At 41.4% G+C, this 265,652-nt stretch overlaps 3 protein-coding genes, 1 long non-coding RNA gene and 1 pseudogene across 6 annotated transcripts; 3 read left to right on the top strand and 2 right to left on the bottom strand.

Moving 5' to 3' along the window:
- Nucleotides 1-26,600: 26,600 nt before the first annotated feature.
- Nucleotides 26,601-30,444, top strand: PET117 (PET117 cytochrome c oxidase chaperone). Its single transcript, XM_087960993.1, has 2 exons — nucleotides 26,601-26,776; nucleotides 30,301-30,444. Exons 1-2 carry the CDS (start codon nucleotides 26,681-26,683, stop codon nucleotides 30,442-30,444), a joined length of 240 nt encoding a protein of 79 aa, XP_087817119.1. The 5' UTR covers nucleotides 26,601-26,680.
- Nucleotides 26,601-166,388, top strand: KAT14 (lysine acetyltransferase 14). Of its 3 annotated transcripts, XM_026683182.2 has the most exons (11): nucleotides 26,601-26,776; nucleotides 30,576-30,836; nucleotides 54,407-54,525; nucleotides 76,796-76,917; nucleotides 79,098-79,279; nucleotides 117,062-117,478; nucleotides 120,399-120,940; nucleotides 133,019-133,152; nucleotides 149,311-149,486; nucleotides 152,158-152,348; nucleotides 166,003-166,388. In XM_026683182.2, exons 2-11 carry the CDS (start codon nucleotides 30,581-30,583, stop codon nucleotides 166,174-166,176), a joined length of 2,313 nt encoding a protein of 770 aa, XP_026538967.2. In that variant the 5' UTR covers nucleotides 26,601-26,776; nucleotides 30,576-30,580; the 3' UTR covers nucleotides 166,177-166,388. The 3 variants fall into 3 exon arrangements, with proteins under 3 accessions (XP_026538967.2, XP_087817107.1, XP_087817106.1); XM_087960981.1 differs by lacking the exons at nucleotides 26,601-26,776; nucleotides 117,062-117,478 and having other exon boundaries at nucleotides 30,581-30,836; XM_087960980.1 differs by lacking the exons at nucleotides 26,601-26,776; nucleotides 152,158-152,348 and having other exon boundaries at nucleotides 30,581-30,836.
- Nucleotides 63,198-64,018, bottom strand: LOC148131359 (uncharacterized; annotated as a pseudogene).
- Nucleotides 166,389-167,543: 1,155 nt separating the features above from the next.
- On the bottom strand, nucleotides 167,544-188,611 carry LOC148131358 (uncharacterized). The gene is made up of 2 exons (XR_015748744.1): nucleotides 188,484-188,611; nucleotides 167,544-167,754 (listed from the first exon to the last, which is right to left on the bottom strand). It is a non-coding gene; the product is annotated as an uncharacterized LOC148131358 (long non-coding RNA).
- Nucleotides 188,612-191,620: 3,009 nt separating this feature from the next.
- Nucleotides 191,621-262,392, top strand: POLR3F (RNA polymerase III subunit F). The gene is made up of 9 exons (XM_026683189.2): nucleotides 191,621-191,804; nucleotides 192,339-192,456; nucleotides 193,257-193,324; nucleotides 196,768-196,835; nucleotides 237,132-237,244; nucleotides 250,195-250,338; nucleotides 251,674-251,781; nucleotides 252,844-253,035; nucleotides 262,052-262,392. Exons 1-9 carry the CDS (start codon nucleotides 191,731-191,733, stop codon nucleotides 262,127-262,129), a joined length of 963 nt encoding a protein of 320 aa, XP_026538974.1. The 5' UTR covers nucleotides 191,621-191,730; the 3' UTR covers nucleotides 262,130-262,392.
- Nucleotides 262,393-265,652: the final 3,260 nt, after the last annotated feature.

The following is a 265,652-nucleotide window of genomic DNA, read 5'->3' as shown; positions in this document are numbered from 1 at the left end:
AACGAAAGACATTTTCAGTTTAATATTTTAAAACATACTTACTCTGAAGTATCTCCAACTTGATGCATTCCCATGTTTTGGCTGTCCTCGCTGGGAATACCAGGAGTGGCAATTCCAACACAAATGGAGAATGCCCGGTTGGAAAAGGCTACTCTGCAGTATCCATGTGTATTATACTTTCCAGCTACGTGTCATTTTCTCATTACTAATCAACTCTGACTATTTCTCATTTTCTCATATTTTCAGCAGTTTTTCACTGCTAGTCAGCACCAATTTTAAGATCCTTTCCAAGTAGTCTTAATAAATTTTATGAATCAAGTATATAAACCAATATAAAGTCAATTCTGTGTCAGAGTCCAAGTAATATGCCCATAGCAAGCAGAACTCCGAGGCAAGCAAGTTTCTCAATGAACAGGTTTATTGGACATAGCATATTGGCACAGACTGGTGAAAACTGACTCTAAAGATACCCATGGTTTTCATCTAATTAAAAGTAAAAGTTATTCCCCCTTTCTCAAACAATCAGACACTCAAGGTACTGTCTGCTTGCTTGGAAACTTCAGTCCTCCTCTTTCAGCCCCTGTGGGAATGTCCTGGGTTATCAGGGGAAACTGTTTTGGCTACAAAAGCCCAGCTATCCCTATTCTCCCTCCCTATCCCTCAGCATCATTGTGGCAACACTGAAGCCTCAAAGATTGCCTCAGTCAGGTCAGCTTCAGAGTTGACAGGTGCCCCCCCTTAAGGGAAGAGGACTTCTTGCAAGAAACAAAAATCACGAAGAGGTTACTTCGGTCCCAATTTAACTGACCCACCCTGCACACACCCCGGAGGTCCCTTAGGCTTCTAGGGGTACTTATCATGAAATTGCTTAACCATCCTATCTGCCTCCGCATCCCAGCTCTTGACACAGGTGGCTTCTGATAGTGGGTGCCCCTTCCATTGCACTAAATACTGCAAACTCCCAGTGTACAGTCTTGAATCTAAAATTTGTTTTACCTCAATGTGTGTCTCCCTGTCTCCCTGTAGATGTGTTTTATAGAAAACTTGGCCAGCTTATTTGCAGACAGGAGACCCGGGCAAGCTATGAAATTGGCTTGTTTTGTGAACATACCTATTATGGTCCAAATGACCGTATTTCCACTACTATGTGGAAGTTCTACAATGAAATCCATGGCAATCTCCTCCCAGGGCCAGGATGGAACTGCCACTTATTGGAGCAGTCCTGGGGGTTTTCCTGGCCTTCCCCCCGCCCCCCCCCCCCCGGCTGCACAGGTGGCGCAGCTCTTGACATAGTACTCCATGTCCTTCTTCATTTTTGTCCACCAAAACTGCCTCCTGGACAGGTGTACGGTTTTTTAAATATCCAAAGTGCCCTGCTTGCTTGGAGTCGTGACTTTTCTGGAGCATTTAGAGCCACAGGCTACTGGGCACATACAGTTTAATTAATTGAGTCTTTTCACACTAGTCCATCCTTGAGGGCCAGCATCCCTTTATTGTCCTTGTATGAGGGTCAGCTGGCAGTTCATCTTTTAGCTTTTGGGTCATTCCCCCCATTTACGTTTCCCTGCCGCTTCACCTGTCACCTGTTGTGGCTTGCGCTTCCAGTTGGGAGGAAGGAAGCATAGCATGGACCACCTCATCCCATCTGCGGTCATATTGTGGTTTATGCAACAATGCATCAGCCAGAGGTTTTCCCCCCAGGTATGTATTTTAGCTCAAAGTTGAACCGTTTAAAGTACTGTACCCACCAGACTTGCTTCAGGGAGAGTTTTTGAGGAGTTTTGAGTGCTTCCAGGTTCTTGTAATCTGTCCATACTTTCGAAAGGCACATGGCTGCCCTCTAGAAAGTGTCACCATGTGAATGAAGATAATATTGAACTAAGAGAGGAGCATAGAAGAATATTAAATAAAGAGATAATAGCTATAGAATTGGGTAAAGTTGTGCAAAAACAGAAAAACCACAAAACTCCGGGGCCTGATGGACTCCCTGCAGAAATACATAAATATTTATATGAATGTTTTGAACCAGTGATGTTGGAACTGTATAATGATGTATTGGAACATGCTACATTACCTGAATCATGGACTGAAGCATATATTTCGTTAATCCCAAAAGAAGATACAGATCACAAACAAATTAAAAATTACAGGCCAATCTCACTATTAAATGCAGATTATAAAATCTTTACTACAATAATGGCTGAAAGGTTGAAAATAATATTGAATGAAATAATACATCCAGATCAGAATGTTTTCTACCTTCCAGACAGATAAAAAATAATACAAGAATGGTGTTAAATGTCCTAGATTCCTAGAATATTATGAAGCTCATCCAGAAAAGCAGGCAGCACTGATTTTCTTGGATATTCAAAAAGCATTTGACAATTTTAATTGGCAGTTTTTGATCCAACAGGTGAAAGATATGGGATTTGGAATGAAATTTTGAAAAATGATAGGTAGATATATATTCCAATCAAAAAGATAGGGTGATTATAAATGGAGATAGTACAGAGAGATTCGGAATAATGAAAGGAGCGAGGCAGGGATGTCCAATGTCATCTCTACTTTTTATTTTAATGCTGGAAGTGCTTCTAGGACAAACTATGGAAATAAGAGGATTGAGGATTTAAAAAGAGGAATATAAGGTACAGGCATTTGCAGACAATTTGGTGTTTTTTTATTTAGGAACCAATAGAGACAGGGAATAATTTGATACAAGAGATAGATATGGGATGGTTCCAGACTTAAAAATTAATAAAAGACAAAAATATTAGCCAAAAAATTGACAGAAACAAAAAAAAATGAGTTAGAAAGAGAGATGGGATTGCAAATTGAAAAAAGGATCAAATATTTGGGAATTTGGCTAACTGGGAGATGTTCCTTTATAAAAGAAGACAATTATAAGAAGTTAATACAACAGATAAAGATCTAACAAATTGGGGAAAACTACAATTATCTTTATTAGGAAGGATAGCCACGATAAAAATGAATGTCTTATCAAAATTATTGTATTGTTTTTAGACAAGAAATTCTTTGAGGAATTGAACAGAATAGTTACGAATTTTATATGGCTGGGTAAGAAAGCACAAATAAGCTTAAAGATGCTACAAGATAGTAGAAGTAGAAGTGGCCTTAGACTCTCAAAATGGGAATTGTCCTATCAGGCAGCAGTTCTAACATGGATAAAGGAATGAATAAATTTTAAAAATAAAATAATTCTAACAATCGAAGGTCATGACCTACAAGCAGGGTGACATGGCTTTCTTTGAGACAAAAGAAATAAGACACATTCATATTTCTACAGACACCAGATAAGGGAATCACTAATATAAACATGGGGAAAAAGAAAAAGAAAACATTACATGAAATTACCAGGCTGGCTCTCACAGATAGAAGCAACAATATATCCAAATACAATGGATACAAAGAAAATGATTAGATACAAAGAATTATTATATAATCAGGGGAATCTCAAAACAACCAAACAATTAAAAGAACAGGGTATAAGGTAGATTTCTGTCCATATTTACAGATTCAGACAAGATTTAAAAAGGATTTAGAGAAACATGGAATAGAAAAAGATTTACAACAATTGGACCAAATTTTGACAGGCAGGGAAGAAAAATTGATGAGATTGTACAGTTATTTACTGTATTAGAAGTAGAATTAGAAGAAGAAATAATCAAGGGACCAATGACAGCCTGGGCAAGGAACATAGGTCATAATATAAAATTAGAGGATTGGGAAAGAACATGGACCAAAAACTGCAAATTAACAGCATACAAAGAAAGTCAGTATAAAATGTTCTATAAATGGCATTTAGCACCAGCAAGATTGGCCAAAATATATGCAAATACCAAACCAAAATGTTGGAAATATAAACAAAAAGATAGAACATTTGTTCACATGTAGTGGCAATGCCCAAAAGCTAAAAAATATTGGATGAGGAAACAAAGATGGCTACAAGAAATTGTGGAACACCAAATAGAATTTAAACCTGAAATATTTTTATTAGAAACAATTAAAGGGAAATTTAGCAAACAAATCCAATACAACATTTTATACATAATAATGGAGGCGAGCATAGTGTTTGCACATGGCTGGAAAACAGAAAAGATTCCATCCGAAGAGAACTTGATCGGGGTGGGGTTCAAATTTCTTAACAACCGGTTCTGTGGGCATGGCCTAATTTGTGGGCCTAGGTGGCAATGTGACTGACAAAGCAAATATAAGTGGTCCTCACTTAATGGCCAGTTGCTTAGCAAGTGTTCTAATTTACGACTGACCTCCCCAGAGCTACTTGACATGTTTTTGGAGTTTTGACAGCTATGCACACACACACACACACACACACACACACACACTTTCATGACCAGTTACAACATCCCACACAGTCATGTCACTGAGGTTTTCTATGTTTTTTGCCAGTTTCCCACAATTCCTTCTGGTTTCTGATTTAAAATGCCCATTGGGGAAAAGGGACTTGTTTAACAACCAGTGTTCGCTTAATGACAACAAGGTTCATTTAACACACAGAGCATGCACACATGACATTGGAGGGACTCGCCCATGCGCTGACTCCTTGCAGAAGATCCTTTGCATGTGCATGGTGCTGGAGGCACTCACCCATGCACAGTAGGTCCCAGCCTCACGTGTCCATACTCTGTGGGAATGCCCGAAAAAGAGAAGACTTGCCAAATTTTTCTTCCTCCCTCTCTTCTGACACACACTGGCCAGGCAGGTGAGCAGTGTCACATGAGGTAAGTGTCCTCCCAGCCAGCACAGCCATGGGGCTCCAACCTCATACAAATGCAATTTTGCAGATACCCCAGGATTCCTGGCTTTGGCTGCAAGAACTGCAAATAGCCTTCCCCACCACACATATCCTCCTCCCCATGCAAGGCAGGAGGCCCAACAGAAAGCGCCTGGTCCAAAGACACAGCCCTCCACAACAGAGCCCTTCCCGGGGAACAAAACAAGAATTTACTGATCCATCCCGAAGGGGAGCTTCAGAGTAGTGGTCCAGGAGGACATGCCAAAAGAACTAGACACAATTGTCAACACAATTGTCAAAGTTGACACAGTGTCAACTCGTAAAGCATTTCTGGCTTGCTCTCGAGTTGCATAAGAAGGAGGTGGGGAGATCTGATGGAGCAGTTTGGTTGCTATGATCAGAAGCACATTCCACGCATACCTTTCTTCAGATTGTGTCTCAAGTTACCAGAGCCAGCCAGAGAGGCATGCTTTTCTACAGCCCACTAAAGTGCTTCATTGGAGAATGTGATTTATGACACATCCTGGGAGGAGGTGGGAAACAGGGCCATAGGTGGGCAATAAATTACATTGGGCAGAGCCAACTGCACTTGGGGAAAGTGCCAACATGGTGCTCCTAATAAATAATTGGATTTCTTTTGAAACTTGGCTCAATGCTCATGAATTAATTAGAGCATCCATTGGAACCCTGACACCCAGTCAGCTCTCCTTTTTAAACTAATCAAAATTACCAAGATTCCTGGGTCCCAGCCTCTCAAATCACCCCCAAAATCTGGGGTACTTGGAGAGAAACTCAGGCAACCATCGCAGAGGGCAGATTATCCGAAGAAAGCCTGCTCCAAGTGACCCAAAAGGAGGCAGAGCTTGCTCCCAACCAGGAAAATCGGACTGCTCCCCTCCCTGGACATCAAAGGTGAGATGTCTGCCCTAGCGACCAAAGCAAGAAGGGATGAGTATTGGTGGAAAAGAATCCCTAAAGCAGCTGAGGTTGAATTCCCCCACCCTAATACCCAGCCGAAGGTGGGGGGAAGGGCTCTGAGCGAGCTGGGAAGAGTGGATTGGATGTGGGACTGGGCACAGGTCAGGTTCCCAAAGCCCCAGATGTAGACCATGGGGAGTTCCATAGAGCAGCTGAGGGAGGAATTTGACTGGGCATGGTGCAGCTGATCCTTTTGAAGTGAGGAGATGCAGATGGGAATCCAGCCCCTCTTCCTCACCCATCAGAAGGAGAATGAGCCCAAGACTGCAACCAGTGCCTTTCCCATGCAGCAGGGAGGCCGCCCAAGGCAGACAACCCCCTCCCACTCTCTGAACTAGGGCCGAGGAAAGTGGCCAGCCACATCAAGCACAGGTTTACAGGGGCCAACAGGAAGAGGGAGGAGCAGTGCTGAACAAACCACCCTGTTTTAGGGGAAATTTTGATGGGGACTCCGACCAGCTAGCTCTATTCCTTGATTTGTCTGAGAGCCACCTAGAATGCTATGGATACCTCTACCCATCCCCCAGAGCCATGGTGAATACCACTGCCCAGGGCTAGAGGTAGAGACAAGAGAATGGCTTGCAGCCCTCCACAAGAGGAGAGCCCCCAACTGCAGGACATAGATGACTTCCTATGAATGCTAGAGGCCAGATTTGAGGAGGCGGAGGATGATCCATATGCAGAAGATAAACTCAGAAACCTAAGGCAGAGGGGCCAACCCATCAAGGAAAACATCTGTGAATTCAGAAGAGTCATTGGGAAGCTCCTTTACCAGAGCAGCTGTTAGTATATTTTTTTCAGAACAAGCCTGGACAAGCAAATTGCCCAGGTCACCACCTACCAGGACATCCCGAACTGACTCTCTGAGTGGTTCTGAGTAGCCATAAAAGTTTATGGTGGATTGCGTGCCAATGACATGAGAAAGCAACCAGACACAAAAGAGAGAGGTCAACCAAACCAGAGGCCACCCAGCCGATGGGGAAGCACAGCACCACAACCTGCCCCAAAACCAGCTCTTCCATGAAGTCCACTGAAATGCTACAGATACAGGGGAATAGGCAACATGGCATCAGCATGTGCAACCCCAGCTCCAAAACCAAGGCCAGAGCCACCACAACTGGAACGAGTCCCCAGGCATGCCAACAATACATCTTGGAAATCCCTCCAGGCTGCAGAGGTCCCTCCCCACCCAGCCAAAGGTGGGGGGAACCAAAGGCAATTACGACCAGTCACCGGAATCCTACAACAGTGAGGACTGGTGAGTAAACCAGTTCACCCTTTCGTTTTCCTAATACATCTAACAGCCCCAAAAACAGGAACCCAGGGGACTTTTCAAGCCCTAATAGACTCAGGCTGCACTAGATGCTTGATCAACCTAGCCATGGTCCTGAAACTGGGGATCAGAGCAAAAAGACTGGCCCACCTGATCTGGTTCGAACAGGTCGACAGGTCCCTATTGGGGGGAGCCTGTGCCACCTAGCTGACCAAAATGACATACACAGTCATACTGGGACTCTCCTAGCTAGACAAGTGGATATCGACCATTTGGTGGCAAGGGGGTAGTCACAGACTGAGGATAGCAAGGGGACCCCAACCCCCTACACACCAGGAGATAGAAGCACCACCCATGCAGGGAACCCTCACAAAGGGCCCATCAGAACTACTGGCAGCCACCTCGCTTCCTGAGTTCCGGTTTGCAGCGCTTCGGCGACAGGCAGGAATCTGTGATCGTGCGCGGTTTCTGCCTGGGCTCGCCGCTGGAGCGTCCCGAGCCAGTCTGGCTTCGGGGCTAAGCCACCCCGTAGAGGTGGCAAAGAGGGGGGAGATCCCAGCAGGGTCGAGGGAAGCCGCATCTTTCCTCCCCAACTGGCTAAACTCCCTTTCCCGAAGGCGAACAAGCGGCAGTCAGAAATGGCTGCCTCAAAGAAGCACTCATCCGGAAAAGAAAGTGCAGGAGGAAGTTAAGAAGTGAAAGTTTTGGCTGACCGGGATAAGAAGCAACAATCAAGGTATCCTGGAATTTAAATTTTTAAAAAGATACATCGTTCCCAAAGAAGATTTGGAAGCAGCGAATGAAAGTCAAAAGGGAAAGTTTTTTTTTTCACTCTCCTTCCTTATGTTGACAGTGAACAGAGATGAATGAGAAATCAGAAAAAACCCGCTTTGGCATCAAGAGGTAATTAAACTGGATAATTAAATGTCAAGGGGATAATAAGGATTTCTGAACATTAAAAAAAAAAATTTTTTTTCTTGCTGTAAGTGGGAAGGGAGAGGAAAAGAATAAGAATAAGATTTGGAAGGAGGAGACTGCCTGGAATTTAAAAGAATCTGATTAAACTCTAACAAGACTTCTAAAAGATACATCTTAACTGGAACTTTGTAACTAAATAGCAACCCCAAGAAGAGAAAGTGAAAAAAGAAGTAAGTGTTGAAAGAAACAGCTTGTGTGTATTTGGATTGCTTGGTGACGTTGGGACTTCTGGAAATTATATTTGAATGACTAAAAACAATTGGGTGGTTGTTTGAAAAAAAAATCTACAATGGCATTGCTTGTGGATAAACTGAAAATGGAATTTAAAAAATACGAAGAAGAGGAACAAGAAGGGAAGGGCTCTCTTGGCTCTGTTTTTCAATTCTTAGAAATGGCGATTTGTACCTATGAGAAACTGACTGTGCAACAAGAAGATTGGGACAAAGAAGAAGCCATCTTTGATGAACAAGTGACTTTTCTTAGAGAAGAAGGGGGAAAGGGGGGAAAGAGAATGGAGACTTTAAGACCCCCAAAAACAACCAAAAAAGGGAAAAATAAGGTGAAAAGTGGATATAATGTTAGAAAGCAACAGAAAAAGAGAACACGGAAGAGGGAAATGGAGGTGGAGAGACGAGGGGGTAAAAAGGACAGAGAGAAGAAGCAAGGGAGGAAGGAAGGGAAGAGAAGCTACAAAGGTGTGGAGCAAGATGTAAAGAAACAGGACTTATTTAGAGATAATGGGTAAAAATTTAACTGAAAAAGTGATTCTGCAAAGGTACATAAGATTGTATTGTTATATTTGTATTAGAAATTATGTTAGAAAATTGGAAATAACATATGATTAAAAAGTGGGATAAAATACTCAGTATAACTCAGTGAAACTTTTGTCAACAAAATAAATGAAATGAAATAAATGAGAGAATTGAACTAGGAAGAAATGGGAACATTTTAATGATATAATGTTTTAAAATATGAGTGAAGTGGGGGGAAGCAACTATGGAAAGTTTATAAGTGTTCCCATAGAAGTATGATACTTATTTGAAATGTAACGTGTAAAATGTTTAAGATTTAAATGAATATTAATATTAACGATAGATTTGAATTGGTATGGATTGTTGTTTTAATTATATTATATATTTATATTTTTTTCTCTTTTTAAAATATAGTGTGTAACTCTAGAATGTACTAAGCAGAATCCGAATGGAAGCTATACTAAGTGTTATAAATTTAGGGGAAAGAGATAAAGGCGTCATACTCCAATCAGTGATTACAGGAGAAATTTTGTTTAATGAGAAAAGATAATAGACAGCTGGAAACAGGACAGACAAAGAATATAAGTATAATGATCTGAACTGAGATGAAATAAATAAAATAAAATTAAGAAAGTTAAAAGAGGGGAGAAGCTATATAGAAATTGTAGAATGGTAATAAGATATGGAATGGTATATAAAATGAACATGAATTTGAATTTGTGTCTGTATGAAGAGATGTAACCCGGGATCAAGCTGTTTTCAAAAATGATGTTTTATGTTTTTATGTTTTATGCTTTGTTTGTTTATGTTTGTTTTTAAAAATCAATAAAAAAAAATTCAAAAAAAAAAAAAAAGAACTACTGGCAGCCACCTCCGACAAAACCCCAGAGGCCAAACAGATCTTGAGGGAATATCAGGATCTCATGGCAGTATTCAGCAAGGCTGAATGCAACATCCTGCCTCCCCACCATGAGACAGATTGTGCCATTGAAATCATCCCTGGGGCAAAATTACCCAGGCTCAAATTATATGACATGATGCCCCGGGAAATGCTAGAAATGCACAAATACATAGACAAAAACCTAGCAAGGGGGTTCATCAAACCAGCCAAGCCACAGGTCATAGCCCCAATCCTGTTCAAAGAAAAAAAAGATGGAACTATGAGATTATGTGTGGATTTTAGAGGCATACACTGTGTGTGTGTATACACAATCTATACCCCCTCACTCTCATGAAGGACATGCTATCTCACCTGGCCAAGGGAAAAGTCTTTATCAAATTAGACTTCAGAGAAGCATACTACCAAGCAGTGGTGGTATTCAGCCAGTTCGCACAGGATCAGGCGAACCGGTAGCAAGAATTTGGCGTGGGTCACTGAACTGGCAGTAACTTCTGGCTGGCCATGCTCCTGACCCAGTCACCTGGTCTCCGCTTGCTCCCTTGCCCCACCCACCTGATGCTCACTCACCCCGCCCACCTGACGCTCGCCCCGCCTAGTCACTCCTCTCCTATGCAGTACACTGGATCCTCGTGGCTTATTTTTAACCTGTTTTCCCACATGGTGCCTGTGCCCCAAGTGAGGAGCCCTGATCTGACCGCGACCTTGCCTGGCCTCCCTCGCCCTTGCCTTGCCTCACCTCCCTTGCCCTTGCCTCGCCTCGCCTCCCTCGCTATTCCCAGGACCTTACAGGGCCTCCCTCACCCTTGCCTAGCCTCCCTCACCCTTGCCAGGACCTTGATGGGCCTCCCTCAACTTGCTGGGACCTTGCCTGGCCTCTCTCTTTGTCGTCTCGCCTCCCTCACTGTTCCTGGGACCTTGCTGGGCCACCCTCACCCTTGCCTGGTTTCCCTTGCCCTTGCCTCACCTCCCTTGCCATTCCTGGGACCATACTGGACCTCCCTCACCATTCCTGGGACCTTGCCTGGCCTTCTTCACCCTTTCCAGGCTTCCCTCAACGTTCTCTGACATTGCCAGGCCTCCCTCCCCCTTGCCAGGCCTCTCTCCCCTTGCCAGGACCTTGCCTGGCCTCCCTTGCCATTCCTGGGACCATACCGGACCTCCCTTGCCATTCCTGGTACCTTGCCAGGCCTTCTTCACCCTTGCCAGGCCTCCCTCCCCCTTGCTAGGCCTCTCTCGCCCTTGCCAGGACCTTGCCTGGCCTCCCTCGCCATTCATGGGAACCTGCCGGGCCTCCTCACCCTTGCCTCACCCGCTCGCCATTCCTGGGACCTTGCCTGGCCTCCCTCACCCTTGCCTCGCCTCCCTCACTTTTCTCGGGACCTTCCCGGGCCTCCCTCATCCTTGCCAATCCTCCTTCACTCTTGCTGGGACCTTGCCTGGCCTCCCTCACCCTTGCCTGGTCACCTCACCATTCCCTCCCTGGGACCTTGCCAGGCCTCCCTCACCCTCCGCCAGGCCTCCCTGCACCCTCCTCACCTTGCCAGGCCTCCTCGCCCTTACCTCGCCTCCCTCGCCATTCCTGGGACCTTGTCTCACCTCTCTTGCTGTTCCCGGGACCTTGCCAGGCCTGCCCCAACATTCCCGGGCTCAGCTGGCTTACTAAGCTGCCACGTGGTGCTCTCCCAGGTCTCCCTTACCATGTGGCGGCCGTAGTGCAATGAGCAGTGGCAGAGGTGCAAGAAACCTGCTTGCCCGGGCCGTCCTGGGCTTTCCTTCCTCCCCGCCTGGGCAAGCAGGCTTCTTGCACCTCTGCCGGCGCTCATTGCATCGTGACCATCACATGGTAAGGAAACCTGGGAGAGCTGGCAGGACCGGTCAGTCAGGCGAGGCCATTCAGACGATCCCCCAAGGCCCGGAGGCTACGAGGGTCCAGATGGAGAGGAAGGCACTCCCCATCACTTGGAAGGCCAGGAACAGGACAGGGCGAGGAGACTTGTGGGATCCCACCCCCCTCTGCCATCCCTGAAAGAGGCTCCTCTGAGGGATTCAGCAGCCCCCCCACCTCCCCCCAGGATTTGGAGACTGGGCTATGGTGGGGGGCTTTGCGGCTGGATGGCATTATGAAAAGAACATGGATTTTTTTGCACATTAATTGTGGGGAATTGAGAAATTCAGGGGGGAGGCAGTTGATTGGCAGCAAAGCATGAGGTCAAAGGGGCTATGAGGGCGAAGGCTTTGCCCATGTTTTTTTTCACATCTACTTTTTAAAAACTCGTATATTCTCAGCAGCCAGCCAGCAAGCTGCCAGGCTCTGGACAAAATGCAGATTATTTTGTTGTTTAAACAGTTTGTGCTCTGGTTCCTCCCCAATGAGCAGTGAAGGTGTGAGGCAGCACAGGGCAAGGACTTCAAGGGAGGCAGAGGTGGCAGCGGTCTGTTGCTGGTCGTGGCTGGTGCGGCTGCCCCGTTGGGGCAAGGCAAGGGGCGAGCACGGAGGCGCAGCTGCAGGACAAGAGTTGAGGGGATGGGGAGCTGCAAGGGGTGCATGGGGGGGTGCAGTGTTTGTTGCTAAGGGCAGAGTGTTTTGGGTGTGAGTGTGGGTGGCAGAGCGAGTGGCAGTGGTGCCCCGAAAGGGAGGGGGAAACTTCCAGGACTGCATCCCGTAGTCCTGCTGTCCGCCGCCACCGCCTGCCAGAGCACCTTCACGAGCTTTTTGGCCACCATTTTGGTGGCCATCTCTCAAAAAGGACATTGAAAACTATGTTGCAAGCTGCCCCCCACCTATGCTGCTGCGAAGAGAAGACAAGGAAAATCTCCCAGACTTTTACAGACAGTAGCAGACCGTTCTGCACCCTGGAAAGAGATCTCTATGGACTTTATAGTGGAGCTCCCTGAAAGTGCATGAAATACTGTGATTTGGGTTGTAACTGATCTTTTTTCAAAACAGGTTCACTTTGTTCCATGCCAAAAGATCCCAACTGCCAAGGCCTTGGCAAAGATGTTTCTAATACACATTTATCGCCTTCATGAAGCTTCCCAATGGATTAACTCAGATAGGGGTGTTCAATTCACATCCACATTTTGGTGGACATTTTTAAACCTATTAGGCTCCACCAGGAGTTGTCATCATCCAATCACCCGAAAACTAATGGCTCAACAGAGAGGGCTAACAGCGTATTAGAACAATATTTAAGATGCTTTATTAATTACCAACAGGACAATTGGACTGACCTTCTTCCTTTGCAGAGGTAGCATACAATAACTCGGTCCACAGCAGCACGGGTTTCACCCCATTCCAGGTAGCCACAGGCCAAGAATTCAACCCCATGCCGGAACTACCCACCAAGGAACCTGAAATCCCCTCCCTTAAGGAGTGGATTAATAATTTGCAAGCCACGTGGCCAGTGGTAAGACTAGCTTTACAGGAAGCTAGAGCCACTTTTTAAGTTCAAGCGGACAAAAAACGCTGCTATCCTAAAACTTTCAAAGTTGGGGATCATGTATATTTGTCCACAAAATTCTTGAAATCATTACAACCGTCTAAGAAACTGGGACCAAAATTCATTGGGCCATTCCCCATCTCCAGAATCATTAACCCCGTTACAGTAGAGTATCTACTTCCTAAAACACTTAGGCAGATTCATCTAGTATTTCACTGTAGCCTGCTCAAACTTCAAACCTCAGACCCCCCTCCCCACACCTCCAACTCCCATAATGGTACATGGGGAACAACATTTTGAAATTAAAGATATCCTTGACTTGTGCACTCACTGTGGATCCACACAATATAGTAGCTTGGAAACACCTTCCTTCCTCAGAAAATGAGTGGGTAGCCAAATGACATGTAAAAGCACCCACATTACTATGAAATTTCCACCTGAAATACCCTCATAAACCACCCTAAATTGTAAATGTAACACATGTTTTTTTGTTTTCCAGGTAGATCTATCTGCTTTTTAAAGAGGGCAGGATGTCAGATCCATGTATCTGCCATTCTTCATGGAAGAAGAAGGGGGGAGGGAAGTTGGTATATGAAATCATTTTGATATAACCTGAATATATTAAATCTTATATTAAATTTGTATAACCTACACATGGATAAAACGGAGGGACAGAAACCAGATGGCCCAGAAACCTGTCACCTCTGAAAGAGATAGCCAGGGGATGAAGAGACCATAAAAATTCCAGCAGGGAGATGTGTCCTGGGAAACTCTAAAAAATATTGTTCTCAAAAGAGGGGAGGGGGAATTAACATGTTGGCTCTTTGTTTTACAAAATACACATCAAGATAAGGGGAGGGGTTTTAAACTCCCTTATCTATCACTGCATGTTTGAGAGATGTTAGACGCTGCTTTTAATCCCTATGTGAATTGCCTCATCTCAATAAAGGATTCCTTTTGATACATCTAGTTTCAGAAGTTCATTCTTGTCAATTGAATGGGAAAAGTTCCGTAGCCTGACACCAGTCTTGCAGTCACTCTGGTACCCCTCGGATCCCACAGGCTTTTCTGACTTCTTGATCAATGGCTTCTTTAAAACAGCGAGAAGTATCCTGTCAGGCCAATGCATGAGATTTCCTGCAACCCATCTAAAGTCCCACACAAAGTCTTTTGTGAGTTGATTACCTTGCTTCATCACTTTTATTTTGTCTTCATTTTCACCTACTCTGTCAGGGTCTTCCAATCTAACATGGAGCAGCTCAACAAATGCATCTGCATCATTTAGCTCTGCAGCTCCCTCATTGTGTAGCTGAGCTATTTAGGTGGAAGTATCTCCTTCATTCATTCCATCTGTAATCACGGAAACTAAATTGCGATCTGTTTCATATTGGCCTCCATATTGATCTATATGTGTCCAGATTCAGCTGAGGAAATAAGCAAGTTTTTCAGGCTTCCCATCAAATGTCGCTCTAAACCTTGGTGGCACTGGCCTCGCTGGTGGAATCGCCTGGCGACCGGCAGTAGGGCAGAGACCTGCTGGGGCACTGCTGTGAGTGGCAGGAGGGGGGCCTGTAAGGGCACTGCAATAAGTGGCGGGGCGGCAGGGGGTGGCTGAGCTGGAATCTGCTGTGCTGGCTGCTGGATACGGGCAGGCTGCTGAGCTGGCTGTTGAGTTGGAAAAGGAGGGGTGGCTGCAGCCTGCTGCTGGATCTGACTCCATTGCTGTGCTGGGAGAGTTGTAGCAAATTGGCCCCATGGTGGTTTTCTGACCCAAACCCTTTTCCAATAAAACAAACATGAACCAAAGGGAACAGAAACATTTCAATTATTCTTACGAATCCCCGGTTAAAAGGCTGCTGGAAACTAATTAACTTTGACAAGCACAAGCCTCGCCAAAACTGTGCGAGGCTGCCGAGAATAACAGATAAGGTTAACCTAGAGATATTTTACAACACAAAAGTCTTCAAATACCAACTTAAGATACTGCAATGTCCATGAGGCTTGAGTTTCAAAATGTCTTTGCTTCCTACAAAGAACGTCTGATTCACAGCTGACTTTTATCTTCTTGAAGGTGGGGCCATTACCTTGCAGCCTTACTCCCAAGTTGCCCATTCTGCTGCAGCTGTTCTTTCCTGCAAGCAGCCCTGTGCACACACGCATTTGGCACAGGCTCCTTGGGAACCTCCTCATCACTGCTGCCAGCCCCCACAATCTCTGAAAGCATCAATCCACTCCCTAATGGTTCTGGCCCCTCATCTGAGTCCTCGCTGTCCTCAGCTGTCCGCACCTGCTGCCAGCTAACCACAACAGGTGGTCCCGAAGAAGGTGGTGCAACTGGTGCTGGCATCCACTGGCATTGGACCCATCCATGTCCAGGATAGAATCCCCAGCCTGGGGGAATACATTCCACAGGGAGTAGCATAAGGGTTGGCTGAGAGGGGGCAATTTGATGTTTCAGCATCCCAAATGCTGGCTGCATCTGCTATCTCTCCCCTGCTACTTGCCTCTGCTGTGCTGAGCTGATTCTCCAGTCATCTCTCACTGAGTGGAATGAAGCCGATGCCATGCTGGTTCCACTGCCAGGTCCCAGATCAGGAAAAGTGAACATGGGTTGTGCTAAGTTCCATCTCGGTTGGGGTGATTGGGACTGTGGGACATAACTTCCCACTTCAAGTCACTCAAACCTCTCCAGGACTCCTGCCAACAATTGGCTTTGAGACAGAAGCAGCAGGTTCCAGTCTCAAGAGTTGTCAGACTCCAAAAGCCCCACATCTGTCCATTCTGATTCATGGGCTAACTTCGCTGGGCTGCAGTAGGAATGATGTTCCGGTGGCCTTTCTTCCATTCCCATTTCTGGAGCTGGATCAGCCTGGCAACTTTTCCAGGAATCCATTTCCTTGGGTTGAGTGCCTAGCCTTTGTCTCTCCTCTGCAGCTTCAATGGCTTGCACAAATTCTTTAGAAAAAGGATATTGGGTCTCGAACAGTCCTCTGGTATCCGTTCCCACCACTCCTTCTGTGATCTCTTCCTTCTCCTCCATCTTTGCTGAGCCTTTGCATTGCCCGAACTTTAAGTCAGTACTAGGGCTAAGCACCCCAGATAGCCCCCTTTCAGGGTGCTGTAACTATTTAGAGATTCGGGATGTCAGCATTCCAGAAAAACTCGATTCCAACAATAACTCCAAACCAGACACATTCTCAAAGTTCCCTTTTATTAGAGTAGTAAACTGGCACCTCTGGGAAATCCCAAATCTGAAAGTTCCGGGTTTCCCTCCAATAAGTAAAATATTACAAATCCACCCTTGCCCCCTCATTCCATCACATGCCCCAATCATCATCTGTCCCAACTTGAGACATCCCCTCTACTACTCCTCAGCCAGGTGCAGGAACAAGATGACCTTGACTCTGAAGAAGAATGCTATTATGTCTACCACATATGTTCCATGCAATTTCCTGTCCCATCTTCCCAGGTTCCAGAATGTGGCAGCATGACAGTTTCTGGTGCTAATATGACTTCCAAAGCTGACAGGGTTACCCCTTATTGGAGGCATTTTGGGTAAAGAGTAGGAACACCCAGGCTGATTGCCTTATAGCAAAATTCAATGCAGAAAATCCAAACAAGCCTGGGGGGGAGTCATACCCCTAAATTCTATACCTGTAGTCAAATTGCTTTTGTTTTGCACAGGTTGGAGAGAGTGGGGGAGGGAGGGGCGAGGGAGGGAGAGAGATCCATTTCCCACAGAAAACACCAGGAGCAACAAAACCTGGGTAGGTGTGGCTGGAAGGGTCATGTGACTAGGTGGGAGTGGTGTTGAGTTGGCCACATCCAGTCACATGCCGACCTAGCCATGCCCACCTGATCACATGACTACCCAATCACATGATACCCAATCACATGAGCCACATGCCCACCCAAGGTTTCGCGAAACCCAGCCAATACCTGCTTGCCAGGAGACCCTATGGGGCCAAAGCCACCTTAGAGGGGTGGTGAAGAAAGGAGGATGCTTTATAGATCACAAGGAAACAGCAATTTCCTCGTTTGATGCAAAGAAAACCCTCCTGATTGGCAGCAGAGATGACAACCATTTTTTGCAAGACTGAAGCTGTGACAACTGGGATAAGAAGAATATGTGCTGAAGCGAGTTGTGGACAATGGACTGAAACTGGGTGAGATAACTTTCAACTTCTATAACAGGGTCTTAAATCCAAATAAAAGCAGTCTCAAAAACAGATTCTGCAAAATATAAAGAAAGTGGTGATCTATTACATGGAGAAAGATCTCAGACCTAAAAGTGAAACAAACTATTAAGGAAAGATTGTTAAGCCGTAAAATAAAATAAAGAAACTCTGGACTGGGACTGTTAGCAGTGTGAAAAGAAATTTAATTTGTGGATAATATTGTTTGATTATTGGAAGAAGTCATTTAAAGAAAGAGGAGTTTCGCTTTTCATTTTTCCTACTTTCCCTCCAGGTTTCATGGTGTTTTACAGTGTTTAAAGCTGGATTTTAGAGTGGGGGCCGCCATCTACTGGTCAAAGAAGATATGATATTAGTGCTTTATGGCAGGGGTCCTCAACCACCGGGCCGCGGACCGGTACCGGTCCGTGGAGCACTCTGTACCGGGCCGCAAATAAAAAAAAATTAAAAAATGGCGGCTTTCTTCGCCTTCGGTGAATGCTGCTGGGATCAGGGATCAAGGACACAAATGAAAGAAGGGGGAGGAAGCAACCGAAGCCTGTCCTGCTCTCTGGCTCAGCAGCTTCGGTTTCCTCCGCCTTGTTCCTCTCTCAGTCGCTCTCTCGCTGCTCCACCAGCCCAGGAAGAAACTGCTTCAAAGAAGCCGGGGGTGGGGTGGCTTTTCCTGTCACCGCAGCGCCTCCGAAGCGCCCGTTCACCCCCACCCCGCCCGCCCACGTGCGGTTCAATTCACTGCCCCGTTCTGCCTGCCTGCCTGTTTGGTTGTTTGGGAGCAGCTTCGGCTGAGAATAATAACTATTCGCCTCTTTTTATCAGCCGAAGCTGCTCCGAAACGAAGAAGGCAGGCAGGCAGGCAGAACGGAGCACTGTGGATTGAACCGCGCGGCGGGCGGGGTGGGGTGGAGGTAAACGGGCGCTTTGGAGGAGCTGCGGCGACAGGAAAAGCCACCACCCCCCGGCTTCTTTGAAGCAGTTTCTTCCTGGGCTGGTGGAGCAGAGAGAGAGCAACTGAGAGAGGAACGAGGCAGACACCTGAGGGAGGGAGGGAGACACCTGAGGGATGGGGCTGAGGGAGGCAGGGCCGAGGCGCTCCCTGAACTTGGTGGTTTGCTGGCAGATGTTTTATTACCCGACTAGGTAACAACATCAGATGTTACCTAGTCAGGTAATGAAACGTCTGCAAGCAAACCACCAAACTCGGATTCTTCTCCCCCTCCCCTGGTCCCTGAAAAAGTGTTTGTGCTTGAAACTGGTCCCTGGTACAAAAAAGGTTGGGCACCACTGCTTTATGGGAATAACCTTGGATTGTGAATAGCTGGAGATAAGACATGAATAACAAAGGACAACAAATAACAAAGGACATAAGGAAAGACAAATAACACCTGGAAGCATTTTTTACTTTGATTTCACATCAGCTGGAGTTTTGGTTGCCTGATAGTATTAGGGAGCTGTTTGAAGATTTCTAAAGCAAAGTGGATTACAATTAACAAGAAACATTTTTAAAACTGCATATCTGACTTTGTGGATTAAAGATATTTGGGGAAATTTGACCTAACCATACAGCAACGTGCCCGCTCCCGTGTACTCCGCATCGAACTCAAAAACCGTCTAGACAATGGAGAGAAGGACCTGTACATTGACTACCATGCTGACTGTATCAAAAGTAAGCCACGCAACCCAATACTCAGCTTTTACCCTCAACCACAACCCTACCTCAACCCATCCACCATCACCCAAGACTAGGCACGCACGCCCCCCAACTACCTCAATTCCAACTACTGCCGGCCTTAAATGCAAACTACTCAATGCAAGAAGCCTCGTGAATAAAATACCTGAATTTCTCTTCCTCCTAAATATGGCTAACTTCGACATTATATTTGTCTGTGAAACATGGCTCAATGCATCTCTCCCGACTCCATTACCACAGTAAGAGACTATCATGTTTACCGATCAGATCGTGAAAATCGTCGAGGAGGTGGTGTTGCTATATTCTATAAAAATCCTTACATCTAAAAATATCCAAGTTACCCAGGAGCTTGCCCTTCCTGAAACCATCATCTGTGAACTATCCTCAAATATCACAATTCGATTCTTACTATGTTACAGAGCACCTGATTATGACATCGAACATGTAAACAAGCTAAATACATTACTAACATGGGCTGCATCCTGCCCATACCCTTTTATCCTTCTTGGTGATTTCAATCTACCTCATATTGACTGGACCCTAAATGATTGTACAACTGAAATCATACACACAACCTTCTACAATGCTATTACAAATCTGGGACTGGAACAACTAGTAATCAACAACACTAGACTAAACAACTGCCTCGATCTCATCTTCTGCAACAGTTTGAACTTAATTTACGGAATACAAACTAAAGAACCCTTTTCCAGTAGTGACCACAATATGATTGACTTTTGTCTCAACATACGTCCACACAAAAATCACCACAATGATGTAATCCCCTATTGTAACTTCAAAAAGGCAACTATGATCTTATAGACAACGATCTCTCATCCCTTGATTGGCAATCTCTATTCACTGGATGCAATACCGTTGAAGACCATTACAACATATTTTTACTTGAAGTCAAAAGAGTCATCAAACTATATGTTCCAACAACAACTCCCAAAACAAAACAAAAAAGCAGATTACCCATATCAATAAGGAAACTTCAATCCAAAAAGAGATCACTCTGGCGGAAAAACAAATCTGGTCATGTTGCCAATTTCAAAAACCGATACAAAAATTTATGCCACCAGATAAAGACCGAATGCACCAATTATCACATTAAACAAGAGGAAAACCTTCTAAGCACCAATTCCACCCGTGCTTTTTACAATTTTGTAAACAACAAACTAAAAGACTCAAGGTCCATCCCTCCCTTGATAGGACCTGATGGTAAAGACTGCAACGACGACACCATTAAAGCCAACATCTTTAACACATTCTTTGGCTCAGTATTTGTAAACAGCAATGGATCATGCCCAGTATTTCCTAGCCGTACCACAGATAACAACAATGATCTAATACATATCGATTTCACAGAAGACAATGTCGAAAAATCACTACGCAATCTAAAACCATCTCTATCTATTGGACCGGATGGAATATGTGCCTACTTCTTAAGAAAGCTATCCACTGCCATAGCCAAACCTCTAAGCATAATCTTTGAAAAATCTTTCAGGACCAGCTCCTTGCCTAACCTATGGTCACAAGCCACAGTCATCCCCATCTTCAAAAAGGGAGACCCAAGCCTAGTTGAAAATTACAGGCCAATCTCCTTATGCTGCGTCACCTGTAAAGTCATGGAATCAATTATTAACCAATCCATCATCCTCCACTTAGAGACAAACAACCTACTCTCCGATAAACAATTTGGTTTCAGAAAAAAACTATCCTGTAATCTGCAACTCTTACACTGCAAAAACATATGGACGACACAACTCGACCAGGGCAAAGCAATAGACGCAATCTACATAGACTTCTGTAAAGCCTTTGATTCAGTGGTACACGACAAACTACTCCTAAAAATAAAATCCTATGGTATCTCTGGACAACTGAATAACTGGATAGAAGCATTCCTGTCAAAGAGACAACAAATGGTCAAAATCGAGAGCGTCCTATCAAATCCAGTACCTGTCAATAGTGGTGTCCCCCAGGGCAGTGTTCTAGGACCAACTCTCTTCATACTCTACATAAACGACCTCTGTGATCATATTAAGAGCAATTACGTTCTCTTCGCTGATGATGTAAAGCTGTTCAATACCACAGACAATACTGCTACCCTACAAAAAGATCTTGACTATGTATCTGAATGGTCAAACAAATGGCAACTTCAAATCTCAACAAATAAATGCTCTGTCTTACATATTGGCAAAAAAAAATCAGAAAATAAAATACAAGCTGAATAGTCAAGATCTTGTTGATGACCCAAGCTCTGTAAAGGACCTTGGAATACTCACCTCTAATGATCTAAGTGCTAGAGCCCACTGCAACTACATAGCCAAAAAGGCATTAAGAGTTGTTAACCTAATCCTACGTAGTTTTTTCTCTGGTAATATCACACTACTAACCAGAGCATACAAAACATTTGCTAGACCAATACTCGAATACAGTTCATCAGTCTGGAACCCTCATTACGTATCTGATATTAGCACAATTGAGAAAGTCCAGAAATATTTCACAAGAGGAGTTCTCCACTCTTCTACTCGTTGTAGAATACCTTATGCCACCAGACTTGAAATTCTAAAACTAGAAAACCTTGAATTACGCCGTCTTCGGTCTGACTTAAGCATGGTATATAAAATCATACATTGCAATGTCCTACCTGTCAATGAATACTTCAGCTTCAACCATAACAACACAAGAGCACACAATAGATACAAACTCAAAGTAAACCGCACCAAACTTGATTGCAGGAAATACGACTTCAGCAATAGAGTGGTCAATGTCTGGAATACTCTACCCGACTCTGTAGTCTCTTCCCCAAACCCCAAAAACTTTAACCTTAGACTGTCTACTATTGACCTCACCCCTTTCCTAAGAGGTCTGTAGGGGGCGTGCATAAGCGCACCATCGTGCCTACCGTCCCTGTCCTATTGTTTCTCTTATTCTTTTATTTTTCTTATATGTACCCATTTCATGTATTCACAACTATGTATACACTTATACTTATTATCTTGTAAACAATTGGCAAATCAAATAAATAAATAAATAAATAAATTTAGTGGGCCAACTTGGAATACTAAGAAGAAAGAAGAAAAGTTGAATAAGACTTAAAACTCAGAAAAATCAGAGGGTACAAATTGGATAATTTTAAGGATTTAGGGCAGTTTGAGGAACAGTTTCAGGACTGTGTAAATTTTATTAATACGTGGATTTGGTGTTTCTGGAAAATTGGGATATTAACGCTTTGGTTGAATATTGAGCAATGATTAGTGTAGCATTGCAGCACAAAATGTCTCAGTGGGAAAAAGAAGTCTATAAAGAAATGATGTTGATGTGTCAATGCATTAACAAGGAACCATAAGGAGATGATGGATTTGATCCAAGATACGGTGAGATTAGGAAAATCCCAGCAAAGGACAATTTAAAAAATGAACAAAAAATTCATAAAACAGAGGAGAAAACAGAAAGTGTTGAGGAAGAAATAGAAGAGACAATTCCAAAAATGAAGCTAGATAAGAGGATAGGAGAGATAACAATAATTACAAACATGGAACAAATATATTTCAAAAATCCAAAACAGAAAAGAGAATAACAAGAAAGATTCCTTAAAAATGATGGGGGAACTAAGGATGGATACTCTAGAGATCCAACAGCAAGAGACAGATGCTGTAACAGTGGAAATACTTAGTATAAATAAAAATGACAAAAGGAATCACAAGATACCAGAGGAGAAGCAGGACAGAATCACCAAAAAGTTAATAAGAGTTGAAATTTCAAAAAGAGCAAGAGATGATGGATAGGCATAGAATACTTTTTAACATGGTGATTATTCTAATAAGTGTTAGAAAAAAGAAGCAGAAAGTAGAAATTGGGAAAATAATATTCATAATGAAATATAATAGAATATATTATGATTGTTATCTATACACAAATGTTAGAAGTTGAAAAAGTATGACTATGTATATTTAAATGGTAATATCACTATTAGAATTGTATGCAAAATATATTGACCCAGATAATACACTGTCCGCTAAACAGTTATGGATGTTAAAGAAAAAATTATAAATAAAATTATATATACAGGTGAAACTCAAAAAATTAGAATATCGTGCAAAAGTTCATTTATTTCAGTAATGCAACTTAAAAGGTGAACCTAATATATGAGATAGACTCATTACATGCAAAGCAAAATAGTTCAAGTCGTGATGGGTCATAATTGAGATGATTATGGCTTACAGCTCATGAAAACTCCAAATCCACAATCTCAGAAGATTAGAATATTGTGAACAGGTTCAATATTCTAGGCTCAAAGTGTCCCACTCTAATCAGCTAATTCAGCCATAACACCTGCAAAGGGTTCCTGCACCTTTAAATGGTCTCTCAGTCTGGTTCAGTAAGAATCGCAATCATGGGAAAGACTGCTGACCTGACAGTTGTGCAGAAAACCATCATTGACACCCTCCATAAAGAGGGAAAGCCTCAAAAGGTAATTGCAAAAGAAGTTGGATGTTCCCAAAGTGCTGTATCAAAGCACATTAATAGAAAGTTATGTGGAAGGGAAAAGTGTGGAAGAAAAAGGTGCACAAGCAGCAGGGATGACCGTAGCCTAGAGAGGCTTTTCAGGAAAAGGCCATTCAAAAGTGTTGGGGACTTTCACAAGGAGTGGACTAAGGCTGGAGTCAGTGCATCAAGAGCTACCACACACAGACGGATCCTGGACATGGGCTTCAAATGTCGTATTCCTCGTGTCAAGCCGCTCCTGAACAACAAACAACGTCAGAAGCGTCTTACCTGGGCTAAAGAAAAACAGAACTGATCTGCTGCTCAGTGGTCCAAAGTCCTCTTTTCTGATGAGAGTAACTTTTGCATCTAATTTGGAAACCAAGGACCCAGAGTCTGGAGGAAGAAAGGAGAAGCACACACTGCAAGATGCTTGAAGTCCAGTGTGAAGTTTCCACAGTCTGTGTTGATTTGGGGAGCCATGTCATCTGCTGGTGTTGGCCCACTGTGCTTCATTAAGTCCAGGGTCAATGCAGCCGTCTACCAGGAGATTTTGGAGCACTTCATGCTTCCTTCTGCAGACGAGCTTTATGGGGATGCTGACTTCATTTTCTAGCAGAACTTGGCACCTGCCCACACTGCCAAAAGCACCAAAACCTGGTTCAATGACCGTGGGATTACTGTGCTTGATTGGCCAGCAAACTCGCCTGACCTGAACCCCATAGACAATCTATGGAGCATTGCCAAGAGAAGGATGAGAGACATGAGACGGAACAATGCAGAAGAGCTGAAGGCCGCTATTAAAGCATCCTGGTCTTCCATAACACCTCAGCAGTGCCACAGGCTGATAGCTTCCATGCCATGCTGCACTGAGGCAGTAATTGCTGCAAAAGGGGCCCAAACCAAGTACTGAGTACATATGCATGCTTATAATTTTCAGAGGTCCAATATTGTTCTATGTACAATCCTTGTTTTATTGATTGCATATAATATTCTAATTTTCTGAGATTGTGGATTTGGGTTTTCATGAGCTGTAAGACATAATCATCTCAATTATGACAAATCACAGCTTGAACTATCTTGCTTTGCATGTAATGAGTCTATTTCATATATTAGGATCACCACTTAAGTTGCATTACTGAAATAAATGAACTTTTGCACGATATTCTAATTTTTTGAGTTTCACCTGTATATAAAAAAGTTCACCACCATTTCAAACTTTTTAATTGAAAAATTTTTAATAAGTTTTTTTAGCCAAAAATTTTAAAGATTTTTTTTCTTTTTTTTAAAGATGAGATTGGAGAACCATTGTCTATAGGGTTTATATTTGTCTATAGGGATATAGGGTTTCCTGCTTGAACAGGGAGTTGGACTAGAACAGGGGTGTCAAACTCAATTTCATTGACGGCCGGATCAACATTATGGTTGCCCTCAAAGGGCAGTAGCCAGGTCGCTGCGACTAGGTGAGTGTGACTGGTTTGATGCTGGATGGGCGTGGCTGGCTCAGCACTGGGCGTGGCTGACTTGGGATGGCTGGGTTGGGGTGGAAGAAGTTGCAACAGCTAACCTGATGTGGGGACAATTTGGTGGCCCACAAGCTCCTCGCCTCACCAAACTGCTGGCAACCAAGCACACATACGCACACACACACCACATTCCAAGTTTGGGGACTTTTATCCACAGAGGAAGGAGAGGGCCTTCTTCCTGAACCCAGGTATGATTGGTAGCTTATAAGCTCAGATGTGGATAAAAGTCTCCAAGGTTGGAATGTTTTGTGTGTGTGTGTGCGTGTGTGTGCACAGCATGCCAAAGTAGATGTTGTTCTCCCAATCTCAGATATCATTGGCATTTCCCTGTCTGGTACCCCTCCCAGCAAAGCAGGAGACAGAGGATGCTGCTGCTGCATTCCTGTTGATATTTGGAATAAGATTGCATGGTTTTAAATATTTTGATGACACATTTGTCTGAAAAGTATTTTATAGGACATAAATGCATGGAAATGTTTCTAATGAGAAGGATTTCTCTACCCTCCTGTTTGAAAGCATTCACATATCATTTGCATTTGAATTTGCAGGAAAACTTTTCAATAAACGCTTCTTCCAAGTGAGCCTAGTTAACTATTCCTTCCTCCTTCTCCTTCCCATCTCCTTCCTTCCTTCCTTCCTTCCTTCCTTCCTTCCCTCCCTCCCTTCCCTCTGTGCCCAGGAAGGGACAAGGGGAGGCGGAAAGGTGGACAGCATGGCTGGTGGCCATGGTTTTCCCATGCAGGGACAGTCCCAGTGAAAGGGAAGCCTCAAGGGCTACGAGACCAGGCCAGTAAGTGGGCTATGGAGGCACTGGTGCCTGGTGCGGCACTGTTGGCCTACTATGTGCTGCTCTACTATGTGGTGGCCATCTGGGTCAGAACGTGGTCAGCCTTAGTTCTGGCCCATAGGGCCACCCTGGTGACAGCGAGGTGCTGCCCCCTCTGCCTTGGTCTCGCCCTCTGGGCACACGCAGTCTCCTAGCATTCCCAGTGACTATCTTAGTATATTACTATAGGCATCAATTGAAAAAAGCATAGTTAATAAAAAAAAAGTAATGGTATGCTGCCTTTAGCAAAAACTGCCAAGAAATCTTTTTTACTGATGAGCTCTCTGGGGTGAATATATGATTAACTACAGTAATATGTACTGTCCTGATCGTACCAACTGCACTTAGATATAGGAAGCCTGTTTGAGGTATGAAGATCACATCACTGCTCATCTAAATACTAGGTCTTCTATTGGCATGCACAAAGATTTTAATGCAGAATATTTGAAATAATTTTATTTTTCCACCAGATGTATTATTTCTGCTTCTAGATTTCTTAGCAGAAAATTAAAATCAATTAAAAGTATTTTTGCTACAAACTTATTCCTCAATTTTAAAAATGCTAGTTTAACTTGCCAACAAATGTGCTACGTTTTTTTTTCTTATTGGGGGTAAAGACTGAGCCTCCAAACTACTCAAAGAATTAGGGTCAACGTTCCCCCTCTCGAAAGAAAGCATACTTTCAAGAAAGTAACGATCCGAACCACGCGCATCAGTCAAACCTGTTGAGCATGCGTGGAAAAATAGAACACATTGTGACGTCCGCGCAGACGCGCATGCTCTTAAGTACCTTATCTGAAATGGTGTAGTTCGTTTTGATGCTTGCTGTTGTGGTGAGTTGTGGTGCTACGTGGTGTCATGTCGACAACTTCTAAGGCAGCCCTGGGGGTTTCTATCCTGCTCGCGGGCGGAGCCATTATTGGTGTCCACGTCCAACAGAGACATCTCAGAGAGGTAATGTCAAAAATATTTTCATACATTGCAAACTCCTGCTTCCTCGTTGAATTTGGGAGCCATTTTTTTTCTTCTCGGTCAGAGGTAATAGCTATTCCGTAGAAAAGCTATGGAGGAATCTCTGGTTTTATATTGTTGAACAAGGGAACTTGTAAAAAGTTTTTAAAAGCATATGTAATTCCGTTATTCCTCTTTTAAAGACAAACGGCATTAAATGATTTTTCCTTCCAATACCTTCTTCTGTGAAGAAAAGTAATGGAGTTTCTAAACGTACATTCTAAGGCTTATACTGCATTTGGACTGGGACAAACTCCGAGAGACAATATTACTTTTGCTCAACTTGAAGGTTGTGTTTTAAGGTTTTTGTTTTCTTCCTGGAAATCTAAACAAGCCTTTATTATTTTTCTGATTAAGCTACCTTGTAAAAAGCAAGCAATAACTTGTATCTTTATATTATATTTTTTGTTTTTCGATAGGGATATCATTTACAATGGCTTACCCTCAGTTCTATGCAGTGTGAAAGAAAAAAGTAACATTAAAACAGCATTGTTCCCAAACTTAATTCCACTTAAACGTTTTGAGAATTAAACAATGTTAGAGAATGAGAAGTCAAAGATTGCTAAATGAATCTTCATAAAAGTTTATAGGAAATTGAAAAATTCTCTGGAAAGTTGGTATCTTTTCTCAAAAACCTTCAGTTTATTTTTACTTCATCCTTTTTTTGCTAATTTTTTTCTGGTTTCTTGTTAAAGCAATGTACCATATAAAATAGGATTACAATTAGTTTCATTTTCATTTTTAATAGTAATAGTACAAGTTTCATTTTTCTATTAAAAAGTCTTTTAATATTATTTCCCACAAGTGTAGCTGAAGCTTTTATGTTCTACTTTGTGCATATCCCAAGAATTATGGATAATTCTCACTTATTGATGGCAGCTGGGACCAGCAACACCATCTCTACGTTTCATGGTCCTAACTTTCATATGCCAACTTATGACACAGTTTTGCCTGTTAGGCAAATCCCACATGCATCCCACAGTCTACTTGTCATTTTCTCTCAGCCCAAGGAAACACTGCTGAAAAATCTTGCCAAAAAACTGCAGGAACTTATCCAAGCAGGGACTTGTCCAAGCAGTTTCCTTCATGATTCCTCTTAATTGTATCCCTGGGAGATATGGTGGGACTGACAAGAAGTGAAGGGAGGATCAGGGATATTATCCAGAACCAATAGTTGCACCAAATTCTATGGAACAGCTTCCCAACGAGACATCTGATATTTATGACTGATCCTCAAAGTTATAGCCCTTGTGGCGCCCCTGTGGTCATGTGATAAAAATTCAGAACTTTGGTAGCTTGTCTGCATTTATGACCGTCAACTCTCCTCACCCGTCCAATTTTCCCTCCAACTCTGCTGTCCTCCTCTGCTGTATTTTGTCCTTGCTGCCCTGCACCCTACCCACACCTCAGTGGGAGGAAGAAGATGGCAAAGGTAATCTGGGGGCTGTGAGGAGAGCAGGGTGGTGGAGTAGCAGGGGCAGTGGAGTGCAGAATGACCCAAAAGGCAGAGATGAGAGGAAATGGGTTGGGGAAGTTGAAGTGAAGGGGAGCATGCCAGGACAGAATAAATACGAGGTCCTCACCTAATGATAGCATAGTCTTGGGCTAACAAGTGCAATCTGGACTACCAAAACTGCTGTTAGTAAATGGTGTGGTCACATCATGCTACACCAAACAAATAGTCCTCAAATGACAATTGAAATGATGCCTTACAATTCTCCTTCTGTGCTCTTCCCAGTGCGGTCATTAAGTGAACTCTTGGGAGACATAGTGCAGATCCTTCCTCAATCCTCCTAAGGCCTTCCCCACTCCCTGAGGCATTTTGTGCTCTGCTTCCTGCCCTTGGGTCTGTTTCCCACCCATAGACCCACATTCTCCTTACCCACGTCACCCATTGCATACTTACCTTTCAAACATATCTGGAATTTGTGTTAGGGAAACAAGCAAGCCTCATTGGGCAATCCTGGAAGTGGCTGCAATTTTCAGATAAGTTGCCCTGAATAGTGGACACTCTGAAAATGGTGGCTGCTTCTGGAATCATGCCATGCAGCCCAGACACAATGAGGCCTGCTTTGCTTCCCTAACATAAGCTCCAGAAAACTTCAAAAGGTAAGTGAAAAGGGTGTGGGGCCTGGAGGGGTGGGGTGCAGGCTCAAGCTATGCAGTCTGGTGGGGTAGTAGGCAGGGAGGCACTTGAAGGGTCCTTGCACTCAGTCGTAAGGGCAAAGGACTGCAGGGGTGCTGCAGAAGTCATAACTTTGGAACTAAGATATAAGTAGCTTTTAGACGGGTCCACTGTAACTTTGAACAGTCACTAAATTATTGGTCTTAAGTTGACTACTGTAGTTCTTAAGCAACCTTTCAAAGTTACAATGGCACTGAAAAAAAGCAAGTTATGACAAGTCCTTGTATTTACATCTGTTCGGAGCATCCCCATAGTCATGTAATCAAAATTTGAACACTTGGAAACTGGCATCTATTCCAGTGTCTCAGAGTCATGTGATCATCATTTATGACCTTCCCAGTTGCTTCCAACAAAGTCAGTAGAGTAATTCATTTAATGACCATGGGACTCACTTAACTGCAGTGAATCACTTAACAACTGGGGCAAAAAAAGATCATAAAATCAGATGCAAGTCACCTAACAACCACCTTACCTAGCAGTGGAAATTCTGATGCCAATTGTGGTTGTAAGTCGAGGACTATTTATGTATGAGTAGAGGTAGTCCTCAACGTATGACCACTTGTTCAGTGACCATTCAAAGTTATGATGACCCTGAATGGAGAAGTTATAACCTGTGACCTCAATTTTCCTCCCAATGTGACGAGGTGGCTGACACTACTGTATATGAGTCAGCTGATAGCTCTGCCAAGCCTCTGGAAGAAGGCTTGGTGTGGCCAGCAACTGCTTCACATGTAGTAGGGTCAGGCTTAGTGCATCTTAACAGTGAGGAAAATGGCAAAGACCAATTGGTTGTGGCAGAGCGGCTGGGTTGAGATGGCTGAGGTTTCTAGGGATGGCTGCAGCTTTGTGCAGCACTATAACTCAGGCATCTTGCACTGTTCTACATCATAAAGCCCCTGAGCCAAGTATATTTTTCCCTAGCTTATGTGTGCTTGTGGCATATTGCAAGACCCCAGTTTGCACATAACCTGTGTTAGGCCTCCCCCCCCCCCCCGTGCTTTTTACTGAAAGGACCTCTAGAGCTGCATGATATCTTGTTTATGACCATGTTGCTTAGAGATGGAAATTTGGTCTCAATTATGGTAATAAGTCAAGGGCTATTGTATTTTTGCTTATTGTATTTTTTCATAAGGATCTTTAAAGATCTGTAATCTAATTAATGTATTATATTAATTTATGTGCATCTGTTGAAAAGTTATATTGCCGTATATTTAATGTATTCTTAATTTTATAGCAAGTATGATTTTTTTCCAATTTTTAATAATAATGTATCTTTTTTCAGAGGTTACATGAAGGCGTTTACAGAGATCTTGAGAGACAGAAATACAAGGAACATTTTAATCTTTTAGATAAACATACTACTTTGGCCATCCAACTTGAAACAGAGAATAGCAAAATGCTAATGACAAGAAAACCCCAAGCGTGAAAAGAAAGAGTTGTCATAATTTTTTGTTACATAATTTTATTATCGTATTTACCAAATCAATCATTATTCTGATCATGCTTTTTAGATATTAGAAGAAAATTTTTTTATATGGTGAAAATAATTCTCCATAGGCATAATGGATAAAAATGCATACATGAATGACATGATGACTTGTCATGATGATGAAGCTACAAGAACATCTCCTTCAGAAGGGCTGGAAGAGGGGGAAGTTGAAGGAGAAACTCTTCTTATAGTAGAATCTGAAGATCAGGCATCAGTGGATTTGAGCCATGATCAAAGCGGAGACTCTATGAATAGTGATGAAGGAGAAACATCCTGGGCAGAGGAGATAACTTATTACTGTGAAAGATGTCAAAAATGGTTGCCAGCAAGTAAGACTTCTTAATTATTTATATTGTGATTTTGAGTTTCTCAAACTTATAGTTTTTACTCTGTTTACTCTGCACATAAGCACACGTGTCCATGTAGAGTGTCTGAACACAAGTTTTGGTATTCTGTTCTACCCACATGGTGTTGCTTAGAAATGATCAATTAGCTTTGTTTGAACTACAAAAGTTGGAGATATAATACTTCTTGAAGTAAACAACATTGAAATCATTTATGGTTACTTCAAAATAAACGACACAGATCTCAGTCTTAAGACACAAGTACATTGTTGCTTAGCAAATTAATTTTAGAATAGAATATTGTCCAAGTGTGATTGGACACACAAGGAATTTGTCTTGGTGTAAATACTCTCAGTATACATAAAGAAAAGGTACATTCGTTAATCAAGAATCATAACGTACAACACTTAATGATAGTCATAGGGTACAATCAACAATCAAATCATACTAGGAAACAGTCAATATAAATTGTAAGGATACAAGCAACAAAGTTACAGTCCTACAATCACAAGTGGGAGTGGATGGGTGATAAGGAGTGATGAGAAGATTAACAGTAATAGTAGTGTACACTTTGTAAATAGTTGAACAGTATCGAGGGAATTATTTGTTTAGCAGAGTGATGGCTTTCGGGAAAAAACTGTTCTTGTGTCTAGTTGTTCTGGTGTGCAGTGCTCTATAGCGTTGTTTTGAGGGAAGGAGTTGAAACAGTTTATGTCCGGGATGTGAGGGGTCTGTAAATATTTTCACAGCCCTCTTTTTGACTTGTGCAGTATACAGGTCCTCAATTGAAGGCAGGTGGGTAGTAATTGTTTTTTCTGCAGTCCTAATTATCCTCTGAAGTCTGTGTTTGTCCTGTTGGGTTGCAGAACCAAACCAGACAGTTATAGAGGTGCAGATGATAGACTCAATAATTCCTCTGTAGAACTGTATCAGCAGCTCCTTGGGCAGTTTGAGCTTTCTGAGTTGGTGCAGAAAGAACATTCTTTGTTGTGCTTTTTTGATGATGTTTTTGATGTTAGGTGTCCATTTTACGTCATGTGATATAGTAGAACCTAGAAATTTGAAGGTCTTTACTGTTGATACTGTGTTGTCTAGTATTGTAAGAGGTGGTAGTATGGGAGGGTTTCTTCTAAAGTCTACCACCAAGTCTACGGTTTTGAATGTGTTCAGTTCCAGATTGTTCCGGTTACACCATGAGGCAACCTCCTGTCTGTATGCAGATTCATCATTGTCTCGAATGAGACCAATCACTGTTTTAAAAAGCCCTAAACATATACTAGCTATTTGAACTTATTTTAATCAACATTTCTTTGTTGCATAGTAGAGAAAACACCTGCATTTGTTCTTGCTATGAGAAGCTATTGAGAAATTCAAGGACTACACTGTTTAGATGTTCAGAAAGATCCAGAAAGGCAGCAATCACAAACCAGTTCCATTCCTGTATTAAAAATATTCCATGAAGTCAGGGCCTTCAAAAAGAACAGATGCCTTTAATGTTTATTTGTTAATTTTTATGTGTGATTGATGGCAAGCAGGTGTTTTAAGTTGCTTGCATTTTCCTTCATTTATTATTATCAAAATAACCCTATGCCCAAACTTACCCAAGAGGCAAGCAGGTGTTCCTTCAGGTATTTTAAGTTGGCTTGCATTTCCCTTCATTTATTCTTATCACCACAACCTTATGCCCAAAGTTACCCAAATGAATTTCCAAAGCTGAGGAAAACTTGAATCTGGTACAATACCTTAACTAATAATTAGTACTTCTCCAAGCCTCAAGGTAAGTAAACAAAGCTGGAAAACAGACAACTTTTCCCTTTTTCCAATTTAATCATTTTGATATGCATTATCAAGCAAGATCAAACATAATATGCTTTCTATGCAGAAACCCAGTAAAAAGCATGTATACTGTTTTTGCTAGTGTTATTCTTACATCTAAGTGGTGATTATTGACTAGAAAACAGCTTGCTGCTGTTTTAACTGTATAAATAGCATTGACACTAGAGCAAAACAAGGTATGCACAAAATGCATACATCCCATCTAGAAGAAAAAATGGCCCAAACTAACATAAAGCCTTTGTATTTTTAAATGCACCCTGAAACTTAATATTGATAGAATAGAACAACATTTATAGTCCTTTGTTATGGTTCAGGAAAATCATATTTTGTACTAGGTATTTATTACAGCATTTCAATTTCAATCAGAATAGAGTTGGAAGGGGCTTTGGAGGTCTTCTAGTCCAACCCCCTGCTCAAGCAGGAGACTCTATACCCGTGATGGCGAACCTATGGCACGCATGCACAGCCACCTCTCCGGGCATGCCAGCCGTCCATTGTTCTTCTGGGTTCCAGCATGCGCAGCTGGGGTTTGTGCATGCAGAAGTGCAGGAAATCAGAAGGGTTGCTCCCTGGTGTGCATGTGCATGCTGGGAAGCTGAGCTTCCAGTTTCCAGTGCACACATGTGTGCTGGCTGGCCAGCTGGTCTTTGCACATGCTGGAGTGCCAGAAACCGGAAGACCAGGTGGCGCGCCAGAAACTTAGCTTCTTGGCACACACCATGCGTGCCGGGGAACTGCTCTTCTGGTTTCATGGTGCTTCCCTGCGCGCATGTGTTTGTGCTCCCGTTTTGGCACTTGGTGCCGAAAAGTTTCGCCAACACTACCTATACCATTTCAGACAGGTGGCTGCCCAGTCTTTTCTTAAACATGTCCAATGATGAAGCATCTACAACTTCTAAAGGCAAGCTGTTCCACTAGTTAATTGTTCTCACTGTTAGGAAGTTTGTCCTTCATTAGTTTCCATCCATTGTTTCTTGCCTTCTTGCGCTTTGGAAAATGTTGACCCCCTCTTCTTTGTGGCAGCCCCTCAAAATACTGGAATACTACTATCATGTTACCCATAATCTTTCTTTTCTCTAGACTATCCCTATCCAATTCCTGCAACTGTTCTTCATATGTTTTAGTCTCCAGGACTTTAATTGGTCTTCTTTGCACTTTTTCCAACATCTTTTTTGTAACGTGACCAAAATTGGATGTAGCATTTCAGATGTCTTACGAAGGATTTATAAAGTGATACTAATACTCCACGTGATTTTGATTCTATGTCTCTGTTTATACAACCAAGGACTGTATTAGCTTTTTTGGCTGCTGCCTCACATTGCTGGCTCATGTTTAAGTGATTGTCCACTAGGACTCCCAAGATCCCTTCACAGTTACTGTTTCTGAGCCATGTTTCGCCTAATCTATACTTATACCTTTGGTTTTTCCTGTCTAGGTATAAAACTTTCCTTTTCTCCACATTTAATTTCATGTTGTTTGATAGGGTCCATTATTCAAGTCTGTCAAGATCTTTTGGATCCTGAGCTTGTTTTCTGGGATGTCGGGTATTCCTGCCAGCTTAGTATCATTTTCCAAATTTGATGAGTTCCCCTTCTATTCCTTCATCTAAGTCTTTTATAAAGGCACTGAAGAGTACTGGGCCTAATTCTGTGGTGCCTCACTGCTTACTTCCCTCCATGTAGATGTACTACCATTAAGGACAACTCTTTGAGTACAGTTTGTCAGCCAGTTACAGATCCATCTGGTGGTGATGCTGTCTCTACCACATTTTTCTAATTTATCAAGAAGTAGGTTGTGGTCTACTTTGTTGAATGACTTGCTATAACAAGTCAGCTGAAGTATATTATATATATTAGCATGCTAAGTACCATGTTTCTCCAACAATACGCCCCCCCAATAGGAAGACCCAGCATGTATTCTTGGCATAAAATGAAATTAAGCCCCTCCCCCAAATTTAGGCCTATTTTAAAACATGTGAAATGGGGGGAAGGGGGGGGGACTTGCTGGTAGGAGCGGCCCACAGGCAGCCATGCCTCATCACCAGCCTCTCCTAATGGGCAATCATAGTGGAGCTCCGAGACCTCCTTACTCCCGCCAAGCACCTATGCTGCAGACCCGAGACCTTTGGTGCCCGCCACTGCTGCTTCCCCTGCTGCCGTTGCTTCCCCTTCTACCCGTGCCGCCGCCGCTGCTGCTTCTGCGTTTGGAGCACAACCGCCGCATTTGGAGCTGCCGCTTCCACATTTAGAGCTGCTGCCGCATTTGGAACACCGCTGCCATCCCCACTCCAAATGTGCTCCAAATGGCAGCGGTGCTCCAAACACAGCGGCAGCTCCAAACGTGGAAGTGGCAGCTCCAAACGCAGCGGCAGCATGGGTAGAAGGGAAAGCAATGGCAGGAGAGGAAGCAGCAGCAGGTGCCGAAGGTCTCGGGTCTGCAGCAAAGGTGCTTGGCAGGAGTAGGGGGCTCTCCGCGCTCTGCCATGATCGCCAGTTAGGAGCGGCTGGTGGCGAGGCATGGCTGCCCGCGGGGCACTCTATGCGAGGATGCAAGGGGGGAATTAAGTCACCCCTGAAAAGTCGGCCTAGCCATTTTTTTCGGGGCTCAAAAAAAAAAAAAAAAAAAGACCCGGCCTTATTTTATGAGAAACATGGTATATTAGCATTAGGTCTACTAATTTAGTCACTTTGTCAAAGAATAAAATAAGATTGGTTTGGCATGATCTGTTTTTAACAAATGCAATGTCAAGGTTCCAAATAATAGATCCCATTCAATAAGAACTTGAGGCAGGCAAATTCCTCAAATAATATTTTATTGGGACATATCAAATTGGCACAGTCTTGGTGGAAAACTGGCTCTAAGTTCCCGCCTAGTCTAGTACTGCTTTGACTTTTGCCCAGTCCATTTCTACCCCCTTGTTTGACACTCAGCAGTCCAGAGCAGTCTTTTGACAGCCAGTATAGCTTTGCCATGAGCAGTTTTTTTCAGGACTTCGCTCACTAGCTTCACATTTCCTCCATTGTTTCACTGAATATAAGAATGTCGACCAAATAGACAAGGATTCCTTTATATTGGTGATCATTGATTAATTGCATCAAGACAGCAAGGGCCTGGGGCCTCTTGTAACCCAAACGACATTACTTTGAATTGGAAGCTGCCTAGCGGGCAGTTAAAAGCAGTTTTCCATTTGTCTTCTAATTCGTACCTGGTAGTAAGCTTCCCGCAGGTCTAACTTGGTGAACATCTTCCCCTTGGCCAGGTGGGACTGCATGTCCTTTATTAGTGGCAGTGGGTAGGTGTTTTCCACGCATACTGCATTTATTCCTCTAAAATCATACAGAGCATCTTCGACCCATCTTTCTTCTCAAGACAAGGTGGCCACCCTAGATTTTGCTGGTTGTGTGAAACCCCGGGCTAGGTTGGCATCGATATAGTCCCATAGTTCTTTCATCTCCTTAGAGTTATAGAACACATTTTTAGTTTTGGTAGCTTAGCCCCTGACACGAACTCTGTTGCCCAGCTTGTGGGTCAATGGGGGTGGGGTGGGGTGGCAAGAGTATTGCATTCCTTTTTTTCTTTTTTTTGTAAATTTTATTGGTTTTTAAAAACAAACAAACAAACAAAACATCAAAACATCAAACTTTCTTCCATAGGTATACAAGCAGTGTGCCAGTTGGTTTACAAATTTTTTTGTGCATCCATTTCGTAGTCTTCAGTTACAGTTACAGTTACATTGCATAATAGCTCATATTATCAATCAAAAATTGAATACCCTAGTATTATTAATCATTTGACTATAGTTTTATTCATTCATATTTTACGAGATAACCATAATTTACTTAGTTTATTTTGTAACAATTCATATAATCCTCCCAAATCTATCCTAAAAACATTTTGTAGATATAATAAAAAAGAGGTACATCTTTATATATTTATTATTTTCTAAAAATCTACATATTTCATTATTGTATTTTATTATCTAACCATTGATAGAAAAGGTCCCAAATTTTATAAAATTGTGTATCCTCTTGTTCTCTAATTTCAAATGTCAATCTACTCATTTCAGCACATTCCAATATTTTCTTAATGATTTCCTCCTGCGATGGTATTTTCTCATTTTTCCAGTTTTTAGCAAATACAATCATAGCCGCTGTTAATACATTTACAATCAGGTATTTCAAATCTTTGCTATATGTATCAGGTAAAATTCCCAATAAAAATATCTCTGGTTTCAAATCTACATGTTTTTTTGTCATTTTTTTCCAACCACATGTGGATTTTAGTCCAGTATTTTCTAGCATCCGCACAAGTCCACCACATATGGTAATATGAGCCAGGTGTCTGATGACATTTCCAACATTTTTCGGATTTATTCTTGAACATTCTTGCTATTGTTGTCGGGGGAAAATGCCACCTGTAAAACATCTTATACAAATTTTCTTTATAAGCTGTTGACATTGTCATTTTATAATTTTGAGACCACAATTTTTGCCATTTCTCTAAATCAATCCCATATCCAGAGTTCTTCCCTCAAACAATCATAGTTTCTTTAACTTGTTCTTCTTCTAGTTTAGTTTCTAATAAATATCCATACAGTTTTTTAATCACCTTTTCATTAGTACCTGTCAAAATCTTATCTAGATCAGTCCATTTATAATAAAAACCTTCTGTTTTAAAATCTTTATCATACCTTGAATGTATTTGTGCATATGAAAACCAATTCATCTTTATACCTTGTTCCTCTAGTTTTTGCATAGATTTAAGTTCACCCTTTATATTCAATATTTCCCCATATCTGTTTGTTCCTTCTTGTATATTATAGCTTCAATAGTCGATAACCAGACTGGAATTTTCAAATAATATTGTCTTTTAATCTTCTCCCAATTTAACCACAAAGACTCCCGTATATGATGTCTTCTAAAATACCCCTGTATTTTAGTTCCCTTGTACCATAAAAAAGCGTGCCAATCCAACAACAAATCATGTCCTTCTAATGTCAACAATCTAGTATTTCTTAATGTTATCCATTCCTTGACCCACATCAAGTTTGTAGCTTGGTAGTACAACTCCCATGTGGCAAACCAAATCCTCCTCTAATTCTAGCATCTTGCAAAAGTTTTAACTTTATTCTCGCTTTCTTACCTTGCCATATATATTTCAACACAATTTTATTTAAATCTTCAAAATAGTCTTTTGCAAGCCTAATTGGAATTGTTTGGAACAAATATAAAATTCTGGGTAATATATTCATCTTGATTGTTGAGATTCTCCCTATTAGTGACAGTTGTAAATTTCCCCATTTCGTCAAGTCTAGCGCTATCTGTTGCTTAAGTTTAATATAATTATTCTCTTTTAACGTACTACATCTTGCTGTCAGATGTATCCTCAAATACTTGATCTTATTCGTGACTTGAATTTTCAATAGATCTGCCAATTCTTCCTTTTGTCTTGATAACATATTCTTTGTCTTTGTTTATTTTCAAACCAGCCACCTTGCCATATGCCTCTATCTTTTCCAATAATTTTGGTGCTGTTTCTTTTTTTTTTTAAACAAATTTTATTGATTTTCAAAAACAATACACAAACAAACAAAACATAAAACATAAAAACATAAAACATCTTTTCTGAAAGCAGCATGATCCCGGGTTACATCTCTTCGTACAGATACAAATTCAAATTCATGCTCATTTTATATACCATTCCATGTCTTATTGCCATTTTACATTTTTTATATAGCTTCTCCCCTCTTTTAACTTTCTTAATTTTATTTTATTTATCTCATCTCAGTTCAGATCATTATGCTTATTATTCTTTGTCCCTGTTTCCAGCTATCTATTATCTTTTCCCTTTAAACAAAATTTCTCCTGTACACTGATTGGAGTATGACGCCTTTATGTCTTTCCCCTAAATTTATAACACTTAGTATAGTACATAACTTCCATTTGGATTTTGCTTAGTACATTCTAAAGTTACACACTATATTTTTTAAAAAAGAAAATATGTAATATAATTAAAACAAAAATCCATACCAATTCAAATCTATCATTAATATTAATATTCATTTAAATCTTGAACATGTTACACATTACTTTTCAGTTAAATATCATACTTTTATGGGAACACTTATAAACTTTCCATAGTTATTCCGCCCCCCACTTAACTTATATTTTAAAACATTGTGTCATTAAAATGTTCCCATTCCTTCCTAATTCAATTCTCTCATTTATTTCATTGCCTTCCTTTTGTTCACAAAAAATTCACTAAATTACACTGAATATTTTATCCCACTTTTTAATCATATGTTGTTTCCAATTTTCTAACATTATTTCTAATACAAATATAACAATACAATCTTATGTACCTTTGCAGAATCCCTTTTTCAATTAAGTATTTACCCATTATCTCTAAATAAATCCTGTTTCTTTACATCTTGCTCCACACCATTGAAACTTCTCATCCCTTCCTTCCTCCCTTGCTTCTTCTCCCTGCCCTTTTTACCCCCTTGTCTCTCCACCTCCATTTCCCTCTTCTGTATTCCCCCTTTCTGTTGTTTTCTAACATTATATTCACTTTTCACCTTATTTTCCCTTTTTTGGTTGTTTTTTTAGATCTTAAAGTCTCCATTTTCTTTTCCTCCTTTCCCCTTTCTTCCCCAAGTAAAGTTACTTGTTCATCAAAAATGGCTTCTTCTTTGTCCCAATCATCTTGTTGCGCAGTCAGTTTCTCATAGGTACAGATCGCCATTTCTAAGAATTGAAAAAGAGCCAAGAGAGCCCTTCCCTTCTTGTTCCTCTTTATATTTTTTGAATTCAATTTTCAGTTCATCCACAAGTGATGCCATTGTAGAAAAAAAAACTTTTTTCCAAACAACCACCCAAATGTTTTGGCAGAAATCCATTTTGGTCAGAATGAATAAAGTTATTTAAATATTTTTTAAGTCTTTCTGCCAATATTGAAGCAAAAATTTTATAATCTGCATTTAGTAGAGAAATAGGTCTATAGTTCTTAATTTGCAATGGATCAGCCTCCTCTTTTGGAATAAGTGTAATATAGACTTCTGACCATGATTTGGGTATCTTCTTCTTTCACATAACTTCATTCATAACTTCTAGCAATGGAAGGTTCAACGATTCTTGTAATGTTTTATAAAATTCTGCCGGGAGTCAATCTGGGCCTGGTGCCTTTCCATTATTTTGCTTCTTAAGTGCTTCAGTTAACTCCATCATAGTTATATTGCTTTCTAACATTTTTTCAGTCTCTTTAGGTATCTTAGGTAAATTAGCATTCTGTAAATACTGCTTAACTCTTTCCTCATCAATATTCTCTTGCTTATATAATTTCCAATAAAAATCTCGAATGATTTCCTTCTTCTCTTTGCTGCCATGGCAAACTTGGCCTTGTCTATTAACTGCAATATTTTCCTTGATTCTTTCTCTTTTCTCAATTTATATGCTAACCATCTACCTGGTTTGTTTGCATCTTCAAAGTAGTTCTGTTTAGCACCTCTAATTTTCTGTGCTAATTCTTCTTTCTCTATTTGACCCATTCTCCATAGAGCTGCTCGGAGCATCCAGAGTGGGAGGTGCTTCAGACTCCGCTCTCACAGGCTGAGCTTGAATTGAGGAACGCTCCTCCTCCTCCACGTGACTCCTCCGTAGCGTTCCCCAGTTTATGCTCAGCCTTGTGCGAGTCAGGCAGTTTCTGATTAAGCTCCTTGGCCGATTCAGGATCTCTTCTATTCTTACTATAAGGTTTGATTGAATATTTTTTTCTCTAGCCTCTGCGCAATTGGTTTCTTCTCTAGCTTCATGGGAGCGTTTTCCTTGCCCCTCAGGGGGAAAAAGCGGGCAGTTTAGCAGCGCTCTTGCGCTAACCCCCCCATCCTCGATCTCAACCTCCCTGCCGCTTTCCACGCCGCCCTCGTTAGCGGCTTGAATTTATTACGCTCCAAAGCGCCGCTGGTTTTCCGCCCCCACGAACGCCGATCATCTCAGGAAGGGGCGACTTTCTCCTTTGCTGCCCCTCTCCGCATTCTAAGCTTGCCGGAGGAGCTTAATTCCGCTCCTGAGAGGCCCCGACATCTAGCTCAGTAGGCGTCCGCCATTTTGGGCGCCGCCTCGTGGTCGGGCGCCATTTTTGTTTTTTCCATTCTCACTGATTCTGCTGTGAGACACCCTAGCTCACCAAAACAGGCCTTATCAGCCTGTTCAGAGCTTTTTCACTATAATCGGATACCTGTGACTTCTTCTGTTTATATTGTTGGCTATCCCGCAGCTACGCTCAGGGCGAAGTAATAGCAGCACCCCCCACCCCAGTTTTCGCCTGGGAGTACAGCTGCTGGAGGCCTTATCTCCCTTTTTTCCATTGGCCTCAGGCGTTCATTCGGCTAATTGGCTAACTAATCAACCTGTCTTCCATACAATTTTTTGCTAAAATTTAGCAGCCAAGGTTGTTACTCTTATTGGACCAAGATCCAAATTTATTCCGATCAAATTTACATATTTTTATATTAAAAAAATTAAAAAATATTATTAATAATAATATATATTTATATACATATATTTATATCATAGTACATACCAAAATTCCAAAAGGGGGCGCAGACCAGTTGAAAGGACACCCGGCCTTTGTGCAGGTCGAACCCTAGGCGAGCCAACCACCTTTAGTATCCTTGCATACACTCATTACTTCTTAAAATGGCAGATGACAATTCTTCTAAAGGCCCTTCTTTGAAGGCCTAATCTAAATCTCACCATTTGCGCAGACAGGCTAAGGAAACTTCCAAGGCCTCTCAAAGGGACGCCTTAAGGCGCCATAAGGCGTTGGAGAAGGAATTCGACAGGCGATCCAGGGGGTCACGCTCGGTGCCTCCAGCCCTCCCACCCTCCACTCCTACCTCTACTCAACCCCCCCTCCTCCAGATTACTCTTCCCTATCCAGGCACAGCTCACCCCAGGGTCATCAGGCTCCTGGAACAATGACCAGACGGACACCCGAAGCTACATTTACTCCTACGGCCGCTGGTCTGCGCCAAGAGGAACCTGCCATAGTCAAGGTTCCAGAGCAAATGAGGTCATGGATGGAGCTGGCTATCCGCCAGGGGATTGCGGAAGGTCTCCAACAGATGTCCAGACCCGGCTTCTTCCCGATGGCTCCCGAACATGAGTCTCTATATGTCAGATCCCTGCCTAGATCGGATCCTCCCCACGGTCAGGTACCTTCACAGAGGGACAGCCCTCTTCCAGAAAGGGAGCAGGAGGAGGAGGAAGGGGGCCTGGATCAATTCAGGGAGGAGGATGAATTCAAATTGGGGTCGACACATTACATTGAACCTCCATCGGAGACGGAGCCAATGGAGGGGGAGATGTCCGAGGATGAGGGTCTCACCCCCGACCAACCCACCTTTGTGGGCTTGTTCAAGCCACACCTGTATAAATCACTACTCTTTAAGGCCAAAAACATCTCTGGCCTGTACACACAGTTTCCCTCTGCCCCCCCCCCTTCCTCAGCGGAGGGCCCAGAGGATTCCATTTTTAAGCAGCCCGTTGTGGAAGCTGAAGTCATTCTGGCTCCGCCCATTTTTTCCGACCTGGTATCAAAACAGTTGGCTTCCACAGGGGCCCCCCCTGCCCCATCCAGCCAGGATAAGAGGTTTTTCAACCTCGATTCAGACTTCTCTAGTCTACTTAATACCCCCGAGGTTGATGAGCCCATTGTTGGCTTAGCATCCTTCTCCTCCCCTAGTGACCCTCTGGAGGCTCTGAAACCCGAAGACAAGAGGGCTGAACTGGCCTTATGCCGGGCTCACCAATCTGATGCTTGGGCCATTAGATCGGCCACGGCCGCTTCCTTTTTCACCAGGTCTTCGATCCGGTGGCTCCGCCAGCTAAAACAGCATGTCCCCACCTCTAATACAAGGGCGCATCAGGACATCGCTAAGCTTGCGGCCGCGGCAGAATTCTCAGCCGACGCCACCTACCATTCAGTTAAGTTTTCCACTAGAGCTATAACCTCACATGTTACAGCCTGCCGCCTGCTCTGGCTCAAACACTGGCAGGCGGATGTCAAAAACAAAGTCAAATTGGCCACTGCTCCCATCAAGGGAGACAAATTATTTGGCCCAGCTCTGGAACCCCTGCTAGTTGAGAGCCGAAGCAAGAAAAAATTTCCCTCTCTTTTTCGGAGGTCAGAGCCCAGAGTCCCTCAGCCCTTTCGGAGAGGGTCCTTCCGACCCTTCTACCAGTCTCCCTTCCTGCCCAGGTACCCGAGACCCCCCTCCTTTCGGCCATCCCACCCCCAGAATCGAGCCGATTCGGGCGACAGGAACAGAAGGGGTGGCAGCTACAAGAGACCCTTCAGGGGATCAGGCGGGAGACCCTTATGGCGCCCAAGATAGATCCTGTTCCTCCCCCCCATTGGCGGACGTCTCAGACATTTCACCGACCAATGGGATTCCTCTACCTCCGATGCCTGGGTCAGAGACACCATCAGGTTCGGACTCGCCCTTGAATTTCAGTGCGCCCCCTCTGACTTTTTCATGGCATCGCCCCCTTCGAGGGACCCCACCAAACGCAATTTGATGGATTCCGCCATTCAGCTTCTCCTCGACATACAGGCTATCCAACCCGTCCCACCCTCTCAATGAGGGCGGGGGTTTTACTCCCACCTCTTCGTGGTCCCCAAACACTCAGGTGGATGGAGAGCAATCCTAGACCTAAAACGACTTAATCGTTACCTGATCCACCGCAGGTTTAAGATGCACACCTTACAGTCCATTCTCTTGGGTACCAGGCAAGGGGACTGGCTCTCCTCTATAGAACTTTCAGAAGCGTATTTATACATCCCAATCCGGCCCTCCCATTCCAAATTCCTCAGGTTCTGTTACAGTCATCACCACTTCCAATATGTGGCCCTCCCCTTTGGGTTGGCATCGGCCCCTAGAACCTTTACTAAAGTCCTTGTGGCACTAGCGGCTCACCTTAGGAACCTTCCCGTACGTCTCCACTGTTACCTGGATGACATCCTCATCTTGTCCCCCTCCAGACGCAAGCAGAGAGGGACACCAGAGTTACTCTCTCTGTCCTCCAAGACTATGGGTTCCTCATAAACTGGCAAAAGAGCCAACTGTCGCCATCTACCCGAATAACCCACTTGGGGTCCGTAATTGATACGGTTAAAGGAAAGGTCTTTCTTTCCTCGGAAAGACTCCTTAGTATCCAGAAATCTGTCAAACAGATCCGGCGATCAAAAAAGGTAACTCTATTAGATTTGTCTAAGTTATTAGGTAAGATGGTTTCATGCATTTCCATTGTTCCCTGGGCCTGTTTACACACCAGATCCCTACAGTGGTTCCTGCTTCCATTTCAAAGATCCGCCAGAAGCAATTCAAAATCCATGGTCAGGGTACCTCCAAAGGTCCTCACGTCTCTCCTCTGGTGGACCAACCCCGCCATCAACAAAGGTCATTACTTCAAGGAGCCCCAGCGGCTCACCCTCACCACAGACGCCAGCCTATCCGGATGGGGCGCTCACGTCCACTCGCTCACGGCACAGGGCAGATGGTCGGAGACAGAACGGGTATGCAGTATAAACTGGTTGGAACTTCACGCCGTACACCTGGCCCTACGCAGCTTCCTCCCTCAGGTACGCGGACGTCATGTCCTTATTCTCACGGGCAACGTCACAGCCAAGGCTCACGTCAACAGACAGGGGCACACAGTCCATATGGTTGATGAGAGAAGCTGAGCGCCTCTGCCACTGGGCGGAGTCCAATCTCCTCTCCCTCAAAGCAGAGCATATCTCAGGAGTTTCAAACACCCAAGCAGACTGGTTGAGCAGGGCCACGGTGGACCAGTCAGAATGGCGCCTCCACCCGTCTCTGTTCAGGGAGGCGTCCACAATCTTCGGCCAACCGATAGTGGACCTCTTCACATCCCCTCTCAACGCACAACTCCCAAGATTCTTCTTGAGGTACCCCTCCCACGGGGCGGAGAATCACAACGCCCTACGTTGCCCCTGGCCTCCAGGGCTCCTATACGCATTCCTCCCACTAGCTCTAGTTCCCAGAGTCATCCAAAAACTGATCCACGAGAAGGCAGAACTGCTTCTGGTGGCCCCCTACTGGCCCAGGCGCCCATGGTTTGCGGACCTCCGCAACCTATCAGTAGCCCCCCCTGGAAAATCCCCCCGAACAGGATCTCCCTTTCTCAGGGGCCCCTTCTGCATCCGGATCCCCAATGGCTCCAGTTAGCCGTCTGGAGGTTGAGCGGAACCGCCTATGAAACGAGAAGTTCTCTGACCAGGTTATTGACACCATCTTAGCCGCCAGGCGGCCCTCAACTACCCAAATCTACAATGCCACTTGGAATAGTTTCTGCAAGTGGTGTCATAAATCCCAAGTCAACCCACTCTCGCCCTCTATCGCTCGGATTTTGGATTTCCCCCAAGAGGGACTGAAGAAAGGGCTTTCCCCCAACACCTTGAGACGACAGGTCGCAGCCCTCACAACTGTTATCTCTTGCGACAACATTGGTTCCCTTTCCCACCACCCTCGCATTAGGGCATTCCTCAGAGGAGCCACTAATTTGTGCCCTCCGACTGTTCACTGGTACCCTACCTGGGATCTTAATAAGGTCCTTGTGTCACTCACTAAACACCCCTTTGAGCCTCTAAGGGAGTCCACCCTCCAGTTTTTAACATTCAAAGTTGTGTTCCTGGTGGCCATTACATCGACCCGTTGGATCTCGGAAATCGCAGCTTTGTCAGTTAGAAAGGACCTCTGCGTTTTTCACGCTGACCGGGTGGTTCTCCGGCCCGACCCTACCTTCTTGCCCAAGGTCAACTCAGCTTTCCACAGGGCACAGGAACTCATTCTCCCAAATTTTTGCCCCAAACTATCGCGGGATAGGGAAACGCTTTGGTATACCCTGGACGTGAGACGTGCCCTGCGCATCTACATCAAGCACACCCAGCCCTTTAGGAGGTCCGAATCCCTATTTTTTTCCTTCCAGCCCAAGACATTGGGTCACAAAGTATCCCCTTCAACCATCGGCTGCTGGATCAGAGCTACTATCTCTAGACCTTATTTGTCACAGGCTCCGCCAGTACCCAGCGGAATAACAGCACATTCCACCAGAAGTGCGGCTACCTCGGCAGCTTGGGCCACCCAGGCCCCAATCACTGATATTTGCCAGGCTGCCACCTGGGCTTCCCCGTCTCCCTTCATTAGGCATTACAAGATCGACATATTTGCCTCAGCGGAGGCCTCGTTTGGCAGATGAGTCCTACAGCGGGTCCTCAAGGACCCAGAGAGGCTCCCGAACCAAACGGAGTCCCTCCTGTAGGACAGCCAAGCTTTGGTATGTCCCACTCTGGATGCTCTGAGCAGCTCTATGGAGAATGGGCGTTGGTTCTTACCTGACACGCCCCTTCTCGGCGAGCTGCGAGGAGCATCCAGCCCCACCCTAATTTCACCGTCTGGTGGGGAATCTTGTTTCGGCCAATGATCCATTAGTTAGTTAGGATGAGAACACTGCTTTTTCTTCTCGTCCTCGCAAAACTGGGGAACGCTATGGAGGAGTCACGTGGAGGAGGAGGAGCGTTCCTCAATTCAAGCTCAGCCTGTGAGAGCGGAGTCTGAAGCACCTCCCACTCTGGATGCTCCTCGCAGCTCGCCGAGAAGGGGCGTGTCAGGTAAGAACCAACGCCCATTTTGTGTTTAATTATATCCATTTTAGCTTATTGTCCTTTTTCTGTGGCGTTTTCTGTAGCTCTTTTTCAAGTCTTTTATGCTCATCCTCTAGAACCTTAGTGGCTTGCCTTTTCCTAGTATTCCTTTTCCTTGTATAATCTATTATCAAGCCTCTAGCATATGCCTTCATTGTATCCCATACATTCTGAATTGATGTATCTTCTTTTTTATTTTCTCTAAAGAAAAAGGCCAATTCTTTCTCCATCCGCTGTCTTTTTCCTTTAAAATACTATTATTTAACGTCCATCTCGATCTTCTTTTTTGTCCTTTCCATTTAATTGTCATTGGATTGTGGTCTGCCCATGTACTTGTTTCAATATTTATTTCTTGAATATTAGATATTAATTCTGTTGATATCCATATCATATCTATTCTGTACCATGATAAATGTCTATTTGAATAGAAGGTATATTGTTTAGTTTTAGCATTTCTTTCTCTCCATGTATCTTTTAAATTTAATTCATCAACCATTTTAAAAAAGGATGTTGGGAGAGTCTTTCTGTTTTGCTTTGTTGTTGTTGCTGTATAGTCCAACTTATTGTCTACAATTCCATTAAAATCTCCCATCATAACTATATTGGCATAATCCAGTTCAATTATTTTCATATGTAATTTTTTGTAAAATTCTTCTTGTTTGTCATTTGGAGCATAAATTGCAATCAGGAGTGTTTTCATATTTTTGTCCATTATTTCCACCATTAATACTCTTCCATCTTCATCAGTATAGATCAATTTTGCTGGGGTGATCTCTTTAATATATAAAACCACTCCTCTTTTCTTACATTGGGTCAAGGAAGTAAATATTTCCCCTAATTTTGGCTGTACCAACAATTGTTCATATTGTTTTTTAATATGTACTTCTTGTAGACAAATTATATCAAATTTTAATTTCTCTAATTTATGAAAAGTTTTCCTTCTTTTAACGGCTGAATTAAGTCCATTTATATTAATTGTGATCAATTTTTTCTCTTCCATGGTTATATTTTATAGTTGGGTTTAGCAGCTCTCGTAGATCTTGGTTCACGTTGTTCTTTGGTTTCCACCTTTCCACCTACTGCGCCTTCTTCTTTTTCAGTCCCCATTTGGTCCTCTTGGAATTCAATTAGTGAGATCTCTATTTCTGCCTCTTCCTCTTTCCTTCCAAAAAATTCTGTATAAAATAATTCCGCTTTCTCAATTGAGTCAGTTCTATGTCTCTGTTCTTGCCATGTGAACATTAACCCTTCTGGGATCAGCCATCTATAATTCACCTCTTTTTAAAGTAGCATTTTAGTTAGGAATCGATATTCTCTTCTCATCTCTCTCACTCTTCTGGGTATTTGTTTTAAGACCACAATCTCCTTGCCTTTGTATTTCAACATTTTCTCTCTTGCCACTTGCAATATTTGCGTTTTAATTGCTTTCTTTGTAAATCTAATATGAACTTCTCTTGGTAGGCTATTTCTCATGGCATATCTTATAAAAACTCGATATAACTCATCTATTCCATCCATCATCTTCTCTTGAGTTATTTCCAAAGCTTCAGCCAATATTTCTATCATTATCTCAGCTAGATTTTGTCCGTTTTCTTCCTCTATGTTTTGAAATCTAAGATAAAATTCTGATCTGTCCATCTCCCATCTCAGCATACCACTTTTATCTTGTTCAACCACAGTTAATCTGTTATCAATGTCTCCAATCTTCTTGTCTCTTTGTTTATCTTCTTCAATTTTTTGGAATCTCTCATCATACTTCGACATCATTTGTTGAATGTTCTCCACTTTTTCATCAGTTTTCCCTGTTCTTTATTCAGTGTTCTCTGTTCTTTGTTCAATATTCTCTGTTCTTTGTTCGATGTTCTATGTTCTCTATTCTCTTTTCAATAGTCTCTGATCTTGCTTTAATATCTTGGATTCCTTGCATAATCATCTGCAGAGTCACTTTTTCTTGTTCTTTTTCTTGCTTTAACATTGTCTGTATTGAACGTTGTCCTCCAGATGGTGGGGAGGCAGAAGTAGAAGTTGAGGAACCAGGAGCTGTAAATTTCCTACTCATTTGAAACGATTCAAAGTTTTCAGGTTCTTCTAAACCTTAATCCAATTGTGAAGTAGCCAATTATAATCCAAGGTGAAAAATAAAAATGGTAGAGAGAGAAAAGCCCAATAGTAATAAAAAAGGGGGAGACAAAGTTTCTTCAGGTTCTTGTAAACCTTAATCCAATCAGTAGTTAAGTAAAAAAAAAAGACTTAAAAAGAAAACAAAAGAAGGAGAAAAATTCTTCAGGTTCTTCAACACCTTAATCCAATTGAAAAGTCTCAAATAAAAAAAAAGTGCATAAAAATGAACCAAAAAGGTGGGTGAAAAAACAAAAAATGCCAGGAAAAAAAAGGAGAAAAGGCTTTTAAGGCTTTCCCTTTAAAATAAAAAGCAAACGTGAAGACTGGACTTCCAAAAAAAAGGACAAAAACAAACTCCAACCAGGCCAAAAACCCAAGTAGTTATTACAAGAATAAAGATTTTTTTAAAAAAAATACAGTAAAACTGGTAAGGAGGGGTAGCACAGCTTAAAAAAAATAAAAAGGGCATACTGCACTTTGTTTACTTATCCAAGGCTCTTATTATAACTCTCTTCTCCAAAGACTTATCACCTTTTCTTTTCGTGAGCTTCAATACCAGGCTCCAGCTGTTGATAGAAATCCAGAAGAGCACCTGCAATAACACTCTCCCGTGCTCTTCCCTCTATCTTATCACATAGCAATGTCCTTGAAAAGGAGTCTCAGTTCTTTCTTTCTCAGCTTTCTCAGCTTCATCTGATCACAGGAAATAAAGCATTTTCAAGCCTCTAGTTGGCAGTGTTACAAAGTTTCTTTGCTTTCACTTTCCCCCTCCTTTCCCAAGCAAAACATAGTAAAAATTACCGAAAAAAAGGAAAAAAATATTTAAAAAAGGGAAATAACTAAGTAACTAAAAGGAGCCTCAGCCTAAAATATTACAAAATCAAAAAGGAGAAGAAAAGATAGGTATAAATAAGAAAAGAACCAGTCCAGTTAAAATCGCGTATAGAAATCCAGCAATGAGAAAAAAACAAAAAACCTTACTTTGACATTTCCGTTTAAAATCGCCGCTTAATCACTTCTGTCAAAACTTTTACAGATTCTTTCTTTTCCTTCGGGTGTCCTTTCAAGTCTTAGAATAAAAAAGTTCTCACCAAACCGGCACACTTTCTCTTTCTGCTCTCTTCCGTTTCGGAGCTGTCCCAACTTCAGCAGCTTTAATGGCTGCTCCTGGATCTACCAGGGACTTTGCGGTATCCCTGGGATCAACAGGATGCACTCTTCACTTTTGCCATCTCTTCGGGACGGTTTAGATCCGTTTGGACCATCCAGGGGCAAAGATATCGGCTGCGATCTCAGACCTCCGAGATCGCATGCTGTATCGTCGCAACGCCAGCTCCACCCTCCTGCATTTCTCTTTGCTGAACACCTCTGCTAACACCTCTTGGTATCCGTGCAGTCCCTGGGAGTGGCTGTGCCATTATGGCAGCCTTCTCTGTTAGTGTTACTCAGCCACTGGCATACTTCCCTCTCTGTTGAGGTTGTGAGTGGGTCTGGAACCAGCTCCAATTTCAGTTTTTGGTAACCTCCTTTCCAGGTGATTGTTGGGTTCCATTTGTCTAGCCAAGCCAGTTCCAGTATGATGGACTCGGGCATTTTTGGGACCACCTCAAACTGGATTAGCTCCCAGTGGTGCCCCATCTATAGTTTGACAGATTAGGTGACATGCGTAGCTGACCTCCCCCCTATTATTGACCCATCTACCTGCTCAAATTATATAGGGTTTGCTAGGGGTTTCGTCTTTATGCCCAGCTTAGTGACTCTGGAAGGGCTGATGAGGTAGCGGGTGCAGCCCATGTCTATGATGGCTTCTACTTCCCCATGGTCTCCTGTCTCTGGCACCACTATTTTTTACTTAATCGTAAAAGGACGGATGGCTTCACTTACCATCAGGTCGTCCTCACTATCATCACTACTGTCACTGCTCGTCAGTGGTGGGACCTCAGGGGTCGGAGTTTTCTCTTCCCCTTTTTGGGGGAAGAGACATCAACGTCTTGCTGGGTGAATTTCCCCTTTTCCATGGGTTTTTGCTGTAGTCTCTTTGGTTTTACAGAAGAGCTTTGGCCTCTTGCTTGTGGTACACCGGAAGCATTTTATGGGCACCATGGAGGCCCCTCCAAGTGGCTCCTCTGCTGGGCATGGGCTAGTTCGCCATCCCAGTTATCTCTTGTGTTTCCTCTCTGGGGTCTCCTTCTGATGTCGCCATAGTTCTAAGTCCATTGCTACAGCCATCCAGTACTATACCAGCAATGGATGTGATCTGGGACTCCCTGGCAAAGGCAGATTTGTAACAACTTCCCAGCGATTCTTTGGAATTCCTGGATGTATTCTTTGGCTGGGGGACTTTATCTGATTTTCTTGATTTCTCTTTCTGCCTCTTGGCTCTGGGATACGTCCTCAAATCAGCTCCTTAATTCCTGTAGGAAATCATTGACATTTTCTAGCTCAGGAACCCCTTTGTCGTAAACTTGGGTCACCTATGTCAACGCTTCCCCCTCCAGGTTGTCAGTGAGGGTGGAAACAATTTCTTGGTAATCTTGGTAGCTGTCCCCAAAGTGGTCGATGTAAGCCCATGCTTGGTTTAGAAAGAAGGCCAACCTGTCTGGGCTTCCATCGAACCCCACTCGAAAGCGCGGTGGAATTTCTCCTCGAGGCTGCGGTAGTGGTGGTCGTGGCGCAGCCAGTGGCTGTGGCACAACCAGTGAGGCTAGAATCCACTGCACCTGGACCTGGGCCCAGCCTTGTCTGGGCTAGTATGACTAGCCAGGAGGCACTTTCCCAGCTGGTGACAGTTGGTGCTGACTTACTGGGCCGGCCAGTCTCCTGCGCCCAAGTGGACTCTGGTAAGAAGTGGAGCTCGACCAAGCCAATAGCAGCTGCAGGGGGCTGGTAGGTTGGGCCACTGGAAGAGTTGACTGCTCTCGCCTGGGAACACTCGGTTGCATCCCGGGTTGCACTGTATGCAAGGGTTGAGGCCCCACGCCCTGGGTAGATCGGTCCACTTTCGCGGGAAATGTGAAAGTCAGCTGGCCCAGGACAGCTATTATGTAACCGGTATGCTGCTGCTGGCTGACGCTGCTTGAATCTTTCAGGCAGCCCTTCCAGAGCTTGGCTGTGAGCCTGGTACTTTCATTCCCCCAACTCATTTGAATCCAAGAGTCCTGTCAATCTCCACTCCAGGATCGTTGTTCTCACTTCCCTCATGGATGTGATCAGTCTCTTCCACATCTGGCCTTGACTAGTTTGGATTCCAGGTCCTCTGCTTGCTAAAGCTCTTTGGAAACTGGCAGGTGGATCTGCTCCTTTGCCCATGCCCCTAGTTGGCGTTCAACTTCAGCTGCAGCCGCTCGCTAGGGTGTCAAGGGGAATGTCAGGTTCTCCTCAATTCCCCACAGGCTTCTCCGGCACCTCTCACTTCTCCAGTTTCTTCCTCCATCTTCCCTGAGTCTTTTCTGCTGCTCGGGTAGACCGGCAAGCGGCTGGAGCTCAGGACCCCAGATAGCAACTCTGGTTTGGAGCCTTAGAGTTTAGAGAGCCAGTTTAATGTCAAGGTTCCAAGTAATACATCCCATTCAATAAGAACTCCAAGGCAGGCAAATTCTCAAAGAATATTTTATTGAGACATATCAAATTGGCACAGTCTTGGTGGAAAACTGGCTCTAAGTTCCCACTGGTTTTTCACCCAATTAAATGTAAAACTTGTCACTTCCCCCCACAGTCTCCAATCAGCATGTAGTCCAGTTGCTAGGTGACCTCAGTCTCCACCCTTCAAATACCTACAGCAACATCCTTGATTCCCAGAGGAAATAATTTTATTTAGGCTACAACACCCCAGCTATCTTTACACCCCCCTTTCCTGGCCGCTTTGCTCCTGAAGCAGTCAGAAGAGAAACCTACAAGAAAAAAACGGCCACAGTTAGGCCAACTTCAGGGTTGACACCCATTCTAGTTATAACTTTGTTTCTAGATGTTCGCATATCTGTTTTGTGATTATTTTTTCCAGTATCTTCCCAGGTATTTATGTTAGGCCGATTGGTCTATAGTTTACTGGATCTGTTTCCCCCCCCCCCCTTTTTTTTAAAGATGGGACCTACATCATTAATAACATGTGAGCACAAAAAGCCACCACACATGTTTATCTTTAAATTAGTTGCTGGAAATACAAAGTACGGATTGCACACATTCCTCTCACTCATCCATTTTTAATTGCATACACTGGTGTACATTTCTGCATGTATATTATTTTAGAAAATCTATAATTTCACAGAAAGGCTAACTGTCATGTAACTGAGAAACAGTTAAGCACTATTAAGAATTGTCTTTTGTCTAACCACATGTTAACTGTTTCTATCTTCATGCTTCATACCATGATCTCAAAAAGTTGAAATCAGGAACAGCAAGAACGTGATCAATTAATTCTACCTTAAGTTGTCACAAGTTTGAAAACAGTACAAGTTAAGGAATAACAGCTGAGTCACATGCTTGGACACTTGAAATACTTACAGTTTTTTTTCTGAAATGGAAAGAAAGTAGCATTATTCTGATTTTGGTATAGAACTCCCAAACAAAAGTATTTGGTTTTGAACATGTAACATCAAACAACTGTTTTTAGTATGGAATATTTTAATTGAAATGTTTTATATAGCATGTAAATATTACATAGTAGCATGTAGTATATGTTTTCTGTATTAATAAGAAGGTAGCAGATGCCAAGATTTCTGTTTGAGGGCCATTCTATCTCTATTTGTTATGTTTTACGCTCAGATAATTACCATGTTATCGGTATACACGCACTTTTCCCCCTGAAAATAGGGGGCAAATGATGTATGCGTGTTATACGCCGATATAATGTTAAGAAGCCTTCGGTGAATGCTGCTGGGATCGGGGATCAAGGACACAAATGAAAGAAGGGAGGGAGGAAGCAACCGAAGCCTGTCCTTCTCTCTGGGTCAGCTCTCTCAGTCGCTCTCTCGCTCCTCCACCAGCACAGGAAGAAACTGCTTCAAAGAAGCGGGGGCTTTTCCTGTCGCTGAAGCGCCCGTTTCTCCCCACCCCCACCCCGTCCGCCCGCCCGCAGTGCTCCGTTCTGCCTGCCTGCCTGCCTTCATTAATGGTTGAATCGGAACAGCTTCGGCTGAGTAAAAGAGGCGAATAGTTATTATTCTCAGCCAAGCTGCTCCCAAACAACCAGAAACTAAGGCAGGCAGGCAGGCAGGCAGAATGGGACACTGTGGATTGAAGCGCGCGCGCGCGGTGGGAGTGGGGGTGAAATTTCCCTCTTAAAATGAAGATGCGTGTTATACGCCTGTGCGTGTTATACGCCGATAAATACGGTACTTTGTGAGAATCATTTTGGTATAATGGTTAAGATATCAGGCTAGACCCAAGAGACATTGAATGCTAGTCCCATCTTAGGCACAGAGTATATTAAAAAGATTTTTTTCCCCTTCCATTTAATCACGGAGACTATTGGAGTCTGCCTGGATAAATCCCTAGAGTTTCCTTGGCAAGGATTTTCAGGCTTGTCTCCCTCCCAGGGCTAAAATAGAGAACATTACAATTGGAATCAAGTAATATATATGATAAGAGCCAGTCTGAGGTAGTGGTTAAGGCATCAGGTAGAGAGACTATGAATATTCTATTCCTGCCTTCAGCACAATGCCAGCTGAGTGACCTTGAGCTGGTCACTTTCTGTCAAGCCTGCAAACAAGACAACAGCAAACCACTTCTTAAAAACTTTGTCAAGAAAATTGCAGGTTCTTGCCAAGAATCAGACATGATTGAATGGAAGAAAAAATATTTTGTAATATACTTCATAATGATGTGACTTAAATTGTTTTGTGGAGAAAAAAGGACCAATTTTTATTTATTTACAGGTCATACAAAAGAGCACATCACCTATCTTAAAGGTGATAACTTTTTCAAGTTTACTTGCTCTGATTGCTCAGAAGATGGGAAGGAGCAGTTTGAACGGTTGAAGCTAACATGGCAACAGGTAAGTAGCAAGCTAATTAATAAAGTTCAAATAATGTAATGATAAAAATAGTTCAATTTTTTTAATATGTTAACATTAGAAATTTTTTTAAAATTATTTCCTTCAACATCTTTCAGTAAACAATGTTTAAAATATTTCTTTTCATACATACATATATGTATATATGTATATTTAAAGATTATTTGAATGTAAAAGTAAAATCTATATGTAAACGAAGGAGAACAGAAAGAAGTAAATAGTGCAAGAAAAAATAAATAAGGACATAGCCTTTATCGCAACTATAATGAAATTTAATGATTCTTCACCCTCTTTAAGGTTACAGACATTTTTATCTCTTCTATCTTATAATTTTTTTTGAAAAGTTTTATTATTTTTTAGACAAACATACACAAACACAACATAAAAACATCAAGCCACCTTCCATTTACGTACATACAGTGTGTCGATTGCTTTACAAATTGTTTTGTGCATCCACTTCATAGTCATCACTTACAATTACTTGTATATGTTCTCATATTATCTATCAAATATTTCTAAATGCATTAATATTGTTATCAATCATTTGACTATACTATTCATTCATGTTCTGCAAGATAGTCCATATTTAAGTTGATTTATTTTATGACAATTCATATTATCATCCTAAATCTATCCCATAGTTATATTATGATAATACATCTTTATATATTCTTTATATTCTAAAGTTCTACATATTTTATTACCATATTTTATTGTCTAACCATTGATAAAATAAATCCCAAATCTTATAAAATTGTTTATCTTCTTGTTCTCTGATTTCAAATGTCAATCTACTCATTTCAGCACATTCCATTATTTTCTTAATAACTTCTTCCTGAGTTTGTATTTTCTCATTTTTCCAGTTTTTAGCAAATACAATCCTAGCTGCTGTTAATACATTTACAATCAAGTATTTCAATTCCTTACTGTATATTTCAGGTAAAATTTCCAATAAAAATATCTCTGGTTTCAAGTCTATGTATTTTTTTGTCATTTTTTCCAACCATGTGTGGATTTTAGTCCAATATCTTTTAGCATCTGAACACGTCCACCACATATGGTAATATGAGCCAGGTATCTGATGACATTTCCAATATTTTTCATATTTGTTCTTGAACATTCTTGCTATTCTTGTTGGGGGTAGGTGCCACCTGTAAAACATCTTATACAAATTTTCTTTATATGTTGTTGACATTGTCATTTTATAATTTTGAGACCACAATTTTTGCCATTTCTCTAAATCAATCCTATATCCAAAATTTTCCCCCCAAACAATCATTATTTCTTTAACTTGTTACTTCTTCTAGCTTAATTTCTAGTAAATATCCATACAATTTTTTAATCACCTTTTCATCAGTACCTGTCAAAATCTTATCTAAATCAGTCAATTTATCATAAAAACCTTCTGTTTTGGAATCTTTGTCATATCTAGAGCGTATTTGCACATATGAAAACCAATTCATCTTTATACCTTGTTCCTCTAGTTTTTTCATAGATTTAAGTTCACCCTTTTCATTCAATATTTCACCATATCTAACTGTTTGTTCCTTTTTATATGTTATAGGATAAGAAAATGCTTCAATAGTTGATGGCCAGACTGGAATTTTCAAATAACATTGCCTTTTAGTCTTCTCCCAATTTAACCACAAAGCCTCCTGTACATAATGTCTTCTAAAATACCCCTGTGTTTTAGTTCCCTTGTACCATAAGAAGGCATGCCACCCCAACAACAAATCATGTCCTTCTAATGCTAGCAATCTAGTATTTCTTAATGTTATCCATTCCTTAACCCACATCAAATTTGTAGCTTGGTAGTATAACTCCCAATTAGGCAGGCCAAATCTTCCTCTTATTCTAGCTTCTTGCAAGAGTTTTAGTTTTAGTCTCGCTTTCTTTCCTGCCATATATATTTCAACACAATTTTATTTAAATCTTCAAAGTAATTTTTCCCTAGCCTAATTGGAATTGTTTGAAACAGATATAAAATTCTGGGTAATATGTTCATCTTGATTGTTGATATTCTCTCTATTAATGATAATTGTAAGTTTTCCCATTTTGCCAAATCTAGCGCTACCTGTTGCTTAAGTTTAATATAATTATTCTCTTTTAATGTACTACATCTTGCTGTCAAATATATCCCCAAGTACTTGATTTTATTTGTGACCTGAATTTTCAAAACATCCGCCAATTCTTCCTTTTGTCTTAATAACATATTCTTTGTCAGAATCTTTGTTTTATCTTTATTTTCAAACCAGCTACCTTTCCATATACCTCTATCTTTTCTATCAGTTTTAATGCTTTTTCTAATGGATCTTCTAAGATGAAAACCAAATCATCTGCAAATACTTGCACTTTAAATTCTTCCTTTTTAATTTTCATCCCTTTTATATCTTTTTCTTCTCTAATGTTTCTATTTAGCACTTCCAAAGTTAACACAAACAACATAGGTGACAGTGGGCAGCCTTGTCTTGTTCCTTTTCTTATATCAATAGAGTCCCTCAATCATTACCTTTGCTGTTTGTTTATGATATATAGCTTCTATTGCATGAATTTTTTACCAAAGCCCATCTGCTCCAACTGTAATAACATAAATCGCCAATTCACATTGTCAAAGGCCTTCTGTGCATCTAAAAATATCAAAGCCATTTGTTTTTCAGGATGTGCCTCATAATATTCCAATGTGTCCAAAATTATTTTCATATTATCTTTAATTTGTCTCTTTGGCAGAAATCCATTTTGATCAGGGTGAATAAAATTATTTAAATATTTTTTGAGTCTTTCTGCCAATATTGAAGCGAAAATTTTATAGTCTGAGTTTAATAGGGAAATGGGTCTATAGTTTTTGATTTGTTGTGGGTCGGCATCCTCCTTTGGGACAAGTGTAATATAAACTTCTGACCATGATTTGGGTATCCTCTTCTTTGACATAACTTCATTCATAACTTCTATGAATGGGAGATTCAATGATTCTTGTAATGTCTTATAAAATTCCGCTGGAAGTCCATCTGGACCTGGTGCTTTTCCATTATTTTGCTTCTTAAGTGCTTTAGTTAACTCCATCATCGTTATATTACTTTCTAACATTATTTCAGTCTCTTTAGGTATCTGGGGTAAATTAGCATTCTGTAAGCACTGTTTAACTCATCATCAATAGTCTCTTGTTCGTATAATTTCCCATAATAATTTCGTATGATTTTTTTCTTCTCTTTACTTCCATAGCAAGCTTGGCCTTGATCATCTATTAATTGCGATATTTTCCTTGATTCTCTCTCCTTTCTCAATTTATATGCTAACCATCTACCTGGTTTATTTGCATCTTCAAAATAGTTCTGCTTCGCACCTCTGATTTTCTGTGCTAATTCTTCTTTCTTTTTCCATAAATCCCATTTTATGTTTCATTGTATCCATTTTTAATTTAATGTCCTTTTTCTGTGGCAGTTTCTGTAACTCTTTTTCAAGTCTTTTATACTCATCCTCTAGTGTCTTAGAGGCTTGTCTTTTCATAATATTTCTTGTATAGTCTATTATCAAGCCTCTGGCATATGCCTTCATTGTATCCCATACATTCTGCATTGATGTGTCTTCTTTTTTATTTTCTTTGAAAAAAAAAGGCCAGTTCTTTCTCCATTCTCTCATTCTTTTAATATAGTGTTATTTAACGTCCATCTAGATCTTCTTCTTTGTCCTTTCCATTTAATTGTCATTGGATTATGATCTGCCCAAGTACTTGTTTCACTATCAATTTCTTGAAGATTAGTGATCAATTTTGTTGATATCCATATCATATCTATTCTAGACCATGAGGAATGTCTGTTTGAATAAAAGGTATGTTGTTAGGTCTTAAAGTTTCTTTCTCTGCATGCATCTTAGATTTATTTCATCTATCATTTTAAAAAAGGATCTAGGGAGAGTCTTTCTGCTTTGCTTTGTTTTCTGTGTTGTATAGTCCAGTTTATTATCTACTATTCCATTGAAGTCTCCCATCATACAGATATTAACATAGTCCAATTAAATTATTTTCATATGTAATTTTCTATAAAATTCTTCTTGATTTTCATTTGGAGCATCGATTGCTATCAGGAGTGTTTTCATATTATTGTCCATTATTTCCACCATTAAAAGTCTTCCATCATCATCATCCGTATGGATCAATTTCACTGGAATAACATCTTTGATGTATAAAACCACTCCTCTTTTCTTGCATTGTGTCAAAGAAGTAAATATTTTCCCTACCTTGGGCTGTATCAATAGTTGTTCATGCTGCTTTTTAATATGTACTTCTTGTAGGCAGATTATATAAAATTTTAATTTCACTAATTTATGGAAAGTTTTCCTTCTTTTAACAGCTGAATTAAGTCCATTTATATTAATTGTAATCAGTTTTTTCTTTTCCATGATTATACTTTGTAGGTAGGTTTTGCAGCCCTCGTAGATCTTGGTTCACGTTGTTTTCTAACTTCCACCTTTCCGCCTACAGCACCTTCTTTTTCAATCGCTGCTTGGCAGTCCTCTTGGAATTGAAATTGTGACATTTCCTTTTCTGTCTCTTCCTCCTTCTCTCCAAAATATTCTGTATAAAATAATTCTGCCTTCTCAATTGAATCAATTCTATGTCTTTGTTCCTGCCATATAAACATTAAGCCTTCTGGTAACAGCCATCTATAATTCACCTCTTTTTTGAGTAGTATTTTAGTCAGAAATTGAGACTCTCTTCTCTCACTCTTCTAGGTACTTGTTTCAGAACTACAATCTCCTTATCTTTGTATTTCAGTGTTTTCTCTCGCCACCTGTAGTATTTACGTTTTAATAGCTTTCTTTGTAAATCATATGAACTTCTCTTGGCAAGCTATTTCTCATTGCATATCTTGTGAAAACTCAAAAAACCTCATCTATTCCATCCATCATCTTCTCTTTTGTTATTTCCAAAGCTTCGGCCAAAATTTCTATCATGATCTCTGCCAGATTTTGTCCCTTTTCTTCCTTTATGTTTTGGAACCTGAGATAAAATTCTGATCTGTCTATCTCCCATCCGAGCATCCCACACTTACCTTGTTCAACCATGCTTAGTCTGTCATCAATATCTCCAATCTTCTTATCTCTTTGTCATCTTCAATTTTTCAGAATCTCTCATCATACTTCATCATTTGTTGAATGTTCTCCACCTTTTCATCAGTTTTTCCTGTTCTTTGGTCAATGTTCTCTGTTCTCTTTTCAATATTCTCTGTTCTTGTTTGTATGTTTTGAATTCCTTGCATAATCATCTGCAGCGTCACCTTTTCCTATTCTTTTTCTTGTTGTAACATCGTCTGTATTGAGCATTGTCCTCCAGAAGGTGAAGAGGAAGAAGTAGGAATTGAGGAAGCCGCCACTCTTAGTTTCTTACTCATTTCAAACAATTCAAAATCTTCAGGTTCTTCTAGATCTTAATCCACTCGTGTAATGACCAATTGTAATTCCAAGTAAAAATAGTGGAGGAAAAGGGAAAGCAAAATAAAAGTTTCTTCAGGTTCTTGTACACCTTAGTGCAATCAATTGATTAAATAGTGAGAAAAACCCCAAAAAAGAAGAAAAAAACCATAAAAAGAAAAAGGAAAAATTGTCAAGTATTGTGGGTGGCAAAAAAAAAATAAAGTTCTTCAGGTTCTTCAACACCTTAATCCAATTAAAAAGTCTCAGGTATAAAAAAGAGAGAGAAAAAAGAGTCACAGAAAAAACCAATATAAAAAATAAGTAAAAAGATGGGAAGGGTGAGGAAAAAAAGAGAAAAAAAAACTACTCCCTTGAAAAGAAAAAGAAAAATTGATACTAATAATAGTACCAAAAAACAGGTAGATGGAAAAAAAATTTCCTTTAAAATAAAATATAAAAATAAAAAATAGACTCAAAAACAAAAAAGAACAAAAACAAACTCCAGAAGGCCAAAGATCCAGGTGACTATCAAAATTAGTAAGCTAATAAGGGGGGCGGGGTGTTGAAGTAGAGAATAGCCCAATGTAAAAAAGTTAAAAAAAAAAGAACACACTGCACCTATTTAAACATCCAAAGTTTTTGTTAAGTTCCAAACAATTTTATAACTTTCTTCTCTAGAGTCTTATAATCTTCAACACCAGATTCCAGCCACTGATAGAAACCTGGAGGAGCACCTGCAATAATACTCTCCCGTACTCTTCCCTCTATCTAATCAAACAGGCTCAAAGTCCTTGAAAAGAAGCCTCAGTTCTTTCTCAGCTTTGTCTGGTCTTCAATAGTAAAAAAAAGAAAAAGAAAACAACATTTCCAAGCCTCTAGATAGCAGTGTTACAAATTTTCCTCTACTTTCACTTTCCCCCTCCTTTTTCAAACAAAATGTGTTTTAAGTAATAAAAAATTAATTAAAAAGAAAATAAAAACTTAAAAAAGAAAACTAAAAGGGAATCTCTAGCCTAGAATATTATAAAGGCAAAAAATAAAAAATAAGGTAGAAGAAAACCAGTCCAGTTTCAAAGTAAAAAAATCATACATTAAGAGTCCAGCAGTAAAAAAAGAAATACTAATTTTGACTTCCTGTTTAAGATAGCCGCTTAATCACTTCTGTCTTAAATTTTATAAATTCTTACTTTTCCTTAGGGTGTTCTCTCAGATTATGAAATAAAAGAAAAACTCTCACCAAACCGGCACACTTTCTCTTTCCATTCTCTTCCGTTTTGGAGCTATCCCAACTTCAGCTTTAATGGCTGCCTCTTTGCCGCTGGCAAAAGGAGCTTCTCCTGGATCTACCAGGGACTTTGCGATGTCCCTGGGATCGACAGGATGCACTCTTTACATTCACCATCTCTTTGGGGTGGTTTAGGTCCATTTGAACAGTCCAGCAACGGTGGTGATCTCAGATCTTCAAGATCGCACGCCGTACCGTCACGACGCCAGCTCCGCCTTCCCTATCTTATAACTTTTATCCCATATTCCATCTCTTATCTATAAATAAATCCATAAAACTTCCATCTATTCAACCCTAATGTCAGCAGGTCTGTAAAGAGTTGCCTGAGATGTCATATTTTGTTTTAATCTTGATCAAATCAATCAACTTTATATATCTTACTTTCACTTCTAACAGTCTTAATCTTTAATTCACTCAAATATTGTAGGATTCAATTTCTCTTCATTTCCTTTTTGTCCCATCAGATAGAATTTTTCAAGACTTTAACAAGCCTTTTTTGTAAATCCAGTAGGAAAAAAATTATCAAGGTTTGTCTTGGCTTGTCATTTGCTTTTAGTACTTACGCTTATATACCACTTCACAGTGCTTTACAGCCCTCTAAGTGGTTTACAGAGTCAACATATTGCCCCCAACAATCTGGGTCCTCATTTTAGCAACCTCAGAAGGATGGAAGGCTGAGTCAACCTTGAGTTGGTGAGACTCGAACTGCTTTAAAATTTAAATTCTCAACCAATTTCTTTTGTAGATTCAGTGAAACATCCTCTTCTAAACCATTCTCTTAGCCAGTGAGTTGTAAATACCATCTCTGCTAAAATTTGTTTTATATCTGTCATTTTTTCAGTAAAAGTTTTGGGTATAGTCTATCAATAGATGCAAATATCTTTACTGACATATTTGATATTGTGGCTACTATTTTCTATTTTTAATTTTCTTCAGTATTTTCACTGTTAGAATTTTTACTTTACAGGTTAGCAAATCTGTACTTAAAAACTTTAGTCTCTTTGAGTGTCCAATTTTTAAAATGAAATTGCTTATGTTTATTTTGTCTTGTGGAAAGCAAAACAGAATCTGTTTTCCAGAAAAAGCTGTTTATTTTTTATAATTCATTCCAAAAACCTATTGTAAAAGTTTCAATATTCCAATTTTATTTGGACCTTTAATCTGTTTACAATTTTCTAAGATCAAAATTGTATTTAGTATTTTGTTGTTTATTTCAGATTCTTTAAATTCTTAACCTTATGATTAAAGTGTTCTTCACTCAGAATTGAAGGTACTCGAGTGTTTTCAAGCTTGTCAGTCCAATAATCTCCAGTAGTCTACAAGTAATTAATGAGCAATTTCTGAAACTTAGAAAGTAAGGTTTTGTGAACTTAATATTTTTTAGAAGTCTCTGCTGCGATTGTGAGGCTAATCCACAGCCTCCCAGTCCTCAAACCTGCAGCAAATTGCTGTTCTGTGGTGTCCTTGCAAAAAATAACCATCCAGACTAGTGTAATTTTAGGCTTTGATAGCTTAGCTCCTGATTCAGTTTCAATTGCAGTCAGTTGGGTGGTGGTGGTGGGGAGAACATTGCTGTCCTCTTCGCTAAAGACAGCGGCCAGGTCTTTGTATTCTTTGGGCAGCATCTCAGTGGCAGTTGCTGCTATCTCCAGTGGCTTGGGGCCAGTCAGTGGTTGGCAGCTTTCCAGAGGGATTGGCGGCAAGGGGCCAAAGGCTATTCTAATTTTTCTGTAGCCATTTTCCCATTTGAACATTTGGGCCCACCTGTCCAGCCAGGCTAGCCCCAATATCACAGACTCTGTCATTTTTTGGGCTACCATGAATCGTATGTTGGTGTTGCCCCATCTCCATCCTAACAGACTCAGTGACTAGGGTAGCAGGGGTTCCGCCTATCAGTGTCCCATCTACTTGCTCAAAGCAGATTGGCCGGACCAGGGAATTTGTCTTTATTCCTAACTGCTCAACAATGGAGAACCCGATTAGGCACCTGATGCAGCCTGTGTCTATTACTGCTTCTACTTCCCCCTGCACCCCAGTCTCTGGTACTACTAGTCTGACTTAACAGTGAAAGGGCTTCACTCAGCATTGGGTCGTTGTCCCTGCTAGCAGACCTGGAGTGGGCTTCTTTGACTGGAGGCTCCCTGTCTTCCTTTGTGGGAGGGGGAACCTCTATGGCTTGTCGGGAAAATCTGCTCGTGTCTGGTGGCTTCCTTGGGGTTCTCCTTCCTCTGGTTGCTGTGGGAGGTTGAGGTTGAGGGACAGGTGCAGGAGCTAAGCACTTGGACGCTCGGTGCCCTGGTTGGCCTCATCTGTAACATTTAATTGTGCTAGGTTGCTGTGCTGGTGGTGGTTTCACCGGGGCTCACCAACCCAGGGGGCTTCTTGCCTGCTTCTTTTGTGCGGGTTTGTGGTGAGGAGTGATTTCTCAATCTATTGCCATGGCCATAGTGTACCAGTCCTGTAGTTGGCTTGGTACTTCTCAGATGCCATGTGCTTTTCTGATCTCTGGGTCTATGGCCTCCTGGAAATAATGGATAAGAATGGATTCAGGCCAGTGTCTGAGGTTCCCAGCTACCCTTCTGAACTCCCAGACAAACTCCTTAGGGAAGCAATTCCCCTGTTTCATAGTTTTAATCAGGACTTCATTCTCATTCCTGTGGTCTGTATCTTCAAATCTAGCCGGAGCAGCTGGACCAATTCATTGGCATTGTGTAGCTCAGTAGCTCCTTCATCATGTAGTTGGGCTATCCATTCAGCCGCTTTGCCCTCGTTCATCCCGTCACCAATAGCTGAGATCAAGTCATGGTCAGATTGGTACTGGTCCCCATGCTTGTCGATGTATGCCCAAATTTGGTTGAGGAAGTATGCCAACTTCCCTGGGGTTCCATCAAAGATGGCTCTAAATCTTGGTGGTGGTACCACAGCTGGAGGGGATGGCTGCACTGCAGAGGTGCAGCCGGAACAGCTGGTGGTGGGTCAGGGACTGGCTGTTGCACTGGAACTGGCTGTGGAGCCGGAGCTGGCTGCAGGGCTAGAGCTGGTGGTACGGTTGGTGCTGGCATCCACTGGTACTGAACCTAATGCTGGCCAACCCAGCCTATTCCGCCAGCCCAGCCAGGCGGAATACATTCTGCTGGCAGTAGCATTAGAGCCAGTTGGCGAGGGGTGGCTGGCTGGCCATTGCAGACTTCTGAGCCCTGGCTGCAGCTGCTGCCCATTTCTGGCAGGTTGGGCCGGCTGTAAAAGGCATGTTCTTCTGTCATCTCTGGCTGAATAGAAAGATACCATTGGTGCATTATAGCCACTTGCTGACCCTGGGTCCAGGAGGGTGAATGTAGGTTGAGTCAGAATCCACCTCGGCTGACCAACCTGGGCTTGCAGGGCATAGTTGCTCACCTCGAGATGTTCAAACTGTTCCAGGAGACTTGTCAGCTACTGGCTCTGTGAGGGAGGTAACAGGCACCAATCCCGGGAGTTGTTAGTCTCCAAAGGTCTTGGCTCTCTCCACTCAGGACCTTGAGTTTTCTTCATTGGACTGGTCCCTGGTCGGTACTCAGGTGGCCTAATCTCAGTTCCACTCCGGAGTTGGGTCAGCCTGACTGAGCTGCTAGGACTCTGGCTCCTTGGGCTGAGTGCCTTGCTGCCATTTCACTTCGGCAGCTTCAATTGCTCGTGCCATGTCTTCAGAGGGAGAGTAGAGGGTCTTGACGAAAGACTTTGTGTCAGTCCCCACGGCTCCCTCTTCGACTGTCGCGTTCTCCTCCATCTTCCCTAAGTCTTCCCGGCCCCAGTAGGCAGGTCGGCGTTTGGGGCTCAGAATCCCGGACAGCCCCTGGGTTCCAGGGAGCTGGTTGAAGTTTTAGAGATTCGGGTTGACATCAGCATTCCAAGTAACAACCTCCAAAGAATATTATTTTCCAAAAGATCCACTTTGTTAGAGATGTCATATTGGTATATCTGAGGAAAACCTGTCATGCCCCTGGTGGAGACTGACTCTGAGGAAGAGGAGGAACAGTCAACAGGGAGTGGGAGTGTGGCTCCAGAGGTGGTGGAGGAGGCTAGGGAAGGGCAGAGGCTGGCTGAGCAATCAGAGGAGGATCCAGACCCATCCCCTATCCATCCTAGGTCATGTAGGGAGGAGAGGATCAGGGAAAAGCGAGGTCTACTCAGGAGGAGATTACCATGATCTTCCTCGTGGCTTGCAGCTGGGAGCTATGTATATAAGTTTGTAACTGCATAGTCAGAATTGCTGGAGTCAAAGTTTAGTTTTTTCTTTGAAAGAGGTTTATCTTTGCTGGCGTTCTTCCCATGAACTCTCCTCGGTTATCTTCCTGGAATGTATGATTAATTATCTTGGCTTGCTTCGGAACTCTCGTCAATGCGGTTTGTTTTTGGTTTTCTTTTTGCCTCATTATTTAGTTTTGTGACTTTAAACTGTGCCTAATAAAACAGTGAAGTTAAGTTGAAGGCATTATCGGACTTTAATGTATGTTTTGGGTTTGGGGTTATTTTGAGAGACTACGGGTCATCACAAAACCCAAATCTCAGATTTCCAGGTTTTCCTTAGCCCAAAGAGAATCCAAAATCCAACCCCTGCACCCAATAGTTTATCACATGGTCCAATCATTACTTTGTTCCAACTGGAGATAACCCTCAGTCATTCACCTTCAGGTGCAGGGTAACATGACCTGATGATGTGGCTAATCTTCCACCGCTCCTTGAAATCCTCCCTCCCAAATTCCCAAGCACTGAATGTGGCAGCCCAGAAGTCTCAAAGAAAAAATGGCTTCCAAGCTGACAAGTGTTTTTACAAGAAATGTCAATTTTACATTCAATTTGTAAACTATTGGAAAGCCATGGGGATCCTACAACAGTTGTATGTGTGAAAAATGGTCATCACTTTTTTCAGTGCCATTGTAACTTTGAACAGTTACTGAATGAATTATTGTAAGTCAAGGACTACCTGTAGTACCATTCTAGCCCATATTTATCTTCTGCAAATATCACAAGAGATCTTGCCATATGCCTTATTAGGAACAAAATACATTTTAAAGAAGGGTCTAGACCAGGGTGTCCAAACTTTCTGCAAGGAGGGCCAGATTTGGTGCGGTGAAAATGTGTGGGGGCCGGCCATTTAGCCTGACATTCTTTGAACCATTAACATTAAATGCAAATGAAAGCTTATGAAAGATTAAACAAACAACTACGGTATTGTGAAGGGTGATACTGAGATCTCGACTGCATTATATAGGCCAGGTTTGGCTCAAAAACAGTGGTTTTGATGCACAAGATGTCACGCAGGTGAAAGTCACTTAGTCTTGTCCTCACACGGTTCTTGTTAATGTTCATAACCGAGAATGTCTTCTTGCACAAGTATGTCGAACCAAACAAGCTCAGCATTTTCTTAGCAAATGTTCGAAAATCTTGGAACCTGTCTTTATTCAGCTGGCGGTAAAAGTTGACAAGAGGGAGCTGTTGGTGTCGACTGCAACGCTTGGCGTCACACTGCAGCTCAATGAGCTCCAGCTGCAGGTGGTCTGGAGTGTCATCAGGGTCCACAGAGAAAGGAGAGATCATCATTCTGCCTATGATTTCAAAATATAGATGAACATAAAGAAAAGAACCTTCCAAATCTTATGGCAGAGCTGTTAGACAATGCACTACAGAGGAATGTGCAAGAAATGAGCAATGATATAGACGAGGTGTACTGAATTTATACCAACTACGTGCGGAGGCATAAGCTGCTGAGAGAGGTACACGTAAGATTCGCAAGAAAGACCATCAGAGACGAAATCTACGGGAGAACAAGAGAAGAACCATTAATGTATAAAGAAAGAAATTGTGATGCTAAAACAAGTCCCTAGGAGGGTAAGAGAACAAAGACGGAACCACAACTTTTTATCATCGCAGTTAATTAAAAACAAAATAATGTTTAGATGACTTATCCCCGAAGGCATGCTGATCTCCTGGCAGGAGAAGAAAATCTGTACAGATTCACTGGACAAAACACAAGAATTTCTTGAACACTACATGGCACCAGATGAAGAACATGATAGTAGAGAAGAGCAGAAGTCAGGAGGAACTATCAGTGGAAGAAAAAGGATCGGACCAAGAAGTAAGAGAACGACAGGAAATCGAATATCAAGAAATAGAGAGGATAAAGACATGGTCACAAAGAGAGATAAGAACAAGGAGAGGAAAGAGAACTCAGTATAAACAATAACATGCTAGAAGAAGTCACACTTCTATCACTATCATAAATGGACTAAATGCTCCGATAAAAAGAAAACAAGTATTGACTAAGCTCCGGAAACAGAATGCTGATATTACTTGTCTGCAAGAAGTTCACATTGAGAAGAAGTATGGCAACATTTTAGAATCACCTAAATTGGGAAAATTGCACCTTGCATTGGCACAGAAAAAGAAAAGTGGGATAGCGATGTATATAAAGCAATGGTTAAACCTGATTCAAATATTTGCAGATGAGGAAGGAAGAACCCTAATGGTAGAAGTACAAATAAATCAAAAGAAAGTATTGTTAATAGTAATATATGCCCCGAACATTAACCAAAAAGAATACCACAGTAAGTTGCATTGAAAAATAGTAGAATTAAAACAGGAAAATATATGCATTATAGGGGACTTTAATGCAAGCAGTAGATATACGAAAAGATTATACAATGAAGAAAAAAATAGGAAGGAGAGGAAAACACTGCCAAATACATTTCATAAATTGACACAAGAATTAAATCTTAAAGATATGTGGAGAGAACTTAACAAAGACAATATACCTTTTTTTCAAACCCACATAGTTCTTGGTCTAGGACTGACATGGTGTGGCTGGATACAGAAGTAGCAAAAGATCTAGAGAAAATAGAGATACTACCAAACATATGGGCAGACCACAACCCACTGACAGTGAAATGGAAAGGGAGAAGAAAGAGAGGAAGATGGACTTTAAATCAGAAACTCCTTAGGGACAAAAGCTACCTACAAATGTTAGAAAAAGAATTAAAACTATTCTTTAAAGACAATGTAACTGACCAAACAACATTGAAAAATCTATGGGACGAAAACTTCCGGTTTGTCGGCTTCGCAAGCGGCAGGGATTTGCGATCCTGCACGATCCCTGCCGCGCTAGCCGTTTTGGTGCCTCCGATCCATAGATCTGGAGGCTAAGGTTGCTACGAAGAAGCAGCCGAAGATAAGGAGGAGCTGGTGAGGGGTTTGGGGGTGTTGCAGACCCCCTTCCCAGCTGGCAAAACCCCCCTTTCCCAAGACGGTCGAGCGGCGGTCTGTAATGGCCGCCTCAAAGAAGCCGGCAGCTGGGTAAGACTGAGCAGGAGGAAGAGAGGAGAAAGTGGTAAAGAGAAAGTTTTTGTGGCTGACCCAGGACTTTAAGAGGCGTTTAATCCTGAGAACGATGGTTTTTTGAAAAATACTTTGTTTCCAGAGGAGGATCTCAAGCGGCAAAACTGAGTGCTGAAAGGAAAGTTTACTCTCCTTCCTTATGGAATCAACAAATGGCCATTGAGAAACCGGTTGTTGTTTTTTATAAAAGGTAAAGACTTGGCTTCTTGTTATAAGTGGGAAGGAAGAGGACAAAATATATATATTAAGATTTTGTTGGAGGAGATGCCTTGAAGATCTTGAGACCAGAAATTAATTGTAACAAGGTTTTAAAATACAGATTGGAGGTTTTTTCCTTTCCCTTTGATACCTTACCAGGAAGAGAAAGTGAGAAATTTGTGTTTTGTTTGGACTGATTGACTCTCTCTGGAATTTTGGGGAATTGCTCTAACTTTTGAAACACTTTGGATGCTTTAAGAAGAAGAATAAAGAATGGCTTTATCTGCTGATGAACTTAGAGAATATGAAGAAAGAAAGGACGCTGTGAAAAAAGCCTTTCTCTTTCTAGAAATGGTGCTTGTTAATTATCAAACACAACAACAGATGGAAGAAGGAGAAGAAGAAGACACCATCTTCAATGAATTTAAAAATTTAGTTAAGAGAGAAAGGAGAAAGAAAGGAAGGAAAATGAAGGACTTAAGATCTAAAAAAATACTTAAGAAAGGAAAAAATAAGATGCAAAACCAATTCAATGTTAATGTTACTGAGCAAAAGGAGAAGAATACAACAGAGAGGGGAAGCTGGAGGTAAAAAGGTTAGGTGGGATAAGAAAGGGAGGGAAAAGCCACAAAGGTATAAAACAAGATGGGAAAAAAGGAAATTTTTTTAGGGATAAAGGGTAATGTATAATTTCTTTAAAAAAGAAGATTCTGCAAGGTACATAAGATGGTGTGGTAGTGTTTGTATTAGAAATAGAAAATTAGAATGTTATAAGAATTTGAAATGTTTAGTAATGATAGATTTTAAAATTCAATAAAAGATTAAAAGGAATGTTTAAAATATTGAGTTTAATTGAAAAGACTAATTTACTGTTGTTTTGATCTTATTATAAACTCATTACTGTAGCATTTGTTTCTTGAAATAGACAATTGGAAGGCTATAAGATTTAAAATTTAGATTTATTATTTAATTATATTAATTATTGTGGACTTACTATTTTTTTTTCTTTAGAGACTAGTAGGTTGAATGTACTAAGCAGAATCAGATTGGGTATTAGGTGTTATTTTAAATATTAATTTAGGGGGAGGATAGAAAGGCATCATACCTTGATCAGGGATTTCAGGGAAAAAAATTTTTTCTTTACTTGCTGTAGGGAATGAGATAAATGGATAATTTGGAAACAATGGACAAAAAATATAAATATAATGAATTAAATTAAAATGAATTAAATAAAATAGAAATAAGAAGAGTGAAAAGTGGGGAGAAGTTATATGGAAGTTATAGAATGGTAAATAAGATAGGTAATGGCATATAAGATGAGCACGAATTTAATTGAAGTCCATACAAAGAGAGGTAATCTGGGGCCAAACTACTTTCTTAAAAGAAGTTTTATATTTTTGTGTTTTGTGTGTCTATGTTTTCTTTGAGAATTAATAAAACCTCGGAGGAATGTTGGATGAGAATAATGTAACAAGACAGAGAGGAATGAAGATGATGGTTATAAATATAGAAAATTAATAATAATTAATGAAATTGAATAAGAGAAGAGAAATAATGAGAAATTTGTTGAGAGATATCTATATGGTTATATTGAAATGGTGAAAAATAGAATTATGTTGTATAAAATAGTATTTTATCTGACTTGTAAAATTAACAATGGAGAGGTTTGTGTACTTAATGGATAATGATGGTTTGTTTGTCTTTAAAATTAATAAAATTTGTTTCAAAAAAAAAAAAATCTATGGGACACAACCAAAGCATACATTTGAGGTCTAACAATTGCATATGGAGCAAAAAAGAACAAAGAAAAGAAAAAACAACAGATAGAATTAGAAGAGAAACTTGAGGAATTGGAACACAGAATGCAAAAAGAACCACAGAATGAAGAAATTAAAAGAGAGAGAGGTGACCAAACATAAAATAAATTTAACCTTACAAGATGAAATGTCACAAAACCTCAGGATGGTAAAGCAAAATTACTTTGAGTATGCTAATAAACTGGTGAGATGGTTGGATCATAAACTGAAAAAAGACAAGGAGAGAAAAACAATACAAACCCTACAGGATGAAAATGAAATTCCACACCATCGGGCAGAAGAAAAACAATCTATTGCCCAGAAATATTTTGCAGTACTGTAAACTCAGGATGAGATACCAGAAGAGAAGATCAAACAATACTTGAACGAGAAAAAATTACCTACAATCCCAGATCTCACAAAGGAAATGTTAAATGCTGAAATCACAATGACTGAAATGAAAGAGGCAATTAGTAAACAAAAATGTAATAAATCACCGGGACCAGATGGGATCCCTGCAGAATTATATAAGGAAATTCAAACACCATTGGAACAGCTAATGTTGGATCTGTACAATGAAACATTAGAACAAGCAAAACTCCCAAATTCATGGACAGAAGCCTATATTACCCTCATTTTAAAAGATAATACCAATGACAGCAGATACAAAACTACAGACCGATTTCATTTTACTTAATGTGGATTACAAAATATTCGTTACAATAATTGCAGAGAGGGTTAAGAAAATTTTGCATGAATATATCCACCCTGACCAAAATGGATTAGTACCACAGAGACATTTAAGAAATAACACCAGACTGATAATGAATGTATTAGAATATTATGAGGCACACCCAGTTAAGCAATTGGCGTTAATGTTTATGGATGCACAAAAAGCCTGCGATAATTTGAACTGATTTTTTAAATTAATCAATTACATCTAATGAACTTTGGAGAATTTTTTTTAGATATCATCAAATCCATATATACCACCAAACAGCGAAGATAATTTTGAACAGCAAACTAACGGAGAAATTTAATATATCAAAAGGAGTAAGACAGTGGTGCCCGCTATCGCCACTGCTATTTATCATACTATTAACACTACTATTAATCTACTATCGTACTATTAATACAGATTAGAAATGACCAAGAAATAAAAGGTCTGAGAATTAGAACAGAAGAATATAAAACGCAAGTATTTGCCGATGACATGGCATTCATCATAGAAAACCCTCTGGAAACAGGACAGATATTGTTACAGAAAATTGAAGAATTTGGCAGAGTGGCGGGACTAAAAATAAATAAAGAAAAAACAAAGATATTAACAAAGAATATGATGGTGAAACTGAAGGAGGAATTGGAGAAGAAATTGGGGATTCAAACAACAAAAAAATTGAAATATCTTGGGGTGTGGTTGACAGCTAAATGTACATCGATAAAAATAGATAATTATGAGAAATTACTAACACAAATACAAAACGATTTGGAAAATTGGGGGAAACTTCAGATATCATTGATAGGGAGAATTGCTACTATTTAAGATGAATATACTACCTAAGGTGTTATTCCTTTTTCAAACAATTCCACTAAAATTAGGCAAAACCTTCTTTGAAGAATTAAATAAAACAATTAAAAAATTTATTTGGCAAGGGAAAAAGGCCTGGATAAAACTAAAGCTCCTGCAGGATAGTAAAGACAAGGGTGGGTTCGGACTTCCAGATAACTCTATTATCAGGCTGCAATAACAACATGGCTTAAAGATTGGGTAAATCTAAAGAATAAAAGAGTGTTACTATTAGAAGGACACGGCCTGCAGATTAGCTGGCGCACGTTCATGTGGGAAGGGAAAAATAAATCTCATTCGTGCTTTCAAAGACATCAAATTAGAGATACATCACTAGGGGTTTGGGAAAAACTAAAATGAAACCATTATACAAAGATCTAAATCTGGATGTCAACCATGGAAGCTATGGTATACCCAAATGTTTTAGATCTGAATAAGACAGTGAGCTATAAAGAGCTATTAGATGAACAAGGGAAATTAAAATCTAAACAGGAGCTTGTGTCACAAGGAATACAAGTAGATTGGTGGCCATACTTACAGATACAAACTAGATATAAGAAAGACATAAAACAGTATGGGATATATTTCGACTAACAAGAATTGGATAAAATTTTACAGGGGCCAGAGAGAAAAATGATTACCAAATGTACAAGTATTTGTTAAGATATAAATTAGAAGAAGAAACTGTGAAGGAAACAATGATAACCTGGGCCAAAAACTTTGGATATAGTATTAATTTGGAAGATTGGGAAAACCTGTGGAAAATAAATTATAAATTAACTCTATCAGCAACTTATAAGGAGAAGTTATATAAAATGTTTTATTACTGGCACTTACTGCCAGCGAGACTTGCAAAAATGTTTCCCAATAATTCAGCAAGCTATTGGAAATGTGGCTATGAGCAGGGAATCTACTATCATATGTGGTGGACCTGTTCAAAAACAAAAAAAATATTGGTGGAAATTAGAAATTGGCTAGAAGAAGTTACAAAAATTAAAATTGAATGGAAACCAGATATGTTTTTATTAGGAATTTTAAAACAAAGCATTAGTAAAAAAAATATTATATATTATATTCCATATATTAACAGTAGCAAGGCTTTCCTTTGCCCAAAATTGGAAATGCGAAAATACTCCCCCTGACTTCAAGATTATAAAGAAAACTTTGGAATGTGCAGAAATGGACAGGTTGTCAATGGAACTTAAGAACAAAGAGGAGTCAGAGTACTATGAGATCTGGAATTTTTGGTACAGTTGGTTGGAAGGTAGATATGAAAGGAACAAGTCAAATAAAAAGGTATGACGGAAATTAGTAATACATGCAACTATGTAATATATAATTAGATGAAACTTTGCATTATATATTAATGTAATAAGTGTGAATGATTATATAATTTGAGAGATGTCAGATTGAGTGAACACTGTCTTGCTTACGTTGTGATAAGCGGAATGTTTGATTTTACTGTATTTATTATATTTGTATTTGTATAAATTTGTTTAATGAAGTATTTTTATAACAAACAAAAAAAAGAGAAAGGAGAGGAAAAAAGTGTGATCTTTTCAATAGCTGCAAAATCCCGAAAGCACTGTTGAAACTCCTCAGCCAGAGATGAGATGTCTGCTTCATACCTCCTTATTTGTACACTCATATTGTTCTGTGGAAAACTGGTCATTATTTCCTGCAGTGATGGGAAATGTGTGGTATTGGGCTGCATTTGTGACAGGTGCCTTTGGAAAAGTAGCAGCTTTGATATGTGAATACAGTTTGCTTACCACTGCATTTTGCCCCTGAAGGCTTGTGTTCAGCAGAACACAAGCCTTGTTATGTCAACTAAAAATCCAAAATCAGCCAGCCAAACAGGATCAGATATCTCTGGCATTGGTTATCCCTTTTTTGCCAAGAATTGCCCGATTTTCCCCCCTGAGGGAGTAGAAGTGCTGCAGTTTAGACCCCCGGCTGAGCCATCTTACCTCGTTGTGATACACAACATCTCCGTATTCAGCCTGTATTCAACTTTTGAAACTGGCGTGGCACAGGGCTTTGGAGTGAATATAATTAATAGCCTTCATCACTGGTTTCATAACATGATCATATTTCAGATGTTTGGCACAGAGAACTTGTTGATACAGTGGAGTTTTACAGCTTTGCCTCCTTCTTCGCTTCAGGTCATTCATTCTATTCTATCCATACTATTTCTTTCCCTGTTGGAATATTGGGAGTCTGCTTGTTTTGTTTTGTTTTGTTTTGTTTTGTTTGGCACCTCACCAATTCTCCTGGAGTTTTCAAAGATTGTAGTCGGTAATTGTAAGATCACCAATTACTTCAGAATATTTTTATTTTATTATCTGGCAAGAGGAAAAGGAAGGAACGAAGTCAGGAATGTATTTGTGGTGACATCTGGAAAGTCTTCTGAGCTTTTAGAACAGGGATGGGCAAACTTTTTGGCTCAGGGGCCGCATTGACTTTTAAAATTTGACAGACGGGCCGGGTCAGCACAAGATTTTTTGGGAATCGCCCCCCTTCCCCCCTTCTCCTCCCCTCCCCTCGGAGGCTCCCCTCCCCTCGGAGGCCCTCTGAGTCAGGAGTTGCTACCGCCGGCGCGACTCCGCGCGGCTCCAGTCCCGCATTGCCTCGGGAAGGGAAAGGCAAAAAGGAAGAGCCGCGGCGGTGCTTTGCAACGGGAGCAGCGGCACCGGAGGCTCAGGCTCAGCGGCTCCTGGTTTTGCCTTTTCCTTCCCAAGGCAACGCGGGACTGGAGCCGCACGGAGCTGCGCCGGCGGTAGCAACTCCTGACAGCCCCAGCCGGACACCTGAGCGGAGCTCAGGTGAAACTGCCTCTTGCTGCTGCCGGAGCACCGCCGGGTCGCCTCCTCCAAGCAGCCTGCCCGCCCACCGGGCTTCCCCTCTGCCGCGCGGCTCGGGGCCAGGCGCGAGCGCCCACGAGTTAAAAGGAAGCCGAAAGTTGCTGGGAAGTTGCTCGGGTGCTGGGAGCAGGCTTTTAAAGTGCCGCCCGAGCAAAGTTTAAGCAGCCCGCCCACCCGCCGGGCAGAACCCTTCCTGCTCCTCGGCGGGAAGACGCTCCAGCCTGCAAACTTTGTCTTTGCAAAGTTTAAGCCTGGAAGCCCGAAAACAAGCAACTTCCCAGCAACTTTGGCTTCCTTTTAACTCGCGGTCGCTCGTGCCTGGTGGAGGGGAAGCCCGGAGCCTCCTCCAAGCAGTCCGCCCGCCCGCCCGCCGGGCTTCCCCTCCGCCGTGCGGCTTGGGGCCAGGCGCGAGCACCCGCGAGTTAAAGGAAGCCGAAAGTTGCTGGGAAGTTGCTCGGGTGCTGGGAGCAGGCTTTTAAAGTGCCGCCCGAGCAAAGTTTAAGCCTGGAAGCCCGGAAATCCGAGCAACTTCCCAGCAACTTCGGCTTCCTTTTAACTGCGGGCGCTCACGCCTGGCCCCAAGCCGCACGGCGGAAGGAAGCCCGGCGGGCGGGCGGGCAGGCTGCTTGGAGGAGGGCTCCGGGCTTCCCCTCCGCCAGGCATGAGCGCCCGCGAGTTAAAAGGAAGCCGAAAGTTGCTGGGAAGTTGCTCGGGTGCTGGGAGCAGGCTTTTAAAGTGCCACCCGAGCAAAGTTTAAGCAGCCCGCCCCGCCCGCCAGGCAGAACCCTTCCCGCTCCTTGGCGGGAAGACGCTCCAGCCTGCAAACTTTGCCTTTGCAAAGCCCTGGAAAACGGAGCAACTTCCCAGCAACTTTCGGCTTCGTTTTAACTCACGGGCGCTCGCGCCTGGCGGAGGGGAAGCCCGGAGCCTCCTCCAAGCAGCCTGCCTGCCCGCCCGGCGGGCTTCCCTCTGACGCGCGGCTCGGGGCCAGGCGCGAGCGCCCGCGAGTTAAAACGAAGCTGAAAGTTGCTGGGAAGTTGCTCGGGTGCTGGGAGCAGGCTTTTAAAGTGCCGCCTGAGCAGGACCGCCGAGCCGGGAAATGGGGCACCAAGGCAGGGCAAAGCTCCACCAGCAGCGGCCTAGCTTTAGGTGGCTCCAAGCAGCCCGCCCCGCCCGCCGGGTGGAACCCTTCCCGCTCCTCGGCGGGAAGACGTTCCAGCCTGCAAGCTTTGCCTTTGTAAAGTTTAAGCCTGGAAGCCCCGGAAAAAAAAGAGGGATCGGCGGGGACTCACCTTCGGAGAGGTCGCACTCGAAGGTGATTTCGAACTCCCAGCCGAGGCCTTTGCAAATTTCTTTTCTTTCCTACCCCTAGATCGCTCCGCACTGTTTTGCAGCTTTGGGGGCCACGCAGCACAGGGCAATTACGCCACGCCCAGCGATTTTTTTTCAGGGGCGGGCCGGATTGGACAGACCAATGGCAGCGATTTTTTTTCAGGGGTGGGCCGCATTGGACAGACCAACGGGCCGGATGTGGCCCGCGGGCCGTAGTTTGCCCACCCCTGTTTTAGAAGATGCATGTTTGGATTTTCTGTGGCTTTGAGATGTAATTAAATTGGGAAATAGAATATAGAATTGCATCAGTATTTCATCTTTGGGAATTTTTAGTTTTATGACACAAAGTTTAGAAGGTTTAGAAGGTTTTTATACATAAGGACATGAATTGTTTAAGGTGTTAATATTAGCATTTCTGTTTGTAAAATAGGTTGTCATGCTGGCTATGTATAATCTATCTCTAGAAGGAACTGGTCGCCAAGGTTATTTCCGATGGAAAGAAGACATTTGTGCTTTTATTGAAAAACACTGGACTTACCTACTAGGAAACCGGTAATTATTACAAGTATATCGTAATGTATACAGTAGTATTATCCTTTAAGTACTCATGTTAATTTGGAAAATACAGTTTCAGTAATATTATTTTTAATTCCTGATAGAAAGAAAGGCCACAAGCTCCAGAACTTGCAAAGTATATAAAAAAACTTTGTAAAGCATAGTCATAAAGTCATCCTTTTTTTTTTTTACAAAAATGTATCTAATAGTTGAAACATTAACCTAATATGATTCAAGGAATCTAATATACCAGCAATTTTAGTAAAATAAAATGCTCTGTTATTTTCCTTGTTATAAATCGCTTGCTTACAGCTGGCTATACTTTTCAATTATTGTAACTTTCTTAAATATATGGTACATGAAATCTCAGTGTATTGGATCTCAATTCAGTGGACTTAGTCTCTGCAACAGGAAATTGACATAATATATTTATGTAAATTGTCATAGGACTACTCTCCAATTTAATCTGTTAATATTTGACACCTGCATCCCAATTAGTCAGTTAAACTGAATTTATACTGTACTGTATTTTAAAAACCACAAGGCCACATTGCATTATTGAATAAAGTTTTTTAAAGGCAATTTTTGGTTGGAGAATCTGAATCTGGTTGGTGTTCATGTTTCTGCTTATTTAAGATATTAAATGATGAATTTTTATTATTTGAAAAATTATAATACAATTGATCGAAAGTGTGGAATAGCAGTGTGTTGTAAAATATGTTTTGATGTCTAGATATGGCTCAGCAACTAGAAATGTTCCAGAATTCCTTCTAGAGAATTTAATAATTTATAATAATAATTTAGGAGTAGTTGTTAAAATAAAACAAATTACACATGATCGTCACTTAACATCTACCCCTGTTTAGAGATCATTCCAAAGTTATGAAAGCATTGAAAAAGTAACTTTACAACTGGTCCTTGAACTTACAATGGTCACAGTGTTCCATTGTCACATGATTGCCATCTGCACTCTTCTCAGCCAGCTTCCAATTAGCGAAGTCAATGGAGCAGTAAAATTTTATTTCATGTGATGACTTGTTTTTAAAACTGGGTGATTTGCACAACCTGCATAAGTAGGTTTGTGGCAGTGGTGATGGTTCACTTAACAACTGCATTAATGACAGAATTGAATGTTTCAATTGTGGCTGTTGTGAGAACTACCTCTAGATATTCAAAAGGACATAGAATCAGAAATAAAGGAACTGGATATCCATTTTAGCATGTATATATCACATTTTAATATATTTAAAATTAGAGAATTCAGGAAAACATTTTTACTATCTTTTGGATTCTTGTGAGTCCTTTAAAGCAGAAATCAGTGATTTCATCTAATTGACATGTTAAAAATACTATACAACAGAAGTTAACTTCACATGCTAATTTTGATCTTAAGGTACTTATGAACTGGAGGACAACAAGATTAGCTATTACAATTGGTTAATGATTGGAATTTCTGTTGCTAATCACTGCTGTCATAAAGTGTGATCTCACATGACTGCATTGCTTAGTCATGGCAAACCCTGCAGTCCCTATTGCTGTCATTAAGCAGGGAATGTTGACAACTGCTTGCTGGCTGCCAATAAGCAAAATCAGCGGGGGAACTGGCAGGAAGTTACAAGTCCAAGGCAGCCCACAAGCATCTAGTGGATAGGTAAGTGACTACTGAATTGCGATGTATGGCGGGGCCAGGGGTAGCTGCTACCAGGTGAGGATATGCAGGTGGCTGGCACTAGATGGGCACACGTGCTATGGAGTACAAGATCCCTGGGAATGATTCCCTGGGATCTTGTACACACCAGAGCCAAACTCCTCAGGAGAAAGAGCTGCAAGGGTGCAAACAACTCACAAAAGCAACTTGCAAACTTCCTTTCAAGCTTCCACATTGACTGTGTGAGAAGCCAGCAAGGAAGGTTGCAAATAGTTGCCAAGCACCCAAATTGCAATCACATGGCTACAGGGATCCTGGGGCAATTGGAACTTTGAGGACTGGTTGTGAATACCACTTGTTTAGTACCATCATGACTTTGAAAGGTTGTTGAATGAGTGGTCATTAAACAAGAATATTGAATAATGCCTGTAGTTTATAGAGCTTTGCATTATTAAATGTTGGTATAAATGTTAAAGGTGTTATCTAAAAATCATAATGCTAAATTCCTTATTCCCTTCTAATTATTTAGAAAGAAGACATCTACATGGTGGAGCACTGTTGCTGGTTGCCTTTCTGTGGGAAGCCCTCTGTATTTTTGCTCAGGGGCTCAGGAATTTGGAGAACCAGGATGGTGGAAACTTGTTCACAATAGGCCACCTATAATGAAGCCTGAAGGAGAGAAACTTTCTGTGTCTTCCCTTAAAGCAAAAGGTAGGGCTTTATGAACTGCATATAAATCTGCATATTTCAGGATTCAAACTAAACCTAAGTTCATAGGCATTTTGGGGAGTGAAAAGGGAATATATGCAAGCTTTGAAAAAGTAATGGAGAGTTAATTTTATGCATCACGAGATATAAAAATACAGAGTACAGGTAATCCTCAACTTACAGCGGTTCATTTGAATTTATAATGGCACTGAAAAAAAGTGATGTATGACTTTTTCACACTTATGACCATTGCAGCATTCCCATGGTCATGTGATCAAAATTGGCAACATATTTATGGTTGGTTGTAGTGGTTCATATTTATGATGGTTGTAGTGTCCCAGGGTCATGTGACCACCTTTTGTGACTTTATGACAAGCAAAATCAATGAAGAAGCCAGATTCACTTTACAGCTGTGTTACTGACTCAACACTGCAATTATTCATTTAACAACTGAGGCAAAAAAAAATTGTAAAATTGGGCAATTTTACAATTGTCTTGCTTAGCAACAGAAATTTTGAGCTCAATTGTGGTCATAAGTTGAGGACTACCTGTACAGAATAATAGGGTTTGAAGGGACCTTGGAAATCTTCTAGTCTAACCCTCTGCTCAGTCAGGAGACCCTATATCATTCCAATCTCTTGTTGTTTTCCAATCTCTTCTTAAAAATATCCAGTGATAAGCGTATCCACAACTTCTGGAGGTAAGCCATTCCACCAATTAATTGTTCTGACTGACAGGACATTTCTTCTTAATTGTTAATTAATAGTCTGATATCTTTAATAAACTTCCATCTATTACTTTTTGTTCTACACTCAGGTGCTTTGCAGGTCAATCCCCTATTCTCTGTGATAGCCCCTCAAATATTGAAAGACTGCTATTATGTCATCCTAGTTCTTCTTTTTGTTAGACTAGACTAGACATGTCAAATACAAGGTCCGCGGACCAGATCTGGCCTGTGATTGGTTAGATCTGACCAACAGGGCTGCCCTGCAGATGAGGGGCTGATCCATCCCAGAGGCGTGTGCATAGAAGGTGGCGAGCACGTGGGGAAGGGAAGTGCTCAGAATGTGGTCAGTCTGTAGCGCAAGATGGGAATTCTAAGCCTTATGCTCCATCCACCTTCTGTGCGTATGCCCAGGGGGTGGGGCTGAGGCAGCAAGGGCGACCCCTTGCTGTCACCAGGGCTGCCAACAGTTTGGGGAGATGAGGAGCTTGTGGGGCACCGAATTGTCCCCACATCAGGTTAGCCGGTGCGGCTTGTTCCATCCCGACCCAGCCATCCCGAGTAATCTGCGCCCAGTGAGCAGCATCAAGCCGGCTACGCTCACCTAGTCATGGCGACATGGCTATTGTCCTTTGAGGGCAACCACAATGCTGATGCGGTCCTCAATGAAATTGAATTTGACACCCCTAGACTAGACAGATATAGTGCCAGATATAATGCCACCTAAGGTCCTTTGTCGTAGTAAAAGCTATTTTTAAGTTTCCTTATCTGTTCATTCTTACAAGATTCCTGCAAGTGTTCTTCATATATTTTAGTCTCCTGTTGCTACTCACTTTTGTTGCTCATCTTTGCACTTTTTCTAGAGCAAGGATAATTTTTCCAAGGGGCCAAGTGAGATACTGGGATTGTGCAGAAGGCCACCACCCTGCCCCCTGCTGATGCCCTGTCCTCTGCCAACACCCCCCCAGTGCTGAGCTGATACCCCAATGATGACACAGGCCAGACAGGAATCACTGAAGGGTGTAAAATGTTTTTATTATTGTGGTCAAAACTGGATGCATTAGAACATAGAGCTTATGTGCTTGAGCAGGAGACCATTTCAGGCAAGTAGCTGTCTAGTCGCTTCTTAGATTCCAAGTGTATTCCAAGTGTTCAAATGTTGTCAAGATCCTTCTGGACCTTGAGCCTATCTTCTAAAGTGAAGACTATTTCTCCACCTTGTTGTCGTTTGCAAATTTGATGAGTTACCCTTCTGTCCCCTTTATCTAAATCATTTATGGAGATATTGAAGAGTACTGGGCTTAAGACAGAACCTTGTATCCCACTGTGGGGTTAGTCAGCCAGATACTTAAAATATATTTTTCATTCTTAATATCAGTTAGATTTATGCTTGAGACAAAATAGGAGTTGGAGGTGAAGAGTTAGTGCTTATTTGTTTATGCTGCCATTCTGACTTTCTTCATTTCATTTCTTCAGGCTCATCTCACACCCTATTTAGTGATTCCATTCATCACTTTCTTTATATCTTTGCTTTTCTGTCAGAGTTTGCAGCAATCCAACCAGCACACAAGTAAATAATTCAGCAGGATTCATTTATAGAAGAAACTTGTTTATATACAATAATAAAACCTGATGCATGTATACAATACCCATGCAGTTTTTGCAACGTGGTACCCTGTTTCTCCAACAATACGGCCTCCCCCAATAGGAAGTCCCAGCATGTTTTATAGGCATAAAATGAAATTAAGCCCCTCCCCCCAAATTAAGGCCTATATTAAAACATGCGAAATGGGGGGGAATGGTGGGGGGCTTGCCATTAGGAAGTACTTTCGTTGCACACCCAGATATGGTGCTGCCTGCGTTGACCCCGATACGAAGTGCCCCACCGACGCCGAGGTCAACATCCAAGCCGTTGCCACCCGCCCAAAAATGCAAGGGGGGGAATTAAGTCACCCCTGAAAAGACAGCCTAGCCATTTTTTCGGGGCTCAAAAAAAAATAAGACCCGGCGTTATTATATGAAAAACACGGTAGCAAGTACAAGAAGCAGAAGCAATCAGAACCACCAGCACTGAAGCACAGAAACACAGAAGCTATATAAGCGCAGAAGCAATATAATACAGAGGCAATATTGCAAGGACAAAGCAACTCTTATATATAAATCAGTCAAGCCAAGCCATGCCCAGGCTCTGAAATGTTTGGGTCACCAAACAGTCCCCATTGTTACCATGTCTATTCCAATTCATAAACTCTTATACACTGACACTCCTCCCTTCATGACTGGAATAGACATAAAACCGAATTACTTAATATTCTTCCCATGGTGCACTCCACCCAATGGCTTTGTCATTACATCTGCCAAATTGTCCTCTGAAGAACAGTGAAGCAAGCTAATTAATTTACATTTGATGGCTTCTCTGACATTACAATACTTAATATCCACATGCTTGCTTCTATTCTTTACTCTGTCACCTGCTGCCATTTTAATGCAAGCAGCATTATCTTCAAACACTGTTACAGCGTCATTTACCTTTACGTTTAAATACTGTAACAGCTGTACGTACCAAGTTACCTCTGAGCAAAGTTCAGATAGAGCTGTAAATTCTGCCTCCACAGTAGAAATGGTTACAATTGTTTGCTTTCTGGACTTCCAAACTATCAAAGCCCCTCCAAACAATACCACAATCCCAGAATTAGATTTTCTGGTTTTTACATTATTAGCATAATCACTGTCAACATAACATTTCAATTTCAGTTCTTCAGAGGCCTGTATTTGAAGACCCAAGTGCACAGTTCCCTTCAAATACCTGAGAATCCTTTTTATACCCATCCAATGCAATTGCTTTGGTGCAGCAGTAAAGCAACTTAGGATGCTTACTGCACAAGCTATGTCTGGTCTGGACCACTGTGACAGATGTAACAGGCTACCTATTGCTGACTGATATATCTCGATCATAGGCTTCACTTTTGTCCTCACTCGAACTTATGAAAATCTGTACTCATAGATGTTGGAGCAGAATTACAATAATTCATGTTGTATCTCTCCAACAGCTATTCAATTTTCCTTCTTTAACTGAGAACATAACCACCTTTCCAATGGTGGGATTCAATTTTTTTTTACTACAGGTTCTATGGGCGTGGCTTGGTGGGAATGGCTTAGTGGGTGTGGCAGGGGAAGGATACTGCAAAATCCTCATTTCCTCCCCACCCCACTAACCTACTTTCCAGTTCTAATTTCCAGTTCTCCTGTGCAGGGCAATAAAAGAAGACCGAGCCAATCAACTGGGACTCGGGAGGCAGAGAATAGATGGGGGCGGGGCCAGTCAGAGCTGGTATTTGCTGGTTCTCTGAACTATTCAAAATTTCTACTACCGGTTCTCCAGAACTAGTCAGAACCTGCTGAATACCACCTCTGCTCCTTTCTCAGTTTTTTTGTGTCTCCATACCGAGATAATTTTGTATTTCACCCCAATCTTTAATTCAAATTTTTTCTCTAATTGATTAGCAAATTCTTTTTTTTATGACACATCTTTTGCAATAAAACAAAGATCACCCACAAATGCTAACAAATGACAATCCCCACTTTGTAACTTTCCAGTATATATGCAACCATTAGCCTTACAACTGTTGAACCCAGGACCCTTCAATGCTTTAAACAGATATTCCAATTCCTGGCTGACTGCTTGAGCCCATAAATGGCCTTGTTCAATTTATACACAGTGTTAGGCTTTTTACTTTCATATCCTGGTGCTTGAACCATGTAAATTTCTTCCTTTAATTCTTCATTGAGGAATGCTGTGGTTATATCAAAATGCCAAATTTTATGGTCACGTGCCACTGCCAACACTAGTGCCAACCTTATGCTTTCACTCTTCATAGTTGGTGCGACTTTTCATCATAGACTTTTCGTCATCCCAACTTTTCATCATAGTGCATATTTTTCTTTTGTGAAAAACCTTGTGCTATTAATCTTGCTTTATATTGGACCTCATTGGTGGGTAGTACTTTCTTTTTGTATACTCATTTACATCCTACGGCTTTGCAACCCTGTGGCAAAGTCATAGATGTGAACACCCATGGATTTCATTTCTTTCTCCATGGCTTCTTTCCACTTGTTCAATTTTGGGTAATGCCAACAATACTTATAGTTCCTTGGCTCATACCACACATACACCTTTACTTCACTAGCTGAATACCTGTCACATGGAATCCCTTTGTTCCATCACTCTGACCTGTGTGGCATTGACTGCTTCTGTGTTTCAACCATCTCTAGCTTTGTATTTGAGTCATTATCTATTCTTGACTCCTTTTCTTGTTCTTTTTCAACTTCTCCTCCGTGAACGCTGACACCAGTGCTAAGTGAATTACCATCACTAAGTGGGTCAACATCACTAAGTGTCAGTGTTTCAGCAAACCTCCATTCCAACCAATAACTCCGAGACAGACATCTCTCCAAAGTTCTTTTTATTTGGATAGTAAATGGCACATCTGTGGAATCCCGAATCTGAAAGTTCCAGGCTTCCTTGCAATAAGTAAAAACTACAAATGCATCCCCTACACCCATCACCATATCACATGCCCAATCACCATCCGTCCCAAAGTAAGACTTACTTTCACTATGCGCAACACGACCTGACCTTGAATCAGAAAAAGGATTATGTCTGACTAGATATACTCCAATGAATTCTCCCCTCCCACTTGCTCAATTGTGGCAGTGTGGGAGCATCGGATCTCAATATAGCTTCCGAAGCTGACAGGTGGCCCCCCCTTGAAAAAATCATATCCTGAAAAATACAATAAACAAAACACAACCAGGGGTTAATGCAGTGCCCTTAACCTCCTCTTCCCCCCTTCCCCCGGGGGACCCTTTGGCTTGTCAGGGAATTGTTCATGGAATTGTTTAACCAAACTATCTGCATTTATATCCCAACTTTTCATCCAAGTTAGCTTCTGACAAAGGGTAGTCTTTCCATAGCACCAAATATTGCAGTAGTCCTTGGTGTAATATAGAATATAGAGAATATAGAATACTTTATTGGCCATGTGTGATTGGACACACAAGGAATTTGTCTTGGTGTAAATACTCTTAGTATACATAAAAGAAAAGATACATTAGTTAAGAATTAAGAATCATAACATACAACACTTAATGATAGTAATAGGGTACAATCAGCAATCAAATCATACTAGGAAACAGTCAATATAAATCGTAAGGATACAAGCGACAAAGTTATAGTCCTACAATCACAATTGAGGATTTTCTTTATTTCATAATGTGTCTCATCCTGTACAACCAGAGGTTGGGGGGAGCTGCTGGTATTGGCCTTAGATTAGAACCTACAGCAGGCTTCAACAAGCTACTATGGAATACTGAGTGTATTTTCCCCAACAGCCGAGGGAGACTTAATTGGACCATCACTGGATTGATTATCTTAGATATAGATTCCCAATGGATTTCAAAAACTCCCCCAAGAATTTAGGGCCCAACTTTCTACTAGAAAGTTTCAACTTAAGATATTTATTTGACAAAAACACTTTGTCCCCCACTTTAAACGATGGTTGGAGGGATCTGTGTTTGTCTGCTTGTTTTTTATATTCCTCAGCGCTTCAGCTAGAGCTTTTTTAGTATCCTCTCAACTTTCTTTAATGATTCCATCCACTCTGTTAAAGACATGGATATTAGGGGTTCCCTAGGAAGCTCCGGCATAGGGACAAAATCCACGCCGGTGTTGATTTAGAAAGGACTTAAGCCTGTGCTGCTTGTTGTAAGCAACTTCTGCAAATGGTAACAGTTTTGCCCAGTTCTCCTGTTGATAATTTACATAACATCTAATGTATTGTTCCACCATAGCATTCACTCTCTCTGCTGCCCCGTTGCGTGCTGGATGGAATTCTGAGGAAAGCCCTTGGGACGACCCAATGGACTTCAAAAACTCCCTCCAGACTTTGGCAGTAAACTGTACACCTCAATCTGAGATTACTCTATGAGGCACTCCATGGAGCCGATAAATATGCTTCACAAACAGTTTCACCAGTTTCTTAGCCGAAGGTAGTCTGTTACATGCTGTAAAGTGGGCTTGCTTAGAGAATAAGTCAATAACAATCCAAATCACAGTACTTCCTCTGCTCTCCAGTAACTCTATGATAAAGTCCATCACAATTTCTTCCCACAGCTTCATTGGTTCAGCTACTTGTTGAAGGAGGCAGGCCAGGGGTTTTTCCAGTTCTGTGTTTCATAGTGGCATAAATTGAGCAGCTTTTCAGTCTTTGACATCAGTTTTCATTTTTGGCCACCAGAACTGTTTCCTGACTAAATGTAGGGTTTTTAAGAACCCAAAGCGTCCCCCCAATCACGAGTCATGGCTACGTTTCAGTATCATCAGTCTTAGGGTATTGAGTACATAAATCTTTGTTCCTTTCCAAGCCAGTCCTTTGATCATTGTCAAATCAGATTGATGTTCAACAAACCATGGATCAGTTAAAAGTGCTGCTTTCAAATCGGTTGTCAGTTTGTCTTCTAGGAGTCTGGGGCTGTGTTTGGCTTGGCCTCGGGTAGTTACTTAGCCTGCGGGTTGGGTTTCTGATATCATAGTTTGCACTACCTCTTCCCGGTGACTGTCAAATTGGGGTTTTCTCGACAGGGTGTACACCAATGTTTTCCTTTCCTGGGATATATTTCATGTTAAAGTTGAATCTCTTCAAGTATTGAGACAAGCGGACTTGTTTATGAGAGAGCTTCTGAGGTGTCTTTAGAGCCTCGAGTTTCTTATGATCAGTCCACACCTCGAAAGGCTCCTTTGCTCCTTCCAGGAAATGCCTCCGAGATAGTAAAGCCCATCGCACAGAAAATGCCTCTTTTTCCCAAACCGCCCATGTACGCTCTGTGTCTGTCAACTTTTTGGACACATAAGCACAAGGCACCAGCTGGTCTTGAGAGTTCTTCTGGAGAAGAATCGCCACGACAGCCACATCACTGGCATCAGCTTGTACTGTAAAAGGTTTGGTCTGGTCCGGATGCTGGAGGATAAGCTCAGCAGCAAATAGACGTTTTAATGTTCTGAGAGTTCCAAGTAAGGGGTTGACTGAATTTTAGTTTGGTTGGGAAGGCCCAGTTTTCAGTAACTCTGTTAAAGGGAGGACGACCTTGGCAAATGAAGGAATAAATTGTCTAGAAATTTGCAAAACCCAAAAAGCTTTGGAGTTGTTTCCATGTTTTGGGGGATTGCCAGTCTAGCACCGCCTTTACCTTTCCAGGGTCCATCTCAATCCCCTGGTTAGATGCTCGGAAGCCCATGTAGTCCAACAACTCTTTATGGAATTCGCATTTTGACAGCTTTGAATATAACTTGGCGGCTAAAAGTTTTTTCAGTACTTGCCTAACTAATTTGAGATGTTCTTTGATGGTTTCGCTGAATATAAGAATGTCATTCAAATAGACAAGGACTCCTTTGTACAGGGCAGACATGATATTCTTCCGATTAAAATCGGAATTCCGATTTTTTGGGGAATTGCCCCCCCCCTTTCCCCCCCTTCTTCTCCTTCCCCTCCCCTCGGAGGCCCCGAGTCAGGAGTTGCTACCGCCGGCGCGGCTCTGCGTGGCTCCAGTCCCGCGTTTCCTCAGGAAGGGAAAGGCAAAAAGGAAGAGCCGAGGCGGCGCTTTGCAACGGCAGCAGTGGCTCCTGGTTTTGCCTTTCCCTTCCCGAGGCAACGTGGTGTGAGCGGAGGCCGGGCGGGCGGGCGGTGCGAGGGCGGGCGGGCGTTGGGCGGGCGGTGCGGCGGAGGCCGGGTGGCGGCGGCCAGGCGGTGCGAGCGGCGGGCGGGTGGGCGGTGCAAGCGGCGGGCGATGCGAGTGGTGGGCGGGCAGGTGGGCGGTGCGAGCGGCGGGCGGGCAGTGCGAGCGGAGGCCGGGCGGGTGGGCGGTGCGGCGGAGGCCGCTGAGCGGCAGGAAAAGGGAGCTGGGCAGCGATTTCTTGGCGCGCGGTGGGGGGGGGGTCTCTTTTGGCCGGCTCCGATTTTTTTTCAGAGGGCAATATCATGCCTGACAGGTGTGGATGTAACACTTCATTGATGAGTTTCATAAATACTGCAGGGGGGCTAAAGTCTGAAAGGCATGACTCGGAATTGGAAATTACCCAGAGGGCAGGTGAAGGTGGTTTTCCATTCGTCTCCCTCCTTTATGCGAACTTGGTAGTAGGCTTCTCTCAGATCTAGCTTGGTAAAGACCTTTTGATAGGTGATTTAATAATTTCTTCATGAGGAGCACATGTTTTTTATGCATACCATGTTGACGCCCCTAAAATCCACACATAAGTGTAAGCCTCCATCTTTTTTTTCTTTAAACAGTACTGGGGCTTCCAACCTAGATTTGGCAGGTTCAATGAAACCTCTGTCCAAATTGTTTTCGATGTATTTTCTCAACTCAGTCATCTCAGCTGGTGTCATGGAATACATACTTTGTTTTAGCAGTTTTGCCCCAGGTTCTAATTCAGTGGCTCAATGGGGGGGGGGCGGGTAAAATGTTGCATTCCTCTTCACTAAAAACATCAGCCAAGTCCCTGTATTCTTTAGAGACTTGGGGTGCACCTGGAGGAGAGACTGAAATGGTGGCTGCTACTTCTGGTTGTGGATCCCTCTTGGGTGGCAGTGCCTTTGTGGGAGGAAAGGGGGGCAGCGGCCCAACCCCGATTATGATTTTATGGTATCCATCTTCCCACTTGATGGTAGGAGCCCATTTATCAAGCCAAGCAAGTCCCAGTATGATAGATTCTGACATTTTTGGAGCCACTACAAATTGTATAAGTTCACGATGCCTGCCCATCTCTTGTTTGATTAGCTCTGTAATTTGGGTGGCTGGGACTCCTCCAATTAATGTTCCATCTACCTGTTCGAACTTGATTGGGCGTTTTAGGGCTTTAATCTTTATCCCTAATTGTTCAATAATAGGGAACCCAATAAGGCATCTGGAACAACTGGTATCTATTGCTGCTTCTACCTCCCCTGCCTCCCCGTTTCAGGCACCACCAACTTCACTTTAACTGTAAAAGGGGAATGGCTGCACTCACCATGGGGTCCTCTTCTTTGCCTGCCTTTTCAGGAAGGATTTCTTTGGCTGGAAGTTTCTCGCTCTCTTCTGTGGGGAGGGGAACCTCTACAGCATGTCTGGAAAATCGGCTAGTATTTGGAGGCTTTCGTGGAATTCTTCAGCCTCTGGCTGTTGTACTAGGCCTCGGTTGTGGAATAGGTGCAGGCGCCAGACATTCGGCTGCCCTATGACCAGTCTGGCCACATCGATAGCACTTTATAATCCTTATAGGTTGGGTAAGAGCAGCTTCAGCAGGGGGGCTTTCAGAGTGGGTTGATTTCCCTGTCCAGCTTCATGAACATGGAATACCAGTCCTGTAGTCTCTCTCGTATTCCTCTGATGATGCATGCTTTTTTGATTTCCGGATCAATAGTGTTTTTAAAATAGTGCAGAAGTATTCTGTCAGGCCAATTCATGAGGTTGCTTGTGACCCTTCTAAAGTCCCATACAAATTATTTTAAGGGTCGCTTGCCTTGCTTCATTTCCATTATTTTGCCTTCACTCTCCCCTATTCTGTCAAGGTTTTCAAATCTAGCCCTGAGCAGTTCAACAAATGCATTGGCATCTTGTAGTTCAGGGCATCCTCATAGTGTAATTGAGCTACCCAAGCGGAAGTGTCCCCCTCATTCATCCCATCTGTAATTGCGGAAACTAGGTCGTGATCTGTTGCATAGTGGTTTCCAAATTGATCTATATGTGACCAGATCCGGGTAAGAAAGTAAGTTTTCATGCTGTCCGTCAAAAGTTGCTTTGAAAGTTACTGAGTCTGGTTGGCATCGCCATAGCAACCACGGGCTAAGCTGGAATGTATGGGGCCGGCTGCAGGAAGGCCCCCTGCAGGGGTACCCCGAGAGGTGGCTGAGCTGGGATTTGACATGCAGTTAGGGCATGCTGCAGGAAGGGCCCCTTCAAGGTTGCTCCGAGGGGCAGCTGGACTGGAACCTGCTGAATAGAGGGCACCTGCTGAACTTTTCTCATCACTGGGAAAGGGGGGGGGTGACCGAAGCCTGCTGCCTGTGCTGATCCCCTTGCTGAGGAGGGATCGCTGCTGCTCCTTGGGCCCATGGTGCTCTTGAACCAGGTGGTGTAACTGGTGCTGGCATTCACTGGCATTGGACCCACCCCTGACCAGGATAGAATCCACACCCTAGAGGAATACTCTCCAAGGGGGTAACCTCCTTGCTGGCTGTGGAGGGGGAGGAATTGGGGTTTATAACGTAGCCAATGTTGGCTGCATCTGTTGTCCCTCCCTTGCTGCTTGGCCCTGCCATGATGAGCTGATCCTTAGGCCACCTCTGACCGATGCCATGCTGGTTCCACTGTCAAGTCTTAGACTAGGAAAAGTGAACGTAGTCTGAATTAGGACGCAGCTCAGCTGGAGAGGTTGTGGCTGAGAGACATAACTCCCCACATTAAGTTGCTGGAATTGCTCTGGGATCCCTGCCAACGACTGGCTGCGGGATGGAGGCAACAGCTTCCAGTCCTGGGAGTTGTCTAATTCCAAAGCCCCCCTCCCCACTTCTCCACTCTGTCTTGTGGGCCGATGTCAGAGGGCTGGAGTAGGAAAGATTATCAGGCAGCTTCCCCTCCAGTCCCATCTCTGGATTTAGCTCAGTTTGGCAGCTTCTCCATGAATCTAGTTCAGTCAGTTCATTATAAAACCCATGCGTTTTAACATCTTTTTCATATCTAGAATGTATTTGCATATATGAGTACCAATTCATATCAATCCCTTGTTCATTCAATTCTTGCTTTGTTTTGAGTCATTTAACACATCATTATATCTAACAACATGTCCCATTTTAAAAACATTTGGACATATAAACGCCTCCATTATTGATAACCAGACTGGTATTTTCATATATTAACTTTCTCTTCTATGATCGTCTCTTGGTCGTATAGTTTCTCATTATTTGAGGATCCAATTAAGAGCAAGATGCAGGACACTTAAAGAAAATAATTATTATAGATTGAAACAACAGATTAAGACGGACCTGGAAAAATGGAGAAATTTACAACTGGCATTGATAGGGAGAATAGCAATGATTAAAATGAACGTATTACCAAGAGTGTTATACTTACTCCAAAGAATTCCAATAAAGTTGGAAAAAAATACTTTGATGATTTAAATAAGATAATGTTGAAATATATATGGCAAGGGAAGAAAGCAAGGATTAAACTTAAACTGTTACAGGATGCAAGAATGAAAGGAGGATTTGGGCTACCCAATTGGGAATTATATTATCAGGCCGTAGTATTGATGTGGATGAAAGAATGGATTGTATTAAGAAATATAAGGCTTTTAACATTGGAGGGACATAATTTACAATTGGGTTGGCATGCTTTTTTATGGTACAAGAAAAATAAGATACATGGTTTCTTTCAAAGATATTTTGTGAGAGATGCTTTATTGTCAATATGGGAGAAAATAAGGGAACAACATTATATGAAAATACCAGTCTGGTTATCACTTTCTTTGTGATCTGGATATCTAGTCTATCCATCAATTCTTTGTTTTGCTTCTCAGCAAATATTCTTCACTAATATCTTAGTTTTTTTCTTATTTATTTTCAGTCCTGCAACTTCCCCATATTCTTCTATTTTTTCTATCAATTTAGGTCCTGTTTCTAATGATTCTTCTAATATATAATAACATCTTAACATAACATAACATAACATAACATAATGCAATGAGCCTCTGTGGCGCAGTGGTTAGAGTGTAGTGTTGCAAGCTACTTCTGCAGCCAGCTGCCTACAATTTGGCAGTTCAAATCCCAGGTTGACTCAGCCTTCCATCCTTCTGAGGTGGGTAAAATAAGGACCCAGATTGTTGGGGACAACATGCTGACTCTGAAAACTGCTTAGAAAGGGCTTTAAAGCACTATAAAGCAGTATATAAGTTTAAGTGCTATTGCTGTAAACACCAGATCATCTGCAAATGCCTGCAATTTGTGTTTCTCCTTTTTTATCTCCATACCCTTTATTTCCTTATTTCTTCTAATATTTCCAATATTCTTCTAATATTTCTATTTAACACTTCTAAAGTCAATACAAATAACAGTGGTGACGAGGGGCATCCTTGCCTAGTTCCTTTCATAATATTAACATTTCCAGTCATATCGCCATTTATCATCATTTTTGCTGTTTGTTTGTAATATATTGCCTTAATCATTTTGGCAAACCTTTCCCCAAAGCCAATTTCTTCCATTTGTGCCAACATAAATTGCCAATTTACATTATCAAACACTTTCTGTGCATCTAAGAAAACCAACGGCATTTATTTTTCTGGATGTGCTTCATAGTATTGCAGTGTATTCAATATTGTCTTCATGTTGTCTTTTATTTGTCTCTTAGGCAAGAAGCCATTTTGGTCCATGTGTATAAAATGATTTAAATACCTTTTAAATCTTTCTGCCATTATTGAAGCAAATATTTTATAATCCGCATTCAACAAGGATATTGGTCTGTAGTTTTTTTTTAATCTGTTGTAGATCAGAGTTTTCTTTCGGTATAAGAGTACTGTAAACTTCCATCCATGAATTAGGTACTTAGGCTTTTATCAATACATCATTTAATAACTCTAACATTGAATTGCAAAGAGAATCCTGTAATGTTTTATATAATTCTGCTGGCAGCCCATCTTGACCTGGAGCTTTTCCATTATTTTGTCTGTTTAATGCTTCAGTTAGTTCCATCATTGTTATTTTTTCTTCTAACATTAATTTAATTTCTTCCAATATTTTAGGTAGTTCTGCTTCTTTCAAATATTGTTTAACTTTCTCTTCTATGATAGTCTCTTGGTCATATAGTTTCTCAAAATACTTTTTAACTATTTCTTTTTTCCCCCTTCATTTCTATAACAAACAGTCCCATTATCTATTAATTGTATTATCCTTTTCTGTTCTTTTTCTTTTTTCAACTTACATGCTAACCATCTTCCTGGTTTATTTGCATTTTCAAAAAATTTGCTTAGATCTTCTAATTTTTTTGTGCCAGTTCTTCTTTCTCTATTAATTCCAGTTTATGTTTAACTAAGTTCATTTGATTTTTTATATTCTTTTGCTGCGGATATTTTTGTAAGTCTTTTTCTAGCCTCTTGTAGTCCTCTTCTAGTATTTTTTGATCTTGTCTCTTTTTTATTTCTCTTTCTTGTATAAGTTATAGTTAACCCTCTAATATAGGCCTTCATTGTATCCCATACATTTTGTAATGAAATTTCTTTTTTGTTTTTTGTTTAAAGACAAAAGCCCGTTCTTTTTCCATGTCTTTTATAAATTCCCTTTCTTTCAAGATTAGATTATTCAGTGTCCATCATGTCCTTTTCTTTTGTCCCTTCCACATAACCCTTATCGGATTATGATCTGCCCAGTTGTTTGCTTCAATGTTTATTTCTTTGTATTTTTAAAATTAGTTCTGCTGACACCCAAATCATACCAATCCTTGACCATAACAAATGTATATTTGAGTAAAATGTGTATTGTTTGTACATGTATTTGTATTCATTTCTCGCCAAGCATCCCGTATGTCTAGGTCTTCTGCGATTTTGAAGAAGGATCTAAGTAATGTTTCTCTGTTCTTTTTATTTAACTTCTGTGTTTTGTAATCCAATTCTGTATCTACTATGGCATTGAAATCTCTTAAGATACATATATTATCATATTCCAATTCTATTATATTTTTGTAAAGTTTATTATAAAAGTCTTCTTATTTCTCATTTGGAGCATATATTGCTACTAGAAGTATATTTTTGCTATTCTCCATTATCTCCACCATCAACATCCTCCCTTTTTCATCGGTAGCAATTAATTTGGCTTTTATTGTATTTTTAATATATAAAACTACTACTCTTTTGGTTTGGTGTGCCAATGAATTGTATAAATTGCCAATTTTAGGATAGTCCAAAACCTTAATATGTTGTTTTTTTTAATGTGTACTTTTTGTAAACAGATTATATTGCCTTAATTTACTAAAAATCTGTTTCCTTTTAGTAGCCGAATTCAATGCATTTATATTTATTGATACTAACTTCTTTTCCCCCCATACTTTATAAGTAGGATTTATTGCTCTCGTCCTTTGCTCCCTTCTTTTGGTTCTGCTCTTCCTCCTATTGCTCCTTCCTCTCATATTCTCTCTTCTTCCTTTCCTCTAAAATATTCTTCATAGAATTGTTCTGCTTTTTCTATTGAATCCAGTCTATGTCTTTGTTCTTGCCACGTAACCATCAAGCCTTCTGATTTTAGCCACCTATAATTTACTCCTTTCTTAATTAGAATCTTTGTCAAGAATTGATATTCCTTTCTCAAATCTCTCACTCTTCTTGGAATTTGTTTTAACACCATGATTGTTTTCCCTTTGTATTTCAAAGGGTCATCCTTTACTCTCTGCAATGTTTCTGTTTTTATTGCCATCTTGGTAAATCTCACGTGCACTTCTCTAGGTAGCTTATTTCTCATTGCATATCTAGTGTATACTCTGAATATTTCATCAATTCCTTCCATCACTTTTCTTTAGGTATCCCTAAAACTTCTGCTAATATCTCCACCATTATCTCTGCAAGATTTTCTCCTTTTACTTCCTCCACATTCTGTAATCTTAAATAGAAATCTGCATGATCCATTTCCAATGAGATCATTGATTTTCCCTTATCTTCTGCTTGTATCAGCCTGTAATCTATTTCTCCTACTTTTTTCTCTGTTTGGTCTGCTCTTTCTTCATTTTTTTGCATCCTCTCTTAATTTTTAGTCATCATCTGTTGTATGTTCTCCACTTTTTCTTCTACATGCTTCCCTTGTTCTTGAAGTGCTTACATCATCATCTTTCAATCTTGCAGTGAAACTTTTCTTTTTCCTTTTCCTGCTTTTACATAGCCTGTATCGATTGTTGACCCACTGGACTCAAGGAAGATGAAGTAGGAATTGAGGATGCTGTTGTCACTGTCTTCCTCATTTTTAATATTTATATTATAATCCCAAAACAGATTGGATCCCAATTAATCTAGGCCCAGCTTCTTTTCTTCAGGTTCTTCTTTACCTTAATCCAATTTTATAGGGGTAGTAACCTCAGTATTAGGAAAAACAAAAAATAAAATTCCAAGAAGGGAGGAATCAAAAATATAAAAATATAAAAGGGAAATATATAGGAAAAGAAAAAAGAGGAAAAAATAATCCAATAGTAATCCAATAATAATAATCCAATAGTCCAGGATTAAAAGAAGAAATCACAAAAAAGAAAAAACTAAGCAAAAAGCCAGTCAAAAAGAAAAAAAAGAATGTCCCCAAAAGCACACGCTAGAAAGAAAAAATAAAATAACCAGCAGTAACTTATCCACTTTTATATTCTCTTAAATAGAAAAATCCACAAAGCAAATTTGAGCCACCAACTCGTAACAAAACAAAATCTCTTCAAAGAGAAAAAGAAATCTCTTCCACTTTCAGCTGTTTCATGTATATTCCAAAGCTGCACCTGTTCAAAAGTCCAGTGCTTAGCTCCCTATCTTTCTTTCTGAGTCAAAAACAGCCTTTAGCCAAAACAACTTTTTATCTTCTTTTCCTTTCCCATAAGTTTTTATCCTCTTAATTTTCCAAACATTTCTCTTTGACCATCAGGTAGCGCTATTGCTCTGCTTTTTCTTTGCCTCTTCACTATATTATTTCAAGAAATCCCGTTCATAATTTAGAAAAAAAGAAAAAAAATTGACAGGAAAAAAAGGGAGAAAATAAATCCAATGTCCAATTTAGTCTCTGATTTTTAGTAAATAGCAGAACCCAAACCTGCTGTAGTCATCTACAATGACCAGTGCATACTTTGGCCCTCCCAAACTGGCTTGCATTGGCCCAACCAAATCTGCATATACCAGCTCTAGAGCTCTTGTTGTCTGCCTTGTGCTACTCTTGCTTACAGGAAATACCTTGGACTTTGATGATTTACATACTGCACAGTCCAAGTATCCCTTACACCCTTCTGCAAAGTGTTGCATCTTTTGCAAAACTCTGAAGCTGGCATGGCCAAGCTTTCTATGCAAGAGATGAATGCATGAACCATGTTGTGCTACATTTCCAAATTTTGGGGCACATTGAACCTTTTTTTCTTGCAACACATAAAGATTCTCCTGCTTTATGCCCTGTGCACATACTTTTTCATTTCTCTTTATGAGACACTTCCAATCTACAAATGTGGTCTCAAACACTTTTTGGTCTAGACTAGAGACATTCAGTAAATTATGCTCCATTTCAGGCATATGTTACTAAACTTTTCCTCCAGACATGGAATCAGTCCACTGCCTTTTGCTGTGACTTTAGCCTTCTGACTATTCGCCAAGGCTACTCTATCACCTATAGCTGGTGGTGTCAGCTTTGGAATTGTTATTAAAAGCTGTCACACAACTGTGGAGGATTGGAGGGGGCTGATGTTGTTTGAGTAGCTCTCAGTAGACAAAATACTGTAGATTCTGTAGTATTCAAGGTCATTGTGAATGGCGTAGCAAGAATTGGGACTGAAGGAGGATTGTTTCATGTGATGTATGATGTGGGAAAAAGGGGATGGGTTGTAGGTTGGGTCTTTGTGGGAAGTCTGGGGCGGGGGGAACTTTAGTTTTGCAATTCCACAGAAGTACCAAGATCTATTGTAATAAAAATACTTTGAGATTATGGTTGTCTTGGAATTACTGACTGGAATGGATAATCTCTGGAACGCTGACAGCTGGATCCTTTCTGAAAAACAATTTAGAATTATTAACAATTGTTTGACTATCCTCGCTGTCTATTAACCATTTGTCTCTGCTATTGCAATAGGTAACTTTTGCAACAGCAGCTTGTCCATCTGTTGTCTTTCTTCCTTGTAAGCAGTCTTTCTTCAAATGATTCTTATCATCATATATGAAACACCTCTGGTGTTGCTGTCCTTTTTCTTGCTTTTTAGAAAAGCTTTGCTGCGCTGTAATATGATCTCTGCAGACATCTTTTCTTTTGCTTTGGAAAGTGCAGACATCTTTTGCTTTTTTCTCTGCTCCTTGGGCCCCTACCTCAGGAATTTCTCCTCGTGGCTTTTTCTAAAATGGTGCTTGTTTTCTTCAGAAAGCAAACAGGCTTTAAGGGCTTCCATTTGTAAGTCCTGTTCTGGTTTGCACTCCAAAACAGCTGAAACAATGTCCCATGTTTCATCAAGACAATTTAACTCCAATAGCACCTTCTGTGATTCAGGAATCTGCATTCCACGCTGTTCCAACTCAATAAATAGATTCTATATGTACAGCAAATGCTGCTCCACACTCGCTTGTGCCTGCAGCAGGGCTCTGTATAATTGTCTCGATAATTGCACAATATTGCATTCTGATGCACTCACATGCACACTCCTCAATTTCAGCCAAACCTCATTTGCAGTCTTTAAATCAACTACAGTCAAGAATTATCCATTTTCAAAACTTAAGATGATGTAGGCCAGTGCCTTATCATGCTGCCTTTGATCTGTTGCTGCTAATGGTGCCTGGGGTGGATTAATAACATTATCCCAGAGCTCCTAACCCTTCAGGAAGCATTCCAATTTTGCAGCCCAAATAATATAATTCTTCTGTCCCAATCGAGGCAGAGAGCTTTCCTTGAACTCAACAGCCATCCTGCAAGCCTTCTTAGCTTTGTTCTCTTTTTCATTTAACATAGGCTGTCCTTCAGTCAGTCTTACTGTTATAGTTCAGTCTTACTGTGTGCTTGGTATGCTCTGGGCTCATAACCTCTCAGAGTTTGCAGCAATCCAACCAGCATACAAGTAAATAATTCAGCAGGATTCATTTATAGAAGAAACTTGTTTATGTACAATAATATAAAACTTGATGCATGTATACAATACCTATGCAGTTCTTGCAATGTGGTAGCAAGTACAAGAAGCAGAAGCAATCAGAACCACCAGAACTGAAGCATAGAAACACAGAAGCTATATAAGCACAGAAGCAATATAATATAGAGCAGGGGTGGGCAAACTACGGCCCGCGGGCCACATCCGGCCCGTTGGTCTTTTTAATCCGCCCGCCGAAGATTGGTACAGAATTAAGGTTTGATGTGAATGATTGAATGATTGCATTCATTTGATTTTTGACTTGTAATGACAGGCATTTCGACACCAGGTGGCGACCCGTCTGTCAAATTTTAAAAGTCAATGAGGCCCCCGAGCCAAAAAGTTTGCCCACCCCTGATATAGAGGCAAGGACAAAGCAACTCTTATATACAAATCAGACAAAGTAAGCCACGCTGTCAGATACGTGTATCTGCCATTCTGCAATGGGGGAGGTTGGATTTGATACATTTAATTCTTTTCCTCTCTATGTATCCCAAATATCCTATTTCTTACATTGTTTTCTGTATAACCTTTTACATGATTTATAATTGTTGTCTGGTGCTCCCGATGCCTGGAAAATTCTAATCTCTTGGGGAGATGTATGGGAAGAAGGGGCCATGTGGATTGCAGTGCCAGAAGATAGCCCCAGGAAACTTTCCTTATCTGCTTTCTCAGAGACGCTGGTATAATAACATCTTCACACCTGTAGATTGGTGGAATCCACATTGGACTGTTGGGAGGGGTCTCTAATTCCCTTTATCCTAGTCGCATGCCCTGAGGAATCTCAGATCCTGCTTTAAATGTTGACTTGCTTTTACCTCCCTTTAATAAAAAGATTCCTTTTGAGTATTGGAGAGGCTGGTCCTTACACACGCCCAGGCTCCTAGCTATCTGGGTCACCAAACAGTTCCCATTGGCTGACCTGTTACCATGTCTGTTCAAATTCTCAGACACTCATTGGGTCCACTGCGCCAAAAAGACTACTCACATCGCAAAGGGAATGAGATGTTTTATTTCTTTCCAAGCAGTAACATCAAGCAACATCTGAGCAATATCGGTTAAAGCTAGCTCTTGGCTTACCTTAGCCCAGAGCTGCATTTATGTAAACACAAGTATGTAATTATCTGATTACATTTACTAACATCCAGCAATTAGACTTCACCAGCATCTGGGATTAATCTTAAACGTACGCTTCCCAGTTACCCCAAGCAGTTATCTGTAAATTCCCATACCACAATGCTTCACCCCTTCCCAACCATCACCGTCACCAACTGGCACCAACACCACTCCACAACATTGTTCCGAATATCCCCACGCCAAACAAAAAAAAACCCTGGCATCTGCCCCATGGCTTCACTGTCATCTTCCATATCCACGTCATCATTCAGCGTCTCAGCAACTCTGGTCCGGAAACAAGGCAGCGAATGGCAAACGATCCCACGTATTTCAAATAGTCCATCACAATCTGTCACAAGCGACGTCTAGGTGAGTGGGATGTCCTGCTGGCTAACATCCCAGGAGTGTGGACTCGTGCAGGAACATGGAGGCATGGGCAGCTCTGTCGTGGATCACCGGAGATACGCAACAGACGGCCCCCTCTACCAGGATTCAGTCTACAACAACAATAAAAAAAGTTAGACAATGAATTTGTCCTCGGGACCCGGGTTTATCAGGATAGTTGATGTGGAATCGTTGTATCAGTCTATTTGCACATATGTCGGTGGATTTTATCCATGACACTTCTGTTTCGAGATATCCCATCGTACGAGGTATTGGAGGGTTTTCCTCTTCACTCGAGAATCAAGTATCCTATCCATTTCCACGTGACCAGTGTCCACAGGAGATGAATCGATGACTGACGATGTCATTTTATTTTCATATGGTTTCAGCAAACTTGTGTGGAACACAGGATGTATATGTCCTAATATTGCTGGCAATTTTAACTTCACTGTTACGGAATTCATTACTCTGGTTATTTGGAAGGGGCCTATGTATTTGGGGCCCAATTTCCTACTATTTAATTTTAATTTTATATATTTTGTGGATAGATATACTCGGTCACCAATGTGGAATGGCTTATGGTCCCATCTCTTTTTATTTGCCCGTGTCTTATATTATTGAGCTGTTTTTTCTCGGGCTTTTCTTATGTTATTCCAACAGTTTTGTACATTATGTGACCATATCTGAACATTAACAGGGTCGTTAATCATTACATTGTAATTCCGGCATCAGAACAAATTAGATACCGTTAACCGCTTGGAAAGGGCTATAGCCCATACTTTCATCAACTGCATTGCATCGCCCCAGTCACATTGCTGGTAGGACACATATGATCGCAAGTACTGTTCCATCATTGCATTAGTTGTTTCGGTGGCTCCATTGGTACTAAGATGGTAGGCCGAGATCAGTCCTTGACTCAACCCTAATAGATGGAGAAACTTGTGCCAAAATCGGGCAGTAAATTGTATTCCCCTGTCCGATATTATCCGCCTAGGCGTTTCATGTAGCCGATAAACATGTTTGATAAACAAACCTGAAAATTTCCTCGCTGAGGGTAACCCCTTACACGGGACAAAATGAGCTTGTTTGGAAAACAAATTTATAACAGTCCATATTACGGTATACCTTTTACTATTTGGGAGTTCAACAATGAAACCCATAGCAATGTCTTGCCATGGACGTAGTTCTGATACAGTCTGTAACAACCCTAACGGTTTTCCAACCCTTGGTTTCGATATAGCTCAGACCTTTTTGATATATTGCTCTACATCCAACCTCATGTTAGGCCACCAAATTGGCGTCTTGTCAGATGTAAAGTTTTCAAAACACTGAAATGCCCAGCCTGTTTCACATCATGGCATTGGGCTAATATATCCTCTCTACAACCAGATGGCACATAGATCTTATCCCCTCTCCAGGCTAACCCTTTCTTGTATAAACAGAGTGTTCTATGCTCTTTGAGCCACTCATCTTGTTCTGTAACCTCCTGTAACATCTTTAGTCTAATTTCCTTTACCCGTATCATCTGCCCGTTACTCTCTCTTGCATCATCAACAATAATTGGCTGAATGATGTCTTCCCGGTCCAATTTATATTGAGGCAATTGGGACAGAGTGTCTGCCATAAAGTTTCTTCTCCCTGGTACATAAAGTAACTTGAATTTGAAGCGCTTAAAGTATAACGCCCATCTAACTTGTTTGGGGGACAGCTTTCTGGGTTTCTGCAAGGCCTCCAGGTTTTTATGGTCAGTCCATACTTCAAATGGCTCTTTTATCCCTTCCAATAGATGTCGCCATGTACTAAGGGCCCACTTCACAGCGAAGGCTTCTTTTTTTCAAATAGCCCACCCCATTTCCGTGGGGGTAGATTTTCGAGAAGTATACGCGCGCGGTTGTAATTGTCCATTTTCATTCTCTTGCAGCAATACAGGTCTAACAGCTACGTCACTAGCATCTGCCTGCACAACAAAGAGTGACTGGGTGTTGAGATGTTGTAGCACAGGTTCTTGGGAGAATAAAGCCTTTAAATTAACGAACGTTTGTTGACAGTTCCTGGACCATACAATAGGTTGATTTGGCTTTGGTTTCATCGTTTGATATTTCATTTTCAACAATTCTGTTAAGGGTAGCGCAATCCGAGTGAACTGGGGAATGAATTATCTATAAAAGTTCGTGAATCTAAAAAGCTCTGCAATTGTTTCCTGGTTTTTGTGGCTTTCCATTCCAATACCGCCTTCACCTTATTAGGATCTATTTCCAAACCCTTACTGAATATTCTATATCCCAGATAATCCAATGGTGTGCAATGGAATTCGCACTTAGACAGTTTTACATATAACTTGGCATGGAGTAATTTATTTATTTTTGTTTAAAAGCAAACTTTATTGAATATACAATTAAAATAAACTCATACACAACATAGAAAAACAAAACAAAAAAACCGAATCAAGGGCAATTCCATTATCGACAGTTTGTGGTTCCTTATTTGTTATTATTGGTGTCATATTTACAATTAAATCTTAATGCGAGTATATAGTGACTACCGATGTAGCTTAATCTCCTTTACAGTTTAATAATGTTTACTATTATATTATCTATCTTTGTTCTATCCAATCGTACCAACATTCTCAACTCTTGTAATATTCTTTATCCTTAAGTGCTAGGGTCAATTTATCCATTTCTGCACAATTTACTGTTTTCTGAATAGTCATTTCCTCTGTTGGAATATAGGCTTATTTCCAACATTGTGCAAAAGCTAATCTAGCTGCCGTAAGTATGTGTAATAATTATATATTTAGCTTTTTTTGGAAGTTGTCTATAGCATATCCCTAATAGGAAGAATTCTGGTTTTAATTTCATCTGCTCAGCTGTAATTTCCTCCAACCATTTTTTGATTCTCCGCCAGTATCTTTGGGCTTCTGTACAGGACCACCACATATGGTAGAATGTTCCGTGTTTCTTTTTACATTTCCAGCAATTCAGATTCATGTTAGGAGACATCTTCGCTAATCTCGAAGGAGAGAGATGCCATCTGTAAAACATTTTATAGACATTTTCTTTATATGTTGCCGATTTTGTGATGTTGTTATTCCTGGGCCAGACCTTTTCCCATTCTATTAGAGTGAAGCTACATCTGATATTTCTTTTTTTTTTTTTTTTTTTTTTGAAGTGGAGGATGTACATTTATGTCTTGTTTTTCATTATAATTATTTTACAGGGTTTAGAAATACTTCTGTAGAATAGATATTTCAGTTACATAAAACATATGCCCTCTACTTTGCTGTGCAAGATCCCAGGGGTGATGCTCTTTCTAAACCCCGATGGCTATCTTCAAAAACCAATCAATTAAATCTTGCCACCAGTTTATTGGAAGGAAGACATAAAGCTGTTGCTGAATGACTTGGAAATTTTTCTTAGGAAATATACAATCTGAGGCCTGACATTTGCACAATGGGTTACTATAACTCACTTGGGCTTGAGAGTTCTTTTTAATAAATAAATTTTATTAATTTTACAATTAAAACAAAGCAACAACACATACACAAATGAAAGAAAAGAAAGAAAGAAAAAGAAAAAAGAAAGAAAAGAAAATAGACAGAAAGAACAGAAAGCAATTAAAAACATTCTCATCTTCCACAGTTTGTAAGATCTCTCTTTTTTTTCCATAACCCTTAATTTATGCCATATACACACACCTAATCTTTACATATATCTATATATCACTGCTATAGGTTTATCCTATCCTCTTTTGCCTTATAGTGTAAAATCTATCTTTGGTCAATCCAATTGTACCAACAGTTCCAGCTATCGTAGTATATTGAGGTGTTGTGACTGGGAGGTTTGAGCCTGCTGTGCGCTTTGAGTCTGATGTGTCAGAAGACACAGGTTCGAGTGATGAGGAAGGTTTGGCATTAGGATTTGAGCCTGGTTTAATGGGAGATGCAGACGTGAGCCAGGAGGATGAGGAAGTGTCGGAATCACCTTCCTCTCCAGAACCTACCTCATCAATTATGCCTCAGGTGTCAGCAGATGATCGACAGAATGTGCCGGAGTCCTTGGGTGATGATCAAGCTGATGAATGTTGGGTTGATGTAAGGACTAGACGTAGGCTGAGACGTCAAGCACAAATTGAAAGGAAATCAGGGACTGAGTAGAGAGACTGACACACCCCTTTAAGGAATATAAGGAGGCGTTTTAGCTTGGAATCCCTGTTCGGGTCAAACTTTGTTAGTCACGTTCGCAGTTTGGAAAAAGTTTTCTGTTTATCCCTCGGCTCTGATTTATAGTGCTGCTCGTTATCTGGACTTGCAGACAGCTTCTGGGAAAGCTGCCAACGAGGACTTCAGCCAGAGGAAAGTTAACTCTGTTGTTCCTGATATTGTCTGTTCGTGTTTTTTCCTTTGGACATTTGGACTCTCACCTTGTGGCCACAGGTGAGACAGAACATCTTTGTTTTTATCTTTTTATCTTTGTTTTTTAGTGCCAAAGTAAGTTTGTCCATTTCTGCACAACTTGAGATTTTTTGGATGATCATTTCGTCTGATGGCGCCTGAGGCTGCTTCCAACATTGGGCGAAGGCTAATTTGGCTGCTGTTAAGATGTGTATTGTTATGTATTTCGCTTTTTTGGAAATTTGTTTGTCAAAGATCCCTAACAAGAAGGACTCTGGTTTGTATTCGATCTGCTCTTTTGTCATTTCTTCCAGCCAAATTTTGATTTTCTTCCAATAACTTTGGGCTTCTATACATGACCACCACATATGGAAAAAGGTTCCTTCTTTTTTTTTTTGCATTTCCAGCAAATTGGACTCATTTTGGGGTGCATCTTCGCTAACCTCGAAGGAGGGAGATGCCATCTATAAAACATTTTATAGGCATTTTCCTTATATGCTACCGATTTTGTGATCTTATTATTTCTACCCCAGACCTTTTCCCATTCCGTTAAGGTGATGCTGCGTCCTACATTCCTACTCCAGGCAATCATGTTCCCTTTTACAATTTCTTCTTCTAATTCAACTTCTAATAAATAATTATAAAATTTTGTTATATTTTTTTGCCTGATCCTAATAAAATTTGATCTAATTGCTGGAGCTTGTTGTTGATTCCGAATTCTTTCTTATCCTGTTTGTATCTACTTTGAATTGGAAGGTATGCCCACTGATCAATTTTTTGTCCTTGCTCTTGAAGTTCTTGCCTCGATTTCAAATTTCCTTGTGTGTCCAATAGGTCCTTATATTTAATCATTTTGGTGATATCCAAATTGTTTGGGTGAATCATCGCCTCTATTGTTGAAATCCAGATTGGTACTTTTATATAGTGTTTTTTCCGTATTTTCTTCCAATTAGTTAATAATGAGTCTCTGATTAGATGTCTATGGAAATATTTTTGACTAGTTTTCTCTACATCCCATAGAAAAGCGTGCCACCCCTTTGCAAATCATGGCCTTCTAAAAATAATGTTCTCTTGTTAATTAAATTCACCCATTCCTTCAACCATACTAACGAGGCAGCAATATAATACAACTCCCCTGCTCTTCATATCCTGCATTGCTTTTAAATTTATTCTAGGTTTTTTCCCTTGCCAAATGAATTTAACAGTTATTTTGTTGAGTTCTTCAAAAAAAAATTTGTGTAGTTTAATTGGGATCGTCTGAAATAGGTATAGGAATTTAGGATAAATATTCATTTTAATGGTAGCAATCCTGCCTAATAATGAAAGTTGCAGCTTACCCCATGATTCTAAGTCCTTCTTTACCTGTTGCATCAATTTATCATAGTTATTTTCTTTGAGTGTCTTGCAATGTGCTGTCAACCATATTCCTAAGTATTTAACTTTCTTTGTCACTTGTATTTCCATAACTTCTTCTAACTGTATTTTCTGTTTTTCTGTTAAATTTTTAGTCATTAATTTGGTTTTCTTCCTATTAATTTTGAGTCCTGCTACTGCTCCAAATTGTTCTAATTCATTCATCAATTTTTGTCCTCTATCTATTGGTTCCTCAATAAAAAAGATCATATTGTCCGCAAACGCTTGCAATTTATATTCTTCTTTCTTGACCCTTAATACTTTTATATCTGGGTTCCATCTAATTCGCGTTAATAATGTTTCTAATGATAATATGAAGAGGAGGGGTGAGAGTGGGCAGCCCTGTCTAACTCCTTTTTCTATTTTTATTGGGCGAGTATATTCCCCGTTTATTATAATATTAGCTTGTGTGTCGTAAATAGTTGTTATAATATTTTCAAATTTGGTGCCTAGGTTCATATTGTAATTTTTTTGGATTAAAAATTGCCAATTTAAATTGTCGAAGGCCGTCTCTGCATCTAAAAACATAAGTGCAATTTGTTTTTCGGGGTGAGCTTCATAAAATTCTAGGACATCTAGTACTGTTCTTAAATTATTCCTGATTTGTCTGATCGGGAGAAATCTATTTTGGTCTTCATGTATATGCGCATTTAACATTCTTTTTAATCTGTTTGCTATAATAGAGGTGAATATTTTATAGTCGGTGTTTAACAGTGAGATCGGCCTATAATTGTTTATATATCTGGGATCCGTATCCTCCTTCAGGATCAGCGAAATCAATGCCCCCCTCCATGAGTCCGGCATCCTGGCTGCCAATAAAACATCGTTAAAAACTTCTACCATAAGAGGTCCAATTTGTTCTGCAATTGCCTTGTACAACTCCCCTGGGATCCCATCTGGGCCTGGGGTTTTGTTGTTTTTCTGGTTCTCTATTGCTGATTTCAATTCCGACCAAGTAATGTCTTTGTTTAATAGTTCTACCATTTCTTCCCCAATTGCTTTGTCCTTCACTTCATCTAAATAGTTTCTTATTCTATCCTCATTAACATCTTCCTTTTTATATAAATCTTCAAAATACTTATGGGCAATTTCTTTTTTCTGTTCTATCTCCTGCTGTATATTATCATTTTCCTTTAAAAAATAATTTAATTCCTCCTTAAGTTTGTTCGTATATTCTTTTTCTCTTATTAATTGGGTATTTAACGTCCATCTTTTCTTTGGTTTTGCCCTACCCTTTCATATTATCTGAATTGGATTATGATCTGCCCATTCATTAGGTAAAATTTCAATCTCTTTTATCACATTTGCTATTTCTCCATTCATCCATGCCATGTCGATCCGTGTCCATATTTGATGGGGATTTGAATAGAATGTGAATTGTTTTTTCTCGGGGTGTAATCTTCTCCATATATCAATCAAGTTTAGCTCCTTCATCATTTCCCTACAAATCTTAGGAAGCTCTCTTTTCTCCCCTTTATTCTTCCCCCCGTTACTATGGTCTTTTTGATAATCAGCAATAGAGTTGAAATCTCCTATGATACAAATTTCTTTTTTCCAATCCTACCATTTTTCCATACAGATGTTTAAAAAACTCTTTTTGATCTCCATTCGGGGCATAGATTACCACTAAGAGAATTGGGATGGCATTGATCCAGATCTGCAAACCCAGAGTTCTTCCCTCAGAATCTGACCATAATAACTCAGCTTTCAAGTCCTCTTTAACATATACAGCAATCCCTTTCTTTTTTCCCGTGTCTGCTGGTGCGGTAAATAGCTTCCCTAATTTCGGGCATTCTAAGTGTTTTTCATCTGTTTTCTTTATATGAGTTTCATGTAGGCATATTATATCAGCATTTTGTTTGGTTAATTTAGCTAGTATCCTTTTCCTTTTTATCGTCGAATTTAAACCGTTTATATTAATTGATAGTAATTTTTTTTCTTCTTCCATTTATTTAATTCTGTTTCGCTCTTTGTCTTGTAATGACACCGATCTCTCCTTGTGTCTGAAGGTGTGTAGATTCTTCTGTCTTCTGATGTAGATGAGTATTTCCTTGGTTTCCTGCAATTCCATCTTTATTTTTATAACCACCATGATCTTCCTGGGAGTTTGTTTCCAATTCCTCCTTACTGCTCTGATCTTCCGGACCCACCTGCTGTTCATAGAAGTCCTGGGCCTTTTCCATGGAATCTATTTTAATTTTCCTTTCTTTCCAAGACACTAACATCCCTTCTGGGATAAGCCATTTGAATTTAATTCTTTTCTGGTTTAAGTAAGCTGCTAGAAACTTGTAATCTCGCCTTTGTTCTCTTACTCTTCTCGGTATCTGTTTGAGAATTATGATTTCTTTACCTTTGTACATGATTGTTCCATCTCTAGACATTCTGTAAATAATATCCTGGACACTTCTTCTCGTAAATCATATATGGACTTCTCTTGGGCATTTGTGGCGTATCGCATAATTGGTACTGACCCTATAAACTTCGTCAAACTCCCTTAGGATGTCATCTTTGTCCTTCTCCAATAATCCAGCCAGTATTTCCGCCATTAGATGTTCCAAGTCTTCTTCTCTGGATTCCACCACATTTTGGAATCTCAGGTATTTGGCTGCCTTGTCCATCTCTAGGAGGACCAGTGAGTCCTCCATTTATTTACTCGCATTCTTTAGTTCTTCATCTACCCTTTCTAATTTCCTTTCCGTTCGTTCAGTCCTTTTCTCTACCTCTTTTATTGTTGCTTCATTTTTCTCCAAGGCCTGCTGCAATATTCCAACTTTGCCCTCTACTTTGAAGATGTCCGCTTTCATTTCTGCCTTTAATTTCCCCATCTCCTCTTTTAGTTCATTAATGTCTGCTCTCGTCTCATTATGGTTTTTCATCATTGTTTCTTGCAGCTTCGTCATCGATTCCTGTAAGGTCAAAAACATTGCTTGGATGTTGGCATTCGAGATGTTGGCTTGTTTCTCTACTGGTAATGTTTCTTCTATGGTTTTTTGTGCCATAGGTGAAGTTGTTGCCAAGGTAGTTGTTAGTGTTGGGTTGACCTTCCTTCCAGTTTTCAGAGCTGTAGTAGTTGTGGAAGTCATTTCCTTTAAAATTTGTTTTTGTTGTTGGACTATGTTAAGTATATTATCCCAAATTAACATTCAGTGATATAATTTCTATGTTAAAATTGACCGGTATCTAATTACTTGATCTATCTGTCTACTGGGTAGCTGTATTCTTAACTAGTTACTGGGATGTATATTTTATTTTAGATCCTGATTCTAAATCAAATATATAATTTGTATGATCTGTGCTCAACCTCTATACTTCACTTCATGTAATAAATATTTGTATCAAATCCAACTATATTAAATATTATAAATCTATATGTATATTTATCTAATTTTATCTTAAATGTTAAATATTCTTGAACACAGCTAATATTACATTCGTAATTATAGTCACACAATAAATTGTAATATTAATATATAGAACCCTATACTTATTAATTAACTAATACTTAATGTTCTTACTATTTCCCCTATATATCTGGTCAAAATATAACAATCTCTGTTATTAATAAGTCAATTAAATCAATTAATTCAATTATTTAACAATCTAATACAACAATATTCCTTTACTCAGTATTCATATTTATAATCATTATAAAGAGAGAATAAAGAAAGAGAGATAATTCAACCTAACACCAACCTAGTAAAAAAGAAGGAAGAAGAAGAAAAAATTGATCAGATATATACAAGAAAAAGGGGGAGTAAATGGAAAAGAAAGGAGGGAAATCTAGAGGTAGGATTTTGGTTTTCCGTCTCTCAATTTAAGAGCTTTCACTCCAAACACACCGGAAGTGGGGGGGAAATGCTGAATAATAACTGCAGTTACGCGGTATCCCCACTCATTCAGAAGCTTCCAATTTTGCTTTCTATGTTAACGTTCCTAAGTTCAATTGTCCTGGTTTTCTTCAGAAAAAACAACAACACCTCCTCAGATAGAACAGTATTTTCCCAAAGATCTGTTAAGTAGTTTGTATCAGTTAAATTAGTTATATTGTTACAACCACTTCAGCGTTTCTAAGTACTGCCTCTGGCGCCACGCTGTCTTTTTTCCTGTCGACTTCAGTCTTCTTCCCGTCTCCGGTTTAATAAAATCTGTCCAAATAGAAATCAAATGAAATAGTCTGAACCCTCCACGGCTTCCAGGCTCTTTCCAGATGCTGATCTCCCAATCTCATAGATTTCCCTTTTTATTTGTTATTGTCCTCACTTTCTCTTCTGTCTGCCGAGCCCGTTCACTTTCACTTGTCTCGGCTTCGCTTTTAGCCGCTTTCTTTTAGGGCTCCAGACAGACACTTGTGACACTTATAACAGCCTAATACCAGTCTGTAACTTTCCAATCCTCCTCTCCGCCACTATTTTTCTCTACCACTCTCTTCCCAAACGATCTCACAAATTGTCACTCACTCGTTTCTTTGCATCGGTGGCAATCCGGACTTCGGAGCCGCCATTAATAGGAGGCTGTTCTTGCTCGTTGGGCTCTGGAGGGCTTCCTCTTCGCTGCAGGGGGGTTGCCTTCCCCACACTGCAGCCTGAGGCTTCCCTACACCGGCACGAATCTCTCCGGGACTCGAGCACCCTCAAAGGATCGCGCCAACCGCAAGAAGAGATTAGCTGAAACCGCGAACGGGCTTCTGCACCTCTGCTTGTCCTTGCCTTGCCACCGCTGCTCCTACGTCTGATATTTCTACTCCAAGCTATCATATTGCCTTTGACTACTTCCTCCTCTAATTCTATCTCTAATAGGTAGTTGTAAAATTTGGTTATATTTTTTGTGTCTGAACCTAGTAAGATTTTATCTAATTGTTGTGGCTTACTGTAGATTCCAAAAACTTTCTTATCCTGTCTATATCTATTTTATATTTGAAGGTAAGCCCACCGGTCAATTCGTAGCCCTTGTTCTTGGAGATCTTGCCATGATTTTAAAGTTCCTTGTGCATCCAGTAGGTCTTTATATTTTATCATCTTGTTAATATCCAGATTGTTTGGATGTATCATCGCCTCCATCATTGAGATCCAAATCGGAATCTTTAGATAGTGTTTTTTCTTTCTTTTATTCCAATTAGCCAATAAAGAGTCTCTAATTACATGTCTGTGGAAGTAATTCTGTTTGGTTTTCCCCATGTCCCATAAGAACGCATGCCACCCCCTCTGTAAATCATGGCCTTCTAGAAATAATATACTTTTATTCGATAAATTTACCCATTCTTTCAACCATAGTAAGGAAGCTGTGCTGTGATATAATTCCCAATTTGGGAGTGCCATACCCACCCCCCCACCCCCGCTCTTCATATCTTGCATTGCTTTTAAATTTATTCTTGGTTTTTTCCCTTGCCAAATAAATTTCGCTGTTATCCTATTATTGTAGGATATCCTATCCTACAAAGTATTTTTTATGTATTTTTATTGGTATTGTCTGGAACAAATAAATAAATTTAGGAAGAATAGTCATTTTAATAGTGGCATGGAGTAATTTAGTTAGAACACTCCGTACTAATTTCACGTGCTGTTCCATTGTCTCGGTGTAAATTGAAATATTGTTCAAGTACACCAACACTCCATGGTACAAGTGTTCATGTAACACCTCATTGATCAATTGCATAAATACCACAGGAGCTCCCTGTAGTCCGAAAGGCATAACATTAAAATAAAAGCTACCAAGGGGACAATTGAAGGTAGTCTTCTACTCGTCCCCAGGCCGTATTCAAACACGCCTCCCATAAATCCAGTTTCGTAAAATATTTCCCAGTAGCCAAGGTAGCCAATAGCTCACTAATCAATGGTAGGGAATATAAATTATCCACACAAATAGTATTCAGACCCCTAAAGTCAATGTACAGGCATAAACCCCCATCCTTTTTCTCCCTAAAGAGGACGGGGGCTACATATGCGACTGTCCTGTTTGGATGAACTCGCAAGCTAGATTTTTATCCAGATGTTGTCTCATTTCATCCATTTCTCTCAGGGTCATTGCGTACATGCAGGGTTTTGGGAACTTCGCTCCTGGGATCAATTTGATTGCACAGTCAGTTTTTCTTTTCTTTTTTTAAAAAACAAGTTTTATTAATTTTTAAAACACACAAATTATCATTATATGTTTAAACCTTTTTTCATTGTAAATTTAACAAGTCAGATAAATTATGATTCTGTTTTAAACCATTTCCATATAACATACAAAAACCTCTTATTCAATTTCTCTTTACTTCTCTTTACTGTTATTCAATATTATTATTATTATTTCATCTATTTCTTTCTGACTTAGTTACCATTATTCTCATTCTATATTTCTGCAAGCTTTTACTAATTCTCCCCCCCAAAAAAACATATACACACAACACACAAAACATAAAAAAAATCTTTTTGGAAAGTAACTTGGACCTAGGTATCTCTCTCTTCATGGACTTCAATTATCTTCATGCTCATCTTACATATCATTACTTATTTTATTTACCATTCTAAGTCTTCTATATTAACTTCTCCACATATTTCACTCTTCTTAATTCTATCTTAATTAATCATCTTAGTTTGAATCATTACATTTGTATCTTTTGTCCATTTTTTTATCGTCCCTTTGTCTCATTCCTTATAAAAAAGAAAAAAATAAGTTTCTCCTGAAATTATTAATCAGAGTATAATGCCTTTCTATCTCCCCCCTAAATTAATCAAATTAACCTTTAAGATAACATCCAATACCCAATCCGATTTTGCTTGGTACATTCTATCTAACTAGTACATCCAAAATATTTAGATACATAATTAGACAATAAATCCAAATATTAAAAACAAATACTATAATAAAAATTTTATAATAACATCAATACCATGATCTTATTAAACTCTTTAATTAAAACAGTATTCTAAACCTCCCCTATTATTAAATTTTAAAGCCTATCATTATTAAACATTTTAACATTTTAATCTCTTATCAACTCTTAAACCATTACAATACTACCATCTCATCTTATGTACCTTGCAAAATCTTTTTGAAAAAATTATACTTTATCCATTATCCATAAAAAATTCCTTTTTTTTATTTAATTTCAAAACATTGTAGCTTTTCTCCACCTTTTCCCTTTCTTTCTTCTCCCAACAAACCTTTCTACCCCCCCTTCTTCTAGCCTCTGCCTTACTGGCTTCCCTTCTCTGTCGTGTTCCTTTTCCCTTTTGTTTACTGTCATCATATTGATTTTGCACCTTATTTTTCCCTTTCTTAAATGTTTTTTTAGATCTTAAGTCTTTTAGTTCTCTTCTTTTCTCTCTTCCTTCTTTCTTGATCAAATTCTGAGATTCATTAAAAATGGCTCCTTCCTTTCTTTCTTGTTCCTCTGCTGTCTTCATCTGTTGTAATGTTTGTTGATAGTTAGTAAGCGCCATTTCTAAAAAAAGGAAAGCTTCTTCCACACCATCTTTACCATTTTTTTTTGCTTGTTCATATTCTTTTCTTAGTTCCTCAACAGAAAAAGCCATTATAAATCTTTTCTTTTCTTTTCCCCTTCTTTCTTCTTGCAACAACCAGAATATTCCAAAGAAAATAAAAAAAATTAAAGCAGTCCCAAAGTTATCAGTCAGTCCAAACCAAGGCAGAGTTCTCACTTTCTCCTTCTGGGGTAATATCAATCAAAGAGAAAGAAAGTCCAAATCTGTTTAAAATCTTATTGCAATATATTCTAGTCTTCAAATCCTTAAGGCATCTCCTCCAACAAAGTCTTAGCATACAAATATTTTCTTTTTAATCCTCTCTCTTCCCACTCATCGCTTAAAACCAATTTTCACCTAAAAAAAATAGGTTTCTTAATATCCAGTTATTTATTCCGTAGGAAAAGAGGGTAAGCTATCCTTTCAGCACCATCAAACTGCCGCTTTTTTCCTCTTCTGGCAGGTATTATTCAGAAAGTCATACTTTTCAGGAATTTTATTAAATATGTCTTAGAGTCCTAGGAGCCAAGAAAAACTTTCTCCTTTCAAGCACTTTCTCCACTTCCTCCTGCGCATTCTTACCCGGCTGCCAGCTTCTTTGTGGCGGCCATTACGGACCACCGCTGCACCGTCCTGGGAAAAGGGGGTTCTACCGGCCGGGGAGGGGGTCTGCAATACCCCCAAACCCCTCTCCGGATCCCCCCTACCTTCAGCTCCCCCTGCAGGGCAGCCTAGCTCCGTACCCGTCTGGGTCGGAGCCCCAAAAGCGGCTAGCGCGGCAGGGATCGCGCAGCTTCGCAAATCCCTGCCACTCGCGAAGCCGACAAACCGGAAGTCTCCGCACAGTGTCAGTTTTTCTATGGGGTAGCAGGGTTTTGCACTCATTTTCACTAAACACTTCTGCCAGATCTTCGTAAACCTCTGGGTATGATGGATTATTGGGCTCGGTTACCGTGGCCACCATCTCCTTCCTCTGCTTTGGTTGGGGAGGGTCAGGACCTATCAATATCAGCAGTTTACAGAAACCCCCTTCCACCATATTGTAGGCTCCCATTTATATAACTACACAAGCCCCAGAATAAGTGCCTCTCTCATCTCTGGCACGACAATAAATCTTAGTTGTTCCCAATGTGTTCCTATTTCTAACCGGACAGGGGTGATCATTAAGGTAGCTGGGGCCCTACCTAGCAAAGACCCATCCACCTGTTCAAACCTCATAGGCACAGGGAGAGGTACTACTGATAACCGCATTTTGTTAACAACTCATTGACTAAACAGCGAGTACACCCATATTGACCCCTTACACCTTTGTGTAAGTCTTCCAACACCATAGGTATGATGAATGGTCTTATTGGAGCACTTACAATCGTGTCCTCTTGACTGTCCTCACCACTATCATATAGGCCTGACACTACTTGAGACTGCTGACCATCATGCGTCTTTTTCTCTCTAGAGTGCCCCTCTGTCTTGTCCATCTGTGAAATTCCTTGGGACCTTTTACTACCGGCTGCTCCCTGTGTTGTTCCTCTCCCTACGAAACCTCTTTGTGTTACAGCCCCAGCAGGAACCCTAGCTGTCTGCCTCAGAGAACCTACGTAGACGGACGGACAGTCCGCCACCCGATGGCCTAATCCATTGCAGTGGAAACACCTCAAGGGTAACAGACCCTTGATATTAGCACTGCCCTCTTCGGCTCTACCTTGTCCTGTTCCCATGTTAGAAACCCCCCAATTAATCTTACGAATACTTTCTGGCCTAGGCTTAAACTCCCTTAGCCCAACTTCCAATTCCACTACAGTTTTGTACCAATCCACCAAACGCTGGGTAATGCCCCTATATAGACAGGCCTGCCTCAAGCCCCGATCCAACCTGACCCTAAACTCACGGATCAACAAACGTTCCAGCCAGGACCTCAATTTTCCTGCTATCCGTCGGAATTTCTTTACATATTCCACAGTGGGCCTCCCCTCCTGCCTCAACGACATCAAGGCTTCTTCATTCTGGTGGACCCTAGACCTGTCTTCAAACTGGGCCCTTAGGGCATCCAGAAACGAACCAACATCCACTAATTCTCTAGTGTGGCATCTCCCGTCAAAACCCCTGTGATGGCGACAACAATTGATCATGGCAATGACTAGCATATAGAATATAGTTCAAGGTGGTTGACAACCTGACTTAAGAATAACACTACTCGATTGGGGTTTTGGTCAAACGTTGTTTGTAATGGCGGAGCCCCCCACACCATATGTTGTGGCCAGTGTCCAGATACTCCCTGGGGTCCCCATGATGGCTCCTGTTGTCTATGCCTAGAAGAGACCTCCCCCTCGTCCTACTCTGGAAGTAATCTGTTTAGAGCCTTGTACTCGGGATTCCAACATGCCTACTACATCAGCCAACGACGAATCAACCCCCGCTGCAGTCTCCCCCTGTTCTCCTACTCATACTACGCTCCCTACCTTCCCGGGGCATGGAACTGAAAATTAGAAGAACTTTATTGTTATTGTACAAGTACAACAAAACTGTGGATGCACCACAGCAACTGTTCGCAATACAATAAAACCAAAGCACTGAAAAATGAAGATAAGAAAAATAGAGTACCCATGTCTCCATTTTTAATTTGAGAGTACAATATCTACGAATATACACAAAATATATATCCAACACTGACTGTAACGCTTAGCCGAGTATAATACACAAGAGATCGATTGTACTGTAATATGTTATTATACATCTGAATGGGGTATTGAGATTTCACATCTTTTCACATCTTAATAAGGTAGTGACTTTGTGTTTATCTGCGGTTTGGATGGCCCAGGGAAAGAAACTATTTGTTAGTCTAGTGGTGTGGGATTTTATTGACCTAAAACGCCGTCCAGACGGCAGCAGGCCAAAAACGCCATCCAGACGGCAGCAGGGTGTGAGGGGTCTTCTATGATGGCCTTGATTCTGCTTTGGCAGCAGAGGGTATCCTCTGATCTCAACCCCCCCAGACTATCCCAAGTGCTCTTGGGGGTATGTTCTCTGATGTTTAATTCCCCGTATTTCATACGTAATAATTCTAAAGTGCCAGCCCCTAGGCTAATGGTGGAGGTGCTCCATTCATCTTCATCTGCTATCCAACGTTCCTTCCACTTATTGAAAGTTCCAGCAGCCAAAGGCAAAAAAGCAGGAGGCTTTCCTTGTGTACCCCTCATGCCCATGTCCTCCTGAAAATCTAGTCCACTTTTTTTTCTCCTTCCAAATTTTGGGTCTTACAACCCATTGGGACTCCTCTTCGCTTTCTCCCTTTGCATTTCTTGTTCCACCAGCAGGTGGCGTGTCATCACCAGGTTAGACTGGGAGCTTCTCATTTACTCCCCTGTCCCCTGGAACAGTCTCCTCTCCTTCCTCCACTGCAGCCAACTGCAAGCCTTCATCCACATCAGTGCCCTCAGCCATCGTTTCACAATTCACTGTATTAAGAAAAGCAGTTATCTGTGAATTCCCATACCACAATGCTTAAACCACCACCATCCCAACCATCACCATCACCAACTGGCACCAACACCCTCCACAATATTGTTCTGAATATCCCCATGCCAAACAAAAAAAACCCAAACCCTGGCATCTTCCCCATGGCTTCACTGTCGCCTTCCATATCCACATCATCATTCAGTGTCTCGGCAACTCTGGTCCAGAAACAAGGCAGTGAACGGCAAACGATCCCACGCATTTCAAATAGTTCATCACAATCTGTCACAAGCGACGTACAGGTGAGTGGGATGTCCCGCTGGCTAACATCCCAGGAGCGTGGACTCGTGCAGGAATGCAGAGGCGCGGGCGGCTCTGTCGCCAATCACCGGAGGTGCGTGACACTCATATACACTGACATTTTCTTGTTTTTCATAATTATTCTTAGCATCTTCTATCTGTTTTTTCTTATAAGTTGCTAGTAATTTAAAACAGTGGTGAGTAACCTGTAATCCCAGGATCACATTTCCACAGAACCACCTTTTTTGCCTTAGATTATCTTCTGTCTGCACCAGTGAATTAATTTTATCTTCATTTTTATATAGGAAAAATTAAAAATATAGTCCAATCCTAAAATAGATTTAATACAGTTGACCATATAAGAAAAAATCCAGGAATGGCCAACCTCACACATGTACCTGGTCTCATTCACGTTGCACCATTACTGAACCATTTTTTTCTTGGTACTCTTCTACACCTTATTAAATATCAGCTGCACAACCAACAAAACGTTGCATAATTTGATTTAAAATATGCAAGCATATGTGTATGTAACTTGCTGTGGATTTTTTAAACACTTGTAATATAATCGACTATAATCAGCATTGTAATGCTGATATTATGATTATGGAAACTCACTGCTTGTTTTCCGACAGGTTCAAAACTGTCTATAGATCCAATCATTACAGTGGAGGGGCTTAGAAAGCGAGTGAGCCGTAATCCAGTAGAATCTGCTATGGAGCTGAAGGAGAAGCGGTCTCACACTCAAGAAGCCAAAGAAATCAGGAGAGCTCAGAAAGATGCAGCTGGCTTCTTGGACAAGAGTACATCTTCTACACTGGTCAAATTCGCCAGTCGAAACAGGCATCTAGACACTATGCTTGAGAAGGGAGAAGTGGTTGACTTTTCCTCCCTTAGTTCTTCCGATCAAACACCTTTGACCAGCCCATCTCCTTCTCCTTCTCTGGATTTTTCTGCTCCTGGAACTCCAGCATCACATTCAGCTACACCTAGCCTGCTTTCAGAAGCTGATCTTATTCCAGACATAATGCCGCCCCAGGCCCTTTTCCATGGTAAAATCAATTTTTAAGTTTCCTTATCTGATCATTTTTACTAGATTCATTTTCATAAACATGTTTTGAGTGTAGTTGTACTACTGAGATGTGTAATGTTTGTTAAGAATGTATATAGAACAAAGAATTTTCATGATTGAGCGCTTGAGAAAATAAAACTGTATTTATATAAATAAACACTTAACATAGAAAATATTAATACATCTTTTTTCTTTCCTTTTTTATTAAGACACATTGATAAATAAAATAGCGATTAATATATGAAAGGAAACATTGAATAATTTTTAAAAGCCCACAGTTTGGAAATGTATCTAAATAGGTTGATAGTGTTAAGAAGAATTTAAAGATATTAAACATAATAATGATACTTTGCCCAGAAAGACATTCCTGTAGACAGAAGTGTACCATATTTGTCAGAGTATAAGATGACCTTGGTTTAGAGGAGGAAAACAAGAAAAAAATAGTTTTTTGCCTCCACGGGTCCTGTTTTTGCTCTTCCCGATGTCCGGAAGCACTCTGCAGGCCAAAAACGTGCCTATTTTTGGCCTCACAAACCCTCGGCGCATCCCGTTTTTGCCCTCCCCGGCATCCAGAAGCACTCTCCAGACCAAAAATGGGCGCATTTTTGGCCAGCAGAGTGCTTCTGGATGCCAGGGAGGATAAAAACGGGACCCATGGAGGCCCCTGGAGCCAAAAACGTGCCCATTTTTGGCCTGCAGAGTGCTTCTGGACACCAGGGAGGTCAAAAATGGGACACGCAGAGGCTTTGGGAGGCCAAAAATGGGCCCATATTTGCTGTATAAGACACACAGACATTTCCACTCACTTTTTTGGGGTGTGGGGGGGACATCTTATACTCCTAAAAATGTGGTGGTGGTGGTATTATTATTATTATTATTATTATTATTATTATTATTATTATTATTATTATTGTTGTTGTTGTTGTTGTTGTTGTTATTGTTATTATTATTGTTAACTAAATTTATCACAATCTCATTTTGAAGAAACTGGGCAGCAATAATATTAGTAATAAGTGTTTTGACAGAGCTTCAAAATTCAGTGTACATGTTTGATTAGCATTTTTAAAACATTATATCATTAAAAATGATATCTGATTATAATATTCATTAGGTGTACACTATGCACGTTTTCTTTGTGTTGAGATGTGGAAGATGGACCAACTTTTAAATGGCTGTTTTGAATGTTCTGAACTCAGAATAACACATAGAAGTATTCCAATTGTTCTGCGCGCTATATTTGGACTTTTCTTTTGAGGCTTGCAATTGAATTTGCCAGTTCAGCAGTAAGGAGTAGAGAACCCTTGCTGCTATTATCTGAATTATCTCTGGATAGTGATTTTAGGAGTGGTGTGTTGGACAAAACATTAAAGTATCAAAAGGCTCAATAAAGAGTCATTCTGAATCTAGATGCTGCTACTGGAGGACTACCTTCGTGCTGGTAGAATTTCACTGCTGAGTATATCTGCCTATCTTCATCCCGTTTTGATAGAGCTTTTAAAAATGTTCTTTAGGTTTCCCTTAATTTTAAAACAGTGTAGCGCATACTAGCAGAACGGCATAAAGGAAGAATTCACTTTCTTTCTGAGCAACCAGTGCTAAAATCTGACTGAACCTGGCAATGGCTGCCTGGTGGTTTCTTGCCTACCAAGCAAGAATGTTATGGGCAAGTGATGTGGTTACACTTCATGGGTCATATCTGGTTGTTACTTGATGGAGTAAATCTTAAAATGAAACACTTATTAGTGGACTTTTCTGGCTTTCCTCAGGTTGAAGAATAAGAGATAAGCTCCTTACTTTACAATCCTGAATATTTTTAGCCTCTAAAACAATGTCTGGATTAAGCCCAAGGTGAAACATTAGTGCTGCCCCTCTGAACAATTTCACTTATTTACTACATTGCCTGGGAGATATATATTACATGAAGACCCTTGTGACTCTGTAATTCTTCAATCTCTGCAACTCCACTGTGTTGAGAATTACTTGACTGACCAACTACTTTGCTGGTCTGTCCATTATCATTGGAGCGACTTGCCCCATGCATCTTACCTGGAGCAGCATACCAATATGAGTTTACTGGAATAGCATACCAGTGTTACTCATATCAATGATGTTTGTTGAATCATCCTTGGTATTAAACTATCTGAACTAAAATGAGATTTAGACACTATAATTTATCCATCCAGGGGGACTGAGCATAATTAAGTATAATTACGTTTAATATTTAAAAAGCAGAGACAAATGTTTCATTATAGCTACAATCAGATTTGAATAAAACTATCCTTAGTTGTAGGGTTGTTTAATTTTTCAACCAATATAAATACTACTGATTTACAGAAAGTTGTACAGATAATCATTGACTAATGACTCAATTGAGCCCCAAATTCCTGTTGATAATTGACATAGTTGTTAAGTAAGTTTTGCCTGATTTTGTGACCTTTGTTGCCACTCCTGCTAAGTCAATCACTGCAGTTGTTAAGTTAGTCAGATAGTTAAGTGAATCTTCCTTCCACATTAACTTTGCTTGTCAGAAGATCATACAATCCTTGGACACTGCAACTATCAAAAAGGTGAGTCAGTTGCCAACTGTCTAAATTTTGATCATGTGACCATGGGCATGCTGTGATGGTTTTAAGTGTGAAAAATTGTCTTAAGTCATTTTTTCAGTGCCGTTGTAACTTCAAATGGTCACTAAACAAACTAGTAAGTCGAAGAGTACCTATATTTTAGTTTTCTGTTGTTTTGTAAAAATTGGGATATTAATTTTATCTCACACTTTGTCAAAGAAAAAAAAGCAAAGTTGACATTTTCAGAATTTCCTAGGCATAAACATTTACTATCTACAGGAAAAGTATTTGATTACAATATTACAGTATTTCTGAAGCATTTTGTTTTGTTTATAGATGATGAAGAGATGGAAGGTATGATAGACCCAGGTATAGAATATATCCCTCCATCTGGTGCATCAGGGGGAATGATCCAAAAGAAAATGAAGCTGTCTGATCAGATTAAACAAGAGCTGATGTGTGAAGAAGGAAGAGCAGAGAGACTAGTCAATGTTGTGGAAAATCATAGTACACATGCCTTCCTTCAAGACCAAAGTCTAAACAAGCGGAAGACCCAGCAGGCTCATAAGGATTCTCAGTCTAAATACACTTCTATTGGTATCTATGAAGAAAAATTTCTTTTGAGGAATTTGGAAGCCTGTCTAAATGCAGCAGACATAACTCCTGAGGTTCGGAGGCTGAGACGCAAGCTGATAGTCCGAAAGATGAAACGAGAGAGAGGTCTTCCCCTTTTTAACTTGGATGATATTGTGAATTCTGCTCTTATCTTGGTTGATCAGTTTTATGGAACCAAGGGAAGACATGCTGGCTATCTGCCAGCAGATTATACAGTATATAAAACTTCCTGCCAGGCTTTCCGGATTTTGGATCGATATCAGGTTCCTGTTTTCTGTTGTTATTATCACTACCATTATTGTAAACTACTATACATTATCTCACTTTTCTCCTAGGAACTTATAGTGATGCCTTTTGAAATCTCCCCCATGTCATAACAACAACCTATGAAGTAGCTTGAGCTGAGACAGAGCAATTGGCTCAAAATCTCTGTATTTTATTAAGTTATTCTGTATATATTTGGTGCCATGGTTAAAGGCACTGGTGTACAAACTGAGAGTTGGTGAGTTTGGTCCCATTTTAGGCACAGAACCATTTGGATGAGAGTGGGCCAATCACTCAGTCCTAATAAGAAGACAAGGACTAACCAAAAAATATTGCCCAGAAAACATTGTGAACTCTGATGGCAGGAGACAAGACTGACTTGAAGGGACAAATAATAAATTATCATCCGTTGTAACTTCCTGTGATAGGATGGAGCAATAATGCTAAACCACAGAATAATAGAGTTAGAAGGGACTTTGGAGGTCTTTTAGTGCAGGGGTCGCCAACCTTTTCAGACCTCAGGGACCACCAAACTCATACTTTTAAATCCTGCGGACCACTAATATGAAATTTTTTAAAAAGATAATATATTTAATTTTAAAAAATTATATTAAATATAAATGTAACACACACACACACACACACACACACACACATATCTACACATACATAAATACATACATACATACATATATATATGGTATTCAGCTTTGTTCGGGTATTTTCCCACGTCATTATAGTTGTGCTTTTAAAGTTGTAGCAACGTTTCGGCAGAATCCCATCTGCCATCATCAGGCTTCTGTATTGTGTTCGTCGACGACAGATGATGAGCGAACACAATACAGAAGCTTGATGATGGCAGATGGATCTGTCAACATTGCTGTAATTTTAAAGCACAAATATATGACGTGGGAAAACCCGAACAAAGCTGAATACCGTGTGTGTGTGTGTGTGTGTGTGTTGATGTATGTATGTATGTATATATGTATATGTATGGTATTCAGCTTTGTTCAGGTATTTTCCCACATCATTATAGTTGTGCTTTTAAAGTTGTAGCGACATTTTGGCAGAATCTCATCTGCCATCATCAGGCTTGTGTATTGAGTTCATCTGTGTGTCAGGCTTTCACAGCCGTTTCTGTTTTAAATTTGGTGCTAGCTTCCTGCTGTGTTGAAATGATTTTTTCTTCATCCTGATTGGTTGGGAGTCTTGGTCTGTGTTTATTGGTCTTGGAGTTTGCTGTGTTCTGCTTGATTGGTGTTTCTAATATCTTCTGTCTGTTTTGTAGCATTTTTTTTGTCTTGGTTGGCTGGCAACATTGTATTTCGTGTATTTTTAGTGCAGGTTTTTTAGTGCGGCTTGGTTTCAGGTGAATGGCCAGCTATCGTTTATTAGGAAGCTAGGTTTCACCTGGGTGGCTGGTTGGGATGTGTTTGGGCTGGAGGTATTGAGGGGGGTCTGTTTGTGCCCAGGTGTTTGCTTGGCTTGTGGTGTGAAGATTTTTTTGTTTGTGGGTGCAGGCTTCCAGATAATTGACAGATAAATGCTTATTTAATTATAATAAAAAATATAACAAGAAAAGCAGAGCCCCCCCAAAAAAAAAAAATCTGGTCTCCTGTCATTTCATATCTCCCCCAAATCAGAGGAAACCTCTCCCTCCTTTGCCAGGTGTGGCTGCCTGGAGTTGGGAGAGGGAAGGAGGGCCAGGCTGCAAGCCTCCCCCCACCTGGAAGCCTTCCCCCCCATCCCGGGTCCTTAACACCTGGCTTGCTTCTCCACTACTGCCTCCTCCTCCTCCAGGACCACCTTCTCTGGGTAAGGTGATTATGAACTAACCGAGCAGCTACACTGATACCCCAGCTGCTCTGTTTCCAATGGTAACACATGGCATGTAGAGAAAGGAGCTGGCAGCTGCTACTTGGCAGTCCCGTGGGTGAGGTGAAGTCATCCCGGTCTCAGTTAAGACATACCAGTCACAAACCCAGAGTCCCAAGCCGAGAGGAGTCACTTCCCCCTGCCGGGAAGAGCGGCAGGCATAGTCATGTACGATTCAGCACAGCAGGCAACCTCCACTCTGGGCTGACGAGCCACGTGCTGAAGACCAGATGGCTGTCGGGAAGGTGGGGCAATGGGTGATACTGGCGGCAGATGGACTCATATGCACAGGAGATCGTGGCATAGGTCTGGCCTGTGAGGGGGTGGGGGGAAATGAACCTCTGAACTGGTGTTACCTTCTGCCTCTTGCCTCCGTGCATTGAGGAGGTTGGGCAGCTGCCAGCGATGCCCTCAGGGGAAGATGTTGCAAGGGGGAGGCCCTCAGGAGCTTCTCTTCCTCCTCGCCAGAAGTGCTCACACACAAAGTGCTCCCCTCCCCTCTGGCCCCCAACAAGCCTCCTCCTTCCTACCGAGCGTGTGAGCGCTTCTGGCAAGGAGGAAGAGAAGTTCCTGAGGGCAGGGGCGCGGGAGATCGCGACATCGGAGCCCTTTCCGGGTGTTTCATGCCCTGCGAGGGGAGGGCGTCTCCCCAGGAGCTTCTGTTCCTCCTCGCCAGAAGCGCTTACACGCAAAGTGCTCACTGCCCCTCTGGCCCTCGACAAGCCTTCTCCTTCCCGCTGAGCATGTGAGTGCTTCTGGCGAGGAGGAAGAGGGGGTCAAGCCTCCCCATCACAACATCTTCACCAGAGGGCAGCTGCTTCCTGCGGCTTAGGAGGTCCACGCTCTTCTCGCTGCTGCTTGGACTCCTCGATGCGCTGAGGCAGGAGGCAGCAGCCACAACACGGGTTTGCTAGGGAGACTTCAGGATTGCCCCATCTCCCCGCCTCAGCATGCTGCGGCCCACCAAAATTTTCTCGCGGCCCACTGGTTGGCGACCACTGTTCTAGTCCAACCATCTGCACAAGCAGGAAACCCTATGCTATTCTGGACAATAGCTGTCTTATCTCTTTTTTAAAATCTCCAGTGATGGAAGACCCACAACTTCTGAAGGCAAGCCTGGTTAATTCTTACTGTCAGGGAATTTCTCCTTAATTCTAGGTTGGTTCCTTGATTAGTTTCCATCCGTTACTTCTTGTCCTGCCTTCTGGTGCTTTGGAAAATTGATTGACCTCCCACTTCCTTGTGACAAATATTGAACAACTGCTATCATGTCTCCCTGATCCTTTTCACTAGACTAAAAATACCAAATTCCTGCAACCATTCTTTATATGTTTAGGCTCCAGCCCCCTTATCAGCTTTGTTCTTCTCTGCACTCTTTCCAGAGTCTCAGCATATTTTTTATATTGAGGTGACCAAAACTGGATGCAATATTCCAAGTGTGGTCTTACCAAGGCATTATAAAGCGGTACACTTCACATGATCCTGATTCTAATCTTAGTGCAGCCTAGGATTGCATTGGCTTTTTTGATGACTGCAGCACATTGCTGGCTCTTATTTAAGTATTTGTGTACTAGGACTCCAAATGTCAAATGGACCCCTTCCACTGCACTCGGTATTGCAATTTCCCTTTGTAATACCTGGAATCCAGGATCCATTTTATTTCATAATGTTTCTCTTCTCCCACCATAGTTGGTCCAGGGGCTTCATTTCCTACAGGTCTTAAGTTAGAGCTTTGGACTGGCTTCAACAAACTGCAATGGAAAACTGGGTGCACTTTCCCCAATATCTTGGGCAGCTTTAACTCTACTGTAACAGGGTTGATTACCCTCACGATAGGGAAGGGCCCCACATACTTTCAGCTGGTTCTAACTGGTTCCAACTGACCAACCCAACCAAAGCAAGCACAACCGAGATGATCCAATCTGTTCATGCAAAACTTTATTGAGTACATCACTTCAGCACAGTTCAAGGCAAAACCAGATCTAGATCTTTCCCCTGCTAAGTCCCATAGTTAAATTATTCCACTCACATGTGACCTGAGCTAATTAGGGGGTGGAAGAATGCGAACTTTATGTGAACTCTGTATTGTCCAATACATTCTCCGGATATTGTTGTGGGAAAATCAGGCTTTTGTAAACACCTGCTGAAGTATCCTTGGTTCTCATGAAGATCTCTTGATGTCTGGGCCACATTCTATCTCCCATCCCTCCCCCCATAGTTTGTTGGCAAGCTGAGATGCGATAATAACGGCAACAGCAAAATATCTTTGAAGCTTGAAACCATGTTTTTCTCGCCTAAATATAAAATCTTATTTTTCTCATAATTGAACTTCATTTTGTTAGAAAAGGCCCAGTGCTCAAGTCTGTCAAAATCCTTCTGGATCTTGAGCCTATGTTCTGGAGTGTTGGCTATTCCTGCCAGTTTGATGTCATCTGCAAATTTGATGAGTTCCCCTTCTGTTCCCTCACTAAATGGAGGGAAGAGTATGAAGATACTGAAGAGTGATGAGCCTAAGGTGGAACCTTGGGTTACCCCACCATGTACTTCCACCCATGTGGATGTAATTCCATTAAGGACTACACATTGAGTGTAGTTTGCCAGCCAATTATGAATCCATCTGGTCTATCCCACATTTTTCTACCTCATTAAATAGTTTGTGGTCTACTTTGTCAAATGCCTAACTGAAATCCAAGTATATTAAGTCCACAGCATTTCACTGGTACATTAATTTAGTCACTTTGTCAAAGAATGAAATAAGATTTGTTTGGCATGATCTGTTTTTGACAAACCCATCTTGTTATAACTTTGCTTGCTTCTAGATATTTGCAGATCTGTTGCTTGACAATCTTTTCCAGGACTTTCCCAGGTATTGATATCAGGCTGATTGGTCTGTAGTTTCCTACATCCATTTTTTCCATTTTTGGAAGATGCTGCTTTTTTCTTGGATTTCTTTTCTTTTTTTCCAGTGATAATATGGTGGACTGAGGTTTTATAATCATTTTTCAGAGCTTCCCCCTTTTTCTGAAGTTTGGAATCACATCAGCTTTTTTCCAGTCATCTGGTAGTGCCCAGGTGCACCATTATGATTCAATGGTTCCATGATCATGTCTGCCAATTCCTGCAGAACTCTGGAATGCAATCCATTTGGTCCTGGTGATTTGAATTCATTTAGGGCAGGAGTGTCAAACTCAATTTCATTGAAGGCCACATTAGCATTATAGTTGTCCTTAAAGAACCAGTTGCATGTAAGACTATGACGACTCACAGCAGCCAGGTGAGTGTGGCTGGGTAGAGGTGACTGAGTGGCCAGCTTGCCGCAACTGAGTGGGCATGGTTGGGTGAGTGTGGTTGGCTCAATGCTGCTCACTGGGTGCAGCTGACTCGGAAAGGCTGGGTCGGGACAGAACAAGTTGCATCAGCTAACTCAATGTAGGGACAATTCGATACCCCACAAACTCCTCGCCTCCCCAGACTGCTGACAGCCAAGCGCAGCACGCACACACATACACACACATCGCTTTTCAAATTTGGGGACTTTTATCCACATAGGAAGGAGAGGGCCTTCTCCCCAAGCCCAGGCATGATTGCCAGTTTGCAAGCTCAGATGTAGATAAAAGTCTCCAAGCTTAGAATGTGTGTGTGTGCGCGCGCATGCACATGTGTGCACAGCATGCCAAAAGAGATTTCTCTCAATCCCAAACACCACTGGCATTTCCTTGTTTTATGCACCTCCCAGCAAAGCAGGAGGCAGTGGACTTCGCTGCTGCATATGGAAGCGTGGAGGAGAAAGTTTGCAGCAAGCAGTTTCCTCCAAGTCCAACTTCTGCCTTGACAGATCTCTGGAGAGCAAGAGGAGTAGGCAGGGGAACAGCGCTCCCCGGTGGACGGAGGCTAGCCCTTTTCTAAAGGGAATCCCTGTTTCCAATTGTGTGTGGTAAGGATGCTGGCTTGTTGGGACAGCCTTTGCTCATGTAGGTCCCCCGCCACCCTGTCCTTTCCAGAGATCTGTCAAGGTAGAAGTTGGACTCGGTGGAAACTGCTTCCTGCAAACTTTCTCCTCCATGCTTTCAATTGCAACAGTGGCCTGTGGGGGACAGGAAAGGCTGGGAGGGGGGATTCAGGGGTGTCCAGTGGAGAAAAGCAAGGCCAGGGTGAGCGCCAAAGCATTTTCCACCAGATGAGCCTTGCTGTCCCTCTCAGGCCACATGAAGAACCCCTGGATGGTGGTGTGATATGCCTGGAACCCCGGGCAATGGAGGGCAAGTGCCTAGCCTGGTTCTTGAGCTCCTGGAGCACTGAGACCCTCCAGCCAAACCCCACTTAGCCTAATGGGTGCCAGGCGAGCTGGTGGGCTGAGAGTAGTCTGCTGCAGGGTGTAAAGTGTGCCTGCTTGGAGAATAAGTCAAACAGAGTTCAGATCACTGTGTTCCCCCCATTCTTTGGCAACTCGACTATAAAGTCCATTGCAATTTCCTCCCATGGTCTCGACTCTGCCACCTGTTGCAGCAACTTGGGTTTTTTTCCTGGTCTCTTTTTCATAGTAGCACAGATGGTGCAGCTTTTTACATAATAGTCCACATCTTTCTTCATGCCGGGCCACCAGAATTGTCTCCTCACTAACTAAAGTTTTTAGGAATCCAAAGTGGCCCACCGATTTAACATCATAGCTTCTCTGGAGGATTGAGGTGCCTAGGGACTTGGAGATGTAGAGTTTCGCCCCCTTCCACATTAGGTCCTCCTTTTTTGTCAAAATGTGTTGGTTGTCATGGAACCAGGGGTCTGCTTCCAGTTTGGTTTTGAGTTTCACGGTTAAATCTCTTGCGAGTTGGCATTGCTGGTTGCGGCGTTGTTGGCAGGTGGTCACTTGGTCCGCAGCTTGGGTAAGGGTGTTTACTACCTCCTCCTACCCGCATTTGTATTTAGGGCATTCAGGAGAGGGTGTCAGCTAGGAAATTCCTCCCCCCGGGATGTGTTTTAGCATGAAGTTGAATCGGTTGAAGGGTTGAGCCCAGTGGACTTGTTTGGGCGATAGTTCCCATGGGGTACTAAGGACCTCCAGATTCTTATGGTCAGACCAGACTTCAAATGATTTCTCTCCCCTTCCAAAAGGTGACGCAAGGTTAGTAGTGCCCATTTTACCGCAAAAGCCTCCTTTCCCCACACTGCCCATCATCTTTCCATGTCACTGAATTTACGGGAGGTATAGGCACAAGTTTGTAATTTTCCCTGGCAGTTTCTTTGGAGTAATATGCTCCCACCGCCATGTTGCTGGTGTGTGCTTGGATGATGAAGGGTTGTTTGGAGTGGGGGTGTTTCAGTACATGTTCTTTTGCAAAGAGTTTTTTTAGTGTTTTAAATGCCTCTTGGCAAATTAGGTCCCACAGTAGGGGTTGCCCGGGTGGGGCTTCATCCCTGGGATCCCTATTTTTAGGAGGTCTGTCATGGGTTTGGCAATTTTCACAAAGGAGGGGATGAATTTCCTGTAAAAGTTTGTGATTGCAGGAAACTTTGTTAGTATCTGCAGGTGCAAGGGGGTTGCTATCCTAGGATGGCTTGTGCTTTGGCTGGATCCATCTCTATCCCCTCATTTCACACTCGGTAGCCCAGCTAGTCTAGCCATGAGCAATAAAATTCACATTTTGATAGCTTGATGTATAAGTTTGCCACCAAAAGATTTTCAAGCATTTGGTGAACTACCGGTATTTTCTTCTATGGTCTCAATAAAGATGAGGATGTCATTCAGGTAGACGAGGACCCCCTTGTAGAGGTGCTCATTCAGCACTTTGTTTATTAAACACCGCCAGGGCCCCCTGCAGTCTGAAAGGCATTACTTTGAATTGAAAGCTTCCTAGGGGGCAGTTGAAAGCTGCTTTCCATTCATCTCCCTCCCTGATTCAGACTCAGTTATATGCTTCTCTGAGGTCCAGTTTAGTAAAGACTTTTCCTTTGGCTAAGTGGGACAGCATATCCTTCATGAAAGGGAGTGGATATAGGTTGTGCACGCACACATTGTTCATCCCCCTGAAATCCACACATAATCTCATAGTTCCATCTTTTTTTCTCTTTAAATAGGACTGGGGCCGTGACTCAGGGCTTAGCTGGCTCGATGGACCCTCTTGCTAGGTTTTTGTCTATGTATTTGCATTTCCTGTGGCGCCAGGTCATAGAGTTTGGGAAGCTTGGCACTGGGGATGTTTCTGATGGCACAGTCCATTGCACGGTGGGGTATGTGTGTAGGACATCACACTCGGTTTCATTGAACACTTCAGTGAGGTCCTGGTATTCTCCAGGAATCCTTTTGGTCTCTGGGGCCAGTTGTTCTGGTGAGGCTCCAGGGGGAGTTTCTTATGTGGGTGTTAGGGATACACCCTAGCAGAATCTGCACGGCAGTCAGGCAGGCAGGCAAATATGTGAGATAAACGTTTTTGTAGCTTACACTCAGTAAAACAGATACACTGTGCTAGTTAAATAGTTTATTCCAGTAAGAGTTTTAGCATAGTCAAACAGTCCATATATCATTCACTAGTTCAGTCCGTTCGGGGATTATTCAGTTGCAAAGTCCAGTGTCGAAAAAGAGGTCAGTAAACTTACAAATATCAGTCCAGTAATATATCTTCTCGCAGTAGAGATATAACGAAGTCAAAACTCCTTTCTTCCTTCGACGTTCAAAAAACTCATCAGCAGGGAACACGCAGTTAGCAAACCATCAATCCAGCAATCCAGCAAGCAAGCAAGCCAGCAGGTTCTATTGCTCCCTCTTATGGCGGTTTTACAACCGCACCCAAAATTACTTGCTTTGCATTTTAAAGTGACACACACTTAAACTTACTATCATAGTTTATATATATTATTTTACCCAAACTATGTTAGGTAACCTTGTTATTCCTAACAGTGGGTAGTGCCTATATTTGCTGGTGCAGAAGGGGCTGGGGGCCTCTTGCTATCCTCAGCCTCTGGTTTCCCCCTTGCTGGTCGGGCCCCACTTGTCTAGCCATAAGAGTCCCAGTATGACCGTTTCTGTCATTTTGGGTGCTATTACAAATCGAATTGATTCCCAGTGGTTCGCTAGTTCTAGCCTCACTTATTTGGTCAGGTGGGTGTCATGGGCTCCCCCCAATTTTTTGTTTCGGCTGATTTGTGAATTCTTCGGTGCAGCTGCAAGGCACAATTTCCCATTCCCCTGCCTATGGCAACTCAGGAAAGCGTCGCGAGTTGACAGCAATATTATTAAAAATTTCTGCTATCCTCAATTTACGACCACAATTGAGCCCTAAATTTCCATTGCTCAGCAATACAGTTGTTATATGTGTTTTTCTCATTTTACAATGTTTCTTACCACAGTTGTTTATTGAATCACTGCAGAAGTTTGTTAGGTAAATCTGGCTCTCCCATTGACTTTGCTTGTCAGAAAGTTGCAAAAGGTGATGATCACATGTTTCCTGGGAACTGCAACTGTCATAAATACATGCCAGTTGTCAAGCATATGCATTTTGATCACATGACTATGGGGATGCTGCAGCAGTCATGTGTGAAAAGTAGTCATAACTTTTTTTGTTGCTGTTATAACTTCGGTCACTAAATGAATGGTTAACTACCTATTAACTGCCAAAATTATTTGTTGTTAGTACTAAAGCTCCCAAGCTTGCTTCAGACTATAATACAGATAATCCTCGGGTTACGAGCGTTCCCTTAGCGAATGTTCGAAGTTACGTGAACCCCCTCCCCCTAGCATTTACGAACAAGGTCCGAAACTATGACTCTTGCAGCACCACGGCAGTTGTTTGCCCTTACGAACAACTGCAGAGGGTCTGCAACATTCATCTGGCACATTGCTAGCTAAAATGGAATTGAGGGGAGGATTTGCCCCTCAGGAGTCCCGTTCAGTAGTCCAGAGGCCTCAGCCTATCTGTTTCCGGCTGAAATGGAGCTTCTGAGGGGAGGATCCGCCCCTCAGAAGTCCCATTTGGCCCTCTGTAGGCCTCTCCTGGTCTATTGCAGGCCAAAATGGATCCTCCAGGGGCTGGATCTGGCCCTCTGACACCCCAGCCATCCTGGCCCATTGCAGGCCAAAATGGAGCTTCCAGCCCCCCACCCCCACCCCCGAAGCTCCATTTCAGTTTGCAATAGGCCGGGACGGCCTGCAGAAGGCCGAACAGAATTGCAGAGGGGCACATGAGGCTGGAGAGGAGACTGCTTCCTAGATCTTCACAAGGTAAGTGACCCGGTGTGGCAGGTTCGGAGGGAAAGCAATTTGGGGAGCATGAGGTATTTCAGTGAGTCGGGGAGACCTTGGATTGTCTTAGGCAGGTGGCCTGTTCTATCAGTAGGCCCCATATGGCTTTCCCTACCCTGAAATACCTCATGTGCACTTAATGAGCCTCACATTTGATTAGCAAATGCTTGGGCAAAAGGAGGGAGTGATCTCGTTTTGGATACAAGATTCACTCCTACAAATCCTCAGGTTATGAATGGAATGGGCATTACATTCGTAACTCAAGGACTACCTGTAATGTAAACTATATTGAGGCTATGGTAGTCATTGGCAGAAGCATTTCTGAGGAATGAGAAGGAAATCAAAGTACAGCTATGTGTCATGGGAGAGAAAAGGTTGCAGAGCAGAAGAGAAAGATGGTCCTCTACTTTTAGAAAGCAAGAACAAAACCAGAAAAAATATTTTTTACTCTCAGGAGGAACTTGGGTTAGGGATGGACACACTGGCATCCTCTAGATCAGGGGCCGCCAACCTTTTGGACCTCAGGGACCACCAAACTCATAATTTTAAATCCCGCCGACCAAAGACCTGGGAAAATCCCAAAAAAAGTCTGCAGGAAAACTCCCCACCCCGTTTTCCTGCTGATCGACCATTCTTTATTTGGGATCGCAGGATACTGTCTCCAGCTCTGTTCTATGGGGGAGAGAGGGAGAGAGAGAGACTGAGACTCTTTTGGCTTCATGCAAGGGAAGCAGCAGAAGTGTTTCTTTCCCCCAAATTCCACCAGAAATGAGTATTCGTGAGGCTTGTCGTGCTGGCACAGCCTCTTGGAGCAGGATGCCTTGCAGGGTCCCAAAGACTCATTTCTGGAGGAGTTTGGGGGAGAGAAAGAAAGACTTTTGCTGCTTTCCTTGTGTGCAACCAAAAGCAGAAGAAAGAAACGGAAAGAAGCAGCCAGGCGAGGCAAGTGGGGCAAGTTCCTTCCCTCCTCTCTTTTTCTCCTCTCCTCACTACCTCATATTGTTCGCAATGCAAGCGACGCAAGCCTTGTGTTCCCACAGGCTATGTGGGCAGCCAGCCTTGTGTTCCCACGCAGCCTGGATTAATTGCTTTAGGGGTGCTTTGGGGTGACATTTCTCTGTGGACCACTAAAAGTTTCTCACGGACCACTAGTGGTTCCGTGGTTGGCGACCACTGCTCTAGATAATTTGAACTGCAATTTCATACCTCTTCAAAGCTATAAATCAAAGCAGATGGAGGCAAACTTGGTTTCTAGCAACTGTTCACAACCAAGAAAACTAGAATCTCACAGCATAATGCTAATAAAAAAAATGGATATGAGAATTTTGGCAACTATGTTTATTTTAGTAGCCTCTCTATTTCTAGTTTTTTTTAGGATGACAGGGATCTCATGATTCTCTTTTCAAATGTTGAGGTAAATGGGGGGCCTATTTTCCTCATAAAAGAAGAATGTGTAGATGTTCCAAATTTGTAATATTTCATAGATTGCCAGCCTCTTTCCAGGCATTGTGAAATTTCTTCCAGTCACATGTAGAGATGTTTCTGTTTCCCAGTCAAAGGTAAATAAATATATCCTGAGAATAACTTTTGTGCAACAAATATATAAAAATAAAAGCAGTAAATTTATTTATAATTTGCTGCTGTTAATTTTTTTGTCCCTGCAGTGTCACCAATTCAGAATTTTTTTACTTATCTTGCCCAATATTGGGCATCAAAGTAAGATAAGCAATTTGATTTTATATGCATAAGACCACTTATTCAGTAGTCGGTTTCTCTAGGATGCATGCAGCTTCTTGCTATTTTGGATACCTATATCATCTCTGTATATTAAATTAACTTTATTCTGCTTAACATTAGATGTCATCATATGCATCTGCCATATCTGATTGATCATTGGTACTAGCCATCTCACTGTTTTTATTTCCTGATTACTTTTGTAACTCAGTTATTTCTTAATTTTGTTTTACAGATTAAGGTTTCTGCTGTGAAAGAATTTCAACAAAGAACTACAACATTTTGGTGCCGACTTGTAGGCTCTGAAGATACGACTGATCATAGCATTGTCAGTCCCTATACTTCTCGTGTTTTGAAACCTTATATCAGGTATAGATAAGTTATTGGGAAGACATTTTTCCTTCTGGCTCCTTTATATTCTTTGATCGTGGTAAATATTGATAATTAAGGAAATAACACTGGTCACTCCTATTGCTTTTCATTTCTTTGTCATGAAGAACATAAAAGATGAAGAAGTAAAAGCTTTTAGGATAGGTGGTAGAGTTTGCTTCTGCATATAGAAGGAAAGGGAAACTGGACATTCCCTCTTCCTGCCACAGTCAGTGGACTGTGCTAAGATTATGATGCTAAACATTTTGATAATTTAACATTATGTGGGAAAATGTAACAGCCACATATACCTTACTTGCTGAAGGAAGAGCTGGTGAGTTTAACGGGAGATGAAATATTTAGATTTAACACATACACACGGTGACATCAGAGTCATAGAATCATAGGGCTGGAAAGTTTCTTGGAGGTCTTTTAGTCAAGCTCCCTTCCCAAAGCAGGAGATTTTCTGCATTCCAGACAAATGGCTGTCCAATTTTTTCTTCAAGACCTCCAACAATGGAGCTCTCAAAACTCCAGGAGGCAGGCTAATCCACCGATTAATTTTCTTAAGTGTCATTAATGTTTTCCTTAGTTCCAGATTGGATCTCTCTTTAATGAACTTACATCCATTGCTTCTTGTCCTGCTTTTAGGTGTTTTGGAGAATAAGTCAATTCCTCCTCCTTAGGAAAGCCCCTCAAGTACCAGGAGATAGCTGTCATGTCATCCCTGTCATGTAATTCCTTGTTAGGCTAGACGTATCTACTGTAGTTAACTCCCTTAAGAATTAATCCTGTGGTTTAGTCTCTAGAACCTTTATCATCTATTTGCTTTTCTCTACATCCTTTCTAGGGTCTCGGCATCTTTTTTGTATTGTGATGATCAGAACTGGATGCAATATTCCAAGTGTGGCCTCACTAGTACTAGTAGCACTTCTTGTTATCTTGATCCTATCCCTCTGTTCCCTCTGATCCAGCCTAGGATTGCATTTACTCTTTTGGCAGCTGCAGCACACTGGTAGCTCATACGTATCTAATGGCCCACTAGGACACAAAGATCCCTTTCACAATTATTACTTTGTTGAGCCAGGTAATGCCTATTCTATTCTTATGCATTTAGTTTTTCCTGCTTAAGTGTAGGATCTTACTTTTCTCACCACTGAACTGTATCTTGTTGGATAGGACTCAATGCTCAACTCTGTCAAAATCCTTCTGAATTATAACTCTGTCTTCCTCGTTGTTATTCCCCCTAGTTTGTTGTAGTCTGAAAATTTGATGCATTCTGTCCCATCTAGATCGGGGTGGGATTTGACCAGTTTGGACTGGTTTGGGCGAACCATTTGTTACGATTCTGCGCAGTTCACAGAACCGGCAAATCACACCACTGGCTGGCCCACCCCCTCCACCCCACCCAGTCATTCCTTATCTCACCCACATGCCATCGTTGCCTGCAGCCTGTCTTTGCCCACCCGCCTGCCAGCCATCGCTGTGTCAGCTTTGGAAGTCATTTGGGAGTCGATGCTCCCACACTGCCACAAGCCTGAGAAAGTGGGAGAAGTGGGGTTTCAATTGAGTAGCTCTAAGTAGACAAAATAAAATTCTTTTGTTAGTTCAAGGTCATTGAGTACGGCGCAGAATGAAATAATAATCTGACTTTAGGACGCATCATGATTGGGCCATGTGATGTAATGTAGGCCAAGGGGGGATGGATTTGTAGTTTGAATATTGAAGGAAGCCCAAAATCTTTGAGATTTGGGATTCCACAGATGTGCCTTACTGTCCAAATAAAGGTACCTTTGAGATATGTCTGTCTCGGAATTATTGATTGGAATGGAGGTTTGCTGGAACGCTGACATCCCAAATCTCTAAATGAACTCCAGCACCACAAAAAGGGGGCTGTCAGGGGTGCTGAGCTGCAGCATTGATTCCAAAAATGAAGCAGTGTGGAGATTCAGCGAAGATGAAAGAAATGGAAGGAGCTACAGAAGGGGTTATGGGGCTGGACACAATTGAAGCCACTAGCCCCCCTTCGGAAGAGGTGTTGCAGGCGATAGAAGCAGCAAAAGAGAGATGGGGATTAGGCACCTGGCCCAAGGAGGTAGATTTAGGCTACCAGCCTCAGGAGACAGATTCATGGAGGAGCTGCCAGACAGCTGAATCCAGGGGTGATACCGGAGGAGAAGCTGCCTGAACGCCTTTCTTTCTCCAGCCTTCTAAGGACAGCCTATGAGACAGAGTGGAGAAGTGGGGGGATGTTGGGATCAGACAACTCCCAAGACTGCAACTTGTGGCCTCCATCCTGAAGCCAGTCTTTGGCAGGAATCCCAGAACAATTCCAGGAACTTAAGGTGGAAAGTTATGTCTCACAGCCACAACCTCACCAGACGAGCTGGGTCCCAACGCAGCCCACCTTTACTTTCCCTAGTCCGAGAATTGATCGGGGAATCACTGTGGCATCAGTTGGGGGTGGCCTGTGAACCGGCCTTTCCCAGCAGACCCAAGAAGCAAGGGAGAGACAGCAGATGCAGTCGACATTAGGTACATTACAACCCCCAAGCCCCCCCTCCACAACCAGAAACGAGATTACCCCCTGCAGAGAGTATTCCTCCAGGGTGGGGATTTTATCCTGGTCGAGGGTGGATCTAATGCCGGTGGTTGTCAGCACCCGTTGTACTACCTGGTTCATGAGCACCCTGAGCCCAAAGAGAAGCAGAAATCCCTTCTCAGCAAAGGGATCTGAGCAGACAGCAGCCACCCCCCTCTTCCCATTGCGGAGAAGAATGTAACAAATTCAGTGGCCCTTGGAGCAACCCTGCTTCAGAGTGACCCAACTGGCCATCGGATCCCAACATAGACACCCCTTGGAGTACCCCTACAGGGTCCCTACATACCAAGGGCGGTTCAGTACATTCCAGCTCAGACCACAGTTGCTATGCGATCCCACCCCTCAGACCAGACCAAATGGCTTTAAAAGAAACTTTTGACGAACGACGTGAACATTTTGCTTACTTTCTCACTCAGATCTGGTCCCACATAGATCGGTTTGGAAACCAATATGCAACAGACCGCGACCTGGTTGCTGCAATCACAGATGGGATGAATAATGGGGATGTTTCCGATTGGGTAGCTCAGTTGCACTACAAAGAAGATGTTGAAGACTATGTGAAAAGCTGCTCAATTTCTGCCACAATGAAACACAGAACTGGAAAATCCCCTGGCCTCCTTCAACAAGTAGCTGAACCAACGAAGCCATGGGGAGAAATCACGATGGACTTTATCGTAGAGTTACCTGAGAGTGGAGGAAGTATTGTGATTTGGACTGTTATCAACTTACTTTCTAAGGAAGGCCACTTTACAGCATGTAACTGACTACCTTCGGCTAAGAAACTGGCGAAACTGTTCGTGAAGCAGATCTATAGGTTCCACGGAGTACCTCGTAGATTAATCTCAGACCGAGGTGTACAGTTTACTGCTAAGTTCTGGAGAGAGTTTTTGAAGTCCATTGGGTCATCCCAAGGGCTTTCCTCAGCATTCCATCCTGCGTGCAACGTGGATGCAGCAGAGAGAACGAACGCCATGGTGGAACAATACATTAGATGTAAATTATCAACAGGAGAACTGGGCGGAACTGTTGCCATTTGCAGAAGTTGCTTACAATAATGCAGTACACAGCAGCACAGGCTTGACTCTGTTCCAAATCAACACTGGCATGGATTTTGTCCCTATGCCAGAGTTACCTAGGGAACCCCTAACATTCATGTCATTAAGGGAGTGGATGGACTCATTAAAGAAAGGTTGGGAGGATATGGAAAAAGCTTTAACTGAAGCTGCTGAGGAATATAAAAAACAAGCAGACAAACATAAATCCCTCCAACCACTGTTTAAAGTAGGGGACAAAGTGTTTTTGTCAACTAAATATCTCAAGTTGAAACTTCCCAGTAGGAAGTTGGGCCCCAAATTCTTGGGTCCATTCCCTATATCTAAGATATTCAATCCAGTTACAGTCCAATTAAGTGTCCCCCGGGTGTTGGGGAAAATACACCCAGTGTTCCATAGTACTTTATTGAAACCTGCTGTAGGTTTACTATCCAAATAAAGGTACCTTTGAGATATGTCTGTCTCGGAGTTATCAATTGTAATGGAGGTTTGCTGGAACGCTGACACGCTGCCTGCCTTCTGCCACGGCCCTGGCTTGATCTGAACTTCCTGGGTGAGTGAGGCTCTGCCAAGCCCTAGTCACCTACCTGCCGACACTGTCGCCATCCCTGGTTGAGTCCCGATTCCTAGGCTACCCGGCCACCATTTTGCCTGGCCACCATTGCTGCCTGCCTTTGCAATCAGTGAGTGAGGCTCTGCAAGCAAGCCCGGGTCGCCTACCTGCTGCCACCACCACTCACCTTCCCCCCCCCCCCGCTGCTTGCCTTTTGCTGCCACTGCCTGCCTTTCCACCATCACCACCACTTGCCTTTTGCCACTGCCGCCCACCTCCCCCCCAGCCATGCTTGCCTTTTGCTGCCGCCATCAAAAACAAGTCTCCTGAGAAAACATTGAGCGGCTCCATGTGGTCTCCAGGTCAGAGGCTGGTTCTCTCGCCTGCTGCTCTTGCTGGGTGAGTGAGAGAGTGTTTCACAGCACAGCAAAATTTAGTTTTGGGTCCTGCAAGTCCCCCTTCCATTGGGAAGGGGCTTCGGAAGGCAGAGAAGCAGCCAGGTTGAATTATCCTGTTTCTCTTTGCCGCCCAGAGCTGTTTCCCAACACTGTGCTGCACAAGACGGTTTCCCAGGGCCCTGAAGGCTGTCCTCCTGAAGTGCGAGCACCGCCACTCTGGAGCTTGCTTTTGGGATGGATCAGTAAGTTCTTGCTTTGCTCCCCAGGAAGGACTCTTTTGTGGAGGGCTGTGTGTTTGGGCCAGGTGCTTTCTCTCAGGCTTCCCGCCTCGTATGGGGCGGCAGGAGGAGGAAGTGCGTGGTGGGGAAGGCTGTGTGCAGTTCTTGCAGCCAAAGCCGGGAATACCGGGATGTCTTTGAACTTGCATATGTATGATGTCGGAGCCACATGGCCGCGCTGGCTGAGAGGACACTTGCCCCACATGACGCTGCTCACCTGCTTGGCCAGTGTTTGTCAGAAGAGAGGGAGGCATACACACAGAGCATGCACACGTGAGGCCAGGACCTTCTGCGAGGAGACAGTGCGTTGGAGAGTCCCTCCGGCATTGTGAGATGTGTGCATATATGCTCTGTGTGTATGAGGCTGAGGAGGAGGGATGCAGCCATATTGAATGCTGTTAGCGCAGCTGCAGAGAGAAACCTCCTGAGCCACAGGAAGCAGCTGCCAGCGATGCCCTCAGGTGAAGATATTGCAGGGAGGGAGGCTCAGCCCCCTTCAGGAGCCATGAAGCGCTCACCATCCCTCACACCTGCCAAGTCTCCTCCCACCGCACTTCTTTTACTCCTCACCAGAAGCATTCTTTTTGGGGAGACTATGGGATTACCCCATCTCCCTTCCAGCCATCTGGTCTTCAGTACTGGCTCGTCAGCCTCCGAACGTCATTCCCACCACCCGACACCAGTTCAGAGGTTCCTGTTCCCCGCCCCCCAGGATGGACAGAGAGAGGAGGGAGGGAAAGAGAGAGAGAGAAAGACAAGAGACACAGAGAGAGGGGGGGGGTGAAAGAGATGAGTGAAAGGAGATGGGAGAGAGAGGGAGAAAGAAAAAGAGGGAGAAAGAAAAAGATGAGAGAAAGATGAGAGAGAGAGAAAGATGAGAAAGAAAGAGTCAGAGAGAGAGAGATTTAAAAGAAAATAGAAAAATGGCTCTTTGAGTGTTTAAGGTAGCAGAACACCATGGTCGTTAAGTGAACCTTGTAGTCATTAAGCCAACACTGTGTTTGTTAAATAAGTCCATTTTTCCCATTTTTAACCAGAAACCAGAAGGAATTGTTAGAAGCTGGCAAAAAACATAGAAAACCTCAGTCGCATGACTGTGTGGGATGTTGTAATTGGTCGTGTGTTTGTGTGTGTGGGGTGTGTGTGTGCACGCATGCATGGCTGTCAAAACTCCAAAAACAGGTCAATTAGCTCTGGGGAGGTCAGTCGTAAATTAGAACACTTGCTAAACAACCAGCCATTAAGCAAGGACCACTTGTATTTGGTTTGCCAGTCGCATGGCCACCTGGCCATGCCCACTCAGTCATATGGCCATAAAGCCACACCCACAGAACTGGTTGCTAAAAAAATTGAATCCCACCCCGATCTAGATAATTTATGAAAATGTTGAAGAGCATTAGCCTAAGAAAAAATCTTGAGGTATCTCACTGCATGCTTCCCTCCATGTAGATGTAATTCCATTAAGGACTACACTGAGTGCAGTTGGTCAGCCAACTGCAAATCCATCTAGTGGTGGTACTATCACACATTGTTCTATCATACCAAGAAATGGGCCGCAGTCTATTTTGTCTAATGTCTTACTGATGTCCAGGTATACTATATCCATAGCATTTCCTTGATCCACTAATTTAGTCAGGAATAACATTTGAATGGCATGATCTCTTTTTAACAAACTCATGCTGGCTTCCAGCAATTGCTTAGTTCATTTTTAGGTGTTCATAAATCTGAATATCTTTTCTAGGCTTTTTCCAGATACTAATTTTGCTAAGTGATTAGCAAAAAATTAATCTATTTCTCTGCTTCATTAAGTTTCCTGTAGTACACACCTTTAGCAATTCATTTCTTTTTCCTCTCACATTCACCCAAATGCATTTAAGAAGGCTTTCATCCATGGTGTTCTGTAATTCTGTAGAGGCGTATTCCTTACAATACAATGCAACGCTTCCTCTTTTGAACAGTGTATATCCTTCTCTTTTGAACAGTGTATATCCTTCTCTTTTGAACAGTTTATATCCTTCTCTTTTGAACAGTTTATATCAGTGGTTCCCAAACTTTTTCAGTCCACCGCCCCCTTGATGCTACAAACTCATCCTCAATGCTCCCCACGCAGGGGCGGGATTCAAATTTCTGTGGGTGTGGCCTAATTTGAGGGTGTGGTTTGCTGGCAACGTGATTGGGTGGGCGTGGCTTGTTGGTCACATGACGGTGGGTGTGGCTTGCTGGTCACGTGACTGGGTGAGCGTGGTTTGGTGACTGGCAAACCAAATACAAGTGGTCCTCACTTAATGGCTGGTTGCTTAGCAAGTGTTCTAATTTATGACTGGCCTCCCCAGAACTACTTGACCTGTTTTTAGAGTTTTGACAGCCATGCACACACATATACACATACTTCCTTCCAACCTTGCTGGAGCAGGTCATTGGACTAGAATTGGCAAAGCATCTCTGATTAGATTCTAGTAGTGAATAAAATCTAATCAGAGATGCTTTGCTGATTCTTGTTGATTTGTTTTATTTGTATTTCTTTATTTTATGTTGCTGAATTGCATTGACATGTGTGTCCCTTCTTGTGCACAACCCAGAAGCTTTTGTGATTCTTTGCAGCAAAAATTACTGACCTCTGGCTTTGCTCTACTTTTCAAACGTGCCGGCACTGCTGCATTCTAGGTGCTGGCCCCACAGGTCCACCCCATTGAGCCTGCTGCACTGGAGGGAACTGCCCAAGCAAGTGCAACCGGAGCGATGCACCAAATCAATGGGGTGAGCCTGGGAGACGGAAAGAGAGAGAGAGAAGAGAGAGAGAGAAGGAAGAAAAGAAAGAGAAAAGGGAAAGAAAGAAAATGGGACAAAGAAGGGGGGTTATGGAGGGGGGAGGGAGGGAGGGAGGAGAGAGAGAGAGAGAGACCTGATGCATCAGATTGAAATGAGGCCTAGTTTAGAGACCCTTTTCCACATTGAAACATCTTTGCCTGCATCTTGCCAGCACATTGAAACATCTTTGGCTTCTATTAATTAAAGGTTTTGTGGACGAAACATGGCCAAGACTATCAGGAAGCTCTCACATTTTGTTGAGGCTTTAAACAGGATCCATTGGACCAGATCTCTACCCTAAAAATTACTTTTCTCCAATGTATTACAGTGCCAATTCTGAAGAAGGCAAAACCAAAATGTATTGGTAAATTACACACACACCCTCCCTTCTGACCCTGCTGGAGCAGGTGATTGGACTAGAATAGATATCTCATTATCTTTCTTCTCCCTCCCTCCCTCCTTCTTTATTTCTTTCTGTCCCTTCCTTCCATCCCCCCTCTTTCTTTGTCCCTTTTTCTTTCTTTCCCTTTTCTCTTTGTCTTCTTCCTTCTCTCTTTCTCTCTCTTTCCTCTCTCAGGCTCACCCCATTGACTTTGTGCACTGCTCCGCTTCGGACTTGCTTGGGCAGGTGCCTCCGGTGCAAGGGGCTCAATGGGGTGGAACGCCGCCACGGTGGGATGTTTGAAAAGGAAAGCAAAGCCACTTTGGCTTTGCTCTCCTATTCCCAACACTGCGTTCGGGGTGACACCCCACTGCCCCAAACACTGCGGTGGGATGTTTGAAAAGGAGAGCAAAGCCACTCTGGCTTCGCTCTCCTTTCCCAATGCTGTGTTCGGGCGGACCTCTTTGCACCAGAGCGTGCAAGTCAATGGGGTGATCCTGCGGGGCCTTGCCTTGAATGCGGCGGCGGTGGGATTTTTTTCTCACCCCTGAATTGTGCCCTGTTGCTCACCTCCAGTGCCCCCCTGCCCCCTCTTAGCGCCCCCCTGCCAGCCCCCTTGCCTCAGCGCCCCCCTAAGGCATCCCACCGCCCCCCAGGGGGCGGTACCGCCCACTTTGGGAACCACTGGTTTATATCCTTCTAACAGTATGTTCCAGTTGTGGGGCTTATCCCAACAAATTTCAGTAATAGCAATAATACCATACTTGTCTTCAAGTTCTCCCTGTTTTTACCAAATTCTGAATATTAATGTATAGGATCTAAGCTCATTATGACTGATCTCGTATCTATTTCCAACCTTTCCTGTTTTGTACTAGGTTCCCTTCCTACTTTTCACTCCCTTTCTCATTGGCTCATTGTCTTGTGGGTTATGCTTGGCATTGGTCTTAAAATTTGGTCTCCCTCACCTTTCAGTCCTAGTTTAAAGTCCTTGGGTGAGCCTGGCTAGTTGTTTTCCCAACACATTCTTTCTGGTCCTTGGTGTGTGTTTTTTATCTTAAAGAAGTTTTATTACATATAAAAAAATTCCATTTCTAAAGAAACAGTGTGCTTTCTGCCTACAAATAATTTGAGAAATAATAATTGTAATATTTACAATAATATTCATTACATTGGTATTGGTCTTATAATAATAATATTTACTTATCCTTTTTAATAAACCTTCCTTATAAAATTGATCCTCTTATATTTCCATATTTCTTTATTATATTTTTATAATATAATATAATAAATAAAAGGAGCTGCTGATACAGTTTTATAGAGGAATTATTGAGTCTATCATCTACACCTCTATAACTGTCTGGTTTGGTTCTGCAACCCAACAAGACAGACACAGACTTCAGAGAATAATTAGGACTGCAAGAAAAAACAATTACTACCAACCAGTCTTCAGTCAAGGACCTGTATACTACACGAGTCAAAAAGAGGGCTGTGAAAATATTTACAGACTCCTCACATCCCAGACATAAACTTTCAACTCCTTACCTCAAAACAATGCTATAGAGTACACCAGAACAACTAGACACAAGGACAGTTTTTTCCTGAACACCATCACTCTGCTAAACAAATAATTCCCTCAACACTATCCAACTATTTACAAAGTCTGCACTACTATTACTATTAATCTTCTCATCACTCCTTATCACCCATCCCCTTCCACTTGTGACTGTATGACTGTAACTTTGTCGCTTGTATTCTTTACGATTTATATCGACTGTTTCCTAGTATGGTTTGATTTGATGGTTGCACATCTTGCTGTTAGCTGAATTCCTAAATATTTTACTTTCTTGACAATCCAGATGTCTGTCTTCTCCATTAAACCTTTTTTTTCTGTTTATTTATAAGGTTTTTAACTAGTACTTTAGTTTTTTTCTTTATTTATTTTCAGCCCTGCAACTTCACCACACTTTTTAAAAATTAATTTGGGTCCAGTTTCTTGGGGATTTTCTAATATGAAGACCAAATTATCTGCGAATGCCTTTGTCTTATATATTTTTTTTTTAATTTCCATACTTTTTAATTCCATACCTTTGCATCTTGTCTAATATTTCTATTTAACACTTCCAATGTCAATATGAAAAGTAGAGGGGACAATGGACATCCTTGTAGAGATATTGGCCTGTAGTTTTTTATCTGCATTTAGTCTGACTCTTGTGTCGGCATGAGAGTGATGTTTGCAGTTGAAAAATGCTTAATAAAATTTATATATGTATAAAAATAGAGTTATGTTTGTTTCCATCCACGTATTTGGTACCTTAGCTTCTAACAATACTTAGAAGTCCTTGTGACCCATCTCTTGCTAGAAGTCCTTCTTCTAAGTAATGTAAACTATAGTAGAAAAATCCAAAGTTCTCTTTGTGGCACCATCCCTTGAGCCAGTAGTTTTACTTTTAGAATCCTCTGTTCCCTCATTGGATGTTGACCTTTGGTTGGAAATACAGATGATTGTGCTCCCAGATGCTTCGTTTCTCTGCTTAGTTGCTCATAACAATTTTCCTTGAAATTGTTTTCAGGCTCTTTCCAACATGAAAGAGGAGAAAGTGATAATAATAATCTGTTGGCCTTCATTATTTTAGTTTGTCTCTTTGTTACATCTTTAATCTTTGTATCTGGGAAACAATGCATCTCTCTCAAAAAAATATCCTATTAAAATTGTCTTATTAAAAATTAGAGGGTCAGCTAACATTAGTAATCCAAATCCAAATTAATCTACTATGTTTTCTTCAATCTTTCATTCCTCAATTCAATAATCAGTTTCAATAGAATTTAATTATTTGCAATTTAATTTGTCTTAAAAATTTTCAAGAGGGGAAAGAAACTCACTCAATAGTTCAAAATATCCAAATTGCCTTCTAAGATAACACCTTCCAGGTGTTATTTACTTTCTTCTGTTATGTGTATTAAACTTTTCTCACTTTCATTTAAAGTTCTCACATTTTAGTGCTCCTCTTCTTCCAGTAGATGGCTTTAAAGTTCAAACATTAAACAGTATGTCAAAAACAGCTGATTTTCCAATAAATCCAGGGGGTTTAAGAATACCAATAAAAAAGACAGTTTCTCCCAAAAATCACCTTTCAGATTGTGTAAGCTTTTTTCCAGACTTGCTATATTTTAAAGCTTCCTTTAGGCATTCTTTTTCCTTTTAATTTTCAATCTTTAATCTTCTCCGTGTGTCTAATCACCACTTCCTTAACGCTTGGGGATTATTTTTTTAAATTCTTATATTTAAGATAAGTCTTTAGAGTAAGAGTTGAATATTATCTCACCCAGTTTCAATGCTCTGTCCACAAACCGCTCCAGCACCAATCTTATGGTCCTGGTTGTCCAGCTTGTGATTGCCAAAAATGCCCATCATCCCTGCTGCCACTCAGAAGAGCTTGTTTCGGACCGAACGAAGAAATTGCGAGTTCCTCGTGGTCCATGAAGCGCCTCTCCTTTCTTTGCTGTCCCTACAAGGCGGCTTTGACCCCAGTTGCCGGCTGGATTTCACGGTGCTCGGCGGAGCCCACTAATTTCCAAGCCATTCTCACCGCAACGTCAACCAGAAGTCCCTTTGGAGGATAACGACCATTTGATTTTTGGAAGTCAAGATAATGCAGACAAGAAGCAACAGAGCAAAGTTAAACTAGTGTCTTAGACTGAAAGGGAGTGGATTTCAAAGATTTAGATCTTGGGAAGGTATTTCTGGATGGAAATCTTGAAGGAGAAAAGAAAAAAGCTTGAAAAACTCTGAAAAATGAGATTATAAAAGCCCAGCCTAGCACAATACCATAGAGAAAGAAACACAAGAGATCCCAGGAAAAACCAGAATGGTTGCATAAAGAACTCTCAAACTGTAAGAGAAAAAGAACAAGTATAAAAAATAGAAAGAAAGACACATAATAAAGCAGTTAGCAATTAGCATACAGCCTGAATCTGTAAAGATGAAAGTTTTCAGGAAAACCAAGCTCATAATGAACAAAGACTTGCAAAAAATGTCAAAAACAACAACTATTTTTCTTTCATCATGTAAAAAAAGGAAAGGAAAACAAATTTCTGATAAGCCTAGCTGAAAACTTTGTCACTCAAAAGATAAAGGAGGGAACTATAGGATCAGCTACACCGGACTTATTTGCTACTAACAGAGATGAAATGATAAAGGGGGTTGAAGTTGCGGGAACTTTGGGGGAGGGTGACTGTCGTATTGGAATTCAACATAATTCATAATGTAATCAAACAAAGTAAAACTACTGTCTCAGACTTTAAGAGACCTGACTTCAATAAACTAAGGATTTTATAAATAGCAATCCTAAAGGGTTCCTCCCCCCCTTCAGGATTGCTATCTCAAGATGCTTGGAAAATCGGAAAAATGAGATTATAAAAGCTCAATTTAACACAATACCACAGAAATAAAAACGAGATCCCAGATGAAAACAGTATGTTTGCATAAAGAAATTTCTGACAAGCTGGGAGAGAAACAAGGACAAGTATTTAAAAATGGAAAGATGGACATATAACTAAAACAGAATACCAGCAAATAGCTCAAATCTGCAAGGATGAAGTCAGGAAAGCTAAGGCTCAGAATGAACTAAAAGTTGGAACAAATACCAAAAATAATTTTAAAAGTTTGTTTCAACATGTAAAAAAAAAAGTCAAGGAAACAATTGTTCCACTAATGGAGAAGATGACAAGGAAATGACAGGCAGAAGGGAGAAAGCAGAATTGTTAACTTCATTCTTTACATCCGTCTCCAGACAAGGAAAAAAATAGTCCAAACTATTAAAACCAGTATCATAAAGCAGTGGTCCCCAACCTTTTTTGTACCAGGGACCAGTTTCACGCAGAAACACTTTTTCAAGGACCGGGGGGGGAGGAGGAGTCCGAGTTTGGTGGTTTGCTTGCAGACGTTTCATTACCTGACTAGGTAACATCTGATGTTGTAATAAAACGTCTGCCAGCAAACCACCAAGTTCAGGGAGCGCCAATGCCTCCTCATTGCAACCCTGAGCGACAGATATTCTCTTCTATTGGGACATTTAAAACGGAGGGTTTCAGCTGCAGATTCAGGAACTGCGCCTGGCTGAGGAGCGCCTTCAAAACAGCGCTGGGCGGCGGCGGCCCACGGCTGTCTCCGCGGCTCAGGACAAGTCCCTGCAGGACGGCTGAGAAGCCCCGCCTCTCGGCCCTGCCTCCCTCAGCCTCATCCCTCAGGTGTCTCCCTCCCTCAGCCTCATCCCTCAGGTGTCTGCCTCGTTCCTCTCTCAGTCGCTCTCTCGCTCCTCCACCAGCCCAGGAAGAAACTGCTTCAAAGAAGCCGGCAGGGTGGCTTTTCCTGTCGGCGCAGCTCTTCCGAAGCGCCCGGCCGCCCGCGGTTCAATCCAGTGCTCCGTTCTGCCTGCCTGCCTGCCTGCGTTTCTGGTTGTTTCGGAGCAGTTTTGGCTGAGTAAAAGAGGCGAATAGTTATTATTCTCAGCCGAAGCTGCTCCGAAACAACCAGAAACGAAGGCAGGCAGGCAGGCAGAATGGAGCACTGGATTGAACCTGGATTGATTGGCGGCGGGGTGGGGGTGAACAGGCGCTTCGGGGGAGCTGCGCCGACAGGAAAAGCCACCCTGCCGGCTTCTTTGAAGCAGTTTCTTCCTGGGCTGGTGGAGGAGCGAGAGAGCGACTGAGAGAGGAACGAGGCAGGAGGAAACCGAAGCTGCTGAGCCAGAGAGTAGGACAGGCTTTGGTTGCTTCCTCCCTCCCTCCCCTTCTTTCATTTGTGTCCTTGATCCCTGATCCCAGCAGCATTCACCGAAGGCGAAGAAAGCCGCCATTTTTTTTTTATTTTTTATTTTTTTTTTCTTTGCGGCCCGGTGCAAAGTGATCCACGGACCGATACCGGTCCGCGGCCCGGTGGTTGGGGACCCCTGTCATAAAGGACATAATAGGAATACAAATCAAAATAGGCAAGAAAAATGGTAAGAATCCAGTCCACCAGGATCAAATCGATTACATCCTTCAGATCACCAGGATAAAATCGCTTACATCCCAGAAATCTGAAGGTACTGGTAGATGTTATCTCAGAACTGTTGAACTATATTTTTCAAAGGTCCTGGAGCATCAGGATCTTTGGAGGGCTGAAAAAGATCTGGTTCCCATCTTTGAAAAAGGGGGAAAAACAGATCCAGGAAATTACAAACCGATCAGCATGACATCAATATCTGGAAGTTCCTGGAAAAGATAATCAAGCAAAAGATCTGCAAACACCTAGAAACAAGCAAAGAAGCCAATATAGGATTTGTCAAAAACAGATCATACCAGACAAACTTTATTGCAAAATGACTAAATTAATGGATCAATTAAATGCTGAGGATATAGTATACATGGATTTCAGTAAGGCATTTGTTTGGCCTACAAATTGATGACTGTTCCTATGAGTAGTGAGTCACCTATCATCAACACACATACATTTTTTGCTCTTGGGGTTAACGTTGAAATAACAATATGGAAACAAGACCAGATGAGCTCATTCTCATTGTTTTATAAGATCCAATCTAGGTCGGTCCCGGGACCAGAGGTTTTGTCTTCCGAGCTTTCAGACTCATGCTGGAAATAGAGTGAGCACTAGAACTCTCAAAAAGCCATTGTCCCTGAAATTCTGCTTTTGGGGAATTCAGGACTGAATCATATCGAAAGATTCACATTTTTATGCGGGGGAGATATATTTAGTAGAGATGGTTGGAAAGTATTACTGTGGTCGTGCTTCAGGTAGCATATTTGTATTTACCTTTGGATTTTTTCCTATTCATACACTTCTTAATCAGTTGAAATGAGTTGAGGATGGGTATCCTTACAAGTTTAATTTTTACATACACACACACACATGCATGTCAAAAGTTATATTAGCCATAAAAGATGGCATGCAGGGGTCAATATCTGGCAGCAGCTGCAGCCCGCTGACCCCATGGTCGCTGTACTCTGGGGCTGCATAGCCCATGCAGCACAAGTGAGTTGATTACCTGTCCAAGCAGCAGAGGTGCAGGGGGGGAGGCACACAATCCAGATGTGCCGCGTGGGCCACAGGAAAGCTGAGAGTCGGGTCAGAGCAGATGGGTGATCACGGGAGGCTTGTCTTTGTGTGGCAGCATCAGCAGCAGACAGAAGTGCATAGGAGACATGCAACCCGAACATGCTGCACGGGCTGCAGGCAAGCTGAGAGATGGACAGAGTGGGCGGGCACCTGTGGGAGGCTCGTTTTCATGTCTCTCCACATGCCTGTGACTTGTGCAGAGTATTGGGATCGCCTGCCTTCCACCCCACGCCTCTGCCTCTGCCTCTGCTACTGTTGTCAGCCATGCAAAGATGAGCCTTCCGCAGTCAGCTGCCCACTTCAGCCTGACTCATGTTTCCTGCGGCCTGCATGATGTCAGCTTTGGAAGCCATATTGAAATTCGATGCTCCCATGCTGCCACAATTGAGCCTGAGAAAGTGGGAGGAGGGAATACATTTGAGTATATCTAGTTAGACAAAATAAAATTCTTTTTCTAGTTCAAGGTCATGGAGTGTTGCACATAATGAAATGGGAATCTTACTTTAGGACAGATGGTGATTGGATCATGTGATGTGATGATGGCTAGGGGAGATGGATTTATAGTTTCGACTTTTGCAAAGAAGCCCAAAACGTTCAGGTTCGGGATTCACAGATGTGCCAGTTACTATCCAAATAAAGGAACCTTTGAAAGATGTCTGTCTTGGAGTTATTGGTTGGAATGGAGGGTTGCTGGAACACTGACATCTGGATTGCCTGCCTCCTCCCACCATGGACAGGTAATCAATTCACCTATGCTGTGCAGGTGTGGCTGCTGCCAGACACTGTCAGCCTCCATCACCTCTGGTGCTGGTCCTGCCCATTGCCCTGGGCTAATGACGATCTTCAATAGGGCTTATTTTTGGGGTAGGGGTAACATTAGGCACGTTTTAAAACAGGCTAGGTCTTATTTTGGGGGTAGGTCTTATTTGTTGGAGAAATTGCATTTAACTTAGTTTTTCAATTGTTCTCTCTAGACGCGATTATGAGAACAGGCCTCCCAAACTTCAGCTGCTAATGGAAATACGAGCTCATTATCATAAGAATGATCCAAGCTGGACTGCTGAACCAGAAGCCCCCATTGATTATTGCTATGTACGTCCTAATCACATCCCGACCATTAATTCATTGTGCCATGAGTTCTTCTGGCCAGGTAGGATTTTACTAGATCAGGGCGAGCCAATCTTTCCTGATCTAAATGCTGTATCTGATTGATGAATCGCTTGCTGGGCTGAGGTATTCTACTATCTCAGTAGTGGTAGTAGAAGTAGCAAATTAAAAGATTTTGACATATGTAGGGGATGGATTTAGAATGGAAATTCGAATTTTTTTTCTCATAATAATTTTGTGCTTCTATTACTGTCTGATTTCTCTTTTTTAAAAAAACAAATCTGAAAGTCTCACTGCTAAATTTAGGCCATATGCCATTGAATATTGGTAATTTGATTTTGTCCCATTAGGGGAGAGATTTAAAAGATAAGAACAGATATGTTTTATCTTCTCATGGCTTATAGCATCTATGTTCACACTCTGAAAATCATACTTCCAAAATGTTGAGGGGAGGGCAGAGCTGCCATTGAATTTCACTAGAATAACTTCATGTGCTTTTATGGAGGTAGGGATTATATGCAGAGCTAATTTGTCACACTAAGTCCAAAGATGACACAGTGAAATCTAGTTGAGTTCAGTTCTTTATTTGCCTAATACATAGTTTCCCAACCTTTCTAGCTTTGTGGACAGCTGGGGGAGGGATAGTTCCACCCGAGCAGCTGGAAAATGTGCGTACACCCACTGCACCATTTGTGTGAACAGTGGGCGCCGTTTCCACGACACAGGTGCAAACCGCTCATGGCCCAATACAGGTAGTCCTCAACTTACGACAACAATTAAGCCCAAAATTTATATTGCTAAGTGAGAAATTTAAGTGAGTTTTGCCCCATTTTACAACTTTTCTTGTCACAGTTGTTAAGTGAATCATTGCAGTTGGTAAATCAGTAACACAGTTGTGAACCTGGCTTCCCAATTGGCTTTGCTTATCAGAAGGTTGCAAAATGTGATCACATGACCAGTGGTGGGATTTAAATAATTTAACGACCGGTTCTCTTCCCTAATGACTGACTGGGTGGGCGTGGTGAGGGGTATGTGACAGGCAGCACTCCGCCTCCTGCACCCCCCGGGAGCAAAAACAGGCCAAGGGGGGGCATGCCATCCTCCCGTGCCCTGTTTTGGGCCTAGTGTGTGTGGGGGTGCCATACTTCCCCATGTCCCATTTTGGGCCAACTGGGCCTCCCTTCACTTACCTGAGAGCCAAAATGGGGCGTGTGGGGACTCCTTGAAGGGGCAGGGAGGGGAGGGGCCCGCCAGCAATTTAACAACTGGTTCATCCAAAGTGGTGTGAACTGGTTGAATACCACCACTGCACATGACCCCATGACATTGCAATGGTCATAAGTATGAAACAATTGCCAAACATAAGAATTTTGATCACATGATCATGGGGATGCTGTTATAACTGTGAAAAACAGTCATAGGCCATGTTTTTCAATGCTGTTGTAACTTCGAATGGTCACTAAATGAACAGTTGTAAGTTGAGGACTACCTGTAGTGGGATGGGGCCTAGGGGTGGGTGAGCCCTAATCTAATAGACAGAAACTCATCAAACTAAAGCTATAATCTTCTAACCTAATAGATTTACCTTGAGAGATACTAGGGTGTGATTACCCTGAAACTTTTTCTCTCTTCCCGTATCTAATTTAGGACTGTGCAGTCTCTTATTTGGGGCCTGCTCAGTCTCTTAAGTGTTGCTTTTTCTTTGGGAAGCTACAGTGCTGTGCTGGAAATTCCATGGTGGGCATGGCCAGGGTGGGCATGACACAGGACCCCACCTCCACAGACATGGTTTTATAAACATATAAAATTAAGGAGGCGTATATTTCTGTGACTTTGTTTTTTTAATACATACTTGATCTACTTGATGACCCTATGAGAGACCAGATTAAGAAACTGACTCCATAGGAAGACTAGAGCTTTAAATTATTGACATAGGCTATAGTAGCAGATTCCTGCAAGCCTGAACGGTAATATATTTTACTCTTCCTCCCTTTTATAATCTTCTGAGTCATGGACAGCCTCCTGGAACACTCTGAAGGCACTGTTTTGGGCCTGGAAGGCCTCCTGTAACATTCCAGAGGCCCCATTTTGATTCTGGATGGTCTCCTGGGGCACTCTGGAGGCCCCATTTTGGGCCTGGAAGGCCTCCTGGAGCACTCTGGAGACCAAAAGTGGTTGCGGGTAGAGGGTGTGCACTCCTTTTGCTACCAGAGACACCGCAGGCCAGTCCTTTGGCAGACCGGCTCTGCAGGCAAAATCTAAGCACCCCATGGGCCAGATCCAGCCCATGGGCCTTGAGTTTGACACCCCTGGTTTAGGTGATCTCTCTACAAGAACGGGGGGGTGGGGGGGGGACAGTTCAAGAATAAGATAATATGTAGTAACTGACTATAATGATGAATATATGACTAAGTAAAATGCTACAAAAGTTATAAGTGTACACCTTAATTGTGAAGTTATTTTTTCAGCACCATCATAACTTCAAACACTTGGCCTTTGATAAGCGAGGTCTACCTGTACAATGCTTCTAATGAAATGGACTGTCATCCACAAGTTTATGTTACATTTTGATATTTAAAATATTTTTGCTGCAATATTGTTACCACCTGGAAAATATCTTTTTATATATTTATTTTTATATGACACACTAGCACGTAATTATTTCCGTAATTAATATGTCATTGTTTGTGGTTTCCTTTTTTCATTATTTATAGGGATTGATCTGTCAGAATGCCTGCAGTATCCAGATTTCAGTGTTGTTGTTCTTTACAAAAAAGTTATAGTTGCTTTTGGTTTCATGGTGCCGGATGTCAAATATAATGAAGCATATATTTCTTTCCTTTTCGTTCATCCTGAGTGGAGACGATCAGGGATTGCAACTTTTATGATATATCATCTTATTCAGGTACTGAGAAACATGACTTTAATTCAAATATTCATTTATTCAAGTAAATAAATCTGCACTTGTGTGACTTATTAATTGTTCAGCTTTTTCAAAATTAAGGAGGCTATTTACCTAATTTTTTATTTTGCTTTTTCGCCTTGATGTAGCACCTGAAAAAATACCGATAGAGGAGAATATTTGTAGCTCAGGTGAAATGAGGGGTCTTTGGTGCACTCAGCTTGATTTTTTTTCTTGCAGATTTTTCATTATCCAAATTAAAGTAACATCATCAGTTCTAGTAGGGAGTGGGGTTTCTTTTTATGCTCAAGTGGCTTGCCCTGTGAGGGTTAGTGGGAGTGGTCTTGGTGATTTTTTTGGTTAGGCTCTTTATTGTTAGCTTGTTTGACAGTTCTTTGATTGGTTCTTAATTGTTAGTCTAATGCTAATCTTGATGTTTCTCTGCTCATCTGGATGTTCAGCACTAGTAAGGAGATATTTTAGTCTTTTTGTTCTCTTTATTGGCTTATTAATTGTCTCTTTTGAATAATAGATTTTGTTTATGTGTCTATTCATAACGTTTGTCAGAGTGCCAGACTTCCAGGAATTTTCTAGCATTTTTGGATTTGGCTTGGTTTAGCAGTGATGGCTAACCTTTTTGTCATCATGTGCCGAAAGTGCGGGCGTGCGTGCCCGACAGGGCGCGTGCCTGCACCCATAATGAAATGTGTGTGCAACCCCCTCCTGCTTGCCCTACACATATGTGTGCGGCCCCCGCATCCCACTTTTGGGAGGCTTGCTAGGCCCAAAATGGGGAGTGGGGATGGCTGCGCTGCACCCCCCTGCACTCCCCTGCCCCCCACATGCACACACAATACCCCCATGCTCCCCCACCTCCTGTGCATGCACACACATCTCCCGCATGCCCTCCCCACACAAGCACGGCGGAGACCCGAAAATCAGCTTGCCAGTGGGATGCGCATACACGGTAGAGCTGACTGGGGCGACGGCATGCGTGCCATAGGTTCGCCATCATGGGTCTAGGATGATCAGTTTCCCAGTGGAAACTATAGTTAAGTCTGTCCATGTATTATGAAATTAAGGAGTTTTCATCATGTCTTCTGACTGCTACTTGATGTTCATGGATACGCTGTGCTAGTCTTCTGCCTGTTGTCTTACATAGTAGCTGTTGGGTTTTCACAAAACAACAATTAAAATATCTTTTTGAGAACAGCATAATTCCAGGTTATCACTTCTCTATACAGACATAAAATCATTTACATATTCATCTTTTTCTAATCAGTATCTTTCTAATCATTATACAGTATTTACACTTTTGTCTGTCCTATTTACACTTTCATATTTTCTTTTCTCATAAAACAAGATTTCCCCTGTTATTACTAACCGGCGTGTAACACCTTTATATCTTTATATTACTGTCCATTCAAATCTCATTTAAGATTTAATTTATATCTTAACACTTATAACATTGAATTTCTAACCTCTATTTTATAACATATAACTCTTATCAACCGAATTCTGCTTGGTACATTCCCTTAGAAATACACACTAGGTTCTAAAAAATACAATTATAACATTCCATTTCATATAATTTATCAACCAAGTTCTATTTGGTACATTCCCTTAAGAATCAATAAATTCTAAACAGAAAAGGAAGTAAAGTAATAACTTGTTATTCTATTCAAATTCATCTTAACTTCTGATATTCATATTTCTTTTCAATTATATTTTAATAAATCATTGATAACAGTTAAAATATTCCCATCCTTTCCCACTTCCATTCTCTTATTCTCTTTATTTCATTACATAACAGTACCAATTTTATCTATAATTTTAATCACGTATATTTCATATTTTCTATACCCATTACTATTTCTAATATAACAATACTATCTAATGTACCCTTGCAGAATCCTCTTTCAATTAAGTTTTCAACCATTATCTTTGTGAATCCTTGTACGTTTTCCCTGCTTCTCTATATCCTGCTTCTGTCCTTTATAACTTCTCCTTTCCATTTTCCCCCTCTTCTTCTCCCTCGCCTTTTTGGCCCCCTTTCTCTCTAATTCTAATTCTCCCTTCTGTAATCCTTACTTCTGCTTCTTCCTAGTATTGTAATTACTCTCCAAGCTATTCTTTTTTTTGGTTGTTTTTTCAGATCTTAAGTTTTTCACTCCCTTTCCCCCCTTTTCCTTTTTAACTCCACATAGAATTACTTGATCATTAAAGATGGCTTCTTCTTTGTCCTGCCCGTCTTGTTCTGCAAGCATTTCTTGTTGTTTTTCATAATTCAAAATCTCCATTTCTTAAAATTGAAATATGAAGCCAAAAGATCCTCTTCCCTCTTGTGCATCTTCATTCTGCTTTTAAGTTCCATTTTAGCTCTTCAAAAACATCTCAGAAATCACCATCAGACTTCTAGTTTATCCCACTTTAACCACTTTTAAACAACCACCCAATTAATTTTAGTCATTAAAATCCAACAACCAAAAATTCCAAAAATCACCAAGTAATCCAAATAATCCAAAACTGTTTCTTCTTGCTTCTTTTTTCCACTTTCTCTTTCCAGAGGATCTGTTATCTTGTAGCCAAGTTTCAATGACAATGTATCTTTTAGCAGTCTTGTTAAAATTTCACTGTTAATTCTTGTTAATTTCAGGTGGTCCTCCTCCATTTTTTCCCGATCCCACCCTTTTCTTTTTTTCCCCTCCCCTTTCCTCCTTTTAAAGGTTTTAAAATATCCAAAAGTCTTTATTATCCCTTTGACATTTTATTTTCAGCTGAAAATTGCCTATTAATGTTAAAGTGGATTTATATCAATTTCTTGCTTAGCATTTAAAGCTAATTACAACTGTCAATGTAAGAGGGGAAAAAACACCAAGTCTTTTCCCTTTCCTCTCTCTTTCGCCGCTTCAAAGATCTTCTCTGGGAACAGTATTATTCTTTATAGTTCAAGACACAGGGTACCTTGTATAATTGCTTTCTCAATTCGACCTGGTTAGTCAAAACTTTCTCTTTTATCTTCCTCCTGCACAATCTTGTCCAGTCGGGTTCTTCTTTGTGGTGGCCATTTCTGACCACCACTGCAACCGCCTTCAGGAAAGGGAGTAATGGCCAGCTGAGGAGGAGAGATGCGGCTCTCCTCAACCCCACTGGTAGTTTCTCCCCCCTTTTCACCACCTCTATGGGTTGGCTTAGCCCCGAATCCAAGTGGCTCGGGGCACTCCGGCGGCGATCGCGGATCGAAAGCGCACACGATCGCGGATTTGGTCCGTCGCCGAAGAAGCCCAAACTAGAAGTCTGATGGTGATTTCTGAGATGTTTTTGATGTATAACAGTATTATATTTTTCACAGAATGTGTTGGGTTGTGCTATGTTGTGTTGAATGGTCAGGCAATTTTTGATGAAGTTGTGTGAATAACTATTTTGTTGGAAGATGTTGCATAGATCAGTGATCCCCAACCTTTCTTATGCCGCGGCCCGGTATCCCCAACCTTTTTTATGGCGCGGCCCGGTACTGGCATTAGCTGGGCGCCGCCATCTTTTTTTGATGAAAAGTGCTTCCGGCGAGCTTTCTACCTGGAAAAGCTCACCGGAAGCACTTTTTCATCAAAAAAAGATGGCGGCGCCCAGCAAACCAGCGGCCCGGTAGGACTTGTTCCACGGACCGGTACTGGTCCACGGACCGGTGGTTGGGGACCCCTGGCATAGATGACTTCTTTCTTTTTTCTGATGTTGAGGATTGTTGTGCTCATGTAAATAATGTTCTTACATAGCTTCTCTTGTGGGTGGTTAGGTTGTTGCTTTGATAGCGAAGCACTTGGTTGGTGTGGATAATTTTGAAAAAAATATTTTTGAAAAAATCCTGAACAAAGGTGAATCCAAAGTTCTCTTTAACATATAAGACTCCAAATAGCTAGAACTCAGCTTCTTCATAAAATTTGATTTCTAGTCTCCTGATTACCCTTCCTGTTCTTTTCTGAGCCTGTTTCTATTTTTTTAAAAAACTTTCTATAATGTGATGCCCTAAATACACACATTAACGTGGAGTCTGTCAAAGCGAAATAAAATAAAGTAATTCCTTCTTGTAATTTTGAAATTATACTTCTGTTTATGCCTTTTGAAATTACAAGTGGTATTTTCACAGCTGCATGACAATCCTGCTCATATTCAATTGAGTATGCAATCAATTGCTATTTCAATATTTTTTTACTTTTTTAATTACCAATCCAATTGTTGCCCATACTATGCCTTTATCACTGGGCTGTTACCTGATCTCTGCAGACATCTTGTCTGTTGCTTTTCTCTCTCTGCTCCTTGGGCCCCCAATCTCTGGATTTTCTCCTCGTGGCTTTTTCTAAAATGGCGCTTGTTTTCTTCTGAAATCAAACAGGCCATTAGGGCCTCCATTCTTAAGTCCTGTTCTAGTTTGCACTCAAAAACAGCTGAAACAATGTCCCACATTTCATCAAGACTATTGATCAATGTCCCCATATTCATCAAGACCAACAACACCTTTTGAGATTTAGGAATCTTCATCCCACGCTGTTCCAGCTCAAGGAATAAAGTCTGCATGTGCAACAAATGCTGCTCCACAATCACCTGTGGCTGCAGCCTGGCCCTGTACAATTGTTTCAATAATTGCACAATATTGCATGCTGATGCACTCATATGAACACTTCTCAATTTCAGCCAAACCTCATTTGCAGTCCTTAAGTCAGCTACATTCAAAAATTGTTCATCTTCTAAGCTTAAGATGATGTAGGCCAGTGCCTTATCATGCTGCCTTTGGTCAGCTGCTACTAATGGTGCCTTGGGTGTATTAACAACAATATCCCAGAGCTCCTTAGCCTTCAGGAAACATTCCAATTTTGGACTTCCAGTGGCACTTCCATCAAAGACGGATCAGAGACTACGATCATGCGCGGCTTCAATCTGTGCTCTACCCATTGGAGGGTCCCAAATGGGACTGGATCCACCCTGGAGGGGTGGTGAAAGAGTAGGAGACCACCAGCTGGGTCGAGGGGAGTCGCATCTCCCCTCCCTGGCTATGTACACTCCCCTTGAAGACAAGCTGTAGCAGCAGTCTTTAATGGCTGCCCTGAAGCTATTAAGTTTGTGCTGGAGCAGTGAACTGGTGAGCGGTGTGTGACCAGACAAAATACTTTGGATTTTTCAAGGCAACCCCGAGAAACAGAAGGAAAGAGCCCTCATTTAAGATGGTGGAAGCGGCAATTGGAAAGTAGCAGGAAAATTATAAGGTAAATAAAATTGGACTATAAAAGGACTGAAATGGGAGTGATATTGTTCAGAAAAAACTTTTTAAACAATAACAGAATCAGAAATTAAATTTGGAATATCATACAGAAATTGGATTAATTCAGCATTGATTAGAATGCTGGACTTGTTGGAATTGACCATATTTAAAAGATATAATAGCTAATGATTGAAAATTAATGGAGTTAATACAAGCAAAAAAAAAAATAACTTTAAAAGGTGGAAAGTGAAAACCAATGTAAGAACACCACCTAATGGTTAAAGGAACTTCTTTCATGATTTTATGGAAAACTAATGGTCTAGTAAATGCATGAATTGGAAATGAAATAAAGGTTATAATATAACAATAACCCTGGAAGCACAAAAATGATTACAGCAAAAGGACAAGTGAAGATATTATCTTGGGACTATTTGGTGGATTGGGAATGTGATAAGGAAACAGAAAGATTAACAACAGAAACTAAGATAAATGGATACTTCTGGTAAAGATTAAAATAAAAGACGTTGGCTTTTAATAAAATATAGAATAACTTAATTGAATAAGCAAAATGAATGAAATGTGCAAACAACTCAAATCAGAACTGTAAAATGTGAGTGGAATAGTAAAAGAAAGCATGGAACTATGGGATATATTGGCAGAAAAACTAGAAATGGCGACGCAGCTCACAGAAGAACAAAGAAAGTCCAAGGAGTCAGAGTTAAAGAACGAAGAAACCAGCCCAAAACAGCAAAAAGAACAGTGGACATAGCAAAAAGACACGAAAGGAATTAAAATTAAGACTTTGATGACAGATGTGATAAACAAAAGGGAAAATACTTCCAAGATTAAATAAAAGAAAAACTCATACAAGAAGAAACTGCAAAAGAGGGAGGGGGAAAAATAAGTCAATGGGAGATGAAAACCAAAATAATAATAGGGGAAAAAAGAGGAACTAAGAGAAAGGACTGGAAAAACTTAGAAAGGGGAAAACAGGCTAAAATTAGAAGAAATTACAGGGATGAGTGACTAAGAGATGATGGTTAAAGATAAAATAAAGGGAGTATTCCACATGGAAATATATTTTGGTTTTGGGTTTTTTTAGAAATATAGATTGGGGAGTTTTGAAGGTTAAAGTGTATTCAGAATTACTTTCAAAAATAAAGAAATAAGATTAATTGGAATTACATATAAAAAATCTTTTAGTAAAGTAACTTGGCCCCCGGTACCTCTCTTTATATGGGCTTTAATTATATTCATGGTCATCTTAAAAATCATTACCTATTTTGTTTACCATTCTGTATCTTCTATATATACTTCTCCACACATTTCACTCTTCATAATTCTATCTTATTCAATCCATCTTAATTTAAATCATTATATTTGTATCTTTTGCCCATCCTTTATTATCCCTCTATCTCATTCCTTATAATGAAAAAAAAAAAAAAGAATTTCTCCTGAAATCTCTAATCAGAGTATGATGCCTTTCTATCCTCTCCCTAAATATTAGATTAACATTTAAAATGACACCTAATATCCAATCTGATTCTGCTTGGTACATTCTATCTATTAATTTTTACTTTTAATAACAATAAAAACAGAGTAATAAATCGGAAATGTTTAAATACATAGTATCTTCCTAAATACGTAGTTAAATAATAAATCTAAATAATAAATCTTATAGCATTCTCATTGCCTTTCCCTTCAATATTTTATTACATTTTAAAAATCAATCATTATTAAACATTTCAACATTTTAATTTCTTATTAACTCTTAAGCCATTCTAATTTTCTATTTCTAATACAAATATTACAATACCGTCTTATGTACCTTGCAAAATCTTTTTTAAGAAAATTCATGCTTTACCCTTTATCCCTGAAAAAGATTCCTCTTTTCCCATCCAATTTTAAAACTTTTGTGGCTTTTCTCCGCCTTTCCCCTTTCTTTCTTCCCCCACCAGATCTTCCTACCCCCGCTTCTTCTAACCTCTGTCTTGCTGGCATCCCTTCTCTGTTGTATTCCCTTTTTCTCTTGTTTGCTATCATTGTATTTATTTTGCATCATATTTTTCTCTTTCTTAAATGTTTTTTTAAATCTTAAGTCCTTCATTTTCCTCGCTTTCTTCCTTCCTTCTTCCTTAGATAAATTTTGGGATTCATTAAAGATGGTGTCTTCGTCTTTTTTCTTGCTGTTGTTCCATCTGTTGCATTGTCTGTTCATAGTTAACCAGCGCCATTTCTAAAAATAGAAAAGCTTTTTCCATGCCATCTTTACAGGCTGCTTTTGTTTGCTCATATTCATCCCTCAGTTCCTCAAGGGAGAAAACCATTATAAATCTTTTCTTGTCTTTTTTCCCTCTTTCTTCTTACTCCAACCAAAATATTCCAAAAGAAAAGTAAAACAATCCCAAAGTCCACAATCCTCAATCAATCCAAGCCAAGCCAAAATTTCCACTTTCTCTTCCAGGGGTAGTATCAGACAAAGGAAAAAAAAAATCCAAATCTGTGTTTTAAAGCCTTATTAAAATTTTATTTCTGTCTCCAAATCCTTAAGGCATCTCCTCCAACAAAATCCAACCAGATAAATATATTTTTTGTCCTCTCCCTTCCGACTTATCCCATAAAGCTAGTTTTACCTGGAAAAAAAAAACAGGTTTCTCAATATCCGTTTGTTAATTCCGTCGGGAGGGAGAGTAAACTTTCCTTTCAGCACCTCAGAATTGCCGCTTACTTTCTCTTGTGGAAAGAATCATCCAAAAAGCCATCACTTCCAGGAATTAAATTAAATATATCTCAGAGTCCTGGATCGACCAAGAAGACTTTCACTTTTAAAAACTTTCTCCTCTTCCTCCTGCGCATACTTGCCCAGCTGCCGGCTTCTTTGTGGCGGCCATTACAGACCGCCGCTACACCGTCTTGGTAAAAGGAGGTTCTGCCGGCCAGGGAGGGGGTCTGCAACACCCCCAAACCCTTTTCCGGATCCCCCTACCTTCAGCTGCCCCTGCAGGGCAGCCTTGCTCCGCACCCTTTCGGATCGGAGCCCCAAAAGTGGCTAGCGCGGCAGGGATCGCGCAGCTTCGCGAATCCCTACCGCTCGCAAAGCTGACAAACCGGAAATTTTATGCTCATTTAGAAATGGTTTAAAATAGAATTGTATTGTATAAGATAAGGTTTTATCTGACTTGTAAAATTTATAATGGAAAAAGGTTCAAATATGTAATGGTTGGTGATGATTTGTTTGTTTTTGAAATTAATAAAACTTGAAAAAAAAAGATTAATTGGAATTAAAGGGGAATAAGACCTCACTGTAAGAATACTATATAATTATATATGAGAAAAATGTAAGAGTAAGAGAAATTAAGATGGTTGTATACATGATTATATTGTAAAGTATTTGCAATGAGATTATTACATTATGATTAAAAAGTGATGAATGGAAATTAAATAAAATTCCATAGGCAAAATTCCATAGGCTAAATGGAAACAAAGAGGAAATATGAATGGTTATATGAATATATCTGGAATAGAATAGAATAGAATTCTTTATTGGCCAAGTGTGATTGGACACACAAGGAATTTGTCTTGGTGCAAATGCTCTCAGTATACATAAAAGAAAAGATACACTCATCAAGAGTCAAGAATCATAAGGTACTTAATAATAGTCATAGGGTACAATAAGCAATCAAATCATACTAGGAAACAGTCAATATACATCCTAAGAGTATAAGCGACAAAGTTACAGTCATACAGTCACAAGTGGGAGGGGATGGGTGATGAGAAGGTTAATAGTAATAGTGCAGACTTTGTAAATAGTTGGACAGTATTGAGGGAATTATTTGTTTAGCAGAGTGATGGCATTTGGGGAAAAACTGTTCTTGTGTGTAGTTGTTCTGGTGCACAGTGCTCTATAGCATTGTTTTGAGGTAAGGAGTTGAAAGTTTATATCCAGGATGTGAAGGGTCTGTAAATATGTTCACAGCCCTCTTTTTGATTCATGCAGTAAGTATACAGGTCCTCGATGGAAGGGAGGTTGGTAGTAATTGTTTTTTTCTGCAGTCCTAATTATCCTCTGAAATCTGTGTCTGTCCTATTGGGTTATAGAGGTGCAGATGATCAAACCAGACAGTTATAGAGGTCCAGATGACAGACTCAATAATTCCTCTGTAGAACTGTATCAGCAGCTCCTTGGGCAGTTTGAGCTTTCTGAGTTGGTGCAGAAAGAACATTCTTTGTTGTGCTTTTTTGATGACGTTTTTGACGTTAGGTGTAAGATTCATTGTAGATTGGGGGGGAAATACCATATGGATCCTGAATGGGGGGGGGGGGGAGAAACACATGCATATAAAATAATAAATAGGGAATTGTTGTTAATTGGAAGGTAATAATTAAGAATGATTATATTGATATTAGTTTTATTTTATTTTTGTTTTTGTTTTTTGTTTGCTATACATCGGCTTTGAGAAAGTAAATGAAGAAAATATGTAAAATAAAATAGGTGGTAAGCTGGAAATGAAAATAAGAGGGGATAAAGTGTGGAAAGTACTGTGTTTCTACAACAATATGCCCCCCCATAGGAAGTCCCAGCATGTTTTCTAGGCATAAAATGAAATTAAGCCCCTACCCCCAAATTTAGGCCTATGTTAAAACTTGCAAAATGGGGGGAAGGGCGGGGGAGACTTGCCATTAGAAGCGCCCTGCAGGCAGCCACGCCTCACCACCAGCCACTCCTAATGACTGATCATGGCGGAACGCAGAGGGCTCCCTACCCCCGCCAAGCACCTTTGCTGCAGACCCGGGTCAGCGGGTGGGTGGCAGCAACGTGGATGTCCACCAGCAGTATTTCAGCTGCTTCTCGGGCCTCCATAGCTTCCACGGTTCCCGCCGGCGCCGCCTGCCTGCTGACCCAGATCTGCAGGAAAGGTGCTTGACAGGGGTAGGGAGCCCTCCGTACTCCGCCATGATCGGCCGTTAGGAGTGGCTGGTGGCAAGGTGTGGCTGCCCGTGGGGTGCTCTAAGCGTGGGTGTGTGTGGGGGGGAGAAATTAATTAACCCCCGAACAGACATCCTAGCCATTTTTTCGGGGCTCAAAAAAATAATAATAAGACCCGGCCTTATTATATGAGAAACACAGTATGTTTTAGGACGAAAATGTTTTTATTACTGGATTAATGAATGGAAAATATGAAGCAAAAATTTATTTAAAGATTAATGGAATAGATAATGATTTGATAGAAACTAGATACAAAAGCTGGAAACGTAACTGACTATGTATGTATGTTGTAACCTGAAATCACATTGCTCACTTGAAGAGATGTATAAAAAATAAAGAAGTGTTTATATATGTATGTATGTATGTATATGTACATGTACATGTACATATATATGGGAACATTCCAATTTTGCAGCCCAAATAATATAATTCTTCTGTCTGAAACAAGGCAGAGAGCTCTCCTTGAAATCAATAGCCATCCTACAATCTTCCTCTGCCTTGTTCTCTTTTACTATAACACAGGCAGTCCTTCATCTTAATTACAGTTCAGTCTTACTGTGTACTCTGGATCCATAACCTGTCAGAGTATTGTGCAGTATATCTGACTAGCACACAAGTAAGTAAACCTGCAGGATTCGTTTACATAAGAAATTTCTTTATATACAATACCACACAGCAGAAGTCAGCATACAAATTCAGGAACACAGAAGCAATATTCACAGAAGCCAGGGTAGAGATATACAGAGGCCTAGAGACCTAGATTTACAGAGGTTACAGTTTGTAGAGCAGGGGTCCCCAACCACCGGGCCCCGGACCGGTACCGGTCCTTGGAACATTTTCTACCGGGCCGCTGGTTTGCTGGGCGCCGCCATCTTGTTTTGATGAGAAAGTGCTTCCGGTGAGCTTTTCCGGTTGGAAAGCGGCGTTTGGGTCCTGAAGGAATCCTCGCGCCTTAGTTTCATCGAAGTGGGGGGGCGGCTTCGAACAAAACTAAGGTGCGAGGATTCTTTCAGCACCCAAGGCAAGGCGAGCCGAGCGACCGTCCCGAAGCCCATCGACAAAGGTACAAAGGAGGAGCTGAAGGTGGCGGGGAGAAGCAGGGGACGGCTGGCTGGCCGGTCGCTCGGCTCACCTTGCCATGCGTGCTGATGCCAGTACCGGGCCGCGGATCATTTTGTGATGCCGGTACCGGGCCGCGGATCATTTTGTGATGCCAGTACCGGGCCATGGCACAAAAAAGGTTGGGGGCCACTGTTGTAGAGGACAAACCAATTCTTATATACAGTTCAGCAAGTCAAAGCCAAGCCCAGACTCCAAACTGTCTCTTATGGTCCCATACAAAACAAACATTATGTTTCAGTTTCCAAACAGCTCCCATTGGCTGACCTGTTGCCATGTCTATTCCAGTTCATGAACTGTATACACTGACAAGGATGTCACAGATAACACAACATTAGTGTAAATAGAAGATTGTATGAAATCTTAAAAATTAAGAAGGGTTACTCCAGAAAGTAATGGTAATAATTCCAAAAGAGACTGTTTTAAAGTATGGAAGAAAATTGTAACATCAACAACTACTGAAATGGGTTACAGCAGTGGCCCCCAACCTTTTTTGTGCCGTGGCCCGGTACCGGCATCACAAAATGATCCGCGGCCCGGTACCGGCATCAGCACGCATGGCAAGGTGAGCCGAGCAACCGGCCAGCCAGCCGTCCCCTGCTTCTCCCCGCCACCTTCAACTCCTCCTTTGTACCTTTGTCGATGGGCTTCGGGATGGTCGCTCGGCTCGCCTTGCCTTGGGTGCTGAAAGAATCCTCGCACCTTAGTTTTGTTCGAAGCCGCCCCCCCCCCTTCGATGAAACTAAGGCGCGACGATTCCTTCAGGACCCAAACGCCGCTTTCCAACCGGAAAAGCTCACCGGAAGCACTTTCTCATCAAAACAAGATGGCGGCGCCCAGCAAACCAGCGGCCCGGTAGAAAATGTTCCAAGGACCGGTACCGGTCTGGGGCCCGGTGGTTGGGGACCCCTGGGTTACAGAGAAAGATTGTTCTGTAGGAGAAAAGGAAGACAAAATTGACTCTTTTTTTCCACTGTTTCTCAATCTTTTGAGCTGGAGAAATGTTTTTCAGGCTCCAGGGAACCTTGGCACATTTAGGTTCAAATATAGACCAGAGGTACAACATTGGATTTGTTTCGTGTGTGTGTGTATGAAAAAATTTCATTATTTTTTAGTTTAAGAACACTGTTAATCCATATATACTCTGTGTGTGTGTGTGTGTGTGTATGCATTAACAGTGTTCTTAAACTAAAAAATGAATTTTTTTCCTTTTTACATACATATGTGTATTGAGTTGTTTATTACTAAGTGTTATGGGATGAAGAGTTTTATACTTGTTAATTAAAGGGGTAAAGACATTATGAAATAGTTTATATATGTCATGATGATGGGAAATCCCTTTCTTAAAGGGACAGATGTGCATTTTATTCCTTCTCTTACTCGCCCCCCCCCCCATTTTTCTTTTTTTCTTCATTGTTCCTTCCCAAACTAAATCATTGTTAAAAAAAAGGTTTCATGACTGTAATGCAATTCTAGCATAGCAGACTCACACATGCAACCAAAGTATGGATCCAATATGTAGATATCTTTGTTATAATAAAGCAAAATAGAGAAGACATGTTAAAATAAATATTTTCAAAGCAATATATTTCACAAGGGAAGAAGAAAAAAAGGTACTACCATTCCTGGAAATCCTCATCTGCAGAGGAAATGGTGCAAACTAGAAACACAAGTCTATTGAAAAACCAGCCACACTAGCCAAGCGCTCCACTAATCAAACTAACAGCCCAACCTCCCACAAGAAGACCTGCATAAGAACATTTTTCAGTACAAACACATTACAGCAAACCAGAAAAAGAAAACAGACCACTTATGTAACATCTTCCAAACAAATACTCCCACAACTTTATCAAAAAGTATGGGACCACTCAACCCACTATAACACAACCAACACAAGGCATGAAAATGATAACACTACCATATATCAAAAACATCTGATACAATCAACATACTAATATAATCATGTGTCATGACTGCAGCATACATCTAAACCCCTCCAAAACATTTTAAGTAATATGTCAGTTTATTTAAAAGAAAATGGTTCACTTCTCCAAATGTGCCGTTCTTGAGGTTTCTTTAAATGACTACTGGTAGTCTGAAGTTCTCTTTGTCCTTCAATATTGTAAGAACTCAGTTTCAGTGCCAATGTTTCACTCCTTACAAGGGAACAACATGAACAGTGTTATATGGAAGCTAATGTAGGATCTGGTATTTCTACTGTCTTAAATTATTTACCTTATTAAAAAGAGGAATCATGTAACCTTGATATAATTCTTTTTTTCTTTTCTTTTTTACAGACTTGCATGGGAAAAGATGCAACTCTCCATGTCTCTGCTAGTAATTCTGCAATGCTGTTATATCAGAAGTTTGGATTTAAAACTGAGGAATATATTTTAGATTTTTATGACAAATATTACCCTTTAGATAGTAAGGAGTGCAAACATGCCTTCTTCCTGAGATTGCGACGATAATACATAAACTTAGTAGATATGTTTGTACAAAACCTGTCAGTAAAGGAAAATTTGGCCTAGAATGCTGCTCACTGCTCTGTTTTATTCATTGGATAAGCTGGATATTTGCTGTTCAGTTTTTCTGAGAATTCTTTGACATTTCTGAGAAGAGGAATTCTTGACAAGAAAAATCAATTAAAAAATAAAAAATGCAATTTATTGTAGAGGTGAAATTGGATCAATATTTTTGTGAAGAACCTTATCAGTTCAAGTGCTAAATAATAACAGTATCAATACAGGAGAATATTTATAACTTGGGGTTTAAAATGAGGGGTCTTTGGTGCTCTCTGAGCCTGGTTGTTTTCTTGCAGATGTTTCATTACCCAAATTAGGTAATACCATCAGTGCTAGTAAGGAGTGGGGCTTGCTTTCAGTTTATATTCTAGTGCAGGGGTCTGCAGCCTTAAACACTCAAAGAGCCACTTGGGCCCATTTTCCACAGAAAATAAACACAGGGAGCCACAAAATCTGGGTGGGCGTAGCCAACTCAACATCACTCACCCAGTCACATGACCCCCAGCCATGCCTACCCAGGTTTTGTGGCTCCCTGTGTTTTCTTTTCTATGGAGAATAGGTATCTCCCTCCCTCTCTTCCCCTCCCTCCCTCTCACCTTTATTTCTCCCTCTCTATCTCCTGCTCTCTCATCTCTCTCTTTTTCTCTATCTCCCTCTCCCTCTCATCTTTCTCTTTTTTTCTCTCCATCTCCCCCTCTATCACCCTCTCTCTCTATCTCCCTCTCTCTCTCTCCTCTTTTTTTCTCTTTCATCTTTTTCTCTCTGTGTCCCTCTCTCGTCTCTCATTCTCTTTTTCTCTCAATCTCCTTCTCTATCTTCTCATCCCCCTCTCACTCATCTCTCTCTCTCTTTGTCTGTTTCTTTCTCTCTCTCCCTTCCTCCCTCCCACTCTCCACCTCCACGTCCCAACCCACACACCCAGGGAATAACTATAAGGAAATTTGACTACATTCTCTCTATCTCTGGAAAGATATAAAAATAAACCTTGTGTTGCAAAAGGAGTGACTGTCAGGCTGTGGATCACTGCACTCACTTCAGAGAAGCATCATCCTAAGCAGCAGCATGCACACGCACATATATGCATCCTGCAACTCGGTCCAAAATGGCCAGAAAATATAATCCCTGGGCACCCCAGAAGACATTTGGCAAGCAAAGAATGGGAACAAATTCCCACCCCCACAATCACCAAGGCAGCATCTCCTGAATCCTTGCAAAACTGGGCAAGGCGGAGACAGGAGAGCAGAATCTGTCTTCCTCTCTCTGTGTCAGCTGTAGTTCCATTCAAAATCCAAGAAAGAAAACCTTAAACTCCATTATTATAGAGAAAAGGACTTTTACTGAATTTGCAGAAGAAATACAAGACCTGAGGCAATAGGCACAAAAATCACATATAGAAAGTTATCCCATATTCCCACCCCCAATAGTTCAAACTGGCCATCCAATCTGAGGTGTGTATAATGTCATGTGGGTACATCTTCAGGTGGCATTTCACACATCTGGTATTCCAAGGCAGTTGACCTTGGCCTAGAGAAATAAGAGTACATCTGGTCAGTAAGCAAGTAAGCATAATCAAGAAAGCATCCCAACTTTTACAATACACCAACTTCATCCTGCAGCACACACACCCCACGAAGCCCAATTATTCCCCCGTTTCTATGGCAGCTGGAAAGAGAACAAGCAGAAGAAGGATTCTTCGAGGCTGACATTCGGCCCTCCTGCAAAAGAGGCGTTAGCCCTAGAAAAGAAAAGAGAGTAAAACAATAGGAAAATAAACATTCTAGAGACAATATTATATATATAAGAATTTAAGGTTTGTCAGGATATTTTGAATGAAATGCTTGTATAAGCTTAGGGGCTTATTCGTTCACCCATTCCAACTGAGGAGGGAAATGCTTTCAACGAACTAAATATTGGAGACTTCCTCTCTGTTTCCTGGAATATAGAATATCTTTAATCTCAAACAACCCTTAATTAAAAGAGGAACTGGTGGGGCAGCCTAGTCAGGTCACAATTTGGACGTATGTTCAGGTTTCAACAAACTGACATGAAAAATAGGGTGGATCCTTCTAAACATCTTTGGCAATTGTAATTGCACTGCAACAGAATCCACAATTCGTACAATTGGGAAAGGTCCCACATATTTAGGTCCCAATTTTTTATATTTCTGGATTGTTTGTAAATACTTAGTGAACAAGAAGACTTTATCACCCACTTGGTATGGTTTTTGTGGAGCTCTCTTCTTGTCTGAGCTTGATGAGTGTCATCTAATGCTTTACGGCGGGGTCGCCAACTTTTTGGATCTCAGGGACCACCAAACTCATAATTTTAAATCCCAGGGACCACTAACCTGTGGGCGTGGCCTAATTTGTGAGTGTGGTAATCTGGACATAGCCTAATTTGTGGGTGTGGCTTGGTGGTCATGTGACTGGCTGGGCATGGCTTGTATGTAAATATTATAAATATTTATATACTGATTTTTTTATTAAAAAAGAGCAACTTTTACCCAAAATCAGGCAAAGCAGGCAGGCAGATTGAGCTGCTCACAGAATCACAGATTCATTCAGAAATCTATCTGCCATTGGCTAGCTCAGCCTGTCACATAAAATTTGCTTGCAAGCAAACTCACAAAATTAACTCACAACACACCATGTATGTAAATATTGAATTTTTTTATTTAAAAAAGAGCAACTTTTACCCAAAATCAGACAAAGCAGGCAGGTAGATTGAGTTGTTCACAGAATCATTCAGAGATCTATCTGCCATCGGCTAGCTCAGTCTCTCAAATTTGCTTGCCGTAAGTTTGCACTGAATAATAGAACCTTCAGTCCTAAGGGAGGTTCGGCAGTGCTTAAAAGCAGAGCCAAAGATCTAAACACTAGCTAGAAAGCAAGAAATCCAACCATTTCCTGCTTCCTAGCTAATCTAAATCTCCCGGTACAGCAGAACAGATGATGGTTGGAAAAAGGAAAAATAGGAATTTAGCAGGCAAGTTTGCTGGTAAGGAGTGAGTGGGCAGGGAGGATTCCTGCAGGCCATGTGGGATGCGCAGCCTTGTGTTTCTGCATAGCCTGGATTAATTGCTTTGGGGGGTGCTCTGGGGGTGAGATTTCTCTGCGTCCCACCAAAATTTTCTCACGGCCCACCGGTAGGTGACCGCTACTTTACGGGTAACTGGCCAGGTAAGCTGGAGTTGGGTTATCCACTCAGTTAATGATGAAACATTGGGTTTCTCCTGTTATGCAGGATGACCATCCATTTTGCTGCGGTTCCCTCTAATGTTCTGGTGCCACATCTCACTTTTGCTGCATCTGAGGCAAAATCATCACCATATTCCTCCATATGGTTCCAAACTTGGGCTAAGAAGAATCCCAACTTCTTGGGATCCCCTCTGTATTTTACTTACAACGGAGGACCTTTTGGAATTTGGCGCCTTTGTGGTGCTGCCCCCCAAAGGGGTTTAGGCTATGGCAGCCACTTGAGCTGGCCTGGGCTGAGCTATGGGAATGCCCGGCAGAGCTCCATGTTGGAGCTCCACTGACATGGCTGAGTCCAGCAAGGAGTAGCCATGATCAGTGGCCCTGAACACATTCCAAGACATTCTTTTTATACTTTTCTGCATGCATTTCATAACTTACTTCGCTGTTCTTTCTTACTGACAGTCTCCACATATACCCGTGTACATCTCAAACTTCTATCCATCGGCTACTTTCTGTTCCCTATTTCTCATGGTTTTCAAAACTACGTACTTTGCAAAATCACACTCCACAAAACAGCTCAGAAGGATTACAAATAGCTCTGGTACATTTTCAAATCATCCTGTCTAAAACTTTGGTTCATGTCTCTTTTATTCTGGGGTCTGCTATCATCCAAAGGCCTTGTTGAATCTGATAGATCGATGATCTATTTTTTTCTTTCCACATTCACTCTTTCTTGTTCGTATGAACAACACAAAATGAAACATACAAAGCAATATCTGCACATAAGCTACCGATATCAGTTATAGAAGTAAGTTCAACATCATTTAGGATGAAAGAGGACAGCTACTTTGATTAAAAGTCATTTCAGCTGGGCAAAAGGGGACAGACAGGCTGAACAATTTGGTGAGGGTCTATCATCCAAAGGCCTTGTTGAATCTGATAGATCAATAGCCTATTTTTTCTTCCCATACAAGCATAATCAAGAAAGCATCCCAACTTTTACAATACACCAACTTCACCCTCCAGCACCCTTCCCCCCACAAAGCCCAATTATTCCCCCCATTTTTATGGAAGCCAGAAAGAGAACAAGCAGAAAAAGGATTCAGAGAGGGAGGGAGGGAGAGAGAGAGAGATGCCAGGTGCAATTGGGGCAGGGTCACATTGTGTTGTAATGGGCTCCAGGAGAGGGAAGGGATCCAGGAGTACCCCATTGTGAAGCACGCTGTGAGCTTTCCAGCAACCTTCCATTCCAACCAATAACTTTGAGACAGACAACTCAAAAGTTCCTTTTATTTGGATAGTAACTGGCACAACTGTGGAATCCTGAATCTGAAAGTTCCAGACTTCCTTGCAATAAGTAAAAACTACAAATCCATCCCCTACACCCATCACCACATCACATGGCCCAATCACCATCCATCCCAAAGTAAGGCTTCCTTTCACTATGTGCAACATGACTTGACCTTGAATCAGAAAAAGAATTATGTCTGACTAGATATACTCCAATGAATCCCCCCCTCCCACTTTCCCAGCCACAATTGTGGCAGCATGGATGCATTGGATCTCAATATGGCTTCCAAAGTTGACAGGTGTCCCCCCCGTTGAGGCAATTCCCCGTTAGGAGAATGAGTGCATACAGGGAGACGTAGTGAGAGTAGTGAAGACACACAGCATACAGAAGTTTTTACTTCCAATAAACTTTTAAGCACAGTCCAAGATAAGCAGTCCAAGTCATTCACAGGTAAAGCAGTCAGTGTTCAGTTCAGGGATAATCCAAATATCAAAGTCCAGTATCAAAAAACAGTTCAGTAAGAGACATCAACGATCAGTAACAGTCATTAGGAGGAACGGCAACTCTCTCCAACAGAAGGAAACAGAGACTCGCTCTCTTCACTGAGACTCTCTTTGGAGACTAACAACCCAGGTTTCTGGCTCCATCTTATGGCCATTTGCGGAACCACACCCAATTACAGTTTTATCATTTTCTTAAAGCCATAGTATTAAAATGTCTATCTTAGTTTATATATTTCCAACCCAAATAACTGTTAGGTGACTTACATTCCTAACATTCTCCCCTTTGGGTGGACAATATCTACAACCTTACATTCTAAGTCCATAATCCTCGCAGCATGCCTTATGTTTTATAGAGCCTTGGGCCTTTGTAAAATGATCCGCTATATTGTTTTCTGACTTACAGTATTCTAGCTTAATCATTTTACTTTGCACACATTGTCTCACATTTAAATATCTTAAATTTGTGTGTTTCGTTCTTGTTTTAACAGCAATATTTGAAGCCATCTGTATTGCTGATTGTTTATCTTCATAAATAACAATAGAATCTTTTACATCAATTCCCATGTCAATTAGTAGTTGCTTATAACAAACTAAATCTGTACATAATAAAGACAAACATGAAAATTCAGCCTCCATTGTTGACAAACTTAGATGTTTCTGTTAATAGACCTCCATCCAATCAAAGCTTTTCCCAATAATACTACAGTACCCGATGTAGATTTTCGTGTATTTATGTCTGTAGCAAAACTTGCATCGGCATATGCAGTTAAACTCAGTTCATCTTTAGACTCCAAATACAATGCATAATGCATTGTTTGTTTCAGATATCTTAACACACGTTTAGCAGCTTGCCAGTGCCTTTCAGTCGGCTCAGCATTAAATCTTGCTAATTGGTTAACACTGTATGCTAGATCAGGCCTTGACCAATTACTGAGATAACATAAACTACCAATCAAAGACTGATAAATGTTCTTATCAAAATTAGGACTTTGAACATCACTATGGCTAAACTCTTGACTCATTGGTGTTTTAGCTGGCTTACAAAGTTCCATTTTAAAACTTTTTAGCAATTGGTTAATTTTATCTGCCTGTGAGATTTTGTATCCTCCCCTAGTTCTATCTATCTTTAAACCAAGATATTGTTTGATTTCTCCTAACTGTTTTATCTTAAATTTCTTCTCTAACAGTGAGATTATTTTAGTAGCTTCTTGTTCAGTTTTGGTGATTAATGCTATGTCATCAGTAAATAATAGCAACAATGAAATTACACCATTACTTTTTCTTTTGAACAAACATGGATCAGCCATGCCAGCTACAAAACCTATCTTAGTTAATTCTTTAACTATACATTGGTTCCACTCATATCCTGATTGCTTCAAACCATAAAGACTCTTTTTCAATCTCCAGCAATCAGTTGCATTACCATTTTGAGACCTAAAGGTTTCTTTAAATATATAGTGTGTTGCAACGGTGCATGCAGACATGCCGTTTCTACATCCAAATGATTTAGAATGTATTTCTCCTTAGCTGCCCACACTAATGCTGCCCTTAATGTAGTAGACTTCAGACTAGGTGCAAACACCTCATCATAGTCATTTGCTGTCTGATTGAACCCTTGTGCTACTAACCTGGCTTTATGGGTAACAGTCCCATCCACACCTGTCTTTAGTTTATAAATCCATTTACATCCCATGGCATGTTTACCTGGTGGTAACTTAACATTTTCATATACCTCCAACTTTTGTAAGGATTTCAGTTCCCTATCCATTGCTTCCTGCCAAGCAGCCTGATCCTTAGCAGGATACAGTTTTAGTTCATTATAGTTATTTGGAACTGTATTCACTTGGCATACAATAATAGCCTGATATCTATCAGGTGGTCGTGTTACTCGGGTTGAACATCTTGGTATTACAGGGCTTACTGGTGGACTCACCTGTGCCACCTGCTCCTGTTCTCCTACCTCCTCCTGTGCCTGTTCTACTTCCTCCTGTTCTTCCTCTTTAATGGCTATTTGTGGTTTACTTATTTTATCTTTAGGGACTATTTGGGTGTCAATAATAATATCATTGCTGGATTCCTGTTCCAGTTTATTCCACCCAACGTGCTCAAGAAATTTTGCACTAGCACTACAATGAACTTGAGCTGTGCCTGGATCCCAGAATCTAAACAATCTATGGTTGGCCTCGTAACCTACAAAAAATAACTTCTTAGCTCTATGTTGCCCTTTCAGTCTTACTTGTGAGGGAATATGCACCCATGCTGGAGCTCCAAATGTGTGTAGATAGCTTAAATTTGGTTTTCTGCCATGCCAATGAGTGAATGGCAATTCAGCAGTTGTTGTGTTAACTACATTGTTTAAAACACGATTGCTACACATTATGGCTTCACCCCACAGTGTTTCAGGCAAACCTGAATCAGATAACATAGTGCGAGCCATGGCTTGTAATGTTTGCCCTCTTCGTTCTACAAACGAGTTATGTTGGGATCTGTAAGGTGCAGAACGTTTATGCTCAACACCAGCCAATTTCAACATAGTTTGGAATCTTTTGTTAACAAATTCAGTCCCATTATCAGTAACTAAAGTAATTACTTCACTCCTCATTTTTCTCTCTGCAAACCTTAGCCAGTTAAAGAAATGTTGGAATGTTTCTGTTTTGTTTTTCATAAGATAGCAGAAACCGTATCGTGAGTAATGGTCCATAATACTCAAAATATAGCAGGCACCTCCTAAACTAGGTTTCTTAGGGCCAATTATATCAGCAAACACAATCTCTAAAAGTTCTTTGGTCTTAAACCCATTAAGTCTGTTTGCTGGAATGACCTTGCTTTTCTCTTGGCTACAAGCATTACAGTTTAAATACTTGCTACAGGGTTTTAGTTTTACTCCCTCTGACAATTCAACAGTTTGTTTTAACATTTTGAAATTAATATGACCTAGACATCTATGCAGTAAATGTATACATTCATCATGTGGCTTAACATTGTTATAAACTGAGTTAGCCATCTTCAACTGGTCATCATGTATCACATATAAATCATTTTCTAAAGTAGCAGTAACACTTTTACCCTCTTTCTCTATTATACAGTTATCTCCCCTAAAGGTTACTACATAACCAAGATTAACTAAAGCCCTTACTGATAGCAAATTAAATTTCAGTTTAGGTACATATAACATAGTTAAATGCTCGTTTATACAAGAACAATATGCAGTACTTTTACCAGAAGCCTTCATCTTCCATCCATTTGCCAATGATACATGTTGCTTACTTGTAGACATCTTTACAAACCTCTCTCTATCTTTAGTAATGCATTGAGATGCTCCACTATCAACAACCCACAAATCATGGTTTACAGTTGAATTGCTAGACATAGCTAAACTAACATTCTTATTGGCCTTCTGGTGATTACCAGTATTCTGTTGTTTTCCCTTACAGAATCTAGCTATATGTCCCCTAGCTCCACAAGAAAAACATTTCCTAACAGTATAGGCAGTTGAACACAAATCCTTTTCTTGTGGTTGTTCCTTCCTCAGTTGATCCCTATCCAGCCATCTTCTTGCTTCTTCTAACAACCTTCCAGTTATGTCAGTCAATGTCAGTTTATCTCTGGGCAGGACTTCCAGTGAAGATACATAATCATCATAACTTTCATCCAATGAGGAAAGAATGATGTAAACTTTATGCAGCTCTGAAAATATCAGTTCCTTTTCATGTAGCTCTTGAAAAGTTATTTTCATGAAGTTCAAATGAGCTAACATATCTCCACCTTTCAGAAGACGTGTTCCAACCAGTTTACGTGTAAGATATATGTGTGCACCTACACTGTCACGAACATAAATCCTCTTCAAATTATCCCAACACTTAGCAGCAGACTCTTCTCCATGAATATGGACTAGCTGCTGGTCACTCAGTGTTAGTCCAATTATACAAAGAGCTCATTTGTTGTTCTGTTTAAAGTCAGCAAGCTTCTTGGCATCGTCCTCATTTTCTGGATCCCAAGCATTTACATCCGGTGGATCTTGAACTACAGCCCATAACCCTTCTCTATGCAGAAGTAGACTGCACTTCATAGACCAGGAAACATAGTTTGTTCCATCCAACCAGGTTATCAGTGATAGACTTGTTGAAGTGTCTTGTGCCATCTTTACCAGGATAGTAACCCACAATTAAACAGTAAACAGCTGTCTGTATACAGTACTGTGTATTCACACCAACTCTCAGTTATCTGAGCCTGGTATGGCCTGGGCCCATAACCAGTGTTGAGGTAATTCCCCGTTAGGAGAATGAGCGCATACAGGGAGACATAGTGAGAGTAATGTTGAATAATACACACGCAGCACACAGATACACTGTACAGTAAATGTAAGTTTTTACTTCCAATAAACTTTTAAGCACAGTCCAAGATAAGCAGTCCAAGTCATTCACAGGTAAAGCAGTCAGTGTTCAGTTCAGGGATAATCCAAATATCAAAGTCCAGTATCAAAAAACAGTTCAGTAAGAGACTTACATCAACGATCAGTAACAGTCATTAGGAGGAACGACAACTCTCTCCAACAGAAGGAAACAGAGACTCACTCTCTTCACTGAGACTCTCTTCGGAGACTAACAACCCAGGTTTCTGGCTCCATCTTATGGCCATTTGTGGAACCACACCCAATTACAGTTTTATCATTTTCTTAAAGCCATAGTATTAAAATGTCTATCTTAGTTTATATATTTCCAACCCAAATAACTGTTAGGTGATTTACATTCCTAACACACACACCCCTTGAAAAAATCACATCCTGGAAAATTCAATAAACAAAACACAACCAGGGGTTAATGCAATGCCCTTAACCCCTCTGCCCCCTCCAAGTGGACCCTTTGGCTTGTCAGGGAATTGTTCATGGAATTGTTTAATCAATCTATCTGCATTTATATCCCATCTTTTCACCTAAGTAGCTTCTGACAAAGGGTAGCCTTTCCATAGCACCAAATATTGTAATCGTCCTTGGTGTAATCTAAAACCAAGGATTTTCTTTATTTCATAATGTGTCTCAACCTGTACAATCAGAGGTTTGGGGGAGCTGCTGGTATTGGCCTTAGATTAAAACCTACAGCAGACTTCAACAAGCTACTATGGAATACTAGGTGTGTTTTCCCCAACAGCCGAGGGAGACTTAATTGGACCGTCACTGGATTGATTATCTTAGAAATAGGGAATGGACCCAAGAATTTAGGGCCCAACTTTCTACTAGAAAGTTTCAACTTAAGATATTTATTTGACAAAAACACTTTGTCCCCCACTTTAAATTGTGGTTGGAGGGATCTATGTTTGTCTGCTGGTTTTTTATATTCCTCAGCGCTTCAGCTAGAGCTTTTTTAGTATCCTCCCAACTTTCTTTAATGATTCCATCCACTCTGTTAAAGACATGGATGTTAGGGGTTCCCTAAGAAGCTCCGGCATAGAGACAAAATCCATGCCGGTGTTAATTTGGAAAGGACTTAAGCCTGTGCTGCTTGTTGTAAGCAACTTCTGCAAATGGTAACAGTTCTGCCCAGTTCTCCTGTTGATAATTCACATAACATCTAATGTATTGTTCCACCATAGCATTCACTATCTCTGCTGCCCCGTTGCATGCTGGATGGAATTCTGAGGAAAGCCCTTGGGACGACCCAATGGACTTCAAAAACTCCCTCCAGACTTTGGCAGTAAACTGTACTGAGATTACTCTATGTAAGCTGAGATTACTCTATGAGGCACTCCATGGAGCCGATAAATATGCTTCACAAACAGTTTCACCAATTTCTTAGCCGAAGGTAGTCAGTTACATGCTGTAAAGTGGGCTTGCTTAGAGAATAAGTCAATAACAATCCAAATCACAGTACTTCCTCTGCTCTCCAGTGTCTCTATGATAAAGTCCATCGCGATTTCTTCCCACAGCTTCGTTGGTTCAGCTACTTGTTGAAGGAGGCCAGGGGTTTTTCCAGTTCTGTGTTTCATCGTGGCATAAATTAAGCAACTTTTCAGTCTTTGACATCAGTTTTCATTTTTGGCCACCAGAACTGTTTCCTGACTAAATGTAGGGTTTTTAAGAACCCAAAGTGTCCTGCCAATCACGAGTCATGGCTACATTTCAGTATCATCAGTCTTAGGGTATTGAGTACATAAATCTTGGTTCCTTTCCAAGCCAATCCTTCGATCATTGTCAAATCAGGTTGATGTTCAACAAACCATGGATCGGTTAAAAGTGCTGCTTTCAAATCGGTTATCAGTTTGTCTTCTAGGAGTCTGAGGCTGCGTTTGGCTTGGCCTCGGGTGGTTACTTGGCCTGCAGATTGGTTTTTGATATCATAGTTTGCACTACCTCCTCTCATCGACTGTCAAATTGGGGTTTTCTAGACAGGGCGTCTGCCAATATGTTTTTCCCTCCTGGGATATATTTCATGTTAAAGTTGAATCTCTTCAAGTATTGAGACAAGTGGACTTTTCCTAAAAAGAGCTTCTGAGGTGTCTTTAGAGCCTCGAGGTTCTTATGATCAGTCCACACCTTGAAAGGATCCTTCACTCCTTCCAGGAAATGCCTCCAAGATAGTAAAGCCCATTGCACAGAAAATGCCTCTTTTTCCCAAACCTCCCACCTATGCTCTGTGTCAACTTTTTGGACCCATAAGCACAAGGCATCAGCTGGTCTTGAGAGTTCTTCTGGAAAAGAATCACCGTGACAGCCACATCACTGGCATTAGCTTGGACTACAAAAGGTTTGGTCGGGTCTGGATGCTGGAGGATAGGCTCAGCAGCAAATAAGCGTTTTTTGTTTTTTTTAAACAAATTTTATTAATTTTAAAGACAAACAAATCATCATTAACCATTACATACTTAAACCTTTTTCCATTATAAATTTTATAAGTCAAATAAAACCTTTTTTTAATACAATATTAAACCATTTCCATATGAGCATACAAATACCTCTTATCCAATTTCTCTTTACTTCTCTTTACTCTTATTCAATTTCACTATTATTATTTCATCTATTTCTTTCTGACTTGGTTACCATTATTCTCATTCTACATTTCTGCAAGGTTTTATTAATTCTCCCAGAAACATAAACACACAACACACAAACATATAAAAAATCTTTTAGGAAAGTAACTTGGCCCCAGGTACCTCTCTCTACATGGACTTCAATTATATTCATGCTCATCTTACATGTCATTACCTATTTTATTTATCATTCTATGTCTTCTATATTAGCTTCTCCACACATTTCACTCTTCTTAATTCTATCTTATTTAATCCATCTTAATTTGAGTCATTATATTTGTATCTTTTGTCCATTCTTTATTATCCCTTTGTCTCATTCCTTATAATAAAAAAAAAAAGAATTTCTCCTGAAATCACTAAACAGAGTATGATGCCTTTCTATCTTCCCCCTAAAATAATTAGATTAACATTTAAAATAACACCTAATACCCAATCTGATTCTGCTTGGTACATTCTATCTACTATTTTTTTTTAATAAGAGAAAAATAATAAATCCAAAATGATTAAATACATACTTAAATAATAGATCTAAATATTGAATCTTATAACATCCCCATTGCCTTTTCCAAAGACAAATGCTACAATAATAATTTTATAATAACATCAATACCATAGTCATATTAAACTCTTTAATTAAAACTCAATATTCTAAACATTCCCTTTAATATTTTATTAAATTTTAAAATCAATCATTACTAAACATTTCAACATTTTAATCTCTTATTAACTCTTAAACCATTCTAATAATACAAATGCTACAATACCATCTTATGTACCTTGCAAAATCTTTTTTAAAGAAATTATACTTTACCCTTTGTCCCTAAAAAAGATTCCTCTTTTCCCATCTAATTTCAAAACTTTGTGGCTTTTCTCCACCTTTTCCCTTTCTTTCTTCCCCCACCAGACCTTTCTACCCCCCCTTCTCCTAGCCTCTGCTTTACTGGCTTCCCTTCTCTGTTGTGTTCCTTTTTTCTTTTGTTTATATTGATTTTGCACCTTATTTTTCTCTTTCTTTAGTGTTTTTTTGAATCTTAAGTCCTTCATTTTCCTTCCTTTCTTTCTTCCTTCTTTCTTAGTTAAATTTTGAAATTCATTAAAGATGGCTTCTTCTTCTTCTTCTTCTTCTGCTGCTGCTGCTGCTGCTGCTGCCTCCATCTGTTGTAGTGTTTGTTGATAGGTAGCAAGCGCCATTTCTAAAAAAAGGAAGGCTTCTTTCACACCATCTTTGCCATCTTTTTTTGTTTGCTCATATTCTTTTCTCAGTTCCTCAGCAGAAAAAGCCATTATAAATCTTTTCTTTTCTTTTTTTCCCCCTCTTTCTTCTTGCAACAACCAAGATATTTCAAAAAAATAGAACAATCCCAAAGTCATCAATCAAGCCAAGACAAGACAAAGTTCTCACTTTCTCTTCCTGGGGTAGTATCAATCAAAAAAAGAAAGTCCAAATCTGTATCTTAAAGCCTTATTGCAATATATTTCAGTCTTCAAATCCTTAAGGCATCTCCTCCAACAAAATCTTAACATATAAATATATTTTTTGTCCTCTCCCTTCCCACATATCACATAAAGTCAGTTTTTACCTGAAAAAGACAGGTTTCTCAGTATCCACTTGTTGATTCCGTAGGGAAGGAGAGTAAACTTTCCTTTCAGCACCTCAAAATTGCCACTTATTTTCTTTTCTGGAAAGAATCATTCAAAAAGCCATAATTTCCAGGAATTATGTTAAATATGTCTTAGAGTCCTGGGTCAACCAAGAAAAACTTTCACTTTCAAAGGCTTCTCCTCTTCCTCCTGCGCATTCTTACCCAGCTGCCGGCTTCTTTGTGGCGGCCATTGCGGACCGCCGCTGCACCGTCTTGGGAAAAGGGGGTTCTGCCGGCCGGGGAGGGGGTGTGCAACACCCCAAAACCCCTCTCCGGATCCCCCCTATCTTCAGCCGCCCCTGCAGGGCAGCCTTAGCTCCAAACCCATCCGGATCGGAGCACCAAAAACGGCTAGCGCAGCAGGGATCGCGCAGTATCGCGAATCCCTGCCGCTCGCGAAGCCGACAAACCGGAAATCCCAGCAAATAAGCGTTTTAACGTTCTGAGAGTTCATTGTCCAAGTAAGGGGTTGATTGAGTTTTAGTTTGGTTGGGGAAGGCCCAGTTTTCAGTAACTCTGTTGAAGGGAGGGCGACCTCGGCAAATGAAGGAATAAATTGCCTATAGAAATTTGCAAAACCCAAGAAGTTCTGAAGTTGTTTACGTGTTTTGGGGGGGTTGCCAGTCTAGCAATGCCTTTACCTTTCCAGGGTCCATCTCAATCCCCTGGTTAGACACTCGGTAGCCCAGGTAGTCCAAAGACTCTTTATGGAATTCGCTATTTTTTTTTGTAAGTTTTATTTGAGTTTTCACAAAAAGAAAAGAAATACAAGTAAAACATCTTTTTTGAAAGCAGCATAATCCCGGGTTACATCTCTTCGTAGAGACACAAATTCAAGTTCATAGTCATTTTTATATTCCATTCCATATCTTATTACTATTCTACATTTTCTACATAGCTTTTCCCCTCTTTTAACTTTCTTTATTTTATTTATTTCATCTCAATTCAAATCATTGTACTTATATTCTTTGTCTGTCCTGTTTCAACTGTCTACTATCTTTTCTCATTAAACAAAATTTCTCCTGTAATCACTGATTGGAGTATGACGCCTTTATATCTTTCCCCTAAAAATTATAACATTTAATATAATACATAACTTCCATTCGGATTCTGCTTGGTACATTCTAAAACTACACACTGTATTCCTGAAAAAAGAAAAAAAATATAAATGTATAATATAATTAAAACAACAATCCATTCCAATTCAGTTTTATCATCAATATTAATATTCATTTAAATCTTAACATTTTGCACATTACTCTTCAAATAAATATCATACTTCTATGGGAACAATTATAAACTTTCCATAGTTAATTCCCCCCCCCTCTTCACTTATATTTTATAAAACATTGACTAATTAAAATTTTCCCGTTCCTTCCTAATTCAATTTTCTCATTTATTTTATTTCATTTATTTTATTCACAAACATTTCCCCAAACCACACCAACTACTTTATCCCTCTTTTTAATCATATGTTGTTTCCAATTTTCTAAAATTATTTCTATTACAAATATAACAATACAATTTTATGTACCTTCACAGAATCCCTTTTTCAGTTAGATTTTCACCCATTATCTCTAAATAGGTCCTGTTTCTTTACATCTTGCTCCAAGCCTTTGTAACTTCTCTTCTTTTCCTTCTTCCCTCTCTTCTTCTCTCTCCCCTTTTTACCCCCTGTCTCTCAACCTCCATTTCCCTCTTCTGTATTCCCCTTTTCTGTTGCTTTACAACATTATATCCACTTTTCAAATTATTTTTCCCTTCTTTGGCTGTTTTTTTAAGTCCTAAATTCTCCATTCTCTTTCCCCCCTTTCCCCTTTCTTCCCCACATAGAGTTACTTGTTCATTAAAGATGGCTTCATCTTTGTCCCAGTCTTCTTGTTTTGCAGTCTTTTCTTGTTGTTTCTCGTAGTTGCAGATCTCCATTTCTAAGAATTGAAAAACAAAGCCAAAAGAGCCCTTCCCTTCTTGTGCATCTTCTTTGTATTTTTTAAGTTCCATTTTCAATTCATCCAGAAGTGATGCCATTGTAAAAAAAATTAAACAACCACCCAATTGGTTTTAGTCATTCAAATATAATAACCAAAAATCCAAAAGTCACCAGACAATCCAAATACACACAAGCTGTTTCTTTTTACACTTTTTTTTTACTTTCTCTTCCTGGGGTTACTATTTAGTTGCAAAATCTCAGTTAAAATGTATCTTTTAGAAGTCTTGTTGAAGCTTTACTTTAGATTCTTTTGAAGTCCAGGCAGTCTCCTCCCTCCAAATCCTGCCCTTATTCTTTTCCTCTCCCTTCCTGCTTATAAAAGAAAAAGTTTTTAATGTCCAGAAATCTTTATTGTCCTTTTGGCATTTAATTGTTTTTTTCAGCTTAATTGCCTATTGATGCCAAAGTGGATTTTTCCGATTTCTTATTCCGATCTCTTAGTTGTCAATGTAAGGAAGGAGAGAGAAGAAGAAAAAAACTTTCCCTTTTCACTTTCTTTTGCTGCTTCCGACCTTCTTTGGGAGCGATGTTATCTTTTGTAAAATTTAAGTTCCAGAGTACCTTAATAGTTTTTTTTTTTCAGCTTAACTCGGTCAGCCAAAAACTTTCACTTCTTATCTTCCTCCTGCACTTTCTTTTCCGGTTGAGTTCTTCTTTGAGGCGGCCATTTCTGACTGCCGCTCCTACCGCCTTCGGGCAGCTGAGGAGGAGAGATGCGGCTCTCCTCAACCCTGCTGGCTATCTCCCCGCTCTTCACCACCTCTACGGGGTGGCTTAGCCCCGAAACCAGCCGGCTCAGGGCGCTCCAGTGGTGAGCCCAGGCAGAAACCGCGCACGATTGCGGATTCCTGTCTGTCGCCAAAGCCCTGCAAACCGGAATGGAATTCGCATTTTGACAGCTCTGTATATAACTTGGCGGCTAAAAGTTTTTTCAATACTTGCCGAACTAATCTGACATGTTCTTCGATGGTTTCACTGAATATAAGAATGTCAGCCAAGTAGGCAAGGACCCCTTTGTACAGATGCAGATGTAAAACTTAATTAGTTGCATAAATACAACGGTGGGGGGGGGGGGCTGTTCGAAAGGCATGACTTAGAACTGAAAACTACCCAGAGGGCAGTTGAAGGCAGTTTTCCACTCGTCTCCCTCCTTTATGCGGACTTCTCTCACATCTAGCTTGGTAAAGATCTTGCGTTTAGACAGGTGATTTAATAAGTCTTTCATTAGGGGGAGGGGGTACATGTTTTTTACACACATCCTATTCATGCCCCTAAAGTCCACACATAATCTCAAGCCTCCATCTTTTTTTCTTTAAACAGTACTGGGGCTTCCAACCTAGATTTGGCAGGTTCAATGAAACCTCTGTCCAAATTGTTATCGATGTATTTTCTCAACTCAATCATCTCAGCTGGTGTCATGGAATACATCTTTGGTTTTGGCAGTTTTGCCCCGGGTTCCAATTCGATGGCACAATCAGCGGCTCGATGAGGGGGTAAAATGTTGCATTCCTCTTCACTGAAAGCCTCAGCCAAGTCCCTGTATTTTTTAGGGACCTGGGGCTCACATGGAGGAGAGTCTGAAGGGGTGGCTGCTGCTTCTGGTTGTGGATCCCTGTTGGTTGGCAGTCTCTTCGTAGGAGGAACTGGGGGGCAGCGGGCCGACACCAATTATGATTTTCTGGTATCCATCTTCCCATTTGATGGTAGGGGCCCATTTATCAAGCTAAGCAAGTGCCAGTATGATAGATTCTGACATTTTGGAGTATAAGTTCACGATGCCTGCCCATCTCTAGTTTGATTAGCTCTGTAATTTGGGTGGCTGGGACTCCTCCAATTAACATTCCATCTACCAGTTCGAACTTGATTGGGCATTTTAGGGCTTTAGTCTTTATCCTTAATTGTTCAATGATAAGGAGTCCAATAAGGCATCTGGAACAATAAATTTTACTATCTATCTATTACTGCTTTTACTTCCCCTGCCTCCACTGTCTCAGGCACCACCAACTTCACTTTAACTGTAAAAGGGGAATGGCTGCACTCACCATGGGGTCCTCTTCTTCATCTGCCTTTTCGGGAAGGATTTCTTTGGCTGGAGGTTTCTTGCTCTCTTCTGTGGGGAGTGGAACCTCTACAGAGTGGCAAACCGGCTAGTGTCTGGAGGCTTTTGTGGAGTTCTTCAGCCTCTGGCAGTTGTACTAGGCCTCGGTTGTGGAATAGGTGCAGGTGCCAGACATTCAGCTGCCCTATGACCAGCCTGGCCACATTGATAGCACTTTATAATCCTTATAGGTTGGGTCGGAGCAGCTTCAGCAGGTTTAGACAGAGGCCGTCTAGCCAAAGTTCTTATAGGAGGGCCCTCAGAAGGGGGTTTTCAGTGTGGGTTGATTTCCCTGTCCAGCTTCATGGACATGGAATACCAGTCCTGTAGTCTCTCTCGTATTCCTCTGATGCTGCATGCTTTTTTGATTTCTGGATCAATAGCGTTTTTAAAATAGTGCAGAAGTATTCTGTCAGGCCAATTCATGAGGTTGCTTGTGACCCTTCTAAAGTCCCATACAAATTATTTTAAGAGTCGCTTGCCTTGCTTCATTTCCATTATTTTTCCTTCACTCTCCCCTATTCTGTCAAGGTTTTCAAATCTAGCCCTGAGCAGTTCAACAAATGCATTGGCATCTTGTAGTTCAGGGCATACTCATAGTATAATTGAACTACCCAAGCGGAAGCGTCCCCCTCATTCATCCCATCTGTAAATGCAGAAACTAGGTCATGATTTGTTGTGTAGTGGTTTCCAAATTGATCTATATGTGACCAGATCCAGGTAAGAAAGTAAGCAAAGTTTTCATGCTGTCCGTCAAAAGTTGCTTTGAAAGTTACTGATTCTGTCGGAGGGGGCATTGCTATAGCAACCACGGGCTGAGCTGGAATGTATGGGGCCAGCTGCAGGAAGGCCCTTGCAGGGGTACCCCGAGAGGTGGCTGAGCTGGGATTTGATATGCGGTTAGGGCATGCTGCAGGAAGAGCCCCTTCAGGGTTGCTCCGAGAGGCGGCTGGACTGGAACCTGCTGAATAGAGGCCGCCTGCTGAACTTTTCTCCACACTGGAAAAGGGGAGATGGGCTCAGCCTGCTGCCTGCACTGATCCCCTTGCTGAGGAGGGATTGCTGTTGCTCTTTGGGCCCATGGTGCTCTTGAACCAGATGGTGCAACTGGTGCTGGCATACACTGGCATTGGTCTCACCCCTGATCAGGATAGAATTCCCACCCTAGAGGAATAGTCTCCAAGGAGGTAACCTCCTTGCTGGCTGTGGAGGGAGAGGAATTGGGGTTTGTAACGTAGCCAATGTCGGCTGCATCTGTTGTCCCTCCCTTGCTGCTTGGCCCTGCCATGCTGAGCTGATCCTTAGGCCACCTCCGACCAATGCCATGCTGGTTCCACTGTCAAGTCTTGGACTAGGGAAAGTGAATGTGGGCTGAGTTAGGGCCCAGCTCAGCTGAAGAGTTGTGGCTGTGAGACATAACTCCCTACCTTAAGTTGCTGGAATTGCTCTGGGATCCCTACCAATGACTGGCTGTGGGATGGAGGGAACAGCTTCCAGTCTTGGGAGTTGTCTGATTCCAAAGCCCTCCTGCTTCTCCACTCTGTCTCATGGACTGATCTCAGAGGGCTGGAGTAGGAAAGGTGCTCAGGCAGCTTCTCCTCCGGTCCCATCTCTGGATTCAGTTCAGTCTAGCAGCTTGTACATGAATCCAGTTCCTTGGGCTGAATGCCTAGTCTCTGCCTTTCCTCTTCAGCTTTCATTGCTTGCACAAATTCTTCAGAAGCAGGGCACTAGGTCTCAATAAGTTCTCTGGTTTCACCATTTCTTCTGTAGCTTCCTCCCTTTCTTTCATCTTCACTGAGTCTTCATACTGCTCCATTTTTGGAGTCAATGCTGGAGCTCAGCACCCCTGACAGCCCCCTTTCAGGGTGCTAGAGTTTGTTTAGAGATTCGGGATAATGTTAGCATTCCAGCAACCATGAACTCTCCGCACTTGTCCAGGCCCAACTTGCTGTGAGGGGGAGCAGCCCTGACACCTCTGATGACCCCCCACGGCCCCAGCCATCGCTGCCAGGGAAAGGCACAGGAAAAGAAAGCGAGTAGAAACATAGCTCTTGCTGGGGTGAAAGAGCGGAGACTGGGGAAGGCACAGGCAACAGAAAGTGATGCATTTCAAAGGCTGCAGCTCATGTCTGGAGGTACCAAACAGTGTCCCATTGCGAGAGCCAGGCCATGCCTCTCTGCTGTCCGACTCACCAATGAAGGCGCTTCTGCTGGGCCATCTCCCCCTCCTGCTGATATATTGTGCTCGGTGCTAGGTGGGGCAAAGGAGCACTTCCTCATGCTGCCCCCTTCTTTCTCTTGGCCCCACTGACAAGGGAGGAGGAAGGTCAGGCTTGGGGGATGGCTCCCACCCCACAAGATCTGCCCCTGCCATTCTCTTCCAGCCCTCTTTGCTGGCAGCAATAGTAAATATCATGACAAAGGCAGAATGCTGATGCTGCAGAAAGGCAAATGCAGGAGTGCTTTGCTCCTGCACTAAGGCTCCGGCCATGCCAGAGGTGGTATTCAGCAGGTTCTGACCAATTCTGGAGAACCGGTAATGGAAATTTTGAGTAGTTCAGAGAACCAGCAACTACCACTTCTGACTGGCCCTGCCCCCATCAATTCTCTGCCTCCCAAGTCCCTGTGATCGGCTGGGTCTTCTGTTGTTGCCCTGCACAGGAGAACGGAGCTGGAAAGCAGGATACTGGGGTATAGAGGGAATGGAGATTTTACAATGGAGTGGGGTAGGAATGGAGATTTTGCGGTATCCTTCCTCCCCCACACTCACCAAGCCATGCCATGCCCACCAAGCCACACCCACAAAACCGATAGTAAATTTTTTTGAATCCCAACACTGGGCCATGCTACTGCCGTGACAGGGCAATAGGTCTTTCATCCCTCTGCTGCGACAGGGTGACAGGGAGCAGCAGCAGAAGGCCCAAAGAGCCACATGTGGCTCCGGGGCCACAGGTTGCCAACCCCCATTCTAGTAGCTTGTCCTGTCAGTGTTGGAGGGGGAGACTTAGAGGTTCTTTGTTTCTTCTGTTTACCGTTGACTTGTTTAGCAGTTCCTTTATTGAGGTATTGTTTACTTGGTCTGATGTTAATCTTAGAGTTTATGCTCCTCTGGATACTGATTGCTGGTGGAGAAATGCTTTTGGTCTTTTTGTCCTACTTTTGCTCTGTTGATTGTCTCTTTTCTATAATCTATAGTTATTGTTTATGTGTCTTTTGATGGCTAATTTGTCAGAGTGCCATGCTTCTAACAATTCCCTAGCGTTTTTGGACTTGCTTGGTCTAGGATGGTCACGATTTCCCAATTGAAACTATGGTTTATGAAACTATTCCCATTCAAACATATGGACATACATAACCACAGTCGTTACTAGCACTAATGATTTAACTAGTTTGGGTAATGAAATGTCTGCAGTAAAACAACCAAGTTCAGTCAGCACCAAGATCCCTAATGACAGAGTAGTAGTAGCAACAGTTTTCCAAATATTCTTATAGAAATTAATAAATATTTGACTCAAGTACATTACCACTTTTAGTCAGCAGGAACTTATTTTTCCTCTCACCTACTGAAGTTTACAGTTGTGTATCTTTCAGTAAGAAAAAGGGCTTACGAAATAGAACACATTTTTGTTCTGGACCCAGGACCCAGCAGCACTGTCTGAGACATTCAATTGGAGTGAGCTTGCAAGTATGCATCCCTGCGCCTTGAAGAGGTGTACATGTATGTGATAACAAACACTGGGAATTGCACCCTAAACTTTATAGGGAGCCCTGCATCTCAGAAACCAGTAATAGCGTCTTCATCTATAATACTCCTTCAACTGCATTCTGCAGCTTCTGGTTAGTTTTCAAGGTAGTTTTGTGTGGATGCATAGCAGTGGTCTGAGCAAGATACAATCGGGGCACAATGATTATAAGTAGCAGCTCTCAGTCTAGAAGCAGGCATGATTGGTGTTGCAGAAAGCAGACATCAACCTGACCAAGTGGGCTGGGGAGCTCAGAAGATGAGGTCGAGCGGGTCATCACCACAAGATCCCCGACTGGTTCCTCAACAGGCAGAAGGATGTCAAAGACGTCAAGTACAGCCAGGTCTTGGCCAATAGGCTGGACAACAAGCTGTGTCTGGAGAACCGGTAGCGGCGATGAACAGTGGAGACCGAACCGGTTCTCTTCGCTGCTCTGTGGTTGGCCCACCTGCCCATCCAAGCTCCCATACTCACTTTTATGGCCAGAATTCAAAGCGCAGCTGCTTTGCGCAGCGCAGAATAGTGCCGTGCAGCAGCTGCTACAGCGACCACCATTGTGCAGGCTTGCAGGAGGCAAGTTAGAATGCCTCTGAGCCTGCGCAAAGTGCGTGTTTGGCGCGCGGGTGCACGCAAAGTGTGTGCATGCGTGCAAAGCGCGGCCACCAAGCCATGCCCACGGAACCGGTGGCAACTTTATTTGAATACCACCACTGGTGCAATTGCCTAGCCATAGGTATGAAGCATGTGTATTGTTTTTCTTACTGTTCATACAACAAGGTGACGGACTGGGTGTATCTGTTCATGTGGAAGCAGACCACAGATCTACAATCAGTGGCTTCCAAAAACAGTAATTCAGGTATTCGGATCAGCCACCTGGGAAGAAGATGGAATGTGTGGTTATAGAACTCCTATATGTTGAATAGACTTATAATTACAGACTGTGCTTGAAATAATAACTAATGAAACTGCTATTGCTTTAACTTTAATGGCTAAATAGCAGACTCAGTTTACATCTTAGGCTTTGGAGATCTCCTCCTCCTCCCCTATTTCATCCCTCTGATCCAGCGTATGGTTACCTCTCCTATCACTGGGATGGCAGTCTTAGCCTCCTCAGTGTCCATTGACCCCCCCTCTTCTCCCCCCCTCATTAGACCAGCAAAACTCATGATCTTTAAATGCTCCCCTAGTCCACCATTGACAGGAAGCATCCTTTCATAACAAAAGGGAGGAAAGGGGTGGAAGGGCATGGGCAAGACATTGCCCACATTGAATAATGAACTTTTGTCTCTGATTGGATAAACTTTGTTTCTATTGGCATATATAATACAGGGTGTGGCTATTTCTTACATGCATTTTGTCTGTATGTTTTGGATATAGTATTCACCCAAACTTTTTACTGTGGCCAAAGAATAAAAAAAGTTGTTATTTTTGCAAGACTTGTCTCAAGTCTCACTCTCTTTAGCATCTCAGTGGCTCGGGAAAACTTTTGAGACCTTACAAGTGGAAGGAAGAAGAAAGGAGTATTAGAAGGAAGGAAAAGAAGTAAGGGAAGGAAGGAGATTATAATGAGAGGGAGAGAGGGTCTGAGGGAAGTCCTGCCTTAGCACTTGGCCCACCAGCAGTCCTGCTGTCCTTTTGCCATCCCCTTATCTCCTCCTCCTGACCTCTCCTGGTGGTTTCCCATCCTATTGCTGCGGATGCTTTGATTACAAAGCTGGGTGTCCTTATGTGGAAGGGAAGTGAGCCTCTCTCTGACCCAGACACTTTGTCCTCCTGCACACACCATCATGAGCAACCTGATCAAGGAGAGGGAGAACAGCAGCAGCAGCCTCAAGGAGGAGGTAAGTACAGCCAGGCACCCCCTCCAGGAAGCAGGGCTGGGCTGGGTTGTGGGATCCCTGGTGCCTTGGTGCTCGAGGACCAGGCTGGGCACTTGCCCTTTGCTGCCCTCTGGACAGCCTGCACCACCATCTGGGGGTCCTCCATGTGGCCTGAGAGGGATAGTGAGGTTCCTCTGGAGGAAAAGGGTTTGGTACTGTCCTTGGTCTCGCCTTCCTCTGCTGGAGACAATGGATTCCCCCAGCCCCGCCCGGGCCATCACAGGTGCCCCTAACACAAGTGATGTCGAGTAGGCCATGCCCACCCTAGCCACACCCACCCTGGTCACACCCACCCCAGCCCCCCAAGATCAAACACCACCCTAATGCGGCCCTCAATGAAATCGAGTTTCACACCCCTGCTTTAGAGTGTAAGTCATGAAATAATGAACTGAACATAAAGGTCAAGTTCCAACTGAATAATCAAAAAAATGTTCTTTAATAATATTAATACAGTATTAACTAGAAACATAATTAATTTCTCTCACTGCAATTTTCAGTCAAATGCTATGGAATCATCTATCCTGAATGTTTTGAGTTCTTGCAAAGAGCAGAGGATTGCATGTTGGCCTAAGTGTCTTCTTACGTTATTATGATTTTATGTGGGGGTGGGGGTGGGGAACTGAAAGGTTATGACACAAAATGAAATTCCACTGAAAATGTCTATTGTATCACCCGTACAGAATTCATATGGCATTCCACAATGAGTCTGAAATTGTATACAAAGAAAGTAATTAGGGTTGTTTTGGCTCCACAAATGGCACTAGTGCACTATCCAAGGGAACTGTGATGAAATTTATCTGTGAATGGGTCTCCTGATTCTTATTAGAATTTTTATTCCAATTCTTTTAGAAATAATATTAACTACCATTTCCAGCAGGGAATGCCAAAGTTTTTGACTAGATTCAGCTTAAAACAATATTTTGGAAGAATGAAAAAATGTATCCTTACTGCTGCTAAATAAAGAGCAGAATGTGTTCATGCAATCAACAAAAGATGAACTTGTCTTTATTGTACTTTATCCAGGGGTGGGATTCTATAAACCAGTTGTTATGATTCTGCCCAGTTCAGAGAACCAGCAAATTGCACCACCGGCTGGCCCCACCCCTTCTCTCCCTGCCCACTCACTCCTTACCTAGCATGCGCACCATCAAACTTGCCTGCATTTGGTAAGTTGCTATTTTTCCTTTTTTCCCCCTGACCATCAGCTGTTCTGCTTTGCCAGGAGATTTAGATTAGCTAGAAAGCAGGAAAGCATTGGATATCTTGCTTTCTAGCTAATCTAAAAGCAGAGCTGAACCTTCCTTAGAACTGAAGCTTCTATTTTTCAGTGCAGACTCAGGTAGCAGATTGCAGAATCATAGATCTCTAAGTGAATCTGTGATTCTGTGAGCAACTCAATCTGCCTGCCTGCTTTGCCTGATTTTAAGAGTTGCTCTTTTTAAATAAAAAAAATCAATATTTACATCAATATTTATAATATTTACATACAAGCCATGCCTAGCCAGTCACATGACCAAGCCACACCCACAAATTAGGCCACACCCACAGAACCGGTTGTTAAGAAGTTTGAATCCCACCCGACTTTATCAGGAAGAAATATTAATTCAGTTGCTCTGGAATTTACTGGATTCTTTATTCCTCTTTAAACTTTGGTATTTTATAGATTAATTTTCAAGTATCTAATATTGAGGTTAAAATAAGAGACATTATCTGGTTAATATTGATTCGATTTTAAAAAAAGAATTTTTTAAATTTACATTAGCATGGAATTTTGAAAATGATACAAATGCAATTTCCAACTGAATAATCAACTCATTATGGGAATTTTTCTTTCAGGATACATATCCGACAAATTAAAACGTCTGATTCCCCCTTTAAAGGTCTTTTTATTAATCTTTTTTCTTGCTTTCCTTAGTAGATCACGATCTCTTAAATATCAAACGCATCTATACAGGCGAAAATTCAAAAAGGCGTTGTTGGGATCCGTCTCCATGGTGATTTCCGTTACGTCTGTTCTGCCAGGCGCTTTGAAATGACGTTATCACACCGCTTCTTTTAACGGAGGCGTTTGGATGATTCATACGTAACGTAATTTGAATGGGTTCAGGGGAGAAAGTGGGGAAGTGTATATGAACGAAGAGAAGAAAAATGGTTTTGTAATGGCGGACTTGAAAGCTCCAGAACCTCTGGAAATCGAAAACAGGTAGTATGTGAGTGGGAACGGAGAATTAACTACTGATTGGTAGGCCTAAAGATAGTATGGGTCGAACTTGGGGGGGTTGAGTAGGACGCGGGGCGGGGTTAACGCGTAGGAATGAGAAAACCTGGATGGAATTAATGAATGTAGGATGTGTTGACACATTTGATTTTGAGGGAAGTTGTTCAAAGTGGTTGAACAAGTTTTAGTTTTCGAACACGCGTCTATTTCTTTAAGTGCTAATTGTTGAGAAGTCAGTGTCTTTTTATTCGCAAAATAATTGATATTAGATATAGATTTTAGCCAATTTAATTTTCATGTAAACTGCAAAGAACAAATTGTTTACATAATTCATTTCCATGTTTTCTGACTTTATTTTATGCTTTTATGTTTCTTTTCATTTGTATTTGCCTCTTTATGGGTGGAACATGTTTTTATTTATTTTATAGTCTCACTAGTAGACTCATAATTTTATAAGAAGAAAAGAGTACACAAATTTAGAGTTAAGTGTATTTGTCTTACCACTTCTATTTTGCCCAGGATAATGGAGCTGTGCCATCAGTTTCCCCATGGTATTACAGACCAAGTAATTCAGAATGACATGCCTCACATGGAAGCTCAGCAACGGGCTATGGCCATTAACAGACTGCTATCTATGGTAACAGCTTCTGAATTGTATGTGGTTGTTGTTAAAAAAGTTATCCAGTTGCAAAAACTATGTTCTATGTAGTAAGTACTATTTTAAAGTAAGAATACAATTTACAGTTTTCATCAACCTATAAGTTCGTATTTAGATTGCTGCATCCTTGCCATTCTAGGATTCTTAACATGTCCCTTATGAATTTAGTGTCCTTTATCCTGTTGGGGGAAAAAACCCTTTGATTTAAAAAAAACACTTCACATGTTAATTTTATTATAATTTCTTTTGACAATATTTTATAATATGTTAACTGTTTAATTCCTGCTTACATATTTATTACTCAAAGTTAGTTTCAAATGGAACAGCATAAGTAAAAATTAAACAATAGATGAAACAATAGGAATACGAGCTTGCCAATGAATAGAAGCTCACTGAAAACTATAGCCAGTCTATGCTTTTTAACATATGTATCTGTATTGTTATAATTCTCTGAAAACAATTATAGTATGGAATTTATTTCTTTATATTCTGCTTTTTAATCAGGAACTCTAGGCAGTATGTCTGCATCTCTTAAAAGTGTAAACCATTCATTGGTTTGCAGAAGAAGGATGAAGTAATTATTCCTAATAAGAGTCAGGGTTACTGAATTTGACTAATTTTGTGACTGAAGACTTTATATTTATTTATTTATTATATTTTATATTTCTTAATCTTCCATCTCCCTCACAGATAGGCAGTTAAGAAATATATTGCTTCCTGTTATGTATATATTATTAGAAATCTGTTTAAATGCTTTAAAGTTGTGTGTATTCTCTTAGGGTCAACTAGATCTTTTGAGAAGCAGTGGTGGACTTCTCTACAGAATCAAGGAATCTCAGAATGCTACGTATGAATTATTTTTTTACTCTTGTTAAAATTGTCCATCAGTTTCTTAGTATGAAAAAGCAGTAGAGATTATTTATTTAGCATAAGATGAGAACATAACAGAAGTGAAGTAAACATATACACACAATTTATGTAATTATATACAAAACTTCTACAGGGTTATGGCAGGGAACCAGGGTTCTAGGGAACCAGAGAATCTTTCCATCCCCACTGATACATAGTGACTAAATTAGTAGACCAGTGAAATACTGTGGACATAATATATTTAGACTTTAGCAAGGCATTTGACAAAGTTGACTACAACCTACTTCTTGGTAAGCTAGAAAAAGGTGGGATAGAAAGCATCACCATCAGATGGATTTGTAACTGGCTGACAAACCATACTCAATGAGTAGTCTTCAATGGTACATCTACATGGAGGGAAGAAAGCAGTGGGGTACCACAAAGTTCCATCTTAAGGCTCAGTACTCTTCAACATCTTCATAAATGACCTAGATCAGGGGTCCCCAACCACCGGGCCGCGGACCGGTACCGGGCCGTGGAGCACTCTCTACCGGGCCGCAAAGAATTTTTTTAAAAAAAAAAATGGCGGCTTTCTTCACCTTCGGTGAATGCTGCTGGGATCGGGGATCAAGGACACAAATGAAAGAAGGGGAGGGAGGAAGCAACCGAAGCCTGTCCTTCTCTCTGGGTCAGCTCTCTCAGTCGCTCTCTCGCTCCTCCACCAGCACAGGAAGAAACTGCTTCAAAGAAGCGGGGGGCTTTTCCTGTCGCCGCAGCTTCCCGGCGCCCGTTTCTCCCCCCCCCACCCCGTCCGCCCGCCCGCCCGCAGTGCTCCGTTCTGCCTGCCTGCCTGCCTTCGTTAATGGTTGAATCGGAACAGCTTCGGCTGAGTAAAAGAGGCGAATAGTTATTATTCTCAGCGAAGCTGCTCCCAAACAACCAGAAACTAAGGCAGGCAGGCAGGCAGGCAGAACGGGACACTGTGGATTGAAGAGCGCGGCGGGCGGGTGGGGGTGGGGGTGAAACGGCGCTTCGGAATAGCTGCGACGACAGGAAAAGCCCCCTCCTTCTCTTCTCTCCCCGGGTCCTTGGAAAAATTTTCTGCTTGAAACCGGTCCCTGGTACAAAAAAGGTTGGGGACCACTGACCTAGATGACTGAATAGAAGGGGAACTTACCAAATTTGCAAATGATGCTAAGCTTGCAAGAATAGCCAATACCCTAGAAGATAGGCTCAAGATCCAGATGGATCTTGACAGACTTTTAACACTGGGCCCTATCTAACAAAATGAAATTAAATGTAGAGAAAAGTAAAGTCTTAAACTTAGGCAAGAAAACCAAAAGTACAAATATAGACCGGGAAAAACCAGGCTTAAGAGCAGTAATATTGGAGTGTTAGTAGACAACCAATTAAATATGAACTAACTGTGTGACGGCAGCCAAAAAAGCCAATGCAGTCCTAAATTGCATTAACAGAGGGATACAATCAAGATCAAGTGAGAGAATAGAATAGAATAGAATTCTTTATTGGCCAAGTGTGATTGGACACAAGGAATTTGTCTTGGTGCATATGCTCTCAAGTGTACATAAGATACATTCGTCAAGAGTCAAGAATCATAAGGTACAACACTTAATAGCCATTGGGTACAATAAGCAAACAAATCATTCTAGAAAACAGTCAATATAAATTGTGAAGGATACAAGCAACGAACTTACAGTCCTACAGTCACAAGTGGGAGGGGATAGGTGATAAGGAGTGATGAGAAGATTAATAGTAATAGTGCAGACTTTGTAAATAGTTGAACAGTGTTGAGGGAATTATTTGTTTAGCAGAGTGTAGGTGTTCAGGAAATTCTGTTCTTGTGTCTAGTTGTTCTGGTGTGCTGTGCTCTATAGCATCGTTTTGAGGGTAGGAGTTGAAGTAGTTTATGTCCGGGATGTGAGGGGTCTGTAAATATTTTCACAGCCCTCTTTTTGACTCGTGTAGTATACAGGTCCTTGATTGAAAGCAAGTTGGTAGTAATTTTTTTTTCTGCAGTCCTAATTATCCTCTGAAGTCTGTGTCTGTCCTGTTGGGTTGCAGAACCAAACCCAACAGGACAGTTATAGAGGTGCAGATGACAGACTCAATAATTCGTCTGTAGAATTGTATCAGCAGCTCCTTGGGCAGTTTGAGCTTTCTGAGTTGGCGCAGAAAGAACATTCTTTGTTGTGCTTTTTTGAGGACATTTTTGATGTTAGGTGTCCATTTTAGGTCTTGTGAAATGATAGAACCTAGAAATTTGAAGGTCTCTACTGTTGATACTGTGTTGTCTAGTATTGTAAGAGGTGGTAGTATGGGAGGGTTTCTTCTAAAGCCTACCACCATTTCTATGGTTTTGAGTGTGTTCAGTTCCAGATTGTTCCGGTTACACCACTAGGCATGTTGAACAACCTCCTGTCTGCAGATTTGTCGTCTCAAATGAGATCAATCACTGCTGTATCTGCAAACTTCAGTATTTTAACAGATGGATCGTTTGAGATGCAGTCATTGGTATATACGAAGAAGAGAAGTGGAGAAAGCACACAGCCTTGGGGGGGGGGGGCTGTGCTAATTGTATAGGTATCAGATGTGATTCTGCCTAGCTTCACCTACTGCTTCCTGCTTTAGGAAGCTTATGATCCACTTACAAGTGTGTTCAGGTACCGCTAGCTGGTTTAATTTAGTTAGAATAATGTCTGGAATGATGGTATTGAATGCTGAACTGAAGTCTACAAACAGGACCTTTGCGTAGGTATTAGGAGATTCAAGGTGTTGCAGAATGTAGTGCAGAGCAGGGGTCACCAATCTTTTGGACCTCAGGGACCACCAAACTCCAAGCTCCAGCAAAAGATCCTTACAGAATCATAGAATAGCAAGGTTAGAAGGGTGTGTGTGTGTGTGTGTGCATGGCTGTCAAAATTCCAAAAACAGGTCAAGTAGCTCTGGGGAGGTCAGTCATAAATTAGAATACTTGCTAAGCAACTGGCCATTAAGCGAGGACCACTTGTATTTGGTTTGCCAGTCACATGGCCATCTGGCCACACCCACCCAGTCACATGACCACCCACAAATTAAGCCATGCCCACAGAACTGGTTGTTAAAAAATTTGAATCCCACCCCTGCTTTTGTAGTATAAGCTACTTTGTTGAAGTCTTTGAACCATTTTGCCCTAAAAAACATGTGCTACTGGTAGGACGGAATACATGTGAGCTGATGTGTGAGAGATCAGGAAGCCAAGTGATCTCATTTTGCTGAGAGGATTCCAGTGAGAGAATTCCAGTGGTTATAATTATTCAAGATTAGTTTTTTCTTGAGTTTCAGGAAGGAATACTTCCCTTCTATCTGTTCTCCATGTTTACCAAAGCTTTTTGATCTTTGAAAAATGAAAATATGTTCACTTTACATTATTTTTTCTTGCAGCAAAATGAAGGGATCTGACAATCAGGAGAAACTGGTATATCAGATTATAGAGGACGCAGGAGATAAAGGTCTGTGTCTGGTTTATCTGGTGTCCTGCTTTACTGTTTCTTTGTGAAGTGCAATAGCTATACTGTTCTTCAATATGATGGAATTCCAAAAGTATGAGAAAATTACTGATTGCTTGCTGAGTAGATATAAAAGGAAGTCTGGACAAATTCATTTTCATACATATGTGATCAAGGACTAGGAGGAAAAAAGAAATATCAAAAATTAACAGTTATTTCTATCATTTCTTAATTTGTAGAAAATGTATTGAATATTTAGTTGCCTTGGTAGCTGTTTGTTTGGTATTATTCCATCCCAGAGCAGGGAACATGTCTGTTGCAAACAACCAGATTCCCACATGAAGAGTTCAATTAGCTATTTTGTTGCTCATAATATCAGAAACTTCTCAGACTGGTGGTTTCCACCCAGGCCACACTAAATAAGGTTTAATGGCATTTGGGGGAGGGTTTTGGACCTTGCCCTCTTGGGCCTGTGTAGAAATTAATTCCCTGCTTGATTTCTCCTCCTGGTTTGGCCAGTCCTTCTGTGACATCACCTTGGTGGTCAAGACCTGCATTTGTCCTTTGGAACAATTACAGAATTGTAGTTGCATAAAACTGGGTCGAGTCTAGATAAAAAGTGATTGAGATGCTTGTGATTATTAGTTCTCAATTGTCCCCCGTCTTATTTTCTTTTGGGCCCCCAAAATAAGCAACAGGTCTTATTTTGGGGTGATGTCTTGTCCGCTTACCTTAGTACCACTCAGCCACACATATGCCCCAACACCTGTCTTGCTGCTGTCTGACTTCTGCAGCTGCTCATGGCCAGATGCCATGTGGCTCATTGCGCTGGTGCTGCCACTGGCAGCTGAACACTGAAGGGCTTGTTGCAATGGTGGTGCTGCTGATGGCAGGATGCTGCTTGGTGTACTGTGCCTTGCCGTGTCCTGCGAGCGGCAGCACCAGCGTGATGAGCCTTACACCCAGTGGATGCAAGCGGATACAGAAGTTGGGCAGGGGCATGGCAGCTGTCAGGGCGTGAAAGGTCTGGCTGTGGCGGTCCTAAGGTAAGTGGGTGCGGGTTGCATGGGGCAGTTCCACTCCCCACCCCAGCTTGACTTTTCCGACTGCGCCTTGCCCTACCTCGTATAACCATATGGTGGGCAGGGCTTAACTAGGGCTTAATTTTGGGATAGGGCTTATATTAGGTACAGGTGTGAAAATAGAGCTAGGGCTTGTTTTTGTCGTAGATCATATTTTCTGGGAAACGTGATAATAGCCACAATTATTATTGGCTATTCAATACCTGTTGGTGACACAACAATTGCTATTGCTCTTTATACAGCAGTCTTTTTTTTTTTAAGAAATTTTATTTTGGTTTTCACAAAACAAAGAAAAATAAAACATGTCTTTTAGTGAACAGCTTGGTTCCAGTTTTTCAAATCTCCATACAGATATAATCTCAGTTACATATTCATCTTTTATCTTTCACATTCACATTATCTTTCACATATCACTACTTTAAATATTCTTTATTAATTTTTCCCCTCAAATACTTCCCACAGGCTTATTTTATAACTCATTCATATCTAAATCCTTTTCAAACCTTTTCAAGGTTTTCATATTTTCAAAATAATTATACTTTTATCTGTCCTGTGTACAATTTCAATCCATATCCACATTTCAAACATTACAAAAAAAAAAGATTTCCCCTATGGTTGCCAATTAAAGTGTGTCACCTTCAGTGACCTGAAATCACAGATACAACTCAAAACACAAGGAATTGAAATTGGGTGGTGGCTGTACCTCCAAATTCAAACAAAATATAAAAAAGACAAGGAACAATTTGGATTTTACAACAAAGAACAGGAACTAGACAAAATGTTACAAAGAAGTGGAAAAAAATGATTACTAAATTATACAATTGCTCATTGGAATTTAAAATAGAAGGGGAAACGGTTAAGGAGAATATGATAATATGGGCTAAAAATTACGGTCATAACATCCACTTAGAACAATGGGAACGAATATGGCAAACCAACTATAAATTAATGTTATCAGTATCATATAAAGAGAATATAAAATGTTCTACCGCTGGCACCTTCCACCAGCAAGATTGGCAAAAATGTTTCCCAATATGTCACCCAAATGCTGGAAGTGCAATCATAGCCAGGGAACATATTTTCACATGTGGTGGACATGCCCCAAAGCTCGAAAATAGTGGTCTAAAATACAGGGATGGCTGGAAGAGATGACAAAATTAAAGATTAAACTCAACCCAGAGACCTTATTGGGAATGCCAGAACTGTCTTGGAGTAAAAAACAACAGCATCTAATACTACACATCATCACAGCAGCAAGAATAGCCTTTGCCCAAAATTGGAAATTAACAATGGTACCCACATATTTAGCAGTAATCAACAAAATTTACCAATGCACAGAAATGATTAGATTAACTATGATATTAAAAAACAAGGAAGAGGGAGAATTTTTTATAACATGGAACACATGGTACAAATGGTTAAATGAAAAGGAAATAAAGATGTATAAGTGAAAATGATTGAAGAAATATGGAACAACAGAAATAAGGATAAATGTATAGCTATGAATATATGTATAGTATAGCTATGTATACAGGTGTAGTAGTGTAGTAACATAGGAAAACAAACTATTACGACGTATTAATAACGTAGATGTAAGAAATCAGGAATTAGATTTAAGATATCTTTATAGTAAATGATCTTAATTAACACTAATAGAGATATACACTGTTATGAAAACACTAAAATGTGAGAACATGATTCTCTTTTTAAAATATTTTTTCTTGAATAAAAACTATTAAAAATAAATAAAGTGTGTCACCTTCATATAGTTGATTTCCTTTCACATCCCATTAAAAATTCTACTTCTAAATTATCCCATTAAACAATTATAATTCCCATCACCTAATAGCTATATTATAACATAAATCCCTTTTTAGTCAGATTCTGCATGGTACTTCCCCTTTAAATTACCTCTAAACAATTTTAAGTTTAAAAAAATAATAATAATAAAAAGGAAGAAGATAATCAGTTCAAATTCATCCTAAAAAAAGGAAAAACTGGTATTTCCCTTACAATCCATCTTGTAATTCATTTCAATCATATTTTATAAATCCTTAATATACATTAATATAATTCAATTGTATTTTACATATTTTTGTTTTTTGTTTGATCTAATTGTTATCGAGCATTTTATTAAGTAACAATCCCCATTTCATCTTCCATTTTAATTATGTATATTTTCCTGCTTTCTACATAATTTCTTATTTCTAAAATATTTATACAATCCCTTATCACCATGCAGAATCCTCTATTTTAGTTGTATTTTCAACCATTATCTCTGTCTATCAATCAAATTATTTCCTTTAGTTCTTGTTCGTTTCCCATATTTCTTTATTTCCTGATTCTGTTTTTTATAACTTTTTTCCTCTTTATTTTCTCCTTTTTCTCACTCCAGTTTTTCCCCCTCCCTCTTTAATGCTTCCTTCTGTAATCCTCCCTTCTGCTCTTTCCTTATATTTTGTTTATTTCTCACACTGTTCCTTTTTCTGATTACCTCCTCTAATATCCAATTTTTAAGTCCCTTTTCCCCTTTTTGAGTTTCAAACCTCATCCCAATTTTTTATTAACGATGGCCTCTCCTTTATTCAAGTCTTCTTCTTCCTCTGAAGTTTTTCGCTGATCCTCATAGTCCAAAACTGTTATTTCCAGAAATTGCAGAGCAAAGCCAAACAATTCTCCTTGTAGTTGCAGTTGTTCCTTCATATTTTTTAATTCCATTTTCAGTTCCAAGTAAAGTTCTGCCATCTTTCAATGCTTCCCAGTACTTTTAGACAACCAAATTCTATAAGATTGCTTCCCAGAATAAATTTCATTGTATCCAGTAATAATCCAATGTTCAAAGTTTCCAAAATCATCAAACAATTCCAGAACAGTTTTTTCTTGCTTCTTTCTTTGTTACAAAGTTCCAAGCTCCACTTTCACTTTCCAGGGGCTCTATTTGATTGTAGCAAAATTTCATTTACTTTGTTATTCTTTAAAAGTATTTTAAAAGTTCACATTAATTTCTTTTACCATCAAGTGGCAGTCTTTAGTATGTCCAAGTTCCACCCCCTTTTTCCCTTCCTCCGCTTTTTCTTCTTTTCTGGCTTTTAAGTTTAAAAAGTTCCTTGTTTGCCTTTTTTCACTTTCGATTTCAGCTTTAATTTTGCCTATTTAGTGTCAGGATCATTTTCATTATTTTCCTCTTCTAACTTTTCTCTCAAAATTCAAAGCCGCTTCCAGTTGTCAGATCTCCCCCCCCCCCTTCATTGCCGCAGCTTTAAAAGTCTTTTCCAAAGAATTCTTAAGTATTTTAGCTCCAGGGTACCTTGTATTCAGATGTTAATCCTGCTTAGCCCAGTCACCCAAGCTGTCTTCCTTCTCCACTCCTGCATGATTCTTGTCCAGTCAGATCTTCCTCTTTGTAATGGCCATTTTGGCCACCTCTGCATCTGCCTTCAGAGAGGAATTTTATGCCTCACCAAGGAGGGGGAATGCGGCTCCCCTCAACTCAGCTGGCATTCTCCCCTTTTTCCGCCACTTCTACTGGGTGGCTTCGGCCCCAAATCAGGTAGATCAGGGCCCTCCAGCGGCGAGCACAGACCGAAACTGCGGACTTCCAAGATTTTGGTCCGTCGCCAAGGGAGCCTAACCGGAAGCTCTTTATACAGAAGTCTTAAAGCAGCCTTTCTGTGAGTCATTGGATCTATGTAGCAATAGTATTTAGACCAGAAGTATCAAATTCAATTTCATTGTGGGCCTCATCAGCATTATGGTTGTCCTCCGGGGGAGGGGGGAGGGGCATGGCTGGGATGGTCACAGCTGATGGGGCATGGGCAGCTCAATCTTGCTTGTGCAGGCCAGGCAGTATTTGAGAAGGAATCCAGCAGTCTACGGCAGGTGGGGTGAGGGGCGGGAGACTTGTCCCACAGGATGAGGTGTAGTGAGACAATGCAGGGGGCAGGATGGAGGTTATGCCACTGCAAGGCAACATGGGTGGGACAGCTGGTGCAGGAAACTGTCAGCCATTTGTGCCCTTTGTCTGTTTTTGCTTGCGGCTGGAGAGCAGGTCGCTCCTGGTCATCTTCTCGGCTTCCTCTTGAATCTTGTCCTTGGCCTGCATGTGGAGTGTGTTCCTTTCACGCACCTGATGCACCTTGGGCCCAATGCAGCTAGAAAACTAGCTAGAAAGCCCGAGGAGAGGTGGTAGAACATGCCCAGGCCCAGCAGGCAAAAGTTGGTCACTGCAAGTGGGGAAAGCTGGATCCTTATCAGCACCATGGCTGCTGATGGGGATCTGGCTTTCCCTGCTCAGGGTGCCTGAATTTTGCCTGCTAGACTTGGGTGTGCTCAGGTTGCAGATCAGTGCCCGGACAGCCTGGGGCAGGCCAAGTTGCTGCTGGCCGGTCCCTCACTGTTTCCAGGACAGCCCTGCGGGCCAAGTCTATCTTGTGGAACGGATCTGGCCCACGGGCCTTGAGTTCGACACCCCTGCTCTAGAAAGAATGCAGAAAAGAGCAACAAAGATTATTAGGGGACTGGAGGCTTCAAACAAGAAAAATGGTTGTAGGATTTGGGTAGCTTAATGAAAAGAATGTCTTGCCTCAGCTGTATCCTCAAGAAAGCAGAACTCTTGAAACAGGCATTTCATAAGGAACTTATTGGGAGACAGTGATAACAAAGAGAATAGGCAGTATCTGAAGTTCCCACACTAAAATGTTAGGTTAAAAGTTACTTGGTGAAACTTCTCTCCCCACCCCTCCTGCTCAGTCAGATGCGAGCCAATCACCAGGTGTTGAGTTGCTCTGAGAACTTTAGGCTGGGAGGGTGGTAAGTTGTTATCAGGTGCCACACTCTCATCTTCTTTGGGGTTGAGACAAAACAGATGGCCCCAAGCCCATCCCTCCCTCCTCTCTAGCCCAGGAAGATACGTCATAGTAAAAAAAGACCTAAGCCATTCTTGACTATTTTTTTCTTGATGCTTTCTTTTAACATTTTTATCTTTGATCTGCCAAAGGTCATTGATGTCAAGGTTCTGACTGATGAACCCAATCCAGTAAGCACTGATGAGACGATCCAATTGCTTAATGCAAAGCTTTATTGAGTACATCATTTCAGCACAGTATGAAAGCAAAACCAGCTTTGACTATTTCTTGGGTCACATTGTCCAATTAATTGTCATAATATTGTCATGAGGAGATGTCTTGCAAGTCTGGCAAACAGTTGCTGAAGTGATGTTGGTTCTCACAGTCTGATTGCATTATGCAGGAGTCTTCAAACTTGACAGCTTTAAGACCAGTGGACTTCCAACTTCCAGAATTCCTCCTCCAGTCATGTTAACTCAGGAATTCTGGGAGTTGAAGTCCACAAGTTTTAAACTTGCCAAGTTTGAAGACCCTTGTCTTGATTATTACAATCCACATTCTAATTCCACCTTCCTCCCCCTCCCCCCCAGTTCATTGGCAAGCTGAGAGCAGTAAAAGTGAAAGCAGCATGAGCACATTTTAAAGCTTGACAGCCCACATTTTAAAACAGGAGAAATCTGAAAAATAGCAAATGCATATTAATAGCATTGAAGTTCCTTATCCCTTAACTGAGAGGGTCCCTGACTTCTGAGGGTATTTTGCATGGAATCTATTTATTAGGTGATCTGCTTTAATATTAAGGCTTTAATCCACCTCACTTCTGACATTGGATAACCCTTCCACTGCACCAAGTGTTGTAATTTCCCTTTGTAAAGTCTAGAATCTAGAATTATTTTAACTTCATAATGCTTTTCATCACCCTCTATTATTGGTCCTGGACCTCCTTTCTCTTGACTGGCCTTAACTTAATCCTTGGCTGGCTTTAACAAGCTACAATGGAATACCAGGTGTATTTTACCCAGTTTTCTGGGTAGCTTTAATTCTATTATAACTGGGTTAATGACCTTCACTATTGGGAAGGGCCCTATGTTTTTGGGCCCTAGTTTTTTACAAGGCAGTCTCAGTTTTAGGTATTTTGTAGACAGATACATCTTATCCCCTATGTGGAATTCCCCTTGGGGAATTCGTTTTTATCCACTTGTCTTTTTTTGATTCTCTGTTGCTTTAGCTAGGGTCTTTTTTTTAATATATATTTTCCCATGCATTTTGAAGATAACCTACTCATTCTGTTAGGGACACCGATGAGGGAGGCTCTCTTGGGTATTCTGGCATAGGCACAAACTCCACTCCTGTGGCTATTTTAAATGGGGCGAGTCCAGTGCTGCTCTGCACTGCATTGTTGTAGGCAACCTCAGCAAATGGTAGGAGTTCTGCCCAATTTGATTGCTGATAGTTGACATAGCAGTGTAGGTACTGCTCTACTATTGTGCTGGCTCGTTCTGCAGCTTCGTTCGTGCTCGGATGAAATTCAGAACTAAGCCCCGAGAGGGCCCTATTAGTTTTATGAATTCCCACCAGAACTTAGCTGAAAATTGCACCCCTCTGAGGTGATGCACTTCAGCACTCCGTGCAGTCAATAGATCTGCTGCAGAAACATCTTGGCTAGTCTCTGGGCTGAAGGCTTGGGCAAGCTACAAATCTGAAATCTGGCTTAGAGAAGAGATTAATCACCATCCATCAGGATGGATTTGATTTAAATCAACTTGATTTAAATCATAATTTTTAAAGAGCAACTGTCATCTTTGTCCCACACCAGCTCCTCCTTTGACCCGCTGTTGACTCACCAACAGTTCCATTCATTTTAATGGGATGGCTGGTGATGAGGCAGTGATACAACAAGGTGAGGGATGTGGCAGACAGCAGCTGAGTGGATGCCCGCTAAAAGGCTCTGCCATGATGGATCTGAAATTACAGGTACTCTTTAAATGGTAAGGACTCATTCTTGCTGGTAGTTAGAATCTTTAATATTACTTGCAAACAAAAAGAAGGTTTCCTGTTTAGATTGCAGAGCTTGGATTCATTGAATGAGTTTACCAAAAATGTAAATGTTGCAGACTATACAGCCTCATGCTACTAATTAAGAATTCTATTTCATGCTGAATAAACTAAATTATTAATGTATCTTAAATAGAAAACTATCTTTAGATAGATTTTTACTCCAAAACCATTTTAATAAAATAAATTTGATAAAAATAAAAAAAATCTGATTTAAATTAAAAAAATTGTTTTTTTAAATCAATTTTTATCCACCCTGCCGTCCTATGACAGTATTCCCTCCATTTTCTGGAAATTTGACTATGAAGTCCATCGCTATCTCCTCCCAAGGCTGGGTTGGCCCCACTACTGCAGCAAACTCGAACTCTTCCCAGGCCTTTTTGTCATAGCTACACATACCGCGCAACTTTTTAGATAGCTCTCTATGACAGGGGTCACCAACCTTTCGGACCTCAAGGACCACCAAACTCATAATTATAAATCCCGTGGACCAGAGACCTGGGAAAATCCCCAAAAACGTCTGCAGGAAAATTTCCCACCCTGTTTTCCTACCAATCGATCAATCTTTATTTGGGATCACAGTCTCCAGCTCCGTTCTCAGGGGGAGAGAGAGAGAGACTTTTGGCTTCATGCAAGGAAAGCAGCAGAAGCAGCAGAAGTCTTTCTCTCCCCCAAACTCCACCAGAAATGAGTCTTTGTGAGACTTGTTGCACCAGCGCAGCCTCTTGGAGCAGGATGCCTTGCAGGGTCCCAAAAACTCATTTCTGGTGGAGTTTGAGGGAGAGAAAGAAAGACTTTTTGCTGCCAAAAGCAGAAGAAAAATGTTGAAAGAAGCAGCCTGGTGGCCAGGGAAGGCGCATGGGCGAATGGGACCAGTTCCCCCCTCCATTCTTTCCCCCCTCCCCTCACTACCTCGTGTTGTTCTCAATGCAAGTGATGCAAGCCTTGTGTTCCCGCATAGTCTGGATTAATTGCTTTGGGGGGGAGGTGCTTTGTGGGTGACATTTCTCTGCGGACCACCCAAATTTTCTCACGGACCACCAGTGGTCCCCTGGTTGGCGACCACTGCTCTATGTCCTTTTTCATTCTTGGCCACCAAAATTTCTCGAACTTCATGGGTTGATGTAGTCTCCTTACTCACAACCCAGCTTTCATATGTCAGGATTCCGGCAGTTACTCCAATTAAATCATGTGCCTTGAGCTACACTGTCAACACTAAAAAAGATTTATTTGAATGTAACATTTACGTCCGGCATTTACCTGGGCGTAGCCAACTCTGAGATACGTAATTCACTTGTCACTCTTGATCCTGCTTTTCCCCCCAACCCTTTGAATGTATCATCCAATGAAAAACATCCATAGCCAAGAGTCATCAATCATGCTCTCCAATTAGATTTTTGCATGGCAGAAGCTTCAGTCATTAATCAGTGTTTGAAGAAAATATGAATGGAATGTACTTTCGATTCCACACTGCCACCAGCTCTTTGAAACTCCCCCCCTTCTTTCTGTTATCAACTATAAAACATCTATACAAAATGTTTTATGAGTTGACATTTGGCTTCCCTCATTTTTTGAAGGTGACTTGTATAACACACACAAAATCAAATGAATTGCGGATATGGAAGCTTATGCTCACAAAAAACCCCAGGTTTGGTTGGATTTTTCTGCATGGAACCTTGCTACAAGGCTATCGGCTTGGACATTCCTACTCTTTACCCATGGTGCCTCTGATAAGGTAGCCCTTCCACTTGATTAAATATTGGAGTTGTCTCCTGTGCCACCTCAAATTGAGGATTCGTTGCACCTCATAATGGGTTTGGCCTCCTATGACCACGGGATCTGGGAGCTCATGAGGTAGAGGCCTCAGCGCTGATCTGACCACGGGTTTTAATAGGCTACTATGGAATACCAGGTGTATTTTCCCTAACAATCATGGCAACTTCAATTGCACCGTGACTGGGTTCATGATCTTTACTATGGGGAATGATCCCATGAACTTTGCCCCCAATTTCTTGCTAGGGAATCTTAACCTCAGATATTTGGTGGAGAGACAGACATTCTCCCCCAACTGGAATGGTCATTGCAGGGTTTGGTGTTTGTCTGCCTGTCTCTTATAGGTCTGTGCCGCTTTTGTCAGTGCTTTTTTGACATTCTCCCAAGTTGCTTTCAGCATTGACATCCAATCGGTCAGCCTGACTAAGGAGGTGGGGTGGGTCCCTTGGACACTCAGGCATTTGGACGAAGTCTATGCTGCTCACTACCTTGAAGGGGGTTAGTCCCGTGCTACTGTGAGCAGCATTATTGTACGCGACCTCCGTGAAAGGCAGGAGGTCCGCCCAATTGGATTGCTGATAGTTTACGTAGCACCTCAGATACTGCTCTACCATGGCGTTCAATCTCCCACATTGGTGCTTGGATGAAAGGCCGAGCTAAGACCCTGGGATGACCCAATAGACCGCAGGAACTCCCTCCAAAATTTGGCTGTGAGTTGGACCCCTCTGTCTGAGATAATTCTCCATGGTACTCCATGCAGGCGGTAGATGTGCTTCAGGACAGCTTGGCTAACTGGCAGGGTAGTCCGCTGCAAGGGATGAAATGCGCCTGTTTGGAAAATAAGTCTATTACAGTCCAGATCACCGTGTTTCCCCCACTTTTCGGTAACTCCACTATGAAGTCCATTGCAATCTCCTCCCATGGCCTCGTCGACTCTGCTACCGTTTGTAGCAGTCCAGGGGGTTTTCCTGGTCGTTTTTTCATTGCAACAAAGATGGTGCAACTTTTCACATAACTGTCCAGTCTTTCTTTATGCCAGGCCACCAGAACTGCCTGCGAGCCAAGTGTAAAGTCTTTAAGAACCCAAAGTGGCCTGCCGGTTTGGCATCGTGGCTCCTCTGAAAAACTAGGGTGCGTAGGGATTCAGGGATGTAGAGTTTTGTCCCATTCCACACCAGGTTATCTCTTTTTGTCAAGGTGTCTTGATTGTCACGGAACCAGGGGTCTGCTAGCAGTTTGGTTTTGAGTTTTGTAGTTAGGTCATCTGCGGGTTTGGTCTTGTCGATCACGGTGTTGTCATCTGTTGGTTACTTAGGCAGTTATTTGGGTACGGGGGATGATGGCATTTGTGACCTCCTTCCTTTCGCATTTGTACTGGGGCATGCGGGAGAGGGCATCAGCCAGAAAGTTCCTCCCCCCTGGGATGTGTTTTAGCATGAAGTCGAATCAGTTGAAGTATTGAGCCCATCGGATTTGTTTGGGTGATAGTTTTTGTGTGGTCCTAAGGGCTTCCAGATTTTTATTGTCAGTCCAGACTTCGAATGGTCTCTGCCCCCCTTCCAGCAGGTGGCGCAAGGTTTGCAGTGCCCATCTCACTGCAAAATTATCTCTTCCCCATGCAGCCCATTGTCTCTCTGTATCCGTGAGCTTGCGAGAGGTGTAGGCAGAGGGCTGTAGGCTTCCTTGGTTGTCTTTGAAGTAACACTGCTCCCACTGCCACGTCACTGGCATCTGCTTGAATGACGAAGGGTTGTTCGGGGTCAGGATGCTTCAGCACTGGTACTTTTGCAAACAGTTCTTTTCAGTGTTTCAAATGCTTTTTGGCAGGTTAGGTCCCACTATAGGGGTTGTCCCAGGCAGGGTTTCGTTTCTGGACCCCCTGTCTTTAGGAGGTCCGTCATGGGTTTGGCGATCCTTACGAAGGAGGAGATGAATTGTCAGTAGAAGTTTGCGAACTCCAAGAAGCTTTGAAGCTGTCTGCGGGTACGAGGGGGCTGCCAGCCCAGAACGCTTGTACTTTGGCTGGGTCCATCTCTATGCCCTCATTGGAGACTTGGTAGCCCAGGTAGTCCAACTGTGTGTGGTGAAATTCGAATTTTGTCAGCTTGACATACAGGTTTGCTGCTAGAAGTTTTTCTAGTACCTGGCGGACGAGGGGTATGTGGTCGTCCATCATCTCAGTGTAGATGAGAATGGCACCCAAGTAGACAAGAACCCCCTTATAAAGATGTTCGCGTGGCACCTCGTTTATTCACTGCATGAACACCGCCGGGGTCCCCTGTAATCCAAAAGGCATGACCTTGAATTAGAAGCTCCCTAGGGGGCAGTTGAACGCTGTTTTCCATTCACCTCCCTCCCTGATCCAGATTCGATAGTATGCTTCTCTGAGATCTAATTTGGTAAAGACCTTCCCTTTGGCCAGGTGGGATAGCATGTCCTTCATGAGCGGGAGGGGGTATAGATTGTGTACGCACAGTCCATTGATTACTCTAAAGTCCACACATAATCTCATAGTTCCATCTTTTTTTTTTTTCTTTGAACAGGCTGCAACCCGTGGTTTGGCTGGCTTGATGAACCCTCTTGATAAGTTTTTGTCTATATATTTGCGCATTTCTTACATTTCCCGGGGCATCATGGCGTACATTTTGGGTTTTGGTAGTTTTGCCACAGGAATGATTTCTATGGCACAGTCTGTCTCACAGTGGGGAGGTAGGTTGTCACACTCAGTCTCACTGAATATTTTAGTGAGGTCTTGATATTCTCTTGGGATCTGTCCAACCTCTGGGGTTTTGTCAGAGGTGGCTGCCAGTTGTTTTGGTGAACCCTCTGGAAGGGTTCTCTGTGTGGGCGGTGCTTCTATTTGCTGGTGAGGAAGGGGTTGGGGTCCCTTCACTATCCTCAGTCTGCAGCTACTCCCTTGCCACCAGATGGTCGGGCCCCACTTGTCTAGCCAGGAAGGCCCCAGTATGACTGCATCTGTCTTTTGGGAGTCACTATGAATTGAATGGTTTCCCACTGATCCGCTAGCTCTAGTCTCACTGGCTTGGTTAAGTGAGTGGCATAGGCTCCTCCCAACAGGGAGCCATCTACTTGTTCGAACTGGATCGGGTGGGTCAGTTTTTTCGCTCTGATCCCGTTTCAGGACTGTGGTTAGGTTGATCAGGCACCTAGTGCAGCCTGAATCTATTAGGGCTTGGAAAGTCCCCTGAATTCCTGCTTTTGGGGCCATGAACCTTATTGGGAAGATGAAAGGAGGAACCGGTCCACTCACCATTGGGTCATTTTCGCCTTTATCCTTGCTGTCATAAGATTCTGGCAACTGATCACTGTTGCCTGGGGTTGCCCCCCCCCTTCAGCTGGGTGGGGAGGGACCTTTGCTGCCTGTAGGGACATCTGGGATGCCTTCGTAGCACGTCTGGGGCCTCATTCTGGTCATGCTCTGGGGGTTGGTTTCAGACTTGGTTTCAGGTCTGAGGTTGTACACGCCCTTGCCATATGCCCTACTCCCTCACTTCGGTAACTTTAAATGGACTTCATGAGAGGGCTGGTTTTGGGGCTGGTTGTGGTGCTGCAGTATCCCACTGGCTGGGTGGTCTCTAATCTGGCTGCCCTCTCTGGCTCCCAATGGCTTTCTTGTATCGTTAGTACGTCAACTTTTATGGCCACTCGGAACCACTCAGAGAGTCAGTTTGGGATGTCAGATTTGAGGAGGCAGTTACTTTGCTAATTTGCTTGTCCAGGCTGGTTCTGAAAAAATGAACCAGCATCCGCTCAGGCAAAAGGGGTATCTTCCCACTGATTCTCCTGAATTCACGGATGTGTTCCTTGATAGGCTGCCCTCCCTACTTTAGGTTGCTGAGCTCATCTTCCACGTACAGGTCCTCCTCTCCCTCCTCAAATCTGACCTCTAGCAGTTGTAGGAAGTCATCTACATCATGTAGTTGGGGGGGCCCTTCTCTTGTGGAGGGTTGCTAGATATCCTCTTGCTTCTCCCTCCAGCCCAGTGGTTCCCAAAGTTGGTGGTACCGCCCCCTGGGGCAGTGGGATACCTTAGGGGGGCGCTAAGAGGCAAGGGCAGGCACTGGAGGTGGGGCCCTCGCAAGGCACAATTCAGGGGTGGGATTCTACCTGTTCATTACCATTCCCGGTAGTTTGAAGAACTGGTAAAACGGGCCCCTGGCTGGCCCCACTCCTCTCCAACCATTCCTCTGTTCCCTGCCCAGTCAGTCCTTATTGTGCATGCGCGACGTCGCACACAATCGCTGACAGCCACAGCAGCATGTTGGAGAAGTGGAGCAAGCAAAGCCGGAGGTCGGTAATTTTCACTGCAAAAAGCATCCAGATGCCATGTGTTTTTTTTTCAGTGCAGCTGGAGTCCAGCCGCACCAAAAAAAACATGCGGCATCTGGAGTCTTTTTGCAGCTAAAATTACCAACCTCTGGCTTTGCTCTGCTTCTCCAACGTGCCACCGCCCCCGCGTTCTAGCAGGCTCACCCCATTGACTGCTGCACCACTCCTCTCAGACTTGCTTGGGCAAGTTCCTCCGGTGCAGTGGGCTCAATGGGGTGGACCTGTGGGGCCGGCGCGTAGAATGTAGCCTCAGCGGCGCATTGGAGAAGCAGAACAAAGCCAGAGGTCGGTAATTTTAGCTGCAAAAAACCTCCACCCACTGCGTGTTTTTTTCGGTACGGCTGCAGTCCAGCCGCACTAAAAAAAATACACAGCAGCTGTAGCATTCGTGACGTGGGCTGGTGGGGACCCCAGCGACAACAATGTCTCAGCCCTGGCTTGCCTTCCCTAGCAGCCAGCCATGGGAGGAAAGTAAAGTCATGGCCATGGGACGACGAAAGAGGCGGTCGTGGGGGAGGAAACGCGGAGATTAAGGGCTGGGGCCTCAGAAAGGGGAAACGGGGTGATGCAGGATTAGCCCAGGCCTTTGACAGATTAGGCCACGCTGCCTGGGCAGAAAATAGGTAGATAGGTTAAGGAAGGGACAGAGAGAGAGGGAAAGAGAGAGAGGGAACTAGAGAAAGAGAGAGAGAAAGAGAGAGAAAGTGAAAGGGAAAGAGAGAGAGAGGGAAAAGAAAGAGAAAAAGAGGGGGGAAGAAAAAAAGAGGGAAAGAAAAAAGAAAGAGAAAGAGAGGGAAACAGGGAAAGAGAAGGAACAGACAAGAAAGTAAAGAAAGAAAAAGGGAGAGAGAAAGGAAAAGAAAGGAAGAAAAGGGATAGATAAAGAAAGGAGGGATGGAAGAAAGGGATAGAAAGAAAGATAGAGAAAGCGGGAATGAGAGAAAGAAAGAGGGGAGGAGGAAAAAGTGAATGGGGCAGGGAGGGAAAGGGAGAGAAAGAAAAAGTGAGAAAAAGAGAGATGGAAGAGACAAGAAAGAAAAGGGAAAGAAAAAGAGAGAGAGAAAGGAAGAAAAAGGATAGACAAGGAAATAAGGGGGGATGGAAGGAAGGGACAGAAAGAAAGAGAAAGAAAGGGAGGGAGGAGAAAGTGAATGAGATATCTAGTCCAACCACCTGCTCCAGCAGAGTTAGAAGGGGTGTAGGGGTGTGTGTGTGCGTGCATGTGCACGCGCGCGCACATGGCTGTCAAAACAACAAAAACAGGTCAAGTAGCTCTGGGGAGGTTAGTCATAAATTAGAACACTAAGCAACCGGCCATTAAACGAGGACCACTTATATTTGGTTTGCCAGTCACATGGCCACGCTCACCCAGTCACATGACCACCAAACCATGCCCATCTGGTCACATGACCACAAAGCCACGCCCAGCCAGCAAGCTACACCCAGCCAGTCACATGACCGAGCCACACCCACAAATTAGGCCACCCCCACAGAACCAGTTGTTAAGAAATTTGAATCCCACCCCTGGGTGGGGGGCACTGAGGATGAGTTTGTAGCACTAAGGGGATGGTGGACTGAAAAAGTTTGGGAACTTATACCATCCCGGACAAGTGAATGTCCAATCTTTTCTTGAAAACTGCCAGCGATGGAGCACCCACAGCTCAATCAATTAACTGTTTCCACTATTAGGAAATTACTTCTTAGTTCCAGGTAGGATGATTTTCCAACCATTGTTTTTTGTCCTGTTCTCAGGTGCTTTGGAGAGAATAAGTTAATGTCATCTCTATGACTGCTTCTTAAGTACTGGAAGAAAGGTCACCCCTAATCCATCTCTGTGTTAGACTAAACATACCAAGTTCCCATACGTTTTAGTCCCCAGAGTCCTCATTGTCTTTGTTGCTCTGCTCTGTGCTATTTCTAGGATATCATCATCTGTTTGGTATCATGGTGACCAGTACTGGATGCAGTTTTCCAAGCGTGGCCTCATTAGTGCAGTATAGATTGATACCATCACATCTCTTAATCTTGATGCAGCCTAGGACTGCATTAGCTTTTCTGGCAATCACATCACATTGCTGGCTCATATTTAAGTGGTGGTCCACTAGGACACTTAGATCCATCCCTCTCACAGTTACTACTGTTGAACCAAGGACTCAGCATGCAAGATCTTACTTTTCTCACCACAGAACTGCAGTTACTTGGATAAGGCCCATTTCTGTAGCCTGGCAAGATCTTTCAGAATATGGAGTCTGTTTTACAGAGTACTTGCAATTCTCCCAGCTTGGTGTCCTAAGCAAATTCTTCTATCCCCTAATCTAGATCATTATAAAGATGTTGAAAGAACACTGGACACAAGATAGAACTTTGAGGTATGGCACTACATACTTCCCTCCACGTAGATGTAGTTCCATTGAGGACTACACATTGAATATGGTTAGTCAGCTAACTACAAATCCACCTTGTGGTGCCATTGCCTAGCCCACATTGTTCTATCTTACCAAAAAGTAGGCTGTTGATTACTTTGTCAAATGCCTTAATGAAGTCCAAGTACAATATATCCATAGCATTTCCCTGAGCCACTAATTTAGTCACTTTGTCAAAGATGGCAATAAGGTTTGTTTGGCATAATTGGCTTTCAACAAACCCATGCTGGCTTCTATTATCTTTTTCATTTCTATGTGCTCACAATCAGCTATTTGATTATCTTTGCCAGGATTTTCCTAGGTATTGGTGTCAAACTGATAGAGCTGTAGTTTCCTGGTTCCACTATTGTCCCTTTTTTTGAAAATTTGAACCCTGTCACCTCTTTTCCAGTCCTCTGGCTGTGCTCCAGGAATTTTTAAAGATTTTGTTCAGTGGTTCCAAGATCATAACTGCCAGCGGAACCATAGTGTCAACCTCCAGCTCGACTATCCAAATAAAAGTCCAGGATTCTTTTCATTTCTGAAAATTTTACTATTTATTGAATACAAGGCACGGTGATGGCAAAGTAAAACTAATTCTAAAACCTCAAAGCATCTGACCAAAGTACATAACAATGTCTTTCCCAGCCATATCCCTACCATATTCACGTAGCTCAAGGAAACACGTTCTCTTTGTTATGGAAACTGTCTGCTATCATTTTCACGCCTGCTCAGTCTCAGTCTCAGTAGGCTTCCGTGGAACTGGAGAGGTTTCGTTTCTCTAACTTGCCCATTTCAAAGTAACAACCCCTCTTACTCTTAATGGCAAGATGAAAACAAAGAAGCACATAGCTGCTAATCTTTCACTCTTGACATGCTGCCCCCTCAATAGAAGAATGGATCTGAAAAATAAGATAAACATATATGTACATCGTTTACTATCACAAACTCAATTTCCCTTCCCTTATCGTGGTTGGTTAGGGTATTTTGAATGGACTTTTCTTATTAGCTTATCTGCTCTAACATAAAGTTGACACCCATTGTGCCTCCCCTAAAGGGTATCCTTTCCATTTTACTAGATACTGCAACTTTCCCAGGCAATATATAGAATCAAGGATTTCTTCAATTTCATAATGCCTTTCTCCCTTCACTAAAATTGGAACTGGAGCAGTTTTTCCAATTGGTCTCATTCTTGATCCTTGAACAGATTTCAATAAGCTACAATGAAACACTGGATGTATCCATTTAAAATCCCTTGGTAACTATAACCTGACTATGACTGGGTTGATGACTCCTATTATAGTAAAAGAACCAAAATATTTTGGACCCAATTTTTATTAGGTATTGTTAGGTTTAGATATTTTGTTGATAAATATACTTTACTTTAAACATCTTTTGTGTAACTCGTTTCTTATCCACCTGTCTTTTTAAAAAAAAACTTATTTGTGCCTGTTCCAGAGCTTTGCATACTCCACATTGACAGTATGTTGTCTGGTTACAATTGATTTTGAATAAAGACAGCAAAAAATTAATGATGCTATTTATAACAATTATCAAAACATATTAATAATATTTGTGTATCCTTACCTTACATGATTTAATTATACATTCTTTTCAATTTTAAATTTCTAACTTCTGCTTCTATTTTCTAGCCATTGATAAAATGTCTCCCATATTAAAAAGTATTCTGTTTCCTCCTTATCCTTAATTTTCATTGTTAATCTATCCATCTCAGCACATTCTAATATTTTCTTTATTACATTTTCCTGTGTAGGAATTTCTTCATTTTTCCAATTTTGTGCATTTATAACTCTCACTGATGTTTAAAACATGTAAAATTAAGTATGTATTTCCTTTATTATAATTTTCTGGTAAGATGCCCAATAGAAACAATTCTGGTTTTATGTCTATTCGTTGTTTTGCCATTTCTCTTAGCCATATCCGTGTTTTTATCCAATTATTTTTTTTGCCTTTGGACATGTCCACCACATATAGTAATAAGAGCCCGGTAACTGATTACATTTCCAACATTTTGAAACAACTTTACCATTCTCGCTGGTGGCAAATGCCACCTATGAAACATTTTATATTCATTTTCTTTATAGGGTTTTGTCATTGTCAATTTATAATTTCTCTGCCAAAGTATTTGCCATTTATCTAATTCGATAGTATATTCAAAAATTTAGCCCATATTATCATTGTTTCTTTTACTTGTTTTAAAAATTTAAAACTCAATAAATGACTATATATTCTTTTTATTAATTTATCATCAATCCCTAAAATATCTGATCCAATTCTGTAGGTTCTTTATAAAATCCATACATTTCTATGTCTTTCTTGTACCTTGAATGTATTTGCATATGTGGCCACCAAGTCAAATCAATCCCTTGGTTTTTCAGTTTTTTCATCAATTTTAGTTTCCCTTGTTCATTTAGGATATCTTTATATCTCATAATTTTTTCCAGCTCCAGAGGGAACGTTTTGAGGGTTCTCAGGAATAACAAAATATTCTTTTTAAAAAAAAATTTTTTTATTTTTTATTTAAATATACATCCATATTGTGTGTGGACAGTGTTGATTCTGTGTATCATTCATGTTAATTCTAATTACAATAACAATATTGGCAATCTTTATCACATTTATCAAACTTAGGTGATCCTCATAATATTATTTAAACAACAAAAAAGTTAACATCTGTAAACCTCTAATCTTTCTTTCTTTTTGTTTATTCTATAAAAATATATGTTCTAATATTTCCCCTATCCAATTTTATTTCTGCCTCAATCAGCTTACAACAAGCTACTTTAAATGTTTAAAAGGCAATTCTTTCTATCCATCATCTCTTGTTCTCATTAGTGCTTCGATTTTTATCCATTTTTTTACTTGCCTCCCACATTTCTCATCTTTATCTCTATCTTTTTTGTTCAGTCTAAACATTTCTCCCAGTACAAACTTATGCTCGCAATGTCTGCCCATGTCTCAATCTCCTTATCAAAGATACCTTCCTGACTATCCAATTGATTGATCTGCTTTGTTTTCTTCAATCTTTTTTTCCTTTATCAGCTGGTTTGTCAGTCCTATTTTTTGCTCCAGTCCTTGATTTATTTGTTGATGTTGCCACTTCATCTGTTCTTTCCGCTCCTTTTGCTTGCCATTTGTCTGGTCTTCCTCTTCATTGAGCTTTTGCTTCATTTGCTGGTTTTTCTGATCCATGTTTTTTCCCTGTTCGTAGTCAGTTTGCTGGCTTAAGTAGTCCATTTCATCCAATCTTTCTACTGTTTCCACCAGTTCATGGGCAGTTTGGTCTTTTATTCATTGTTCTTTCCAGGATGTTTTCCATTTTCTCGTCTGTACCATCCATTGATATTTTAATACTTTTGAACAACAAAGTCATCTCATTGAAGAGTCCTCTCATTTTCACAGCTGTTCCTTCAACTCCAATCATGATAGCGATATAAGTATATTAAACAGTAAAAGTCTCAATTTATTTCAAGAAGAATTCAAAATTATAGGGTTCCAGTCATTAATAGGTGGCATTTTCCTCTCAGATTTCCATGCTGCCTTTTTTCCAGCAGATATTAATTTCAGTCAAAAGCCAATTATTTCAAAGCAAAGTCATTTATTTAGATGGGCCAATTCCAACATTTATTCCATATTCTAATAGTGCAAGCTATTTTCCAAATTCTTTGAATCTGCTCTGTAATTTTGGTCTTTTATTCTGATTTTCCAGGGTTTCTTTTATAAAATGTCTTTCTTATTTCCACCTCTGGTAAGTGCAAGATAATAAACAGTTAAAGGTCACAGCCCTCCACCGGCTATCCGATATTCCTTTCCTCCTCTGTAAATTTCCAGGAGTCTAGGAGTCACTTTTCCTTTCATCAGTAGATGGCACTCTCAACTTACTTTTCAGCATAGATCTCAGAAGTGCTTATTTTCTCAGCTGAAGCAAACTTTTTAGACTCTTATCACAGATTTTTTATTTTCCTTGGGGTTGATTTTTAAGTAGAAAAAGAATCATCTCACTCAGAAGCAATCATTGTTCATTCTCTTACCTCCTGCACTTTCTTAGGTGCTTCAGCTGTCCCTAGCTTCAGGACAGCCATGTTGACTGCCGCTACTCCTTGTCTTCAGATGAGGGGGATTTTCCAAGTCAGGGAGGAGAGATGCGGCTCTCCTCAACCTGCAAGTTGCACCCCTTTACTTCACCACCCCTATACGGTGGCTATGGCTCCTTTTGGAGCCCTCTGACAGGGAGGGCTCGGAGTGGGGCCACAGAGCTCGCGGTCCTCACCTCCAACACCACCGGAAGTGCAGCTGGAAGTCCTAGCATAACAAAATATTCAATCCTGGTGTCAGGGTTCCAGTTAACACACCCAACAGAATCAAAACTCCAAGGCAGGCATATTCCTATAGGTTTATTAGGCATGTCATATTAGCATATCTGGGGAAAACCCGACACTGGAGGACCCAAGGTTTTCCCCACCCAAATCAAACCCCAAAGTTCTTCCCCTCAAGTCACACGTCTGTCAGATGGTCCAACTCGGTTGCAGCCACCATCTTGGTTGGTTTTGGTCCACCCCTCTCCAACATGTCGTAGAACGTCCTTGGCTCCCACAGGAAAGAATGTTGTTTTAGCTACACATCCCCAGCTATCTCTATCTCCCCCTTTTAGTTCTTACAGAGTTGCCACAGTTGGCTGTGGCAACTCTGAAGATGCTCCCAAAATGGTTCTAGCATTAAACAAATTGCTTCAAGGCTGAAACCCAGAGGTTACTTTAAAAGATGAAAACCCAGTACTACTGTGTTCAGCATTATTGTAGGCTACTGCAGCAAATGGCAATAGGTCTACCCAATTATTCTGTTGATAACACATATCATCTTAGGTATTGTTCTATCATTTAATTTACGTTCCGTGGATCCATTTGTATATGAAGTAATTTATCATCAATATCATCAGATTTCAACCAGAACTGAATCCTTATGATGACCCTATTGATCTGATAAACTCTCTCCAAAATCTTGCTTCCCCTCGGTCTGAGATGCTATGAATTGTTCCCCTCGGTCTGAGATGATATGGTTAGGTCGGGTTTTGGCAACCCATGGCTCTGGAACCGCATACAGCTCTTTGGGCCCTTTGCTACAGCTCCCTATCCCATCACTGGCTGGCGCTGCCCTTCGCCCTCTCTCACCTGGCCTGAGAAGGTAAGGGCGACCGGGAATGGAGAAGCGGCCGGGGCTGATTCTCCAGTGCCTCACTCTTGCTGGAGTTTCTTCTGACCCTTGTTGGTGCTGGGTGTGCCTCGGTCGCTTGAGTAGATGTTCAACCTGCTTTCTGCCCCAAGACACTGGCCTGGCCTGGCCCGGCCCGGCTGCAATCAACACTGACCTCGCTAACATGAGGGCTAGCGTGGTGGGAATGGGATCCAGGAGGAGGGATGCCGGAAAGGGAGACAGGCCCGCAACACCTGGCTGCAGCTTTAAGAAACTCAGGGCAGCAGAAAAAGGGGGCTGGCCCCACTGAACCTTGCATGCCCACCTTAGGGGTCAGGCTCAGAGAAAGCCGGAGCACCCTCACCAAAGATGCTTGCCTGTCAGCCTGTTCCCCCCCCCCCAATGTCTCTATATATGTATCTCTCACGCGTTCTCTGTCTCTGCACCTCCTCTCTCTCTCTCTCTCGGAATGCCGAGGCTGGGCCAAGCCAGCAAGCTCTCTTTGGGGCTCTTGGCTACTCCTTTTATTTCTTCTTTTTGGAAATATTTTGGAAGGCTAGCTGTGGAATGATTGCCAGCCGCAGCAGAGGCTTTCCTTTGGGTGACCTTCCTCCTCCTCCCCCTCCTTCTCTCGCAACCCTCTGGGCAACTGTGGCTGGGCCAGAAGTGTGAGAATGCAGGGTGAGACCATTCTTAAGTAAGCAGCCCCCCACCCCGCACACACCTTTGCTGCACTTTGGCCGAGCCCAGCCACTCACTTGAGGGTCTCCCTGGCAAGCGCACCCTCTCGGCCTCACCACAGCCGGCCAGTGGGTCGTGAGAGGAGGAGGAGGGGGAGGAGGGGGGTTACCCGAAGGGAAGCATTTGCCGCGGCTGGTGATTGTTCCTCAGCATCCCAGATTTCCAAAAACAAGAAATAAAAGGAGTAGCCAAGAGCCCCAAAGAGAGATTGCTGGCTTGGCCCAGCCACAGCTTTCAGACAGACAGACAGAAAGACAGAGACAGAGAGAGGGGGTAGAGAGAGACATACATAGAGTGATACACGGGGTGGGGGAAGATCGGGAGAGGGGGAGAGAGATACAGAGAGACAGGGATACAGAGATGGGGGGAAAGAGATAGAGGGAGAAGATAGAGGGACACAGAGAGAGACACGGAGATACAGAAAGTGGGGAGGGGGACAGATACATAGGGGAGAGGGACGAAAAGATAGAGGGAGAGAGAAGAGGAGAGAGGGAGAGAGATACAGAGATGGGAAGGGAGAGGGGGGAGATACAGAGAGATAAGGAGAGAGGGGGGAGAGAGACATAGAACGAAAGAGAATGAGGCTTGGTAGGCATGGCTAGGGGGTCATGTGACTAGGTGGGAGTGAGTGACATCAAGTTGGCTACGCCCACCCAGGTTTTGTGGCTCCTGGTGTTTTTCTTTCCCTGTGGGAAACGGGTCTAAATGGCTCTTTGAGTGGTTAAGGTTGCAGACCCCTGGGTTAGGTACACATGAAGCCTGTAAATAGGCTGGACAAACATCTTGGCTAACGTCCTCACTGAGGGAAGCTTTGGACAAGCTATGAAGTGTGCTTGCTTTGAAAACAAATCAACTATTATAGTATTACCACCACTGTCCAGTAATTCCACTATGAAATCCATTAATATTTCTTCCCAGGGTCTTAGGGTCTGCCACTGGCTGTAATAAACCTGGGGCGGGGCCAGCTGCCAAGTCATCCGGGTGTGCAAAATGGCTCTCTGTTAGCACAGTCGTTTCCTACTCATTTGATAAGCTCCACGAGAGGTTTTTTGGAGCTGCAATCTCTTGGAGAGGGATCAGAGGGATCATTCAGCAGAGAGAGTTTTAGGTGGCAGTCAAAACTTGAAAGCTGAGGAGGTCAGGGCGATCGAGGGAAGGAGGAAAGCAACCAGCAATGGCCGTCAGAGAGGCTTGACAGCTGGACAACGGAAGTGGTGAAGAAGCAGAACAACGGTGCAATTGGAACTGGCCAAAAGGCACCTTGACAAGAAACATGAGTGACTCTGGGGAAAAGAACTCCTGGAAAGAGTTTCCAAAAGAATAAAGAAGAGGGAAAACCCAGGAAGAAAGAGGGTGGAGGTGCCCTTCCCCTTCTTAGTTAGCGGCGAACGAGATTGTGGGGGAGACTAGGAATCCCAACTAAAATCAGTTAAGAATAAAAGAACTGCATATCTAAAAGCAAGATTGTGATGATCCAAGAGAGGCTGGCTGAAGTCTTTTTTTTTCTTCTTCTATCTTTGAAAAGACTTTGTGAAAGACCTGGGTAATAATTCTTTTTCTTTTTAAGTTTTTATTTTTTAAGACATATACAAACAATACATAAAAACATAAAACCATCTTCTATTTTGTATACATACAGTGTGTCAGTTGGTTACGAATCTTTTGTGCAATCCTTTCATAGTTGTTACAGTTTATATAAATTTCATATTGTCAAACTAACATATGCTTATATATTTATCAATTATTAATCATCCATGACTAAACTATTCTATCATTTTATACAAGATATCCCAAATTTTGTATTAACATTTATATTGTACTTTCATCCAATTGTTATATATGTCTACATTATATTTTATATCAGTCTATTAAACTTCTATAACAAAATTATCTATTCTGTTACATTACCATGTCTTTTTATCTAACCATTGATAAAATAAATCCCATGTCATATAAAATTGTTTATCTTCTTCTTCTCTGATTTCAAATGTCAATTTACTCATTTCAGCACAATCCATAATTTTCTTAATTAACTTCCTCCTGCATAGGTATTTTATCATTTTTCCAATTCTTAGCAAATAATTTTCTAAGAATTATTAGAATTTTCTTAGAATTTTCCAATTCTAAAAACATTTACAATCAAATATTTCAGCTCTTTGTTGTATATTTCCGGTATGATTCCCAATAAAAAGATCTCTGGTTTAAAGTCTATATGTTGTTTTATCATTTTTTCCAACCATGTGTGGATTTTAGTCCAATATTTTTTTGCATCCGAGCATGTCCACCACAAGTGGTGATATGAACCAGGTATCTGATGACATTTCCAACATTTATCCGATTTATTCTTAAACATTCTCGCAAGTCTCGTCGGGGGTAGATGCCACCTGTAAAACATCTTATACAAATTTTCTTTATATGCAGTTGACATTGTCATTTTATAGTTTTGAGACCACAATTTTTGCCACTTCTCTAAATCAATCCCATATCTAAAAATTTTCCTTCAAGCAATCATCGTTTCTTTAACTTGTTCCTCCTCCAGTTTAAATTCTAATAAATGTCCATGAAGTTTTTAATTATCTTTTTATCAGTACCCATCAAAATTTTGTCTAAATCAGTCAACTTATCATACATACCTTCTGTTTTAGAATCTTTATCAAATCTAGATTGTATTTGCAAATATGAAAAACAGTTCATCTTTACACCTTGTTCTTCCAACGCTTGCATAGATTTAAGTTACCCTTTTCATTCAATATCTCACCATATCTAACTGTTCCTTTTTATATATTATTGGATAAGAAAAAGCTTCAATCATAGATATCCATAGTGGAATTTTTATGTAGTATTGTCTTTTTATCTTCTCCCAATTCAAAAACAGTGGCTCTTGAATATAATGTCTTCTAAAATACCCCTGTTCCCTTATAGCAGAGGAAAGCATGCCATTCCAATAGCAAGTCATGCCCTTCTAAGGTCAATAGCGTACTGTTCCTTAATGTTATCTATTCCTTTACCCACATCAAACTTGTCACCTGGTAATATAACTCCCAATTGGGCAAGGCAAACCCTCCTCTTATTCTTGCATCTTGTAACAGTTTTAATTTTATTCTTGCTTTTTTACCCTGCCAAATATATTTCAACACAATTCTATTTAAGTCTTCAAAAAACTCTTTCCCTAATCAGATTGAAATTGTCTGGAATAAATATAAAATTCTAGGCAATACATTCACCTTAATTGTAGATATTCTCCCAATCAATGATAATTGTAGTTTTTCCCATTTTATCAGATCTGTCGCAATTGAGTTTAATATAGTTATCCTCCTTCAGTGTGCTACATCTTGGTGTAATATATATCCCTAAAAACTTGAACTTGTTTGTGACCTGTATTTCTAAAATTTCTTCCAACTCTTTCTTTCATCTTGCTATCATATTCTTTGTTAATATCTTTGTTTTATCTTTATTTTCAAAGCTGCTACTTTTCCATATTCTTCTTTTTCTTCTATTAATTTAGGTGCTGTTTCCAATGGATCTTTTAATATGAATATCAGGTCATCTGCAAAAGCTTGCAATTTATACTCTTCCTTTTTGATTTTCATTCCTTTTATTTCTTTTTCTTCTCTGATGTTCCTATTTAACACTTCCAATGTTAACACAAACAGCAGAGGCGACAGTGGACAACCTTGCCTTGTCCCTTTTTTATATCTGTAGATCTGTTAATTCTCCATTTACCATAACCTTTCCAGTATATCGTTTCAATGACTTGGATAATTTTTTTTACCAAAGCCCATTTGTATCAATTGAAGTAAAGACAACTCACATTGTCAAAGGCTTTTTGTGCATCTAAAAACATCAAGGCCATTTGCTTCTCAGGATATGCTTCATAGTATTCCAAAGTACCGTATATGCCGGCGTATAAGACGACCCGGCGTATAAGACGACCCCCCAACATTTCCACTCAAAATATAGTTTGTTATATACTCGCCCCTCTTCCGCCGCCTTCCACTTTTGCACTTTTTTTTTTTGAGGCACTTTTGTCTCGTGGAAGCGATCCCGTGAAGCCGAAAGGAGCAGCCAGCCTTCTCCCAGCTCCCAAGGAAGCGAGGCTCACACCGCCCGGCTCCGCTGAGGTATCCGGCTGGGGGTGTCAGGAGTTGTTACCGCTGACGCGGCTCCGCGGCTCCAGTCCTGCGTTGCCTCGGGAAGGGAAAGGCAAAAAGGAAGAGCCGCGGCTTTTGCCTTTCCCTTCCCGAGGCAACGCGGGACTGGAGCTGCGCGGAGCCGCGCCAGCGGTAACAACTCCTGACAGCCCCAGCCGGATACCTTAGCGGAGCTCGGGCGGTGCGAGCCTCGTTTCCTTGGGAGCTGGGAGAAGGCTGGCTGCTCCTTTCGGCTTCACGGGATTCGTTTCCACGGTGCGCAAAGTGCCTCAGCCGCGGGCAGCCGCAGTGCTTCCCAATTACTATTTGCCGGCGTATAAGGCGACCCGGCATATAAGACGACCCCCAATTGGAGGCATCTTTTCAGGGCAAAAAAGTCGTCTTATACGCCGGCAAATACGGTATCCAAAATAATTCTCACTTTGTCTTTGATTTGTCCCTTTGGCAGAAATCCATTTTGGTCAATATGGATAAAGTTGTTTAAGTATCTTTTCAGTTTTTCTGCCAAGACTGAAGCAAAGATTTTATAGTCTGAGATTAATAGGGATATAGGTCTATAATTTTTATTTTATTTATTTATTTATTTATTTTGATTTGCCAATTGTTTACAAGATAATAAGTATAAATGTATACATAGTTGTGAATACATGAAATGGTTACATATAAGAAAAATAAAAGAATAAGAGAAACAATAGGACAGGACGGTAGGCACGTTGGTGCGCTTATGCACGCCCCCTACAGACCTCTTAGGAAAGGGGTGAGGTCAATAGTAGACAGTCTAAGGTTAAAGTTTTTGGGGTTTGGGGAAGAAACTACAGAGTCGGGTAGAGTATTCCAGACATTGACCACTCTATTGCTGAAGTCGTATTTCCTGCAATCAAGTTTGGTGCGGTTTACTTTGAGTTTATATCTATTGTGTGCTCTTGTGTTGTTATGGTTGAAGCTGAAGTATTCATTGACAGGTAGAACATTGCAATGTATGATTTTGTATACCATGCTTAAGTCAGACCGAAGACGGCGTAATTCAAGGTTTTCTAGTTCTAGAATTTCAAGTCTGGTGGCATAAGGTATTCTACAGCGAGTAGAGGAGTGGAGAACTCTTCTTGTGAAATATTTCTGGACTTTCTCAATTGTGCTAATATCAGATACGTAGTGTGGATTCCAGACTGATGAACTGTATTCGAGTATTGGTCTAGCAAATGTTTTGTATGCTCTGGTTAGTAGTGTGATATTACCAGAGAAAAAGCTACGTAGGATTAGGTTAACAACTCTTAATGCCTTTTTGGCTATGTAGTTGCAGTGTGCTCTAGCACTTAGATCATTAGAGGTGAGTATTCCAAGGTCCTTTACAGAGCTTGGGTCATCAACAAGATCTTGACTATTCAGCTTGTATTTTATTTTCTGATTTTTTTGCCAATATGTAAGACAGAGCATTTATTTGTTGAGATTTGAAGTTGCCATTTGTTTGACCATTCGGATACATAGTCAAGATCTTTTGTAGGGTAGCAGTATTGTCTGTGGTATTGAACAGCTTTACATCATCAGCGAAGAGAACGCAATTGCTCTTAATATGATCACAGAGGTCGTTTATGTAGAGTATGAAGAGAGTTGGTCCTAGAACACTGCCTTGGGGAACACCACTATTGACAGGTACTGGATTTGATAGGACGCTCCCGATTTTGACCATTTGTTGTCTGTTTGACAGGAATGCTTCTATCCAGTTATTCAGTTGTCCAGAGATACCATAGGATTTTATTTTTAGGAGTAGTTTGTCGTGTACCACTGAATCAAAGGCTTTACAGAAGTCTATGTAGATTGCGTCTATTGTTTTGCCCTGGTCGAGTTGTGTCGTCCATATGTTTTTGCAGTGTAAGAGTTGCAGATTACAGGATAGTTTTTCCTGAAACCAAATTGTTTATTGGAGAGTAGGTTATTTGTCTCTAAGTGAAGGATGATGGATTGGTTAATAATTGATTCCATGACTTTACAGGTGACGCAGCATAAGGAGATTGGCCTGTAGTTTTCAACTAGGCTTGGGTCTCCCTTTTTGAAGATGGGGATGACTGTGGCTTGTGACCATAGGTTAGGCAAGGAGCTGGTTCTGAAAGATTTTTCAAAGATTATGCTTAGAGGTTTGGCTATGGCAGTGGATAGCTTTCTTAAGAAGTAGGCACATATTCCATCCGGTCCAATAGATAGAGATGGTTTTAGGTTGCGTATTGCTTTTTCAACATTGTCTTCTGTGAAATCGATATGTATTAGATCATTGTTGTTATCTGTGGTACGGCTAGGAAATATTGGGCATGATCCATTGCTTTTTACAAATACTGAGCCGAAGAATGTGTTAAAGATGTTGGCTTTAATGGTGTCGTCGTTGCAGTCTTTACCATCAGGTCCTATCAAGGAGGGATGGACCTTGAGTCTTTTAGTTTGTTGTTTACAAAATTGTAAAAAGCGCGGTGGAATTGGTGCTTAGAAGGTTTTCCTCTTGTTTAATGTGATAATTGGTGCATTCGGTCTTTATCTGGTGGCATAGATTTTTGTATCGGTTTTTGAAATTGGCAACGTGACCAGATTTGTTTTTCTGCCAGAGTGATCTCTTTTTGGATTGAAGTTTCCTTATTGATATGGGTAATCTGCTTTTTGTTTTGTTTTGGGAGTTGTTGTTGGTACATATAGTTTGATGACTCTTTTGACTTCAAGTAAAAATATGTTATAATGGTCTTCAACGGTATTGCATCCAGTGAATAGAGATTGCCAATCAAGGGATGAGAGATCGTTGTCTATAAGATCATAGTTGCCTTTTTGAAGTTACAATAGGGGATTACATCATTGTGGTGATTTTTGTGTGGATGTATGTTGAGACAAAAGTCGATCATATTGTGGTCACTACTGGAAAAGGGTTCTTTAGATTGTATTCCGTAGATTAGGTTCAAACTGTTGCAGAAGATGAGATCGAGGCAGTTGTTTAGTCTAGTGTTGTTGGTTACTAGTTGTTCCAGTCCCAGATTTGTAATAGCATTGTAGAAGGTTGTGTGTATGATTTCAGTTGTACAATCATTTAGGGTCCAGTTAATATGAGGTAGATTGAAATCACCAAGAAGGATAAAAGGGTATGGGCAGGATGCAGCCCATGTTAGTAATGTATTTAGCTTGTTTACATGTTCGATGTCATAATCAGGTGCTCTGTAACATAGTAAGAATCGAATTGTGATATTTGAGGATAGTTCACAGATGATGGTTTCAGGAAGGGCAAACTCCTGGGTAACTTGGATATTTTTTAGATGTAAGGATTTTTTATAGAATATAGCAACTCCACCTCCTCGACGATTTTCACGATCTGATCTGTAAACATGATAGTCTCTTACTGTGGTAATGGAGTCGGGAGAGATGCATTGAGCCATGTTTCACAGACAAATATAATGTCGAAGTTAGCCATATTTAGGAGGAAGAGAAATTCAGGTATTTTATTCACGAGGCTTCTTGCATTGAGTAGTTTGCATTTAAGGCTGGCAGTAGTTGGAATTGAGGTAGTTGGGGGCGTGCGTGCCTAGTCTTGGGTGATGGTGGATGGGTTGAGGTAGGGTTGTGGTTGAGGGTAAAAGCTGAGTATTGGGTTGAGTGGTTTACTTTTGATACAGTCAGCATGGTAGTCAATGTACAGGTCCTTCTCTCCATTATCTAGACGGTTTTTGAGTTCGATGCGGAGTGCACGGGAGCGGGCACGTTGCTGTATGGTTAGGTCAGGGCGGCAACGGAGGTTCTTATGGATGGTGTTGGTTTTGGCGAGTGAGTTTATAGTATACATGAATTTACGTTTGCTTGATTCATTTTTGCAAATGACCCTGCACAAGCGTGGGGCCACAGAGCCATCTCTATTTTTGAGCTCTCGGTCAATGCGGGAAATGTCAAGTATTTCATCAGCGGAGATGGTTGATGCTTGATAATTTCTGATGATGTTTCGGACAGTTGTGATGTCATCATTGACATTGATGTCTTCTAGACCAAATAAGATGGCGTTTGGGCGTTTCCGTTCACGCTCAACGGCTTCTCTGATGAGAATTGGGATATCAATATTTGTCTGGGTTGTGTTTATTGGTGGATTGGGTTGTGGATTGGATTGTGGTTGATTGGTAGAGATGTGGTTAGTAGCTATTGGATGTTCAGGTTTTTGCGTTGTGTCCTTTTTTTCAAGGTTGGATATTCTTTCTTTTACGGCGTCCAGGGATGCTACTATGATGTTGAGGGATGTTGTAATGGTTTCGATGGTAGGGGATGTTTCAATGGTTTCAATGGTATCAACTCTTTCAGGCAGATCCAGTTTGGGTCTGCATGATTTGCAGATATGTGGAAACTCATTGGATGATTTTAGGTATTGAATCATCTGCTCAGGTAATCCCAAGCAGTCATGATGAGTGTATTTTTTACACAGAGAACATTTGATGGAGTTTTCATTTTCCTTTAGATTTTTGTAGCATTTAAGGCATGTGCAGGAGTCTTGTGGTTCATTGGTGGGAATCATCTTCTCTTTAGGTTGTGGTTTGATGTAGGATTTTTTTTTTGGCATGGTAGGATTGTTAAAATAGTACGTTGATTGAATTAATTAGAGGAACAATTTTGGGTAATCTATATAGCCAATATTATATCAAACAATCAATTGCAGTAATCTCTCAAGTCAGATAATATTCCTGAGCAACAATCAGCCTGAATAGTTAATTACTCTAATCATTAATCAATTAATTACACTAATCATTAACCACACTGTTCATTTAAATTCGCTAGATCAATGATTTTGCTATTCAATTAAATTACATGAATTTTGATCTTTTAAACTAGTCAGTAATCACACTATTTGCACTAAACACTCTAATCACACTAATCAATTAAAAACAATAAATCAGTTAAACCATTAATAAAATATTTTATAGAAATTGATTATCTAATCGTTGATATAGTTGATGAGGTAGAAAAGTTGTAAGATTTGAGGTAATGCGGTAGTATTAAGAGTCTGCAAGGAACGGGTTAATTGTTTAACTGGCAGAGAGGAATTTATCGCTGTTTGAAAAGCAGATCGCTATTACTCTGTAAACAGGAAGTTGTAACACAATGATCCAAGGGTTTTTATCTGAGTGAAGGAGAGATTGAACAGCTCACAGGAAACTATTTGTTTTTGTTTTCCCTTGATGAATGAGATGGCCCTCGCCCGCTTGCCTTTGCGCCTCCGGGCTGTTTGTTAGCGCTCTTTCGCGGGTCGTGAGAACGCTCGCTTTGTGCCACGAACGAATCTTTGTATCTTTTGAAAGGCCAGCAATCCGCCAAACATTTACTCTAAACTAGTTCTATTGGGTCTGAGTCCCGAGGGCGCCAAGCAGAGATAGCGCCTGCAGTCCTCACTTTCTCTTGGGGAGATGATTCTGCCGGCCCTTCCCGATCGTTTCCGGCACTTTCACTTTCCCCTCTGGGGCTGTTTCCTTTCCGCGCCGCGGATGGGCTCAGCGCCGAAGAAATCGCCTCCTTCCCGGGAGAAGCAGCAAAGAACTCGGAAGTCCAAGAAATGCAAAATCCTTCGCTGGGAACCCTCGCGCTTTTCCTCCCCCACGGGTCAGATCGGCTTTTCAGGTGGCCCCGCAAATGGAAGCTCTGTCCTCTGCCTTTAGCAACCGGAAAATGGGACTTCTCCAAGAAAGCCTCGGCGAAGAAAGTTTTTCGGAGCGTCTCGGGCTGCAGAGGCTCTCAAGCGCGCGCTCGCCAGGCCGCCCGCTAGATCCCAGCCGATCGCTCGATCGCCTTACCCAACAAAAGGAAGCCCGCTCAAGATGGGATTCCCGGACCGCTCGCTCAGGGTCGGCTGCAAAGAGGCTTCATGCCAAGCGGCGCCGTTCTGGTGTTCTGTCTTGTCTTTTTCCCCCAAGTTGTTTTACAGACTAATTTCTTTCATTAAAAATGCCGTTTAAACCAGGCAACAAACCAGCCCCTCTCGTTGCGGCCCTTCAAACCTCCCTCCGGCCGCGCTCCTCACCACCTCGCCGCCGCGCCATCTTGAAGCAGTTTTAACTTGCTGCAGGTCTGTATCCTCCTTCGGTATAAGTGTAATATATGCTTCTGACCATGTTTTGGGTATTCTTTTCTTTAGCATAACTTCATTCATAACTTCTAAGAGGTGAAGATTCAATATTTCCTGAAAAATCTTATAGAATTCCGCTGGCAAACCGTCTGGACCTGGTGCTTTTCCAACATTCTGTTTTTTTTTTAAGGCTTCTGTTAATTCCATCATCATTATATTCCCTTCTAACATTGTTTCAATATCTTTAGGTATCTGAGGTAAATTTGCTTTCTGTAGATATTGCTTAACTTTTTCTTCTTGAATATTCTCTTGAAAAATACAATTTTCCATAGTAATCTTGTATAATTTTTTTTCTCCTCATTTCCATAGCAAACATATCCTTCTTCATTTATTAATTGACTAATCCTTTTTGATTCTCTTTCCTTTCTCAATTTATAGGCTAACTATCTGCCTGGTTTGTTTGCATCTTCAAAGTAATTCTGTTTAGCATTTTTAATTTTCTGTGCTAATTCCTCTTTTTCCATTAGTCCCATTTTATGTTTAGTTATATCCATTTTAATTTTAATGTCTTTTTTTGCGGGGACTTCTGTAATTCGTTTTCCAGTCTTTTATAGTTATCTTCCAATGTTTTGAAAGTCTTTTTCTGTTTTCTGTTTCTTTTCCTTAAATATTCTATTATCAAGCTTCTTGTGTAGGCCTTCATCATGTCCCAGAGATTCTGTAAAGATGTATCCTCTTTTCTATTTTCTTTAAAAAAGAAAACCAATTCTTTCTCTATTTCTGTTTGAAGTCTTTTTCCTTTAATATCATATTATTTAAAGTCCATCTAGATCTCCTCTTGTATCCTTTCCAAATAACTGTCACTGGATTATGGTCTGTCCAAGTGCTTGTTTCTATTTCAATCTCTCGTATGTTAGCCAGTAATTCTGCTGACATCCATATCATATCTATTCTAGAATCTAGACCATGATGCATGCCTGCTTGAGTAAAAAGTGTATTGCTTACTTTCCACATTTCTCTCTCTCCATGCATCTTTTAAATTAAATTCTTTTGTTATTCGAAAGAAAGATTTTGGTAGTAACTTTCTAGCTTTCTTTGTTGATTTCTGCGTTTTATAGTCCAACCGATCATTAATTATTCCATTGAGATCTCCCATCATAAAAATATTAACATAGTCCAATTCAATTATGTTCATATGTAATTTCCTGTAAAATTCTTCTTGGTTATTGTTCGGAGCATAAATTGCAATTAAAAGTGTTTTAACGTTATTGTCCATTATTTCCACCATCAAAATCCTTCCATCGTCATCTGTATAGATTAGTTCTGCCAAAATTGTGTCTTTAATATATAATACCACACCCCGTTTTTCAGATTGTGCCAGCGACGTAAATAATTTCCCTAATTTTTTTTGTTTTAATATATATTCATGTTGTTTTTTTTTATGTACTTCTTGTAAGCAGATTATATCAAATTTTAATTTCTCTAATTTGTGAAATAGTTTCCTTTTTAGTAGCCAAATTAAGTCCATTTATGTTAATCGTAATCAATTTTCTTTCATCCATATTAAGCTTTATAAGCGGGTTTTATTACTCTAGTAGATCTTAATTCTCATTGCTCTCTGGGTACACCGCCTACTGCACCTTCTTCTTTTTCTTTTTCAATTACTGCTATACACTCCTCTTGGAATTCAATTAATGACTCTTCCTTTCTTGCTTCTTCCTCCTTTCCTCTAAAGTATTCTAAGTAGAATAGCTCAACGTTTTCAACTGTATCAATTCTGTGTCTTTGTTCCTGCCAAGTGAAAAAGAGGCCTTCTGGCATCTGTAGTTTACTCCTTTTAAGTAACTCTTTAGTCAAGAATAAATATTCTCTTCTCATCTCTCTTACTCTTCTTGGTATCTGTTTCAGCACCACAATTTCTTTGTCTTTATATTTTAGTGTTTTCTCTCTTGCCACCTGCAGTATCTGTGTCTTAATAATCTTCTTAATAAATCTGATGTGGACTTCTCTTGGTAGTCTGTTTCTCATTGCATATCTTGTATAGACACGGAACACTTCATCCATCCCATCCATCATCTTCTCTTTGGTTATTTCTAGCACTTCTGTCAGTATTTCTGTCATTATTTCAGCAAGATTTTCACCCTTTTCTTGTTCTACATTTTTTTTTATTTTAGATTTTTATTTTTTTTTGTAAAAAAGTTTTTGTGTGTGTGTGTTCTTCTTGTAATTTACCAGTACATTTTGGTTTTGCCTTCTTCAGAATTGGCACTTTAAAACATTGGGGGAAAATAATTTTTTAGGGTGGAGATCTGTTTAAAGCCTCAACAAAATGTGAGAGTCCGGATAGTCTGACCATGTTTCGTCCACAAAACCTTTAATAGAAGCCAAAGATGTTTAAATGTGCTGGCAAAGATGTTTCAATGTGGAAAAGGGCCTCAGACTAAACTAGGCCTCATTTCAATCTGATGCATCAGGTCTTTCTCTCTCTCTCTCTTTCTCTCTCTCCCCCTCCTTCCCTTCCAGACTGGCTTTGCTCTACTTTCCCAATGTGCCTGCAGGGCTGGCGCTTCGAGGATGGATGGATAGAGAGGGAGAGAGAGAGAGACAGGTAGATAGGTAGGTAGATAAGTAGGTAGGTAGATAGATATTGGTAAGTAGGTAGGTAGTATGGATGGTTAGACAACAGACAGACAGACAGACAGAACGCGACAGCAGCGGCACTTTGGGAAAGTAAAGCAAAGCCGCTGTCACTGCATTCAAGGTGCCGGCTCCAGAGCGGTGCAACAGTCAATGGGGTGAGCCTGCAGTGCCGGTGCCTCAAATGCCCCCCTGCCGCCTTTTAGCACCCCTCTGCCAGCCCCTTTGGGGGCGCTAAGAGGTGGCAGGGGGGCATTCGAGGCGCTGGCACCGCAGGCTCACCCCATTGACTGTTGCACCGGAGAGGTGCAAGGGGCTCAATGGGGTGAGCCTGTGGAGCTGATGTGTCGAACTCAGTGGCGGCACATCGCAAAAGTAGAGCAAAGCTTCCTGCCGTGGGCTTCCTCAACCCTGCCCTGCTCCAGGAAGGAGGGAACAGCACCGCCCTCTACGACGTGAGTGCCCCGAGAGGGGGGGCAGCTTGGGAGGCTGATCCCTGGCAGGAGGGACACCCTGTAAACTTGCTGTCAGGCACGGCAACTACAAAGAGGGGTGGGCTTGGCTGAGCAGGATCCTGGATATTGGGCATGTGGTCAAAGCCCCCCTTCCTCTGCCTCCCCCTAGGACAGAGGTTTGCAACCTTAAACACTCCAAGAGCCATTTGGACCTGTTTCCCACAGAAAACAAAACACCGGGAGCCCCAAGACATGGATAGGCGTGGCAACTCAATGTCACTCCCACTGAGTCACATGACCCCCCCAGGTTTTGTGGTTTTCTATGTTTTCTATGGGGAACAGGTTGCTCTCTCTCTCTCTCTCTCCTCCCTCTTCTCATCTCTATCTCCGTCTCCATCCTTTCCTCCTTCTCATCTCCTTCTTCTCTCTCTCTTTCTAACTCTCTCTCTTTTTCTCTGTCTATGCCTCTTCCTCCCTCCTTCTCCCCCACTTCCCACCCCCCTTCCCAACTCCCACACCCAGGGAATAACTGTAAGAAAATTTGGCCATGTTCTTTCTGTCTCTGGAAAGATACAAAAATAAACCTTGCATTCCAAAAGGAGTGACAGTCATAGGCTGTTACCTCACAGTGCTATGAGGTTGCTGCCTTAGATCACTGCTGAATCCTTGCAAAACTGAGCAAAGACAGAGAGGGGAGCAGACAGAGCTGAACTGAGCCAAATCTCTCTCCCTCTGTGTGTGTGTGTGTGTGTGTGTGTGTGTGTGTGTGTGTGTGTATATATCTGTATATCGCTCTCTCTTGCTCCCTGTCTGTGTCTCTTCTCACTCTCTCGGAAAGCCCTGCGTGCTCTCCTTGGGGCTCTTTGCTGGCCCCTTTTCTTTCTTCCTTTTGGAAATCTGGGCTGGCTGAAGAACGAGCGAGAGGAGGAGAGGGAGGAGGGAAGCCTCCACTGCAACTTCCACTCGTTCCTCAGCTAGACCGGATTTCCAAAAGGAAGGAAGAAAAAAGGATAGCGAAGAGCCCCAAGTAGAGCACGCAGGACTTTCCGAGAGTGTGAGAAGCTTCTTTTCTTTCTTCTTGGCGAGTTTTTGGAAATCCAGGTTGGCTGAGGAATGAGTGCAAGCCATGGCGGAAGCTTCCTTCCTCCCTCTCCCCTCCTTCTCCTCTCGTGCACACCCTCCAGGCCCCACCACAGCCGGCTCCATGGCTGCTCGCTACTCTTGCAGCACCTGTGCAGCACACTCAAATTTAGTGCACTTTACTCCATCCCCTCCTCCTCCTCCTGGAGCCCATTACAGTGCGGTGCATCGGAGCTGCCGCATTTGAGGTGCTGGCTCTGGAGTGGTGCAGCAGTCAATGGGGTGACCCTGCAGGGCCTTGAACACCCCCCTTCCACCTCTTAGCGCCCCCTGCCAGCCCCCTTGCCTCTTAGCGCCCCCCTAAGGTATCCCACCGCCCCCCAGGGGGTGGTACTGCCCACTTTGGGAACCACTGCTCTAGATGGCAGAGCTACTTTTTTCCCTTCACTTTCGCTCTGCCCTCATGTATCCAATGCCAGGAACAAAAGGAAAAAATAAAAACCTTTTTTTTTTAAAAAGGAAATAAATCTCAGGTCAAAAAGAAGAGTCTTGGTCAAAACAGACTTTCAAAAAATTGTTAAGAAAATACAAACAAGAATAAAATTTTTTAAAAAGGTCCAGTCCAGTTTAAAATTAAGAAGCTTTGCCAAGTTCTAAGTTTCAATAAAAGGGGAAAAAAACTTTCACTTTAACTAGCTTAATTTCACCGCTTAAACTCTTTTGTCATCACTTTTAATTCACTTTAAGTCTTTCAGGGTGTTCTCTTCAAAAAATAATAAGTAAAAGTTCATCTCACCAAACTGTCATACTTTCTTTCAATCTCTTCCATTCCGGAGCTGTCCCAGCTTCAGCAGCTTGAATGGCTGCCTCTCCGCCGCCAGAAAAGGGGCTTTTCCTGGATCAACCAGGGACTTTGCGATGTCCCTGGGATCGACAGGATGTGCCCTCCTCAGTCACCGTCTCTGCGACGGAGATATCAGTGGCGATCTTGGAGCTTCAAGATTGTACGCTGTACTGCCAAGACGCCAGCTCTGCCCCCTTACCTTGGTAATAATTCTTATCAAGAGGCTGACAGGCAGGGCTGGCTGACAGTGACAGAGCAGTTTTGGCACAGACTCCATGATAGAAGAAGCATGAGAGAGATATTTACTGACTATTTGCTAACTCATGCAAAATGCCTGATTGAAAAAAACAACCTGAGAATTGAATATTGAATATTACCTACATTGTTGGAGACTTATTGTTTGAAAGCTATTTGGAAGAAGAAATCAGTATTCCTTCTTGAATCTGTCCTTTTTATTTATAAAATGCTAGAAAAAGATTAGTTGCAGCTTGGATAGGATTGGCTTTACAGATTTAATCATTTTGTGATGCTTAACTAAATTTTTCTATATTTTTATTCTTCTCAGTGTTGTTTCTTTTCCGTTCCCATCATCTCCCACTAGTTTTGTTTCCTCTTTTTGAATATAGCTATATTTTCTCCATATCTCATCCTCATTCATCAATGTGAGGGGAGTGTGCATGTACATGTACATGTGTCTGGTTGTATAGATAATCCTCAAGTTTTGAATGTAATGGAACCAATTACATTTTAAAGTCAAGAGGATGTTAAGTGATACATTAAATGAAAGACTCCCCATCGCTGGTCTAGCCTGTACATAAATGAATGTTACTGATGAAGGAGAATATTTGTAGCTCAGGTTTGAAATGAAGGGTCTTTGGTGCTCTCTGAGCTTTCTTTCTTTCTTGCAGATATTTCATTACCCAAACTAGGTAATGTCATCAGTGATGAAACTTCTTCAAGAAAAGCAAGCTCAGAGAATACCAAGGATCCCTCATAAATGAATGTGGGTGTCATTAGGTGGAATATGGAGTGTCTTAAGTGGGTTGCCTGTGCCTCCAACCTCCCAAGGTGTCTCCTCCCACTCTCTGCTTCCTACCACTTCGGATCCTCAGAGCTGCTTTGACCCCCGCTCCACCACCTCCATCACTGATTGATTGTTCACTTATCTTTTCAAGATCTCCAGAGTTCAAGAGGTTGAGTACAGAAGAAGAACATTGCTGGGACATGTGGCAGAGTTCCAGAAGTGGCTGTTTTTTTCTGGAATGCTGGCAAAGCCCTAGCCTTCCTTCACAAGGCATTAGCATATACTGCTAAACCTTGGGTGAGAGCTATTGCTTGCTTTGCCTCCTTTCCAAGCATAAAAGTATGTGGCTAAAGCTTGGGGGAGAAAATCAAGCCTTCTTCGCTTTGACACTCTAAAATTGTAGTAATAAAGAAGCTGTGTGTTTTAGCCTTTATCTGCATCCTTCATTATCAGGATGAAGTGGGGGAGGGGAGAGACACCTCAAGTTTTAGCAGTTTGTCTTGTTGCACATTCCCAAAATCCCATTGGGCAAAATGAAAGAGAGCAATGTTTCTTTCTGCTCTCAGTGCAAGTAGTGTCTTTGCCTTTGCTAGTTGCCAAGTTGCTTCCCTTCACTCAATGAGGAATCCAGATTCTGGATGAGCAACTTTTCTAAAACAGAGACTAGATTCTGCACGGAGAGGGATTCCTACATGGGTGAAACAGAATGCATTGCTGCTGATATTCCTCTTGCAGTATTTCAAAAAGTCCCAACTGAGAGCTTTGTCTGCTGTTCTCTGCAGCTCAATTGTAGTGAAAAATTGCCACCGTGGTCTAGCAACAGGAGCTAGGCTGGCTTCAAAGGCAGGTTTCCCCAGGAGTAAGATGCACTGGGTTGGAGAAGTTTGTGCTCCGACCAAGTTCAACTCTTAAAGCATGAGCAAGTTCCTTGGCTTTTCTGCCCCTTCCTCCTAGGTTGACTTTTGAGAACTTAAAGGGATGTATGTTTCTCTCTTCCTCAACTGCTGCAAGTGCCTTCCTTCCTTAAGGCCTTGGAAGGAAGGCTAGGGCTTCGCCAGTATCTCAGAAAACAAAGGTCACTTCTGGAACTTTGCCATGTGGCCCATCAATGGAGCCTCCTGTCCTCCTTCTGTACCCCAAACTCTTGAATTCTGAAGATCTTGGAAAGGTGAGTGATTGGAGATGAGGGGTGGGGAGGAGTGGAGCATATGGAACCCAGTGGGTTGGCAAAGCAGGCCCAATATCTGTAAGGGCTCAGTAGGGTAGGAATGGAGGGGATAGGTGGGGCCAGTTGGTCATAAGAATGAATGCCTGCAGGAGTGCTGCAACAGTCATAATTTTGGGACTGGGTCGTAAGTACTTTTGGGGGTATTGTCGTAACTTTGAACTACTACTAAGTGACCTATCTTAACTCAAGGATTACCTGTATGAGTGTGAGTGTGTGTGTGTGTGTGTGTGTGTATTATTTAATTATTTAGTAGAGGAAAAATAAAAAGTTTGAGAAGGAATATCCACCATCTACAATGTAATCAAATATGTGATACATTACTCAGCTAATTTAATTTTTCATCTTTTTAAAAATTCAGGCATTTGGAGCAGAGACATCAGATACAAAAGCAATCTTCCATTAACAGAGATCAACAAGATCCTGAAGAATTTGGAGAGCAAGAAACTCATTAAAGCTGTAAAGTCTGTAGCAGTGCGTACATCTATAATTTTTAACTAGCTCAGTGATCTTCAAGTTTATATATATAAGTTTATAGATATACTTAAGAAAACATATGTATGTATGTGTGTATATATACATTCATACATATGTATATATATATATACATACATACATACATACATACATAGATGCATACATACATACTGTATATATGAGTGTGTGTGTGTGTGTGTACATTTTTTGTTATTATACATCACATTTCCAATTTTGCAGCAGCAGTGTACTGGCTATGTCAAGTCCTTTTTAAATATACATTGTAATATACACTCTGCAGTGGTGGGATTCAAATAATTTAACAACTGGTTCTCTGCCCTAATGACCAGCTGGGTAGGTGTGGCTGGGTGGGCATGGCCAACTCGACATCACTCAAGTCGCAAGGCGCTTCTCCTCGCCTGGTGTCAGGTGGAGCTCCATTCAAAATTCAAGAAAGAAATACTTAGACTCCTTAGATTAGAGAAAATATATCTTTTACTGAAATTGAAGTGGTAGCAACCATAGAATTCTGAATCTGAGGAATTAGGCGCGCAAATCACATATACAAAGTGATAGAAATGTTCCCACTCCCAATAGTTCAAATGATTCTTCCAATTAAAAGTTGTGAATATGATCATGTGGACATCTTCAGGTGGTGATGAGGCCTCTGTCCATTGACCTTGGCATATTTTGATAAAAGTTTGCAGTTGCACAGAGAAAAGCAAGGTAAGCGAGAAATAGAAACCTAAGCAAGAATTTATACTCCCCCCTCCTCATTTTACACAACACTAGAATGTAACACCTCCAGCTCGCTTCCCAGACTTTACCCCCTCCTCCCCCCGTTACTTATGGCAGCCAAAAGATGCAAAGCAATAGTAGAAGATCTTGAAGGCTGACACCTGGTCTCTCGTGACCATGGAGATGCTGCAACGGTTGTAAGTGTGAAAAACGGTCATGTCACTTTATTCAGTGCCACTGTAACTTTGAATGGTCACTAAATGAATTTTTGTAAGTCAAAGATTACCTGTACAAAAATACAAAAAACTTTTTTGCTTGCAAAAAGCTGCCCTAAGCTCTCCCGAAAGAGCGCACCTAGGAGAAGCAATCCTTACAGTAGATCCATTTGCACCACTTAAAGATATCAGCTGATCTCACTTACCTCACAAGATATCCTAGGGAAATCATCCAGATTTAAGGAAAGTTCACATGCCCCCCAGAAAGGCAGTAAAAAAATCAGTGCCAAGCTTGCATCCTGCCTCTTGGAAGTACACCCCAAAAGGACAGTTCCAGGAACCACTAAAGCAGTGAAGGAAGACCTCCTTCCCATATAGAAAAACAAACCATGAGGCAGGAAAAAATTCAAACACAATACAAATAATTAAATCACAACAGTAGCTGTTGCTTGTTAAACCAATTACCAGAACAAATAGATACAGGAACTAGCCAGATTTCTCAACCCAGTTTCTTTTCAGGAACAGATATTAACCTTTTTCCATCCAAACAAAGCTGAATAGGGAAAATTATGCTATCAATAAACATAGGATCAAATGTCACCAAGCATTGAATTAAAGTTGACCAAAAATCAGTTTTAGACCAAAACTCAGAAAGGGTATGTAAACTTATGTTGTTGTTTTTTGTAAATTTTATTTGAGTTTTCACAAAAAGAAAAGAAATACAATTAAAACATCTTTTTTGAAAGTAGCACAATCCCGGGTTACATTTCTTTCCCTTTTTGTGCATCTTCTTTGTACTTTTTAAGTTCCATTTTCAATTCATCCAAAAGTAATGCCATTGTAGAAATTTTTAAACAACCACCCGATTGATTTTAGTCATTCAAATATAATAGCCAAAAATCCAAAAGTCACCAAGTAATCCAAATACACACAAGCTGTTTCTTTTTGCTCTTTCTTTTTTTTCCACTTTCTCTTCCTGGGGTTACTATTTAGTTGCAAAGTTTCAGTTAAAATTTATCTTTTAGAAGTCTTATTGAAATTTTACTTTAGATTCTTTTAAAGTCCAGGCAGCCTCCTCCCTCTTCCAGATCCTGCCCTTATTCTTTTTCTCTCCCTTCCTGCTTATAGAAGAAAAAGTTTTTAATGTCCAGAAATCTTTATTGTCCCTTTGGCATTTAGTTGTTTTTTCAGCTTAATTGCCTATTGATGCCAAAGTGGATTTTTCCGATTTCTTATTCCGATCTCTTAGTTGTCAATGTAAGGAAGGAGAGAGAAGAAGAAAAAAGTCAAACCTTTCCCTTTTCACTTTCTTTCGCTGCTTCCGACTCTTCTTTGGGAGCGATGTTATTTCTTGTAAAATTTAAATTCCAGGGTACCTTAGTTATTGCTTTTTCAACTTAGCCCGGTCAGCCAAAACTTTCACTTCTTTTCTTTGAGGTGGCCATTTCTGTCCACCGCTCCTACCACCTTTGGGAAAGGGAGTAATGGCCAGCTGGCAGTCTCCCCCTTCTTTACCACCTCTACGGGGTGGCTTAGCCCCAAAGCCAGCCGGCTCGGGGCGCTCCAGCGGCAAGCCCAGACAGAAACCGCGCACAATCGCGGATTCCTGTCTGTCGCCGAAGCCCTTCAAACCGGAAGTCCGTGAACTTATGTTTGAATGTCAATCTTTCTAGCTAGCCAAGAGGCCTTGCTGAATGTCACTCATCTTGGTTCCTTGTCATTAAAAGCTTATTTCCAGCAGTTCTTCATTTTTCAATTATTTCTTCAAAGTGCTGATTGTTGCATCCTGGCTGGAAGTATTTCCAGGGGAGTATTTCCTCCCAACAGCAGTGTAAAAAGCTTAAAACAATCCTTCCCCTTTAGGAAAGTCAAGCCCCAGCAAAGTACCAGCAAAGAAAATAAAAAAACTCTGGAGCTCAGGTGATAGGAAGTCTAGGGTACTGCCAAGAATGTAATAAGATAGAAAGGCAGTTTCTGTAAGCAGGGCAATAAATATTAGGTTGTGTCAGATCCGTGTATCTGTCATTTCTTCAATGGAAGAAGAAAAGGGGGGGAGACTGATAAAGAAATCCTTCTTGATGTAACCTGAATATATTTAATCTTATATCGAATTTGTATAACCTGCACATGATACAATGGAGGGATGAAACCCAGATGGCTGGAACCTATCACCTCTGGGAGAGACAGCCGGGAGATGAAGAGACCATAAAAATTCCACAGTGAGATGTGTTCTGGGAAACTCTGCAAAAGATCATTCTAAAAAGGGGGTGGGGGGATTAGGTATGCCCTGGGAAACGCTGAAAAAGATCGTTCTAAAAAGGGGGTAGGGGGAATTAACATGTTGGCTCTTTGTTTTACTAAATATATATCAAGATAAGGGGAGAGGTTTTAAACTCCCTTATCTATCTCTGCATGCCTGAGAGACCTTAGACGCTGCTTTTAAACCCTACATCAATTGTCTCATCTCAATAAAGGATTCCTTTTGATGCGTTTTGATATGTTTTCAGAAGTTAATTCTAGTTGATTGGGAAAAGTTCTGTAGCCTGACATAAAGCAGCGTCTGCAATAGAGGTCAGCCCGGAGAGGATTTTTTTTTTTAAAAAAACAAAACCTTCACTCTACCGAGGGGACCCGGCAAAAAAGGAAAATGTCTGAGTACAGCAAGGACCAAGGGGAAGCTGGGGAGAAACATTGACAGTTACCCAACCAGATACTGACTCGATGCACCCCATCGAAGATAGCAAAGCTGCCTACAAAACCTCCACAAACCTCCACAAAGTCTATAGGCATACGAAAGAGAGACAGCTGGGATGGAAGAACCAGTGGAGTAACCCTCACCCGGGGTAATCGTAAACCTGGGTGGCAATTGGAGCTGGAGGCTCTATCGGTTCAGGAAGAATGCGGCGAGGGGCCACCGGCCGACGACCAACTGAGATGGTACATAAATCGCCTCCTGAGGGAAGCCCTGGAGAACCTCGAGGTGAGGGATGCACCAGGACGCCAACGCAGGAGAGCAAGGGAACCAGAAAATGAGAGAACCCGAGCCACCACCCCGGATTCAGCTGAGAATGATCGGGCAGCGGGACAAGCTGAAGAACCAGCAGCCATACCAGGTACCTGACCCCTAACCACCCCAGAACAGGGGATTAACCCTGACCAACCCAGAGACATACATCTGCAGAGGAAGGTACCACCCCTGGGAGTAAAATTCGATGGAAACCCCCAGAAACTGGGATTTTTCCTGGCGCAAGTCCTCACCTACATGCAAGAATACGGGCAGAATTTTCCAACGAGTTGTCACCCTGGCCTTTGAAGGGGCAGCAGCCAGATGGATGGTGATGCTCCACAACGTCAACGCCCCAGAATTAAGGAACCTCGACCACTTCATGACGGCCCTACGCTCCCGCTTCAAAGACTCTCTCGCTGATAGAAAAGCACGCGACTGCATCAGAGTCGTAAAGCAAGGCCGTCGCCCGGTAGCTGAATACACTGAGGAATTTCGTGACCTGGCTGGCCCAGTCGACTGGCCAGAGGATATCCTAGTCTGTTGGTTCAAAGATGGACTAAGTGACGACCTATATGCTGCCTGCCTGGCCCGTGGGGCCCCAAACCACCTACGTGAATGGTACATGATGGCAGAGGAGGCAGAGAAAGATATCTGTCTTCATATTTCATCATCTGTTGAATATTTTTCACTTTCTCATCTGTCTTTTCAATTTTTTGCTCAATCTTCTGAATTCCTTGCATGATCATCTGCAGTGTCACTTCCTTCTCTTTCTCTTTCTCCTGTCTGTATAGATCGTTGTCCTCCAGTTGGTGAGGAGGTTGGTATCGAAGAAGCTGGGGCTGTTATCTTTCTACTCATGCTTATCTGTGAAGAAAGAGAGAGAAAAAAGGGGAAAAAAAAGAATGAAGGCAAACAAGTGCCACTCGAAAAAGAAAAAGGGAAAAAAAATATTCAGGCACTTGTATACCTTAATCCAATTAGTTGCAATAGTATATACAAAAAAATAAAAATAAAAAAAAATAAAAAAACGAGAAGATATGGAAAATGGGATAAAAAGAAATTTTCTTTTAAAGAAAAAGAGGATAGGGGAAGGAAAAGAAAAATCAAAAAGAAAAAAAAGAAAGAAAAAAAATAGTCTATGTATTTCTCTTAATAAAAAGAAACAAAAAAGCAAAAATAAAAAATTTACATTCTAGTTCCTGGTTTAAAAAATCGAAATCCAAATTTAAAAAAACCCAACTAGAGGGGAAGTAGAAAAGAAGGCAAAAAGTAACAAACAATTCTAATGTAAAGCAAGCCTCTGCCACCAAATATTCAAGGCTCTTTGATAAATCAGCAAAGTTTCCAGTTCAGTGTTTTCAAGGTCACTTCAATCTTCTTTCTTTCAACTTCAACTCCGGACTCCAGCTTTCTCTAGTTTCACAGATGGACACCTGTGTAAGCAAACTGCCATGCTCATCCTGCTATCTTTTCCAGTGCAAAGCTCAGAGTCCTTGAGTATAACACGAATACATAAACAAGTAAAAGAAAAAAGAAAACAATGTATCCAAGCCTCTAGGCGGCAGTGCTACTTATTTTCCTTCACTTTCACTTCCCCCTCATATTTCCAAAGCCAGGAACATTAAAAAAAAGTAAAATCTTTTGTTTTAAAAAGAAATAAAAAATCAGAAAGAAGAGTCTCAATCAAAAACACTTTCAAGAGGATTGTTAAAAAAAGAAATACCAACAGGAATAGGAAATTTAAAAAGGTCCAGTCCAGTTTAGAATTAAGAAGCTTTACCAAGTTCAGAATTCCAATAAAGGGAAAAGACAAAAAAACTTTCACTTTAACTAGCTTAATCTCGCCGCTTAAACTCTTTTCCCTTCACTTTTAATTCCACTTTAAGTCTTTCAGGGTGTCCTCTTCAAGAAATAATAAGTAAAAGTTCATCTCACCAAACTAACACACTTTCTTTCAATCTCTTCCGTTCCAGAGCTGTCCCAGCTTCAGCAGCTTGAATGGCTGCCTCTCCGCCGCCAGCAAAAAGGGCTTTTCCTGGATCAACCAGGGACTTTGCAATGTCCCTGGGAATCATCAGGACGTGCTCTTATCAATCACTGTCTCTACGGGACAGTTTAGGTCAGTAAGGACAGTCCAGCAGCTGAGATATTGATGGCGATCTTGGAGGATCAAGATCGCACATCGTACCATCATGATGCCAGCTCCGCCCTCCCCCCATCTCTTTATCTTTGACCATTTTTTTTGCTGTTGGACAGATCCACCACATATGATAGTAGGGTCCCACTGTCTGTTTGCATTTCCAGCATTCTGGTGACATATGTGGAAGCATTTTTGCCATTCTTGCTGATGGCAAGTGCCATTTTGTACAAGTTTTCTCTTTAAGCTGTTGACATATTTAATTTATATTTTCTTTCCCACAATTTTTGCCTATTATCTAAGTCTATAGTGTACCCAATTTTTTTGCCCATATTATCGTACTTTCTTTTACATATTCTTCCATTTTAAAATTCAATAGGTAATTATAAATTTTCTGTATTAATTTTTCATCTGTCCCTAGTAGTATTTTATCCAGTTCTTGGGGTTCCTTATAGAATGCATATATTTCTATATCTTTCTTATATCTCATTTGAATTTGGACACCAATTTGCTAGAATTTGCACATCGAATGTGCGCAGGGCCTTAAAGGTTTATATTAAACGTACTGCTGAATTCTGCAGGACAGAGTCTCTTTTTTGTTCTTTCCAACCTTCCACTTTGGGAAGTAAGGTGACTCCATCTACAGTAAGTAGATGGATCAAAGCATGCATAGCTCGAGCCTATTCCAGTCAGTCCCTTCCGGTATCCAGGGGTATCACAGCACACTCCACTTGTGCGGCGACTACAGCGGCTTGGGCTACGCAGGCATTGGTGGAAGAGGTCTGCAGAGCAGCCACATGGACTTCACCTTCGCCTTTTATCCGTCACTACCATCTGGACTCCTTTGCTTCAGCGGATGTGGCGCTTGGGAGATGGGTCCTACAACGGGTCGTTTTGGACCGTGAAAGCCAGGACCAGTCATAACCCTCCTGAGGACAACCCTGCTTTGGTATGTCCCATCCTGACCTGTTTCAGCCTTACAAGGGAAAATGGGCATTGTTTACCTGAACGCCACTTTTCCTTGTTAGGCAAGACAGGTCAGCCCCACCCTAAGGGTAGGATTCTTTCAAGAGTCCCATGGGGGGTGGGGTTCCTGATAATGTTCTTGTTTTTGTTTTTCCTTTCTTAGAGGCAATCTGGTCTGTTGCACTGACTTTTTGCAGAAACTGGGAGGAGTTACCCAGAGTGGGCGGAGCTAGGTTAATAAGAGATTCAGTCCAAAGCAGCTAAAGTAGAGTACCATCCATCCTGACTTATCTTGCCTAACAAGGAAAAGTGGCGTTCAGATAAACAATGCCCATTATTATAATATTTGCAGCATTTTTACATTTGGAATAACTTTCCACACAAATTGTTCTTTTTATAAACTTTATAAACATTACAAACTCTTTATAAATTGTATCTCTCATGAAATTATTGGTTTTTCTTATGATTTTGGTTAATTTTGGTCATGCTTTTAGGTAATTTCACAAAATATATTACAATTGTTTTAGAAAGTCATTTAAGGTACACTAGGAAACTTATGACATGTAGGGTCACACTTGTTTTCACATATAATATAGCTTGGCATTCCTTTCACTCCCCTTGCAACTCACATCAGAGCCATGATAAAGCCATTTCTTCCTCCTTGATTGACCAATGAAACTGTTGGCCACTTTGTTGGGGTGAGGGGAAGAAAGATGTAGATCAGGAGGGAAACTGCCCCATCCCACTGTGTCCCAGTGGCCCCCTCCTCTCTGGAGAGGAAGAGGACTCACCTGTTGACTACTGGTTTTCTCCTATTTGATATACCTTGCTGTTCAGACATCCAAGTCACTCCCTTGTTCTTCCCACTCTGCCCACTGCTAATTAAAATATTTCAAGTTTTGGCCTCATTCAAGTCAGAATCAATCAGAATAGAGCTGGAAGGGCCCTTGGGCATCTTCTAGTCCAAGCCCCTGCTCAAGCAGGAGACCCTATACCGTTTCAGATAAGTGACTATCCAGTTTCTTCTTAAAAACCTCCAGTGATGAAGTACCTACAACTTCTGATGTCAAGCTATTCCACTGGTTAATTGTCCTCACTGTTAGGAAGTTTCTCCTTAGTGCCAGGCTGCTTCTTTCTTTCATTAGTTCTCAGCCATTGTTTCTTGTCCTGCCTTGGTAAATAAGTTGACCCCCTCCTCTTTGTGGCAACCTTTCAAATACTGGAATACTGCTATCATGTCACCCCTAGTGCTTCTTTTTTCTAAACTAGCCAAACCTCAAATCAACAGTTCTTCAACCTTCTTTTTTTGTAATGTGGTGATCATAACTGTATACAGTATTCCAGGTGTGACCTTATTAAGGCTTTATAAAGCAGTACTAGTACTTCATGTGATCTTGATTCTATGCCTCTGTTTATATGACTATGTATTATATGTATTAGCTTTTTTGGCTGCTGCCTCACACTGCCAGCTCATATTTAAGTGATTGTCCACTAGGACTCCAAGGTCCCTCTCATAATTTCTGTTTTTGAGCCAGATTTTGCTTGATAGCACTCCACATTACATTTCATGTTGTTGGTTAGGGTCCATTGTTCAAGTCTATCAAGATCTTTTTGGATCCTGAGGTTATCTTCTGGAGTGTGTCTATTCCTGCCAGCTTAGTGTCATCTGCAAATTTCATGAGTTTCCCTTCTATTCCCTCATCTAAATCATTTATGAAGATATTGAAAAGTATGGGCCTGATTATTCAGCCTTCAGGTGGTATGGAGTTTTTCTTCCAGTACTGAGCATATGAAATTCTTGCTGCTGTTAATATATGTAATATAAAATATTTTGTCTTTCTGTTATAGTTTTTTTTTATTATTCCTAAAAGGAATAATTCTGGGACAAAATCAATTTTATTTTTAGTTAACTCTTCTAACCACGTTTGAATCGTTTTCCAGTATTTTTTCACTTTGGGGCATGTCCACCAAGAATGAAAGAAGGTACCTTGTTGTTGTCCACACTTCCAACAATTTGGTTTTAAATTTGGGTAGATCTTAGCCAGTCTTGAGGGTGCCAAATGTCAACAATAGAACATTTTATGTTGGTTTTCCTTATATGCCGCCGATTTTGTTATTTTATAATTCACATTCCAGATCTTTTCCCATTCTTCCAGATCAGTAGTATGTCCAAAGTTCCTACTCCATGCAATCATCGTTCCTTTCACAATTTCTTCTGCTCTTTCAAATTCTAATAAATGTTTATATAATTTTGATAATAATTTCTCATCTGGGCCAATCAAAATTTTATCTAGTTTTTGTAATTCATTATTCATACAATACACAATACTTTCATATTCCAAATTCCTCACTGTCTTTTTTATATCTTGTTTGATTTGCATATAGGTCCACCAATCCAGTTTTATTCCCTGATCTTTCAATTTCTATCTACTCTTTAAGTTCCCTTGGTCATCTAAAATTTCGCTATACCTGGCCGATTTCCTAACCTCCGTTATATTGGGGTGGATTACTGCTTCCAAGGGAGATAAAAGAAATAAAAGGAGTAGCCAAGAGCCCCAAGCTTGCTGGCTTGGCTAAGTCATGGCTTTCCGAGAGACAGACAGACATAGAGAGAGAGGGAGGAGAGAGAGAGACATAGACACACAAGTGATACACAGAGAGAGGGGGAGAGAGAGGGAGAGAGATACAGAGAGAGAGAGAGAGAGAGAGAGAAAGACACACAGAGATACAGAGAGATGGGGAAGAGAGAGATAGAGGGGAAAAGGGGAAGATAGGGAGAGGGACAGAGAGACACGGAGAGATACAGAAAGGGGGGAGAGAGATACAGAGGGGGGAGAAGGGAGGAAGAGGGGGAGAGACATGGAGAGAGACATAGGGTGAGAGAGAAGGGTTTTGTGGCTGGGTAGACGTGGCTAGGGGCGGTCATGTGACTGGGAGGAATTAGTGACATTGTGTTGGCCATGCCTACCCAGGTTTTGTGGCTCCCTATGTTTTTTTTTTCCTGTGGAAAATGGGTCCAAATGGCTCTTTGAGTGTTTAAGGTTGCAGACCCCTGGTCTAGAGGCAACCCTAGCTACTCTGAAACTCAACCTACAAAATAAGAAACTCCAACTTAAATAAGAAGGCTATATCCAAATCGAACATAATAAGGAACGAACAACTTCTGAAAGAAATGACCCTGCATATGACCTTTAAAGGAAGACTGTTGGAAACATGTCACTCAGAAGAATACAATAGCAATAGCATTTAGATTTATAAACCCGCTTCAGTGCTTTACAGCCCTCTCTAAGAGAGTCAGCATATTGCCCCCAACAATGGGGTCCTCATTTTATCGACCTTGGAAGGATGGAAGGTTGAGTCAACTTTGAGCCGGTGAGTATCGAATTGCTGAACTGCTGGCAGCTGGCAGTCAGCAGAAGTAGCCAGCAGTTATTGCTTTCTAACCACTGAGCCACCACAGCTCTCTTTTGCACTTTCTGTCTAGTCCAACTCCTTTGGAGCTACGTAATCAATTTCATAGCCTCCCCTGGAAGAAAACATTTAACTACCTAGAAAATAGGTATCAAGTGTCCCTAGAAAAGAGGCATCAAGTGCTCCTGTGAAAGAAAGAAAAGTAGCTCACTTCCCTAGGAAAATAAGTTGAGTGTTGATGATATTCACTTCTCAGGGGAACAGAACCAGCCATCTGTAGACCAGACATTCAATCTAGGGAGGTATGTTGTCTCCCTAGAGTAAAAATCAAAGATATGGCTGAGAACCTTCCTAAGTTAATCAAGGTCACATATTACTTCCCCTTTATCCTCCTTCATGTAGGTATAAACAATGCAACAATGCATCTGAAAACAATATTGAGACATTACAAGCAACTAGGCTAGAAAGTTAAGGAGTTATGAGCACAAGGGATGTTTTCATCTTTACTTCCAATGATAGGTCAACATCCAATGAGGGAACAGAATTTTAGAAATGAACTACTAGCTTAAGAATTGGTGCCACCAAGAGAATTTTGGATTCCTAGATCATGGTCTGCATTACCTACATAAAGGGCTTCTGGCAAGGGATATCCTGCACCTCACAAAAACCATGAAGAATGTATTCAGAAAATAACTGGCTCAACTTATCAGAAGGGCTTTAAACTAAAATTGAGGGGGATGGGTGACCAATCCTTAGGATCTTTAGGTCCTAATCCCAAGCATAAACTCCAAGACAAACAAACAATTAGGTGGGGAGGGATGGGAAGGAAGGAAAACTCAGGAATAAAGTAGGAGATACAGGAAACATATCCAAGGTCAGCCATACAGCACTGAAATACCTATATACAAACGTTAAAAATTTGGGAAACCAACAAGGTGAATTTGAAGTATTAATACATAATGACATATAGTTGCCATTACTGAAACTTGATGGGATGAAACTCATGACTGGAATGTACAGATGGAAGGATACAAACTTTCAAAAGCAACAGACTGAATAAAAGAGAAGGTGGAGTTGCATTATATGTAAAAGATCACTATATTTCTATAAAAATGCACAAAACCAAGAATGAAAGTGTCCAAAAATGCATATGGGTCAATATAAAAAAAAAGAATGAGATTGCCATAAGTGTATGCTACAGGCTACCCACCAAGCAGAAGAAAGAGATGAACTTTTTGCTAACCAGTTCACATGTCTGTAGGAAACACACCAGAGTAGTAATGGGGGATTTTACCCTGACATCAACTGGGAGACAAATTCTGCAACAAGTGAGAGATCAAACAGGTTCCTGATCAGCCTAGCTGATAACTTTGTCATCCAAAAGGTAGAAGTAGGAACTAGAGGGACAGCTAATTCTTAGTAATAGAGAAGAAATGATAGAGTGGGTTGAAATTGCCAGAACTTTGGGGGAGAGTGACCATGTCATATTGAAATTCAATATAATGTGAACACAAACAATATAACAACCAAACCAGTGTCTTAGACTTTAAAAAAGCTGATTTTAACAAACTTACAAATAGCTTGGGAAGGATTCCATGGATGAAAATTTTAAAGGGGAAAACAACTCAAGAAGTTTGGGAAACTCTATAAAGCCCAGTCCAGCTCAATACCAATGAAAAAGAAAAAAAATAAGTCCACTAATGAGAGAAGATGGCAAGGAAGTAACAGGCCTAGAAAGAAAGCAGAGCTTTTTCATTCTTTGCATCTATCTTTATGCAAAAAGGCAATACAGCCTATCCTACCAAAAACAACTATAAAAGACAGACTAGGAATTAAATTAAATTAAGCAAGAAAATGATAAAAGAACACCTGTCTGCTCCAGACAAGTTCAAATCACTGGGACTTGAGACGACATCCCAGAGTTCTGAAGGAGCTGGCAGACATGATCTAGGAACCATTGAACCATATCTTTCAAAGACCCTGGAACACATACAGGTAATCCTTGGCTTATAACTACAATTAAATCAAAAATTTATGTTGCTAAGCAAGACGTTATTAAGTGTGTGTTGCCCCATTTTACAATCTTTCTTGCCACAGTTAAGTGAATCACTGCAGTTATTAGTACTACTTAACTTACATAGTTAAGTGAATCTGGTTTCTTCATTGACTTTGCTTGTCAGAAGATCACAGAAGGTGATCATATGACGCCAGGACACTGCAAACATAAATACATGCTAATTGCCAACCTCCAAATTTTGATCATGTGACCATGGATATGCCGCAACAGTCATAAATTTGAAAAATGGACACAAATCACTTTTTTCAGTGCCATTGTAACTTCAAATAATCACTAAACAAATCATTGTAAGTTGAGAATACCTGTATCATACGGGATAAATTTTCTTAATGATATTTATTAGAAAGTTTTTAATATTGCAGAGGAGTTGAATAAAATATGTCATTAACTCAATAGGCATCCAAGAAGAAAGTGTACATGTTGTACAATCTCCAGCCTGATCGTTCTGTGACAGGAGGAGCTTGGTATAGTGACCAAGACTTCGAATCTGAATTTGTAGAGGTGCTAAATCAACAGTGTTTTAAATTTCTTCAGACTAAGGTAAATGATTCTTATGTGTAATTTGCACATGGTCTTTCTCCTTTCATCTTTTCCCTATTACAAGAGGGAATTACAAGGGAGTAAGTAATGAGGAATACCCACAGAAGCATTATGGTAGTACTGGCAGCAGTGGGAGCTGCAGACATGCTACACAAAAAGCCCAATTTGTTCCCCATTGTGTATATACTCATTCTCTTGTAATTCCTTCCTCTCCAATCTCTCTGCTGTGCAAGGGGGGGAGGAGTAAGAAAAAAATGGATCAATCACAGCAGGACAGTGTGTCCTAACTAATTGTAATGGTGATAGATATTCTGTACTTGATAAGTTTTCTCTAAACCTGTCCAACTCTCACTCCAGACCATTGCAATTATTAAGTTTTCCAACCCTTACTTTTATCCGATTTGTAGATTCTCTTTAGCTGGATGTTTTAAACTCAGACTGTATAGGAATTTTATAGAGCAAGGAGTTGGATAGTATTAATGATCCTTTCTAACTCTATAATTTTGTGATTCTTCAGAGTATTCAAATTGGATCTGGTGTCTTATAGTGGATGCTATGAAGCAGGTGACTCCTATAATGGATTTTTTTCCTAAACAGTTTAAGTACATTAAAGCTATACCTAAGGAAGGGATCCCTGGCATATAACTAAAAAGGCAGATGTTTCATGTAATGATCCCACAGGCTAGCTAGGCACCTACATTTAATATGGCTGATTTATGTGACAGGAAAAAAAGACCAAAGTCCTAATATATTGCAGAGAATTCTAGTTTACAGTTTGAATTTCTAACATTCTGCTTTCCAGAATACATATACTATCTATCTTTAGCTTTTGATAGCACTTCATGTAGTTTTATTCCAATATTAGTGTCATTTCAACTTTATTAACTAACTCATTATTTAATAGAATCAAATCATGAGACAACCAATCCCTTTGTGCTTTCTTCTATCCTCTGAAGAAAGTTGCAAGCACTTTTCTGAAGAAAAAAAATAGGCCAGTTTTATCTCCTGCTACATATTGTGGTAATTAATTATGACTCCAGACTATGAATGAAAAATATTTTTTAAAAAATCATTTTTTTAAAGTTTACAGTATTTGTTTTTAAAAAGGAACTTTTCTTGATGTTAAATAGTCAATGTGGAAGTGCAGCAAAAGGAAGCCACAGCGAAGTTATGTTTGTTAAATGTTAATTATTTTGATGCCAAGAAATGCTTCTTTGAAACACTGTATGAATAACTTACTTGCAAACATCTTTGAATGAATACCAGCTAAAATACTGTTATCCACTGATGTAGATGGCTTTACTATATCATTTTTCCATTGGTATTATCTTGTAGGCTGAAGGAGCTCGAGAAACCAAGCAGAATCCTATGATACAAAGAAATAGCTCATTCACCTCTTCTCATGAGGTGTGGAAATATATCAGTGAGTTAGGTATCAGTAAGGTAAGACCATTGTGTATTAGTTTTTCATTTTGTACTTAAAGAACAACATTGTATCTTGCAAAATAATAGGCATTTTTAATTGTATTTGTAGATCATGTGAAACTCCACCTTTAGTTGAACTGCATTAATGCAATGATCACTTTATGCAAACTTAAGTTGCTGCTATTGGTTGTAACTCATTCATGGTTCTAAAGTGTATCTGAATGATGGTTAATATTTGCCAATAGCTTTCAGGAACCATTTTTAAAAATAGTCAATTGGATTATATCCATTTGAGTATTATTTATAAAAAATTAGATCCTATGGAAAGAAAGAGAGAATGAAAAAGAAAAGGAAGAATTTTTTTTTCCTGCAAGGAGCAAAAGTCTGGTTTCAAGCAAGACTTTTAAATTAAAATGTATAGCTTCAGATTGTACCTCGAAGAAATGTTTGGTTATTGGGTTTAGCAATTACTTTTAATAATAATTGAATATAAAAGATTTCAATTTTGAAGAAAATTCAGATTATACCTGATAGAACAAAAGTATGGACATATTTTTGTGGGCATATTTTTTAATAGTATTAGATGGTCTCTTTGCATCATATGCAAAAATAATTCTGAATGAGAGCTCTGATACAGCAGATGAGTTTTATGACCCACTTGATTTAAAGCACTTTTTATTCTTTTTTTTTTTTTTTGCTAAAATAGACTTAAACTCTGCTTTTGACTGAACTATGTTTGCTTTTAAAAATGAATATTCAGCCTATCTCTGGCAGTTTTACTCCTCTTTATTCTTTTCATTTATGTATATTTTGTATTTCTAGACTACCCTTCTCCCTCACAGAGATCTTGTATAGTCTATGTATTTGGAAAGCAATTGTCTTTTATCACATTTCTTAATAACTAATAAGTCCATCCTTTCATGCTGAAATCATGCTGAAGTTTCAGTTGGATTTAAAAAAACAGTTCTGTTCGATTAAGCATTGATTGTGTTATAGAAGCATTTACAATAGCCTGCTTTTCAAGCATCAGTGTACTCCTTTTCTTAGAGTATTCTTACTTGAGCTTTTTAAATTCTGTAGGTGGAATTGTCAATGGAGGACATAGAAACCATTTTAAATACCTTAATATATGATGGAAAAGTAGAAATGACCATTATTGCTGCAAAGGAAGCATCAGCAGGGAGTGTAGACGGGCACATGAAACTCTACAGAGCTATTAGTCCAGTCATACAACCCACTGGGTTGATACGGATACCTTGTGGACTTTGTCCAGTAAGTATTCCTCAGGAATAATACATTGAGATCAGATGTTTTACTACTGTGACTCATTAAAATTTATCTGCATATCAGTCATTCAAATTAGACTTCAGAATACAGGTAGTCCTCATCTTACAACACTTCATTCAGTGACTGTTCAAAGTTGTAGCACCACTGGAAAAAGTGACATGATCAGTTTTCTCACTTACGACTGTTGCAGCATCTACCTGCTTATGTGAGCAGTATCTTCATGATCATGTGATCAAAATTCAGATGCTTGGCAACTGACTCATATTTGTAATGGTTGCAGTGTCCTGGGTCAGCTTTTGTACCCTTCTGACAAGCAAAATCAGTGGGGAAGCCAGATTCACTTGACATTCATAAATCACTAAATAAACTACAGTGATTCACCTTAACAACTTTGGCAAGAAAGATTGTAAAATGGAGCAAAACTCACTTAATAAATATCTCACTTAGCAACAAGAATTTTGGACTCAATTGTGGTTGTAAGTTGAGAACTACCTATACAGGGTATTGTTTTATATCTGGTACAATAATTAAGCAGGAATGGGAAATAATTCAAACAAGGTTCTGTTGGTGAGTATACATTGTAGGAACTACTGGATTGATATTTTTCAGCAAAATTTATATTTATTGTTTGGCTTATATTATTAGTAGTTTATTTGCTCATTCCAGGTTTAATTTTTTTAAAATATCCTTTCCTTCTTCTTTTTTTTTGTAAATTTTATTTGAGTTTTCACAAAGAAATACAAATAAAACATCTTTTTTGAAAGTAGCATGATCCTGGGTTACATTTCTTCGTACAGACACAAATTCAATTTCATTCTCATTTTTATGTCCAATTCCATATCTTATTACTGTTTTACATTTTCTACATAGCTTCTCCCCTCTTTTACTTTTCTTAATTTTATTTTAATTATCTCATCTTGATTCAAATCCTATATTTATACTTTTTGTCTGTCCTGTTTCAATTTCATATTATCTTTTCTCATTAAACAAAGTTTCTCCTGTAGTTGCTGATTGGAGTATGACACCTTTATATATTTTAATTTTATCCATTTAACTCTTATTTAAGCTTCAATATATACCTTAAAGTTTAACATTTAATATAATACATAACTTCAATTCAGATTCTGCTTGGTACATTCTTAAAATACACACTATATTCTTAAAAAGAAAAAAAAAAGGATTATAAATATATGTAGTTAAAACAACACATTCCATACAATAGCTATTTTATCCCTCATTTTAATCATACATTGTTTCCAATTTTCTAAAATTATTTTTAATACTAATATAACAATACAATCTTATGTACCTTTACAGAATCCCTTTTTCAGTTAGATTTTCACCCATTATCTCTAAATAGGCCCTGTTTCTCTATATCTTGTTTCTGTCCTTTATAACTTCTTTTCCTTTCCGCACTATCGCGGATTTCTGTCTGTCACCGAAGAGGCTCAAAACTGGAAGCCCTGAAGTTTCTTGATCATCTTCAAGAGCAGCCACCTATAGAGCTAGTTATAGTAGTCCACCTGAGAGATGACAAAGGCTCAGTGGTGGGGGCCAACTCGATGTCACTCATATCAAAGGGCGCTTCGCCTCACCCAGCCTCTCATGACCATGGGGGTGCTGCAATGGTAGTAAGTGTAAAAAGTGGTCATAAGTCACTTTTTTCAGTACCATTGTAACTTTGAATGGTCACTAAATGAACTGTTGCAAATCCAGGATTACCTGTACAAAAATACAAAAAGCTTCTTTGCTTGCAAAATGCTGCCCTAAATACCAATCATTAGATTAGAAATGGGGGAATACACACTGAAGATCAATGATAGCCAGAGCCATCATGGAAACCTAAACCATGCTGTCTGAATACCTTCCTTTTCATCAGCAATATCTGCAACCTGGAGTTACAAATCAGGCAGGGTGCCAGAGCACCTTGAGGAATTAAAATAGTTAAAATGCAACAATAAGTATCAGCAACCAACTCTTGCTCATAAAGTGAAATCTTTAGCAGAGAGGTCATTTAAGCTCTCCAGAAAGTGAGTTGGCATATTTGGGCTACAAAATGCCAAGTTAAAGAGACAAATTAACGAAGTATATACGAGACCCAGGTTCAAGCTTCCCAAGCTTGTCAGGATCACAATAAAATTAGTACATGCCACAGATATCTAAACTTTAAGCCTGGTGCCATGTTACTAAGCCTTATTATCATGGGAGAAAACTAAAATAAATTGAAGATCCACACCCCTACCTCCTTTTTAAAATCTTACTATCAGTGAGCAATCATAAGCCTTGGCCACTTCAAAGCAATGAAAGAGACATCTGTTCCAAAGGTGCTTTTTCAAGAGGCAACTGGACTTTGTTGAAACCAAGAAAGTCCAGTTGCCTCTTGTAGAAAGTTAGCACCCTCCCCCAGAAGAATGAAATATGTTGAGAAATATTAAAAAGATATTAAATGAGAAATAGAGAAACATGCTCTTAAAAACCAGGAAACAGATTCAGTCTTTCTTAATAGTTCCAAATAAATTGAGGTCACCTTTTCATGGTTGTCACCTTGTCACCATTCAAGATAGGATTAAAACCCCAAGCATCTAGGATTAATTACATTTGTTAAACAAGATTAAAAACCCCAGCTCATTGCCAGCCTTCACGAAACAAACTAATTAAAATTAAATAACAAAATACACAAACAAGCCTCTAAATTACAAAATGCTGTAGAATAGGGGCCGCCAACCTTTTGGACCTCAAGGACCACCAAACTCATACTTTTAAATCCTGAGGATCACTAATACCAATTTTTTTAAAAAAAGATAATATATTTAATATAACATTTTTATTTTTTATATTAAATATAAATTTAATATTTAAAAATTAATTTTAATATAAAATATCTCTCTATATATAAAGATATATATATATATATATTTAAGTATAAAAATGCTTATTTAATTATAACAAAATTGTAAGTGCTTAATCATAACTATGGGGCAGAGCGAAGGGAAAGGAAGGCCTCTCTCATCTTTTAAGGGGAAAGAGTGAGGATTTAATACTGCTGGGATTCAAAAGAAGCCACATGATGCCTGGAGGCTGGGAAGATCTGGACGGGAGGAACCAGCTCCCCATCAAACGGAAGAAAAGCAGAGACCCTCCAAATCTGGTCTCCTGTCATTCCATATCTCCCCCCAAGTCAGAGGAAACCTTTCCCTCCTTTGCCAGGTGTGGCTGCCTGGAGTTGGGAGAGGGAAGGAGGGCCGGGCTGGAAGCACCAAGGAAGATGGGCTCATAATAACCAGGCAACATCTCCCCCTTTGGCCTCCACACAAGAAGAGGACTCCCTTAGGCTAAGCTCCAGATTTCTCCCTCTGCTTCCAAGCAGAGAAGGGTCCCTCCCTGTGTGGAGGCCAATGGGGGGGGGGGTGTCGAGCCCAGAAAAGCTCGAGCTCTTGCCTGCACAAACAGGAGCTTGTCTTCCTTGGCATTCTTTTGGTCTGGGCATTTGATCTCTCCCCTGCCCCATGCCAAAGGAAAGCCAGCCGGGCTTCTTCCCTCCTACCCTTCCCCCTGCTCCCTTCCCCCCACTCAATCCTACTTTGGGACAGAGGAGAGTGCACTGGAAACACGTGTTGGCATTTTCAACAAGCATTTCTCTGGCGCTCACCCGCAATTCTTCGCATTCCTCCAGGCCTGGCTTGCTGAGGGGGGAGAACAGCCCTGACGTCTCTGCTGCCCCTCCCCCAACAGCCCCAGCCATCGCTGCTCAGGGAAGGCACAGGAAAAAAATGTGAGCAGAAATATAACTCTTGCTGGGGCGAAAGAGCGGAGATCAGGGAAGGCACAGGCAATAGAAAGCGGCGCTTTTCAAAGGCGGAAGCTTCTGTCTTCTCTTGCCTGTGTTTTCCTCAATCTCAGCTCTTTCGCCCCAGTGAGAGCTATGTTTCTGCTCGCTTTTCCTGTGCCTTCCCCGGGCAGCGATTGCTGGGGGAGGGGGGCAGCAGAGCAGAGCGCCAAGAGGGACGAGAAAACTGACTACGACGATGCCCCATTCCGGACCTTTGAACTGGATGGTGAGCACAGACTTGCCCACTCCACCCCCTCCCACTACCACCAGACAGTACTTTTCCTGCCCCAGGCCGTCCCTATAGCCCGCAGCCATCGAGGAAGAGCCCAGGCCAGGAGAGGCGAGCTGGAAGGTGTGGGAGTGCCGCATAAATGCAAGTAGCGTGGCACTCCTGCACCTTCCGGCCATCTCCATCGCCGCTTCAGCCTGCCTGTGCCACCAGCCCCCTCTTGCTGCATTAGCACCATTACCTCATCCTGGCCAGCGAGGGCTGCACAGCTTTTTGCAGGTTTGCGTTCGGCCAAAGGGTGGGGGTCAGCGGGTGGGTGGGCCATGTGGGTGGTGCAGCCTTGTGTTCCCATTCAGCCTCAATTAATTGCTTTAGGGGTTGCTTTGGGGGGGACATTTCTCTGTGGCCCACCAAAATTTTCTCATGGACCACCCACCAGTTGGTGACCACTGCTGTAGAATAAACTGTATAAAAATCCATGTATTGATCAAACCAATTGGTCAGCTGCCCAGGACCTCAAACCCATGTGGTCCTGTTCACCAATAAACCATCTTTTTGGTCAACCTTCGTATTTCCAGTATCTTTCTCCCTACTTGGAACTTAACCAGATGGATATTTCTTCTAACATTCTTGAAAAAAGCACCTTTGGGACAACCATGACCTGGACAACTGAAGAATCCCCATAGACAAGAGACCCCTGTGCTCAGTGAACTGACAAGGCAGGATTCCTGGCAGGATTAGTCCTATAAAGTGGGAAAAACAAAAGGCTGTTGGAAGGATATTTCTTCCAACAACCGGTTCACCGAAGTGCTCAGAAATTTCTCCAGAACTGGTGTGAACCGGCTGAATGCCACCATTGCATAAGCTGACTGTTGGCAAAGCTCTCTCCTGTTTTCATGTGGAAAATGTATTTTTGGGGTAGTATGGAAAAAGGAAGGAAGGAAGGAAGGAAGGAAGGAAGGAAGGAAGGAAGGAAGGAAGGAAGAAAGGAAGGAAGGAAGGAAGAAAGAAAGAGAAAGACAGACTGACTGACATTAGCCCTTTAAATTACATTAGCCCTTTAAATTATATTCAGAAACAAAATGGTTAAACTGTTAAAACATGTAAATGTTGTATTTGAAATATATTTCTGGTAACTAATCCAGAAAGTAGTTTAACTAATTGCCTGAAAGATAATTGCAAATTAATCCTCCAAGAAAGAATAGTAGACAAAAACCAGATTTATCAATATGCATGAAAACCTTTCTCAGCTACCATTGACATTTGTCCTTGAAGCTTCTTCCTAACAACCAGAATATGAAATGCATCTATTATACATATTCTTTGGCCCACAAATTACTGTTCATAAAAGGTTGTCAGTATATCAAACTTAATTGAATTACTGTTAATTAAAATGGTCTGTAACATAAGGCAATCTTTTTGTTAATTATTTGTACCCCACGTTTATTATTTTTATAAATAATTCAAGGTGGTGAATGTATACGACACACTTTCCTCCCCACAATAATCCTTGAGGTGGGTTGGGCTGAGAAAAAGCCCAACTGACTTTCAAGGCTAAGGCAGGACTTAAATTTACAATGTCCTGCTTTCAGGCTTGATACCTTAACCATTAGATCAAACTGGCTGTCTGCAAAAGTAATTGCACTTGGAAATTTGAGTTCAGCAACAAATGTATATATGTTTCTCTGTGGGGCTTCCCTCTTCCTGAAAGAAAATCTGTGTAGTTGCAAAGATCCCAAGGCCTCTTTGATTTCACTATGTCATTCAAGGTACAGGATTTATTTGGCTTAGGACATCCCTAAGGACATTTCATTAGGCAGGTATATTCAATTCTAGCCTCCAGATTAATGTATTATTGATGGACTTCAGTTACTTCCAAATAAAACTTTTAGATTTCTAGTTAAGACTGTGATTATTGTTGCATTATTCTATTGCACTAAGTTCTCTTTCAAAGCCCATTTTAAAATATGGCATTTGAATATTGCAGTTTAGGATTATACTAACAGCTGTTGGTCTCCAATTGTCTAATTGATTAATAAAATTAATCAGATTATTCTAGGATTCTGTCAACTAATGTTGAGGGAGATGTTTCTGGATGAAGTTGTACTTTTTTGTGCTTCATAATACCTGGTAAGATCCTGGAAAAGACAAATCAAGCTAATCAAGTAACATATCTGCAAACACCTAGAAGCAAGCACTTATATCCAGAAGCCAACATGGGTTTGTCAGAACCCAGTCATTACGAGCAATCCTTATTGCATTCTTTGACAAAGTGACAAAGTTAATGGACCAGCTAAATGCTATTGGCATAATTTGCTTGGACTTCACTAAGGCTTTTGATAAAGTAGACCACAACCAATCAACATATGATTAGGGACTAAGTGTATTGTAGCTCGCATGGTTAGGACGCTGGCTTGACAAGTAGCAAGCCTGCGTTCAAAACCTGAGTGCTGCTGTGAGGTGGGGTGACCTCTTGTTCCAGGTCCTGCTTGGGACATGAAAGGAACCCCCAACTGGTGTCTCCCAAGTAATAGTGATGTCACCAATTAATCCTTTCAATCTGGAAGTGCCTTGGCCTTGGTGCTTCCAGCATGAGCGCTATGCAGTTAGAAGCCTGGAAGCTAAAAACATATGAAGAACAGTTGCAGGAACTGAGTATGTCTAGTCTAATTAAAAGGACTGGGGTAACTTGATAGCAATCTTTCAATATCTAAGGAGCTGCCACAAAGAAGACAGGGTCAATTTATTCTCCAAAGCACTTGAACATAAGACAAGAAGCAACGGGTGTAAACTAATCAAGAAGAGATCCATCCTAGAAATAAGAAATTTCCTGACAGTTGAGTGGCTTGCCTTCAGGAGTTGTGGGGGCTCAATCATTTATCTGAAATGATATAGGGAAGGGGTCTGCAACCTTAAACACTCAAAGAGCCATTTGGACCCGGAAAAAAAACACTGGGAGCCACAAAACCTGGGTGGGCGTGGCCAACTTGATGTCACTCATTCCCACCCAGTCACATGACCTCCCCTAGCCACACCTACTCAGCCACAAAATCTTTCTCTCTCTCTCTCTCTATGTCTCTATATCTCTCTGCCCCTCTCCCCCCTCTCTTTCTATGTCTCTTCCCCTCTCTCCCCTTCTCTCTCCTCTCCTTATCTTCCTTGCTCTCTCTCTGTATCTCTCTCCCCCTCTCCCTCTCTTCCCCTCTCTGTATCTCTCTTTCCCCTCTTTCTGTATCTCTCTCTGTGTGTCTCTCTCTGTCCCTTTCCCTATCTTCCTCTCTCTGTATCTCTCCACCCTCTTTCTGTATCTTTCTCTGTATGTCTTTCTCTCCCTATCTTCCCCTCTCTCTTCCCCTTTTTGTGTATCACTCTGTGTGTCTATGTCTCTCCCTCTCTCCTCCCTCTCTCTGTGTCTCTCTTTCTCTCTCTCTCTCAAAGTCACAGCTGGGCCAAGCCAGCAAGCTCTTTGGGGCTCTTGGCTATTCCTTTTATTTTATTGGGTGATCCTCCTCTCCCACCCACTTCTCTCACTACCCCCTGGCTGGCTGTGGCGGGCCAGGAAGGAGACCCTTTTTAAGCAAGCAGCCAACTGCCCCGCACATGCCTTTGCTGCACTTGGCGCTTGCTTGAGGAGGGTCTCCCCATGCGTGTGCATCCTCCTGGCCCCGCCACAGCAGGCCAGGGGGTCCTGAGGGGGAGGAGGGTCACCAAAGCCTTACTGCAAGAGCAAAGTGGCCCTGTACTGCCTTAGCATCACATTTGCACGTAATGCAGCCTTAGCTTCCTGCTACTTTAGGCTGGAGCTCGCGCCCTCCATGCTTGGCCAAAGAGCTGCTGGAAATGACAACATGGCAAGGCGATGGCCGGAGCCTTAGTGCAGGAGAGAAGCTGTGTCCTGTTCAGACCCTCATTAAGTGAGCAGCTGACCACCCCACGCGTGCCTTTGCTGCGCTTTGGCGCTCATTTAAGGAGGGTCTCCCCATACGTGCGCACCCTTCTGGCCCCGCCACAGCCCCTGGTCATGAGAAGAGAAGGAGGGAGAGGAGGAGGGTTTCCTGAAGGGAAGCCTCTGCCCTGGCTGGCGATCGTTTCTCAGCCAGCCCACATTTCCAGAAAGAAAAAATAAAAGGACTAGCCAAGAGCCCCAAAGAGAGCTTGCTGGCTTGTCCCAGCCGTGGCTTTCCAAGAGAGAGAGAGACAAGAGACGCAGAGACAGCGCAAGAGAGATACACACATACAGAGAGAGAGACATGGGGGGGGGGGGAACTGGCTGTTGGGCAAGGGCATTCTGGCTTTCTCCAAGCCTGACCACCGGGGTGGGAGTCCGAGGTTTGGCAGGGTCATCCCCCTTTTCCTGCTACCCTGAGTGCTGGGCACTGTGGGCCCATCCCCCTTTCCGTCATGCCTGCCTCCCAGATCCCATTCCCACCCTGTTAACCCTCATGTTAGCAAGGCCAGCATTGGTTGCAAGGCATGCCCAGCACCAACAAGGACCGGAAGGCACACCTAGCACCAACAAGCAGCAAAAGTGAGGCGCCGGAGAATCAGCCCCGGCCATTCTCCATCCCCTGCCGTTGCCCTTACCTTCTCAGGCCAGGAGAGAGACAGGGCCAGCCAGTGATGGGACAGGGAGCCGCAGCAGAGGGCCCAAAGAGCCGCATGCTGCTCCAGAGCTGCGAGTTGCCAACATCCATTACAAGGTTTCCTGCTTGGACACAAAGACTTCCAAATCCTTTCCAATTCTGTTCTTCTGTGTAATTTGAGTGTCTTTGTGGACTCATAGATTCTTCTCTGAGCAGCAGCTAGCACCACTCTACACTTACAGAGTTTAGAAATAAGGTTACTTATATATAAATTGTTCACAGAATTGTTTGAAAATATTGGTTTGACACAATTTGATTGATCAAATTATATATCGTATTTCTATCTTATTCCCTTCCTAGGTTTTTGATGATTGCCACGAAGGTGGAGAAGTATCTCCTGCAAACTGTATTTACATGATGGAATGGCTAGAATTTTAGGGGTCAAATGAAGAAATTGGCTCTGAAGCTTTAAACCTGATGAATCAAACTCTTTATTAGAAAACTGCTTGGGTATTGGGTTGACTGCCGTGCCATCTGCTAAATGAGCTTCTGTTGGATTGAATCTATATTTCTGCTTCCAAGTAGTAAGGTACATAGGGATACATAGGGATACAATAAAACAGAGCTTCAGGAGACAAATTAAATTTTGACTAAGAGTATTAGTTTACTGTGCTAAATAAAATGAGCCCGTGAATTGCAACTGAATCCTGCAGTATGTGTTAAGATTGTCTTATTAGTGGAACCTTTAGTTCACTTATTTCATGGAACTGGAAATTGGGAATGCAGTCCACCCAGATGTGAAAAAAAATATTAAAATGGCAAGAGTGTCCACCAGAGTGGCACCAAAAGTGGCAATGCTTTCTATATGTTAGTGGAACACTGAAATTGGAGTTGGTGCTATATTCAATAATATAAATGTGTCAGATCTGTGTATCTGTCATTTCTTCAGTGGAGGAAGAAAATGGGGGGAAACTGATAAAGAAATTCTTTCTTGATGTAACCTGAATATATTTAATCTTATATCGAATTTGTATAACCCACACATGATACAATGGAGGGGGAAAAGCCAGATGGCCGGAACCTATCACCTCTGAGAGGCATAGCCAGGAGATGAGAAGATCATAAAAATTCCACAGTGAGATGTGTCCTGGGAATCTCTGGAAAAGTTCGTTCTAAAAGGGGGGTGGGGGAAAATTAGGTATGCCCTGGGAAACTGAAAAAGATAGTTTCTACAGAAGGGGTGGGGGAGGGGAATTAACATATTGGCTTTTGTTTCACGAAATGCACATTGAGATAAGGGGAAGGGTTTCTAAACTCCCTTATCTATCCCTGTATGCTTGAGGGACCTCAGATGCTGCTTTGAACTCCTACATGAATTGTCTCATCTCAATAAAGGATTCCTTTTGATACATTTTTGTTCAGAAGTTCATTCTTGTTAATTGAATGGGAAAAAGTTCTGTAGCCTGACAAAATGTTTTTTACTTTAATATTGAAAAACATCTCTTGAAAATTTATTAAAATGCAAACCAATTGTCAGGTGGTGCTCCATTCAAAATTCAAGAAAGAAATACTTAGACTCCTTAATTAGAGAAAAGATATCTTTTACTGAAAATGAAGTGGAATTCTGAATCTGAGAAATTAGGCGCGCAGATCACATATACAAAGTGATGGAAATGTTCCCACCCCCAATAGTTCAAATGATTCTTCCAATTAAAAGTTGTGAATATGATCATGTGGACATCTTCAGGTGGTGATGAGGCCTCTGTCCGTTGACCTTGGCATATTTTGATAAAGATTTGCAGCTGCGCAGAGAAAAGAAAGCAAAGCAAGAAATAGAAACCTAAACAGAAATTTATACTCCCCCCCCCACCTCATTTACACAACACTAGAATGTAACACCTCCAGCTCTCTTCCCAGACTTACCCCCTCCTCCCCCCGTTACTTATGGCAGCCAAAAGATGCAAAGCAATAGTAGAAGATCTTCGGCCCTCCTAGAAAAAAGACGTTAGTCCTGCAAGAGAAAAAGAAACATAAAAGATACTAATTAATAATTAGGTACATTTCTAGGGCTTATCAGGATACTTTGTGCGAAAGTCTTGATCAGCTTAGGGGCTCTAACATCCTTTTCATTGACCCACTCAGCTTGGGAAGAAGGGAAGTGTTTCCAAGCTATGAGATATTGGAGCCAACCCCTCCATTTACGAGAGTCCAGAATTTCTTTAACTTCAAAATGTTGTTCACCTTCAATCAGCAATGGTATAGGAGGATCAGTCTGGGTCGGTCTTAAACCAGAAGTGTGTTCAGGTTTTAACAAGCTAACATGGAAAACCGGATGGATTCGTCGAACAGTTTTCGGTAGTTCCAATTGGACTGTAACAGGATTTACGATCCGTTCAATCGTGAAAGGACCCACATATTTAGGACCAAGTTTCTTCAACTTTTGAGTGGTTTGTAGGTATCTGGTGGACAAGAACACTTTGTCACCCACTTGATAAGGTTTCTGTGGAGTTGTCTTTTTGTCTGCAAACTTCTTATGAGATTGATGTGCGTCATCTAATGCTTTACGAGCAACTGGCCAATTAAGTTGGAGTTGAGATATCCATTCGTCTAATGACTGGATGTTAGGTCTTTCATGAGGAAGCTCAGGTATGGGTAAAAAATCTTGCCCTGACGCCACTTTAAATGGGGTGAATCCAGTACTACTATGTACAGAATTGTTGTATGCCACTTCGGCAAATGGCAATAAGTCAGCCCAATTATCCTGTTGATAATTTATGTAACATCTAAGGTATTGTTCTAGCACTGCGTTAGTTCTCTCACAAGCCCCATTGGTTTGGGGATGGTGGGCAGAGCTTAAGCCCTGGGCAGAGCCTATTAACTTCAGGAACTCCCTCCAAAAGTTCGAGGTAAATTGAACCCCTCGGTCAGAAATTATACGTTTGGGAACGCCATGCAGTCTATAGATATGTAGTATAAACAGTTTAGCCAACGATTTTGCAGAGGGAATCTTAGAGCAAGGTATGAAGTGTGCTTGTTTGGAAAACAAATCGGTTACCACCCAAATAACCGTGTTTCTGGTGCTCTCGGGTAACTCTACTATAAAGTCCATAGAGATTTCCTTCCACGGAGCCGTTGGTCTAGCCACATTTTGTAACAGTCCTGCTGACTTACCAGGAGGCCTCTTTGCTGATGCGCAAATTGAGCAGCTAGCCACATAAGTTTCAATGTCTTTCTTCAACGTAGGCCACCAGAATTGTCGCTTAATGAGGTGTAAGGTTTTCACGAATCCAAAATGGCCAGCCAATTTAGAGTCATGAGCTTGTTGTAATATTTGGCTTCTCAGTGTCTCTGGTACATACAACTTTGTTCCCATCCAGGCCAAACCATCTCTAACTGTACAGTTATTCGAATGAGTCAGGAACCAATCATCAAGTTTTAGGGCTTCTTTCAATTGTGCCATCAAATCATTCGATATATCCACTTCTTGTTTCTTCTTTTGAGCTCTAGTGACCACTGGAGCGGCTAGCTGTCTGGTTGAGACGATCAGCTGTATCACCTCCTGGCGAACACTGTTATATTGAGGCAGTCTAGATAAAGCATCCGCCATGAAATTCTTCCCCCCTGGAATGTACTTCAATGAGAAGTTAAAACGCTTAAAGTACTGGGCCCAGCGAACTTGTTTAGGGGACAGCTTCCGAGGCGTTTTTAAGGCCTCCAAATTCTTATGGTCGGTCCATACCTCAAACGGGTGTTTTGCTCCTTCCAAGAAATGTCTCCAAGTCAATAGAGCCCAGCGAACTGCAAAAGCTTCTTTTTCCCAGACGGCCCACCTTCTTTCGGTTTCAGTTAGTTTACAGGAGGTGTAGGCACAGGGTTGTAAAGTTCCCTTCTCATTGATTTGAAGTAATACTGCTCCAATGGCCAGATCACTCGCATCGGCTTGGATCACGAAAGGAGCACC

This window comes from Notechis scutatus, chromosome 3 (assembly GCF_049901735.1).
Source record: "Notechis scutatus isolate UNSWTSFEM ecotype Mainland chromosome 3, rNotScu1.2, whole genome shotgun sequence".
NCBI classification, from domain to species: Eukaryota; Metazoa; Chordata; class Lepidosauria; order Squamata; family Elapidae; genus Notechis; species Notechis scutatus.
This window is presented reverse-complemented; position numbering and strand designations above follow the sequence as displayed.

Excerpts from the sequence above, each read along its gene's own strand:
- PET117 (XM_087960993.1), top strand. The coding sequence starts at position 26,681 with ATGTCGACAACTTCTAAGGCAGCCCTGGGGGTTTCTATCCTGCTCGCG. Across the intron at positions 26,777-30,300 it reads AACAGAGACATCTCAGAGAG|AGGTTACATGAAGGCGTTTA; the intron begins GTAATGTCAAAA and ends ATCTTTTTTCAG.
- KAT14 (XM_026683182.2), top strand. The coding sequence starts at position 30,581 with ATGGATAAAAATGCATACATGAATGACATGATGACTTGTCATGATGAT. Across the intron at positions 133,153-149,310 it reads GTTTTGAAACCTTATATCAG|ACGCGATTATGAGAACAGGC; the intron begins GTATAGATAAGT and ends TGTTCTCTCTAG. Across the intron at positions 149,487-152,157 it reads CCATGAGTTCTTCTGGCCAG|GGATTGATCTGTCAGAATGC; the intron begins GTAGGATTTTAC and ends CATTATTTATAG.
- POLR3F (XM_026683189.2), top strand. The coding sequence starts at position 191,731 with ATGAACGAAGAGAAGAAAAATGGTTTTGTAATGGCGGACTTGAAAGCT. Across the intron at positions 192,457-193,256 it reads TTAACAGACTGCTATCTATG|GGTCAACTAGATCTTTTGAG; the intron begins GTAACAGCTTCT and ends GTATTCTCTTAG. Across the intron at positions 251,782-252,843 it reads GTGAGTTAGGTATCAGTAAG|GTGGAATTGTCAATGGAGGA; the intron begins GTAAGACCATTG and ends TAAATTCTGTAG.